Raw genomic sequence first — 288,358 nt, 5'->3', positions numbered from 1 at the left:
CTAACACGAGCGGGGTGCCAACCCGGACAGGATGATCACGTCAGTGACTCAACCCACTCAAGTGACGCACCCCTCCTAGGGACGGCATGGAAGAGCACCAGTAAACCAGTGACTCAGCCCCCGTAATAGGGTTAGAGGCAGAGAATCTCAGTGGAGAGAGGGGAACCGGCCAGGCAGAGACAGTCGCTCCAGTGCCTTTCCATTCACCTTCACACCCCTGGACTAGACGACATTCAATAAAGACTAAAGGTCGAGACAGAGTCTGCGTCTCTCACATGGATAGGCAGACCATTCCATAAAAATGTAACTCTATAGAAGAAAGCCCTGCCTCCAGCTGTTTGCTGAGAAATTCTAGGGACAGTAAGGAGGCCTGCGTCTTGTGACCGTAGCGTATGTGTAGGTATGCACGGCAGGACCAAATCGGAAACATAGATAGGAGCAACTCATGTAATGCTTTGTAGGTTAGCAGTCTATGAGAACTCACCTGTGTTTTGCCAGAAGGTGGGGAAATTGTGGGTGTACTTATGTGGGTGAACTTATTTGAATGACATTATTTCATATGATTTAATATATGTTATTACTGATATTAAGTCTGCTCCATTTGAAGTAGAAATCGAATATAAAGTTTATGACATGACACAAAACATTTAATAATTTTTAGACTACAGGAAATAGGCTGAATTCTGTGTTAAACAACTGCAGTCAGGCTGCTTTGATTGTCAACAGCCTTGTGGCTATTGTAGTTTTTGACTGTAGAAAAACAGGAATCTCTATTGTTGCCCCAGTTGAGGCAGGCATGCGAGAGAGGGGCATCTGTGATGGTGCAATGAACTGTCTGAGCAGGGGAACATTCAGTATAACATTTTCATGATGATGATGAGGATCATCGTTTTGATCATTTTTATTGATAACAAAAAGCTAAATTGTACATAATTGTTTATCATCAGTAATTATTTCACCTGCTATTTAAAATGACAATAATTCAAAGAATGATCACAGGACCACTTGTTTGCTTTTCTTTATCAATCGACCTTTCACTTATCTGAACGATACGATTTGGCTCACAGACAGACGTCAGTCTCATAAAGATAAAAAACGAGATGGAGTTTTCCTTGCTTTATCTCAATGATCAGTCTCACATTTTTTCAGACTCAAAGGTCAGGTGAGGGTCTACGCAACAAACGTCCTGTATCACCACCAGTTTTGAATCTTGTCTGAGACACGTAATAACCAGCCTAAATGCACTTAATCACACTCTCTCTCTCTCTGTATTTGATTGCAGACCAGCACAGACCAGTGATTAGGCCTGCCATGCAATCTCACCGATACTGTAGGGTACAGTAGCCTTACGCATGTCTGGTGGGCAGAGAATGAGGATGAGTTTTTATTTCGTTTTTATCTGATAAAGCCCTCAAACTCAACTCTGGACCTCGAAGCTAGTTCCACTGCATTTTTCTAATCAGGGACCGATTAAGAAGTGGGACACCCGGTGTGTGCAATTAATTATCAGGTAGAAGAGAAAACCAGCAGGCTCCGGACCTCGTAGATTAAGTGTTGAGTACCCCTGTGATAAAGCATGCATATGTTTTGTCAGAAGCAATATTGTTGTTTATTATAATGCCTATGTGTCTTAGAATTTCCAACACTGTATGTCAAAAGACTGTCAAAGACACACACGCATACCCAAACAACAACGTCATTAGGTTCATCTGTCTCTGTACTTTTCCCTGATAAACTTATTCAAAATAATGATAGTATACCAACTCAAATCAGGTTAGTGTTACAGCATTCTAATGGTATATCTTTTACAACAAAACTCTTCATCAGGTTAATCTGTATTTGAACAATTAGTGACATGGGAAGGGCATGTACTGTAAGTCTAACCAGGGCCACCTCTCAAAAGAGACATAGAGCAAAGTGTATATTATAAATGTGATGGCATACGGACAGTGGTGTGTGTGTGTGTGTGTGTGTGTGTGCAGTGTCAAAGCAAAGTGAGAGGGGAGGAAGTGGATAGGGCAGAGAGAAGGCACACTGACCATGAGGAGCAGGGGTGTTTATTTTGACTGGAGTACATCTCGTTCAGCAGCATTGGTTGGAGGAGGATTAGGAAAAGTATCAAGGGTTGGGTGCACTTTGACAGCCGCAACACCACAACTTGACTGGTGGGTCTGGTGACAGGAGTGGGTCGAATGGAAGGACTGTGTTCTTAACTTCACTGTATTAGCCTTTGCAGTCAACATGGCAGAATGGAACTGGTGCCCATTGATTTGTATCTAACAGACCAGGGTTCAAGTACTATTTCAAATATCGCAATTACTTTCACATACATTCAAAGTAAGTACTCAGATCTATTTTTATTTGAATAGACAAGTAGTTGAATGTTTCAATGTATTTGGAAATACACTTGGAGAGTATTTGAAAATAGTCAAATACACTGACTCAAATACACTCCCATGCATGTTACCCAGGTATTTGAAAATAGTATTTGAAATAAGTATTAGAAAATAATCTCAAATACATTTTGGTAGACTATTTGGTTTTTACAAATAACCATTCACTCAAATAAAAGTTATTGTTTTGGGCTGAGTATATCATAATCAAATACACAGAGAAAAGTATTTGACATAACAGATACTCAAATACACATGTATTTGAACCCAGGTCTGGCATCTAATGCTGATCACTATGGATGCTCACCTGCTGTTCCCGTGTCTGATGATGCTACGGGCTATGTGTATGGATTATCACTGTGCAGATGCAAATGAAGACCAGGGCAATCAACTGCGAGTCCTCTGGAGGTTGTCAATGAAAGACCCAAAGCAGAAAGGTGAGAACAACATGAGATGAAATGTTGTGTCTTCTTGCATCATGCTGATATAATATTACTAGGGCCCAGAGGTTTTCCTATAAACTGTTGGCCCTACATACTGTAACATAATGACCTCCCAACCGGCTGCTGGTGTTTGTTGGATGTTTGTTCATTAGGAAGTTAAAGGTAAAAAAAAACACCTGTTGTGAAGTTCCTAAGCCAGACCGCTTTAAACTGTTGTGACTGAGGTTCTGGCAGCTCCTGACAGACGTGCGGCTCTGGCAGCTCCTGACAGACGTGCGGCTCTGGCAGCTCCTGACAGACGGGCAGCTCTGGCAGCTCCGGACAGACGGGTGAACTTGGAGGGAGGAGACGGAAAGACAGCCTGGTGCGTGGGGCTGCCACAGGACCCACCAGGCTGGGGAGACCTACAGGAGGCCTGGTGCATGGGGGAGGCACCGGATGGACCTGGCTGTGGGGGAGCACTGGAGCTCTGGTGCGCAGCCTTGGCACCACTCCTCCAGGCTGGATGCCCACTTTAGCCCGGACCCTCTTGAGTGCAGGCACAGGTTGAACCGGGCTGTGGGTGAGCACTGGAGCTCTGGTGCATACCACTCGCACCTCTCCCTTAGGCTCAATACCCACATTCGCCCGGCACGGGCGGAGCGCAGGCATAGGACGCACTGCACCGTCCCAGCGCCCCGGAGACACAGCACGCAGAGCCGGCGCAGGATACCCTGGGCCAAAACGGCGTACCGGAGACCAAACACGCTGGGCCGGCACAATATGCCCTGGCTGGATGCCCACTCTCGCATGGCACTTGTGGGGGGCTGGCCTATAGCGCACCGGGCTATGAGCGCGTACTGGCGACACCGTGCGCTTGACAGCATAACACGGTGCCTGACCAGTACTGCGCTTCTTCCGGTAAGAACGGGGAGTTGGCTCAGGTCTATCGCCTGACTCCGCCAATCTCCCCGTATGCCTCCCCCAAAAACGTTTTGGGGGATGCCTCTCGTGCCTGTTTTGCTGCCTTGCCTCATATCGCCGCCGCTCAGCTCTCGCTGCCTCCAGATCTTCCTTGGGGTGGCGATATTCCCCAGCCTGTGCCCAGGGTCCCTTGCCTTCCAGTATCTCCTCTCAAGTCCAGGAGTCCAGAACCCTCTGCTCCTGGTTACCACGCTGCTTGGTCCTTTTTTGGTGGGTAGTTCTGTAACGGTTTTCCTCCTCTTCTGAGGAGGAGTAGGAAAGATCAGACCAATGTGCAGCGTGGTAAGTGTCCATATTTTAATTAAATGTAACCGAACACTGAATACAAAAGAACAAGAGAAATGAATGAAAACCGAAACAGTTCTGTATGGTTAAACACAGACACAGAAAACAACTACCCACAAATCATAGTGGGAAAACAGGCTGCCTAAGTATGGTTCTCAATCAGAGACAACGATTGACAGCTGCCTCTGATTGGGAACCATACCAGACCAAAATCAGAAATACAAAACATAGAACAAAAACATAGAATGCCCACCCCAACTCACGCCCTGACCAAACTAAAACAGAGACATAAAAAAGGAACTAAGGTCAGGATGTGACAAGACCTTTAGTTCCACTGATAAGATGCACATGTCCACAGTTTTATTTCTTACACCCACGCTCTTTCTCTCTCTCTCTCTCTCTCTCTCTCTCTCTCTCTCTCTCTCTCTCTCTCTCTCTCTCGCTCCCCCTCTCTCTCTCTCTCTCTCTCTCTCTCTCTCTCTCGCTCTCTCCCTCTCTCTCTCTCTCCCTCTCTCTCTCGCTCACCCTCTATCTATCTCTCTCTCTCGCACCCCCTCTATCTATCTCTCTCTCTTTCTCTTTCTCTCTCTCTCTCTCTCTCTCTCTCTCGCTCTCTCTCTCTCTGCAGGTGTGCCACCTCCTCATCCAATCAGAGGATTGGTCAAACAACAGCTGCTGTACTGCCGTGTTGGGATAGGATACCATCTCCAGGTCCTGTCCAATGGAACTATAGGAGGAGTGCATGAACCAACTGAACATAGTAAGTTATGCTGAACTCCCTTTAATTGATGACAACAATATACAGTATATCAGTTGTTCTGTATATCCGTTGTGTCAAAGGAACTGTCCATTTCAGAGAACAGATTTGAAACAGACCTGGAAGCCCTTGATGTAAGATCATTAACCTGTTGCATGTGTGTGTGTGTGTGTGTGTGTGTGTGTGTGTGTGTGTGTGTGTGTGTCACTCTGCGTTAGACTGTATCTCACCATCCCTTGCATCCTGCAGGCTTGCTGAAGGTGTTTGCCATGAAGCGTGGTGTTGTGGGCATCAGAGGCATCAAGACTGGCTTGTATATCTGTATGAGCCAAGAGGGCATCGCACACGGAGCAGTGAGTACAATTGAGTACATCTAACATGACTCTAACGTGACTGTTACAAATGGGGTATAGTAATGCAATAAAGACATTTGCTTTTCTGATCATATCATCTTGTCCACCCGCAGGTACAGTTCTCATCTGAATGTCTGTTCAAGGAGAGCCTGGAGGAGAACCACTACACCACCTTTTCCTCCCTGTCTCATCCAGGCATCTACTTGGCCCTGTCCCATAAAGGAGAGGCCAAGAGGGGGACCAGCGTTGGGAGACTCCAGCCCTGCACACACTTCCTCCCTCGCAGAGCTCCATAAGTAACCCCTGTGCAACCCTTTTACAACCTTTCTACAACCAATGACCCCAACCCAGGGGTCACAACTGTAACTGTGAGGAGAATCCTGTAAATCCCTACAACGTTGAAATGACCCAAACCGTTGGGCATTTCACCCTTTTACCCAGCGTGACTGATATACCTGAAATGACATTGGAAACAGTGTAGCAACTGAAGAAAAGCAAATTGACATATAATGGTAGACTAACTCTAAGGGTCAACACACACACGGTCCTTGTGATGCTCTGTTAGCATAATTGGATGTAACTGGACTGGACTGGATTTCGAACATCTGTTCGAAATATGAGGATATTTTTGGACAAAAATATTAGTTTTTTAAATCTACAATTTCAGTCAGATTGAGTTGTGGTCATTACACTTGCCTTTTTTTTCAACTTTTCACATTATTCATTATATTTATCAGGGTTGGCCCTAGCCTTTTGGGGGCCCTAAGCGGGATTTGTTTGGGGGGCCCCCCACCTCACGGGCAAAACATTTTAGTGGCCCCCCTCATGATGTTTGAAAGAAAAGTGATGGTGGTTGAAATGTTCATTTCCTGCAATTCTACACATTTTGCCATCAGAAGTAGAGAACATGTTACCAAATGTTGCCATTTTATTTTTTTAAATTATGTAATTCTATACATTTTGAGAGAACAAAATAGCAGTTTTACAGCACATTTCCTGAATATCTACCCATTTTTCCATGACTTATGCCATGTTGATAATATCTGAGTGAGTGTGACTAACAAAATCAATGTGGGCCCCCTGGAGGTCAGGGCCCCTGGACACCTTCACTGCCTGCCTGGTCAGTATTCATCCATGATTACTAAGTTAGATAGCTGGCTAGACAAACTTACCAATCAAAACATTTTTGTGACTGTCATAACAGACATAACAAGAGAAAAACTGCTGATGTACAACCCAATTTTGGGGGTTTTGGGAAAGGCAGCCCTATGCGACCACTTATGTTGCATATGCCTGCAGCCAGCCCTGATATTTATTACAATCTACTACTGTATGAATATACACTTCCCTCTGTATGTATTTGGACAGTGTTGCAAAAATAAATATTTGTTTGGTTCTATACTCCAGCAAAAAATGTCACCCCCCCACACACACACACTTAAAAAGTAGTCAGAAGTTTAGTATTTTGGTCCCATATTCCTAGCACGCAATGACTTCATCAAGCTTGTGACTACAAACTCGTTGAATGCATTTACAGTTGGTTTCAGTTGTGTTTTACTTTATGTTTTTGCCCAATAGGAACTGAATGGTGAATGATGACTGCAGTAATTTAATTCTATGTGAGAAGATACAGTAAGATAATTCTGAACATTTCTACATTTCTAAATCTGAGGTCTTGGCTGATTTCTTTTGATATTACCATGATGTCAAGCAAAGAGGCACTGAATTTGAAGGTAGGCCTTGAAATACATCCACAGGTACACCTCCAATTAACTCAAATGATGTCAATTAGCCTATCAGAAGCTTCTAAAGCCATGACATAATTTTCTGGAATTTTCCAAGCTGTTTAAATGCACAGTCAACTTAGTGTATGTACACTTCTGACCCACTGGAATTGTGATACAGTGAATTATAAGTGAAATAATCTGTATGTAAACCATTTTTGGAAAAATGATTTGTGTCATGCACAAAGTAGATGTCCTAACTGACTTGCCAAAACTATAGTTTGTTAACAAGACATTTGTGGAGTGGTTGAAAAACGAGTTTTAATGACTCCAACCTAAGTGTATGTACATAGGGAAGTGTACATATACATAGGTTATGAGGTCTATTCCTCTACTTATTCTACACACACTCTGACCCCCGCCCTCTACCCCTCTCTCTCAGGGACTGATGCACACCTCACTGAATAAGACATACGTGCTTGCCAGAGAGACGTGGTGAGGAGAGATAGATTCACCACCCAGGATTTCAAGTCACCTCAGACCTCTCACTGGACCTCCAATATGAGAGAAAGATTCCACCACAATACGCAATAAAAATAACAAATTTACTTGGTGTCGGTTTCTGTTCATTTATTGTCATATTCCTTCTTCATTCTCGTTCTTTTTATTTTTTACTACGTCTGACAAATGTATTATTATTTAAAGCCATATTAATACACTGATCATGACTTAATGATAAATTATTAATAAGAGTGACTATATATTTGTTGGAGATTACTTTTCTGTTAACATCTGAGTGATCTACACCCTATAGACTAACAGACTGTCAGCTGGCCGTTATGTTCGGTCTAGATTGTAAGGACAGGTGACCACGTCACCCCCTATTTCCGTGTCCTGTGGTCCGGTACAGGGAGAGACACACACCCCGTGCCACGTGTAACCTTACCCCTGGAGGGGGAGGCTTGGGATCATTTGATCCCCTCGCTGAGTGGCAGGCCTCTTCGATCAGAACTCGCCTGCTCAGGTGTCCCTTTGTGTCTGAGCGGTGAGCGTGGGTTCAGGCAAGGCAGTAGATATAAGACCTCCCATTAAGGGAGAGAGAAAGGGATCGAACTGTGTTTTCATTTGGTATCAGGATTGGAAGAAAAAGACTCGATGGTGGAGAGGATCAAGATAATTACTACCGGCATCTAATGGTCACTAGGTTGGCCAGAAAAGTAGCTGGTCATCTTAGCGGCAATCTACAGATTGGTTTTCTCAAGCCTTTCTTCTCTTATCTATTTGGGTCTTCACCTTTTCACCTCTTTTCTTTTGTCTTTCATCTTGTCTATTCTGTACTTTGCGCTCCCATCCGTCTTTCTTCTCCTCTTTCTCCTCCGCTCTTTCATTCCATGCCGTGTTTCTGTCAACTGCTCTGAGATGGACTGTACAATAGATGACAGGGTGTGAGCGGAGACATGGCAGACCAAGAGAACACTGAGGAGCTAGCAGCTCCTGCTGCTGAGGAGAGCACAGCCACTGTCACGGTAAGAGTCTTACCAGCCTGTGTGTGTCCATGGTTAGTATAGTGAATAGTTACCTACTTCAGTTCAGATAAGTGAATGAGCTTAGTCCTACACTCTTACAAAAAAAGGTTATATCTAGAACCTAAAATGGTTCTTCTACTGTCTCCATAGGAGAACCCTTTGAAGAGCCCTTTTTGGTTCCAGGTAGAACCAATTTGAGTTCCATGTAAAACCCTTTCCATAGAGGGTTCTAGCTGGAACCAAAAAAAGTTATCCTATGGGGACAGCCGAAGAACCCTTTTGGAACCCTTTTTTCTAAGTGTGTATGCATGTTCAGAAATTACTTCCGATTATGTTAAAGTTATATTAGCAAGCCACATGGTCAAGAGCTTTGTCTTACATGTCTATGTTAGCTATTCACGTGGCTCTATACTATTGGTCGATGAGTAGTATAAGCGTTGGGTCAATATCCATATCATCCCATAGGCCACTGAGGCCGAGCAGACAGACACATGGAGGATAGAGGTGGTGTCTGTGACTGATGACGACCTTCCGACGGTCGATACCCCGACCACATTGAATGTCAGTCCCCTCGACAGCCCCAATGACACCCCTCTACCCGACACTGCCAAACCTGAACCCACCACTGAGCCCAAAGCCCCGCCCCCTGCCCCACCAAGTCCAGCCATGCCAGTCACTAAGGTCCAGCCTTTCATGAATGGTAAGAGACTGGGACTCCTTTACCTGTACATTTGCTGAGTGGGAGATGTAATAGGTAAGAGTTCACCATTGTGGGTTATAGGATTCTATGCCGACATTTGAATGAACATGGAAAAAGTGTTCCAAAATTGTTATTTGCGGAGGGTGTTCAACCAAGAACAATTTTGATCAGAAGAACCCATTTTGGAAGACAAGGGTTCTTGTAAGGCAAAGGGTTCTATCTAGAACCTCTAGAAACATAAGAAACGTTTTAGGAAGAAAGGGTTCTTTGATGATTCTTTGGAAAGCAAGAAGGATTATTTGAAAAGCAAGAAGGGTTCTACATAGAACCATATATAACATTTCCCGTTATGATCAATTGCAGGGAGATTTTCATAATTGTTTGTTTTACTGTAATATTTGTGTTATATTTGCATGTACATTGATTGGTTGATACATTTTATGCTATACGAAGACAATTAATATACCGTTTTCTAAACTAATCCAATCTGTCAGTCATTGGATTTATTGCACCTGTTACTGAGTTGGTTGTTCCAGTTTAGATGATTGAGTTGGTCTCAGTATTCAATCTTCGGTACACTGGCAGTCATTCTGAATGCAGGTTGCGGGTGACTAACAATTCCACTTGTTGGATATCCTAACTCTGGCTGGATTCCAATTACACATCACTTTGCAAGCCAGCATAATGTGACTTGCAGGCCTGATTTGGCCTGTAAACCAGGACATTCCTAACACCACTGTGTTATGGTATAACTAGGCCCTCAAAGAAAGGCCTTATGTTAAATGCAATGTATTGTCTTAAATAATTACATTTTAAAGGCTAATAAGTGTGGTAGAACTGTTTATAGAGGGTTCTAGGAAGAACCTTCCAGAGATAAAATGGTTATTGGTAGAACCCTTCATAGAGGTTTAAAAGCAGAACCCTACATAGAGGGATCTAGGTAGAACTATATACAGGGGGTTCTTTGAAGAACCCTACATAGAGGGTTCTAAGACAGAACCCTCTGCAAAGGGTTCTACCCAGCACCAAAAAGAGTTCCCCAATGGGGACAAACCGAAGAACCCTGTATGTTTATACTAAACACATTTTTCTCTAAGAGTGTAGTGGTTGGCCCTGGAAGGCTCTTTAAATTCTAAATTCCTTTGTCATGATCCCTCAGAGGAGAAGACATGGTGTGGCCGGTTGGTGGCTCGCAGGATGGAGCTGCTGATCGGAGCATCGGTCCTCATGGTGGTTATTCTCACGCTGGGCATTGGGTTGGGAGGTGAGCACTAACGAACATAGTCCATTTGTAATTAATTAATTGTACCACTTTCCTCAGCTCTTTAAATAATGAATGCACCCTATCCAGTTATACAATTTGGGTCCCATCCTGCTTTAAAGTCAGTCATTGCCTGGAACCCCGGTTGCACCGTAAAGACAGAAACAAAGTGTTGTTGCCTGGTGTCAGTTTACAACCAACAGCATGTTAAGGGGAGTTTCATGTCTCCACAGTGGGTCTTAGCTGTGTGGGTAAGTTCCGCTGTGGTACGTCTTCTCGCTGCATCAGTGGCTCAGCGCAGTGTGACGGGGTGATGGACTGTGAGAATGGGGAGGACGAGCTTAGCTGTGGTGAGCAGAGCTAATGTTTTATCTCAACATACACAAGGACAAGCACACATTAGACTATTGAGACGCAGCTGGTCAAGGGACTCATTCAGTAAAATCCTATATTCCTCACTCTCTCTACCTATGTCTCTGCTTCTGTCTCCTTCTCGGCCTGACTGTTTGTACAGTGCGTTTGAGTGGAAAGAGTTCAGTGCTCCAGGTGCTGAGTGGAGGTGTGTGGAGGACTGTCTGCTCTGAAGACTGGAACTCTGCTCTGGGCCTTTCTGCCTGCAAGCAGCTGGGCTACTCCAGGTACGACTGGGGTATTTAACATGATATGCGTTACTGGCCTTCTTGAACCCTCTTTTTCATTGCGCTTGTGTGTTCCAGGATAGAGCTTGCCTTGTGATAATAGATTTATTTTCGGAGGGTGTTTCTGATTAATTGCCAATAACTTATTCTATTCACCCCTCAGGTATGTGGAGTCCCGCTCCCTCCCCCTCTCTGCTATAGAGCAGGACTTCCAGCATAACCTGGTGTCAATCAACCTGAGCCAGTCGGGCCAACAGGCCATCAAGATTCACAACGCCACCAGCCTCAGGTAGCCCACTGTCACCACACCAGAACAAGAGAGTTGATAGGGACTGCTGCTGAATTATTTTTCAATCAATATTCTGACCATCTCTGTCTTCTGCTCTCTCTTCGTCTTGCTCACCATTTCCTCTCTTTCTCCAGTAAGACTCAATGCAGCTCAGGGACGGTGACCACAATCAAATGCCTGGGTGAGTGGATATTTAAGGAAGTGGGAAACTATACACAAAGGTAATACTAGTATTGTAAGCGCATACTGTACGTGTGTCTGCAGAGTGCGGCTCCAGACCCCAGTTCAGCAGTCGTATTGTTGGGGGTAACGTATCAGCACTGGGCCAGTTCCCCTGGCAGGTGAGCCTACACTTCCAGAGTGAACACTTGTGTGGAGGCTCTGTCGTAGCAGACAGCTGGATACTGACAGCTGCACACTGCGTGTATGGGTGAGTCGAAAGTGAATAAACACACACACACACAGAATCATATGCAACACACACACACACACACACACACACACACACACACACACACACACACACACTCACACACACACACACACACACACACACACACACACACACAATCCAACACATCTCATACTGTTCCTCCTTTCTCAGGTTTGCGTTCCCCTCACTGTGGGCAGTGCATGTAGGGTTGACAGAGCAGCCGGTGAATGGGGCTCAGGCTCTGGCAGTACAGAAGATTATTTACCATGGCCGCTACCGGCCCAAAGCTCTAGACTATGACATCGCTCTGATGAAGCTGGCTGAGCCACTCACCTTTAACGGTAGGTAGGGACCCCTCTGTCTTTTAACATACTGTACATCTCTGATCTCCCTCTGTTTGTCTTTATGAATGGAGGGAGGGATGGAGGCAGGTGCGAGGCTCATAGTATATCCTATGCTTTGTTTCTATAACTATTGTTTTATCCACCTTAATCATCTCCCTCCATTCCTCATTTTCTCACACTGTCCACTCTTTCTTCTCACCCCGATACACCCCGTCTTCTCTCTGGTCACCTGGCTGTCTCTCTCTCAGGTTTCCCGGGCTCTGACAGCAAAATGTAATTTATGTGTATGGTCTGTCTGTGGGTGAGCCTTGTGGCTCACCCACACCCCTACTACTCTTGTTTTCCTGCAGTCCTGCATCTCTACTCTAGCTCACTTTTAATTATTGAATGTGTTGTTTTCTCGCCATTTGTTATTTGCTCCAGGAATAAGAATCAGGTCAATTGTAGATTGTCTCAGTGAACTCTTACTTTATCACTATTTTTAACCCAGGTGATTCTGGGAAGTGTAGTTTGTTTCTGTGACCTGTCCTCCTTTCCTGCTTCAGGTCTAGTGGAGCCCATCTGCCTACCTAACTTTGGGGAGGACTTTGAGGATGGGACTATGTGTTGGATTTCAGGCTGGGGGGCCACTTCAGATGGGGGTGAGTCTAGGGTGTTAAGCATCTCACATGCTGTTTCTCTATTCACACTAGTAGTCAGTCTAGGAGTCATATAGTTTTAAATGTTCTTCTTTGTAAATGCATACTTTGTCTGAGTGTAGTCTGCTCTTTGCCAGGTGACGCTAGTGATTCGTTGCTCTCTGCCCGGGTCCCGCTCATCTCCTCTAAGGCGTGCAGCACGCCAGGCGTCTACCAGGGCTACATCTCCCCCGGGATGATCTGTGCAGGTTACCTGGAGGGAGGAACAGACTCCTGCCAGGTACTGTAAGCTGATGGTGGTGAGCCTTGGTATAGAGTGATACCTTTTGTGATTGTGTAAGTCTCCATGGGTTAAATATACATGTGCTGATATGTTTTCCCTGCTGTTAAAATATTAGCTGTGTCTAGGGCCTTTCTGTGTGAGCCTGGGGTTTTACTGTTGTGTTTGTGGCCCCCAGGGAGACAGCGGGGGACCTCTGGCATGTGAGGACTCAGTGTGGAAATTGGTGGGGGCCACTAGCTGGGGCCAGGGCTGTGCTGATAGGAACAAGCCTGGGGTCTACACCCGCGTCACCCAATCCCTGAAGTGGATCCACCAACAGATGGAGGTTAGGAAGGGGAGCAGGGGTTGGGGATTGGGGCTGGCAGTGATTGATGAGCAAGTATTTTAGGGTTTATGAGAAGGGCCAAGAGTTTTGTTCTGACCGATAAAACTTCTTATCATGGGGTGCCATTTATCATGGGAGTTAGTGGAGAGAGAGCCAGAGAGTTTGAATGAATGAATGAATGAATGAGTGAATGAATGAATGAGGACGTAATTCCTCAGTGTGTGTCCAACAAAGCAGAGATGATTACAACCGAACAGCAGTACTGTGCCTCCCCTCCCCCAAATCCAGCAGCTGGCTGTACAGTAGAGTACAGGGTTGCGTTCAGATATGAAATATGACATGCCTCTCTGACACAGAGAGGGAGAAATCATTTCAGCTCTATTCATCACAGTTGTGTCTGCAACATTCAGTGTGTTCACTCTTGTGAACGTTACCCAGTGCTTACGCTATGCTTCCTCACGGACACCTAGTGGAGATGAAGTATAACTCAAACCCGTGTCAATGTTTCTCTTCTCCTGTGTCTGTGTTTCTACATCTCTAGAAAGAAGAGGAGCTGAACCCCTCGGAAGTTAGTACGGACAACTGAATTAGTAGAGAAGTCTTTTTATACATGCTACTTCTATCAAAAGTTTATAATATTGTACATTGCCTGGGACTTAAGAGTACTGCCAACGAACCAAATGCTGAATGTGTAGCACAGGCCAGGGTTGGATGGCCTAACAGTGACAGCAGCCCTCACAGGACAGGCAAGGGCAAACCACCCCCCAGAACAAGACACCGTAACCTTATAGACATGTTGGATGCTCAGAAAAGGCTAGAAAAGCACCTGGATCAGAGTACGGTAGAGTATAGTACAATAAACCTTTGTCAGTTTGTATCCTACATGGCTACAACCAAGCACAATGAAGGCAGTGGCACATTCAACAGTAGAGGTAAGGCATTGTTTATTCCAAAATAACAAGCTCTAAGGCAAACAGAGAAAAGTGAACAACAGTAGAAAACAAGCGACAGCGATGGTAGAGATGTGAGAGACAGAGTGTGCAGCTGAGACCCACCTGAACCCGAACCAGAAACACTCAGTGGGGATCTAAGTGCATCTCAGGTTGTCTGAATGACATCACAAGATAAGAGGGAAAATTTGATGGAAACTATACAGTACGTTGGGGCAGCTTTTCCCAACAACAAAGGCCCTGACTTGGGCAATGATATTAGAATAGAAGATGGAGAGTTCAGAAAACATTCTTAAAACTGTCCCTAGATCAGCCAGAGTACAAGTCCTCCAGTCCTTCTCAAACAGAGGACCAGCCTGTGAGGACCAGACCTGTGAGGTCTGAGGATCCCAACTGCTCTCTCCACTTTTAATACAATCATATGTATGTGTACATAAATAAAGATTAACGTGTGTAAAATATAGTTTTTAGACTGTGATCTACTTTGTACTGTTGATCTGACTGCCTAAGTACTATTTCAGTTCCTCGTGATTGTGTTATAATAAACATTGTGCATTTGAAAGAGTGACGTCTGTGCTATTATTATAAAGGATTTACAAAGTGTTACATACTGTGTACACTGTGGCAAAACTGGACATGTTTGTATAATATCAGGGTACTGCAATCAATTAGCTGTACAAGACCAAGTATATCTCAGTATATTTGAATTTAAACCCCAACTGTGATTGATAATGTAACATATTACTATGTCGTAGCTACTGTAAGTCAGTGAACTGCTGTTTAGCGTCCTTTGACTAATTTAACTATGGGTTAGTTAGGCTTTCTGTGCTTCTTGGCTATAGTTAAAGGGATAGTTAACCCAAATGACAAAATTACGTATTGATTTCCTGATCTTGTAAGCAGTCTATGGACAGAAATCCATGTAAGCAGTCTGTAAGCAGTCTAGGTGTGACAGCAATCCATGTAAGCAGTCTGTAAGCAGTCTAGGTGTGACAGCAATCCATGTAAGCAGTCTGTAAGCAGTCTAGGTGTGACAGCAATCCATGCTTTGGTGTTGTTTACCTGGCCAGCATTACAAATGTAGCATTTGTGGCACAAATCAAATGCAAATCAGTGGTACCTATAGCATTTTCGCACCTCATGTCCAAATCATCCTAAAGTATCTAAAAATGTATTGTGTAACTCAATGTTACTTATAGATGATTTTTACATGAAGTGCATCATTGCTGATATACTGTAGGTAACATTGACTTGCATTGGATTTGTGCCACGAATGCTAAAAGTTAGCATTTGAAACAGTGGTCAGATTAACAAAACCAAAGCATGGATTACTCTCATACATTGTCCATCGTTTTTAAAGGGTAAGGAAACCCATAAGTAATTTTGTAGTTTCAAAGTAACATAAATAAATATTTTTCGTATCTTTTGTTAAAACCAATTGACATATCAATTTGTTTCTTATTTGTCGTCTTCAATATTTAGAAAACTTAAATGGACCATGGAAAACAGGGCCGCTAACTTTAATAACAAACCTTTTATACATAAATATGTCATACAAAACAAGAGAACATAAAACAAACAACACATACTTCTCATGTTTGTATATAAAAATCTAGTTTCTTATTTTTTTCTCATGGGGCCCATATGGCCATGTGTAAGCCTTGGAGTCAGTCATAATCAGAGTGGGCACATTGTGTGTGTGTGTGTGTGTGTGTGTGTGTGTGTGTGTGTGTGTGTGTGTGTGTGTGTGTGTGTGTGTGTGTGTGTGTGTGTGTGTGTGTGTGTGTGCGTGTGTGTGTCTGTGTGTGTGTGTGTGTGTGTGTGTGTGTGTGTGTGTGTGTGTGTGCGTGTTAGTGTGCGTGCGTGCGTGTGTGTGCCCACAAGATGCAATTGAGTTAGTCATCATGCCAAGTTGTTGATTGGCTTAAGCTTGAAATAAGTCCTATTAGCTACACGTAGAGTGAGATAATTATCCTGTTTACCAGCAGCATCCTCCTCGCCAGCAAGTTGATCCATCTGACCTAACACATAGATAAAATGTGTCTGTAGACTAGACTATTACCTAACAACAATTATTCTGGTTACTGACTGGGATCTGAATTACCACTTGCGAAGTAGGCCTAACTGTCTTTTAAATACATTTTGATACAGTTAAACGTACTTTTAAATACAACAAGCATCGATTTGTGTCATGTACAATTTACACATGAGCCAGGGATTGTGTGTCTGTGTTATCAGTTGAACTCCTAATATTTACTGAAAAATTCATAACTTGTAGCATTTATCATGTCAAGAGGCACAGTTGCTTATTTAGATGGGATCAGAGAAGGGTAGACTAGTTAGTTTTAAATAGAATTCATACTCAATAGGCAGTTATGGTTGTATCCAGCAGAGGGAAGCACATGCAATGTTAAAATTGTATTTTCGGCTTCAAGAGACGTTTCAAAAGAACCTCAATAACAGCTTCAAGTAATGTGCCTATGCTTCATTCTGATGGTTCAAAACTGATAAGACAAAGATATCATACATTTTCTAATAGGCCTACTTTTCTGGCAGTGTTAGAAAAATTACCCAATTGTCATACTTGAGTAAAAGTAAAGATACCTTAAAAGAAAATGACTCAAGTAAAAGTGAGTCACCCAGTAAAATACTACCTGACTACAAGTCTAAAAGTATTTGGTTATAAATGTACTTAAGTATCAAAAGTAAATGTAATTGCTAAAATATACTTCTGTATCAAAAGTTAAAGTATAAATCATTTAAAAGTCCTTATATACCAGATGGCATGGTTTTCTTGATTTTAAATTTATGGATAGCTAGTGACACTCTTCAACACGAATGCATAATTTACAAACGAAGCATTTGTGTTTAGTGAGTCTGCCAGATCAGTGGCGGTAGGGATGACCGGGGATGTTCTCTTGATAAGTGTGTGTATTAGATCATTTTCCTGTCCTGCTAAGCATTCAAAATTGACTTTTGGGTGTCAGGGAAAATGTATGGAGTAAAAAGTACATTAATTTGTTTAGGAATGTAGTGGAGTAAAAGTAAAGGTTGTCAAAAATATCATTAGTAAAGTAAAGTATAGATACCACAAAAAATGACTTAAGTAGTACTTTAAAGTATTTTTACTTAAGTACCTAACACCACTGATTTCTGGGCACATTGCTTGAATCTGTTTTATAAAAATGGTAAAGATCCTGATGATTCCATGTTTTCCTCAAAATCCAAGGCTACAGTGTGTGTGTGATTGTGTTATTATAATGTGATTTGATACAGATACTGCCCCAGGATAATTGGTGGATGGGGACCCACTCCAACAGGAAGTGACAGTACAGTACTTGTGCCCTTAAGAAATAACTACCCATGTAGACTCATCAAATCAATTTTTGTCACTAAAACTTTCTCATTGGTTTTTCCATTGTGGTTGACTCATAGAGAATAAGGTTTGACAGCACTCATATGGTAATAGGCTACTGTACCAGCACAGCTTGATTGGTATCACAAAGGACCCATATTTCCATTCCACCATTGTGACACAATACCACCCCTAGTTTCCCCAAATCTTTATGACCATCTGAGTTTAGTCATCTTGTTATTTTAATGTTAAAGTTCGCAATTCCTATGGTGACAAAGCTGACCTGTTTACTGACGTTCTCACTTCTCCCCAATTCTGACCTTTACTTGACAGCCAAGATAAGTGAGAAGCATTCAGACACAGGACTTGGACTCAAAAATGAATTTATGTTTGTCAGCCTATGCCGATCGCTCACACATCCTCTATTTACTGTGATGTGATTTTGTCCCCTCTTATACTATTTTTACAAATGAAATTGGTTCAAATCAATTCCCACTGTATTCTTCCATCCTAATAAGGTTGAAAACAGTCTGTTCAGCCTGCTCTCATAGACTAGACGTAACATACTAAACACTCAAATTAGAATGACATGTTATTACATTTGGTATGCTCACATAAGACTGAAGGTACTGTATCTTCCAACAAATAACCCGAACGTCTAGCAACTCAAAGGTTGCTTGCTTGAATCTCATCACAGACAACTTTAGCATTTTCTCTAATTAGTTACTTTGCAACCACTTATTACTTTTTAGATACTTTGCAACTACTTAGCGTGTAGCTAAACCTTTCCCTAACCGTAACATGAACCATTTAACCTAACTCCTAATTCTATGGCTAGGGGCAGTATTGAGTAGCTTGGATGAATAAGGTGCCCAGAGTAAACTGCCTCTTACTCAGTCCCAGTTGCTAATATATACATATTATTAGTATATTTGGATAGAAAACACTCCGAAGTTTCTAAAACTGTTTGAATGATATCTGTGAGTATAACAGAACTCATATGGCAGGCAAAAACATGAGAAAAAAATCCAACCAGGAAGTGGGAAATCTGAGGTTGGTCGTTTTTCAACTCATTCCCTATTGAAGATACAGTGGGATTTTGGTCATGTTGCACTTCCTAAGGCTTCCACGAGATGTCAAAAGTCTTTAGAACGTTGTTTGATGCTTCTACTGTGAAGTGGGGGAGAATGACAGGGGAATGAATCAGAGGTCTGCCAGAATGCCTTGAGCTCGTGACGCTTGTTCACGTTCCATTACATGTCTACAGACAAAGGAATTCTCCGGTTGGAACATTATTGAAGATTTATGTTAAAAACATCCTAAAGATTGATTCTATACTTCGTTTGACATGTTTCTTCAAACTGTAACGGAACTCTTTGGCTTTTCGTCTGCTCCTAGTGAACGCGCTTCGTGACTTTGGATTTGTTTACCAAACGCGCTAACAAAAGGAGCTATTTGGACGTAAATTATGTACATTATCGAACAAAACAAACATTTATTGTGGAACTGGGATTCCTGGGAGTGCATTCATTCATTCTCATCAAAGGTAAGTTAATATTTATAATGTTATATCTGACTTCTGTTGACTGCACAATGTGGCGGATATCTTTTTGGCTTGTTTGAGCGCCAAACTCAGATTATTTCATGGTTTGCTTTTTCCGTAAAGCTTTTTTGAAATCTGACACAGCGGTTGCATTAAGGAGAAGTGTATCTAAAGTTCCATGTTGTAACGGTTCTCCTCATCATCTGAGGAAGAGTAGTCAAGATCGGACCAATGCGCAGTGTGGAATGTGTCCATGTTAATATTTAATAAATCAACTGAACACTGAATAACAAAACAACAAAGAGAGTGAACGAAACAGTCCTGTAAGGTGCAAACACACAAAACAGAAAACAACTACCCACAAATCAAGTGGGAAAAACAGGCTACCTAAATATGGTTCTCAATCAGAGACAACGATTGACAGCTGACACTGATTGAGGACCATACCAGGCCAAACACATAGAAAACCAAAACTAGAACACATAGAATTCCCACCCCAACTCACACCCTGACCAACCTAAACAAGAAATATAACAAAGAAACTAAGGTCAGGACATGACACATGTATAACACTTGTTTTTTCATCAACATTTATGATGAGTATTTCTGTAAATTGATGTGGCTCTCTGCAAAATCACCGGATGTTTTGGAACTAGTGAACATAACACGCCAATGTATACTGAGATTTTTTGATATAAATATGTACTTCATCTAACAAAACATACATGTATTGTGTAGCATGAAGTCCTATGAGTGTCATCTGATGAAGATCATCAAAGGTTAGTGATTAATTCTATCTCTATTTCTGATTTTTGTGACCTCTCTATTTGGCTGGAAAAATGACTGTGTTTTTCTGTGACTTGGCTCTGACCTAACATAACTGTTTGTGGTGCTTGAAATTTGAAATTGGACACTGTGGTGGGATTATCAAGAAGTGTATCTTCAAAATGGTGTGAAATACTTGTATGTTTGAGGAATTTTAATTATGGGATTTCTGTTGTTTTGAATTTGGCGCCCTGCACTTTCACTGGCTGTTGTCATATCGATCCCGTTAGCGGGATCTCAGCCCTAAGAAGTTCCCTAACCCCTAGCCTAGCTAACATTAGCCACCTAGTTAATGTTAGAGTTAGATACCAAGCTAACATTAGCCACAACAAGTTGAAATTTGTAACACATCATACATATTGTACTTTCATAACATATTGTACAAATTGCAATTCTTAACATATCAAACTAATTGTAATTCATAACATATCATACCAAATGGATGATGGACATCCACAACTTAATACATACCCTACGAAATGTAACATACCATACTAAATGGAGGGAGACAGATTTTTAAAAAATGTGCTCCTTACAGATGTCAAGTAATTCAAAGGCACAATTAAGACTTGTCTCTTCCAGTACAATGGAGGCTGGTCTCTGTTGAGGCAATGGTGCTTTCCTCTCTGCAGCTGATTGTGTTCACCAACCAACAGACATCTGTCTTCCCTGGAGCCCCATCTGCACTCTCTCTGTAGCTTCATCACCTTGAAAGGCGATTGTTGTAACACTCACAAATTAGTATTTTTCAATCATTTCTCACCTCCACTCCTCTCTCCTGTTGAGTAATAACACAGCTCTAATATGACAAAGATCCATACAGTGGGGAGAACAAGTATTTGATACACTGCCGATTTTGCAGGTTTTCCTACTTACAAAGCATGTAGAGGTCTGTAATTTTTAACATAGGTACACTTCAACTGTGAGAGACGGAATCTAAAACAAAAATTCAGAAAATCACATTGTATGATTTTTAGTAATTAATTTGCATTTTATTGCATGACATAAGTATTTGATCACCTACCAACCAGTAAGAATTCTGGCTCTCACAGACCTGTTAGTTTTTCTTTAAGAAGCCCTCCTGTTCTCCACTCATTACCTGTATTAACTGCACCTGTTTTAACCTGTTACCTGTATAAAAGACACCTGTCCACACACTCAATCAAACAGACTCCAACCTCTACACAATGGCAAAGACCAGAGAGCTGTGTTAGGAAATCAGGGTAAAATTGTAGACCTGCACAAGGCTGGGATGGGCTAAAGGACAATAGGCAAGCAAATTGGTGAGAAGGCAACAACTGTTGGCGCAATTATTATAAAATGGAAGAAGTTCAAGATGACGGTCAATCACCCTCGGTCTGGGACTCCATGCAAGATCTCACCTAGTGGGGCATCAATGATCATGAGGAAGGTGAGGGATCAGCCCAGAACTACACGGCAGGACCTGGTCAATGATCTGAAGAGAGCTGGGACCACAGTCTCAAAGAAAACCATTAGTAACGAACTATGCCGTCATGGATTAAAATCCTGCAGCGCACACAAGGTCCCCCTGCTCAAGCCAGCGCATGTCCAGGCCCGTCCGAAGTTTGCCAATGACCATCTGGATGATCAAGAGGAGGAATGGGAGAAGGTCATGTGGTCTGATGAGACAAAAATAGAGCCTTTTGGTCTAAACTCCACTCGCCGTGTTTGGAGGAAGGAGAAGGATGAATACAACCCCATGAACACCAACCCTACCGTGAAGCATGGAGGTGGAAACATCATTCTTTGGGGATGCTTTTCTGCAAAGGGGACAGGACGACTGCACTATATTGAGGGGAGGATGGATGGGGCCATGTATCGTGAGATCTTGGCCAACAACCTCCTTCCCTCAGTAAGAGCATTGAACATGGGTCGTGGCTGGGTCTTCCAGGACCCGAAACACACAGCCAGGGCAACTAAGGAGTGGCTCCGTAAGAAGCATCTCAAGGTCCTGGAGTGGCCTAGTCAGTCTCCAGACCTGAACCCAATAGAACATCTTTGGAGGGAGCTGAAACTCCTTATTGCCCAGCGACAGCCCCGAAACCTGAAGGATCTGGAGAAGGTGCCATGCGAGAGTAGGCATTCAGCCAGGGCGTGTTGTGCCAGCCCAGCGGGTTTGGTCTCCGGTACGCCATTTCGGTCCAGGGTATCCTGCACCGGCGCTGCGTGCTGTGTCTCCATGGCGCTGGGAGGGTGCAGTGCGTTCTATGCCTGCGCTCCGCCCGTGCCGGGTATTGAGTATTGAGCCGAAGGGAGAGCCGAAGGGAGAGGTGCGAGTGGTATGCACCAGAGCTCCAGTGCTTACCCACAGCCCGGTTCAACCTGTGCCTGCACTCGAGAAGGTCCGGGCTAAAGTGGGCATCCAGCCTGGAGGAGTGGTGCCAAGGCTGCGCACCAGAGCTCCAGTGCTCCCCCACAGCCAGGTCCATCCGGTGCCTCCTCCATGCACCAGGCCTCCTGTAGGTCTCCCCAGCCTGGTGGGCCCTGTGGCAGCCCCATGCACCAGGCTGTCTCTCTGTCTCCTCCCTACAGGTGCTCCCGCCTGTCCAGCACTGCCAGAGCCTTCCTCCTGCTCAGCGCTGCCAGAGTCTCCCGCCTGTCCGGCGCTGCCGGAGTCGTCCTTCACTCTGGCGCTGCCGGAGTTTCCCGCCTGTCCGGCGCTGCCGGAATCTCCCGTCCATTCGGGACCCGTGGCTTGGGTCCCAAGTCCGAGGTCGGTGGCGAGGGTCGCCGTTTTTAAGAGGCCACGGAGGCTGATAAGGCGGCGGAGAAAATGGGTGAAGTGGGGTCCACGTCCCGCGCCAGAGCCGCCATTGCGGATAGACACCCACCTTGACCCTCCCCTATAGGTTCAGGTTTTGCGGCCGAAGTCCGCACCTTAGGGGGGAGGGGGGGTACTATCACGTTCTGACCTTAGTTCCTTTGTTTTGTCTGTTTTGGTATGGTCAGGGCGTGAGTTGGGGTGGGCAGTCTATGTTTGTTTTTCTATGTTGGTTTCTGTGTTCGGCCTAGTATGGTTCTCAATCAGAGGCAGGTGTCGTTAGTTGTCTCTGATTGAGAATCATACTTAGGTAGCTTTTTTCCACCTGTCTTTCGTGGGTGTTTATTTTCTGTCTTTGTATATGTCGCCAGACAGGACTGTTTTGGTTTTCATTGATTCACGTTTATTGTTTTGTTCCAGTGTTCTGTTCAGTTTGATTCATTAAATATTACATCATGAACACTTACCACACTGCAAATTGGTCCTCCGATCCTTCTCGCTACTCCTCCTCAGAAGAGGAGGACGAGATCTGTTACACACGGTTGCATCTTAATTCGGGGTTAGCCTTGCTACAAAGTCCAACTCCGTTCAATTACAAATAAGATTTGTCAAGCAAGAGGATAGATGCTGTAGTTTAGACGTTCTTGAAATTCTGTAAATATAACAACTAAAACATTATGTATGGAGAACCTCTACCCCCAGTTTTACAGAAGATAAACAGTGATCCGTTGTCTTCCTATCTCTGTAGGCCTAGATTCTTGTTATCTCTTTCCAGGTTAATACTGCAGCCTTTTGAGAGTGCAGGCCACTATGGCAAAGCCACTAGTATAATTGGAAAAAGAGACTGCACGAAACTTCAAACCGAGACAAGACACAAATTCAGTAGTGTAAAGTACTTAAGTAAAAATACTTTAAAGTACTACTTAAGTACATTTTTGGGGTGTCTGTACTTTACTTTACTATTTATATTTTTGACAACTTTAACTTTTACTCCACTACAATCCTAAAGAAAATAATGTACTTTTTACTCCATACATTTTCCCTGACACCCAAAAGTACTCATACATTTTTGAATGCTTAGCAGGACAAGAAAATAGTCCAATTCACGCACTTATCAAGAGAACATCCCTGGTCAACCCTACTACCTCTGCTATGGCAGAGTGCCCCTGAATATCCCCTGAATATCCGTGAATTTAAAAAACAAGATAATCGTCCCATCTGTTTTGCCTAATATAAGCAATTTGAAATGATTTATACTTGTACTTTTGCGTTTGATGCTTAAGTATATTTTTGCAGTTACATTTACTTTTGATTCTTAAGTATATTTAAAACCAAATACTTTTAGACTTTTACTAAAGTCATAATTTACAGGGTGTCTTTCACTTTTACTTGAGTCATTTTCTATTAAGGTATCTTTACTTTTACTTAAGTATGACAATTGGATACTTTTTGCACCACTGCACAAATTCAACAACACTCAACCTTATCTCTACTCAAACAGGCTCATTTACTGACTCAAGCACACATCCTCATACTCACAGAAGTTGTACCAGATGTCTTTGTCCCAGGACTGCACGATAACACATCAGTCATGATAGTCTCACAGTATGACAGGTATGGATTTTGCATCCTGAGGTGACTCGCAACCCGAAGAGCTCTATATCACCAGAGATCATTGTCATGTACTGGGTGTCCATAGTTATCAGAGTGTCATTGATTTTGTGGAGATGTGGTTAACTCCTGTTATTTTTCTCCATGGCCTAATTAAAGATTCAGAAGGGACCTTGTCTCTGTGTTGATGTTGTGTCCCAGTGGGTGGTGTAATTCTGCTAACAGACAGGAAAAGGCCCTGTGTCAACCAGGATGCTGAGGTGGCACTTCAATGCTGGCATCCATACAGACGAGGGTCGCTTCCTTCATCTGACCGCTGTGAGTTAACTGTACCCCCATCTTTAGGACTCCACACGACCTGTAAATGAACCCACCGCTTTACATGCATATGGCACACCCCAGCTGTCAATTTATGCTAATGCCCCTCGAATTAGCCATGGAAAACAATTAATTCTCTCAGAGAGTTGATGGGGAGTTTTCACAAGGAGCCTTACAAGGAGTCTTTTGTGTCAGAACACTTACTGACTTTGTGGGTAGTGAGGCAGAGGCATGGATAGAATTCAAGTGAAAAAGTGCCCAAAATTAAAGCAAGGTCTTGCAAGCTTAGTTAATATTCCAGCAAGTAATCACTGGAGTTGGTTAGTTCATTGATCTGACAGTAGTTTGTATGTCTTTCTTTTGACACCTGTTTGCAGAAATGGTCTGGCCATAGGGCAGTTTGGGAAAATTCCAAGTGGGCCGGTCCATCTCATGGGAGATTTTGTTTTGTTAAAAAATGGTCCTGTTAAGAAATATTATATTTTTTGTGCGGAATTATCATAATTTGGGTAATGGGTTGCCGTTCCATTTCACAGACACCGGCCCAAAGTAGTTTAGTGGGCCGACCCATTTGCCCCTGGTGAGCTGGTGTGTCAAAAATGCCCAGGACGATGTATGATCCCAGTCCGCCCCCTGTTTGTGTATCATTAGCTGGCTGTCAATGTGTTTGTGCTTGGTGGTTACCAGAAAAGTATTTATTACTATTCTATTTGGCTACTACTTGTTTTACTTTATTATAGTTTCTCATAACATAAATCTAACATAATAAGGGATTTTAAAACACATGTGATGTGTCTTATTTGGTATGCCTTGCTGTGCTTTGGATGACATGGCATCTTGTGTGAGATGAACTGTAACAGCCTATTGCTCTGCTATCTTCTGCAGGTAAGTGACTGCTCTGGAATAAGCTTTTGCTGAGTCTTAAAGTCCTACTACAGTCTCCTTTTCAGCTCAATATCACCTGATTTACTTAACAAAAGGCACATCTCAATAGGTGTTCCAGGTATCCTCATGATATGGCACAAGTGGAGGGGTGGGCCTTTCCTCTTGTGTTCTCTATTGCTCCTCCATTATTCGTTGAGCAAGGTGGGAGGCCGATGACCTCACGATTCCCCATCAAACCAAATCAAATCAAGGTTTATTGGTCGTGCACACAGATTTGCAGATGTTATCGCAGGTGCAGTGAAATGCTTGTGTTTCTAGCTCCATCAGTGCAGTGATAATACCAAGCAATACAAAACAATATGCCCATAATCCCAAGTAAAAATAAATAAATTAAGAAATATCAGAGCAGCCTCCCGGGTGGCGCAGTGGTTAAGGGTGCTGTATTGCAGCGCCAGCTGTGCCACCAGAGACTCTCTGTCGTAACTGGCCGCGACCGGGAGGTCCGTGGGGCGACGCACAAATGGCCTAGCGTCGTCTGGGTTAAAGAGGGTTTGGCCGGTAGGCAAATCCTTGTCTCATTGCGCACCAGCGACTCCTGTGGCGGGCCGGGCGCAGTGCACGCTAACCAAGGTTGCCAGGTGCACAGTGTTTCCTCCGACATATTGGTGCGGCTGGCTTCCGTGTTGGATGGCGCTGTGTTAAGAAGCAGTGCGGCTTGGTTGGGTTGTGTATTAGAGGACGCATGACTTTCAACCTTCGTCTCTCCCGAGCCCTTACAGGAGTTGTAGCGATGAGACAAGATAGTAGCTACTAAACAATTGGATACCACGAAATTGGGGAGAAAAAGGGGTAAAATTAAAACAAAATAAACAACAAAAAAAGAAATATCAGAACGAGCAATGTCCGAGTCAGAATATAAATATGTACACTGAGTGTACAAAACACTAGGAACACCTTCCTAATATTGAGTTGCACCTCCTTTTGCCCTCAGAACAGCCTCAATTTGTCGGTGCATGGACTCTTCAAGGTGTCAAAAGCATTCCACAGGGATGTTGGCTCAATGTTTCCCACAGTTGTGTCAATTTGGCTGGATGTCCTTTGGGTGGTCGACCATTCTTGATACACACGGGAAATTGTTGAGAGTGAAAAACCCAGCAGCATTGCATTTCTTAACACACTCAAACCGGTGCGCCTGGCACCTAATACCATACTCTTAAATCACTTCAATATTTAGTCATGCCCCTTCACCCTCTGAATGGCACACATACACAATGTCTCAGTTGTCTCAAGGCTTAAAAATCCTTCTTTAACCTGTTTCCTCCCCTTCATTTACACAGATTGAAATGGATTTAGTAGGTGACATCAATAAGGGATCATAGCTTTCACCTGGATTTACCTGGTCAGTCTATGTCATGGAAAGAGCCGGTGTTCCTAATGTTTTGTACACATATAATGGTGCATGAACAGTATGGATAGTATATGAATAGAAAAGGTGTGTACAGCAGTAGTTATATAGGATGTGTCATGCCTGCTCCCGCTCCCCCTCCCTGGTGACCGAAGGCGCCAGGCTCCCCAGCATTACGCACTCCTGCCACCATCATTACGCACACCTGCCTTCCCCCGTCACACGCATCAGTGAATTATTGAGTCCAGGTGAGTCCAATCAATCATATTACCTCCCCTATATTTGTCAGTTCCCCCGCTCTGTTCCTCGCTGCAGCATTAATTGTCTTATGTCCTTATGTTACTCGGTGCTAACGCTGTTCCTGTCCTGTTCTATGTCGTTTCCAAATGAAATGTTGACTCCCCGTACCTGCTTCTCATCCCCACAATCGGTCCTTACAGAAAGCAGCAGCCATCAAACGAAGCATCGGGAGTGCTGGCATTGTGGTTGGTCGGGTCTGGGGGCCGCCGCCGATGGAACCGGGGGTGCCTAAGTCAGCTCGTCGGGCTTCCACACCGTAGCTGGCTCGAGAGGTTTCCTTGTCCAGGTTGGCTCGGCAGGCGCCCATCTCACGTCAGGCCTCAGCTGGATCGCCTGGGTTGTACTCCAGCTGGCTTGCCAGGCGTCAACGCGTCAGCCGGCTAATCAGGCTCCCATGGTTCAGCGGGATCCTCAGTCTGTCACGTCTCAACTGGGTCGCCTCAGCCTGTTCGCCAGGCTCCCACGCCTCCCACGCCGGTTCATCTGGCTTATACGCCCCCAACTGGCCGATTAGTATTTGAATAGAAAAGGTGTGTACAGCAGTAGTTATATAGGATGTGTCATGCCTGCTCCCACTCCCCCTCCCTGGCGCCCGAAGGCGCCAGGCTCCCCAGCATTACACACTGCTGCCTTCCCCCGTCAAGCGCAACAGCAAATTATTGGACTCACCTGGACTCAATCACCTGTTTCATTACCTCCCCTATACAGTATTTGTCAGTTTCCCAGCTCTGTTCCCCGCTGCTGCATTTATTGTTATATGTCCTTATGTTACCCGGTGCTGACGATTTCAGGTTGTCAGTGATGTGCACACCGAGGAACATGAAGCTTTTGACCCTCTCCACTGCGACCTCGCGGATGTGGATGGCGTGCTCTCTCTGCTGTCTCCTGTAGTCAACGCTCAGCTCCTTTTTTTTGTCGACGTTGAGGAAGAGGTTATTATCCTGGCACCAGTCCTCCAGGTCTCTCAGTTCCTCAGCGTAGGCTGTCTCATCATTGTTGGTAATCAGGCCTAACACGGTTGTGTTTTTAGCAAACTTGATAATACAGTTGGAGATGTGCATGGCCACACAGTCATGGGTCAACAGGGAGTACAGGAGGGGCCTGAGCACACAGCCCTGTGGGGTGTCCGTGTTGAGGTGTTCTTGCCTACCTTCACCACACCGTCAGGAAGTGCAGAACCCAGTTGTACAGGGAGGGGTTCATACCCAGGGCCCTGAGCTTAGTGATGAGCTTGGAGGGCATTATGGCGTTGAAGGCTGAGCTGTAGTCAATGAACAGCATTCTTCCATAAGTATTTATCTTGTCCAGTTGGGATAGGGCAGTGTGCAGTGCAATGGTGATTGTGTCGTCACTGGATCTGTTGGGGCGGTATGCAAATTGTAGTGGGCCTAGGTTGTCAGGTAAGGTGGAGGTAATATGGTCCTTAACTAGCATGTCAATGCACTTCATGATGACAGAAGTAAGTAAGTAAGTTCAGTTACCTTCGCTTTCTTGGGTACAGGAACAATGGTGGACATCTTAAAGCAAATGGGGACACCAGACTGTTTTTGATTGATTTGATTTATTACAATCCCCATTAGCCGATACCAATGGTGACAACTAGTCTTACTGGGGTCCGACATATAACGAAAAAGACATTACAGATAAAATACTTTACAATTTACATACTGTACATAGGGGATATGGAGCGAATGAATATGAGGCTTGGGATGCCTTCTGGGCCGACAGCCTTGTCAGGGTTAACACTCTTAAATGACTTACTCACGTCAGCCACGGAGAACGAGAGCACACAGTCCTCGTGTGCGGAGGGGGGGGGCGGCTCGATGTTGTCTTCCTCGAAGCAGACAAAGGTGTTTAGCTTTCACCTTTGTAATCCGTGATTGACTGGAATACCTACCACATACAGTATGTCTTGTGTCTGAGCCATTGAATTCCTTCTCCACTTTGTCCCTGTACTGTTGTTTGCCTCTTTGATTGCTTTTTTTAGACCGACTCCTTGAATGGCCTACCCTAGTTTGCAGTTATGTCTAAAAACACTAAATAGCTCAAAACATATTTGTTTACCCTTTAGTGTGTGTATGTTAATGTATTTCTACTTGGAATATAGTTTTCCAACAGTCAAAGTAAAACCAATTGCTGGAGGCGGTCTTTAAGTAGAAATCAAGGCACGTTTATAGTACCTTTTGACAGCCTCCTCATACCTGGAGTTGCCTCTTCATCTAAACTACGATTAGAACCTCTCTTAGATCAGCAACAGGCACGTCAGGTTGAAAATATCAAGCTGCTTGACATGCCTATGATTAAGTAAATATGTTGTTATGTTACTTGTGATCTTTTTCCTTTTCTGATTTGTCAAAGATAAGCAACATGGAACTGGGTTTCCATCCAAAGTAAATCTTGACTATTCTTTGTGAAGGGTTCTTTCTGCTCTCAATCTATTTTCTGCGCCATTCTTGTACGTCTTTTGTGTCTCACAAAGCAGTCATACCCACAAAGGAGGTTCAAAACCTGTGATTTTTTTTGTCAGGAGAGAAGTAACTGTCTCTTTTGTATGGTGTGCAGTGTTGCAGAGCAAAAAGCAATTTGGAATTACAGAGGCCCAGGCACTGATTAGCAATGGTCGGTTGGCTAAAAATGACTTTTTAATGACCAAAATATCACATATTTATGATTTTCTGTTTGTAGCATATTTTGTAATTGCAAGTAAATAGTGAGTGTGTTTGTGTGTGAGAGAGAGTGTGTAAGTTAGTAATGATAATATACTGTTGCCACTATATTAAATCAGATGACTGACCAGTCATGTTAAGGCATGTCTACACTGACTGAGGTTCTATTGGTTGTAGCTCCTACTGTCACCTGTCTCTCACACCCAGCTAGGCTCTGTAGGGAGACAATCGCTGTCTATCTCTGGCTCACTAACCTTCCTCATTCTTTTTCATCTGTTCAACTGACTTCCAGTGGGCCTGACAGTATTCCCAGATCGAACTGGCAGGGATTCCAGCTCTGTTGATGTTGATGCACCAACTGCTCTCAATTGCTATCTGGCCTGTGACAGTCAGGAGGGAGACAATTCCAGCAGGAGTATCCTAGAGATGATGGTGGGGTTTAGCCTGTGAAATGACTGTCCCGGTAAGTCCAGAAACCCTATGAGATTTTTACATTCACCATTGGTAATGTAGATCCTAAACAGTGGATTTTCAACCATATCAAATAGCTCTGTACAGGATCTAATACAGCAGCTGTCTCCGTGGAGCTGTGCCTGGCTGATGCACAGTGTTAGGGAACATCAAGTCTTGTCTCCTGAACGATTTCTAAGAGGTTCTCTGGTCGAGATGAAATTGGCTATTCGCTCTGGACTGAATGCTGGAGAGGCCACGTGGGGCAAATGACGGGCAGACATCTGTGTGCATTTTATCTGCATTATACGGGGTAAAGCATTCAAAGTGTACCATCTGGGCTTGTGCTCAGCTTTATAGAAGATAATGACAGGGAGTTGTGCTGCTATTCCAAAACCATGGCTTGGTGGGAATAATATTTTCCTCTGCAGGTAACATGTAGAAATACTGGATAAGAGACATGAAGGTGAGGTTAAATCTCTAAACCATTACAAATATCTCTCAAGTCAACCTGACAAATATAGTTTTACAATGCATTTGAACGGATACACTTCACCATGATACACATTTCCTTTTGCTTAAACTTTATTGTGCATTTCCACACCACTGCCGCTCTCTGTTGTCATCTATCCCACTTTAATTAACTCCACCTACATGTACATACTACCTCAACTAACCGGTGCCCCCGCACATTGACTCTGTACCTGCACCCCCCCTGTATATATTGTTATTTTTTTACTGCTCCTCTTTAATTACTTGTTACTTTTATCTCTTATTCGTATCTGTATTTTTTTAAACTGCACTGTCGGTTAGGTGCTCGTAAGTAAGCATTTCACTGTAAGGTATGTTGCATTCGGCACATGTGACTAATACAATTTGATTTGATTTGAATTAGTTCATATTTTTATACACAATTTAGTGTGTACTAAAACATTTTTGTGCTGGTTGATTAGCTCTACAAAGCCCACAGCACAATCATTTCCAGACTCTCCATGTCTCTCAAAGCAACAACCCAGTGCAGTCAAATTAGTGAGCTTCCCTTTGCCACATTATCATTATTCATTTGAGCTCCCCCAGAGAAACTAACACTGCCAGAGGACAGCGCAGCTGGAGCATCAACAGCCAGAGGGTACAACCATTATCATGAAACCCAACTAACACCTCGAGCAGCACAGTGTGTGTTCCTTGTGAAAATTGCTAAACACGTTCTGTTGGCAGAGTGTGTTATACTATTTGATTATATGGTGAGGCTGATAGAGCAGAGGACAGCTGGCATGAAGAGGATTGAGAAGAATCACTCTTCACAGCTACAAGGACATAGAGTGGTCCTTTCCCTACAGGGTAAAGACGTCAGATAGACATTCAGTTTGGGTTGAGATTGAGTTGTCAACTAATGGTATTTTGTATAATTGTGTTACTTTATCTATCAATGATATGTGATATCTAGGTTATATTTATGTTGATGTTGATGATTAATTAGTCATGTTGATGCAAAGTGATCATATTAAAGTATGTTGGAATTAGATTTATTTTTTTCTCTGGAGGTAATCTCAGAACAAAATCAGGTCGAATTATTAACCAAGTCTATCAATAACAGGTTGAATTAGATTGGATGCTTGTATTTTATGGAAAACACAAGTGTTATGTGCATGTACATTGAGTAGATAACATGAGTAAAAAACACATTTTGTTTGACCAAGCATCATTGTGTTTACCGAAGTGCTACTCACTGTTTTACAGCACAATCAATTATACCTTGGGCAAATGAATGGTGGTAAAAACCACTAGGCTGCTCAGTGTAATCTGTGCCATTAAATAAAACAGATGCTTATTTGTTTTCCCTTGTAGGGAAAAATAGATTAGTACAGGTTTGACATGATAAAGGTTACCTTGAATTACAGAAGCAATTTTCCAGCCTTTTTCCAACTGTTTGAAATCTGTTAGGCCAATCGTCAAACACAAGCAACAAAAATGTTATTGGGCAAACATTAGAACAGGTATCGAAGTGTCAGTAAGTTTTGAGAAGCATTGTCCGGAACAGAATGATCTCACATCAATAAACTTGTTGAAAAGTAAATCCATTATTCTCTATTATTTCTTAATGACATTATATGGGTATGAAAACACAATGGGTTGAAGTGCTCTAGTTTGTGAGTGCTAGGGAACAGATTTATGTCTGTGTGCCCCCGTGCTAGATTGCTTTTTCGAAAGCCATCAAATTAGTCATAATGTTGCGTTTAGAATTTCCATGAACACCTGCCAAACCATCACAGCTTAGCAACTCAGTGGGCTTACCATGTTTATAAGACATTGCCTTTGAGGCATTGCCATCAATCACAGCTGCTGCAATATATTGTCATGTAGCCTACCCAAGCCCCCTTCACCCATTCATGGTCTAGTCTAGAGAAAGACATGAGCCAACAGAGCATTGAAGAGTAACACAAAACGTTCTCCAAGAAAAGGCATGGCAAAACTGAAATGTACAATATACTTTATACCTCTGGTGAGGCATCTCATTTCAGCATAGTGGCTGTTCCATGATTGAAGCCTCAACGATGGGCTTAGCTTTATCTCACTGGAGGCAGATCACAACTCTAGAGCTAACTTGAATCAAAGGACTGAGGAAGTGGAGCTTGCTTTGCTGCTGTACTGAGCTCCAAAAAATGACTTCCCTTCCAGGACGTAAGCCCTCTTGAGACAGGCTCTTTATTTTAATTCAATCCCAAATTTCTCTAACAGCAGAATATCATCTGCCTGCCACATTGTCACAGGGAAGTGACAATGTGAGTAGGTATACAATCCATAGGCCTACTCCCCAACCAGCTCAGAATGTTGCTGGCATCTATGTTCAAAAGCAGGAAGTGAAAAGACAGGAAGTGTTTCATAATCCTCTGACAGTTTCAGCTGTTTTAACTCAGCACTGTTTACTGTAAGCCTCTGACTCACTGAGGGTTGGGATATAATACAAGTGAGATATAGTGTCAGCTAAAATGACATAATATTGATTTCCTGCATGGGAATCCAGGGAGAGGAAGAAGTGTGGGGCCTCTTAGCAGGTTCTTGTTAATTAATAGGTTGTCTCAGGGGGTGAAGAAGTTATGTAACACCATGGTGATTCAGTCCCATGGCAGAGACAGGAAAGCACTATAGGTGTCTCACAGGATGAGCCTAACTAGTGTGTTCTATGATGAAATTCTTCACTCAGATACTGTACGTATAGCAAAGACCATCTGCGCAATAACAGCAATGAATCATGTGGCTTCAATTGAATAACATTGGATCCTGTCACCAGAGCTGCTCAAAGGCCTACAATTGATGTGATTTTTTGATTTTTATAATTTTTATTAGGATCCCCATTAGCCGATAGTTAGTCTTTTTGGGTTCCAACACATAACAACAATACATTACAGACAAAAATACTTGACAATTTACATACATTTAAAACATTAACATAGACATTACAGACTTACATATAACAAATAATAATAATACAACTAAAGACCGCCAACAAATTGAAATAAATTTGAAATAATACAACTGAAGAATAATAATGTGTTTAGTGTGTGTGTGTGTGTGCATCTATCAGTTACACATGTCAGTACATGCAAACAAAACTTTGCTCACATGGGAGAGAGGCGTTGTTCTATGAGGTGTTGCTTTATTTGTTTTTGAAACCAGGATTGTTGTTCATTTGCACTATGTGAGATGGAAGGGAGTTGCATGCAATCATAGCTCTATATAATACCCCTGCATGCATGTCTGGTGGGGTAAGTATATCTGTCAGAGCTTTATGTAAGTAGATTATACATATAAACTTTGAATTTTCAACCCATTACATTTTCTCACAACAACAAAAATAATTAATGCAGTCAATCTCTCCTCTACTTTGAGCCAAGAGAGACTGACATCCATTCTGTTGAAATGAGCTTTCTGTGTACATTGAAGGGCAAGAAGTGTTGCTCTGTTCTGGGCCAGCTGCAGCTTTTCTAGGTCCATCTTTGCAGCACTTGACCATATCACCGGGCAAGAGTCAAGATTACATAAAACTAGAGCCTGCAGGACTTGGTACTGTGATTAGAATGCTGAGCATCTCTTTATCACAGACAGAACTCTCCCCATCTTTACACCAATTGAATTAATATGCCTTGACCATGACAATTGACAGTGTAAGGTGACTTTATTTCAATACACTAAGGAAGATGAACAAGGGATGTACATAGGGGTGAAAAATGGGAAAGGTAGTGGAAAGGTAGCAGTTCTGTAATGGACAGAAACAGAGGTAATAAATACACACATGCCAAATTAATACACCAATGCACAAATGCACAGATACAGAATCTTACACAATATAGCAGTAATAAATGACAAAGGACTGTATAGATTGCATATGCCACCTGCAGAGTATGTTTCCCCTGCAGAGAGGCAACATACAAAACATTTCTCACAACTCACTTTGGGCATGCACACCATTCCACAGGCACAGAGATGAGTGAGTCCAGTTGTTGATGGGCAGCGACAAACATGTTGCTCTCTGTCACTGCTTGATGGAGACTGCAAATATTGTGCAGAGTCAAGAGGATGGGCAGATGTCTGGCTCCCTAGTAACCTCCCTAGCAGCCTATCAGGGCACAGGTCACACAGGTTAGGGAGAGTTTGAGAGGCAAGTTTATGGTACCCTTTAGACTCTCAGGCTCCAGTCGTGGAGGATGGGGAGTGGAGTGTGAAGCTTAGGGTTGTGAGGTGCTGATAACTGTCACCGGCAGATCATTTGTAACAGTTACACCAAGAAGTGCAATTTCCTTAACTTGCTCAACAGCAACATCATTCACTACCAGATTCAGCTGAGATCTAGAACTTAGGGACTGATTTTTACCAAATACAAAGCTTTTAGTTTGAGATACAGTATGTTCAGGACAAGTTTATTAGTAGCTCTTTTTTTATGGTTGCAGTGAGTTCACTAGCTGTGTTTGCTGACGTTTATAATGTTGAATCCTCAGCATACATAGACACACAGGCTTTGCTAAAGGCTAGTGGTAGATCATTAGTAAAAATAGAGAACAGAAAAGGACCAAGACAGCTGCCTTGCGGAATACCACACTTTACATATTTTACATTAGAAAAGTTTCCATTAAATAAGACCCTATGTGTTCTTTTGGATAGATAACTGTCAACCCATGATATAGTAGAGGATGTAAAGCCATAACACATACACTTTTCCAATAACAGATTATGGTCAATAATATAAAAGGCTGAACTAAAGTCTAACAATACAGCTCCCACAAATCTTCTTATTATCAATTTCTTTCAGCCAATCATCAGTAATTTGTCAGTGCAGAACATGCTGAGTGCCCTCTATAAGCATGCTGAAAGTCTGACGTTAACCTTTTACTGCAGTGGGCTAAATCAGGATCACACTAAGTGATTCTCGGTAGTCTTAAGCAAATCTATTTTGAAACAAAAATATACACCTCACACACATAGTTATGGGCAAAACAAAAAGAAGACACCTGTACCATTTCATAAATAATTTATTCAATTTTGAGTTTGCAATCTCAATATTATTACACTTTATATCTATCACAGAAGACTGAAATATAACAAAACTGTTTGACATAAAAGCACCAGATTATTTAAAAAATAATCTTTATTAATTATAAAATTATGAAAAATATTAATAACATTCCACCCATGAGGCCAAAGAGGGAACTTTTGGTCATTGAGTGCAGGAAAGGGCTAAATTGATCACAGAGAAATCGCATTGTAATTGGGCAAACCATTTTTTTCTCTAAAAGGTTCCTAAGAGCTGGCATGCTGGATTTTAGAACCAGTAAAGGGCGCTTTACTATTCTTGGGTAGTGAAATGACTCTAGCTTCCCTCCAGGTTTGAGGACAAATACTCCAGGCTCAGGTTAAAGATATGACAAACAGGAATGGCAATACAGTTCTCTACCAAACCCAATAGCTTTCCATTTAACCCTTGTGTAGTCTTAACATTCTGTATACTCCCCTTGTCCTAAGGGTAAAAAATGGCCCGCCTTCACTAAACCCCAAAAATAAAGCAGCTTAATTGAATTTTAAACACCAAATCCATTTTGCATGAAGAAACAACCTGTCATTCATCACAACTGAACTTGAATATCTGTGTTTTCCCTCTTCACAATGCAGAAAGACTGCATTTAATCAGTGGACACCACTCATTTTATTACAACACACCTGGCATAATTGTTTTCTTTACTGAAGTAGAGGTTTATTATTATTATTATTATTGCTAAAGGTACTGCATAGGTGTAAACATGTTTTTGATGTTGCAAGAGATAGCACTTGTATAGCCTAAAAAAGTAGCAGAAATGTGCAGAAAGTAGTTTTGAATGCATTTTATTGAAGGGAAACAACTTTTTTGGCAACATAGTGATATATTCTTATATATATATATATATATACTGTACAATGAAGAATTCAACTACAAAATACTAGTCTTCTCCCATTGTATGAACTATTGCCCCCACCCACAAGGTAGCACTTGTAAACAACAACAATAAATATAAATGAAATAAGATAGATACGAAACAAAAACGTGAAGAACATAAATCAATGAACTCTAATTAGCAGATGTAGGACAGTATGCAAGTGTGGTTGCATGGACATTGCAGATGTATTTATCACATGTGCAGCACATGGTATTTGTTTTACAGTCCTTCTTTGGTTGGGGCAGAATTGGCATCTCCTCCTCTTGCCTGCCCCAGCTGCAGCCTCAGGTGGATCAGGTCAAGATTCAGCCCCCTGAATAGCTTTCACACGTGCTGCAGTGGCTGCTGTGCGGGGGAGACGCTCCCTTTAAATGTGTGGTGTTACAACTGCCAGCTTCTCCAGGAACACCCTCCTCTTGTTCTCTTGTTCCGCTTATCAGACATCCGGGTAGGGTAGGGTTGATCTTGTTCCATATCACAAAGGCATTGTATGAGGACACCTCAATGATGTTATGGAAGATGACCAGGGGCCAGCGGGCAGCCATCCTCCTGCAACTGTAAGTTCCAATCACCTTTTATTTTACCCCCTTTTCTCCCCAATTTCGTGGTATCCAATTGTTGTAGTAGCTACTATCTTGTCTCATCGCTACAACTCACGTACGGGCTCGGGAGGGATGAAGGTTGAAAGTCATGCGTCCTCCGATACACAACCCAACCAGCCGCACTGCTTCTTAACACAGCACGCATCCAACCCGGAAGCCAGCCGCACCAATGTGTCGGAGGCTACACCGTGCACCTGCCAACATTGGTTAGCGCGCACCGCGCCCGGCCCGCCACAGGAGTCGCTGGTGCGCGATGAAACAAGGACATCCCTACCGACCAAGCCCTCCCTAACCCGGACGACGCTAGGCCAATTGTGCGCCACGGACCTCCCGGTCGCGGCCGGTTACGACAGAGCCTAGGCGCGAACCCAGGGACTCTGATGGCACAGCTGGCGCTGCAGTACAGCGCCCTTAACCACTACGCCACCCGGGAGGCCAAGTTCCAATCACCTTGTCCAGGTTGTCCACACCTCCTTTGCTGTGGTTGTAGTCCAGAATGATGGCTGGCTTCCTGTCCTCACGATCACTGATCTCAGCCATTTTGTGCAGTGTGCTCAGGAGGACCACATTCTTGTTCCTCTTTGGGAGGTAAGAAACTAGAGTGGTGGTGGTGAAGGCAAACTTTGATGAGAAGGCCCCTCTCCCCCTTGTTGCGAGGATTGTGCCAACCATAGCGAACTTCCTCTTCAGGAGCTGCTGGCTGAGTTCATAAGAGGTGAAGAAAATGTCACACGTGACATTGTGTCCCCTCAGTCCATCTGTCACATCAAGCACAACTGGTTCCCCTGGTTCTTCTCCGTGGAGACTGGTCAGCCTTCCTGTGTAGATTTGCATCTTCCAAGCATAGCTGGATTGTGCGTCACAGGCCACCCATATCTTAAAGCCATACTTTGCTGGCTTGCTGGGCATATACTGCCGGAAAGGACAGCGACCTTTTGACAAAAAAGATTACTATCAGTAATTAGTATCAGTGTCACAGAAAACAATCACATAAAACAATGATATTACAGCAATACATAATACAATTAACAGTGAAAATCACTTACATCACAGATTTGAAATTAAAAATACACCTCTGAATGGAACCAGTTGCTCATCCACTGCTACTACAGGCCCAGGGTTCTAAAGGTATGGCAGATGCTGCACCCACTTCTCCCAGACCTCTCTTATGGCCGCCAGTTTGTCTCTCACACATCTCACAATTATCAAATCGTAGCATTCTTGAGAAAGTGTGAAAGACTTTCAGTAGCATCGTGGCATGGAAAATTGCCCTTCCACTCTCTTCATCCCAGAGACTACATGTAGCCTCGCCTCGGGACCCATACAAACCCGCTAAAATTAGCAGCCCTATGTAGACATGCAGGTCAATCTCATCCATCCTTTTCCAGTTGTCTCCATATTTACGGAAACCTTCCAAATGTGTCATCTCCAGGATGAGATGGCTGGTTTGATGAACATGTAGAATGTTGAGGCAATGTCCAGGGCATGTGCAACTGCATGCCTTGTAGGGCCCTGGGGTCATCCTTATGACATGTGCTGCCATCCTGCCCTGGTTGTCATATGGTGACAAGGACCATGTTATCTTGCTGTTCTTTGACAAAAATGTCTCTCTTTCAGCTTGGTAGATTTCTTCTTCATCTGAAGATGATGCATCGTGCTCTGGGTTATATTCTTCCCCATCTTCTTCTTCAGATACCTCCTCCTCTTCTAAGTCATTGTTCTCTTGTTCCTCCTGGACATCTGAAAAAATCTGATCTACAACCTGTTGGGCACTGAAACGTGCACGCATGGCTTCAGCAAAGAGATAACTGGGGAGACTGTTATCTGCAGCACCTTTATAGCCTCTGACTGCAGTCCCCAGTAGTAAACAATGCTTTCAATAATGTTTATTTTGTCTGACATTTTGTTTATTTTGTCTGAAGTTGTTTTATTTTGTCTATGAACTTGAGTCATGTGTGGGGTCGTGGAGGGGAGATACTGCACATGCACAAGAACATTTTAGTTTTGTCTGAGTTCAATCAGTAGCACACATAATCTCAATTTCTCATTGTGTGTGTGTGTGTGTGTGTGTGTCTTTGTGTTTTTTGTGTTTTTTGTGGTGTGTAAATGATTTAATAACTGCCAGGTCAAAAATGACCCTAAGACAACCTTTGTGCCCTGGTGGTGTACAGTTTTCATGGAAATATGAACAAAGGCGATGTTTCACTTTTTCGAAAGTTGCAGTCTCTCTAGGAAAAGTAATCCAATTTCAAGTTGAAAAGTGGATTTTCTCTGCTGTTAAACATGGTGGCGGGTCATTTTTTAGCGTTAAGACAACACAAGGGTTAAGTTGTCAATACCAGGTGGTTTCTCATTAATGAAGGACAACAATAGTTATTCCACCTTTACCACACTAAAACAAATATTTCATTGTTAGATATTTAATGCATGAATATGATGGCTCACATTATGATGGCTCACATTATGATGGCTCACAGTTTTTGTTGGCATTTCATTTCTGAGCTATTCCTTTTCACTTCATTCCTTTTCATGGTGGTGAAACTGTGATTTAATTGAAGTGTCAATGCGATTTTTTCTAGTTCTTGCTCGTTTAAAAAAATTATATTTGAAGCAGCTTGAAGAAAGAGAGCAGCACAGCAAATCAGATCTGAAAACTGCTAAGGCAGAAAGTCAGTCCCATTAGACCACTTTCTTCTCACACTGAAATCAGAGCTAATGACAACTAATGTATGTTATCCAAATTTGTTCATGCATAAACAATCCAGCTAATGGACTATATGAAACCTTTGTGATACTCCTCATTCTATCTGTCTCATCATCAGACCCTAAACTCCACCAAGTTAATCACATAATTCCCACATCAGCGTGTGGTTCCCCTCTGAGCCAGTATTACACGGATTACAATCAGATGCTCTGTCTAATTACTCAGCATTAATTTGAACATCAAACTTCAGTCTTATCCTCTCTGGAAATTTACAAAGTAAAGCTGCAAGCAATAATCAGTCAAACCATCTTTATTGAGGTGGTGAATTGACGGTCTGACCCTGTTTGTCGGAAGATCACATTTCTTGTACTCCTGAAGGCAATGTCGAACATGACAGCAGGGGCAAACCCCATTTAGAGAGCCCTGTGAAGGTGGGAGACGGGGCCTACTGGTCTCAGACAGTTTTGACACTGAACATGGGATGGCTATCAGACTGGATGCTGGAAGGAGTTCAGTCTAGTCCTTGAGTTCAGTCTAGTCCCAATCCATCACTGTGGATTGGGTCAGTTTCTGTGATGGCCGCTCAAAGGGTTACCTGTCTGTGCCTGTTCCAGGTTTGGATCTTTGGCTGTGTCCCAATCGACAAGGACCCTGGCTTTTGAGGCATAATTTGAAATGTTTTAAAATAAATAAATATCTAATTAATATCTAAGATATCTAAGATAAATGTATCTTATACTGTATCTCTCATATCTCTGGTGTAGGATATCCTGTAACTTAACAAAGATATTTTTTAACAATACTGTTAAATTAATTGTCCGCTTCAGAGACTATTTTTCAGAAGAATGAGGAATAACTTTGTGAAATGTGAGTGTTATGTTTATTTATTCACAAATTTTGGACATACAACGCTATGTTTGCTGTTATCAGCTCGTGCGGCCTGCCCAGCGCATTACCGTGGCAAACTTCCCGCCCTCCTGGACACCTACAGCACCTGATGCCATAGGAAGGCCAAAAGCATCAAGGACATCAACCACTGCCTACTCACTCCGCTATCATCCAGAAGACGAGGACAGTACAGGTGCATCAAAGCTGGGACCGAGAGACTGAAACACAGCTTCTATCTCAAGGCCATCAGACTGCTAAACAGCCATCAATAGCACATCAGAGGTGGCTGCCTATAGACATAGATTAGGGATCAGTGACCACTTTTAGAAATGGATCACTAGCCACTTTAACAATGTTCCATATCTAGCATTACTCATATCATATGTATAAACTGCACTCCACAATATTCTACGGTATCTTAGTCACTTTAAAATTGTGTTTAAATATTGCATCACCCATTTCATATGTATGTACTGTATTATATTCTATACTACACCACTGACTGTTCAACAGCCATCACATCAGAGGCTGCTGCCTATAGACATAGATAAGGAATCACTGGCCACTTCAAGGAAATGAAACACTTAGTCACTTTAATTGTGCGCAAATATTGCATCACACATCTCATATGTATGTACTGTACTCTATATTATGCCACCGTATCTTAGTCCAATGCCGCACTGACATATATGTATATATTCTTAGTCCATTCCTTACTTAGATTTACATGTATTTTGGGTATATGTTGTGAAATAGCTAGATATTACTTGTTAGAGATTAATGCACTGTCGGAGCTAGAAGCACAAGCATTTCGCTACGCCCGCATCTACTAAACACGTGTATGTGACCGATACATTGGATTTGATTTGATTTTGATTTCCATACGCACGCACACACATAACACATACACACATATCGACCAAACACACATTCATACACATTACACACACACACACACATACACTCACACACTTTTACGCTCATCATTTGCTGCTGCTACTCTGTTCTTTATTTTACTGTTATTACTATTTACCATGATGCCTAGTCACTTTAACCTGCCTTCATGTACATATCTACGTCAAATACCTTGTACCTCTGCACATTGATCTGTTACTGGTACTCCCTGTATATAGCTCTTGTGTATTTCATTGTATTCTTCTTGTGTTAAAGTTTTAAGCAAGCATTTTGTTGTAAAGTCTACACCAATTGTATTTGGCGCATGTGATTTGATTTGATTTGATTAGCTAGCCAACAATTGACATGATCTGGTTAGCTAGCTAGCGATTTCTTCCAATCAACAATGAAATAAATGAATTGTGAATTCAGCATTGTGTAAATTATAAAGAACCGGACAGTTTTTAAACCCCGAATTGGTGAACTTGCTAGTCAGCTAATGATCAATCTTGCAATGTATGTATGTACTTACTCTGACTGTGATATGCGGTTTTCTTACTCAGCTACAGTATCTTAAAGTAACTGTCCAGTGGAAATCTTTTAAAAGTTCATATTCTGTTAACTCATACCCAAATAATGTTGTTAACTCATCCTATACTTGTATTTGTGACCAAAGCATAAATTGGAGAAAAAGCACACAAAAAAAACCCCACCTCAAACATGTATCTCAAACAGACCGTTTACAAAATGCTTGCTATTTCCTCATTTAGGATAATGTCATCATTCTGAGGAGGATGAGCTGGCCAATTAGCGGTCTACTTGCATTAATGTTTTTTTTACGACCAGTATACAACCACACCACTCTCTTTTTTTGGCTATGCCCACACCATTTAAACAGACTTTTTAACATATTTCATTACCATTTTTTGGAAGGAAAACTATTTCACTCATATTGTAATTAATTACAGGTCATATTTCATAGAAATCTGGAAACACTGGACCGTTACTGGTAACACTATACTTGACACCCAGTCATAACCATGTCATAATATGTAAGAACAGCTGACATAAGTTGTCATAACCTGTTATAATATGGTCATAGCACTATCCTGACACATCTATTTAGACCTGTTGTGACATAAATTGCATTATTTTTGTGGCAGGTTACGATACCGACAAAACCTACAACGGTAGTTATTTTATGGCTGTTTTTTTGACAGCTACATAAAACTGTCAAACCCCACAAAAACTACCACACAGGGAAAAACATTCCATTACACCATAGCCTACCCGTCAACAGTATGTTTGTTATCTAAATTTTTTTTATTGACCATATTAAATTATCATTGTAATTGCGCACACAGTGATGTCAGACATGCACCTACCCAATGCTCTTTTGTTGATGACTGGGATGAATGCAGGAGCAGATTTCAGGAGCAAGACAAGACACCCTTACGTGATAGGCCTAGCTGTCCTATATGATTATGAAGGTCATGATGCTTCTTGACAATGTCATAAAATTTATTTTCTACGAGTTATTTAGAATATGATGGAAAAAAACATGACTGTAAATAATGAATTACAACAACAACAAAGGATTTAAGAAACAAACTTTCAATCGAAAGGAAACTTCTTGGCAGGGAAAAAAAACTAAATTGAATTAAAGCGGGTGTTGACACTCTTATGTAGGTGTCATAACCAGCCATAAAATAACGCAAAATAAGTCACAACAGATGTAAACATATGGGTTATGACAGTGTATGACCATATTATGGTCATATGGGTTATGACAGGTTATGAGAAGTTATGTCAGCTGTTGACATATTATGACATGGTTATGACCATGTCATAACATGTAATGACACTGGGTGTCAAGTGAAGTGTTACCCAGTTATTTAAAGATGAATGCACTTTTTTTCCCCCTAATGTGCTTTCAGGTCTAAAAAGGGCATGTGTTAATTTCACTCTTTTGGCAGGACACTCTTTTCCAACTGGCTTGGAGGTAAGTATTTGTAACATTAGCTATCTGGTTAAAAACAAAATGCAGCTAGCTGCGTTCTGCTCAATCTTGGCTTTCCAGCTATTCAGGTAATTTGTGCATTCTCCTAGAGGGCGTAGTTATTCCTGACGTTATGTATTACCTCTAGGTGTAAACGGAATCATCCCAGCCGCTAATACACTCGTTTCCCCCGGCGACCGGTTTGTATATAAAACATTCTCCTATCGGTTTCCTCCTTAGCTTTACTTAATGGGGGGCAATATGCGTACTGTCTTAATAAAACACAATTTTCACACATGCTAGGGTGACTAGCTACTTCTGGACGTTGTGTACAGTAGCGTTAAACAACAGAGTGGTGCAACCTGATTGGCTGAACGCTGTACACAATGCATTAACCACCCTAGGATGGTGGTGGAAATTGTGTTTTATTAAGACAGTATGCATATTCCTCCCGTTTTTATCCGGAGGTCATTAAAGCTAGTTAAGAAAGTAACCAATGCCTTTGCAGCCTGAATGGAGGATGTTTTATGTACTCGATGGTCACAGTGGTAAGGAATGTATTGTAGACCTCCATGATCATGAGTTTTCCTTAAAGTATTGAACATTTTACACTCTTGGAAAAAAGGGTTCCAAAAGGGCTATTCGGCTGTCCCCATAGGAGAACCCTTTTTGGTTCTAGGTACAAGCCTTTTAGGTTCCATGTAGAGCCCTCTGTGGAAAGGGTTCTACCTGGAACCAAAATGAGTTCTTCAAAGGGTTCTCCTATGAGGACAGGCGAATAACCCTTTTAGGTTCTAGATGTCACTTTTTTTGTGTAGACACTATTCATATCCAAAAAAGGGTTCTCCTGTAGGGACAGCCGAATAACCCTTTTGGAACCCTTTTTTCTAAGAGTGTAAAATGTTACTCAACTGATCAGAGGGAAAAGTACCAACAACAATAGACCAGCCAGTAGACCAACCAGTGATCCGGGTCAACAGCATCAATGTATCAGTATAGACTTTACGTCAGTCATCTCACCCCGACCTGGGCGCGAACCAGGGACGCTCTGCACACGTCAACAGTCACCCTCGAAGCATCGTTACCCATCACTCCACAAAAGCCGCTGCCCTTGTGGAGCAAGGGGAACCACTACTTCAAGGTCTCAGAGCAAGTGACATCACCGATTGAAACGCCACTAGCGCCCACCACCGCTAACTAGCGCGCACCACCGCTAACTAGCTAGCCATTTCACATCGGCTACACTAAGAACACATATAGAGAGATACATCAGACTAGTATTTTCACCATAGTTATTCCTATTTCTCTCTGAGGCTCCAGGGCTAATAATAATAATAATAGCAATTAAATAATAATCATAAAAAAGTACATTGACAGCATAAAAAAAGTTGTTGTACAACTACTAATATGCCTTTAACTGATACAAACTACTGCTACAACTACTAATATGCCTTTAACTGATACAAACTACTGCTACAACTACTAATATGCCTTTAACTGATACAAACTACTGCTACAACTACTAATATGCCTTTAACTGATACAAACTACTGCTACAACTACTAATACAGCAAAAACAAATGACAGCGCCTTCAGAAATATTCACACCTCTTGACTTTTTCCACATGTTGTTGTTCTACAGCCTGAGTTTAAAAAATATTATTATTAAACATCACAGGCAACTTCCTGTGGCGGGTGTCACAGGTCCTTGCTCATCAGCTTATCACAGGCTTCCAGGTCACCTGGGATGAGGTCACAACTGAGAGCTGACAAAGCAGCCAGCCCAACAGTGTAATCTCTTAGTCCTAGATTATGCCTCCATTAAATGTGTTAAATTCTATTTCATTCTATTCTATTCAAATATCAAAATGTTCCTGTGACGGAACATGGAAAGATATGCAGTCACTTTACGTGGCTACTGTAATGTGTTTGCTTTCGGAAAATAACCACAAATGCATTTTCTCAGTACTACTAATATTTTAACAATAATACAATTCAAAGATGGACTAAGTATTATTAGAGAATGGTAGTAAATCACCAGTATTTCCCACTAAACAACTATCATGTGGATATCCCTCCTAACCTCTGTATTTCTCGAAGCACTTTAGTTGCCAACCTATAAAGGGAGCTACTCTGATATAACCTTGGTCCCTGTCAGTGTTCCAGGCATTGACTTAATGAGGCTGGGTGCAACTGGCAGCATCATTTTGGTAATGGACCAAGAATACATCATTCAGCTATCGCTTTTAATAAACCACATAGCCGTCATATTTTAGCCCCACAAACATGGATTTAGATGGATATTAGTGTAAAAAACCCTAATAGAAGATATCCCTTCAAAATCCTCTTGGCCTTTCACTTGTCTTGGGCTATGTGTGTGTGCTCACTTTAATAAATAGTGCTGCTTCAGTCAGTGAAAGTGTGTTGCTGACCACTGGTCAGACTCACACCTGTGTTCTGGTTTCAGCTGTATCTGAACCCTAACCCTGGTCCCAGCCACTTCTCCAATCCATACTGAAACCCATGCCTGGTGCGTTAGCAATTTTGGCAATGGCTAACACAAGTTATGTGTTCATTAAGCATTATCCTTCTAGAACTGCTTTTTAATTGACATAGCCTAGTTAGCGCAAATGCTGAGCTGAAGGTAATGTGACTATTATGCATTCATCCTGTTTCCAGTCAGCAATTCCTTCCAAATTCATTTGGCAAAAATACTGTCTTACATTTTCAAGAGTGGTATGCATTTCAAGTGGGCTATACTTCTGAAGTATAGAGTAGGAAGAAAACTACAGTTTGTGTATTCTATGCTCTGTGTTGTTTATCTGCTACTTATTACAAAAAAACGAATTTGCATCTGAACTCTGTGACGTGACTTTGAATGTTGTTTAAGTTTTTGTCTACCTGGTGAGAGGACAACTGATGACATTATAATAAACCACTATATAAATGTGAGTCAACAAATCATGAGGATAACACACAGTGTAACTTCTGAGCCCCGCACTTAAATGCAGGGTTATGTACTGTAACTAAAGAAAAGCATGAGTTCCAACCATCCTGATACACTTAAGTATACAAAGTCTTTGGCCCTATTTCTCTGCTTGGATAAAGATGTGGAAAGGAAAATCTGATTGTTTATGTATTGCTTTGTTGTTGTCCAAGCCTGGATGAATGTGTGTGACTTCTGAATTAAACATGAGGCTATTTTATTCATTTCCTAAAATGCAACGAATATGCCCCAGAATAGGGCCCTTCGACCAATTAAAATGCCTGACCATACACATAAGCTTAGAACAGTGGAGCTGACAGTGGCTTCAAAACTTGTCAAACAGAATCAAAGATTCCTTGAGTTTTTTCAAATCTTTCTTTTCTTTCATTCTACGTTTTAATTTTTTTTTTATGATGCAAGCAGTCTGAAGTCTGAAATTGGATCTGTTATTGATGAGGGAAACTGGAAATTGTCCAACTGTCAGATCAGCGCTATTATCTGCCTTTAGGTTTGAGGCAAATTAGACTTGGGGTCTCTGAGGTGCTGGGACCCTTACAGACTGGCGGTGCGGCACAGCACTCACAGAGCCTGGCACTTCCTTGATGGAATTCTCTTTAATCGGGAGAAGTTTCAGCGTCCCCTCTTGACTTGTTCACATCAGTTTGATTTGTTTTTCTGGGCAGACAAATGGCTATATTTCACAAGGCACACTGGCAACAGCTCCAGGTTGGTCAACAACAACAAACTGAAAAGTTATGCATATTTACTAAAAATGGTTTGTTTAGGAAGCTTTTGGAGCATGCAAGGATCACTGTTATGAAGAAGGAAACATTTGCAGAAATAACAATCCCACCACGAAAATACATGTCTAACACTAAGAAATATACTATAAATGTGTCATAATGCTTTAGGCATATCTCTTGGTAGATAACTTTGGGTTACAATAGCAGTCCAAACCTTTTCCGTACTGGCTTTCAGGGAGTGGTATTTTTCTGGCCTTTTGTGTATCAAAAAAGGAGAAACATTTTATTGTGCCTCACAGTTGTCTTGTGGGACAGCTCTTTCAATGCTGTATGTCTCTGGTGAAATGGCTCTGAAACTGTAAATATATACTGAAAACCATTCATCTAAATAAAATGAACACTATACTTTTACAATGGGATGGCAGCATATTATCAGTCATGACTGGAGGAGAGTTTTAGTTTTCTTACTAATTTAACACAGGCACAAATCTTTACACCAGTGTCTTTTAAAAAAAATCAGCCGTGAAGTTGTTTTTGGTTCAGCGTAGCTAGCTTCATTGTGTTTCATTTCCCACTAAGGTAAACTATTGTCTCTTATTTTCAGATGATTAGCCCAAGTTTGTAAGTTCACTGAAATCTAGTCATCTCACTCAACTTCTTGAACTTGAACAATCACACTCATGGAGGCATGTGCGTACTCACATACACACACAACCATATGCCTGGGCACCTTTAACAGCACCCATGGATGGGAATTCTCTGCTCCTGTGGGCACTCTCCCCCTGAACCGCTTTGATGATGCCTTGTATAATATATCATCCACATCCGGTCTACAAAGCAGGGGCAATAGGCACATCCTCTCCTGCAGGGTTTGGAGTTAGTTAATGGATCACAGAGTTAATCAACCAAGGAGGGCACCTCTACAAAGTAAATGAGAGGAGAGCTCCATTTGACTGTTATCATTTGAGATTACTGGATCAGACACAGCATTTTAAACAAGCCCCAGTGATTCCTGCTCATTCCCTTCTGTCAGATATACTCAACTGCTATTACAAAATAAAATAAAAGTTGATTGGTCGCGTACACAGTTCAGCAGATGGTATAGTGGGTGCAGCAAAATGATTGTGTTACTTGCTCCTAACTGTGCAGCGAAAAAATCAAACAAGTACACAAATAATAATCAAAAACTAAAAACAAGAAATCACGAATGTCAAAACAAATCCAGTTAACATCCCAAATAACACTGTGCAAGTGGAGGCTGCTGAGGGGAGGACGGCTCATAATAATGTCCGGAACGGTGCAGATGGAATGGCATCAAACATCTGAAAAACATGTGTTTGATACCATTCCGCTGATTCCCCTCCAGTCATTACCACGAGCCCGTTCTTCCCAACTGAGGTGCCACCAACCTCCTGTGGAGTGTACAGTCATGGCCAAAAGTTTTGAGAATGACACAAATATTAATTTCCACAAAGATGAGATGAGATGTTACTATGGGAGATGAGATGTTACTATGGAATACTGAAATATAATTACAAGCATTTCATAAGTGTCAAAGCATTTTATAGACAATTACATGAAGTTGATGCAAAGATTCAATATTTGCAGTGTTGACCCTTCTTTTTCAAGACGTCTGCAATCCGCCCTGGCATGCTGTCAATTAACTTTTGGGCCACATCCTGACTGATGGCAGCCCATTCTTGCATAATCAATGCTTGGAGTTTGTCAGAATTTGTGAGTTTTTGTTTGTCCACCCGCCTCTTGAGGATTGACAACAAGTTCTCAATGGGATTAAGGTCTGGGGAGTTTCCTGGCCATGGACCCAAAATATTGATGTTTTGTTCCCCGAGCCACTTAGTTATCACTTTTGCCTTATGGCAAGGTGCTCCATCAGGCTGGAAAGGCATTGTTCGTCATCAAAATGTTCATGGATGGTAGGGACAAGTTGCTCTCGGAGGAAGTGTTGGTACCATTCTTTATTCATGGCTGTGTTCTTAGGCAAAATTGTGAGTGAGCCCACTCCCTTAGCTGAGAAGCAACCCCACACATGAATGGTCTCAGGATGCTTTACTGTTGGCATGACACAGGACTGATGATAGCGCTCACCTTGTCTTCTCCGGACAAGCTTTTTTCTGGATGCCCCAAACAATCGGAAAGGGGATTCATCAGAGAAAATGACTTTACCCCAGTCCTCAGCAGTCCAATCCCTGTACCTTTTGCAGAATATCAGTCTGTCCCTGATGTTTTTCCTGGAGAGAAGTGGCTTCTTTGCTGCCCTTCTTGACACCAGGCCATCCTAGAAAAGGTTTCGCCTCACTGTGCATGCAGATGCACTCACACCTGCCTGCTGCCATTCCTGAGCAAGCTCAAGCCTTTTTCACAACAATTGAACTGCTCTCCTTGAAGTTCTTGATGATCCGATAAATGGTTGATTTAGGTGCAATCTTACTGGCAGCAATATCCTTGCCCGTGAAGCCCTTTCTGTGCAAAGCAATGATGATGGCATATGTTTCATTGCAGGTAACCATGGTTGACAGAGGAAGAACAATGATTCCAACCACCACCCTCCTTTTGAAGCTTCCAGTCTGTTATTCAAATTCAATCAGCATGACAGAGTGATCTCCAGCCTTGTCCTCGTCAACACTCAAACCTGTGTTAACGAGAGAATCACTAACATGATGTCAGCTCGTTCTTTTGTGGCAGGGCTGAAATGCAGTGGAAATGTTTTTGGGGGATTCAGTTAATTTGCATGGCAAATTAATTAATTGCAATTCATCTGATCACTCTTCATAACATTCTGGAGTATATGCAAATTGCAATCATACAAATTGAGGCAGCAATAGTGAAAATGTATATTTGTGTCATTCTCAAAACTTTTGGCCGCGACTGTACATACCAAATAGCTATACTCAAAATGATATGCACAGCAGTAGCGTAGGAGGCTGGTGGCACCTTCATTGGGGAGGATGGGCTCTTGGTAATGGCTGGAGCGGAATGGGTGGAATGGCATCAAATACGTCAAACACATGGCTTCCCTGTGTTTGATTCCATTCCATGAGCTCCGTTCCAGCCATTATTATGAGCCGTCCTCCCCTCAGCAGCCCCCTGTGAGCAGTAGATATATTACAGTGAGCTAAGTTGAGAATCCAGGGGATACATAAACAGTGTAACAAAATCCAATTTACTGTAGTAGATATATTAGAATAAGCTATGTAAAGAATATAGCTATGTGAAGAACATTTTTAATGTCTCTATATACATGGGACAACAGCATTGACTGTGTGTGTGAGTATAGGCATATGCATGTGTGTGAATGTATATGTGAGTACAGAACTGTGCGCGTGTCTGAGGTGTGTGTGCATCTGAGCTTGTGTGTGTGTTTTGTGTGATTGAGTCTCTTTGTCTCTTACTATAGGAGATTTTGCGGTGCATGTTAAACAGTCTGATGGCCTGGAGATAGAAGCTATTTTTCAGTCTTTCGGGCCCGGCTTTGATGCACCTGTACTGTCTCTGTCTGTTAGATGGTAGCAGAGTGAACAGACCGTGATTCGGGTAGCTAGAGGACCTTGATGATCTCCCTGGCTTTCCTTTGACACCTAGTGCTGTAAATGAATGCTCTCAGTGGTGCATCTGTAGAAGTTTGTCAGGTTCTTAGGAGCCATTCCAAATTTCTTCAGTCATGGTGAGGTGAGGGAGTACAACCACTCACATGACTGATTGATATTGCTGCAGTTAGGTACAATTTTGCTGAAAAATACCAGTGAGTTCTATGGAGAACAATGGGTATTTTCACACTTCCACTGTGCTGTTCACACATGGATTATTATTTAGTGATTGTAGGTCACTTTTGGCTTTTCAACACACAATAAGGTCTCCAGTACAACACAACTGATCATTACAAGTCTGTATGGGTGTATACCTATTCTGACCATGTCGATAGTATTACTCCTTAAATGTCTGCATCATCCATCTTCCCCTATCAGTGTTTATACGCCATCAGGTGTGCAGTGTCCTACACAGTCCCTCTGGTAATTTAACTTGCAATATGTTTTCAGAGTATTTTCTGAAAGCTCCAAGTCATTATTGTCTCTGGCGGGTACCTAGAGGGAGATTAAACTAGAGTGGAGAGCCAGTGAGGATGTCAGGTGAGGGTCTGCTGGTTTATTTACAATCTCCACTGCCTCCAGTAGCAGAACCAGAGCGTTCAGCCCAGCCCCAGCCCCAAGGATAGAAGAAGACTGAGGGATATCAGCAGCAATGCCAACCTGATCCTCTTCCTCCTCCGCCTCCCGTCCTCATCTGCAGGCTCTCTGTGTCCACCATGGCAGAGTGATTGACCACTAGCTCTAGATTAGAATTGATTGCATCGGCAAAATAACAAAAGAAGCCTATTAGTATTCAAGCAGCGGACAGGTAGTGTGTGTCACACTGTGGGATCTCTGCTGACAGCAGACCTGGATCCATTATTAACAACACATTGTCTAGCAAGCTGATGCTAAAGATGAGAGTGGGGCCTTTTGATTTGAGTAATGCAGCGGTTCTAATTGGGTTGTATCGATCCATCCACACGCTCCTGTTCATGACTGAACGAGCAGGATGGATGCCCTGCTGGTCGAAGTGAGTTGAAGGGTAAAATACCGGGGAAACCTGAGGAAAGTTTTTATGTGCTGTTAGCTCATGTAGTGTGTCTGTGGAGGTATTGGAAATGTTTTTGCTTAAGTTGCCATGAGAATGGATTGGAAGCGGTCATGGTCTCCTTTAGAGGACAGTAGAGGAGAGCAGGCTGCTCTTGTATATGTGTCTCCGTGGGGGATTGGGTCTGGCAAAATCATGGCTGGTCCTTAATCCCGTCTCTTTGCCTAAAAAGGGATTGTGAGTGTGTCAAAAAGAGACATACAATAAAGTTATCATTGCTATGTATTGTCATGGTAAAATCTGTTATTGTATTGACACTGCAGAAGTCAACGGTATTTTTTATTCCAAGTCTATACAATGTAATAAAGTGGCTGACATTTTCTCTGGGGTTCTTCCAATGGCTACAACTGTTATTCAGCCATTTTACAGTATATAGGTCTCAGGTGCAGCTTAACCACTTGGCTACACGTCCTTGCTCTTGACTGGGAGACGCCAGAAGCTTTGCCTTTCTTACAACCTGATGTTTTTAACATTTACCTCTACATGCATTGAAGTAAATGGGCTACATTATGAGTCATTTCCTGGACTTCCATTTCCTCACTCTGTATTGAACATGTCTTTAATCACTAGTTGTTACAGCTATAGATGAAATTCCAAATATAGTCTAGTCTCCCTCTTACAGCAAATACCATTTGTAAATGTTCTTTCACCTCATGTGGCTCAGTTGGTAGAACATGGCGCTTGCAACGCCAAGGTTGTGGATTCTATTCCCACGTGGGGACCAGTACGAAAAAGTACAAAAAAGGTATGAAAATGTATCCACTCATTACTGAAAGTCACTCGGGATAAGAGCGTCTGCTAAATGACAAAAATGTCAAATTTCAAATATCGTAGCATACTCCATCATTCCCCTTTTCCTGGTGTCTATTTTAATGTGAATTACTGTAAAACAAAAAATGCTGACCACGCGTGTCAGAGCATGCATAGACAGATATGACAGAAAAGGAAATTGTGTGATGAGGGAAATGGGGGGGGGGGGGGGGGGGGGGGATCAAGCCAATCTTTATCTAAAGCCTATTGATCTTAAACACCAATCCGTTCAGGATTATTACAGTACTGATATTCTTGTTGCTGCTTTAAGCAAATGACGTTAAGCAATCAGTCAGCTGGATAACATGTCGGCGTCAACTCAGAGGACGTTTAAAACAACAGCTTAATTCATTAGTACACAAACCACATACTGTAAACTGTAAATCTAGAAGAAATGTACTAATAAAAGTTTCAAGGTTTCACTGTTTTCTGGTTGATATGGACAACTGTTATGAGCAAATCACCCAATGGCAGTAGAGATTCATTTGACTGTGTTGTTTGATGCCAATGTGATAAGTTAAGCACAGGGGAGACCATGGTATTCACAGCTTAAAGGCTCTGGTCTTGCTGCTTGAACCTTCTACATGTTAAACCTGTCCTGTTAAACATTCATGCAAATCCATTGGCAGAGACAAAGATAATCAAAGAATATGCCACCGTTTGAAAGTTCACTGTCCATTACCTCTATCCATGTCTGGAGAAAGCGAATGATACAGCGGTTCAATGTTATACTGCGGGACAGGTAAAGGAAGAATACAATGTTAATTCCCAGTAACTGAGGATATAACTCCAGGACCATAATCTTTCCTTTGATCATGCATTGAACAGGCAACCTGTTGTCATGCCTACGATGTCAGACACCGTCACCTGTCCATGACCCTCCACTGGTCACCAGATGTATTAACACAGTTGAAGCTCTAGTAGTGTGCAGAGTGCCACTACTTGAACAGGCCACCCCTCAGAGCCTAGATCCTCTCTAGGTTTCTTCCTAGGTTCCTGCCTTTCCAGGGAGTTTTTCCTAGCCACCATGCTTTTACATCTGCATTGCTTGATGTTTGGGGTTTTAAGCTGCGTTTCTCTATAGTACTTGTGACATCTGCTGATGTAAACAGGGCTTTATAAATATATTTAATAGAATGACTGATAATGCCTCTTCTGCAGGTTGTCTATCAACATTGTAATTAAATCTGCTCAATGTGATAACTGCCTGTAACTGCCTTAAGGGCGCTCATCAGGAGATTGATCCCAATTACAGTGTATTCGGAAAGTATTCAGACCCCTTCACTTTTTTTCACATTTTGTTATGTTACAGCCTTATTCTAAAATGGATTAAAGAAAACATTCTCCTCATCAATCAACACATAATAACCCATAATGACAAAGCAAAAATACGTTTTTAGAAATGTAGAAATACCTTCTTTACATAAGCCTTTAGACCTTTTGCTATGAGACTTGAAATTGAGCTCAGGTGCATCCTGTTTGCATTGATTATCCTTGAGATGTTTCTACAACTTGATTGGAGTCCACCTGTGGTAAATATAATTGATTAGACATGATTTGGAAAGGCTGTCTATAGAAGGTCCCACAGTTGACAGTGCATGTCAGAGCAAAAACCAAGTCATGAGGTCGAAGGAATTGTGCGTAGAGCGCCGAGACAGGATTGTGTCGAGGAACAGATCTGGGGAAGGGTACCAAAACATTTCTGCAGCATTAAAGATGCTCTAATCGCTGCCAAAGGTGCTTCAACAAATTACTGAGTAAAGGGTCTGAACACTTATGCAAATGTGATATTTGACAAAAACCTGTTTTTGCATTGTCATTATGGGGTATTGCGTGTAGATTGATGAGGGGGGGAAACAAATGAATCCATTTTAAAATAAGTCTGTAATGTAACAAAAAGTGAAGGGGTCTGAATACTTTACCAAATGCAGTGTCTCACGTCCCACGACTTCCGTGCTTGTAAAAACCAGCAACACTTATCCTGTACAAGCCTTGCAAATGTTCTCAATTCCCTGAAAATAGGGTCCCCGTCTGGATCATTGCTGTTAGACGCGATGTAAAATGGCTATTGTCTTGAATAGATCAGGTGGCTACCTCATTTGAAACCAGAATAAATGCATTTAGGGTCTGAAATGAACAGCGCCACAATGTTTCCTGTATATTAATTCAGCAGATTGCTTACATTGCCGTTTCCCTCGCACTCTGCCCTGTGTCTGATCCACAGGCATCATTCACAAGGCACTCAGAAATCCCCTAATGCCAGAGGATGAAGAGGTCAGTAGTGCATATTGACCTGTTACGTATTAACATTGCAGTAAGAGTTCAATGAACGCTCGGTCCTGGCTTTAATCCTGGAGGACTGAAAGTGAAACATAACAAAATTAAATCTAGCCATTTGCCAGAGTGAGATACGTTTGGTCCCACAGCTTGATTAAACCAACCAGGATGTTATGTTGATGGGCGGATTAAGTCTGTTGAGATCTGGGTATCATCCATCTACTGAAGATCTTAATCAATTATGTATTTAAACCCTGGATTGCTGATATGCATTGACCATTGAGAGGCTTTAAAGCCACCGGTCGGCCATATTTGTAGAATGGTGCCGGAGGGAATGGCTGACTTTTTAAGTGCTCCTAACCAACTGTGCTATTTTGTTCATTTTGTCGCGTTGTTTGTAACTTATTTTTAAACTTATTTTGTACATAATGTTGCTGCTACCATCTCCTATGACCGAAAATAACTTCTGGACATCAGAAAAACGATTACTGACCACGAACTGGAAGAATAATCGGGCTGCCTTCTGAGAATTTGTAGGCGAGTGAGTAAACTCCCACAGCCATCCATTCTATTGGCCAATGTGCAATCATTGGAGACTAAAACGTTTGACCTACGATCAAGAATATACTACCAACAGGACATTAAAAACAGTAATATCTTATGTTTCACAGAGTCATGACTAAACGAAGACACAAATAATATAGAGCTGGCGGGATTTTCCATGCACCGGCAGGACAGAGAAGCTACCTCTGGTAAGAGGAGGCGGGGGTGTGTGTCCATTTCTCAATAACAGCTGGTGCGCAATGTCTAATATTAAATAAGTCTTGAGGTATTGATCGCCTGAGGTAGAGTACCTTATGATAAGCTGTAGACCACGCTAACCACCAGGATAGTTCTCATCTAAACTCAGTCATCGGCTTCATCAATGAGTAAATCGACGACGTTGTCCCCACAGTGACTGTACATACATATCCCAACCATAAGCCACGAATTACAGGCAACATCCACATCGAGCTAAAGGCTAGAGCTGCTGCTTTCAAGGAGTGGGACATTAATCCAGATGCTTATCCCACTATGCCCTCAGACAAACCATCAAACATGCAAAGCGTCAATACAGGATTAAGATTGAATCCTACTACACCGGCTCTGATGCTCGTCGAATGTGGCAGGGCTTGAAAACTAATACGGACTACAAAGGGAAACTCAGCTGCGAGCTTCCCTGTAACGCGAGCCTACCAGACGAGCTAAATGCCTTTTTATGCTCTGCTTTGAGGCAAGCAACACTGAAGCATGCATGAGAGCACCGGCTGTTCTGGACGACTGTTTGATACCGCTCAAGGTAGGCGATGTGAGCAAGATCTTTAAACAGGTCAACATTCACAAAAGCCGCGGGGACAGATGGATTACCAGGACGTGTACTCAAAGCATGCGCGGAACAACTGGCAAGTGTCTTCACTGACATTTTCAACCTCTCCCTGACCGAGTCTGTAATACCTGCATGCTTCAAGCAGACAAACATATTCCCAAGGAAGCGTAAGTAACCTGCCTAAATGATTACCGCCCCGTAGCACTCACGTCGGTAGCCATTAAGTACTTTGAAAGGCTGGTCATGGCTCACATCAACAGCATCCTCCCGGATACCTAAGATCCACTCCAATTCGCATACCACCCCAACAGATCCACAGATAACGCAATCTCAATCACACTCCACACTGCCCTTTACCACTGGGACAAATGAAAAACCTATGTGAGGATGCTGTTCATTGACTACAGCTCAGCGTTCAACACCATAGTGCTCACATAGCTCATCACTAAGCTAAGGACCCTGTGACAAAACACCTCCCTCTGCAACTGGATCCTGGACTTCCTGACGGGCCGACTCAGGTGGTAAGGGTAGGCAACAACACGTCTGTAACGCTGATCCTCAACATTGAGGCCCCTCAGGGGTGTGCTTAGTCCCCTCCTGTACTCTTTGTTCACACACGACCGTATGTCCAAACACGACTCCAACACCAACATTAAGTTTTCTGAAGACACAACAGCCTGTTCACTGACAGCGATGAAACAGCCTATAGGGAGGAGGTCAGAGACCTGGCAGTGTGGTGCCAGGACAACAACATCTCCCTCAATGTGAGCAAGACAAAGGAGCTGATCGTGGACTACAGGAAAAGGTGGGCCTGACAGGCCCCCATTAACATCGATGGGGCTGTAGTGGAGCGGGTTGAGAGTTCCATGTTTCTTGGTGTCCACATCACCAACAAACTATCATGGTCCAAACGCACCAAGACAGTTGTGAAGAGGGCACAACAACACCTTTTTCCCCTTAGGCGACTGAAAATATTTGACATGGTTCCCCAGATTCGACAGCTGCAACATCGAGAGCATCCTGATCGGTTGCATCACCGACTGGTATGGTAACTGCTCGGGCATCTGACTATAAGGCGCTACAGAGGGTAGTGCGTACTCCCCAGTAGATCACTGGGGCCAAGCTTCCTGCCATCCAGGACCTGTATACTAGGCGGTGTCAGAGGAAAGCTCAAAAAATTGTCAAAGACTCCAGTCACCCAAGTCACAGACTGTTCTCTCTGCTACCGCACGGCAAGCAGGTCCGGAGTGCCAAGTCTAGGACCAAAAGGCTCCTTAGCAGCTTCTACCCCCAAGACATAAGACTGCTGAACAATTAATATAAATAAATAAATATTTTCTCTTTCTTGAACTGCACTGTTGGTTAAGGGCTTGTAAGTAAGCATTTTGTATTCGGCGCATGTGACAAAAAAAGTTTGATTTGATATTCCCCTGTTATGAGCATTCCTCCAGAGGAATGAATGGAATTTCAATTAAATGTTTGTATTACATGTATGTTAGTATGTTTTTGTTGTAGTGGAGACAGTAAGATCGGTAATCTAAAAAAAGTATACTTGAAGGAATTTTTTTTCTTAATATTTGTTTAATTTTTTATTTGTGACAATTTGTGAGTTCGAATAACAGACTGGAAGCTTCAAAAGGAGGGTGGTGCTTGGAATCACTGTTCTTCCTCTGTCAAACATGGTTACCTGCAAGGAAACACGTGCCGTCATCATTGCTTTGCACAAAAAGGGCTTCACAGGCAAGGATATTGCTGCCAGTAAGATTGCACCTGAATCAACCATTTATCAGATTATCAAGAACTTCAAGGAGAGTGGTTCAATTGTTGTGAAGAAGGCTTCAGGGTGCCCAAGAAAGTCCAGCAAGCGCCAAGACCGTCTCCTAAAGTTGATTCAGCTGCGGGATCGGGGAACCAACAGTACAGAGCTTGCTCAGAAATGGCAGCAGGCAGGTGTGAGTGCATCTGCACGCACAGTGAGGCGGAGACTTTTGGAGGATGGCCTGGTGTCAAAGAAGGGCAGCAAAGAAGCCACTTCTCTCCAGGAAAAACATCAGGGATAGACTGATATTCTGCAAAAGGTACAGGGATTGGACTGCTGGGGTAAAGTAATTTTATTGATGAATCCCCTTTCCAATTGTTTGGGGCATCCAGAAAAAAGCTTGTCCGGAGAAGACAAGGTCAGCGCTACCATCAGTCCTGTGTCATGCCAACAGTAAAGCATCCTGAGACCATTCATGTGTGGGGTTGCTTCTCAGCCAAGAGAGTGGGATCACTCACAATTTTGCCTAAGAACACAGCCATGAATAGTACCAACACATCTTCCGAGAGCAACTTGTCCCTACCATCCATTAACATTTTGGTGACAAACAATGCCTTTCCAGCCTGATGGAGCACCTTGCCATAAGGAAAAAGTGATAACTAAGTGGCTCGGGGAACAAAACATCGATATTTTGGGTCCATGGCCAGGAAACTCCCCAGACCTTAATCCCATTGAGAACTTGTGGTCAATCCTCAAGAGGCGAGTGGACAAACAAAACCCCACAAATTCTGACAAACTCCAAGCATTGAATATGCAAGAATGGGCTGCCATCAGTCAGGATGTGGCCCAGAAGTTAATTGACAGCATGCCAGGGTGGATTGCAGAGGTCTTGAAAATAACACTGCAAATATTGACTCTTTGCATCAACTTCATGTAATTGTCAATAGAAGCCTTTGACACTTATGAAATGCTTGTAATTATACATAATAACATCTGATAAAAAAATATCTAAAGACACTGAAGCAGCAAACTTTGTGGAAATTAATATTTGTGTCATTCTCAAAACTTTTGGTCATGACTGTACACGTTCATGAAATACAATAGATGACCGTAATCACCCAAAGATACACCTGGTTAATTTGGTGGGTCGTGTAATATTCCGGCTGAAGAGGAGTCTTTTGTTAAGACGTAGCTAGTTAGGTAGCTGTAGTATGAATCTGCAAGTAGCTAAAGCTAACAAACTTGGTTCAATGTTAGCTATCTTACATTAGGCTATAACTAGCAATGCAAATGGAATAGAATAATATTACAACACAGATCATGCACGTAGCGAGTGATCCAACAAGCTAACGTTTGCTTGCTAACTAAACAGTACGCTTTAACTTGCAATAAAAATGACTTTCTGACAAAATTATAAACATCTGAAAATGTAGCTAGACTCTTACCCGTGAACACAGAGGAATGCTTCATGGTAGACTGAAACCATTTACCTCTGTTTGGTTTGTAGCTACATCTTATTTGGCCAGTGTCGTGTCATGTCACTCCAGTTCACACTGACCGTGGCGTGTGCAAAAAAGTAGCCCATCACTTTTTCCAACTGACCTGTCTATAGCACCTGCTAAATTCACGTCATCAATGTTGTTGAGAAAAGTAGCATACTTCTGTAGTTCTCGATGGCTAACGTTATATCAAAAACGGCGACTGTCAACATATGCTGAACATCTCACGTTATAGACAGAAGCACACTGCATGGCAGACCAATCCAAACTCATCTCCCGACATGTCCAGCCCAGCCATTACCCCAGCCAATCATGGCTAGCATGAAGGTTCTTGGCTTTTTCCGTGGCAAAACCAACGATGCTCGTATTTAACCATTTTATACGTATGTATGGATGGAATACAAGTTTGCTATAAAGGCACTTGAAAGTTCACATGTTCCAGAAGGCATTTCTGCCAAAAAATGCATTTTGTTAAAAAAATATGTTTTACATTCAAATGACACTCTTATGAAGAAGTGAAGTGCGACATAAGCCGAGTTTCCTGAAACTAGTCACATTTGTATGTTTAGGTTACCTAAAATAATTTAAAAGTATACAATAAAGTATATGCAATAGAATAAATATGGAAAGAAGAAATGTTTTACAATGGTGGGCTAATGCCAAGATGGAGGCACGATGGTTTCAACACAGCGCATAACAAAAGTTATTTAGTGGAGATCATGAGATAATCAAAAGTACCTTACATCATCAATTCATTTGTTCAGATGCACAATAACCACTTCATCAAATAGCCCTTGACTGCTTTGATCACAATGTGTGGCATTTAAGCCATGAACAATGCCTGGCAGGCAACAATGTCTCCAAGGCTGTTTGCCGCCCCAAGAACACAACCAATCGCATGCAAGGAACAACACAGCTAACCTTACTAATCTTGTTAGCTAGCTAGTTAGCTAGGCGTGTTAGCTAGCTAGCAAGATAGCTTGTTATCTGTGCTGGTTGTTAATTTGTGTAACTAATATACACTGCTCAAAAAAATAAAGGGAACACTTAAACAACACAATGTAACTCCAATCACACTTCGTTGAAATCAAACTGTCCACTTAGGAAGCAACACTGATTGACAATAAATGTCACATGCTGTTGTGCAAATGGAATAGACAACAGCTGGAAATTATAGGCAATTAGCAAGACACCCCCAATAAAGGAGTGGTTCTGCAAGTGGTGACCACAGACCACTTCTCAGTTCCTATGCTTCCTGGCTGATGTTTTGGTCACTTTTGAATGCTGGCGGTGCTTTCACTCTAGTGGTAGCATGAGACTCTACAACCCACACAAGTGGCTCAGGTAGTGCAGCTCATCCAGGATGGCACATCAATGCGAGCTGTGGCAAGAAGGTTTGCTGTGTCTGTCAGCGTAGTGTCCAGAGCATGGAGGCGCTACCAGGAGACAGACCAGTACATCAGGAGACGTGGATGAGGCCGTAGGAGGGCAACAACCTAGCAGCAGGACCCCTACCTCCGCCTTTGTGCAAGGAGGAGCAGGAGGAGCACTGCCAGAGCCCTGCAAAATGACCTCCAGCAGGCCACAAATGTGCATGTGTCTGCTCAAACGGTCAGAAACAGACTCAATGAGTTTGGCATGAGGGCCCGACGTCCACAGGTGGGGGTTGTGCTTACAGCCCAACATCGTGCAGGACGTTTGGCATTTGCCAGAGAACACCAAGATTGGCAAATTCGCCACTGGCGCCCTGTGCTCTTCACAGATGAAAGCAGGTTCAGATTGAGCACATGTGACAGACGTGACAGTCTGGAGACACCGTGGAGAACGTTCTGCTGCCTGCAACATCCTCCAGCATGACCAGTTTGGCGGTGGGTCAGTCATGGTGTGGGGAGGCATTTCTTTGGGCGGCCGCACAGCCCTCCATGTGCTCGCCAGAGGTAGCCTGACTGCCATTAGGTACCGAGATGAGATCCTCAGACCCCTTGTGAGACCATATGCTGGTGCGGTTGGCCCTGGGTTCCTCCTAATGCAAGACAATGCTAGACCTCATGTGGCTGGAGTGTGTCAGCAGTTCCTGCAAGAGGAAGGCATTGATGCTATGGACTGGCCCGCCCGTTCCCCAGACCTGAATCCAATTGAGCACATCTGGGACATCATGTCTCGCTCTATCCACCAACGCCACCTTGCACCACAGACTGTCCAGGAGTTGGCGGATGCTTTAGTCCAGGTCTGGGAGGAGATCCCTCAGGAGACCATCCGCCACCTCATCAGGAGCATGCCCAAGCATTGTAGGGAGGTCATACAGGCACGTGGAGGCCACACACACTACTGAGCCTAATTTTGACTTGTTTTAAGGACATTACATCAAAGTTGGATCAGCCTGTAGTGTGGTTTTACACTTTAATTTTGAGTGTGACTCCAAATCCAGACCTCCATGGGTTGATAAATTTGATTTTCACTGATCATTTTTGTGTGATTTTGTTGTCAGTACATTCAACTATGTAAAGAAAAAATTATTTAATAAGAATATTTCATACATTCAGATCTAGGATGCGTTATTAGTGTTCCCTTTATTTTTTGAGCAGTGTATGTACAGTACCAGTCAAAAGTTTGGACACAGCTACTCATTCAAAGGTTTTTCTGTATTTTGACTATTTTCTACATTGTGAAATAATAGTGAAGACATCTAAACTATGAATTAACATATACGGAATCATGTGGTAACCAAAAATTGTTAAACAAATCTAAATGTATTTTATATTTGTAACGGCTGTCTTCCTCCTCCTCTGACGAAGCGGAGTAGTAAGGATCGGAGGACCAATGCTTAGCGTGGTACGTGTTAATGCTCTTTAATAAAACAAGCGAACACTGAAACAAAACAATAAACGACACGTGAAATAACTAACCGAAACAGTTCCGTGTGGAACACACAGACACAGAAAATAAACACCCACGAAACACAAGTGGGAAAGGCTAACTCATTAGTTGTCTCAATCAGAGACAACCATACCAGGCCAAACACAAAACACAACATAGAAATTGGAACATAGACAACCCACCCAACTCATGCCCTGACCATACTAAAACAAAGACAAATCAAAGGAACTAAGGTCAGAACGTGACAATATTCTTGATTCTTCAAAGTAGCCACCATTTGCCTTGATGACAGCTTTGCAAAGTCTTGGCATTCTCTCAACCAGCTTCACCTGGAATGCTTTTCCAACAGTCTTGAAGGAGTTCCCACACATGCTGAGCACTTGTTGGCTGCTTTTCCTTCAGTCTGCGGTTGAACTCATCCCAAACCATCTCAATTGGGTTGAGGTCAGGTGATTGTGGAGGCCAGGTCATCTGATGCAACCCTCATTCACTTTCCTTCTTGGTCAAATAGCCTGAAGGTGTGTTGGGCCATTGTCTTGTTGAAAAACAAATGAGAGTCCCTCTAAGCGCAAACCAGATAGCATGGCGTATCGCTGTAGAGTGCTGTGGTAGCCATGCTGCTTAAGTGTGCCTTGAAATCTAAAGAAATCACTGACAGTGACAGTGTCACCAGCAAAGCACCCCCACACCATAATACGTCCTCCTCCATGCTTCATGGTGGGAACCACACATGCAGAGATAATCCGTTCACCTACTCTTCGTCTCACAAAGACAAATTTGGACTCATCAGACCAAAGGACAGATTTCCACCGGTCTAAAGTTCATTGCTCGTGTTTCTTGGCCGAAGCAAGTCTCTTCTTATTATTGGTGTCCTTTAGTAATGGTTTCTTTGCAGCAATTCAACCATGATGTCCTGATTCATTCTGATTCCAAGATGGCATAGCAGTTCAGACGTCTTTTGTCCTCGTCTTGTCGTGTCCCGTATATATATATATTTACAACTTTTTTCATATACCTTTTTATATATATATTTTTTTATTTTCCATAAACTCATCTTCAAAACACTCTCCTGCAACCCGCCTCACCAATTTATATTTATAAAAAAAGTATTATTTACCTCAAATCTGTAATCCTCCAAGAAGCTAGCCAGAAACTAGCCAGAAGCTAGTCAGGAGCTAGCCAGCAGCTAGCCAGAAGCTAATCCAGAAGCTAATCAGAAGCTAATCAGAAGCTAGTTAGCTTCTTTACTGGCTAATCGTTAGTATTCAGCTAACCACGGTTTGTGGTCATCAGCTATCCTTTAGCTCGAAAATCTATCGCCAGTTTTGTATGGCGCAGCGCGGCTCGGAACGGAACATACCGGACCAATCTTTCTCTCCATGTCCCTGGATTTCAACCGCTAACTCTGGACATTCATACCTGGATCTCACAGCTAGCTAGCTGCTAGCCGTGTGACCATCGGCTTTCATCGGTTCCGGAGCAAACATCATTTATTCCGGAGCTAGCCAGCTGAAGAGTTCCATCAATCACTCCTGGGCTACAATCACCTATCCGGACCCGTTTTACTGCCTACGCGGAGCCCCACCGGGCCTTCACAACTGGACTGCTGACGTTATCTAACCGAAGGAGTTATCTGGCTGGCTCCTCCGTTGCGACGTTACCTGAACGCCAAATCTGCGGCCCGCTAACCGTTAGCTGTCTTATCGGCTGCTATCTGAATAGACAATCGGACAATTTATTTATTTATTTTTCTTATTATAATTATTATTTTATTTTATTGTATTTTTATAGTTTTTTTTTTTTTTTTTTTTTTTTTCTTGGGCCTCTATAACTATATCTATTGTTTTTTTTGTTGTTGTGTGATTTTGATGAATCCCCTCTACCACACGGAACCCCACTAATCTAATAACAGACCTCCATCCTATGCTAGCTTGCTACCGATGGCCTGGCTAGCTGTCTAAATCGCCGTGACCCCCAACCAACCTCTCTACTCCCTGGACCCTTTTGATCACTCGACTAAGCATGCCTTTCCTTAATGTCAATATGCCTTGTCCATTGCTGTTCTGGTTAGTGTTTATTGGCTTATTTCACTGTAGAGCCTCTAGTCCTGCTCACTACACCTTATCCAACCTATTAGTTCCACCACCCACACATGCAATGACATCTCCTGGTTTCAATGATGTCTCTTCATCACTCAATACCTAGGTTTACCTCGACTGTATTCACATCCTACCATACCTTTGTCTGTACATAATACCTTGATGCTATTTTATCGCCCCCAGAAACCTCCTTTTACTCTCTGTTCCAGACGTTCTAGACGACCAATTCTTATTGCTTTTAGCCATACCCTTATTCTACTCCTCCTCTGTTCCTCTGGCGATGTAGAGGTGAATCCAGGCCCTGCAGTGCCTAGTTCCACTCCTATTCCCCAGGCACTCTCTTTTGACGACTTCTGTAACCGTAATAGCCTTGGTTTCATGCATGTTAACATTAGAAGCCTCCTCCCTAAGTTTGTTCTATTCACTGCTTTAGCACACTCTGCCAACCCGGATGTTCTAGCTGTGTCTGAATCCTGGCTTAGGAAGAACACCAAAAATTCTGAAATTTTAATCCCAAACTACAACCTTTTCAGACAAGATAGAACTGCCAAAGGGGGCGGTGTTGCAATCTACTGCGAATATAGCCTGCAGAGTTCTGTCCTACTATCCAGGTCTGTACCCAAACAATTTGAACTTCTACTTTTAAAAATCCACCTCTCTAAAAACAAGTCTCTCACCGTTGCCGCCTGCTATAGACCACCCTCTGCCCCCAGCTGTGCTCTGGACACCATATGTGAACTGATTGCCCCCTATCTATCTTCAGAGCTCATGCTGCTAGGCGACCTAAACTGGAACATGCTTAACACCCCAGCCATCCTACAATCTAAACTTGATGCCCTCAATCTCACACAAATTATCAATGAACCTACCAGGTACCTCTCCAAAGCCTTAAACACGGGCACCCTCATAGATATCATCCTAACCAACTTGCCCTCTAAATACACCTCTGCTGTCTTCTACCAAGATCTCAGCGATCACTGCCTCATTGCCTGCATCCGTAATGGGTCAACGGTCAAACGACCTCCACTCATCACTGTCAAACGCTCCATGAAACACTTCAGCGAGCAGGCCTTTCTATTCGACCTGGCCGGGGTATCCTGTAAGGATATTGATCTCATCCCGTCAGTAGAGGATGCCTGAATATTTTTTTTAAATGCCTTCCTAACCATCTTAAATAAACATGCCCCATTCAAGAAATGTTGAACCAGGAACAGATATAGCCCTTGGTTCTCCCCAGACTTTACTGCCCTTAACCAACACAAAAAAATCCTATGGCGTTCTGCATTAGCATCGAACAGCCCCCGTGATATGCAGCTGTTTAGGGAAGCTAGAAACCATTATACACAGGCAGTTAGAAAAGTCAAGGCTAGCTTTTTCAAGCAGAAATTTGCTTCCTGCAACACTAACTCAAAAAAGTTCTGGGACACTGTAAAGTCCATGGAGAATAAGAACACCTCCTCCCAGCTGCCCACTGCACTGAAGATAGGAAACACTGTCACCACTGATGAATCCACCATAATTGAGAATTTCAATAAGCATTTTTCTACGGCTGGCCATGCTTTCCACCTGGCTACTCCTACCCCGGTCAACAGCACTTCACCCCCCACAGCAACTCGCCCAAGCCTTCCCCATTTCTCCTTCTCCCAAATCCATTCAGCTGATGTTCTGAAAGAGCTGCAAAATCTGGACCCCTACAAATCAGCTGGGCTAGACAATCTGGACCCTTTCTTTCTAAAATTATCTGCAGAAATTCTTGCCACCCCTATTACTAGCCTGTTCAACCTCTCTTAGGTGTCGTCTGAGATTCCCAAAGATTGGAAAGCAGCTGCGGTCATCCCCCTCTTCAAAGGGGGGGGGACATTTTTGACCCAAACTGCTACAGACCTATATCTATCCTACCATGCCTTTCTAAGGTCTTCGAAAGCCAAGTCAACAAACAGATTACCGACCATTTCGAATCTCACCATACCTTCTCTGCTATGCAATCTGGGTTCAGAGCTGGTCATGGGTGCACCTCAGCCACGCTCAAGGTCCTAAACGATATCTTAACCGCCGTCGATAAGAAACATTACTGTGCAGCCGTATTCATTGATCTGGCCAAGGCTTTCGACTCTGTCAATCACCACATCCTCATCAGCAGACTCGACAGCCTTGGTTTCTCAAATGATTGCCTCGCCTGGTTCACCAACTACTTCTCTGATAGAGTTCAGTGTGTCAAATCGGAGGGTCTGCTGTCCAGACCTCTGCCAGTCTCTATGGGGGTGCCAAAGGGTTCAATTCTTGGACCGACTCTCTTCTTTGTATACATCAATGAGGTCGCTCTTGCTGCTGGTGAGTCTCTGATCCACCTCTACGCAGACGACACCATTCTGTATACTTCCGGCCCTTCTTTGGACACTGTGTTAACAACCCTCCAGGCAAGCTTCAGTGCCATACAACTCTCCTTCCGTGGCCTCCAATTGCTCTTAAATACAAGTAAAACTAAATGCATGCTCTTCAACCGATCGCTACCTGCACCTGCCCGCCTGTCCAACATCACTACTCTGGACGGCTCTGACTTAGAATACGTGGACAACTACAAATACTTAGGTGTCTGGTTAGACTGTAAACTCTCCCATATCAAACATCTCCAATCCAAAGTTAAATCTAGAATTGGCTTCCTATTTCGCAACAAAGCATCCTTCACTCATGCTGCCAAACATACCCTTGTAAAACTGACCATCCTACCAATCCTCGACTTTGGCGATGTAATTTACAAAATAGCCTCCAATACCCTACTCAACAAATTGGATGCAGTCTATCACAGTGCAATCCGTTTTGTCACCAAAGCCCCATATACTACCCACCATTGCGACCTGTACGCTCTCGTTGGCTGGCCCTCGCTTCATACTCGTCGCCAAACCCACTGGCTCCATGTCATCTACAAGACCCTGCTAGGTAAAGTCCCCCCTTATCTCAGCTCGCTGGTCACCATAGCATCTCCCACCTGTAGCACACGCTCCAGCAGGTATATCTCTCTAGTCACCCCCAAAACCAATTCTTTCTTTGGCCGCCTCTCCTTCCAGTTCTCTGCTGCCAATGACTGGAACGAACTACAAAAATCTCTGAAACTAGAAACACTCTCCCTCACTAGCTTTAAGCACCAGCTGTCAGAGCAGCTCACAGATTACTGCACCTGTACATAGCCCATCTATAATTTAGCCCAAACAACTACCTCTTCCCCTACTGTATTTATTTATTTATTTTGCTCCTTTGCACCCCATTATTTTTATTTCTACTTTGCACATTCTTCCATTGCAAATCTACCATTCCAGTGTTTTACTTGCTATATTGTATTTACTTTGCCACCATGGCCTTTTTTGCCTTTACCTCCCTTATCTCACCTCATTTGCTCACATCGTATATAGACTTGTTTATACTGTATTATTGACTGTATGTTTATTTTACTCCATGTGTAACTCTGTGTCGTTGTATGTGTCGAACTGCTTTGCTTTATCTTGGCCAGGTCGCAATTGTAAATGAGAACTTGTTCTCAACTTGCCTACCTGGTTAAATAAAGGTTCAATAAATAAATGTAAAAATTAATGCGGTCTCTTCTGGACAGTTGATGTTGAAATGTGTCTGTTACTTGAACTCTGTGAAGCATTTATTTGGGATGCAATTTGAGGTGCAGTTAACTCTAATGAACTTATCCTCTGCAGCAGAGCTACCTCTGGGTCTTTCTTTCCTCTGGTGGTCCTCATGAGAGCCAGTTTCATCATAGCGCTTGATGGTTTTTGTTACTACACTTGAAGAAATGTTCTGGATTGACTGAGCTTCATGTCTTAAAGTAATGGTGGACTGCCATTTCTCTTTGCTTATTTGAGCTGTTCTTGACATAATATGGACTTGGTATTTTACCATATAGGGCTATCTTCTGTATACCACCCCTACCTTGTCACAGCACAACTGATTGGCTCAAATGCATTTAAGAAGGAAAGAAATTCCACAAATGATCTTTTAACAAGGCACACCTGTCAATTAAAATGCATTCCAGGTGACTACCTCATGAAACTGGTTGAGAGAATGCCAAGAGTGTGCAAAGCTGTCATCAAGGCAAATGGTGGTGACTTTGAAGAATCTCAAATAGAAAATATATTTTGATTTGTTTAAAACTTTTTTGGTTACTACATGATTCCATATGTGTTATTTCATAGTGTTGATGTCTTCAGAATTATTCTACTATGTAAAAAATAGTAAAAAAATACAAAAAACATTGGAATGAGTAGGTGTGTCCAAACTTTTGACTGATCCTGGTGAACTTCATGTTTTGTGGATAATATGTACATATACAGTGGGTGAGCTCCATTCCTGACAGGCTGATTACATTCAATGACAGTCTCAGAAGCTGATGTCAGGATGCTGCTTTGTAGGCACAGCTCCTGACAGGAGGATTAGTTGTCAGCGTGTTATAGGCTGATGCATATCATCCAGAGTGAGTGAGCTCTATTCCTGGCAGGCTGATCAGATTTATTAGAAGCCTCAGAGGCTGATGAATCAAGAATGCTGGCTTGTCCATAAAAATGAATTGTCCCTTACAATTATACACATATCAGCTAACAACCAGCATATATAACAACCTAGTTAGCTAGCTAACAAGACTTGCCAAATTACGGTGCATTCACACCCATTTACATTTTCCACATTTTGTTGTTTTAGAGCCTGCATTTTTGTCGCTGGCGAACACACAACACTCCATAATGTCAAAGTGGAATTATATTTTTTCAATTTTTACAAATTCTTTTTAAAAATCTAACCTGAAATGTCTTGAGTCAGTAGGTGTTCAAACCCTTTGTTATGGCAATCCTAAAAATGTGCTTAACAAGTCACATAACAAGTTGCATGAACTCACTCTGTGTGCAATAACAGTTTTTAACATGATTTTTGCATGACTACCTCATCTCTGTACCACACATACAATTATCAGTCGACAAGTGAATGTCAAAGACAGATTCAACCACAAAGACCAGGGAGGTTTTCCAATGACTCGCAAAGATGGGCACCTATTGGTAGATGAAAAGAAATGCAGACAGAATATCCCTTTATGCATGCTGAAGTTATTAATTACACTTTGTATCAATTAACCCAGTCACTACAAAGATACAGGCGTCCTTCCTAACTCAGTCGCCAGAGAGGAAGGAAACCGCTCAGGGATTTCACCATGAGGCCAATGTGATTTTAAAACAGTTACAAAGTTGAATGGCTGTGATAGAAGAAAACTGAGGATGGATCAACAACATTGTAGTTACCCCACAATACTAACCTAATTCTCAGAGTGAAAAGAAGGAAGCCTGTACAGAATTTTAAAAATCCAAAACAGGCATCCTGTTTGCAACAAGGCACTAAAGTAAAATAAATGTGGCAAAGCAATTCACTTTTCGGCCTGAATACAAAGTGTTAAATTTTGGACAAATACAATACAATGCATTACTGAGTATCACTCTCCATATTTTCAAGCATAGTAGTGACTGCATCATGTTATGGATATGCTTGTAATCGTTAAGTACTGGGGAGTTTTTCAAGATAAAAAAGAAACAGAATGTAGCTAAGCACAGACAAAATCCTAGAGGAAAACCTGGTTCAGCCTACTTACCCTGAAGAAGGCACAGTGATGCCAAAACTTTGGTGATTTACCCAATAAATGACTGGGAGTTTATATATAGAGTGTGTGACTCTCTTTATTTTTTTTTGCTTTTTGTTTATTCGCTGTTAGTCAACATCTACACATAAAATAGTTTTCTCTGGGTGTGTGCCAGCTCATGTTTTTATCAGTCTGCTTTCCACCAGACACTGGGAGATTAATTCCCCTTTCAGCAGGAAAATAAACTAAATAAAAAGGCCAAATCTACACTGGAGTTGCTTACCAAGAAGATAGTGAATGTTCCTGAGTGGCCTAGTTACAGTTCTGACTTAAGTCTACCTGAAAGATCTGAAAATGGTTGTCTAGCAATGATCAACAACCAATTTGACAGAGCTTGAAGAATTTTGAAAAGAATAATGGGCAAATGTTGCACAATCCAGGTGTGGAAAGCTCTTTGAGACTTACACAGAAAGATTCACAGTTGTAAGTGCTGCCAAAGGTGACTCTACAAAGTATGACTCAGGGCTGTGTACTTACATACATGGGATATATCTGTATTTCAGTTTCAAAACATTTCAAAACATTACTAAAAACATGTTTTCACTTTAGCGTTGTGGGGTGTTGTGTGTAGATGGGTGAGATAATTCAGGCTGTAACACAAAATATGGAATAAATCAAAGGGTTAGAATACTTTCTGAAGGCACTGTAGCTGCATTGTTGCTTGCATGCGATTGATTGTGGCCAGCAGCATACCACCCTGAATCCCACTACTGGCTTGCCTCTGAAGCTAAGCAGAGCTGGTCCTGGTTGGTCCCTGGAGACCAGATGCTGCTGGAAGTGGTGTTGGATGGCAAGTAAGAGGCATTCTTTAATTAAAAAAAATATCCCAAGGCAGTGATTGGGTGCCGTCTTTTGGATAGGACATTAAACGGGTGTTCTGACTCTCTGTGGTCACTAAAGACCCTGCTAACCCTGTTGTCCTGGCTAAATTCCTAATCTGGCCCTCATACCATCATGGCTACCTAATCATCCCCAACTTCCAATTGGCTCATTCATCCCCATTCCTCTCCCCTGTAACTAATCCCGAGGCCGTTTCTGTAAATGAGAATGTGTTCTCAGTAAACTTACCTGGTAAAATAGGGGTTAAATAAAATAAAAAGCCATCGTTCAGAGTTTAAATGCCCCACAAGGGCTAGATGCCACAAGAGCTGTTAGCTCAAGGTAAGGGACATTTAGCTTGCTAACATTCTAACCCATAAACTGATAATGAAAGCATGATGTTAGCATGAAATGAACAATCTTAGTGTAGTAATCAATAAAAAGACATTTGCTGATCCACTGTGGGCTCTTCTGGCTCAGCTATACTGTCAATTTATCGTCAATGAGTCAATCCTATTTAGAGTTTATCTTGTGATCTCGACAAAACAACTTTTGTTAGGTTGTGATCATGAGATAAATAACGTGATCTCAACATGACAAGGGAAAATTATATTTATTAATATGTCCCCTCTAGACGTCCATGCATATCAACTTGTCAACCAGTTAAAAAAATGACATGTTGGATTCACATCTCCAACTCAATCACATTTACATATTTCAAAACCTTAACTCAGTACTTTGCTGAAGCACCTTTGGCAGCGATTACAGCCTCAGGTCTTCTTGGGAATGACGCTACAAGCTTGGTGGACCTGTATTTGAGGACAGCTGTAGTTTCTCCCACTATTCTCTGCAGACCCTCTCAAGCTCTGTCAGGTTGGATGGGGAGCGTTGCTACACAGCTATTTTCAGGTCTCTCCAGAGAGGTTCGATCAGGTTCAAGTCCGGGCTCTGGTTGAGCCACTCAAGGACATTCAGAGGCTGCCACTCCTGCTTTGTATTGGCTGTGTGCTGGGCGTTGTGACTGCCACAATGATGCTTCACCGTAGGGATGGTGCTAGGTTTCCTCCAGATGTGACACTTGGCATTCAGGTCAAACAGTTCAATCTTGGTTACATCATCCCATCTTCACAGAGGAACTCTAGAGCTCTGTCAGAGTGACAATCGGGTTCTTGGTCACGTCCCAGACCAAGGCCCTTCTCCGATTGCTCAGTTTGACCGGGTGGCCAGCTCTAGGAAGAGTCTTGGTGGTTCCAAACATTTTCCATTTAAAAATGATGGACGCCACTGTGTTCTTGGGGACCTTCAGTGCTGGAGAAATTATTTCGTACTCTTCCTAAGATCTGTGCCTCGACACAATCCTGTCTCGAAGCTCTACGGACAATTCCTTTGACCTCTTGGCTTGGTTTTTGCTTTGACATGTACTGTCAACTGTGGAACTTATATAGACAGGTGTGTGCCTTTTCAAATCATGTCCAATCAACTTATTGATGTACCACAGGTGGACTCCAATCAAGTTGTAGAAACATCTCAAGGATGATCAATGGAAACAGGATCTACCTGAGCTCAATTTCGAGTTTCATAGCAAAGGGTCTGAATTCTTATGTAAATAAGGTATCTGTTTTTTATTTTTTAAACAATTGCAAACATTTCTAAAAACCTGTTTTCGCTTTGTCATTATGGGTATTGTGTGTAGCTTGATGAGGGAAAAAATATTTTGTCAATTTTACAATAAGGCTATAACGTAACAAAATGTGGAAAAGTGAAGGGATCTGATTACTTGGCGAATGCTCTGTACATATTCTTTAAATGTTTGGTTGCATTGTCAAAACACAATTCAATATTAATTTTGTAATACAGTAAATATCCTAAAGTTAAGTCTATTTTACAAACTGTAATAGTATTTATTCAACCTTAAAATTAGCAACACATCCATGGCCACATGTAATCATGGAAAGTGTGCATTTTCAAGATAACATGCAAAAGTTTGTGGAGATCTTCACAATTGCTAAAATAATTTTTGCAGAATCTTGAATGGCATTACTTTTAATGTAATCTCAACTGCAATCCAGGTAATTTGGTTGTGCTTTTAAATATACAGAAAAAATGTGTATATCTGACGTATTCCCATTTGAACTTTGTTGTGCTTAAAAATGGTTGAAAGCACATTTAGGTGACAACTAAACAAAAATTCTGACATTGTTTTTCCTTTGGAATTTGATTGTGGTTTTACATGGTTGAAAGCACAGTGATAACACATTGAGAATTCAACAAACTTTTGGCTGTCTCTTTGAGTGGGTGAATATAGGCTGTAATCGCATTGATCAACGTCTCAACCAAATATTACTCAACTGTCCACGTTGAAATTAAGTGTTGTGCCCAGTGGGTATTCTGTTGAAGCATCCAAATCATATATTATCACATTTATACCACAATAAAGTACTTCACAGAATCTAATTTCAAGAGATGCTATTGAAAGATTTGGCAAAATGACACAATTGTCTTGCAAATTCACTTAATTCAAGTCGATCTAATCCAACTGATGTCCAACATATTAATGTGTAATACACTGAATTTTTTAACCTTGCATTGCTTGTCATCTTTGTTTCAACCTTGCTCCAGATAAGTCAACAAGAGATGCACAATAGGATACAAATGTGAAAGATGGAAATCTTGCAGAGCAAACCTAAACTAATAAAAAGTTTCATTCCAAAACACGATAAAAAACATTTTGAGAAATGTTGGTAAGTTAGCTTTTATTGTGTGTCTTTTGACCATCTAATAATGGCATGGGGTTGTTAAATGACACACATGTATTTGTTTGAAGTCTATCACCTGATGGTTTCATTTTTGAGAAACAAATAATCATGTCCTTTTTTTTTTTTACAAAATGCTATATATCAATCAATCAATCAAATGTATTTAGAAAGCCCTTTTTACATCATCAGTTGTCACAAAGTACTTATACAGGAACCAAGCCGAAAACCCCCAAAGAGGAAGAAATGCAGAGGATATATCCGGCTCACTCTCAGAGAAATAAGTAGTACTGCTAGGTTTTACACAGTCACACGCAACAAATAACTTCATTTTTAATAAAGAACTGTACAAATGATAGATTTGTGGCATCAATATATATATATATATAAACATATACATATATATGTCCATACAAATCTCATATTAATGTACTACACATGAGTGGAGAACAGGAGGGCTTCTTAAAGAAAAACTAACAGGTCTGTGAGAGACGGAATTCTTAGTGGTTGGTAGGTGATCAAATACTTATGTAATGCAATAAAATACAAATTAATTACTTAAAATTCATACAATGTGATTTTCTGGGTTTTTGTTTTAGATTCCGTCTCTCACAGTACCTATGATAAAAATTACAGAAAAACCTGCAACATCGGCAGTGTATCAAATACTCGTTCTCCCCACTGTATAGCGTTTTGCAATGAAAAACAAAACATAATGTACATCTAAAATCTATTAATTAAAGTACCTTGCAAAAGTATTCATCCCCCTTGGCGTTTTTTCTATTTTGTTGCATTACAACCTGTAATTTAAATGGAGTTTTTGGGGGATTTCATGTAATGGACATACACAAAATAGTCCAAATTGGTGAAGTGAAATGAAAAAAATAACTTGTTTAAAAATTATTATTAAAAAAAAAAAAAAAAAACAGAAAGTGGTGCGTGCATATGTATTCACCCCCTTTGCTATGAAGCCCCTAAATAAGATCTGGTGCAACCAATTACCTTCAGAAATCACATCATTAGTTAAATTAAGTCTACCTGTGTGCAATCTAATTGTCACATGATCTGTCACATGATCTCAGTATATATACACCTGTTGTGAAAAGCCCCAGAGTCTGCAACACCATAAAGCAAGGGGCACCACCAAGCAAGCAGCACCATGAAGACCAAGGAGCTCTCCAAACAGGTCAGAGACAAGGTTGTGGAGAAGTACAGATCAGGGTTGGGTTATAAAAAAATATCTGAAACTTTGAACATCCCACGGAGCACCATTAAATCCATTATTAAAAAAATGGAAAGAATATGGCACCACAACAAATCTGCCAACAGAGGGCCCCCCACCAAAACTCATGGACCAGGCAAGGAGGGCATTGATCAGAGAGGCAACAAAGAGACCAAAGATAACCCTGAAGGAGCTGCAACGCTCACAGCAGAGATTGAAGTATCTGTCCACAGGACCACTTTAAGCCATACACTCCACAGAGATGGGTTTTACGTAAGAGTGGGCAGAAAAAAGCCATTGCTTAAAGAAAAAAGTAAGCAAACATGTTTGGTGTTGGCAAAAAGGCATGTGGGACACTCCCCAAACATATTGAAGAAGGTACTCTGGCCATCAAGACCAACACTATATCTGGCGCAAACCCATCACCCCGAGAATACCATCCGCACAGTGAAGCATGGTGGTGGCAGCATCATGCAGTGGAGATGTTTTTCATCGACAGGGACTGAGAAACTGATCAGAATTGAAGGAAGGTTGGCACTAAATACAGGGACATTTTTGAGGGAAACCTGTTTCAGTCTTCCAGAGATTTGAGACTGGGACGGAGGTTCACCTTCCAGCAGGACAATGACCCTAAGCATACTGCTAAAGCAACACTCAAGTGGTTTAAGGGGAAACATTTAAATGTCTTGGAATGGCCTAGTCAAAGCCCAGACCTCAATCCAATTGAGATCCAATCTGTGGTCCAATCTCAAGCCAATCTGTGGTATGACTTAAAGATTGCTGTACACCAGCGAAACCCATCCAACTTGAAGGAGCTGGAGCAGTTTTGCCTTGAAGAATGGGTAACAATCCAAGTGGCTAGATGTGACAAGCTTATAGAGACATACCCCAAGAGACTTGCAGCTGTAATTTCTGCAAAAGGTGTCTCTAAAAAGTATTGTAGAGGGGAGAGGGGGAGGGTGGAGGTAGTTATGCACGCTCAAGTTTTCAGTTTTTGTTTCATGATAAAAAATATTTTGCATCTTCAAAGTGGTAGGCATGTTGTGTAAATCAAATGGTACAAATCCCCCCCAAAATCAATTTTAATTCCAGGTTCTAATGAAACAAAATAGGAAAAATGCCAAGGGGGGTGAATACTTTCGCAAGCCACCGTACAAATCAGAGAACAGTAATATTTTATACACACATGAAGGTCACATAAGCAATGATTTCTGATTAGAAACAAAACAATGTGAAAATGGGGGGCTATAGCGTTTTGGAAATGATCTGTTCATGTATTCTTTATCCCACTACGTTTTTAGATGCTCAGGCTTATGGTCATTGTCTCCTTATGTAAAGAAAATATCAAATGTGTTGTGTTGTAGGCTTTTTTTCATTGAGACATTTCCATCCTGTCCCCTAACCCTTAGTCTTTGAAATAGTGCTTATCACAGCTTTACAGATGAAATGTTTTTTAGGGTGTGTGTTGCAGTGCATATAAATTCCCAACAACAACAACAACAGTAGCAAACTAGATGACAGACTTGCAACCCAAATAACAGCAATCTTCTGTAGAAACAGTAATGGTGTCTAGACTACCATCCTTGAACGATAGTATAACAATTTCAGCCATGTCTAAATTAGACTATCATATTCCAGACCCATATACTCCAGAGAGATCAATCGAAATGGTCAAGTGCAATGGCAGTGCACTTACTTTTATTTCCTAATCTACCCAGCTTTATTGCTTCACCGGGGTGTTTGCTGATGGTTCATAGGCTGTGTCAGGTGAATTCCCTGCTCAGGGTGAGCTACATTCCGATGATCTTGCTATGCTATCCGGCTAATTGGGGTTTCTAAGCTAAAGTGACAGGCCCTGGGTATGAGTTTAGATTGAGCTTTTAGAAAGGTCAGAAGGGGTAATGATTTTTAGCACTTGTCATAACAGATCTCAATTGCCAATCTGTCCTTTTCTCTTTGACAACTAAACCATGGTTTCCCCCCGGTGTGTGACTATGTTGAAAAGAATTGTTCTGCTATTGAATTAAAATCAAAAGCTAGAGTCTGTCAAGGAGAAAATGAATACAGTTTTTATTGCTCGCTATATTTGCATAATGTAGCTTTTTGTTGTTGCTTTTGCCATTATTCAGTCGATTAATCTCTCAGAGTCAGCATCAAAAATACCCCAAAGACATGTTTGTCTCTGACACAATAAGCCATTGCTGAAAGTGAGGGCAGAGAGAGCAATGTAAATGTATTTTGAGTCTTCTCTTGCCTCAGGCATTTCAGAATGTATGCGGGACCTTTCTGACCATGCCTTTACACTCTTATTCTATGTGGAACTACTCTTCCAGGAAGAGACAGAGCAATTGTCTTTGACATTCGATTAATATACTCAGCAGAACCCCGTATACATTACGGCGTACATTTTTCCATATCCCATATTTTACGATACGATTCCTGTCATTACTGTTTCCAAACAAACCTTGAGACCTCTTTGTTAAGTCTTGTAAATAAGCTGGAGGGGATAGCCTACGTCCCACGTGAATTAAATCAGCTTGGCCTCAGAGCCATAAGAAACATACTTTACATATTTCTGAGCACCTCCAAGGCGTATGATACCTACTACTGGTCTAGTTACTTTATACAAAAATAAAAGTAGGTATGTTGGTCGGGGGAATATGGGTGGGCGTTATCCTCGACTGTCTAGCAATTCAAAAGGTTAAGTGTTCAAGTTATGCCGGAGACCTCTGTGTGTATTTAGCTCTACACTGTCGGAAAAGGACCCGTAAATAAGCATTTCACTGTTGGTTTACACCTGTCGGTTTGAACTAACCTTCTCCCTAACCCTTATTCTAAACTTAACCCAATTCACAGAAATTCACCCTAACCTTTCACCTAAATTATCCTAACCGTTGTCGTTAGTTCACCTTACAACCAACTTATATTCTCCATGTAATTGGTCTTTGTTGTTTTGACACAACAAGCAACCTGGTTTCACAGAAAGACTCATAATACAATACGTCCTCCAAGACAAATGACTTAAATCGACTTAAATCGTCCAATTTGTATTCTATTGTACGACCGCTATTCCATTTATGATTTATCCTAATGTAACGTAACATTTCATACTAAATGGAGTGTCACAGATTTACATACAAAATAATATGAATTACCCTGAGACCACATTGATTAAATAAATCATGTGTCATTTTAGAATACTACTGTACCTACTATCGAATTCTATAGTAAACTGTAGTATATTGTAGTATCCCTCGATCATGTATAGTACTTACTATAGAATGTTGTAGTATACTGTATAATACTATAGTAATTACTACAGTACTTTCCAAAAAAAGCATTGTAGTAAATACCACAGTAATGTCTGCAAAAACACTACAGTCCGCGAAAACACTACACCTTAACTTTAACTATGGTAAATATTACAGTATTTAATTTGCATATACCCTGCCCATTCTCCTCTTCCATATTTCAATTTGTGCCACCCATAAAAGAGAAACCTACATGCCAAGTACAGACCATATATTGTGTTCCCTACAGGTTATAGAAAAGAGCAGGAGCTCTAAACTATTAGTTCAGACCACAGTCCTACAGACAGGTTCTAGAAAAAAATGATATTAGTATTTATCCAGTAGGTTTCCGGAAGGAGAAAGCCGCCACTTCTATGTAAACTCAGCAAAAAAAGAAACGTCCCCTCAATGTCAACTAGGTATATTTTCAGCACACTTAACATATGTAAATATTTGTATGAACATAACACGATTCAACAACTGAGAAATAAACTTAACTAGTTCCACAGACATGTGACAAACAGAAATGGAATAATATGTCCTTGAACAAAGTGGTGGTCAAAAGTAAAGTAACAGTCAGTATCTGGTGTGGCCACCAGCTGCATTAAGTATTGCATTGCATCTCCTCCTCGTGGACTGTACCAGAATTGCCAGTTCTTGATGTGAGATGTTATCCCACTCTTCCACCAAGGCACCTGCAAGTTCCCGGAGATTTCTGGGGGGAATGGCCCCCGCCCTCACACTCTGATCCAACAGGTCCCAGACGTGCTCAATGGGATTGAGATCTGGGCTCTTCGCTGGCCATGACAGAACACTGACATTCCTGTCTTGCAGGAATCACACACAGAATGAGCAGTATGGCTGGTGGAATTGTCATGCTGGAGGGTCATGTCAGGATGAGCCTGCAGGAAGCGTACCACATGAGGGAGGAGGATGTCTTCCCTGTAATGCACAGTGTTGAGATTGTCTGCAATGACAACAAGCTCAGTCCAATGATGCTGTGACACACCGCCCCAGACCATGACGGAACCTCCACCTCCAAATCAATCCCGCTCCAGAGTACAGGCCTCGGTGTAACACTCATTCCTTCCACGATAAACGTGAATCAGATCATCACACCTGGTGAGACAAAACTGCAACTCGTCAGTGAAGAGCATTTTTTGCTAGTCATGTCTCGTCCAGCGATGGTGGGTTTGTGCCTGTAGGCGACGTTATTACCGGTGATGTCTGGTGAGGACCTGCCTTACAACAGGCCTACAAGCCCTCAGTCCAACCTCTCTCAGCCTATTGCGGACAGTCTGAGCACTAATGGAGGAATTGTGCGTTCCTGGTGTAACTCGGGCAGTTGTTGTTGCCATCCTGTACCTGTCCCGCAGGTGTAATGTTCGGATGTATCGATCCTGTGCAGGTGTTGTTACATGTGGTCTGCCAGGGTGAGGACGATCAGCTGTCCGTCCCGTCTCCCTGTAGCACTGGCTTAGGCATCTCACAGTACGGACATTGCAATTTATTGGCCCTGACCACGTCTGCCAGTATGCCGAAGGCACGTTCATGCAGATGAGCATTGACCCTGGGCATCTTTCTTTTGGTGCTTTTCAGATTTAGTAGAAAGGTCTCTTTAGTGTCCTAAGTTTTCATAACTGTGACCTTAATTGCCTACCGTCTGTAAGCTGTTAGTGTCTAAACAACCGTTCCACAGGTGCACGTTCATCAATTGTTTATGGTTAATTGAACAAGCATGGGAAACAATATTTAAAGCCTTTGCAATGAAGATTTGTGAGGTTATTTGGATTTTTACGAATTATCTTTGAAAGACAGTGTCCTGAAAAAGGGCCGTTTCTTTTTATGCTGAGGTTATAAAACAAACACTCTATAGTAAATACTACATTAATATCTGCTAAAACACTACTGTAAATACTACAGTATACTACAGTCCGCAAAAATACTACATTAAATACCAGGGGATGGAACTGGTTCTGGTAACAAAACTGAAAATTGTAGAATAATAAAAAAATGTAAGGAACAGAACCGAAAACAAAACTGATCTATACTGTTGCAGATTAGAACCATTATTTTAAAAGCATGGGAAGCGGGGATTAACGTTATTTTACATTCCGTACATTTTTCTCTCTCCAGTCCCTCAAAAAAAACAACAAAGCGCCTATGCAAAGCACTCACTTTGTCACTCAAAAATAATATTTCTGTTCAGAACGAAAGGATTGGAAAATTATTTTGGTTCCAACCACTAGTAAATAGTACAGTATACATACCATGCATATATGCAAAAACGCTAAATGAATTACTATAGTATATATTACCATTGTTCTGTCCGTCGTCGGAATGAGACCAAAGCGCAGTGTGGAAGGTGTACATCTTGCTTTATTTTAGATGAACACCAAAAAACAACAAAAGATAAACGAACGTAACGTTCTGCAGGCTACACAGTAACTGAACAAAAACAAGATCCCACAAACTCAGGTGGAAAACAGGCTGCCTAAGTATGATTCCCAATCAGAGATAGACAGCTGCCTCTGATTGGGAATCATACCCGGCCAACAAAGAAATAGAAAAAACGAATGCCCACCCACAATCACACCCTGACCTAACCAAATAGAGAAATAAACAGGCTCTCTAAGGTCAGAGAGTGACAGTACCCCCCCACCCCCCCACCCCGATGGCGGCTCCGGTTCGGGGCGTAGACCCCGCTCCGCCTGCTGATCCCTCCGCTTCCGTGGAACCGGACCGTGGCTCGTTGCCGGATGCTCCGGACCGTGGCTCATTTCCGGAGGAACCGGACAGTGGATCGTCGCCGGAGGAACCGGACCGTGGATCATCGCCGAGGACTCCGGACCATAGATCGTCGCCGGAGGAATTAGACCGTGGATTGTCGCCGGAGGAACCGGACCGTGGATCGTCGCCGAGGACTCCGGGCCGTAGATCGTTGCCGGGGACTCCGGACCATAGCTCGTCGCTGGAGGCTCTGGAGTGCCGACCGTCGCTGGAGGCTCTGGACTGCCGACCGTCGCTGGAGGCTCTGGACTGCAGACCGTCGCTGGAGACTCTGGACTGCAGACCGTTGCTGGAAACGCCGGACCTTGGCTCATCACTGGAGGCTTCATGCCATGGTTAATCACTGCAGGCTCCGGGACATGGATCATCACTGCAGGCTTCGTGCCGTGGTCATCACTGGAGGTTCCGGACTGTGGACCGCCTCAGGAGGTTCCGGACTGTGGACCGTCTCAGGAGGTTCCGGACTGTGGACCGTCTCAGGAGGTTCCAGACTTTGGACCGTCTGGAACCTCCAGACGGTCCAAAGGAGGTCTTAATTAAAGTTTTGATGGACAGTTGTTTCTCTTTGCTTACTTGAGCTGTTCTTGACATAATATGTACTTGGTATTTTACCAAATAGGGCTATCTTCTCTTTACCACCCCTACCTTGTCACAACACAACCGCATTAAGAAGGAAAGTAATTAGACAAATTAACTTTTAACATGCCACACCTGTTAATTGTAATGCATTCCAGGTGACTACCTCATGAAGCTGGGTGAGAGAATGCCAAGAGTGTGCAAAGCTGTCATCAGGGCAAAGGGTGGCTACTTTAAAGAATCTCAAATATAAAATATATTTTGATTTGTTCTTCACTTTTTTGGTTACTACATGATTCCATATGTGTTATTTCAAAGTTTTGATGTCTTCACTATTATTCTACAATGACTATCCTACCGATCCTCGACTGCGGCGATGTCACCTACAAAATAACTTTCAATACTCTACTCAGCAAACTGGATGTAGTCTATCACCGTGCCATCCATTTTGTTACCAAAGCGCCTTATACTACCCACCACTGCGACCTGTATGCTGTAGTCGGCTGGCCCTCGCTACATATTCGTCGCCAGACCCACTGGCTCCAGGTAATCTATAAGTCTATGCTAGGTAAAGCGCCGCCATATCTCAGCTCAATGGTCACGATAACAACACCCACCCGTAGCACGCGCTCCAGCGGGTATATCTCACTGGTCATCCCCAAAGCCAACACCTCCTTTGGCCGACTTTCCTTCCAGTTCTCTGCTGCCAGTGACTGGAACGAATTGCAAAAATCGCTGAAGCTGGAGACTTACATTTTCCTCACTAACTAAAAAACATCAGCTATCTGAGCAGCTAACCGATCGCTGCACCTGTACACAGCCCATCTGTAAATAGCCCACCCAATCTACCTACCTCATCCCCATATTGTTTTTATTTACTTTGCTGCTCTTTTGCACACCAGTATCACTACTTAAACACCATCATCTGATCATCATCATCTGCTCATCTATCACTCCAGTGTTAATCTCCTAAATTGAAGTTACTTTGCTGATTTGGCCTATTTATTGCCTTACCTCCTCATGCCATATGCACACACTGTACATAGACTTTCTTTTTTTTCTATTGTGTTATTGACTGTACGCTTGTTTATTCCATGTGTAACTCTGTGTTGTTGTTTCTGTCTCACTGCTTTGCTTTATCTTGGCCAGGTTGCAGTTGTAAATGAGAACTTGTTCTCAACTAGTTTACCTGGTTAAACAAAGGTAAAATATATATATATAAATATATAATACTTTTTTTATGTAGAAAATAATAAAAAATAAAGAAAAACCTTCGAATATATAGGTGCCCAAACTTTTGACTGGGACCATATGTAAAGAAGGTATTTCTGTTTTCAATTTTGAATAAATGTACAAAAAATTCTAAAAACCTTTTTTCACTTTGTCATTATGGGGTATTGTGTGTAGATTGATGAGGATTTTTATAATTTAATCAATTTTAGAATAATACTGTAAAGTAACAAAATTTGGAAAAAGTGAACGTCTCTGAATACTTTCCTAATGCACTGTTCATTTCTTAGTCAGAAAGCTGAATAGCTACTGTCCCTTCATTCCCTCCTCCATCCTTCTGTCCAAGTTAGAAGATTCCATGCTAAAAAAGAGAATTAATAATTGAAAAGAGCAGTTGAGAGGTGTAACTTTAGATTGGGTATTGATGGGGGACAGGCAAAATGTATTGTGTTGTCAAATACAAAATACCCAAAAATATAAGGATCCCTAATGAATCAATAAAAACTTGACATCCATATTAGGGGGGAACACGTTTCAAGAATTAGACTAGCTTACCATGTCTCACACACCCAATCAATGTTTCCTATATTTGTATTCATCAACCATCTCACACACTCTCTCCCTCTTTCTCTCTCTCTCTCTCTCTATATATATATATATATATATATATATACAGTGGGGAGAACAAGTATTTGATACACTGACGATTTTGCAGGTTTTCCTACTTACAAAGCATGTAGAGGTCTGTAATTTTTTTATCATAGGTACACTTCAACTGTGAGAGACAGAATCTAAAACAAAAATCCAGAAAAATCACATTGTATGATTTTTAAGTAATTAATTTGCATTTTATTGCATGACATAAGTATTTGATACATCAGAAAAGCAGAACTTAATATTTGGTACAGAAACCTTTGTTTGCAATTACAGAGATCATATACGTTTCCTGTAGTTCTTGACCAGGTTTGCACACACTGCAGCAGGGATTTTGCCCCACTCCTCCATACAGACCTTCTCCAGATCCTTCAGGTTTCGGGGCTGTCGCTGGGCAATACGGACTTTCAGCTCCCTCCAAAGATTTTCTATTGGGTTCAGGTCTGGAGACTGGCTAGGCCACTCCAGGACCTTGAGATTTTTCTTACGGAGCCACTCCTTAGTGTATCAAATACTTGTTCTCCACACTGAATATTTATATACAGTATATATATATATATATATATATACTGTATCTTTCTCTCTCTCTCGCTCACACACACACACACACACACACACACACAGAACATACAGGTGTTGACATGACAATGTTTTCTAAAGTTTTTGTGATCATCATCTATCTCTGTTTCTTTCTCTTTCTCCCATTCACATACACACACACACACACATATTTGTTTTACTATTCTTGTGGGGACCAAACAATTGATTCCCATTCAAAATCCTATTTTCCCTTAACCCTAACCCTAAACCTAACCCTAAACCTTAACTTCGCCCTTAACTCTTATTTCTGCCCCTGAGCAAGGCAGTTAACCCACTGTTCCCTGGGCGCCTTAGACGTGGATGTCAATTATTAAGGCAGCCCCCAGCGCCTACCTGATTCAGAGGGGTTGGGTTAAATGCGGAAGACACATTTCAGTTGAATACATTCGGTTGGACAACTGACTAGGTATCCCCCTTTCCCTTCCCCACACTCCTAACTCTTAACTGCTAACTCTTAACCCTAATCCCTAAAGCTAACACTAAACCTAATTCTAACCTTAAATCTGCCTCCACTATTCCAGCACCATTTCAACTTCAGCATTTCAACAGCATCAAATCACGTATGCTTAAGTCTAATACAGTGACAACTAAAAGATTCCAATAACAATTTAGTTCAATCAACGTAAACAAAATATCAATTGGCTGTCCATGGTACTGATTTCTCCCTAAGTGCGAGTGTGTGTGTGTGTGTGTGTGTGTGTGTGCGGAAGTGTTTGTGTGTGTGTGTGTGTGTGTGCAGAAGTCCCCACGAGAATAGTAAACAAGAAAAATTGGAACAACTGACAACGATTAGCCAACTAGTTAACATTAGCCTACTACATCTAGCTACATATTGGAACGTCCATCCTCTCAGGCCAGAGGCACAATGTATGAATTTATGATTGGAACAGAATCACTGTTATAATCATTGGCCAGTACAGATAATTAAATAAAAGTCCAAATCTCCATCCATGGCTAATTTAGGAAAGGGACAATTTTGCTAGCCACTGTAACTAGCCATTGGAGTACAATAAAACACGTTTTTTTTCTGTCAATGACGTTTGGCTTCTGATGTGATATGATTGGTGTTACTAGCTTCCCTTGACAATTTTATTTGGTGTGCTAGGACAATTCACAGTTGAGCTCACTCTGTTATGCTCAACGTGGATTGGCTCTTATTGTAAAATGTTTTTTATTAAGGGAGGCTAAAGGTGAGGTACAATCAGCCTCTTGCAAATTGAAGGAAAATTATGAAACATAGAGAGACAAAAAATAAATTATTTCATGTTTTTTATTTTTTCCTTGTAAATGTTTTGGGGAAGCCTGGCTTCCCTTGGCATCCATGAATACACACCACTGACACACACACACACGTATTGTTTTTAACTAAGCATATATGGCTAAGCAACATGTCAAAAACTTAGTAAAGAAAAGTCCAAATTAAAACTTACCATGTCTTACCAGAATTATCTAGAGAGCTAACGTTAGCTAGCAAAACTTTCTTTGCTGTTCTTCTCCCCAACAAACCGCCGCTTTACTTACAAAAGGAAAACAAGAATGCAGGAGAACAAGGACTACCACTTAGCAATCAAATCTTTTCCATTTTTTTTGTACATTTCGAGAAACTGCCCTTGTATTCCAGCTGTGTTGTTGTGTAGCCTACTGGGCACTCTGTCCCAATGGATGGCCGTATGGAATGTTGTTGCTTGACATGATTTCATAATTTCATTGTACTGCAGTTTTACTGCATTTTAACGCCAGTGCATATAAGGAAAAGGTATCCTGTGTTATTGTACATGTTTATCTTACATGCTGGTAGCCTGGAACAAATGTTATGGAAGTGAATGGGCACTTTTCAACTGCAGTAAAATCAAAAGCATTTATGACATCAGAGATTCTCTAAATTAGGGACCATCTCTGATAGGTCGACAGACAGTCACACATTTTTGCTTGCTAACGACCTAGCAAATTTGATGACTTTAAGTATATCACATTTCTTAATTTGAAAAAAAATGGTTTTGATCCCCTGCCAGATAAAATCCTCAAATGGCCCTACTCCTAAAAAAGTAATCGGCCGGATAAGCTGAAATGGACTTAGCCCGAGTACCATTGGCCGGAGCCCAGAGTAATATGATTTTGCTGGAGTTGGGAAGTGCTCGGCCCGCATGAAGCCCCCCAAGTCTGAGTCCATGGCGTGTCCTCCCTGAGTATCATACGGAATAGGCCCGAGCCCAGAGCGTTCATTGGGTATGCCATGAGACCCTAACCCACTTTGGTGCACTCTGCCATCTGCTGTTTGCCAATAGTGGCGTGTATTCATGGAGGCCAACGGAAGCCAGGCTTTCCCCAAAAACTATACAGAAAAGAAAATGAAAAAATCGAACATAATTTATCTTTCGTCAAGAGGCTGAATGTATCACACTGGAGAAAGCATCCGAGCGAGCGAAACAGTGCCCCTCTGTCTCTCTACGTGTAGGTCATCTATCTGATGTTGTCTGGTCCAAACAAATATGACATTTTTGCCGCCCATAGCATTGAATGCAAGGGAAGTAAAAAAGCATTTGGCCTCCGTTGATAAAAAAAGTATAACAAATTTGCCAATCAGCGTTGAGCTAAACTGAAAGCTGCGGGACAGGTACAGGATGGCAACAACAACTGCCCGAGTTACACCAGGAATGCACAATCCCTCCATCAGTGCTCAGACTGTCCGCAATAGGCGGAGAGAGCCTGGACTGAAGGCTTGTAGGCCTGTTGTAAGGGCCCTGTGTTCAGGGACACATTATTCAATTTCTGTTAGTCATATGTCTGTGGAACTTGTTCAGTTTATGTCTGTTGTTGAATCTTAAAAAAAAAAATGTTTACCCTCTTTTCTCCCCAATTTCGTTGTATCCAATTGTTAGTAGTACTATCTTGTCTCATCGCTACAACTCCCGTACGGGCTCGGGAAAGACGAAGGTCGAAAGCCATGTGCCCCCTGAAACACAACCCAACCAAGCCGCACCTCTTCTTAACACAGCGCGCATCTAACCCCGAAGCCAGCCGCACCAATGTGTCGGAGGAAACACTGTGCACCTGGCGACCTGGGTAGCGTGCACTGCGCCCGGCCCGCCACACGAGTCGCTAGTGTGCGATGAGACAAGGATATCCCTACCAGTCAAACCCTCCCTAACCCGGACGACGCTAGGCCAATTGTGCGTCGCCCCATGGACCTCCCGGTTGCAGCCGGCTGCGACAGAGCCTGGGCGCGAACCCAGAGTCTCTGGTGGCACAGCTAGCTTCTTTCTCTTCTTTCACTTCTTTCTCAATCAACGTCTGTTTATTTTGCTGGTATATTGGCCTGTGTTGTGTGGAGACCATTATTGAACCTTTCAGTGCTTTATTGGTTTTGGAGCAGTTTAGTCCAGGGTAGATCAACAGTGGATTATCATCATGGCTGCAATAACACAGTTATACAAGGCGAGGGTTGGTGGTGAATCACTTCCACCTCTGTTAAGCTTTGTTTGCCCTAGACCACTGCGCCACCCGGAATCATGCAAATCCTTCTGAAAATAAAATAACTCAAATTGTAATAATTGTAATGGTCTTATACCCAATGGGTGTAATGGCCCACAAACACTATGCACATGTTTATGTACATAGATTGGGGTCTATTAATTGAGTAGCATTTAGATAACTGGTCAGTAGTTTAATCAGATTTCAACCAAAAACCAGATCAGCAAAAATAAGAGATCTTTGAAAAAGACAACTTAATCTGGTTGTGATTTAGTTATGTGACGTCCCGACCAGATTTCAACCAGAAAAATATGTCTTTATTACTTCATATGCCCACTGAGTATTTTCCAGTTTTCGGTTATGTTCCCTGAACCCGTTCCAACACCTGCATGTGACCAAATCGGGTTTGTGTGTGTTCATACAGCAGTCATTTGCGGACATGGCTACGCTAGTTGTCATAGTAATGGCGGGTGTGTGAGCAATGGTGTAGGCTGACTGCATTGTTGGTTAAAGACTTGTAAGTAAGCATTTCACGGTAAGGTTGTATTCGGCGCATGTGACAATAACGTTTGATTTGATTTGATTTGATTGGTGGTGGTGCTCATGCTTCCTATCACTCAAGAGGTTATGTAGCAAGGTAAGGGGACAACAATGCCTGCTATGGACTTTTCCCAGTTTCTTTGAATGTTCAACATTATAGTGTAAGAATACTCTTAAAGCCTCAAAAGACAAGGTGATCCAACTTTCAAAACGAGTACTTTTTGTCTAGCCACAGCAGTCAACTAGCTAGCCAGGTAGCTGTTAAACTCTCTAGCACATTCACTAATTTGTTTGTAAACCATTAACAAGCAAATTAGCTACCACATGTTCTTGTCAAAACTGTCAACTGAGGAGCTAGCAAGCAACACAATACGCCAAATGATAGTCTAAAAAGGTGGTTTGAAATGTTGCTTGAAATATCTGATTCCATGTGCTTTTCGGCTGTTCAGACTGCAGGAAAAATAACAGATTCAAATCAGATATGCAAATAAATGTGAGTCACTTCAAACTGCTGATGTAAACAAAGCTTAACAGAGGTGGAAGTGATTCACCACCAACCCTCGCCTTGTATAACTGTGTTATTGCAGCCATGATGATAATCCACTGTTGATCTACCCTGGACTAAACTGCTCCAAAACCAATAAAGCACTGAAAGGGTCAATAATGGTCTCCACACAACACAGACCAATATACCAGTACCACATAGGGACACTTAATCTCATTGGACTCTCAGTCACACCACAGCTGTAAAGAGGTTAGTTATTTCAGAGATTTTCTTTCTGATAATAAATGTCAGGTTTGACTAAAAACCGTCTCTGACAATACACTCCACTTCGTGTTTTCGCACCCGCTCTGTGCATCTGAGCACATAGCGGTCTCCTCTCCAGTCCTCAGCTTTTCGACTTTCTACGGTAATGTATCCTCCCCGACGTCGCTTTCTTAGTGAAGTTGAGTGAACACGTTGAGGAGCCCGCTCTCTGTTGGATCCATGTGGCTTTGTGGCTTTACCTGGACTCACTACACACATTCTCTTTTCTGCCGCAACGCGGGACTCTCAACCACCGTTGGTGGCAAAATAAACAGACGTTGATTGAGAAGGAAGTGTTGATGCACAGTTGTAGAAAAGTGTCAACCACCAAACGTTGAGTTGTTAGAGGCTACCTGCGTATGCACTGCAGTGGAGTTCCTCTCTAAACTGGAATCAGCAGAGGATAAAAGAAGGATTAATCACAGAAGTGCACGATGCTGAGATACCAGACGGTCCTTTGGACTTTCTCATTGCTGTCTGTTGCAGCTGGATCCGATTTTAAAGCACGTAACTGCAGTGGGGTTAAAGAAGCTTCAATTGCAAAAGGCTTCAGCTTTGAAAATGTTCCTCTCCAACAAATGTCAGGTAAGAACAGAATGATTTGAGTGCTGCCTATCAATACTTGGGCTAGGCTCTGTAAACTATTCAACACAGTCCATAGTTGCAAAGTGAGTAATATTATTGCATAATTAACCATATCATCTGGATAAGAATTTGCTTTATGAGCGAAACTCATATACTGTATTATTAAAATTGTAAAGTTTAACTACCGACACTGACTGCTATAGGAGTAATTTACACTGAGCAAGTAAAGGTGAAATAACATTTTGAAAACAGGTGCCTTTACACTACGAAGCACAATGATTTTATTGAGCGATTTAACTGTTCATTATGATAATGCACAGATATATATGTGAAAGTAGCCTTTATGTCGTTGTTCTGCGTGGAAGGCAGATTCAGATGAAGGCTATACTCACCTGTCATCCATAAAGTTGGGGTTGATTTTTATGTATGAAGGACATGTATTATGATATAAATGTAGCCTAATAATAATAAAAAAGTTATTCTATGTTCTAAATAATAATAATTAACCTAGTAAAACTTAACACACACTGTTTTAACACTGTCCTTATCTAGGTTACTTCAACAGGATGGCAGTAAATATTTTTTAATATCCAACAATACGATCCCTCATAAATCAAACTCTTTAGCTATTTAAACTCAAAGTCGTCTAATTATGCAGATATATCACAATAGCCAAGTGTATAACATTCCCATTCTCTATGCTTTCGTTCATTGGTTAAAAGTTCATCCTAAATATATCCACTACACTAAAATAGAATATAAGTAGTCCTTGACATATTGCTATTTTAATATTTGACTTAATAAAGTGATTTCTTTATTTCTCTAACATGCTGTATAATATGTAAATGACAGCAGCAGAATAATCCTGGTGGTGTTAGATTTTCTGTTGTGTCCAGTAGAGGTCTCTGTGTCTGCTATGCGCCTCTGTGTCGAAATAATGCATCATCAGGCATGCACTGGACTGATTTCTGTCCTGTTGATAACATGACAATGACACTGCCATGTAACGATCCCGCAAGTCGGTGCAATTCAATTTCCATCCAATATCCATTCCACTTCACATACGTGTCAACCATAGGTTAATGCTGGCATGATGCTATTATTATAGTTTTCGTAAGATGCATGTAAATATTATGATAACCAGCTGGTCTTCAGAAATATTTATATGGACTTTCCCTACTTCAGGCCATGGAGGCTTGGATTTCTCTGACCCACCCAAGTCAAGCTGTGGCTGGCTGGCTCAGTCAGAAACAACATTATTGCTTCACTGTTCTGATCAAGCATTCACAAGGGTGCATTTGCGCAAGAGAGTTGTCAAGAGGAATGTTTCAATGATTTTGTGCAGGTATTGTTAGGTTGATGCATGAAGTGGATCAACATGTTATTTTCATGATGTTAGTTGTTTCCTCGTTCCCTCCCCTTGTGAATATGCACTTGGTCTGCCCAGACCATTAATGTCATAATGGCTTAGATCCTATAATTCTGTAGTTACAGACAGAAATCTGGCACAGGTAAAAAAAAAAAAGGCTGCATATTTGATAACAAGCACACCTGTTCATAGACAGGCTTGAATAACTAACTGATTAAATCCCTCAGATGTAGGCACGCTCCTGTCGTTGACATCTAATCTCCAATGGATGAAAACCTCAGTGTCTCTCATCTCGGAGTGATGCAGCTGTATGGCACTGCTTTGATCACATCCCACATGGGCGTTGACCCCATTTGTCTTCAGGAATGGCAATGACTGCCTATGTGATTTATGCAATGTCAACACCTCAGCAGCGGATGGCTGAAGCAATTCGTGTGTGTTTAGCTGACACAATTGTGTGCATATCCGTTGTTTATTCCTACTAGCGATGTTAACATTCCTGTGTCACGACCACCGTGTGTGCAATAAACTCAGAAATGGTGCCTCATCTAAGATTCTTGTCAAGTTTCAATAGTATACAACCAGCATGCCAGTCGATGGAAAATGCTGATCTGAGTAATGCATGTTAAAATATTGAGGTGGGGAAAAAACAAGTCTATCTGCTACATAATCTGTCGAGGTTGACATTTTCATTGGTGCGAAGCCAATCCTTAAAATATTTAACATGAATTCTAACCGTGATATAGGGCAGGTAACTCTATGCATTGCTTGCTTTTTGTTTGCCTTGAATCACAATGTGTTATGATTAAATCCTAGTCAAGGATTGTCACTGAATAATCGGTTGAGTTGAGGTCTGTTGCTTTTGGCCATTTCCCCAAGAGGAGGGCCATCAACCTCTAATTGTGGTCAAAAAGAGATGGGTGTGCCAGCATGACTTTGATGTCTGATGCCTTAGAGACTGAAGATGTTGGACATCATCAAATTAGATGTAAGGCACTGGAATTCCTCTCATATCCTTATGAAATCCCTTTGGCTTCATATTGTCCATGGTTCTACTCTTTTTCAGTGGTCTCTGATATACAAATGTGTGATTTTTTTATTTTATTTTACTCGGTAGGCACCATCTCAAACTTTTTCTATGTATCGCACACTTAGTTAGAATTCATTAGGGGTTTAAATATAACTTCATTGGAATGGAATGCCTTCATATAATGCTGCATTAAAACAGTATCAGAGGAACCAACTGCTGTCGCATATGCCAACATAAGAAAGTTGTCAATCATAATTTAGGCTTATTGAAGCTTTCTCAAATCTACTTTCAAGAGAGTCCATCCTACAGTTATGTGCATGCTACACCCACTCCTATCGTTTCAGACCAGTAGTTTATATTGAATGGCTGAGCTGGAGCAGCGTGTGTGGTCAGCATCAGCCAGGTCAGGTGGAATGTCAGCAGTGGTGTCAGCGTTATTGATAGAAGTGCTGCTATGAGTCAGTGCCTGCAGGCCCAGTTGGTACAGTAATACTCCGGGACCTGGCCTGTACATTCTGAAGAGTCCCTGGTCCAAGTTGTCAGCAAGTACAAGAGTGACTGAAAAAGTGTACTGGCTGCGTAGTGCATTGCTTTACAACAGGGGTGACAAACATACAGCCCACGGGCCAGACAAACTCAATATACGAACCTTGGTAGAAATTATAATGGAACGACATGAATACAGTTTCTTGACTGTGTCCAGCTCGCTAATAATCACCGAAATGAAAGCTAGACAGTCAAGAAGCATAGAACATTTTTAAAATAATAGATAGAGGACTATTTGTTGCAAAATTTGACACAGAGGAAATATAACCAAATGCGGCCCCGGGGCAAAATGAGTTTGACACCGCTGCCTTACGCCCTAAATCAGTGGACTGTCAGCGCAGCAAAAATTGTCCGGTGCTCCTCCATCTCCTCTACAAGTTCTTGCCCCTGTATTTAAATAAACTGTCAGTGAGTTCCTTACATACCGGCCTCCCTCATCCAATCCCACCAATGCCCTGGTGAAAGACTAGCCCTGCATGCAAGCTTGTGAAAGATCTATCTCAGGTTCTATTTACTGACCCAATTAATTAACCAATACGCAAGACGAGACGCGACGACGGGGTGACTTGGAAGATGAGTCAAACAGACTGCTGGACCCTTCCTGGTAGATGTGTGTTATTAGGAACGCAGACACACACACACCCCCGAGCTGTGTCTGTGGAGCTTCTCAAGCTGTCCCAGCTCGACCCTATCATTTCATGTCCAGCTCAGCCTCCCTGTTCCCAGCAGTGGAATGAGACCGAAATAACGGTGCTGATATTTGATGTGGTCCATGGCTGCGTACACAAGCAGTCAAATTATCTCTGCTGAGCCGTGTAATGTACACAGGTCCTCATCCTGACTTAAGTTGTGGAATAGATTGAAAAGGGCAAAATGGGAGCAGAGAGAATGGCCAAGTGAATCTGTTGGCCTCTGTGGCATACGTCCGTATTACTATGATGCATTGTCAGATTATGATGACCTCCCCACTGACACACACAGATGAGGAGAGGGATCTGTGAGGGGAATTCTGGCAAGGATCACATGTGGTGGTGGTATGCCTCTGTATTTCAATGTCCAGCTGATGAAAAGGATGGTGATGGAATTGCACCTAATTGAACTGTTGGGATTGGCAGTGATTGAAATTGATGTAAATAATAGCAGTGGTGGCGGTTGTGGGGGTGGGGGCTATAGTCTGTTGATTTAATCGGAATGTTTCCTACCGTGACACACACAGGAGGTATCATCAGGAATGCCAGGGACCCAAACACTCATCTATTTTTTTCCATGCCAAAGTGGATTTCTCAAATGCCTCTTCCAGCTCCATGCGATTAATCATGCTCATGAATACTAAAATGGGCTGCATGATGGGGTTTCTCAACAGGAGCTCCCTCTCGGAGCAGGAGGAATGACTCTGGTTTGCCTGCTACTATTTCAGCCTCTCAGGGAGAACAACAGAATAACAGTGCAGTCGCTCAAAGCATATCAACAAGCTCCTGCAGAGTATAGACGCTGGTGCTGCCAATATCTTTTGTCAAGAAATTAAGTTGACAAGAGGATAGACTTTTTTTTGTCCCCTTTTGTGTTTAGTTATTTTATATTGGATATAAATGTGCAATTGAGCATTTATCTTGCTGTGGATAATTCATCTAGGCTATTCCAATGTTCCTAGTTCATTCTTTGTTCCTTGTTGATATAACTCCCTGTGCGTTCACACTTGGTCCACTGTTTTGATTATCGTCCCACCAATACAATTTGCACATTTCATTACACGTGCCGTCAAACTAATTGCTGGAAACATGTAATGCATAGTTTCCATGTAAGCAGAATTATATTTGACTTGACAAGTGCTTTTTATCACAATGTGTTCAGTTCTACAATCTCTCTAGATACAGTATAGTGTCATTATAATTCAAGCCATAGAAGGGAGATGGATTTCGAGGCGAGAGCTTGGAAGATTAAATGCTAATTCCTATACCATTACACCCTTGTGATTGATTTTAGCACTAAGTGGGCTCTAGTTTTGAGTGTTGCCATTTTTCATATGCACGCACATCTTTTTTTCTTTATGTTTAAGCCTCTCTGTACACTTCTTGATTTTAAATGAGTCTCTTAAAGCAATAAAGACTATAATTGCCTTGATTTTCATTGGCGATGGATAATAGTTAAAAACTTGTCAAGGTAAAAGTCTCTCCATGACTTTATTTTATTTTTTATTTTTTTATTGTCCCTTGTCCCTGTTTGAACTTGAATGTCTTGACAGATAGTGTAGAATTGTGTGACGGTTTATTTAATTATTTTCATTATTATTTAAATGAGGCTTGTCAGCTCTCTCGTGTAATCTCAGAGAAGATGGCACACATTGTCACATAGGCAGGGCATCCTCCTTGGCACTAATAATGATAAATTATTAATAAATAATACATGTCTGACAATCTCATCACTGTTGAATTAAGTATATGGAGCATTCATATTTACAAGAAATACCAATATTTCTCATGAGACTGTAAACAATAAATGTTTTAAAACGCAAGTCATCATTACTCTGTGTTGTGTGAAAGAATATACTTTCACTGTCAGAATGGATTCTAGGTCTTTAATCTGTCAGAGATATCCAATTAAAATCTCACTGGATATGTTATTTCATTGATTGGTGATGTTAATATAACCTGGCATTAATATCTTGTTTGAGTTAGGGATGTTTTGTAGAAGATGATTTGATTGTAGTGATATGAAGCCTATGTGAAAGACCAATATTTTAGGAAATTGAAAGTCATGAATTTGCCCACACCAAATAAAATAAAGTAAAAATGTCATTTATCACATGCGCCAAATACAACAGTGAAATGCTTACTAACAAGCCCTTAACCAACAATGCAGTTTTAAGAAAAAGAAGTGTTAAGTAAAAAGTACATAAATAGAATATTTAAGTAACAAATAATTAAACAGCAGCAGTAAAATAACAATAGCGAGGTTATATACAGGGGGTACCGGTACAGAGTCAATGTGCGGGGGCACCGGTTAATCGAAGTAATTAATATGTACATGTAGGTAGAGTGACTATGCATAGATAATAAACAGAGAGTAGCAGAGTAGAAGAGGGGTCTGGGTAGCCCTTTGATTAGCTGTTCAGGAGTCGTATGGCTTGGGGGTAGAAGCTGTTAAGAAACCTTTTGGACCTAGACTTGGCACTCCGAGTCTAGGTCCATTGTCTTTGACAATTTATATGGCCTTCCTCTGACACCTTCTGGTATAGAGGTTATGGATGGCAGGAACCTCGGTCCCAGTGATGTACTGGGATGTACACACTACCCTCTGTAGTGCCTTGCGGTCGGAGGCAGAGAAGTTGCCATACCAGGCAGTGATGCAACCAGCTCTAGATGGTGCAGCTATAAAACCTTTTGAGAATCTGAGGACTCATGCCAAATCTTTTCAGTCTCCTGAGGGGGAATGGGTTTTGTTGTGCTCTCTTCACTACTGTCTTAGGGTGTTAGGACCATGATAATTTGTTGGTGATGTGAACACCAAGGAACTTGAAGCTCTCAACCTGCTCCACTACAGCCCCGTCGATGAGAATGGGGGCGTGCTCGATCCTCCTTTTCCTGTAGTCCACAATCACCTCCTTTGTCTTGATCATGATGAGGGAGAGGTTGTTGTCCTGGCACCACACGGCCAGATCTCTGACCTCCTCCCTGTAGGCTGTCTCATCATTGTCGGTGATCAGGCCTTTCACTGTTGCGTCATCGGCAAACTTGATGATGATGTCTTGAGTGAACAGGGAGTACAGGAGGGGATTGAGCACGCACCCTTGAGGATCATCATGGCAGATGTGTTGATACCTACCCTTACCACCTTGGGGAGGCCCATCAGGAAGTCCAGGATCCAGTTGCAGAGGGAGGTGTTTAGTCCCAAGGTCCTTAGCTTAGGGATGAGCTTTGAGGGCACTATGGTGTTGAATGCTGGGCTGTAGTCAATGAATAGCATTCTCACATAGGTGTTCCTTATTTCCAGGTGGGAAAGGGCAGTGTTGAGTGCAATAGAGATTGCATCATCTGTGGATCTGTTGGGGCGGTATGCAAATTGGAGTTGGTCTAGGGCTTCTGGGATAATGGTGTTGATGTGAGCCATGACCAGCCTTTCAAAGCACTTCATGGCTACAGATGTGAGTGCTACAGGTCAGTAGTCATGTAGGCGGATTACCTTAGTGTTCTTGGGCACAGGGCTATGGTGGTCTGCTTGAAACATGTTGGTATTACAGACTCAGTCTGTAATAGGTTGACAGGTTGAAAATGTCAGTGAAGACACTTGCCAGTTGGTCAGCACATGCTCAGAGTACCACGTCCCGGTAATCCGTCTGGCCCTGCGGCCTTGTGAATGGTGACCTGTTTAAAGGTCTTACTCACATCGGCTACAGAGAGCGTGATCACACAGTCGTCTGGAACAGCTGATGCTTTCATGCATGTTTCAGTGTTACTTGCCTCGAATCGAGCATAGAAGTAATTTAGCTCATCTGGTAGGCTTGTGTCACTGGGCAGCTCGTGGCTGTGCTTCCCTTTGTAGTCTGTAATAGTTTTCAAGCCCTGCCACATCCGACGAGTGTCGGAGCCGGTGTAATATGATTCAATCTTAGTCCTGTATTGATGCTTTGCCTGTTTGATTGTTCGTCGGAGGGCATAACGGGATTTCTTATAAGCTTCCGGGTTAGAGTCCCGCTCCTTGAAAGCGGCAACTCTACCATTTAGCTCAGTGCAGATGTTGCCTGTAATTTATGGTTTTGGGTCTGGGTATGTATGTACGGTCACTGTGGGGACGACGTCATTGATGCAAATATTGATGAAGCCAGTGACTGATGTGGTGTTCTCCTCAATGCCATCAGAAGAATCCTGGAACATATTCCAGGCTGTGCTAGCAAAACAGTCCTGTTTTTTATTTTTATTTATCTGTTATTTTACCAGGTAAATTGACTGAGAACACGTTCTCATTTACAGCAACGACCTGGGGAATAGTTACAGGGGAAAGGAGGGGGATGAATACGTCAATTGTAAACTAGGGCTTATTAGGTAACCGTGAATGGTTTGAGGGCCAGATTGGGAATTTTAGCCAGGACCCTGGGGTTAACACCCCTACTTTTAAGTAGTGCCACGGGATAAGTGCCACGGGATCTTTAATGACCTCAGAGAGTCAGAACACCCGTTTAACATCCCATCCGAAAGACTGCACCCTACACAGGGCAGTGTCCCCAATCCCTGCCCTGGGGCATTGGGATATTTTTTAGACCAGAGGAAAGAGTGTCTCCTACTGGCCCTCCAACACCACTTCCAGCAGCATCTGGTCTCCCATCCTGGGACTGACCAGGACCAACCCTGCTTAGCTTCAGAAGCAAGCCAGTGGTATGCAGGGTGGTATGCTGCTGGCTGTTCAGCATGTGCTTCATCTGATCACTTTTTTATTGACCGAGTCAATGGTGCTTCCTGCTTAGTTATTGCTTGTAAGCAGGAATAAGGAGGATAGAATTATGGTCAGATTTGCCAAATGGGGGGCAAGGGAGAGCTTTGTACACATCTCTGTGTGTGGAATAAAGGAAGGTGGTCTTGAGTTTGTTTCCCCTTTGTTTGTACATTTAACATGCTGGTAGAAATGAGGTAAAACTGATTTAAGTTTCCCTGCATTAATGTCCCCAGCCACTAGGAGTGCCACCTCTGCTCATTGAGTGTGGTCTTAGAGCCAGCATCGATTTGTGGTGGTAAATAGACAGATACAAAGAATTTAAATGATGAAATTAAATATAAATGAGATACTCTCACTCAGGCGAGCAAAACCTTGAGACTTCCTTGGATTTCGTGCACCAGCTGTTCTATCCTGCCAAAAAAAAGCGTAAAACCCACCAGCTGTATGTTATTCATGTCGTCGTTCAGCCACGACTCGGTGAAACATAAGATATTACAGTTTTTAATCTGCCGCTGGTAAGATACATGTTGATTGTACATTGGCTAATAGGACAGATGGTAAAGGGAGATTACCCACTCGCTGTCGGATCCTTGCAAGGCACCCAGACCTTCGTCCTTGATATCTGCGTCTCTTTCTCCTGAGAATGACGGGGATGAGGGCCTTGTCAGGCGTTTGAAGTAAATCCTTCCCGTCCAACTCGTTAAAGAAAAATTATTCCTCCAGTACTGGGTGAGTAATCGCTGTCCTGATATCTAGAAGCTTTTTTCGGTCATAAGACACGGCGGCAGAAACATTATGTACAAAATAAGTTACAACATAACACTGAAAAACACAAAATAGCACAATTGATTAGGGGATCGTAAAACGGCAGTCATCTCCTCCGGCGCCATTATTCACTGTTACACACATTGAATGTGTGTAACTTTTAGTCAACTCCTAACTTTTCAAGCAACTCTGGAAGCACTGATCATTTACATACCCTCCTTGGAGATCAGTGGATCTTCTTGTATTGATAAAAAAGACCTGGCCCGTGTCTGTTGCAACAAGGTTCAGTCATACTTTATAGCTCCCTATTTCCCCTCAGCCTGTCACAACAGTGAGCCATCAGAAAACAAAGCTCCCTTGAATACCTCGTCGCTGTCGTTGGATCTATCTTTAGCCCCATGTCTGCCACGTCAGTCCTGTTGACAACATCAGACTAGACATGTGCACCTGTAGGAGTGCTTTGTCTTTTCACTGCTCTTGGGAAGGGGCCAACGAGTTTGCATGTTGCGTAAGGGGCCATGGGGGAGGTATTGAGCGCTAGAAGTGTGTCCTCTCCCCTCTCAGGCCACTTGGCCACTGAGTGGAGGGTGGAGGTATACCAGAAGTGTAACAAGCCACCAGGCACTAATGAAGCCCAGTGCCTTGGTAGTAAGTTGTAAATGAGGAGTGAAAGGTAATGATCAGTACAGGCCTTAGGGCCTTCCTAGTATCTACTCTCAGCCACCAGCTGCTACCTGTAAGTCCTTTGCCATGCTCCAGTTAGCAGGTTGACGAAGAAGAGAGTCACTCGCTAGCAGCTCGTCGTTCTCTGGGGCTTCTAGGCCCACTGCCCATGTATATCAAATGTCCTCAGCAATTTTCCCATTCCTCCTCCACTCATTTTATTACATAGTCCCCAATAAATATCAAAGCCAGACATGGTCGTATGTATGCTGATTAAGCGTTGCTTTTCATTCCACACTGTACATGGTCTTTGGGTTTTCTTTACAGGATTGTCTATAGGTTTAGCATTTCCAATATATGCCCTCTTGTCTTGTGCATCATCATTGTTGAAGGTACCTATTCTGGTACAGTTCCAAAGGTATCATCGTAGACATTTTCATCCAATGAGGTGCTATCCCAGTCACATTGCCGGTATTGGCTCTGAATCCAACTGCTGTGACATTTAATTGCTTTGAAGTGACTTCCACAATACTTTTGGAAAGCAATTTTTAGACTTTGAACCTTTAGCCTTGAATTTTAAGGGAGTGCACAGTAGAGTGATCTGATATGATGTACAACTCACCTCAGCTGCAGCATGAAGGCCTTCGAAAATGGAATGTTCCAGATTTCAAATGTCATTGAATGGCTATTTTCTGTGTATGGCAGGATCAACAGATCCTGAAAATGCATTATATTGGCTAGAGAGCCCGTTTACCCACAAGGCTTTTTCAACTTCTCTCCTGAGAATATGGCAGTTTTTGAAACAGCATTTCCTTTCAGTAGCAGAGGGAGTAGCCTAATACTATTTCTTTCTTATTTTTTTCTTGTTTGTGTAAATTCCCTTAGAATATTATTTTTTTCTTGCAATGAAACATCTTATTGTAATAAGAATGAATTTGCTCACAAATCAATTATTCTTGCCACAACCCTACGAGTTGCGAGTTTTTGGCCCAATTTGAAATGCAATGACAATGACATTTAGATATTAACATTTGACAGTCCAACATCTCCTTTACATTTGACTCTCCTGAGGACGCAGACCAGACCACCATGTCATTATGTTGAAGGTAAAATGTGACACAATCATCTGTAGGCCTACTGTGCTGCTTATTTGAACATTTGCAAATTCATTCAAGGACATTTATCAGCATATAACATTATTTAAAAACATGGGGCATCCCTCTAATTTGGAGTCCTGGCATGGTGTAGTATGCTAGGGGAATACAGTGTCATTCCATATTGATTGATGTAAGTCCTAGCTAGAATCTGCTATTCCAAATAACACATGTTGGGATATTTTTAAAAGGATGATACCTCCGGTAGTGAGGAAAACACAGATGGCAATTTTCAGATCAATGTTGATATTTTTAACTCTCCTTGCCTATCGAATTGAGCTACCACTTAAAAAGGCACGATCAAGTTCCTTCGTAACCTCAATCACTTTATTTAAAATAGTGTGATCTCTCAATAGTATTCGTGTGGACACATTTTAAGTTGTAAAGTGTGAATATTAAAATAAGGAGGAAAAGGTACACTGACATTGACGGGAGGGATGGGTAAAACTCCTCTCTCCTTCGTTCTGTTTTTACCATAATAACACCTTTACTGTCTCTGTGACTCATAAATATAGTGCCACAGTAACTATGTTTGTTCTGACTTGGCATTTGCACAAACATTTACAGTATAATCTTCTCAGGCCCCCCTTAACCTCTTAAATGTAACCAAATGTAATCGAACATGTAATCTACCCTTAAAGCACAGTAGATAACTACCTTGGGTGTGTCCCAAAGACAGAGCAGAGCTTTCCTCTGACCTGGATCAATGCTGGCTATAACTCAGTCATAACTCTTTAGCCATGATATGAATCTTAATCAGGGGGTGGAATGAGTGGGCAGATTAAATCAATGTCCAGGGCCAAAGCGCTTTAGGAATTTGTTGAATGTTCCTGTTGCCTAACCTTATGCAGTAGTCCTGTGAAATTGATTCATTTATAAAGCAGCTGGACATTCTGACATCATGAGTACCTCTTGACCCTTCCCGAAATGACTAATATGTCACTGATGGCTATGTTGTTTTAGTTCTATAAGATGTAGCGTTTGCTCTAAGCATCAGGCCTGTAAACGTATGGCAGCAGGAGCCATGGGAGGCATACCAGATGGCAGTGCACATATGCTTTGGGTCTGTTTGGCCAGGTACACTGATGAATGCTTCTGAGAGTTGGCCTACCTTTTCTGGCATGGAAATGTAACTTGAACACCTTTAATTCCCAAAACTGGCTAATCCCAGTTCCGGTGAATAGGTAGAGTAACTTTTTCTACAGTGGTGGTGGTCCTAGTGTTTTATAAGTCAATTGAAATAGGTCGCTGTCAGTGTAGGTTGTGAATGTGAAATATGGTGATGACACTTTTGATATTACACAGTGGCTTGCAATGACTTGATTTACTGATTGTTTTAAAACATTTTCACAAGGGTGTTCCTGTAGATTACAGGATGATTAGCAAGCCTAATAGCTATCGAGTGTCAGGTGCTTCGAACATGACAGACTTGCCCTGTGCTACTCTGAACGCTAAAATCATAGCACAATTAGAATCAGTCCATGAGTAAATTCACATCTAAGTGGCAGTAAGAAGCTTCCTTTCTACATGGCATTGAGTATGCAAAGTAAAGACAAGCACACCTTAGTGGGGTAGGGTGTGGAATATGAATGTCTTCCTGTATTAGGCCCAGGGAAAGGCTTCATCAGCACAGATAATGGGAGAGGTGATCTGACTGACACTCTGCTTGATTACAGACACTGGAGTGACAGGAAGTAATTGCGACTCACGAAGGCAGCTCATATAGCTGTTGATAAAACACTCAATGCATGCATAAGCCTCATTACCTCGCAACCGCATTTGCACATTTTCAGTATTACAATGAGATATCTGTATGCCCCCACACATCTTTAGTTTGTGCCTTTGAAGAAACAGAGCAAGTATAGGCTATTGCCCACACACACACACACACACATATCTCCAGTCTGTGAACACAATTGTTCATACTCTGTCTCACTCTCACCAGTATACTAATCACTGCAACATTCAATATTTTTTTCCCCGATTTAATTCGCTTACAATTCGCTTACATGACAATGGGAGGACAAGCTTGCATGCATGTGTAAATGTGCTGTGTCTGGGGAGGCAAGAAGGAGTAGAGACCTAGTTCTGCATCCTGACAACTCTGATAGCCGAGAGGACAAGGATGAGGCTGGGGATGGGCTGGTGCTGCCGCAAGGTTGCGTTGGGACACTTCTCTTTATTTCACCCTCGCAGCCTTCTTAATACTAGATGACTCGCCAGAGGCCCACTTTGATACTAGGATATTAGCAGGAAATAATGTCCCCCTCAGCCATTACAGCCCAGGTCCAGGTCCAGCTGACAATACACTGAGCACTACGTTAGGCAAAAGTATTGCATGACTGTTTAGGGCCAGAGCTAAGGAATGGGGAGCAGTAGTGCACTGGTTTGCACCCTACTATGAGAGACCAGGTACCCTGATATACAGTATTCTGCATTATATCACCAGAATGGAAATCGTATAAACAGTGCAATATATGTTTATCTTGTTGCAGGCATAAGCTGTCGTTCTCTAAAGATAGGCCTTTTCAAAGCTATTTAGCGATTAAATGACATTACGGTTATTTTTTGTTTTTTGAACAACTAGCTGATCGACGTCAATTCAATTATTTGAATTCCATTTAGTTTGAGTATTTCTGTGAGCTCAATGCTCCGTTTCTGTAGAAAAATCATATCAAGCCTGAACTGTGTGATGTAGTAGTGAGTGGTAGATTCCAACAGGCCAATATTCTACATCAGAGATGGGAAACTTTTATGGGGGTGGGGGCCACAAAAAATCTGAACTTGTCATGATGGGCAGCAGTTGCTTGCAGGGAACAAAAATCAATGGGGGCACCCCATCAGGTAATTTGGCCAAGTTTAGATAGCTATCCACAAAACTAACTTAGCTTTCTAAATATTTTGCTGACATGGACTAATTGACTGACTCTCAGTGACTAACATAACAAGAGAAAAACTGATGATGCACAACCACATTTCGAAATTGCACCTTGTGTATTCTACTATTCTACTATTCTATCTCGCAATAGTAAGTTGAGACCCCGACTGAGTTCCTAAAAAATTAAAATGTAATAAATAAAAACAATTTGGGGGGCCAGTTGCCCATCCTGGTTCTACATAGTTTAGTGCAGAAAACGTGGTAATTAACTACAAGGTCCATAATCCATTGCTCACCAGCTTGTCCGGTCTGTGTGGAGCACACACTGAGACCTCGTTGACAGCAGTCATAAAAGTATGCCTTATTTATTTTGAAGAACTACTAAAATAGTGATTTTGTCAGACAGTATAGAGATGAAATGTAAAAGTCAGCATATAAAACAAATATTTTATTAAAGTAATGTGAATAAATGATGGTTAATAAGTGATAAGCAGTAATGGGCAGTCACTACCAGCATAGGACTTGTATTAATTGTTTTATTATGTGTTGTTAGATCATTCAACCCACGTAATGCATAGTGCATTTAATGTCTAAAAAAAATATCGAAACTGAAATTGAAAACCGTGATACATTTTTTTATATAATCGAACCGAAACCTAACCAACCTCAAAAAGCACTAATCGCTCAGCACTAAAGCTATTCAAAGAGTATGCTGTGTGAACCACTCTCTTTCTTCCTTTCTGCCTAATGGGGAATTGTATTCCATTGTGTACCAACAAAAATATATCTGTGTGTCCACTGTGCTGTTTTAACCTTGGACATAAAGGATATACAGGCTACCTTGGTTGAGTGGAGAAGTTCCTTGAAAGCCCCTTATGGGATGTTGATGTACGAGAGACTCATTTTAAGTGATGTTTTGCTCTGTTGAGACTGCGGGAACACTCTGCACGGTCTAAGTGTCAGTGTGGAGGAGCTCTTTGTGGGTGACACGTCTGATGGAGAGCTGCACTCAGACCTGTGGCCAGTGGGACCTCCCTGACTCCTTCCAACCTTTGGCCCATTAAAGTGTCCACTAAACAACTGTCTCTCAAACTTTTCCTTTATACACAAGCAGTGACCTACCTAAAGCTTTTGAGTTTTCTTTTGACCTGCAAACTAAACAAACCTGTGTTTAAGGTGCAGGCAAAAGTCATAAGCTGTGATAAAAAAAAGAGAGTTAGCTGTGAACACACTGTGTGTGGGTTTCAACCTCCTGCCCTCACATCACCTCCTGCCGTCACATCACCTCCTGCCCTCACTGGTGGGTTGTTAATTCTCTACTTAATGGCTGAGGTCAGCTCAGCTTCTGCCAGATGAAGCTGAACTGATTCTCAAAGTTTGGTTAGCCTGCAGGTGTCTGAGTAAATTACATCTCAATTCTATTTGGGTAGTGAGCGAGAGAGAGGAGACTTCGGAAATGAGGTCATTTTTAGAGGGCTGTTTGGGTGACATGGTTGGTTGCTTTTAGGTTTTAACAAAACATGAAGCCTGCATCATCAACACACTTAACATAGCAATTTTTTAAAGTCAAGAATCATTGGTTAGTCATAACGTGATCAGATTATTTAGCCACATCATTGGTCTTCATAGTGATATTGCATAGTGTGTGGAGACTACTAAATGGATAGAGCGCTGAATCAGCATCCATGGCCCTACAAATGGCTGTTTGGGAAAATGGAATGATGATGTCGATCATTAACTTTTAATTCAGTTCAGTGTTTCATGGATGTCATCAATTGCAATGTGATTTCCTTCTGAATGGTAGGCTATATCATAAATCGTGTTTCACGCTGTTCTCCCTACTGGCTACGCTGACGACCCTTTGGAAATGTTACACTTTCCATTATAACAATGGTAGGACACAGAAGCTAGAAAGACATGGAAGGTGTTTGAGAATACATTATGATCCACGGACTTCCAAATTAATTGATCACTCATTGTTCCAAACAAATGTTAATCCTACAGCCATTGTCAAATCAACATTTCCTCATGTTGTGTCTCATGATTCCTTCATTTACTGTAAAAACCACCATGAATGTTTTTGAATGCTCAGTAGGAGAGAGGGATCATAAACAGCAGAGAAACACATGTCTTTGTCCTTAAGTGGTAAGTGGAGCTGGGCATGAATTTCATCTGTGGGCTGCTGGCAATTTTAATTTCATTTTGTTCGTAGGGAGCTGGCTGAATGTTGGGAGAATGGAATGATTGCATGGGGAGAGGTAACAACTCTGACACACATTTCTACATCTGTGTGTCTGTGTGTGTATGCTTGTGTGTATGCGTGTGTGTGTTTGAGGAAATGCTGTCTGCCACTGTCTCATCCAACCAGATTTAGGATTACTGTTATAGGCTATTTCTGGCATATTGCTATGATGTTTTCAATGCCTTTACTTTGTGACACTAGCTAGCGCTGATATCTGATCCAAATACTGGATGTATTAATGCTTTGGATTGATGGATGCTGCAACATGTTTTCATGCCTGACTTCACAGTCACACACCATGGGTAATTCATATGTGGGGATTCCTCCCATCGGGCACAAGTGACTTTGTTATGTAGCAGAATGTCATACAGTACATTGCACAGGCACACCCTCATACAACCCCCCTTTTAATGGTCGATATTGAAAATACAGTAACATGTAGAGTCAACAAAAGCACACACTAGAGTAATCAACACCTCTAGATATCTGATGGTTGTATTCTTATTCACTGTCATAGCTACCTGTTAGAGCCAAAAAAACAACAGCAGCCAATGGCATTCTCTCACCGGTAGACCTGAAAATATCTGTCAGTTTTACAACAATGGGCTCTTTAATTAAATTCAGTAGTGGTTGCATGCAGAGACTGGTTCAAAGTGAGACAACAGTGTATTAAAAAGATGTTACTAGAATTGATCCAATCAGTTTCAGCAGCTAACCCCTATCTTATGTGAGAGATTTTGATTTTGGCCCCCATTTGTGTTAAAGTCATAAACAGCACTGTGTTATCATGTTGTGAGCAGCACAGCTTGACAAATATGACTTTAATAATTAAATAGGGAAAGGCGACTGCATATTGACAGTGAGCGAGAAGTGCAAGGCATTGTTAGACCAGCATCAATACTGTAAATGTCCTGAAGTTAATGATTTGGGTTTTTATTTTTAGTCTGACGTTACTAATATTACTCTAAAAATATTCACATCAGCAACCCTTCTGTCACAGCAAAACCGTAGGTTTATCAACCATCCTTGTGTGAGTTGGATCAGAATATGAATAGAAATGTGTTCTAGTTTTGGGTCTGCTGTTTATTACATGGGGGCAATGTTCCCTCTAAGCTGCACACATGCAGGGCATGCAGCTCCCCTCTGACTGCCGCAGAAGAAGCAGAGGAGCACAAGATTGGACTTCACTCAACTTTCTACAGGTTTCCCCTTTAGTTATCACTATCGACGTTTCACTCTACTGAAGGAATTGTGATCGAATCAAAGCAATATTAGCCACTTTCAATGTAATATACCCAAACAAAACGTAACTATTTAAGATTTAGTATGCAAATCTAGCTGCGCTAGAGATTTTTTTGTAGGATGAGCGCATTGGATTAGGATTCTATTGCATTGACATGCATAACTCAGGCCTATATGCAAATAGCCATTGCCATATATGGATCTGTGCCATTCACTTTGAACTGGACTGTGTTTAGGCTACAGCAGTCATGAGTAGATGCGCTTGTTTTGAGATCAAAGTGAGAGCTGCATTTAGCCACGTGCATATGTTCATATTCGTTCCTAGTTACTGAGTTATAATCCCAGTTATAGCTCATTTCTAGTCAACAATGGTTGAGTGGTTGCTTCCAACCAGAGCACAATAAGCGGGCATTTCTAGCCATCTTTGGAAAGTAAGTCAGGTAAAGAGCTATTTTATGAAAAAATAAAGGAGAGCCGCACACTAGGGGCTCAGATGCAAAAATATTTATGTCCAACGTTTTGACAGACAAGCTGTCTTCATCAGGGTATAATAAAGAGCTATTTTATGTCTTAAAGGGAAAGTGTTGTACTTTAAGACGGTTTTGAATAAGCTAAGTTGCCAATAGGCAGAGTGGAACTCTGAGACTATCACAGTGCAGGTGCATTTATACGGAGACTTGATTACACACAGGTGGATTGTATTTATCATCATTAGTCATTTAGGTCAACATTGGATCATTCAGAGACCCTCATTGAACGTCTGGAGAGAGTTTGCTGCACTGAAAGTAAAGGGGCTGAATAATTTTGCACGCCCAATTTTTCAGTTTTTGATTTGTTAAAAAAGTTTGAAATATCCAATAAATGTCGTTCCACTTCATGATTGTGTCCCACTTGTTGTTGATTCTTCACAAAAAAAATACAGTTTTATATCTTTATGTTTGAAGCCTGAAATGTGGCAAAAGGTCGCAAAGTTCAAGGGGGCCGAATACTTTCGCAAGGCACTGTAATTAGTCTGATTCTCTGTAATAATGGTATGGGATTAATAAAGCATTTTATTTTGCATCAAACACAACATTTTCAGTCACCTCCTTATCTGAAGATGGATAAACAGGTTAATGTCAAGCCCTGCATGTTTGTCTCATGGAATGTAGGCATTGAACACCACACATTGGCTGCTACTGTAGGCTGAATGACAAAACAGCAATTTCCATGTTAAAATGTTATGATAAGTTTTTCTCCATTGTTTTTGATGATAGGCCACTCTGGTAGGCCTACATTATGATGAAATAGTCACAGTAGCCCACTTCACCACTGTTAAAACTCTAACCTAAAAGTGGATACAGCCTCAGTGTTCACAGTAAATGCACGCCAGAAGCTGCACAGAATTTTCACAACGTTCGAGTTTGCACACAGCAGACCTTAAATTTGCTCAGTGCCCAAAGAAATTAGAGGGAACATTGCATGGGGGTCATGAGGAATCTGTGTGACTGAATACCATCTCTGTTGTTTGCAGGTGACCATCTCCGGGTATGTCCCCAGGGCAATACCTGTTGCAGTTCAGAAATGGAGGACAAGTTTGGTCAACAAAGCAAGCTGGAGTTAGAGAACCTGGTTGATGAAACTAGTAAAGAATTGCGAAGCACCTTCGTCTCCAGACATAAAAAGTTTGATGGTAAGAGACGCTCTCTTTCAATTATTTGTTTTGATATGTCACAAGTGGGATTCAACAGAATCTCTACGTAGCTTGAAGAACCAATCATAGACGACGTTTGTCGGAGACAGACAGGTTGAGTGGCGAATGAGGGAGTCCCTCCCCTCATACTAAAGAGCCATTCGCCGACCCTCTGATCATTCTCACCTCTCTTTGTCACAGAAGAGTTTTGCCTAGCTTTCCTTGGCATGACTTGATCTGTTTTCCTATTTAATTGTTCACAGGTGTGCCGTTAAGGTTATGCCGCTACACTCTGCCTATTGTGGCCAACAATGTGTGTCGTTCCTGCTTGTGTGCATTCCTCTTTTTACTTCTATTGGTACATTTTTAAGCTAGGACTCCAGTACACAGGTGCGAGGCGGGTGTGCTCCATAACGTTGGATGCCGACTGCTGATAAACTCACAGAAGAAGAAGAACAGGCGGGGCAACAATGGTAGCCATTTAGCTAGGACACCGTTAGACAGTGTCCTTCGCCCCTGTCTGTCAGGCACTGCTTTCCCGCAGTTCTGTTAACAACGGTGAGGGCAGGTGTTCAGCAGGCGGGAATGAAGGACACTGTGTTATAGCTAGCTAGCAGAACGCCGGTAAACAGCAGGTGGGAGGCAGGTGGGAGGTGGGAGTCATGGGCGCCACCAGCAGCTAGCCATCTAGGACACCGTTAGACAGTGTCCTCGGCCCTGAAAATCTCTGATAATACTTTTACTTTTGACCCACTGAATCGTATAGACAATCAGAATCAGAAGAAATTCAGAATATCAAAAGTGTCACACAAGTATGAAGATGGTGTGCTTGGAGTGGGGTGTACATGCAGGAACCAATGGGATGCTCAAGGGAGGGCGTTCATGTATTTGCAGGAATACCCACATGCAGGAACAATCACACATTATTGGGTTTTTCAGCTTTCGTTTTTTGTGTTGGGTGACTTTACCGAAAGGAATGTTTTTGTTTCAGGTAAGAATTATCTTCACTGCTTTTCTTCCCTCGTCTCCATTCGTAGCTAGCATCACACAGCTAGCTACTGAGACGTGGCTAGTTCGCCACAATGCTAGCTATCCTACCGGCTAACTTTTCTACTTGAAAGGGTAGAATTTCTACCTCGCTCTCTTGTTTAGCTCAACCCACTACCGACCGTCCTAGAGTCACTGCTTATCGATCGAGAGCCACGCTTTTGTTTGTCGCAAGAATAACAAAGAGCTATCTTCCTTTCGCTAACATTGTGCTAACTAACTAGGCTGCTAGCCCACTAGGTAAGCCCAGAGACTTGGTAAGCCCACGCTGCAAGGCACAAGCTAACTTGGCTAGCTCGTTGGAAAGCAAGCTATCCATGTAAGCATTGCTTTCTAGCTCAGACCGACTTCCCTACCAGCACATACGGTAGCACAAGCACTGCTTGCTATAAGAACCTAGCTAACGCCTACACAAGCCACCACGGCTATAGCTTTTATACACAGTTCCCGCCCCAGCTAGCCATTAGGCACCTAATAAGCTAGCTCACGCCTGTCAAGGCTAATTTGCAGCAGGTGCTATCAGGCTAGCAGGCCTTTTTCCACAAATTTGGAACAAAGGAAGGGTAATAGTGGATTAACAACGGCCTAACCTGAAACCCCTGGATCAATAAATATTGTCCACTGCTACCCCGTCTGAGACAGGCACACAAACCACCTTGCTCTTGCGCTGGCAGCTCGATGATGCTGGGATGCTGGCTGCTACTGGCTCTCCCACCTATTGTGGTATTGCCAGCTTGCTCTCTCATTTAGTACGTTTAACTTTCAATCGTTTCATTGGCTGATTGGATACACCACACCATGCTACGGTCAAAAGACATTCTCTAGACCGAAGAAGCAATGCTACTGGTGCGGATCTCTTTGGCTAATGAGGTGCTAGCTATAGCTAGGTTATTACCCCACTGAGTGAACACTGGATGACCAAGTACCGGCCCATGCTAACTTAAGCTATGCCACTAGCCATCACGGTTAATGCTAACTACCACCACCTAGCTGTTGCTAGCTTAGTTCCCGTTTTCTAGTTCGCCTAGCATTAACTTGCTTAGTGCTTACTAACTGAACCGGTCCTTCTATTCTGTGATCCGGTCTACGAGACGGCCTCTAATTGGCTAGCTAACGCGGCAAGGCTGGTTGTACCACTGCTAACCTATGCTGGGCAAAACGTTCAGCAGCCTACCTCAGCTAGCTCACCACTATCTTAGCTTGCCTTGCAGACCCAGATATCGTGGCAACCAGGTCTCCACTCTCCCTCTCTACGAGCTAAGTGCTACTGAGCGACCAAATACAGAGCATGCAGCAAACCTACTGTCCAAGTTTTAGTACAGAGTCAGACAGTGGAGAAGCGGCCCTTCGCTTCAGCCGCATCGATGTCCCGTCCAGTTGATTTTCCTGTAGAAAAGAAAGGGCGCCCGCCCCAGCGGTAGAGAAGGACAGCCAACAGATCACTCTGTGTTCTAGTTTTCCACCTTTCGGGTGGAGCACACACCACAATGGGGGAGAGGCACATCTGTGCTCCTATTCCCCTTTCCTTTGTGCAGCGACCCATTCTCATGCGTTCGCTCTCAAGGAAGACAGAGGAAGCCCACTCTAACCCTGAATGCCCTCCGTGCCACAGCTCTCCCCTCAGCTCTTTCTCAAGCAGCTGAAGCAGGAAGACAAACTGTCACTAGCCACCTATCACTGTCCCCATATCTCAGTGTTTTTAACACTGCCCTTTTCAATTAATACAAAGAAGGGGTGACTCGCTCTAATGCCACCAGAGTGCGCTCCGGCACCACTGGTGAGCATGAGTCAACCAACCTGTGGGCTACTCACCGCAAGAGCAGGGAACTGGCGCACAAGCACAGTCCAGCCCTGGTTCTTGTCCACAGTTCCAAAGGAGTACAGACTGCAGTTTTCTCTGAGACAACCCTTGCAATCAATAACAACTGGCAACTCGACACAGATACTAAAGCAGGAAATCGCCTCTCTATTAAGCGAAGTGGACGGCCAGTGTAATACCATCGGCAGAGAGCCATCTAGGCTTCTACTCCCGGTACTTCCTGGTTCTCAAACGAAAGTTGCTGGTTCATATCAGTCGACCTGCAGGAAACGTTTTTCAAATAAACTGCCAGCACACAGGAGTTTTCTAAGTCTTGCTTGTCAAGGCACAGCCTACGAATACCTCACTGTCCTATTTGGGCTAGTGCTAGCTCCCTGAACATTCAGAAAATGTGTAGAAGCAGCTTTCACACTCCCGGGAAACACACCTACATAGATGATTACCTGCTTTGCTCCCCATCCCTGGAGCAAGCGGTATGTTAGTACTTGATGTTATTCTTTAATAACACAGACCCCAAAGCAAATCAGGGGGAGGAAAATAAGGTTATTCACAGCGGACAAATCATGCTTGGAAGTACATGGTAGATGTTTATGCTCCCCTGTCCTCAGTGATTCTCCTCAGTGATTCGCCTCAGTGATTCTCCTCAGTGATTCTCTCCACAGAACAATGGGATAGGATGTAGTTTTATAACCCAGACCTAGCCTGTGGTTGACCAATTACAATTCCTTGCAATAAAATTGGGCCAATGGCCAAGTAACAAGTATCCTATTTCAGGTTGGACCAACGAGAACATGCCACATATAGCTATGAGTTCAGGACTGACATTCCTAACAGATGTTGAACTGAAAACCAACTATTTCCATTGATAATTCCCTATTGACCGTTAGTACTCTGTTGACTTTTAGTAGTCTTGACCTCTCATCTGCGTTGTGTATTTATCTTCAAAATATTCTTACAGGTACGAGACACAGCTTAATTTGGATACTACATCTCAATCTCAACCAGATAAAAAGCTGTTGTGTGCCAACACAGAGAATAGAATACCTACAGTTGAAGTCGGAAGTTTACATACACCTTAGCCAAATACATTTAAACTCAGTTTTTCACAATTCCTGACCTTTAATCCTAAAAATTCTCTGTCTTGGGTCAGTTAGCTTCACCACTTCATTTTAAGAATGTGAAATGTCAAAATAATAGTGAGAGAAAGATTTCTTTCAGCTTTTATTTCTTTCATCACATTCCCAGTGGGTCAGAAGTTCACGTACACTAAATTAGTATTTGGTAGCATTGCCTTTAAATTGTTTAACTTGGGTCAAACGTTTTGGGTAGCCTTCCACAAGCTTCCCACAATAAGTTGGGTGAATCTTGGCACATTCCTCCTGACAGAGCTGGTGTAACTGAGTCAGGTTTGTAGGCCTCCTTGCTCGCACACACCTTTTCAGTTCTGCCCATACATTTTATATGGGATTGAAATCAGAGCTTTGTGATGGCCACTCCAATACCTAGACTTTGTTGTCCATTTGGAAGATTCATTTGCGACCAAGCTTTAACTTCCTGACTGATGTCTTGAGATGTTTCTTCAATATATCCACATAACTTTCCTACCTCATGATGACATCTATTTTGTGAAGTGCGATCTTTGTCCCCAGGTGCAGTCGTGAACGGTAGTTTGGCTTTTTTATGGCGGTTTTGGAGCAGTGTCTTCTTGCTGAGCGGCCTTAAAGGATATGTTGATATAAGACTCGTTTTACTGTGAATATAGATACTTTTGTACCTGTTTCCTCCAGCATCTTCACAAGGTCCTTTGCTGTTGTTCTGGGATTGATTTGCACTTTTCACACCAAAGTACGTTCATCTCTAGGAGGCAGAACGCGTCTTCTCCTGAGCGGTATGACGGCTGCGTGGTCCCATGGTGTTTATACTTGCATACGATTGTTTGTACAGATGAACATGGTACCTTCAGGCATTTGGAAATTGCTCCCAAGGATGAACCAGACTTGTGGAGGTCTACCATTGTTTTTCTGAGGTATTGGCTGATTTCTTTTGATTTTCCCATTATGTCAAGCAAAGAGGCACTGAGTTTGAAGGTAGGCCTTGAAATACATCCACAGGTACACCTCCAATTAACTCAAATGATGTCAATTAGCCTATCAGAAGCTTCTAAAGCCATGACGTCATTTTCTGGAGTTTTCCAAACTGTTTAAAGGCACAGTCAACTTAGTGTATGTAAACTTCTTACCCACTGGAATTGTGATACAGTTAATTATACGTGAAATAATCTCTCTGTGAACAATTGTTGGAAAAATGACTCACAAAGTAGATGTCCTAACCGACTTGCCCAAACTATAGTTTGTTAACAGGAAATGTGTGGAGTGGTTGAAAAATGAGTTTTAATGACTCCAACTTAAGTGTATGTAAACTTCCGACTTCAACTGTAGGTGTAATGCTGGATTCTCTCTCTTATCAGGCAACACTCTCGGACGACTGCACCACGTCACTCCGAGAGTGCCTCTTCCTGTTACACAGGGGGTGCTCGGTCACGCTCAGAATATGTCTCTGAGTGCTGGAATTGATTGCGTCCACCATCTCAGTAGTATCACTTGGCCTGCTGAGGATGAGAGACTTCCAACGTTGGGGATCTGCCCAACGTCTTTGTGCACGTGTCACATCAATCGTCAGATAAGGTGACCTTCGCATGTATCTCAGCTCTCCGTCACTGGAAGAGGCCCTCGATCTTAGTTTCTGTCACTTCCTTAGGGGTAGTGGCAACGAGGAAGGTGGGGGCGACAGACGAGCTGGGGCGCAGTTCACGAGGGGAATGCAATAAATTAAGTTACCTTGAATTTAAATGACCTCGAATTGCTGACAGCATTTATTTTACTGAAACACTTTCTACCCTCCCTGTCACATTTTGATCAGAACGGACAATACGGCTGTGAGGGCATACATCAACCACCAGGGCGGCACTCGCTCACTGCGCTTTTTAAGGGAAAGGGTAGGGAAAGGGGGATACCTAGTCAGTTGTACAACTGAATGCTTTAAACTGAAATGTGTCTTCCGCATTTAACCCAAACCCCTCTGAATCAAAGAGGTGGGGGGGGGGGGGGGGGGGGCTGCCTTAATCGACAACCACGTCTTCGGCACCCGAATGTCAATTATACAGACTATACGTCAGGATTATTCTGGGGAGCAAAGGTCACCTTCTTTCACTACCCGTGACTTATGTACGAAGCGTACTAAAAGAAGGAGCTGAGTTATTGTCCACAGGGAATCCCCATCACGGGGAATGGAAACTCCATCCCCAAATGGTGAAACAGTTCTCCTCTGAGCCTCATTCTCCCCACTAGTCCGAGTGCGGGAAGTCCCTCAATGGCCAGGCAGGCTCTGGTTAGCGTATATCATTCTTCTGCGGTACGATGAGCATTGGCAACTCCCGTTATGCAGGGATCTGCTGACCCGAGCGAACGGAGAGATTTTCCACACTCTCCTGAACGCCATTCTGGCCCGTGAGAGCCTCTCTGAGTCATTGAGACTATCCAGAGTGCTAGGGCCTCTTCTACATGCTGTATGGAAATAAGTGGTGCATATTTGAGAAGTGGTGTGACCGAAAACTGAACATTTCTTCTGCCCGAACCTTTTGGACAGAGGGAAGGCTTTCTCCACGGTCCTATCTAGCCTCTATCTCGGGCCTGTCATATAGGCTTTGACAAGAACACGGTGGGAAAACACCCCTGATAAACATCCCGTGTTATGTTGTTTCATGAAGGGGACGCGTCACTTACGACCAGTTCACAACCCTTTAGTCCCACCATGGGATTGGTCTATTGTGCTTGAGGCTACTTCACAGCAGCCTATTGAGCTGCTGGAAAGCGTGGAGATGAAACCTTTAACACTCGAACCTCTGGGCCTTTCAGCATATGCATTTCTGCTAGAGAACGTTGTCAGCCGTCCCCGTAAGCATACGCATCAGATTCCTACACTGTGTTATCAACCTAAATAAATACAATTTCAAAAAAATATTGATTGATTGAATGTCTTAAAAATATTTGGTTATTTTGAATAATTGTATATTTTGAAGTAAATAAAATGAATGTAAGGATATGTTTTATACTACAAAGGAAACTGCAACACAGTTAGATATTACAGTGAAATACATTTTCTAAATTGTATTGGTAGATTTGATCTGTACAAGAGTTATAGTAAGCAATAGAGTCCACTTAGAGTCCACCCAGTTACAGCTTATTTTGACAAAGTAGAAAGGAAATAGAGATTATCAACCAGCAAGACGCGCAGGTCAAATTGTTTGCCATAAAGCTAGGCCTAAGCAACAACATTTGATAAATAGCCTAATACATAAATAATTGTATGCACAAACAACAAATAGACTAGAGTTATAGTAAGTAATACAGTACAGTGACAGCTTCTTTTGTCAAAGTAGAATGAAAATAGGCGCAGGTCAAATGCGCTTTTGTCGCTATTTTCTACCCAAACCGCGCCATCCCTCCCAGACTCCTGTCTCACTGCCCAGTTGGGATCATCTTCTCAGTTGGCCCTGTTCTGTTTTTTTTTCTGCGGCGAGACTCAGGCATCGGAGGAGGGGGCTCGAAGTCAACATCTAAATCGGGTGAAGACCCATTGTCATCAGCAAAGTCGATTTCGGGCTCAATATCCGATCCTCCATCCAACTCCAGCTCATCTAAATTCTGCAGCATCTGCAATGCTTTCAGTGCGTCCATTGTGAACTACACACATTGTACTCTGAACTCAGTGTCTGATTTGACTCTCAGCGAGGGGAGATTTATATAGCATTTCCAGCCTTACAATAAAAACATTACAGTGTAATACATTTGATCAATTTTATTTTTTAGATTTGTTTAGTAATAGCAGTCAAATTATTTGCATTGAAGGTAAGTACCAACATTTGATAAATATGTTTTATAAACAGTGCATAAACAATTGTAAAGGATACATTGCATAAATAAATATTTGTGAAAATATTGCATGAAGAAAGATACGTATTTGTGAAAATATATTCTTTAAAGTAAAAGTAAAAAAATGGAGTCAAGGCAAAATGTTGCATTATTTTACAAAGGCATACTGCAACATGTAGGCCTCGACTCTTTTCGTTTTCCTTACAAGAAAAACATTACAGTGTAATACATTAGATACATTTGATTTGTAGATTCCATTAGAACTAGAGTTAAAGTAGTTAACAGTGGTGTCAAGTTCTTAAGTAAAAATATTTTAAAGTACTACTTTAGTCGTTTTTTTGACGTATCTGTACTTTACTATTTCTATTTTTGACTACTTTTACTTCACTCTATTCCTAAAGAAAGAAGATAAGGCCCAAATGAGGCCCAAAAGTACTCGTTACATTTTGAATGCTTAACAGGACAGGAAAATTGTCCAATTCACACACTTATCAAGAGAACATCCCTGCTCATCCCTACTACCTCTGATTTGGACTCACTAAACACAAATGCTTCATTTTTAAAGGATGTCTGAGTGTTGGAATGTGCCTCTGGCTATCCGTAAATTTAAAAAACAAGAAAATGGTGCTGGTTTGCTTAGTCCAGTTTTTCCCAATTGTTTACTCACTAAAACTAGCCCATGATGTACAATTACCCAAACCCGTAATTTATTTAGCAGAACCATACACCAAAGCTGCAATACTTCTGTCACATATTTGACTTTACACTCCGATTGCAATTCTATAACAAACATTTTCCAAAACACAACACACAATTCTCTACCTTTGGCACCACCATCACAACTAAAATCTATTTTATTCAAGAGCTAAGCTCAATTACCAATTAATCACTTTCACTCTTGACATGTGCAAACACTAATTGTGTGAATGTTCACTTTGCAATCAGACCGTGTTGAAATATAAAACTAAATGTTTTCCATTTGTGTTCCTCTCTTGTTTGAGGACACACAAACAGTAAACAGTATAACAACATCTTAGTCTTTACACGGAAATAGGTTCTGATAGTAGTGTTTTGAATGTCACATTAGTGTGATCTCGGTTGTCAGTAAGTTAGATTCATTTGATTTTTGTGTGTCTCATTTGTATGCAGAGTTTACCGTTTTCCCCAATTGTTGACACACTAAAATTGGAACTTGAAACGCAATCACCGAAACCTGAAACTCATGCACCAAATCCCTAAACCAATTCTGCAAAATTGCAAGAACAATTCCTGCTTTACACTCAGTTTTCAATTCTATATCACACTTTTTGCAAAACACTACATACAGTTCTCCACATTAGGCATTATATTCAAAATTAAAATCTCTTTAGTCGCTTTGGAAAGCGACGCCAATCACGATGCCAAGCTCTATACATCAATTGGCAACACCCACTCCTGACAGGTGTAAACACTAGTTGCTGATTTGTTCACTTAGAAATCAGCGCTTTAGCAATATAAAAGGCCACAGATGAGCTCTCCTGTTTTGGAGGAAAATGGAAGTCAATGGTGAAGCACGATCTAAAGATGAATGAGTGAGAGGAAGACGAGTACGAGGAAGGAGAGTTGTCTCAGATGAGATCAGGGCCACATTGGTTGACAACAATGGATTGAGTATGAGGGAGGCGAGAGTTCAGCCCAACCTGAGCCACTACACGGTTGCATCTACATTCAGAAATGAGAACCGGTAGGTTACCTACCATCTACACTATGCTCTTTATGTATGTACACTAGTCCGACATATCAGCAGGCCTATGTTACTCAGTGATTGTTGGCCAATGTTACAGTAATGTCATTTCATACTGAAAGAAAATAAATTATTTTAGCCTACTGTAACCAATCATATCATATTGGTGGATCTTCTGCAGAACAGAGATGGCCAGGTGGAAGACACCGGCTGTTCACACCAGAACAGGAGACTGCTATTGTGATCATGGTGGTGGCAAACCATACCATTAGACAATGAGAAATCCAGAACCACATAATTGCAAAGAACACAATATTCAATAACATTTACCAGGTGGGCTTGTCTATATTGGACCGTGTATTACAGCGCAACCGAATCCGGATGAAACATGGTGCCATTTGAGCGCAACTCAGAGAGGGTTAAAGAACAGCGCTATGAATATGTGTAAGTAAGTACTATACTGTGAATTTACTATCATATCAGCACTTTATAGACACATTATAGTACTATAATCCAGTGTATTGTGTCTCACCATATTGACTTCTCTAGGTCTATGTGACATACTGTCCTGTCTGTTTCATAGAGTCTCGGATCTGGATGCTGCTGCAATTCAGCACGTTTATATTTACATTGATGAGGCTGGCTTCAGCCTAGCCAAAAGAAGGGGACAAGGACGGAACATTTTTGGCCACCGTGCCATTGTGAATGTCCCTGGACAGCGTTGAGGGAATATCACCATGTGCGCAGCCGTTAGCCAGCAAGGTGTCCTCCATCACCATGCCAACCTTGGTCCCTTCTACACCGCCCTTCCCATCGCATTCCTGGACACACTACATGGCATCCTCCTTCCAGCCGAGCAGAGGGGTGGACCAGAGCAGCCCAGGTATGTTGTCAACGTGAGTTTCACGGGCTGCTCTGGTCCGCAACTGGTTCATCGACCACCCACAATTTATTGTTCTATACCTCCCACCATATTCCCCATTCCTAAACCCAATTGAAGATTTTTTTTTTTCGTTATGGTGATGGAAGGTCTAGGACCGCCATCCCCTCGCACACATGCCCCTTTGCATGTGGTGAAATTGATGTGGGGGCTTTCTTCGGCTGGATCCGTCACGACCAGAAGATTCTTTCCCTGCTGTTTAGCCAGGCAGAACATCGCCTGTCATGTAGATGAGGTGCTGTGGCCAGACCAAAATAGGAGGCAGGATGCAGCCTAATGTTTTTTTTCTTACATTTTGTGTATTTTGTCTCTTTGTGTTTAGAGTTTTGAAAGAATGAGCCACTTTCATTTTTTATTTTTGTACAGAAAACACTTTATCTTACTGAATGTTTTTCCTTGTTTTCTCCTGTTGGGTTTGGAAAGTGTTACATACAGAACACGTGTTCAAAAATACTGCATTTTGGAAATAAATGACAATGTTTTTGTTACTGTATTGCATTCGTGTTTATTTATGTATACATTACTGTAACAATCTTTTACAACCGGCTTCAGTGTAACACTGAAAAGGCATAAACCTACTGATGAGATATTCATACTGTAGTACGTTGTGTTGCGCACATCAGTGTGCTGGTTGGTAGACAGAGCTATTCATTTTGATGCAAAAAAAAACAGTTTTGAATGTGGTGTTTGCATTTGCTAGAGATTTGTAGAGTTTTGCGTTTTGTGTTTGGTGTTTAGAGTTTTGGGAATATGGCCCATAGGTTCAGCAACCATGTGGAAAACTGTCATTTTGAGCAGGGAGTATATGATTTTGATTGTGTTTCATTTTACAAGATGTCTGTGGGGTTTGGGTAAATTAGCTAACTGTTTTGTGTTTAGAGTTTTGAGTACCTGAGATGTCATTTCAGCAAACGTGTTAACATTTGGCATTTGAAATTACATTTACTTTTGATACTTAAGTATATTTAAAACCAAATACTTTTACTCAAATAGTATTTTACTGGGTGACTTTCACTTTTACTTGAGTCATTTTCTGTTAAAGGGATCTTTACTTTTACTCAAGTATGACAATTGGGTACTTTTTCCACCATTGGTAAGTAATACAGTCCAGTTACAGCTTCTTCTGACAAAGTAGAAACGAAAGAGGTGTCTTTTACCTGGGTGTGAGTTGTGCGCTTGGGGAAGAGTTCTATTGTTCTAAATTCAATCACCCATCTTCACCCCCCTCCATCCTCATCATTCAGTTCATTCAAATTCAATCATAAAGTTACAACCATCAGTTTCTAGTGGTTTCGATCACCATTCAATGAGGAGAGAGACATACTGTATTAGAGCCTGGGTACCAATGCCTTACACTTCATTGTCTTTGTCCCGTAACGGTGCACAATGCAGAAATTGCTTTTTATTTCCTGCTTCCTAAAATTCTAATAGTTTGCCTAATTTCACTTTATGTGACAAAACAAGCAAGTATGATGTAGATAATCATTGCACCATCTAAGCCGCTGTGAAATACACTATATATACAAAAATATCTGGACACGCCTTCAAATTAGTGGATTCGGCGACTTCTGCCACAGCCGTTACTGACAGGTGTATAAAATGGAGCACACAGCCATGCAGTCTCCATAGACAAACATTGGCAGTAGTTGGCCGATGTTCAGATAGGAACGTATTATGTAGAACAGGGGTCTTCAACATTTTCTTACCCAGGGACCCCCGCCCAAGCTAACCAGCGGCCCATGTTTTTTTCCCACGTATTTGGATCTCAAATTCTTTAGTGATTTGGACACCAATGAATTTTAAGCTCTCAACCTGCTCTGCTGCAGCCTAGTCGATGTGGATGGAGGCGTGCTTTCATTTGATCTACTTATAGCCTATGCACTCCTTGAGTGTACTTGAGTTTTTGAGGATCCTTGATTAACAAAGTTTCTATCAGTTCTGTCGCAGTTTAGCTGACTGTTGTGTTTGCAATTTGGTCAACTCGCTCAGGAGGGCTTTTTGAATTCTAAATCCTCATGAAGAGTCTGAGTACCTCCTTGGATTAGACAAGCATGGCCCCTTTGCACAGTAGATTGACAGCTGGAACCAGGAGCAGAGTGCCTCGTCCTCCTCTATAGCAGGTCTGTTGCTGCGGTATGTGTGATCCTGACTTAACCCCACACCGACTACTGGCCACCTCTCCTGGCCCCCTCGGCTCAGAGAATGGATCTTCTATTTGCAGGGATATATTCTTTTTTTACACCTCGGCCTCGACTTTCACACTTTCTCCTGATCCTCCTCTTCCCAGTGAGCCCAAGCTAGTTATGGTTTAATGAGCAATAACACTTTCCAATGGCAGCAGCTGCTCATCAGGACTCTTTGAAGGAGACGGAGAAGAAAATCATGTCAATTATCGGATCCATTTCCACAGCCATCCACCTCATTTCACTCAGCTGCTTTTTATGAAGTTTTTTTTTAAATATATGATTTATGTTAGAGAAGCTCTGTAAAGAAAGTGCCTGTGTGGTGGCTCTCCCTGTCCCAGATGGGTGCTCTTTGGCATAACTTTTGTTGAACCAAAACCATATTGTGCTTCTGTTTGTGTTGGTTTTGCTTCAGTTGGTTCGCTGTTAACACAGGGAATTCAGGGAGTTTGTCAATGTTAAACCAAGCAGTGGCCTTGATTTATCAATGCTCTCTCCAGTGTGTGGAGCTATGGGCTTTCACAGATTAGTCAGGGGCCTTCAACCCCTTCCCCCCCTGCACATTTACCCTGCCACCACCCCCCAATGGACGTTTATCATTGTTACAGTTATAAATATGTAGATATTATTATTATTGTTGTTGTTTCATTCCCTTCTCTTTTTGACCTTGACTGTTGGAGCTTGGAGTTTAAGATTTTCACTGTACCTTGCAATTATATCTGTGACCCTGGTCATGTGACTAATAAACTCATCGAACCATCTAATCCAATCTCTCTCTCTCTCTCTCGCTCTCTCTCTCTCTCTCTTTCTGAAGTGGAACGTAACTGGAAAGCACAAACACCCCACCTTGTAGTTTCTCAAAAAACTAAGCCAAATGCTTGAATTCAAGATTGAATAGTATTCAAGTTTCGACTGTTAACACTTGTTTAAAAAAACATATACAATTCAGCTAATGTCAAGGGCAAACATGCGAACACCGCGTTGATGTTTAACGTGTGAGGATGTGAAAAATTAGGAGAGCTGATGAAGCATATTTTCAATTCATTTTGTATGCCCCACAATTATTCAATGGAGAGCAGTGCATATGTTAAATCCTGCAGTCACCCGCAGCTGAGATTTAAAGCAGAGTCGTTTTTCATGCAGTATGATGCACTTGGCAGACATGCCTAGGAGTATTACTACAAATCTTCAGTAACAACATTAGGGCAATTACAGAATGATCATGAATACGCTAGTAAAACACTGGGCGAATCTTGTTAATCGACCATTGACAAATGAAGACGAACGTGTTTTATGGCCAAGTCATTACAAGTTTACTGTAGCTACTCTGTCAAATGACTTTTATTTGGCAAGGGGACACAAAAAGGTTTATTAGTAAGCAAACATTTAAATTTATGGTCATGGTAATTATTTGGCTGAATATTTTAGTCCAAATGATGTATTTCCTTCTGCTTCTGTTTTCCTAAAATTATTGTGATACGCTTATGCTGTTGATATTGTTCTGGCACTGTCATCACATGCTTTTAATTATAATACACAAAGTTGAATGCCTCAGTACCTCTTCACAAACCAGTAACAGGCCAATCCTATTTACCTAAATCCAAAAGAACTGCAATATTTCTAAGAGCTCAGAGGTTACATTCTTGACCCACCAGGCTGAGCTTACTTAAGATGATATGAATAATTCATCTGAGATATCCTCATTAAACCTGCCTCTTCACTGCTCGCACTGTCCGTAGTAAACTGCAACCCAGGTAAAACACATCTGCATTAAACTCAGCATTTTGAGCCTCTAGCTCCTCATTATGAAGATCAGAATATACTTTCATGTCAGACAAACGTCACACTTTTTTACACATTTTACAATACAAACATAAATGCAACATCGCACAACTCTTGAGTGTTTTGAACTTCAACCTAATTCCCAGCAGCAAGTGGCATGATTCACCATGCCCACTCCTTCTAAACGTTTCAATGTACCTGATCTGAAAACTGTGGGCTATTGAATTACAGCCTATCAAATGATCGCATAGTTGCTCAGAAACTCAATGTCAGAACGTCGGTGTGTTCTTTTTTCCAGGAAAACAAAATCTTTAGCACACATGCCGTTCCTGGAAGCAATCATGCATAAATAAATAAGTTATATTTTGATCGGTCTCTGTCAGGGAGAGTGAATGTCATGAGAGGAGAGTAAGTCTCCACGGATGGAGATGGGGGAAGTAAATGGAGTTTGTCCAGCAGCACTTACATCCATGGCACCAGGCACCCCTGTTCCTCTAGGGGCCCTGTGCCACTCTCCATAATTTCATCAGTGTCAGGATGGATGCTGTGTGTAGGTTTCCATGCTGCAGCTTTCTGCTGGCTGCAAGCTTTATAGGAGACACAGAGTCTGGAGAGGGTCTCTGCTGACTAGCAACACAGGAAACATGAGACATTCCTATTTGGACTCTGATTTCATTCATGTGTCGGTTATCTATAATTTCAATCACTTTGGAGAAATGTAAAAGCCTGAAGAATTCTAGAGTTGTTTTAGCAAGGTCAGCCTTCACCTTCCTGGCCAAGGAATATTAAGAATATTTTCAACATCTATATTGGATTTGGCTTTCATCAGTTAGTATTAGAAGGATGGAATCAGAGGCCAACTATATCATACAGTATTTTACGCTGATATATTTGATAAAAAAAATCAACTTCAGGACAATTACTGTAGCCGAGTTAAACCAGACTGCCAACCATTGTTTGAAAGGAAATAATGGTGAACCTAGTGTTTAACCAGGCTACAATTATTGTGCCCATAACATTGAGTAGGACACCACTGAGGTATAATAAGAACTGGAGAATGCGTTCAAGATGTATTATTTTCAAGGTAAACTCACGTTTGCATACACTGATTCATGGACCGTCTATATCCTGGATGCGTTCGGTTTATATGGACAAACATTACATGCGCACTAGCACTCGGTGTACACAGGGAGCTGCGCGAGCAGTGACATCATCACCTCATCCAAAAACATGGCAGACATTGGATGAATATACAAATTTTAATATGTTCGGCTGTCAGTGATGAAGAAAAAAAATTGGCCTCCGACAGTTATTTCAATAGTTCAATGTATGTTTTGTGCACAAAGGTGGTGACTAAAATGTCTTATTAGGAACTTTGAAATCGGACTTCTCTATGTGGCCTTGTATGGAAATTTGCTTTCTGGGTCGTGCGTCAATTAAACTGCAGTATCGAAGCAAAACTGTAGGAGCAGTCGAAACCATGCTTCTAGACTGAAACCCTGGCCCTTTGGAGGACACTGGACAACTAAGCATTGTTACCTCATGTTCAGTGCTAGCTGTCTCATTTAAATGTTATTTACCATGTATTTAGCACCTGTTTGTAGAGTCCTACCCACACAGGGCGTTCAGGTATTTCCTACACTCCGTGTGGAGTGGGCCATGAACTTTCTGTAGCTGACAGAGCAGCCCACACATACCTGACACCACTGCCTACGTGTCACTACCACAACAGTGAGAGAGTGCACCGTCGACCATCCTCTGCCAAGACGTTCCTGGCAGAAATATCCCACATCGCCCCCAAAGATCTACTCCATCAGCTAGGCAGCTGTAACATAGACCTACAAGAGAAAATAGAGGCCATCATCTCATCTACCAATGTCAATAACACGGCTTCTATTAGTGTGATTTATTATGATTTTCCTATGTTCTGGTGGATAATTTATGCATAGCATATTTTTCAGTGGCTTGGCGCTAATCCATATCCCAGGACTCTGGGAAACAGTACTGTTGTGCTCTGAGAAATTTGAAAAATAACCGGCCCTCAGATTTCTCTCTCGTTTAGCTCATTAAATACTGAGGTGGGGGTCTTAATTACTAATCAATGTCCTAGCCCTCCACTGACCACTAACACCATGGTGCTGCCGACCTACACAGAATGTTAATGTAGTGAGAACGGCATAATCGATTCTATCTAGAGCCACAGACTCTTAAACAGCCCCATGCATGTGGTGCAGTGCTTTTAGATTAATATTTGAATTGTTTTGTTTTTCACACACAGAAATAGCATCCTCCCAAACTGCCTTTTCATGCCACTGACAGAGGTCTGTCTGATCTGTGGTAATTGTCTTTGCTCTGATTGTTTTTTCTCCCCTGCTTTAATTCCCATTTAGACATAATGATGTGTTGTCTTGATCGTGGTGTTAAGAGTTCATGACTATCCCAATTCTATTTCCCTTCCACACTAATAGGCCAATGTGACTTGCATTGAGCTTCCTAAAGATTAAGAGGCATTTGTCGATATCATATTACTTGCCCGAGATCATATTGATTTCCGTTGCCCCTCATACGGATGAACACTATGCCATAACAATTACACCCGTTCAAGGAGAAGAGGGAAACGGAATTCAGTTCCTTTTTCTTCTCCTTTTTTTAGCCGGTTGTCGATTGACAGGGCCCACGCCAACAGCCCTCTCACCCCAGCCAGTAGAATATGACTCACAACAGCAGCCCCAGAGGAATAATCCCCAGGCATGCATGGTATAAAAGGTCAGGCTGTCATGTTCTCCACAGTAACGGAGGCCTTCCTCTCAGACTCATTCCCGTCCCTCAGACAGTGTCCTCCCCATCTGGCCGATGGCAGGCTCCTCTCCTCTCGGTAATGCAAGCCTCTGATTGACAGGTGGATTTGGGATTATTTTCCCCGGGGCAGGAAAAGTGCAGGTTTCAAGCAGAGGCATTAAAGATAGAGGAGATGCTTATATATGCCGAGGCGAGCATCCTAAATCCATGCAGCCCTGATAAACACACGAGAGAGGGAGAGATGGAGAGAGAGAGGGAGACAGGAGAGGAGAAACAGAGAGAGAGAGATGGAGAAAGAGTAGGGAGAGAAAGGGAGTGTGTTCTTCTGTGGGCTGGCTTTATCCCTGCAGGATTGCACCCAGAGTAGCTTGGATGGAGATAAGATGGTGTGTGTGCTCTGCCCTAGGAGAAATCACAGGCAATGTCATTTTTATGATGTGAAGCACAATGGGGAGCTTCGCTGATACAGTACTCTTGAATTGCTTACTTGTATGAACGAGTGTAGCTTTTAATCTATGGATGGGGTATGGATTTAGTGATCTCTCACTTGATATTGAGTTTTTCCTAGCCACTGTGCTTCTACTGTACATCTGCATTGCTTGCTCTTTCGGTTTTTAGGCTGGGTGTCTGTATATGCATTGGGCTTCAGAGTGGCGCAAAGGGCTAAGGCACTGCATCTCAGTGCAACAGGCGTCACTACAGTCCCTGGTTTGAATCCAGGCTGTATCACATCCGGTCGTGATTGGGAGTCCCATAGGGCCCAGCGTCGACTTGGCCCCATTGGCCCAGCGTCGACCGGGATTGGTTGGGGTAGGCCGTCATTGTAAATAAGAATTTGTTCTTAACTGACTTGCCTAGTTAAATGAATAAAATAAATTGTGCTTTGTGACAACTGCAGACAAAAAAAGGGTGTTTAAAATACATTTGATTTGATTGATAGAAAAACCAACCCAAAACTTAATTCAATCCCCAGCTGTTTACTCCGTCGATAATTTCCAGATCTATCAAAATCAACATTTATTTGAATAATTTGAAGTCTATATTTTAAATCAGGTCTTGGAAACTAAATGATTTTCCAATCGTTCTGTTCCAAGCAAAACCCCTACTTCTTTCATTCGATTCCAGTGTTCCGACCAGCATAATAAAGCTCTGAACCAGTTAGAACTCCCTATCTCATCCCCATATTGTTATTTATCTTCTTGCTCTTTTGCGCCCCAGTATCTCTACTTGCACATCATCATCTGCACATCACTCCAGTGTTAATGCTAAATTGTAATTATTTTGCCTCTATGTCCTATTTATTGCCTTACCTCCCTACTCTTCTACATTTGCACACACTGTACATAGATTTTTCTATTGTGTTAGTGACTGTATGTTTGTTTATGTGTAACTCTCTGTTGTTGTTTTTGTCGCACTGCTTTGCTTTATCTTGGGCCAGGTCGCAGTTGTAAATGAGAACTTGTTCTCAACTGGCCTACCTGGTTAAATAAAGGTGAAATAAAATTAAAATATATTTTAAAAAGTAACAGTTTATATAGTCCCTTTTTGTCAAATAAAATCCCAGTGAAATCAACATAGTTTTCACATTTAGCTCATTAATTTACTCCACCAATTAGCGTGGATAGAGCAGCTTGCTATGGAACGGGTACGCTAGTTGTTTACATGGTTGATGCACAGATACCGTAAGTGCAGGTGTGAGATGTGACTTAAATTTCACGGGTAGGGTAAGAGCGAGAGAGAGGGTGGACATGAGTTTGGTTGGCTTGAAGTGCTGAGCATCATGATGTGACTTGAATTGGAATGTGTTTAGGATATTACTAGCGTTATAACTTCACTGAATTACAGAATTATATACTTGACATTAGGAATATTTTTGGAACAAAAATAACATTATGAACCGGTTCTCAAGATTTTAACATGACGGTTCTGTTCCGGAACCGTCTGTTCCGTTCCTTAAATAATTACGTTTTTTTTTGGTTTTCGATCCTGAACTGGTTCCAACCCCTGATTTAAAGGATGGATTTATACTGTACAACTATTTTACTCCCCTGCTGTGAGTGGATTTCATGAGGTTCAATCAAATTGTTCTGCTTTGTAAATTCTTGAATGCTCAAACCCTGATGATCAGGGCTGCAAAAGGATGATCACGTAAAGTCAATGTTGAGGTGGCTGCATCTTTAATATTGACGCTGTTATAAATGACCTACCATATGGTGATTGATGGCAGCGTTGAAATAGTCTCGGGTTACCACAGGATGTTTCCTTAATTATGTGACCTCCACGTTTTTACTGTCGGCTTGAACGTTCCTGGCCTTGCGGCTTTGCTTGAAGTCTTCTCTCACGCCAGCAGCATCAGAACATCCTTGGTTGCCTTCAGAATCCACAATGTCACTGGGTGAATGCTTCAACTGTCAAGTGTTGCCTTGAAGACTGGGGGCATTTTTTGTTGTTGCTTTTGTGGAAAAGCTTTGGATCACTGTGAATCTCTGTCATTTTGATTTGTCCCATAGCTTTCAAGAATCACAATTATTTTGGCTTCTGTGTTGTTTTAGAAAGCCCTGTAGTGTGTTACTGCTGGTCATGTCTCTGGGGACATTGCTGTAATTAACTATAGCCCGCTAGGCCCCACTCTACACTGTGGCCCCTGAACATGCCCCAAATGACCCAAATCAATTATCTTTAAAAAAAATAATGATCAAGACACTGGAGTGCCCCACAAAAGAAATCGTAGTTCTCAAAGTGTTGTCAAGAACTTGTTTTGCCTTTTCTCTTTGTGTACGTTCTCATACACAGATACTTACATTTTGTTAGAACAGATCGACTTCTGACCGCTCTGGTCAACCTCAGTGAGAGAGTGACTAGAGAAGCAGGGACGTAGCTACACTTTGTCAACGTGAGAATGGCTCCATTTAGCCTCCTCTCCTGTGCTCACTGTGAGGAATGGCGGACATATTGAGCGTTATCTGCTGAAAGTAATGAACTCTTTGCCAGTTAGGGGTATTAACATCGCTCTTGTCCAACATTTCTGCCTCATTGTCCTCTCGGCTCACAGCTTTCGCAGCCAGTCATTTTGGGCAGACCTCTTAATTACGGCGATGTATTGAGGCCTTAAGTGAGCTCTACTTGTAATTTGCAGTTTCTGACATAATTCCTTAATACCTGATTGTAAAATATGATCCTATTCATGGATTTGCTGTAATTATATTAAGTCGTCTTTTTTACTACATGTATTATTCACTGAACTGTATTGAGGTCACCCATAATGTGAGTGATAATTATTCATCCTAATTGTACTGGAATAAAGCTTGGAATGGTATCAAATATTCTGACTATATAAAAAAAATATTCCGCCTTAATGATGTTGATTATATTCGATTAATAGCCGTGCTGATCCGAAAGGGAGAAGAATTGACTGCACACAGATACTTTCTTATCCTCAGCTGCACATTCTTAATCAAATTAGTTTCAAAGCTGTCATTAATCAGAAGAGATATCACTGGGTGCCATATTTATTTTTAATTAATGAAGCGAAGTTGATTAAGCACAAGACAAGCTTGAAACACACTGCAGTAAGTACAAATCTTTGCTTAAATAATTCAATATATAGTCTTCCATTGTGTCTCAATTCTCTCAAGGGTGCTAAGAAATGACCTTATTTAAACAAACTTCACTGAAGACAAAACTTTACTGTCTAGAAGTTGTTTGGAAGTGCTAAACACGTGCTAACTTCTTTCTGGAATTGATAAGTATGTTTACTAAATTAAAGGATGACAAATGATTTGCCATTGGTAATTCTTCTGAACGCATCACACTGGTAAAAGACACAGGTGTGGAAATCGAATTTGATGCTATTATGTCTCACTGGACACAAACATGTCACTGGAGTCCAACAACAGCAACATTAAAGAACAGGTGAAAACAGAAATACTAAAGGATTGGCTATAAAGTGAAAATATCATCCGGAAATGGCATGCCAATTACACCCCATAATGCAAACACCCAAATGTTGAGACATTTCAATCTGTCACGCTTCAGAGAAGTGTAAACAGTGAACCACCACACTCTTCCAGCATAATGTATTTCTAAGCACAACAAAAGCTCTTTTAATACACTTTTGGATGAAAATAACAACTGTTTGCCTCGTTAATACAGATGAGTGAACGCACTGTCCTGTGTTCTCTATGAAATAATAAAGTACTGTACCTGGAGATCTGTGTTTAACGCTTATCCTCTCGTCTCAGTGGGCTTTAGATGTCATAAATACTGAGCCATGTTGAGTAGAAAACCAACTGCTGGTAAATCTGAAGCAATCTATCTTCAACACTGTCTCTAAGGGATAAGGATGTAAATAATCAAGGTCACCTTCCCAGTCACATGTAGGCAGGTGTGAGAGATTGTAATGAAAGAACAACCAAGGTGTCTGGTGGTGGTGCTACTGCACCAAGGAGTTTGATAAAGCTAGAATATGCTAGATTGCAGATCAAGTTACAGTATGATGTCTTCAGGTAGGATAATTAATGGAGGGAGAAAAACATACTGAGCAAGACCAGAAAACTTGAGCATTTCTTAAATGCAGCCGCCTTGCATGCAGATAGCACGTATTCTAGCAAAAGACGGATTCAGTATTAAAGCATTTCAGATCATATTTCCCAGGGATCGTTTCTCTCTGGTGTTTGGATTCTCGCTAATGTGTTGCTCCTAATGTAATTTAATTTCACTAGCATTGCAGAGCGCTAATGAACACTTAGAGCCATTGCAATTTTAACAAGGCCCCTCTGATTCTGGCCTGATAAGTGATTGAAATGCACAGCTCCATATTGAGAGCAGTACGGCTCTGGGCTCTTGGCTAAACAGCATGTGACCCAACATGAACTGCACAGAGACCGCCCAGGGTCTTACTTTCTATATCATGCCCTGTTATATTTATGAAGATAGGAGTGTCTTGATCTCTTGGCTTTTAAAGTACGAGTATCTGAGACAGGAGTAATAGATTTAATCCAAGCTCTGATACCTTTCTTGGTTTAGTATGGAAGTCATGGAGGTGTCTGCTATGATTAGTCCTGAATTGTTGCACCCTGTGCTCCTAATTTGGAGGAAGTGGCATGAACCCTATTCAAATTTAATCTGGTTCCTTGAGCGGCAAGGCTATCATCATTGATAGCAGATGGTGGGAGACATTATCACCTCGTTCCCGTTACTGACGACCCATATAGGTCATTTGGTAAACAATAAGCTGTGCGTAGGAAGTGAATAACGCAGGAAAGGAAGACGTTGAGAAAGGCAAGAGTACTTATTCTCCTCTATGGTAGTATCACTTCAAAAGTGTTTTCGTAATATGTGGAGGGGAAAATGGAATGTGTCGGTGCTGTTTGTACTTGATGCGTTGTCATTCCCATTAATGTCCAACGGAGTGTTTTTGAGGATGGCAGGTGTCATCTAGAGAAATAAAGATCTACCTTCACCACAAATACAGGCCTTATTGCTTTCCAGAATCACACCAGGAGAGCGTCCTTTGTCATTTCAAAAGGTAGTTTATATTGGAGTTGAAAAAAATCCCCAAAATGTGTGGATTCATATCAGAATGTAATCAGAGCAACAAACAATGGGCCTTTTGACAGGTAGTCTTTGTTTGGCAAGGATTTTAGTGAATTAACTTCTGAAATTACAATGGAGGATATCCTGCTGTCTGTTACTTTGATATGCACATTGCCTTTCTCTGCACCATATGTATTCCACTTTCTTTGCTAATTGCTTCTCAGTCACAAGCTTGATATCGCAGCATGGTCACAATTCTAGTTATGCTGGTGTGTTATCCACAGCAGATGCTATTTATTCCCTAAACCATGCTATTGGAGAAAATCCATTGTGCCTTTTGACAACTTAAGAAATAGAGATACCATTAAATATAGGGATTTGCATGCAATAACCTTTAGATGTATCACATACAGTGCCTTCGGAAAGTATTGCAGAAGTTGCTGGTCTTGCCACCTGGGAGAGAAATAAAACAAACCACATTTTATTTTCTGAAATAAATTACAACTTGTGGAGTCCATGCCCCAATAAATTGAGGCTGTTAGGAGGGCAAAAATGAGGAGATGCAACTCAACATTAGGAAGGTGTTCCTAATGTTTGATACACTCAGTGTTCTGTACAGGGAATTCGGAAAGTATTCAGACCCCTTGACTTTTTCCACATTTTGTGATGTTACAGCCTTATTCTAAAAAGTATTAAATTGTTTTTTTTCATCATCAATCTACACACAATACCCTATAATGACAAAGCAAAAACAGGTTTGCATACATTACGCTACAAGCTTGACACATCTGTATTTGGGGAGTTTCTCTCATTCTTTGCAGATCCTCTCAAGCTCTGTCAGGTTGGATGGGGAGCATTGCTACACAGCTATTTTCAGGTCTCTCCAGAGATGTTTGATCAGGTCCAAGTCTGGGCTCTGGCTGGGCCACTCAAGGACATTCAGAGACTTGTCCTGAAGTCGTTGTCCTGTTGGGAGGTGAAACTTTGCCCCAGTCTGAGGTCCTGAGCATTCTGGAGCTGGTTTTCATTAAGGATCTCTCTGTACTTAGCCCCATTCATCTTGGCCTCGATCCTGACTAGTCTCCCAGTCCTTGCTGCTGAAAAACATCCCCACAGCATGATACTGCCACCATCATGCTCCACCGTAGGGATGGTGCCAGGTTTCCTCCAGATGTGAAGCTTGGCATTCAGGCCAAAGAGTTCAATCGTGGTTTCATCAGACCAGAGAATCTTGTTTCTCATGGTCTGAGAGTCTTTAGGTGCCTTTTGGCAAACTGCAAGTGGGTTGTCATGTGTCTTTTACTGAGGAGTGTCTTCCATCTGGCCTCTACCATAAAGCCTGATTGGTGGAGTGCTGCAGAGATGGTTGTCCTTCTGGAAAGTTCTATCATCTCCACAGAGGAACTCTAGAGCTCTGTCAGAGTGACCATCGGGTTCTTGGTCACCTCCCTGACCAATACCCATCTCCCCCGATTGGTACCCTTCCCCAGATCTGTACTTCAACACAATCCTGTCTTGGAGCTCTATGGACAATTTATTTGTCCTCATGGCTTTGTTTTTGCTCTGACATGCACTGTCAACTGTGGGACCTTATATAGACAGGTGTGTGCCTTTCCAAATCATGTCTATTCAATTTAATTTACCACTGCTGGACTCCGATCAAGTTGTAGAAACAAGGAGGATCAATGGAAACAGGATGCACCTGAGCTCAATTTCGAAGTCTCATAGCAAAGGGTCTGAATACTTATGTAATTAAAGTATTACTGTTTTCTCTTTGTCATTATGGGGTATTGTGTGTAGATTGCTGAGGATTTTAGAATATGTCTGTAACAACAACATGTGGAAAAAGTCAAGGGGTCTGAATACTTTCCAAAGGCACTGTATAATAGCACTATTGAATGGTATGAATATACAAACCTCCACTGCCAAGTCACATGTATTTCCACAAATCAAACGTAAGCAAAACAGATTGTCATAGCTAAAGAAAAATGGACTCTAGGAAGTCCAAGTGTGCTTGAATAGGGCCAGCCTATTGAGAGTGACCGGCAGTATAGAATTACTAAATCATAAACACTTCTGAAGTTTATAGGAGAATGTGAAGATAGATATAGTATCAGAGTGACTAGACACTCAGTGGTAACCTGAAAAAAGTCCATCTCTTCACTGTTTAATTTTAGCAACAGGGTGTCATGTGAAAATTACATGGAAGTGTGCCAGTCTTACACTCAGACACCCTTCATCATCAAAAGACAAACTGGTGTACAGTGCCTTTACTTTTATAGGATGAAAATAGTAAAATGTTAACTAATGTTAAAAAGTCAATAGATATACCATACTACACACAGCATGAGAGCACATACAGTATTTGTACAGTGCCTTGCGAAAGTATTCGGCCCCCTTGAACTTTGCGACCTTTTGCCACATTTCAGGCTTCAAACATATAAATATATAAAACTGTATTTTTTTGTGAAGAATCAACAACAAGTGGGACACAATCATGAAGTGGAACGACATTTATTGGATATTTCAAACTTTTTTAACAAATCAAAAACTGAAAAATTGGGCGTGCAAAATTATTCAGCCCCCTTAAGTTAATACTTTGTAGCGCCACCTTTTGCTGCGATTACAGCTGTAAGTCGCATGGGGTATGTCTCTATCAGTTTTGCACATCGAGAGACTGAATTTTTTTCCCATTCCTCCTTGCAAAACAGCTCGAGCTCAGTGAGGTTGGATGGAGAGCATTTGTGAACAGCAGTTTTCAGTTCTTTCCACAGATTCTCGATTGGATTCAGGTCTGGACTTTGACTTGGCCATTCTAACACCTGGATATGTTTATTTTTGAACCATTCCATTGTAGATTTTGCTTTATGTTTTGGATCATTGTCTTGTTGGAAGACAAATCTCCGTCCCAGTCTCAGGTCTTTTGCAGACTCCATCAGGTTTTCTTCCAGAATGGTCCTGTATTTGGCTCCATCCATCTTCCCATCAATTTGAACCATCTTCCCTGTCCCTGCTGAAGAAAAGCAGGCCCAAACCATGATGCTGCCACCACCATGTTTGACAGTGGGGATGGTGTGTTCAGCTGTGTTGCTTTTACGCCAAACATCACGTTTTGCATTGTTGCCAAAAAGTTCAATTTTGGTTTCATCTGACCAGAGCACCTTCTTCCACATGTTTGGTGTGTCTCCCAGGTGGCTTGTGGCAAACTTTAAACAACACTTTTTATGGATATCTTTAAGAAATGGCTTTCTTCTTGCCACTCTTCCATAAAGGCCAGATTTGTGCAATATATGACTGATTGTTGTCCTATGGACAGAGTCTCCCACCTCAGCTGTAGATCTCTGCAGTTCATCCAGAGTGATCATGGGCCTCTTGGCTGCATCTCTGATCAGTCTTCTCCTTGTATGAGCTGAAAGTTTAGAGGGACGGCCAGGTCTTGGTAGATTTGCAGTGGTCTGATACTCCTTCCATTTCAATATTATCGCTTGCACAGTGCTCCTTGGGATGTTTAAAGCTTGGGAAATCTTTTTTGGATCCAAATCCGGCTTTAAACTTCTTCACAACAGTATCTCGGACCTGCCTGGTGTGTTCCTTGTTCTTCATGATGCTCTCTGCGCTTTTAACGGACCTCTGAGACTATCACAGTGCAGGTGCATTTATACGGAGACTTGATTACACACAGGTGGATTGTATTTATCATCATTAGTCATTTAGGTCAACATTGGATCATTCAGAGATTCTCACTGAACTTCTGGAGAGAGTTTGCTGCACTGAAAGTAAAGGGGCTGAATAATTCTGCACGCCCAATTTTTCAGTTTTTGATTTGTTAAAAAAGTTTGAAATATCCAATAAATGTCGTTCCACTTCATGATTGTGTCCCACTTGTTGTTGATTCTTCAAAAAAAAATACAGTTTTATATCTTTATGTTTGAAGCCTGAAATGTGGCAAAAGGACGCAAACTCAGCCAAATACATTTAAACTCAGTTTTTCACAATTCTAGTATTTTATAGTAAACTATATATTGTAGAATACAGTCACACCCTGATATGTTTCACCTGTCCTTGTGATTGTCTCCACCCCCCTCCAGGTGTCACCCATCTTCCCTTTTAACCTCAGTGTATGTACAGTTGAAGTCAGAAGTTTACATACACCTTAGCCAAATACATTTAAACTAAGTTTTTCACAATTCCTGACATTTAATCCTAGTAAAAATTCCATGTCTTAGGTCAGTTAGGATCACCACTTTATTTTAAGAATGTTAAATGTCAGAATAATAGTTTTATTTATAGAATTTTATTTTATTGATTTATTTCACCTTTATTTAACCAGGTAGGCAAGTTGAGAACAAGTTCTCATTTACAATTGCGACCTGGCCAAGATAAAGCAAAGCAGTTCGACACATACAACAACACAGAGTTACACATGGAGTAAAACAAACATACAGTCAATAATACAATAGAAAAATAAGTCTATATACAATGTGAGCAAATGAGGTGAGATAAAGGAGGTAAAGGCAAAAAAAGGCCATGGTGGCGAAGTAAATACAATATAGCAAGTAAAACACTGGAATGGTAGATTTGCAGTGGAAGAATGTGCAAAGTAGAAATAGAAATAATGGGGTGCAAAGGAGCAAAATAAATAAATAAATACAGTAGGGGAAGAGGTAGTTGTTTGGGCTAAATTATAGATGGGCTATGTACAGGTGCAGTAATCTGTGAGCTGCTCTGACAGCTGGTGCTTAAAGCTAGTGCGGGAGATGTGTTTCCAGTTTCAGAGATTTTTGTAGTTCGTTCCAGTCATTGGCAGCAGAGAACTGGAAGGAGAGGCGGCCAAAGAAATAATTGGTTTTGGGGGTGACCAGAGAGATATACCTGCTGGAGCGCGTGCAACAGGTGGGTGCTGCTATGGTGACCAGCGAGCTGAGTAAAGGGGGGACTTTACCTAGCAAGGTCTTGTCGATGACCTGGAGCCAGTGTGTTTGGCGACGAGTATGAAGCGAGGGCCAGCCAACGAGAGCGTACAGGTCACAGTGGTGGGTAGTATATGGGGCTTTGGTGACAAAACGGATGGCACTGTGATAGACTAAATCCAATTTATTGAGTAGGGTATTGGAGGCTATTTTGTAAAAGAAATCGCCGAAGTCGAGGATCAGTAGGATGGTCAATTTTACAAGGGTATGTTTGGCAGCATGAGTGAAAGATGCTTTGTTGCGAAATAAGAAGCCAATTCTAGATTTAACTTTGAATGGGAGATGTTTGATGTGAGTCTGGAAGGAGAGTTTACAGTCTAACCAGACACCTAGGTATTCGTAGTTGTCCACATATTCTAAGTCAGAACCGTCCAGAGTAGTGATGCTGGACAGGCGGGCAGGTGCAGGCAGCGATCGGTTGAAAAGCATGCATTTAGTTTTACTTGTATCTAAGAGCAGTTGGAGGCCACGGAAGGAGAGTTGTATGGCATTGAAGCTCGTCTGGAGGGTTGTTAACACAGTGTCCAAAGAAGGGCCAGAAGCATACAGCATGGTGTCGTCTGCGTAGAGGTGGATCAGAGACTCACCAGCACCAAGAGCGACATCATTGATGTATACAGAGAAGAGAGTCAGCCCAAAAATTGAACCCTGTGGTACCCCAATAGAGACTGCCAGAGGCCCGGACAACAGGCCCTCCGATTTGACACAGCATGGCCAGCCGTAGAAAAATGCTTTTTGAAATTCTCAATTATAGTGGATTTATCGGTGGTGACAGAGTTTCCTATCCTCAGTGCAGTGGGCAGCTGGGAGGAGGTGTTCTTATTCTCCATGGACCTTACAGTGTCCCAGAACTTTTTTGAGTTTGTGTTGCAGGAAGCAAATTTCTGCTTGAAAAAGCTAGCTTTGGCTTTTCTAACTGCCTGTGTATATTGTTTTCTAACTTCCCTGAAAAGCTGCATATCACGGGGGCTAATGCTAATGCAGAACGCCATAGGATGTTTTTGTGTTGGTTAAGGGCAGTCAGGTCTGGAGAGAACCAAGGGCTATATATGTTCCTGGTTCTACATTTCTTGAATGGGGCATGCTAATTTAAGATGGTGAGGAAGGCGTTTAAAAAAAATAACCAGGCATCCTCTAGAATTATTTATTTAAGCTTTTAGTTATTTCATCACATTCCCTGTGGGTTAGAAGTTTACATACACTCAATTAGTATTTGGTAGCATTTCGTTTTAAATTGTTTACCTTGGGTCAAACGTTTCGGGTAGCCTTCCACAAGCTTCCAACAATAAGTTGGGTGATTTTTGGCCCATTCCTCCTGACAGAGCTGATGTAACTGAGTCAGGTTTGTAGGCCTCCTTGCTCACACACGCTTTTTCATTTCTGCCCCCCAAAAATTCTATAGGGTTGAGAACAGGGCTTTGTGATGGCCACTCCAATACCTTGACTTTGTTGTCCTTAAGCCATTTTGCCACAAATTGGAAGTATGCTTGGGGTCATTGTCCACTTGGAGGACCCATTTGAAACCAAGCTTTAACTTCCTGACTGATGTCTTGAGATGTTGCTTCAATATATTCACAATTGTCCTACCTCATGATGCCATCTATTTTGTGAAGTGCACCATTCCCTCCTGCAGCAAAGCACCCCCACAACACGATGCTGCCACCCCTGTGCTTCACGGTTGGGATGGTGTTCTTCGGCTTGCAAGCCTCCCCCTTTTTCCTCCAAACATAACAAAGGTCATTATGGCCAAACAGTTCTATTTTTGTTTCATCAGACTAGAGGACATTTCTCCAAAAAGTATGATCTTTGTCCCCATGTGCAGTTGCAAACCGTAGTCTGTCTTTTTTATGGCGGTTTTGGAGCAGTGGCTTCTTCCTTGCTGAGCGGCCTTTCAAGTTATGTCGATATAGGACTCGCTTTACTGTGGATATAGATACTTTTCTACCTGTTTCTTCCAGCATCTTCACAAGGTCCTTTGCTGTTGTTCTGGGATTGATTTGCACTTTTCACACCAAAGTACGTTAATCTCTAGGAGACAGAACGCGTCTCCTTCCTGAGCGGTATGACGGCTGCATGGTCCCATGGTGTTTATACTTGCGTACTATTGTTTGTACAGATGAACGTGGTACCTTCAGGGGTTTGGAAATTGATCCCAAGAATGAACCAGACTCGTGGAGGTCTACAATTTTCTTTCTGATGTCTGATTTCTTTTGATTTTCCCATTATGTCAAGCAAAGAGGCACTGAGTTTGAAGGTAGGCCTTGAATCACATCCACAGGTACAACTCCAATTGACTCAAATTATGTCAATTAGCCTATCAGAAGCTTCTAAAGCTATGACATAATTTTCTGGAATTTTCCAAGCTGTTAAAGGCACAGTCAAATTAGTGTATGTAAACTTCTGACCCCCTGGAATTGTGATACAGTGAATTATAATTGAAATAATCTGTCTGTAAACAAATTTTGGAAAAATGTCTTTTGTCATGCACAAAGTAGATGTCCTAACTGACTTGCCAAAACTATAATTTGTTAACAAGAAATTTGTGGAGTGGTTGAAAAATGTGTTTTAATGACTTCCACCTAAGTGTATCTAACCTTCCGACTTCAACTATATATATATATATATATATATATATATATATATATATATATATATATATATATATATATATAAAGTATATGCTGTACATCAGAGATGTGCAACTTTGAATGGGTTGGGATTCACAAAAAATCTGAACTTGTCATGAGGGGCCGCATCCCCACATCCATACCCACACATGCAGTCAGAGCCGGCCCAAGCCTTTTGGTCCCCCCCACCCTGCGAGCAAAACATTTTATCGGCCCCTCCTCTTGACAGCAGAGAGAACAAAATTCACTTCCTGCAATTCTACATATTTTGCTATGGGCCGTACAGTTTTTTGTGCAGTTTTAAAGCAAGTTTTCTGCAATTCTCCACATTTTGTCATGGGGCGGAGAGAATTGTTTCAAATTCTATAGCTAATTTCATGCAATGTGCAGTTTTACAGCTAATTACTTGCAATTCTACTTATTTTGCCATAGGGTGAGAGAAATGTTTGCCGTTTTAATATGATATCTGACTGAGAGTGACTAATAAAACAAATGGGGGTCCCCCGGTCGGTAATTTGACCATGATCACTAGAAGTTTAGATAGCTGGCTAGACTAACTTACCAATCTAAAATGTTTTTGCTGACACGGGCTGTCAGTGAAAAGCAGAAGAGAAAGACGGCTGATGCACAAGCAAATTTTGAAAATTCTATCTTGTCTCTTCTACTATTCTAACTGTTAAGTTAACATTAAGTTGAGACTCCAACTGAGTTCTCAACAAAAAAGTATTATTATTATTTTTATTATTGTACATTATTTGAATTGTCTCTCTCTTTCTTCTCTTGACCAAGAGTTCTTCCTGGAGCTGCTGGAGAACACGGAGAAGTCCCTGAACGAGATGTTCGTGCGGACCTATGGCAAGCCTTACATGCAGAACTCAGAAGTCTTCCAGAACCTGTTTGCCGAGCTGAAGCGCTACTACACTGGGGGCAACGTGAACCTGGAGGAGATGCTCAACGACTTCTGGTCGCGGCTGCTGGAGCGCATGTTCACGCTGCTCAACTCCCAATACGTCATCACAGATGACTATCTGGAGTGCATCAGCAAGTACACAGACCAGCTCAAACCCTTTGGAGACGTGCCCAGGAAGCTCAAGGCTCAGGTTACAAGGGCCTTCATTGCAGCCCGCACATTCGTCCAGGGGCTCTCGGTTGGTCGAGAGGTGGCCAACAGGGTGTCCAAGGTAAGCCCAAGTCTCTGCCATTCATAAAAACTGCCCTCATAAAAAAAATATTTAGCAGATATTACTAGGGTATATTGTAGTATTTACTATAATAATAAATAGGACTTATATAGCGCTTTTCAAGGATCCAAAGTGGGTGATTTCTCTTTGCAGAAACCTACTGGACAAATAATAGAAGAACTAATTTGACATAACCTGTAAGTAGGTAGGACAGGAGTCTTAATGGCAAGGTTCAACATTTCTGCTATTTTCTATAACCTATAACCTACTACAGTTTACTACAATGTACTACATAATTATATAGTAGTGTTATAGTATTATATAGTCAATTATAGTATTTTTTCCATTTGGGTAAGAGGGTGTTAACCATGACTTATTTCCGTAATAATGTACTTCATGCCGTGATTACCAGGTAAAAATTATTATGGGACAGTCTATTGCCATGAAGTACAACATTCTATAGAAAGTGCTATTAATGAATGAAAGATCCTACAGTGTGTTGTGTATTCTACAGTATACTACAAAATTCTACAGTAAGTGCTACATGATCAAAGGATACTACAGTGTGTAGCATACAGTGCATTGGGAAAGTATTCAGACCCCTTGACTTTTCCCCCACAAATGGACAGTACTGTTCAAAAGTTTGAGGTCACCATTACCAGCAACCATCACTCCTGTGTTCCAATGACACGTTGTGTTAGCTAATCCAAGTTTATCATTTTAAAAGGCTAATTGATCACTGGAAAACCCTTTTGCAATTATGTTAGCACAGCTGAAAACTGTTGCCCTGATAAAAGAAGCAATAAAACTGGCCTTCTATAGACTAGTTGAGTATCTGGAGCATCAGCATTTGTGGGTTCTATTACAGACTCAAACTGGCCAGGAACAAATAACTTTCTTCTGAAACTCGTCAGTCTATTCATGTTTTGAGAAATTAATGTGAGAAATTGCCAAGAAACAGACAATCTGGTGCAACGCTGTGTACTACTCCCTTCACAGAACAGTGCAAACTGGCTCTAACCAGAATAGAAAGAGGCCCCGGTTGCACAACTGAGCAGGAGGACATGTACATTAGAATGTCTAGACGCCTCACAAGTCCTAAACTGGCAGCTTCAATAAATAGTACCCGCAAAACACCAGTCTCAATGTCAACAGTGAAGAGGTGACTCCGGGATGGTGGCCTTCTAGGCAGAGTTGCAAAGAAAAAGCCATATCTCAGACTGGCCAATAAAAATAAAAGATTAAGATGGGCAAAAGAACACAGACACTGGACAGAGGAGTGGCCAGCACAGTCACCGGATCTGAACCCTATTGAGCTGTTGTGGGAGCAGCTTGACCGTATGTAAGTACGTAAGTACGTAAGAAGTGCCCATCAAGCCAGTCCAACCTGTGGGAGGTGCTTCAGGAAGCATGTGGGGAAATCTCTTCAGATTACCTCAACAAATTGGCAACTAGAATGTCAAAGGTCTGCAAGGCTGTAATTTCTGCAAATGGAGGATTCTTTGACGAAAGCAAAGTTTAAAGGACATAATTATTATTTCAATTAAAAATCATTATTTTTAACCTTGTCAATGTCTTCACTATATTTACTATTCATTTTGCAACATTTCTAAGTGACCCCGAACTTTTGAACGGTAGTGTACTTTACAGCCTTATTCTGAAATGGATTTTAAAAAGAATAATTCTCATCAATTTACACACAATACCCCATAATGACAAAGCGAAAATAGGTATTTAGAAATGTTTGCAAAAGTATTATAAATAGAAAACAGAAAAACCTTATTTACATAAGTATTCAGACCCTTTGCTATGAGACTCAAAATTGAGCTCAGGTACATCCGGTTTCCACTGATCATCCTTGAGATGTTTTTACAATATGATCGGAGTCCACCTGTGGTAAATTTAAATTGATTGGAAATTATTTGGAAAAGCACACACCTGTCTATATAAGGTCCCACAGTTGACAGTGCATGTCAGAGCAAAAACCAAGCCATGAGGTTGAAGGAATTGTCTGTAGAGCTCCGAGATAGGATTGTGTTGAGGCACAGATCTGGGGAAGGGTAACATAATTTTTTCTGCAGCATTGAAGGTCCCCAAGAACACAGTGGCCTCCATCATTCTTAAGTGGATGAAGTTTGGAACCACCAAGACTCTTCCTAGAGCTCGCCGCCTGGCCAAACTGAGCAATTGAGGGAGAAGGGCCTTGGTCAGGGAGGTTACCAAGAATCCAATGGTCACTCTGACAGAGCTCCAGAGTTTCTCTGTGGAGATGGGAGAACCTTCCAGAAGGCCAACCACCCCTGCAGCACTCCACTAATCAGGACTTTATGGTACTGGACAGACGGAAGCCACTCCTTAGTAAAATCCACATGACAACCCGCTTGCAGTTTGCCAAAAGTAACCTAAAGACTCTCAGACCATGAGAAACAAGATTCTCTGGTCTGATGAAACATGGATTGAACTCTATGACCTGAATGCAGGAGCATGCTGTGGGGATGTTTTTTTCTGCGTCATAGACTGGGAGACTAGTCAGGATTGGTGGAAAGATGAACGGAGCAAAGTACAGAGAGACCCTTGATGAAAACCTTCTCCATAGCACTCAATACCTCAGACTGGGGCGATGGTTCACCTTCCAACAGGACAGAAACTCTAAGCACACAGCCAAGACAATGCAGTAGTGGCTTCAGGACAAGTCTCTGAATGTCCTTGAGGGGCCCAGCCAGAGCCCGGACTTGAACCCGATTGAATATCTCTGGAGAGACCTGTAAATGGCTGGGCAGTGTCGCTCCCCGTCCAACCTGACAGATCTTGACAGGATCTGCAGAGAAGAGTGGGAGAAACTCCCCAAATACAGGTGTGCCAAGCTTGTAGCGTCATTCCCAAGAAGACTCGTGGCTATAATCACTGCCAAAGGTGCTTCAACAAAGTTCTGAGTAAAGGGCCTGAATTCTTATGTAAATGTAATATTTCAGTTTTTGTTAATGCATTTGCAAAAATGTCTGAAAACCTGTTTTTGCTTTGTCATTATGGGGCATTGTGTGTAGATTGATGAGGGGGAAAAACGATTTAATACATTTTAGAATAAGGCTGTAACATAACAAAATGTGGAAAAAGTCAAGGGGTCTGAATACTTTCCGAATGCGCTGTACACTGAGTGTATCAAACATTAGGAACACCTTCCTAATTTTGAGTTGAATCTCCTCATTTTTGCCCTCATAACAGCTTCAGTTTGTTGGGGCATGGATTTCTGAAAATAATATTTGTTTTATTTTATTTCTCTCTCAGGTGGCAAGACCAGCAACTTTATTTATTTCTCTTTTCTCGCCTTAGGCGGAAAGCAAATGGGCCAAGCAAATGAAATATGACTGAGGTATTTCACGTAGAACAAAATGTGAAATGTTCAGTGAGTCTAGTAGAATTCATGATTAAAATAAGCAGAACTTCATTTGATTATTTCAGGCTAAAGGAAAAGGGCTGAATTACAGGAGTGGAAAGGTGCTGTACCTATAGAGATTGATTGATCGTAGAAGGTCATGGCACTGTTGTCATACAGATAAAATATCATGATATCAAAATATATAATATTACAAAATCTAAATCTGTAATACATTTAAATATGTATATATATACACTACCGCACATTTTTTGTCCATTAAAATATCATCAAAATGATCAGAAGTCCAGTATAGACATTGTTAATGTTGTAAATGACTATTGTAGCTGGAAACGGCAGATTTTTTTTATGGAATATCTACATAGGCGTTCAGATGCCCATTATCAGCAACCATCACTCCTGTGTTCCATTGGCACGTTGTGTTAGCTAATCCAAGTTGATCATTTTACAAGGCTAATTGATCATTAGAAAACCCTTTTGCAATTATGTAAGCACAGCTGAAAACTGTTCTGCTGATTTAAAGAAGCAATAAAATTGGCCTTCTCTAGACTAGTTGAGTATTTGGAGCATCAGCATTTGTGGGTTCGAGTACAGGCTCAAAATGGCCAGGAACAAATAACTTTCTTCTGAAACTCGTCAGTCTATTCTTGTTCTGAGAAATGAAGGCTATTCCATGCGATACATTTTCATGAAACTGAAGATCTCGTACAACGCTGTGTACTACTCCCAAAAGTTTTAGAACACCTACTCATTCAAGGGTTTTTGTTTATTTTTACTATCTTCTACTTTGTAGAATAATTGTGAAGACATCAAAACTATGAAATAACACATATGAAATCATGTAGTAACCATTTTTTTTAAACAAATTCTAAAAAAAATGTTTTATTTGAGATTCTTCAAATTGCCATCCTTTGCCTTGATGACAGCTTTGCACACTCTTGGCGTTCTCTCAACCAGCTTCATGAAGTAGTAAAACATTTGACCAGTTGTGTGTGGGTGTGTGTGTGTGTGTGTGTGTGCGTGTGTGTGTGTGTGTGTGTGTGTGTGTGTGTGTGTGTGTGTGTGTGTGTGTGTGTGTGTGTGTGTGTGTGTGTGTGTGTTAATATATATCAAAATATCAGTACAGTAGCCAAGAAAATGTTACCACGGGTTGGGAGCATTGAATATCATTTTCAGAGGCTTTTGTCTATGCGTACCTGCCTGCAAATCAAACATACACTTGGTGTACAAAACATATACAAATGTCAGTACAGTAGCCAAGAAAATGTTACCAATATATTTCCAGACTAAACCAGGTGTTAAATGGTATCAGATTAAACATTACAGCATTGAATATCATTTTGTAGTATTCTACAGTATACTACAAGATTCTATAGTAAGCACTAAACGTTTGAGGGATACTACAGAGTGGAGTATATTATTCTACAGTATACTACACAATTATATAGTAAGTACTACAAAGGATTGAGGGAAAATACAGTGTGGATAACAGTATTCTATAATAATACAGGGCGAGACGCAGATGCAGACAAGGGAGGCAGATGGTTTGAGTCTCTGATATTTATTATAAAACAAGGGGCAGGCAAGAGACAGGTCGTGGACAGGCAAAAGATCATAAACCAGGTCAGAGTCCAGGAGGTACAAAGTGGCAGGCAGGCTCAGTGTCAGGGCAGGCTGAATGGTCAGGCAGGTGGGCTCAGTGTCAGGGCAGGCAAAGGTCAGAACCGGGAGGACTAGAAAAACAGAGACTTGGAAAAAGTAGGAGCATGGAAAAACACGCCGGTTGACTTGACGAGACAAGGTGAATGGACAACAGACAAACAGAGAACACAGGTATACAGTTGAAGTCGGAAGTTAACACACACTTAGGTTGGAGTCATTAAAACTCATTTTTAGGACATCTACTTTGTGCATGACACAAGTAATTTTTCCAACAATTGTTTACAGACAGATTATTTCACTTATAATGAATTTATAATTAATTAATTAAGTCTAGTTCATCCTTGGGAGCAAAATGCCTGAAGGTACCACGTTCATCTGTTGAAACAATAGTACCCAAGTATAAACACCATGGGACCACGCAGCCGTCATGCCGCTCAGGAAGGAGACACGTTCTGTCTTCTCGAGATGAACGTACTTTGGTGTGAAAAGTGCAAATCAATCCCAGAACAACAGCAAAGGACCTTGTGAAGATGCTGGAGGAAACAGGTACAAAAGTATCAATATCCATAGTAAAACGAGTCCTATATCGACATAACCTGAAAGGCCGGTCAGCAAGGAAGAAGCCACTGCTCCAAAACCGCCATTAAAAAGCCAGACTACGGTTTGCAACTGCACATGGGGACAAAGATCGTACTTTTTGGAGAAATGTCCTCTGGTTTGATGAAACAAAAATAGAACTGTTTGGTCAAAATGACCATCGTTATGTTTGGAGGAAAAAGGGGGAGGCTTGCAAGCCGAAGAACACCATCCCAATTGTGAAGCACGGGGGTGGCAGCATCATGTTGTGGGGGTGCTTTGCTGCAGGAGGGACGGGTGCACTTCACAAAAGATGGCTTCATGAGGTAGGAAAATTATCTGGATATATTGAAGCAACATCTCAAGACATCAGTCAAGAATTTAAAGCTTGGTCGCAAATGGGTCTTCCAAATGGACAATGACCCCAAGCATTCTTCCAAAGTTGTGGACAACAAAGTCAAGGTATTGGAGTGGCCATCACAAAGCCCTGACGTCAATCCTATAGAAAATTTGTGGGCAGAACTGAAAAAGCATGTGCGAGCAAGGAGGCCTACAAACCTGACTCAATTACACCAGCTCTGTCAGGAGGAATGGGCCAGAATTCACCCAACTTATTGTGGGAAGCTTGTGGAAGGCTACCCAAAACGTTTGACCCAAGTTAAAAAATTTAAAGGCAATGCTACCAAATACAAATTGACTTATGTAAACTTCTGACCCACTGGGAATGTGATGAAAGAAATAAAAGCTGGAAGAACTAATTTTCTCTATTATTATTTTGACATTTCATATTCTTAAAAAAAAGTGGTCATCCTAACTGACCAAAGACATGGACTTTTTACTAGGATTAAATGTCAGGAATTGTGAAAAACGTAGTTTAAATGTATTTGGCTAAGGTGTATGTAAACTTCCGACTTCAATTGTATATACACTGAGGGTAAAAGGGAAGATGGGTGACACCTGGAGGGGGGTGGAGACAATCACAAGGACAGGTTAAACATATCAGGGTGTGACAGTATTCTACAATATACAGTTTACTATAAAATACTAGAATTCTATAGTAAATACTGTAGTATTCTTTAGTAATTTGTAGTATTTTTTCATGAGTTGAGTTTTTTTTTTTTAGCTTTTGCCTAATTTGCTGCTTATGTGCAGCGGTGAGAATGCTAATTCTGATAAGGAATACACCACTTCCCATTGAAAAAGGGAATTTTCTCCTGAATCCTTTGACCCAATTGTATAATGTACAATTATTGTCATAGATTTATATCAAAACTTTTCCCAGAATTGAACAATGGACTGATTGTGTTGAATCCATCATTTTCACATATAAATATTTAATTCCAAAACCTGAGATCATAAAACGGAGCAATTTGTTGGTGTTGGAGTTGGTGTTGGAATGAATTTTACTGGTGCGGACAGAAGTAGGCTTTTAACAGAATCCAACACATTCTTGAACAAGCTGAAGGTGTTCTAATTTACTTTCTGGGTGAGGTTTTGTTCTCTCCCAGAAGATCCCCTACAGTATAATATTACTGACTTACCACTGACTTACCACCAGCACCACCTCTTTGTATGGGCCTATGGGCTTTTGGGTTGAGGCTCAGGGCTGCCCTCTCGAGTGCTCTATAATGACTACTGATGGGGCCTCCCGTTATTCACAAGGAATTCTTAAGCATGGGAAGAGTATCTGTCTCCAAGCTACGAGGAAATATTATTTGCTATGGATGTTTGTATCTCTATCGTCCAATATTTGTTAAGTCTGTATACCGTCCCCATTAATCTTGCTGTAAGTATTCTGTTTGATGTGATATAATCTTAATGCAGCTAGCTGTTGCTGCAGTATATCACTGCCTTAGGAGTGTGTGTAGTTTCGATCCAGTGCAAAGGAAGATTAAAGGCATAGCAAGAGATGTATGCTTGGTATTTGCTCCACTCAACAACAAAAACAACTGTTTTCTAGATCGTGTTCACAGTTAATATCAACATTAGAACACTGGCCTTATAGATACAATTTGCTTCCCCTGCTTTGGTGGTCACAAGCAATTTATCGGAATTGCATGCGTTTGTTACCATTATCGGTGTTGATAATACTGTGTAAACTGTTCTGCGTAGTCCGAGGAGAAGCCTGGACATCAAGGCTAGAAAACAGTTAATATCCTGTTTGGAAATTGAGTCCTTATGCAACTGTTGCTGGTCAATGGGTTTATGTTCATCATAATTCATGATAAATAGGGTATGCGTCATGGGGATTTTAGCGCAGCTACAGTATTATACGGTCAAAGGCACGAGGAAACCCAAGGTGATTTGGCTGCCTGCGGAGAATCAGATGTATAACCCATGAACATCCAACAAACTCAACCTTTCCACTGTGGGCCATTCATTACCAGCAAGCATGATGAACTCCGTGAACCACAATCATGTGTGATCACGTCATGCACCTCCAGGCCATATCAGTTCCCCATTTCCAGCCAGGGCAGCCTGATGAAACCCTCTCTATGAGCAAACCCTGGGGATGAGTTGTTAGCATCTGTGGTATTGACACACATCCTGGGTTCCCTGGCAGCCGCCATGTCCCCACCTCACCTCTGACATTACCCAGGGACCTGAGACACAGGTCATGTGGCGGGGGCAAAGGCGCTTTGATCCACGGGGCCTCAACTCATCAGAAGAGATTGGGTGTAAGCATAATGGAATAAGACACCCCAGAGGAGGTGTCCTGGCACCCGGCTACAGTGAGATGTGACATCTATGCCGAGTGCTGCTGGGGGACTTTATTGAGTTAAAGGAGCTGGTGTAGTACATCACATCCCAGCAGTTCACAGTTTTTGACTAAGACACTCAGCTTTTGACTGGAGGCACTACCTGAGTAACTAGAGACACGTTTATATATCGCCTGGCAGTTTAGTTTACCCATGATCAATCAGAGTTTGGCATTCAATTACACTTATTACAGCATAAATACCAGCGTAGGCTTGGTGTTTACCCATTTTTCTAAACCTCTGATATGAAAAGATATACCCAAGGATATATCAAGGCTTCAAAATGTTCTCAAAGTATCAAAGACTGCATTCTCATTATGGGTACACTGTGTATTTCTGTTATTCAGTATTGCAAAACAGTGATGTGGCTATTGATTGATTCTAATAATAGGACGCGCTTTGATGAGCCTGTATCATTAGAACAATACCTGCTCTGCAAATGGTGTAATGCGCTCAAAGGAGCAAGCAGTCCAGGGAGAGATAGGGGAGAGTCGAGCAGACATTATGGCAACATACTAAGTGCTGGTCTTGCACCAAAGCCATTTGTGGGGAAGGGTAGCATTTGTCAGGTGTCAGTTCTGCAAATTGAAAAAGGGGGGAAGCAACCCTATACCATGTCTTACTGTACGGACATGCACATGAAGGATTCTTCCAGTGGAGTATTTTAAAATGAAGTGGATTTCAGGTTCAAATTACCCTTTTAAGATCTTAGAATCTGAAAAATACTTATTTTTATCGCATCCATATGAAATGAATGAATTGTATTCACCAACAGTTGCTATGCAACTGCAGAACAAAGCAATCTGAAATGTCACAAATATTGAAGGCCCATACTGTATAGCCACCACAGGTAGCAGAGAATCTAAATAAACGATTACCCCCTTGATATCTTCAACTCGCAGCCCCCACACCTGTGAGTTCCTTTGGATGTCAGTGGGTACATGACATTGTTTGAGTGATCAGCATCAGACTGTTGTGATAAGTCAAGCCAATGATGGAGGAAGCTAGCAGTAGATGTTTGAGGCATATCAGTCAGTCAGCGTGTGTGTGTGTGTGTTTGTTTGATCCTTGTCTTCAAGCCTGACTCTGTGGAGGCTGTTGATGCCTCCGCCTTGCCTTCCCCTCAGCAGATCCTCACTGTTGGGTTGAGAGAGACAGGGGTCCAATCACATCAAACATGAAGACAGCTCAGAAACCACTCAAAACACAGACTTCCAGCTGAGCTGTGCCTCTTCTCTCACCTCATTCATGCAGTGTCTGGGTACTTTGGGAAGTTTAGACTAGTACATCTGCTCACACTGGAAATACACAAGATATTTTGGGCGTTGTGTAAAATTATACTTCGTTCAGAACAGAGACTGGGTGTTTACTTTATTATTTTAAAGATGTTGAGATTAACCTGACGAAATAGGAATGTGTTATTGTATCTACAGCATACAGTATATACAAAGGTATGTGGACACCTCTTCAAATGAGTGAATTCGGCTATATCATACTCTATTTTATGTATAAAATAGAGTACACCGCCATGCAATCTCCAGAGACAAACATTGGCAGTAGAATGGGCTTACTGAAGAGCTCAGTGACTTTCAATGTGGCACCGTCATAGGATGCCACCTTTCCAACAAGTCAGTTCGTCAAATATCTGCCCTGCTAGAGCTGCCCCGGTCAACTGTAAGTGCTGTTATTGTGGAGCAACAACGCCTCAGCCGCGAAGTGGTAGGCCACACAAGCCCAAAGAACGGAATTGCTGAGTGCTGAAGCACGTAGCGCGTAAAAATGATCTGTCCTTGTTTGCAACACTTACTACCGAGTTCCAAACTGCCTCTGGAAGCAACGTCAGCACAAGAACTGTTCGTCGGGAGCTTCATGAAATGGGTTTCCATGGCCGAGCAGCCGCACACAAGCCTAAGATCACCAGGTTCAAAGCCAAGCGTCGGCTGGAGTGGTGTAAAGCTCACCGCCATTGTACTTTGGAGCAGTGGAAATGCGTTCTCTGGAGTGATGAATCACGCTCTACCATCTGGCAGTCTGATGGACAAATCTTGGTTTAGTGGACACCAGGAGAACACTACCTGCCCGAATGAGTAGTGCTAACTCTAAAGTTTGGTGGAGGTGGAATAATGGTCTGGGGCTGTTTTTAATGGTTTGGCCTAGGCTCCTTAGATCCAGTGAAGGGAAATCTTAACACTACAGCATACAATGACATTCTAGACGATTCTGTGCTTCCAACTTTGTGGCAACAGTATGGGGAATGCCCTGTCCTGTTTCAGCACGATAATGCCCCTTTGCACAAAGCAAGGTCCATACAGAAATGGTTTGTCGAGATCAGTGTGGAAGAACTTGACTGGCCTGCACAGAGCCCTGACCTCAATCCCATCAAACACATTTGGGATGAATTGGAACGTCGACTGCGAGCCAGGCCTAATCACCCAACATCAGTGCCCGACCCCGCTAATGCTCTTGTGGCTGAATGGAAGCAAGTCCCCCACAGCTATGTTCTAACATCAAGCAGAAAGCCTTCCCAGAAGAATGGAGGCTGTTATAGCAGCAAAGGGGGGACCAACTCCATAATAATGCCCATGATTTTGGAATGAGATGCTCAATGAGCACATGTCCACATACTTTTGTTCATGTAGTGTATTTTGGCCAGAGTAACAAGAAGCTCAGACACTACTGCAATAAAATGCATAAAACATGTAGGCATCCACTTACACACACACACACACACACACACACACACACACATACACACACACACACACACACACACACACACACACACACACACACACACACACACACACACACACACACACACACACACACACACACACACACACACACAAGCAAACTGATGCACTGACAGAAATGGTGGTTAGGGAATTGCTTTTTCACATAGGCCTGAGATGCAGTAACAAGGTTAAGAAATTATTATTAAGGGCCTGTCTGTGTTGGTGTTTGTTAAATAGATAAAGCCATTAGCCATTACCCTGGAGCCTTGACTTCAAAGAAAAAATATGTTGATATTTGCATTATTGACCAAACAAATCTGGTGCTGTATTTTTCACATATTTTCAATTTCACCAGATACAACTGTTGTTCATGTCGTTCCTGTTTATGTATGCTGAGCTTCTGTTGAGCGCCATAGATGTAAGGACAGTGGAGCAGCCGGCGTGTCTTTTTGCATTTTAAACAGTGTCTTAAGCCTGACATTCTCGGACTTCATTTGACCTCATGAGAATTGTGTTGTAGTGCTCTATTGAAAACAGAAAGCACAGTAGAATGCTCCTACTGTTCTCCCAGTCACTCACTGTGCTGTGATCCTGGTAAAGGGCCCTCAATCTGAACAGAAATGTTGCCTGGGAGTAATCATACTGGTTTATGTAGAACATAGTTTTACTTCCTGTTAGCTTTCTTAGCCAGCTAGTATCTTATTATTCATCCAAGACAGGAAATTACAGTTTGCTGTATCCTATGTGTAAAACAGTATATTGTATCTGTGTAAAACAGTATATCGTATCTGTTATGTAGCTGATCTTTATTCTGACACTATATCCACCCACTAGGTGAGCAGCACCCCAGCGTGTATCCGAGCACTGACCAAGATGATGTACTGCCCATACTGCCAAGCCATGCCCTCCGTGAAGCCCTGTAACAACTATTGTCTGAACGTCATGAAGGGCTGTCTCGCCAACCAGGCCGATCTGGACCCAGAGTGGAACCAGTACATCGGTAAGACCCCTCCCTTTGCCTTTGTATAAAAAAATGTGTGCTGTGTTGAATTGTTTGTCTGTGTTTTTCATTTTATGGTAAGATGTCATTCATGTTTTATTTGTCTGTGTTTAGTCCCGTGGACACAACTTGGGCACTATAATAAGAAGGTACATTTTCGTTTTACTGTTTGAATCTTCATTTTTTCTTTGACAATTTCTACTGGATGAAAACGCCATAACTCATTGGCTGGTGGGCTCATGCTGTGTTAAATGGGGACTTGCAGTGGGATAGTAGCACACTGTGGTAAACGCTGAGCTTTGTGGAAAGCAGTTCAACAGGAGCTCGTTTAACTCGGGAAGATTACAAACTTGAATACAACATGGCAGTTATTTTTTTTTAATAGACTACCTAATTCAGTTTGGAGCTTTCATTTAGATATGTCAAGACTGCTGAAGTGAACTAAAGCCGAGCAGGCTAGCTGCGATCTGCTCTTTAGAGACACATGACAAGCATGCTGCTGTCAGAAACAAGCAGCTGAAATGGGGCCACAGCTCTCTCGATAGTTGTTCCATGTCAGAACATCGGAGGCCCAATGTAGAGTACAGCGCATTGAGGTGTTGGTGGAGCAGTGTGACATCCGTCAGATTAATATTCAATGGTAGCATCAGGTTGACTATTAGAGTCTTGTTACCCAGGACTAAATGTAGAGCTGATGGTGTGGGTTTACTGTATATGCACTGTACGATTCACTGTTACAGAGCTTGGCCACTTCAATAGCTCTCTACTGTAGGTTACATCAGTCACTATACAGTAAAGGTCCAGTAGTGCAAGATTTCTACGATTTATCTAACAGTTTTACGTTTTATGTCCTTCTATTTGATAATTGGGCGGTCTAACTGAAATACTGTGTTTTTTCTAGATGTCAACATTTCCATACTTTCAATTGGAGAATTGTTCCAGGGGTGGAGATTAAATGTCAGTTCATATATTTTGGCTCTCTGACATTTCATATTCATTATAGGCTGAAAGATTTTCAATTAGCTCAAGGTCCAACCGCACAGAGGATATCGATTGGGCTTTCACAGCCTACAATAGTGATTGCGTGTCTGCCAAATGTCCCCTGTGCTTCTCACTGTTCCTTAAGTAGTTGAGAGGAGGATAGACCCCGTGAAAATGAACTCCAAACTCTAATAACACGGGTTTCTTCTTTCACATGTGCCGGATGATCGTACACAGGCTTTGCTTTGCAGCGTAGGGCATTGGCGGTTTTTGCCGCGATGGTGAAATCCATCGAGTTTGCATACCAATATAGGATTATCATACTCTTGAACATGTCTTTTCATCCACGTATAGGGCTACATTGTAGTAATATACTTTAACTCACATGAAAACCTTTAGCTATTCCAGTTCATGTGAATAGAAAGGGAGAAGCTGGCGTCTACAGGGCTTTAGAGTGAAATAAAACACAAAAGCCTGGGAGACTGACATGGAACTGGCAACAGAGCTTAAGTAAAGATATTCATCTTGATTCCAGTGGCATCTATCTCGCCCAACAGCGTATGTCTGCTCCGCTGACCAGAGAAGACGAGATACCGGAAAGGTGAAAAGCTAATTCAACCAAGGAGTGAGAAATCCTTTACAGCTGGAAGCTGAGCTCCCGATAGCAATGATTTTTCCCTCAGCACCTCCTCACTGCTAGAGCTCCACCAGCAGAAAATAACACTCTCTGACACAGTGCATTGGAACTTCTGACAAAAGTTGGACAAAAAAGGCAGCCATTCACATTACCCTCAGCCTAACCTTCATTTATCCTCCGTGTGAATGTGTGTGGGGGGGGGGGGGGGGGGGGGGGGCAGAGGAGGGACTTTGGTGCCACTGCCAAAAGCAGGCCAAAACAGATGTTCATTCAGTGCAGCTGTGCTTCTGCTTCCATTCATTCAGTCTAGCTAGCGTAATATGGAATGCTCCAAAACATCCATCTCTTCTTATAATAGCTGTGTGCCAATGCGCGGCTTCCGTTTATGCATAGTCGAAGACAGGGGGGGAAATACGAGAGGCTGTATAAAGCTCCCATTATATTGGTGTGTCTGAATGTTCTTGTTCCTCTCTGAAAGGGTTTCAATATGTTATTTATGAAAATAGAGTTGAAGCTTGGCACTGTGTACTACGAGCGATGGGACTATTAGTATGTGCCACTACAAATCAGTTGAGTTCTGTGTGTTTTTGTATATTTTATTGTACATAGCCAGACCTCACTGCCAATCCAACCCAAAGTATATACCCTTGCAGGAACTTGCTTTCAGTCATTTATTTCAGAAAATAAAATGTGGTTGTTTTATTTTATTTCTCTCTCAGGTGGCAAGGCCAGCAGGTTTGTACTTTTCTTTCTTTCCCTTTTCTCGCCTTAGGCGGGAAGCAAATGGGCCAAGCAAATGAAATATGACTGAGGTATTTCACGTAGAACAACATGTGAAATGTTCAGTGAATCTAGTAGAATTCATGGCTAAAATAAGCGGAACTTCATTTGATTATTTCAGGCTAAAGGAAAAGGGCTGAATTACAGGAGTGGAAAGGTGCTGTACCTATAGAGATTGATTGATCGTAGAAGGTCATGGCACTGTTGTCATACACATTAAATATCATAATACCAACAATATATGGCATAATATCAAAATCTGTAATATCAAAATATCAGTAGAGTAGCCAAGTCAATTTTAATAACACATTTCCAGACTAAACCAAGTGTTAAATGGTATCAGATTAAACATTACAGCCTTGAAGATCATTTTCAGAGGTTTTATCTATGCATACCTGCCTGCACATCAAACATGAATCAGACAGTATAAAGGACCCATGTTTAAATATGCAAATCTGTCAGCTGAATTCAAGCAAAATGGCTTTTGTTTTCCCTCCTCAAGTATTCATGTAATTAAAATAGAAGGAATAAATCATGGATTATATTGGTTCCACTGACTAGCCAGTCTCTAATCCATTTGTTCCCATTGGAACCATTTGTTCTGACCTCTTGCTATTTTGCATGAAAAAAAAACAACACAAGTGGCTCAGTCTATGAATTATGGAAACAGGTGGCAGACATCATCCTTTATTCAACCTGCGTTCTGCATTCATCCCTGCAACAGAATTATGGCATGCATGGGAATCAGATCACTCCCGGGTTTGTTTTATTTTACAAAATGTATGTTCATATTATCTACAAGTAATAGAATAGCAGTAGATGAATGTCATGTGAAGTAAGATTAGATGAGAAGTCAGATGTTTTTTTGATGGGATGAATCATCTGAAGCGTTGGGGAAGCTAACTGAACATCTGTCAGTTCACACCTGAACACTCATCACTGAACATACAGTATGCTGGATTCACCAACTCCTCCAGGGTTTTGGTTTACATGATACATTAGGCTTGAAATATGCATCGAATCTCAGTTTGTGGGATGGCTGTTTATATTTGCATGTCTTTGAGGTGCCTTTGAAGTGTTTTCATATAAGGGAATCGTCCTTTTTTTTTTTATTGAATAATGTTTTAAAATGTCATATATCTGAAACACTTTTTAAGAGGTTATGTATTTGGCTGTCCTAGAGAATTGATGTCTCGATCAGCCTATGGCGTTTGAACATCCGTCACATGCTGTGGTGATATATGTGGCCCTCTCTAGTTTACACCCCACGTGTCATTATCATTTTTTTTTTGTGTGTGTTGACAGGTGATAGAAAGCGATTTTCCTTCCTGCTTGACTACCGCAATGCACACAAGACTAGGCCCTACCCATGTGCTAATACTCTGGGACCGTCCAAAGGTGTTCTTACACAGCGGTGCCACAGCTTTTTCTTCTATTATTTGTGCTTCATTGCAATACTGACTAGGATCGTTCTCTCTAGAGGCCGTAGGTCACCACAGTGTAAGTGATCTGCATTGATTTTATTTGCTCATTTCTTTTTAATTGCGTGATTTGTTTCACCGGGGTAACTGGAGACAGTCACAACCTCACAATTCATGAAAAACATTTCCTGTCCTTTGTGAAGATTTCCTCATTAATAAAATATAGAAGAGGAAGGGAAAATAAATAATCTCAGCAACACACCACTAGAGGACTACCCGTGGCTGAGAATGAGACAACTGGGCCAAAAGATTTCCTCTTCTGCCAGGGCACCGCACTAAAGGAAATGGAAATAGTGATCATATTGTTCATTAATTGTGTGTCCTTACATAGGTTTTAAACATGGATATAATGACTTGCCACTTATGCCTCAACACCACAGCAGCTAATGAAGTAGGGACCTAAACGCAACAGTGTTTTCTTATGTCTGCTATGTTTGCTATGTCCGTCTCTCTCTCTCATAGGACATAGGACTCTAGGTGTGCACCAGTCACTTGCATGGTGTGCTGCTTATTATTTGTGATGATCATGCTTTTCCGTCTCCTAAAAATAGGATAGAATCACTTATACTTTGAGACAGAACTCTCTGACTGAAATACAAAAGCGGCAGATACATCATTCGAAGCGACATCTCATACTCTGTCTTGGATCTGCAGTCCTAATGGATCATTATGATGGATGTAATTGGCTTTGTATCAGGCAGACAACTGGCATTTCACGACAAAAGAAGTGAGTTGGAAAAGACTAATAAAACTTGTAGCATCCCTGTCTGGATTCTCTTTAGTGATAGTCTGCGCAGCTTACCTCTCTTCGTTGCTCACTCTTTAGCTTGTGTAAGTCCTGGCTTTATGCATAGAAGAAATGCCGGAGTTGACCTGAAATGTGATACTGTATCTAATAATAAAACTGAAGGTGCAATCAGGGGTAGTGTGGGTGTCAAAGAGAGAGAGAGAGAGAGAGAGAGAGAGAGAGAGAGAGAGAGAGAGAACCACGTATCTTCAGCAGTAGACCCAGGCCAGGTGCCATGAGGTCTCATTCGAGAGCTGTGATTTAGACAGCATCATGTAGGTGTAGAGACTCTTACCACCCACTGCTGAGGAAACCGAAGAATTCATTGAATATGAAGATTCATTTTGATAGCTCATCTGACTGTCAACATCAGTTTCCTTGCCCTGAAATTGTATTTTATCCCTTTGTGATGCGATGTAGCAACGGAACCAACCTTAAGTATAAAACCATCTATTCCATTCCATTAGATTGTTTTAGTTTTCTTCTCTGCCTATAGCTAAATCAGTGAGGTCTGAACTTTCCCCTCCTGGTGATGCATGCAGACCTCTGAGCAGGGGGCGATTTAGCATGGTCTCCCAGTGCTATTTCACCCCACCACTGGAATGGATAAATGGGTTTATAATGGTTGTTTGCTCTCGGACTAATCTTTGTGGCCACTTCCACCACACAGGGACACGGGGTTAAGCAAATACAAATAAGTAATCTTATACCCTTTGTGATATGTGACCACAGTTGATAGAATCCTGGAATCCATTAATGTCCCTAGCTGTGGGGAAAGGTGAGGGTTGGATAGTCAAAGCTGTTAGAAGAAATTGCTTCTTTAATGAGCCCTGCCTTGCTAGAACACAAACCCAAACACATTAAGAATACATTCCTGATGTACTGTAGGTAGAGCCTGTGAAATAATGTCTTTACCTAATCTGTCGCCAGATTGAAGTCAGACATCGCAGCAAGAAAGCATTTGTTTTGTGTGTTTTCCCGATGAAGTAAGGCAGCAGTGTGTGAAAACAGTGGTTGTGAACCTGTTGCTCAGACATAATCATAAGTCACCTGAATGGAATTACTTTTTCACCATAATTTTGAACAATATTTGTAAAAGAGTTGCCGAATATAGAGAGAAATGGGTGTCGTAATGACTGCTGGAATCCTTGCGGGGAAAATAAATAATTTTCATTGCGTCGTCACATCCATTCCTTTTCTGATTTCAGAGCGGTTCAGCAGGTGATACTTTGTCCAGATCATGTTTGGGTTTTGTGGTAATCATGTGTTACCAACTTCTCAAATATGTGGTTTTACGAGGAGAAAATTGATGTCGACTGGAAGCAAGGATTTCCTCTACATATTTGTGGACAAAATCGTTGAAACACCCCTGTCAGCCTGCATTAGAGATCATTGGACAGATGCTCGGTTCAAAGACAATCCCCATGACATCCCTCACCCCATTAGTAACGGGATCCGTTGGAGAATGGCTTGCTATTGGGTTCTGCTGCAGAATTTCATTAGGACTAGCAAATCACTGGTGCTCCTGAGAACGTAGGTTTTCTATAGCTAAAAAAACATGCTTATTATGAGCTATTATACAGTTACAACTGATAATTGCATGTAGGATATGAAGACAAATCTGATTAACACTTGCATTTATTTTCCTGTTTAGTACGTAAATTCAGTATAGGTTGCTATTCTGTGTTGCTGAAGGCAATGAACACTCATGTAGGTTTAATAAGCAAGTGGAAATGCTAGATAATCGGCTTTAATTCCAATAGTTTCTGTCCAAACAGGATGCATGACAGGACTCAAGTTTTTTTTTGCTTTGAAGAACTACATCAGAACAGCAGTGCAGCTCAAAAGGATATAATCAGTTTCTACCTATGTCATCGTTTCCTTCTATTTGTCTATTATCAGATAAAACACAATTGTCATAAATTATGCCTAATTGCTCGATACATTTATGCTCAAACCCCAGGGAATTTGATCCTACTTTACAAGTGGCGCTATTTCAAAAGTTCCAATGGTATACTTTCAATGCACTTCAACAGTCTTTGAATAGTGTGCAAGGGTTGTCTCTCCGATCCATATCCTCATGAGACTCATAGGAGGGGCCTTATTTTCGTCGTTCGACTGATCGTTTTGTCTGTCAATTAAATATCCATGGGTGGGTTTTAAAACGAGTCTATTTCCCCAGTGTTATCCCGAGATTAAAGGCAACCTGTGTCAGACCTCCAGTTGTAGACCTGAACATGATAGAAGTGCCGGTGGCGTCAGCGTTTGGGTTCACGCGATCAGATGTGCGCATTTAAATCTCCTCCAGACATACATTCAAACCAGCAACAACTACCTTCTTGCATGTTACATTTGATTTAACTCTATGTGTATGCATTTCAAGTCAAATAGCCTGTCTGATCTATGAATCAGACAGAAAATCAAGTGTCTGTTGTTTTGTGTTTCTGCACAGCTAGAAAGAACAAAAGAACAAGTCTCCACAGAACATTGGTATCAGGAATGTGCTACTATCTGGTGTGGTGTGGCCATTTGAAAACTCTGTGAATGAATAGAGAGCTTTTAGGAAATAAATGGGTGTTTGGAAAGGCAATTACCATGTGCGCAAAGCTTTTATGGCTTGATAGAAAAAGATTTAACTCAGCCAATCTTGGAAGGTCTTTTTTTATGTGTATCATTGCTATGAATATTTCAAAAGAGCTGTGGATAGTCTCATCTGTTTCTCTCTGGTGTCTGTGTGTGTGTGTGCGTGTGTGCGTACAGGCACACCATGTGCACGCGCTCGTATGTGTGCTCAAGGACTTTTTTATCAGGACAAATTGTGACCAAGGAACAATATGCTTTCCCCTGCCCATTTTTTTCTACGGTGTCATATAACACCATTAGTTGGCTGAGTGAACCACAGATGAGCTATGCTTTACAGAATCCAAATTACATGAGAGCCATTTTTCATCTCAGGGATCTCTTCAGAGGTAAAGAGCCATACATGGGCCTTTTCACTTTCCTTATTTGTCCTTGTCTGCTGGAGCTTTTCTAGCAGATAGCCTCTATTTTAGGGGCAACAATTTCGATAGCTGAAAATAGGAGATTGTCTGTAGGACAGGGTTTTCCTTTTTGTGTGGTTGTATTACAATTTACTGTAATAGAGTGTTCAATTCAAATAAATGAACATGCCTCTAAAAAATTCTATGTTTATATAATTCAATTTCAGGAAAATACTGTCTTTCCTTTAGTGTGTTCATGTTGGAAGAAACTACTGTCGCTAACAGCTCCCTCATCATCATTTTTGGCCTCCTGTCTCAAAATAGGACAAGATGGGCGCTATTTTCATGGCTGTGTGGTGATGATAACCAGATTTCATCCTGTTGGCCGGTGGCCTATCTCCACACTACAAAAGTGAAGCAGGGAGAGCTGAGCTTGGCACGCAGGAGTAGCAGCCCAGTCACAGTGGACCAGACTCTGTGCTCTCCTCATAAATGAGACTCATTAATTCTCCATGTAGGTAGAGAGCCCTACCGCGTGCCTCCTTCTCCTCAGAGACGCAGCACTGTGGCTAACTGCAATTTGACTGGCCTGTCCTGCCCTGCCCTGACTTGACCCAATCAGCCATCACTGTCTTGGCTCCTTGCTAGCAGTATACACGACACCAGTCTCTCTCTCTCTCATTCTCTCTCTCTCTCTCTCTCTCTCTCTCTCTCTCTCTCTCTCTCTCTCTCTCTCTCTCTCTTTGCGTGCTCTCTCTCTCTCTTCACTCCTCTCTCTCTTCACTCCTCTCTCTTTCTCTCTCTCTTTGGGGATTGTGTGGGATGAGGCGTTGCATCCTGGTCTCCCTGTGTTTGTAGTGCCCATCTGATAAACATATCTTAACTCCACATGGCTGGGAAAGATTGCCATCTTCCTTGTGCTGCTGAAGGCAACTCCATTCACTCTCTGCATGGGAGATCTGTGGAGGAGCTCGCCACTGGCTGCTCTGACCTGGATTGTCACTTTTTGAACATTTGAATTAGAGTGTGTGACCTTTATTTTTCTCTGCATCATAACTGAGGCCTGCTGCATGCATTCAGATTACATTTACATTATTAGCTTGGATACTGACATTGTTAGATTTAGCAATGTGTGTACGTAAAGCTTTGTTGACATGCGTTCTTTGAATGTAACGTGTCATTGCCTTACGACATCCAGATCCACATCCTATGAAAATATACAGTGAACTTCATTTTACTTGTGGATACTTCACAGACTGCAGCTAGGAAACCAAAAGGAACCTAGTTAGTCCCTGACCCCTGACCTTAGCCAGTGTGCTGATGGATTTCTAACCAAGCATCACAGGCTATCTGCCGCCCCAGTGTAAACAAACACAAGTGCTCTTCAAAGGGCCGACTTCAGACATAATTGGAAAGGAAATGGCACCAGAGATGACTGAGGTAACGTTGTCCAGCCAGCTCTTTTCCTTACCATTAGTGATAGCAGGTCCCCAAAGACCACTGTGGCCTCATTCTGCAAACATCTAAAGTAGTTATGGGAGACTGGGAGTTTCACGATTATAACTTATTTGAAATCCAAAGAAATCATCAAAGCTTCCCTTTTTACATAATTTTATACAAGTAAGCAATGATTTCCAAACCAGTCATTTCAATGTTTATGGAAAATAATGCGTCAACAAATTGTTAATCTTGTTATGATTACAGTCTATTGTAGTTCTGCCATTTGAGCATGGTAATCAACAAATGTTCTCAAAAACAGCTTATTGAATGATGAAGAGGAGACTGTGGCAGCAAGCCAAAGGATTTGTATTACAACACAAAGCATCATAGAACCAATTTTTTATGTATTTTAACAACAAATGACCTGTGATGTTGGGAAGGTTACACGCCTGGGAAAAACATCATGGTAATGCATATCAATTTATGACTTGTGGTCAATGGTTTTCCATTCCCTAAATTAAATTATTACTTAATTCAGTAGATAGGTAATGACAGAGTAATTATGACAGTGTGTGGGTGGTGAGGTCCTGTCCTGGGAGGTCTACTGGCTGAGACTGCCTGGGCATGACTGAGAAGTTCTACAAGAGCCCTAGAGCAGTGTTCCCCTTTGGGGCTGCTAGCTGGCCAGGTCCCCATATGCCTGTGGATCTCCACTCCCACTCCAAACTGTCATTACACAGAGAGACAGACAGTCCCAGTCCCACAGTAACATGGATATCCCCCCAAGATAGAGCACAGCAGCTCTGTTCCATGACAATAACAATTAGCTCATGGTTTTGTAAAGGGCAACTCCGGAGGGCTAAGACCGCAATGAGAATCAGGAAATGTTCTTATACAGTATAATTACTAAGAAAGACAGTGTGATACTGTATGTGTGACAATACTTCTTCTGAATTGGACATCATTGATCTCTTTGGTTCAAGGATCATTTGATATTATTATAATTCCAGACCAGTGTGGGGTGATTAAAATGCTGTAAGTAAATGTGGTGTTGTGATAATCATATACGGTTCAGACATTGCCGTATGGTTTTAGTCTACACAGTGATATTAATGAGGTGGTGACCTTATAGAATCCGTGCCCGGAGCGAAAGTAAATAAGACCTCAATGTGCTTCGCTTTGAGAAATTCTATTAAATCAACGACTCATCATCACTTTTCTTTTTATTTCCTATAACTCCATTTATATTGAATCTGTTGAGTTGATCTACATAGAAATTGAATATACCCCCAGAAGCATTCATGATATATAATTATGTATTGCTGTGATTGGATGCGGTAATTTATTTCAAGTGCCAAACACATACAGTATAACAATTTGTTATGATGAGACGCTGTGATGAGATGCTGCTTCTTTCTTAGACAAGTGTGACAGTTAATGATGAATATTGACAAATAGCAAATTATAAAGGTGTTTTGTATGTTGCATAAATATACAAATACATTTTGCTGAAGTGACACATTAATTGTCTTAGTGATAACCAAGGCAAAGCATTGAATGCAAATGGAAGATAATCTGCTTTCTCTGGACACATAAGTCTTCCAACTCAAGCCTTTGGCAGTCATTGTGGCTAAATTCCTCTCTCGCTCTCTCTCTCTCTCGCACGCGCGTGTTCAATCTCTCGCACGCTCTCGCTCTCACTCTGTCTCTCACTCTGTCTCTCTCTCTCGACAGATGCCATGTTACTGGTGGCACAGAGGCTGGAGGGACCCTTCAACATCGAGTCTGTCATGGAACCCATTGATGTCAAAATTTCGGAGGCCATCATGAATATGCAAGATAACAGTGTCCAAGTCTCCTACAGGGTATGTCAACCAAATTAGTCAAACTGATTCCCAGAACCCAACAAGGTGTCTTCCCAGAAAATCAAAATTGTTTCTGTGAAAGCCCTGAGAGCATTTGTTAGGAAAAAGTTCTCACAACAAAAAAACTGTCCGGTCGTGCTGATGACTGTGTAAAACATTTGTCTGATGTTGCAAGAATGTTTCAAGAACACATTTAATCTGTTCTTCAAAGAATTCCCAGAATGAGATACACTACCGTTCAAAAGTTTGGGGTCACTTAGAAATGTCCTTGTTTTTGAAAGAAAAGCACATTTTCTGTCCATTAAAATAACATCAAATTGATCAGAAATACAGTGTAGACATTGTTAATGTTGTAAATTACTATTGTAGCTGGAAACGACTGATTTTTTAATGGAATATCTACATAGGTGTACAGATGCCCATTATCAGCAACTATCACTCCTGTGTTCCAATGGCATGTTGTGTTAGCTAAGTTTCAAGTTTATAATTTTAAAAGGCTAATTGATCATTAGAAAACCCTTTTGCAATTATGTTAGCACAGCTGACAACTGTTGTGCTGATTAAAGAAGCAATAAAACTGGCCTTCTTTAGACTAGTTGAGTATCTGAAGCATTAGCATTTGTGGGTTTGATTACAGGCTCAAAATGGCCAGGAACAAAGAACTTTCTCCTGAAACAAGTCAGTCTATTCTTGTTCTGAGAAATGAAGGCTATTCCATGCGAGAAATTGCCAAGACACTGAAGATCTCGTACAACGCTGTGTACTACTTAAAGGTTACCAGAACATTTACATAATTAGATTGTGGGAACAGTGCGGGAACATTACAAGAGACACGTACGTTACCAAAACACAAAATATGCTCAGTTGTGATGACATTTATACAATGTTCTAAGTTAGGTTGCACAGGACATTCCTATAATGTTGTAAGAAGAACACCTGGTCCAAGTTATTTAAATGTCCCACACCATTTAAAGAATGGGAGTTGTCTAGGTATTTTGCAATAATATTATTGTGATATTTGCATAGGTTGCACAGAACATTCCCACAATGTTGCACAATGTTCCACAATTTCCAAATAAGTAATTTTGTATGACTTTCATAGCATATTTGTTTTAGGTTTGACATAATATTCCATTTCAACAACATTTAGAAAATGCAATATTTAAGTTTGACCTAATATTACCAAAACATTCTCAGCATGCAAATCTGTAGCTCCTTATAGCAGATTGGAATACATCCCCATTAGGTTTCTCTGCAGATTTAATGCCAATTCTCATTTGAGGACTGTATTGTAGGTGACATATGGCATTTTCATTTCATTCATAGGACATTTGAAGAGCATTTAATCATACAAACACCTACCATATTTCTTACACTTCATATGTTTTCAATCTGCACATGTGGAGTACTTGGAAACTGCAATACTTGGATCCCAAGCCAGGTCTTTTATTCTCTACGCCACCAGGGAAGCTCTCTTACATATTTATTTCAGTATTTAACCTTGGCAGTATGGTCAATAATGAATTCCATGCTTCCTGTTTAGCCTTCTTAGACATAAGTAACCCAGAGAAATACTGGTAACTGGGTTATTCACCATCACTTCACCCATCCTCTGGGCCACTATTTACAAGACTATGAGTAATGATCTAGGATCAGTTTTGCTTTTCAGATCATGAAAAATAAGACAGGGGTGGGGGGGGGGGGGGGGCATATCAGGCGTCTCAAAGTAGGAATTATATCGGGTGCGTTTTTTAAAGTTTAACAATACATTTTTAGACAATGTTTGATTCATTACAGTTAGTCTAAATTCTGCATTTCTGACTGGATTGCCCAATCATTAGGTTTCCAGGTAATGTAATAACACAATGTACCAGTTATTCAAACATCAGGTGAATGTTTTATACAAACATTGTATAATCATCAGCACGACTGGACAGTTTTTATGTTATTAGAACATTTGCCACAACTTAACAAATGTTCTGGGCACTTTCATAGAACCAATTTTGGTCTGCATTACTGGTACATTGTCTTATTACTGCTCCCAAGTGGCACAGCAGTCTAAGGCACTGCATTTCAGAGCAAAAGGTGTCACCTGGTTCGAATCCAGGCTGTATCACATCTAGCCGTGATTGGGAGTCCCATAGGGTGGCACACAATTGGCCGACACTGGGTTTGGCCGGTGTAGGCCGTCATTGTAAATAAGAATTTGTTCTTAACAGACTTGCCTAGTTAAATGAAGGTTAAATACATGTTTTTGACATTTTTTATTACATTACCGGGAAACTTAATGAGAACTTCAAATCATCAAATCAAATTTTATTGGTCATGTACACTTGTTTAGCAGATGTTATTGTGGGTGAAGCGAAATGCTTGTGTTCCTAACTCCAACAGTGCAGTAGTATCTAAAAGTTAAATATTGGAATTAAGCAATGTTTTGAGCAATGTTGGAGTGGCATTAACTACAATACAGTAGAATAGAATACAGTATATACATACGAGATGAGTAAAGCAGTATGTAAACATTATTTAAACATTATTAAAGTGACTAGTTTTCCATTATTAAAGTGGCCAATGATTCCAAATCTATGTATATAGGGCAGTAGCCTCTAAGATGCATGGTTGCGTAACTGGGTGGAAGCAGGCTAGTGATGGCTATTTAACAGTATGATGGCCTTAGGATAACTTGATTTTAGTTTAGTTTAGTTTATTAATTCGACCATCGAGGATCATCGAGGATAACACACAATAAAGTCTGGGACTTATTTCCATTGTGGTCCTCTTGACCCAAGATGGCTAGACAAGATTGAACACAGTATGGCAGTGATATAATAAAACAAAAACATAGAAGAAGAACATCTATCTCGTCATTCCAGTTACATCATAGGGGTTATTCATATGGGCACAGAAGATGATTGAGTTGGAGGCGTGCATGGCCACGCAGTCATGGGTGAACAGGGAGTACAGGAGGGGGCTGAGCACGCACCCTTGTGGGGCCCCTGTGTTGAGGTTCAGCAAAGTGGAGGTGTTGTTTCCTACCTTCACCACCTTGGGGCGGAGACCCAGGGCCCCTAGCTTAATGATGAGCTTGGTGGGTACTATGGTGCTGAATGCTGAGCTATAGTCAATGAACAGCATTCTTACATAGGTATTCCTCTTGTCTAGATGGGATAGGGCAGTGTACAGTGTGATGGCGATTGCATCGTCTGTGGTTTTATTGGGGTGGTAAGCAAATTGAAGTGGATTTAGGGTGTCAGGTAAGGTAAGGTAGAGGTGATATGATCCTTTACTAGGCTCTCAAAGCACTGATACAAGGCGATAATAATTTAGTTCAGTTACCTTTGCTTTCTTGAGTACAGGAACAATGGTGGACATCTTGAAGTAAGTGGGGATTGGGATAGGGATAGGGAGAGATTGAATATGTCCGTAAAGACTCCAGCCAGCTGGTCTGCGCATGCTCTGAGGACGCGTCTAGGGATGCCGTCTGGGCCGGAAGCCTTGCGAGGGTTAACACGTTTAAATGTCTTACTCACGTTGGCCATGGAGAACGAGAACCCACAGTCCTAGGTAGCGGGCCGAAGAAGGTGTTTAGTTTGTCCGGAAGCAAGACGCCGGTGTCCGGGACGTGGCTGGTTTTTCCTTTGTAGTCCGTGATTGTCTGTAGATCCTGCCACATACGTCTCGTGTCTGAGCCATTGAATTGCGACTCCACTTTGTCTCTATACTGACATTTTGCCTGTTTGATTGTCTTACGGAGGGAATAACTACACTGTTTGCATTTGACCATATTCCCAGTCACCTTGCCATGGTTGCGGTGGTTTGCGCTTTCAGTTTTGCGTGAATGCTGCCATCTATCCACAGTTTCTGGTTTGGGTAGGTTTTATTAGCCACAGTGGGTAGAACATCTCCTATACACTTCCCGATGAACTAGGTCACCGTATCCCTGTATTCGTCAATTTTATTCTCAGAAGCTACTCGGAACCTATCCCAGTCTGCGTAATCAAAACGATCTTGGAACATGGATTGCGATTGGTCAGTCCAGCGTTGAATAGACCTTAGCACTGGTACTTCCTGTTTGAGTTTCTGCCTATAAAAAGGGAGGAGCAAAATGGAATCATGATCAGATTTGTCAAATGGAGGGCAGGGGAAGGGCCTTAGACTTTTAGAAAAGTTGAGTAGCAGTGGTCCAATGTTTTACCAGCGCAAGTATTACAGTCAATGTGTTGGTAGAACTTCGGTAGTGTTTTCTTCATATTTGCTTTGTTAAAACCCCAAACTACAATAAATGCGGCCTCAGGATATGTGGTTTCCAGTTTGCATAAAGTCCAGTGTAGTTATTTGAGGTCCTTCGTCGTATCAGCTTGAGGGGGAACATACACGGCTGTGACTATAATACCGTTGGCATTTGATGGTGAGGTATTCTAGGTTGGGTGAACAAAAGGACTTGAGTTTCTGTCACTCCATGAGTGTTTAATCATGAAACATACACCCCTGCCTTTCTTCTTCCTGGAGAGTTCTCTATTCCTGTCTGCGCTATGTACTGAGAACCCAGATGGCTGTATGGATGGCGACAGTATATCCCTAGAGAGCCATGTTTCCGTGAAACAGAGTATGTTACAATCCCTGATATCTTTCTGGAAGGAGATCCTCGCCCTGAGCTCGTCTACATTATTATTCAGAGATTAAACATTAGCGAGTGATATACTTGGAAGCGGTGGATGGTCTGCACGCCTCCTCAGTTGGAATTTTTGAGGAATGTTCTGTGGTGGTTGTTACAGATATTGTGCACAACCTTTTAGTGAACGCTAGAACATTCAAAGGATATTTCGTTTTAAAAAAATGTATACATTTAAGAAAATTATTTCGTTATCAAAAACAGTTTTTGGAACTTAATGGGAATCTTAGCTAATGTTCTGGAAATGTTCCCGGTTTGCTGGGTAGAGTCCATTAACACACTAATTAAACGTTTATGGCATTACAGACTTAATGTGGGAGTAGAGAACAAGGGCAGGATTGTACATCTGTATTCTGTCACGTACAGTTTATATTTGAAAACCAACTGGATCATGTTTTAGGTGTGTATTGCTACCCATTCTAATTATATCAAATTTTAGGTCTTTGTATTTGAATTACATGTTTCCCTATGGTCAGATAATCTTAGTTCAACTAACAGTAGTTAATGTGTTTCCAGTGTTTTACTGCATTTTACTTGCCCACAAAATTGTAGTCATTGCAAAAAAAACTGAAGTGGTTGTGAAGAGATTCTTCAGCCTACGCATGTTGGGTGCTTGCTCTCGTTCAAGGCTAAATGCTCTGTTGGCTTTCTCACGATGCAGATGCAGCTTTGTTTATCTTTAAAGTATATGTGGTGAATTGCCCATAATCCATTAAAAAGTTAACTCCATGATATTATATATGGCTGGTCTTGCACCAGTTGAAAAACCTGTCGGCTCTGGTTAGATCAATGTGACTTTGAGCACTGTCATGTTGGCAATATGGGGGCTGTAGGATCCACAAGGCCTTAACAAAACATTGTGTTTTCCCTCTTTTCCACATCCCAAGTAATTCTAGCTCCTCTTGCAATCCAACAGTTGGATGTCCTTCTCTGTGTAATTGCAGATTTTTCAAGGCTGCGGCCAACCAAAGCCCTCAGGAATGGGCGGCAGGTCTACCCGGGGCGTCTCGGATGTGTTCAACGCCCGCTTCAGGCCCTACAGCCCAGAGGAGCGGCCCACCACTGCAGCTGGCACCAGCCTGGACAGACTGGTAAGGAAAAGCAGAGACACACACAGCCCACTCACAGCCCACAGGACCACTGCTTCAGAGTAAACATCATTTGTCTTTCTGCCTTGACACTGTTTATTAAAGCTGGTGATTTGCCATGGTAGGGCCCCCGGAGCCGGAAATTAATTATTTGTGCTCGTCTTCCGTTCAGGCCTCACTCACTCTCTCTTTATCGATCCGTGTTTGTTAACAAATCATCAGCTTTACCCTGGAGGGCAAAGAGAAGTGTGCAGCATCCTGTGCCCTTCCTGTCTATGTGTACCTCACAAATAAGACAGAAAAGATTAATGGAATTTGTGAGATTGACAAAGTCAGGTGTTTGCTGTATAAAGTAAACCTTTGCTTTCGATCAGATTAGCTTTGTTTTGTTTCATTAGATCTTGTTTTTCCGATTTTCATCTCATACAACCTTGACAGTGACACCTAACTTGATGTTTTGCTAAGGGTAGAGGTCAACATATAGCTGACAGTCCAATTCAGGTGAGGGACATTTCTCATCATGGATTATCCTTACCACAGTTCTCTCTCTCTCTCTCTCTCTCTCTCTCTCACTCTCTCTCTCTCTCTCTCTCTCTCTCTCTCTCTCTCTCTCTCTCTCTCTCTCTCTCTCTCTCATATATATATATATATATATATGCAGATGGTAATGTGAGAGCCAGGATTTAAGGCTTGTCAAAGTGACCAATTTGAAAAGTATGTCACTATCATGCAAGGTTATATTTTGTATGAGACCAAAATCCAAGGTTAAATATGTTTCTCTCAATAATCCTCAAACGCTTAATTTTGAATGTATTCAATATTTGTTTGTTTGATGTACAGATGTAGGATCTTATTTGACCAGTTTCTCACAGCAGAAAAATAATCCTGCAGCAACAGGAAATGTGAATTATTAGGTGGATTATAATTCATGGAAATTTTTGTAGGGGTTGACACATTTTTTGTTAGGGCAAATCAACTCTGACATGTTTTAAAGGAAATTACAAACTTTAGAATCCTTTTTAAACTTTGAATACACTATGCGTTTGCATTTCCTGCTTATCATGTTAAATTCCTACACCTTTATAATATTCAACCACATACAGTACCTTCTTTTCATTGGGACTGCACTATTTTAATTATGGACTCCATTGAAAGTCAACACATTGTTTTGTAACTCAGGAAAATAATATCCTTAAATGGATTGAGAAAATAATGTTCTGCATGGCTTCGGGCTAAAGCCAGAATCCCATTATAAGAAAATATACATTTTCTTCCATCAATTTCATTAATGAATAGTAATTATGATTTCCCTTAACTTTGTTCCTCCTCTTAGCTCTTTTTGAAGGACTCTGATGTCTTTGGATGTATGCATTTGGATGTAATGTCTTTGTGTACCTCCCTCTCCTCCTCCACTGTCTCACTTTATTTAATTAAAATGCTTCTCTTTCCCATTGCTATGCTGCTTTACCAGAGGACTGTCTGGAGTGCAATGCAACACAGTGTAAGCTTTATGAATTCTACTCTTAACCTAAATCATTTTGTGTTGGGCCCTTTTGTCACATCTTGTCTCCTATGCCATGCTCCCTAATGTTTTGTCACTAAATAAAAAGAATTACAGACTCATAGTTTCCATAGACGAGGTATGGTTGTATATTACCTGGCAACTACTGTTGTAAACAAGTACAGTGACATCCAAAGCCCAACGGTAAACCTGATATATATTCCATCTCAGCCACTGTCTCAGATACTACTCCCAAAAGAGTCAACTTTCAAATAACCTTTTTATGTTATTACAGTGTAGTCTGTGTTTGATTTACAAAGCAATGTATTTGTGGAGCTGTTGAGACCTTGATCATGGCCTCAGTGTTTTATGGTCTTCTGTAACAATATTGGCTGTTAAACATTGTATTAGTAGTCAGGTGTACCACCAAGATCGGTGCTGTAGACGAGGGAGTTGAAGGAGCTGCGGTTCCTTCAGGTAGTGAGGACTCTTCCCTAGAGGCCGGTCCATGTTTTTCCTCCCTTACCCACTATATCTATACAGACACATCAGAGACCTCACATTGCCTTAGCTAATGGAGTCAACTCCTGGAGGAGCACAGGCAATAACCAGGTGACCTACTCCATCAGAGCTTGGCAGAGGAGAACTCTGAGAGGGGTGGTGGTTGGTGGTGGTGGTGGTGTCTGGGCGGTTGCTCAAATGGCAGACAGAGTGAAATGAGGCCTCCAGACTGCCTCATGAATAACTGGGCAATTAGCCCGCTTGGAGATTCCCTCTAGATGTTGAGTTGAGTGACAGAGGTTGATTATGGACATCTGACGGCTAGACAAGGACACCTGATGAGGGTCTCCATTATGAGGATCCATGTGCACTGTAGTCAGGGGGTGTCTAGTTCTCTGCTGTGCTGGCTGGTTCACAGTCGGTTTCTACTGGCTCCATAAAAAGTTGCTAGAGTACAGTAGCTTTCTAGAGACAGCCGTCCTCTCTCAGTTTCATGATAGCATAGAGTTCTTTCAATAATAAAGCTGTGAGCTGTAGTGGTGGTGGCGAGAGGCAGGATGTTAAAGTAACTGCCCAATGAAAGTCTCACTTTAAAAAGTTAACTCATATCCAAGAAATGTTGTTGACTCATCCCATAATCGTATTTGTGGCGAAAGCATAAATTGGAGAAAATATTGTTCCAAAACCCCACCTTAAACTTGTATCTCAAACAGACAGTTTAAGAATTGCTTGGCTATTTCCTCTTAGAACATGATGTCATCTCCCTGAGAAGGATGAGCTGGCCAATCAGCGGTCTAAAGTAGGATGAGCTTGCCAATCAGCGGTTTATTTGCATTCATATTTTTAATAACCGGTATACGCCCAAATCATTCTATTGTTGGGGTACACCTACAGCATTTCAACAGAGAAAATATGCTTTTTAACATACAGTTGAAGTCAGAAGTTTACATACACTTAGGTTGGAGTCCCACACTTAGGTTGGAGTCATTAAAACTCGTTTTTCAACCCCTCCACAAATATCTTGTTAACAAACTATAGTTTCGGCAAGTCGGTTAGGACATCTACTTTGTGCATGACACAAGTCATTTTTCCAACAATTGTTTGCAGAGTGATAAAATCACAATTCCAGTGGATCAGAAGTTTACATACACTAAGTCGACTGTGCCTTTAAACAGCTTGGAGAATTCCAGAAAATGATGTCATGGCTTTAGAAGCTTCTGATAAGCTAATTGACATCATTTGAGTCAATTGGAAGTGTACCTGTGGATGTATTTCAAGGCCTACCTTCAAAATCAGTGCCTCTTTGCTTGACATCATGGGACAATAAAAAGAAATCAGCCAAGACCTCAGAAAACAATTGTAGACCTCCACACGTCTGGTTCATCCTTGGGAGCAATTTCCAAATGCCTGAAGGTACCACGTTCATCTGTACAAACAATAGCACGCAAGTATAAGTATAAACACCATGGGACTACGCAGCCATCATGCCGCTCAGGAAGGAGACGCATTCTGTCTCCTAGAGATGAATGTACTTTGGTGCGAAAAGTGCAAATCAATCCCAGAACAACAGCAAAGGACCTTGTGAAGATGCTGGAAGAAACAGGTACAAAAGTACCTATATCCACAGTAAAATGAGTCCTATATCGACATAACCTGAAAGGCCGCTCAGCAAGGAAGAAGCCACTGCTCCAAAACCGTCATAAAAAAGCCAGACTACGGTTTGCAACTGCACATGGGGACAAAGATTGTACTTTTGGAGAAATATCCTATGGTCTGATGAAACAAAAATGGAACTGTTTGTCCATAATGACCATCGTTATGTTTGGAGGAAAAAGGGGGATGCTTGCAAGTCGAAGAACACCATGCCAACCGTGAAGCAAGGGGGTGGCAGCATCATGTTGTGGGGGTGCTTTGCTGCAGGACTGACTAGTGTACTTCACAAAATAGATGGCATCATCAGGGAAATTATCTGGATATATTGAAGCAACATCTCAAGACATCAGTCAGGAAGTTAAAGCTTGGTTGCAAATGGGTCTTCTAAATGGACAATGACCCCTAGCATACTTCCAAAGTTGTGGCAAAATGGCTTAAGGACAACAATGTGGAGTGACCATCACGAAGCCCTGACCTCAATCCTATAGAAAATTTGTGGGCAGAACTGAAAAAGTGCGTGTGAGCAAGGAGGCCTACAAACCTGACTCAGTTACAGCAGCTCTGTCAGGAGGAATGTGCCAAAATTCACCCAACTTATTGAGGGACGCTTGTGGAAGGCTCTCCGAAACATTAGACCCACGTTATACAATTTAAAGGCAATGCTACCAAATGCTAATTGAGTGTATGTAAACTGTGATGTGATGAAAAAAATAAAAGCTGAAATAAATCATTCTCTCTACTATTATTCTGACATTTCACATTCTTAAACTAGTGGTTATCGTAACTGACCTAAAACATTGAATTTTTACTAGGATTAATTGTCAGGAATTGTGAAAAACTGAGTTTAAATGTATTTGGCTAAGGTGTACGTAAACTTCCAACGTCAACTGTAATTAATTATCATTTTTTGGAAGGAAAACTATTCCAGTTATATTGTAAATAATTACACGTCATATTTAATAGAAATCTGGAAACACTGGGCAGTTACTTTAAACAGACACACTGGTGTGCATTTATTTGTGCAAAGCCCATCATTAGGATGTAATGGGAAGCTGGACTGTCTTAATCACACTGGCCACAGAGAATGGATTATAATTTTGTCTGTCAGAATGTTTTCAATGATCTGTGAGTTATAGGTTATATAGTTTCGAGTTACAGTGCAAGTATTCAGACCCTTTGACTTTTTCCACATTTAGTTACGTTACAGCCTTATTCTATATTTATTAAATATGTTTTCCCCCTCATCACTCTACACACAATACCCAAATGATGACATAGCAAAAACAGGTTTTTAGAAATGTTTGCAAATGTATTAAAAAAAATAAAAAAAACAGAAATACCTTATTTTCATTTTTTTTTATGTATACATTAGTCAAAGAATAAGGCTGTAACGTAACAAAATTAGGAAAACGTCAATGGGTCTGAATGCTTTCCGAATGCACTGTATATGCTTTAATAAGCAACGTAAAAACGGTAAAGATATAATGTCTTGTAAGTTAAAGGCTTTGGGGAAACAGAGAGTGCAGACATATTGGCCCAGTGTAACCTTATCATTCTTTAACTTTAACCATCAATAGTCAGACAAGTGAAATATCCTTCCAGAAGCGGCCATGATAAATGTGATAGCCCTAAATTAATTTATGAACCGCTATCTCTAAGGCAGTAGGTTGCTGCAGTTTGCATTAGGCTTGGGATTGTGGGGGTGTCTGCTCATCCAGATACCTTAAACATGTATTTCCCTCATTGAAGCAGCCTTCTGCCAGGTAACTGACAGTTATTAACCCGGATCCTGTGGTCTCTCATACAGTACCTGCAGTCCCCACAGCTGCAGCAGTTATCAATGTCACTGTTCCCATCTGTTTATTCACCGTCAGAGGTGTCTGATACCCAGTGGGAGGCCTCCTCTTTCACTTCCGCTGTTTTGTCGTCCCACTCACTGTCTTCCTTTAACTTCCATAACATCATAATTATCAGTGACACTCCCAGTGATGTTGCATGTTTCCAAAGCTAAGGAGTCCTTTGATTTGGAGTTAGTGTCTGACTTCAGCGGTGAATTAGCTAGTCAAAGGATGCAAGCTGAGCCAGGGATGGCAGGAACTCAGGAAGTGTCTGTTGTTGTCTGGCTGTGTTGCAGTGCTTATGGGGAAGCCCTGAAGAGCCGGTCCACCTCCAGGCTCCATGAGCCATGACTGCTTAATTTCCTGACATCCTGTCACCATCCGCCATCACAGTCCTGTGAGAGGAATGGATCTTTGAACGTCCTAAGGGAGACGAAGGCACCACAGAGTGTCAGGCAGAGAGGGCCTTTAACGGCTGGTGTTTGATGATAGGGCAGGCCTTTAATGTGCCATTTAGTATAAGTTGTTTTATTCATTGTCTTCTCCTGGGGCGTCCTTGTCATGAAATGTATTCCAAGGTCATTTTTCAATCACAGGAAAAAACAGGAAGCAAAAAAAGTTATTTTATTGAATTTTAAAATAATGTTTAGTTGCCATTTACAACCTTTCAGTTGGAAATGTATACTGTACGTGATACAACATGGATTTAGCAAACTATTGCTTCGGCGTCAGCATAAATCGTTGCACAACTGAACGTGGATGTTGCAAGAGGTTGGTTAACTCCATTTGGTGGATTATTTCTGTGTAATTATACTCTTTGCTTTGTATTTTGGTAACTCGATAGGCTGATGTCCATTTCCATGTACTTGCAAATCCATGCGCTCGCCAGCCCTAATTCAGTTGTGTGGCTGTAAATGAATTGTGCTGGCCTCATTGATTGCTTTTGGGAGACTGAAGTCCTCTAGCTGTGCATGGATGTGGCGCCTAATGTGCAGTAAAGGAAATTGGATAACTCCAGAGCAGTGCCATAGAAACCAAGCTACAGTCTATCTTCATTAGCTAGATGAGCATCATCTTGGAACACAACAACAGTCTGTTGCAGCTTCTCTTGCATGCTGCCCTTTGAATTTGGTCTCATGCTCCATCTCAGTGGTTTCTACGCTGCCTGTTATATTTGTAATTACTGTTATTCATAGTCTATCTTATATGTATAATATGTTTCATAATATATATAACATTTACCTATTTCTCTCTGGAGCATCATAGATTTAGGTCTCGTAGAATCGGGTCTTATAGAAAGAAGTCTCTCATGCAAGCGAAACAATATTGCACAGATCCCTTGTGACTTGCAGCCATGCGCATGGGAACAAATGTGAAATGCCGGTGTGGTGGACTGGGTCATACTGCGGCCTGGAACCCTTCATTCTATCCTTTTTCAAAGTATTGACCCATACATAAACCAGCTGCAATGCAGAGTCACTTTCTCGTTTTAGATACGGCTTAATGAAAGTAAGTAGGTCTATCCACATATCCATTCTCATAGTGGTTGCATTTATCCATTCCAGCCATGCTATTATGTAGATTCCACAGATTCTAACATAATTGTTAGTTTCCCCCAAAACCACATAAAAATAAACAGTGTAAAGATGGATAGTCCTATGATTTGACAATGTATTTAGGAATCTCTGAACAAAGGGTGGTACTCAAGCATACAAATGTGATGGTTGAAAATGGTAGCCTGACAAATTCAGCAAATGCCAGCAATCTTGGATAACCACCCGAGACTACATTCAGAATGTTCCGAATCACAATGGGTTTGATACAAGCGGTTTAGTGTTTTCTTCTACTCCACGGTCTCCAGAGCTACTTGTATGCTAAATCATTTGCCAGGCGGTTTCAAGGGAAATGAGGATGAACAAACGGATGACAAGTTAGCAAATGCCTCTATTATCATGCCTCCATCACAGGATATCTCACTGAGGAGATACTAGGCTCTACTCTCTCTCGTCGTAGAATTAGTCCAGAAATAGACGTCACACATTCTATAATACTGCCAGATATTTGATGAAGGTAGGTATGGGAAGGTATGCAGACATCTTGACTTTTTCCACATTTTGTTACGTTACAGCCTTGTTTTAAAATTGATTAAATGTATTTTTTTCTCCTCATTAAATCTACACACAATACCCCAGAATGACGAAGCAAAAATTGGTTTTGACAGTTTTGCAAATTTATTACAAATAAAAAACTGAAATATAACATTTACATAAGTATTCAGACCCTTTACTCATTACTTTGTTGAAGCATCTTTGGAAGCGATTACAGCCTCGATTCGTCTTGGGAATGACGCTACAAGCTTGACACACCTGTATATGGGGAGTTCCTCCCATTCTTCTCTGCAGATCCTGTCAAGCTTTGTCAGGTTGGATGAGAAGCGTTGCTGCACAGCTATTTTCAGGTCTCTCCAGTGATGTTTGATCGGGTTCAAGTCTGGCTGGGCCACTGAAGGACATTCAGAGACTTGTCCCGAAGCCATTCCTGCGTTGTCTTTGCTGTGTGCTTAGGGTCGTTGTCCTGTTGGAAGGTGAACCTTCACCCCAGTCTGAGGTCCTGAGAGCTCTGGAACAGGTTATCATCAAGGATCTCTCTGTACTTTGCTCCGTTCATCTTTGTCTCCCAGTCCCTGCAGCTGAAAAACATCCCCACAGCATGATGCTACCACCATGCTTCACCGTAAGGGATGGTGTCAGGTTCCTCCAGAGGTGACACTTAGCATTCAGGCCAGTTCGATCTTGGTTTCATCAGACCAGAGAATCTTGTTCCTCATGGTCTGAGAGTCTTTAGGTGCCTTTTTGCAAACTCCAAGCGGGCTGTCATGTGCCTTTTACTGAGGAGTGGCTTCCGTCTTGCTACTTTACCATGAAGGCCTGTTTGGTGGAGTGCTGCAGTGATAGTTGTCCTTCTGGAAGTTTTTCCCATCTCCACAGAGGAACTCTAGAGCTCTGGCAGAGTGACCATCGGGTTCTTGGTCACCTCCCTGACCAAAGCCCTTCTTCCCCGATTGCTCAGTTTGGCCAGGCAACCAGCTCTAGGAAGAGTCTTGGTGGTTCCAAACTTCTTTCATTTAAGAATGATAGAGGTCACTGTGTTCTTGGGGACCTCCAATGCTGCAGACATGTTTTGGTACCCTACCCCAGATCTGTGCCTCGTCACAATCCTGTCTCGGAGCTCTACGGACAATTCCTTTGACTTCACGGCTTGATTTTTCCTTTGATATGCACTGTCAACTGTGGGACCTTATATAGACAGGTGTGTGGCTTTCCAAATCATGTCCAATCAATGGAATTTACCACAGGTGGACTCCAGTCAAGTTGTAGAAACATCTCAAGGATGATCAATGGAAACAGGATGCACCTGAGTTAAATTTCTGGTCTCGTAGCAAAGGGTCTGAATAATTTTGTAAATAAGGTATTTCTGTTTATTATTTTTAATGCATTTGCAAAAATAAAATAAACTGTTTTTGCTTTGTCATAATGGGGTGTGTGTTGTTTTATTTAATCCATTTTAGAATAAGGCTAAAATGTAACAAAATGTGGAAAAAGTCAAGGGGTCTGAATACTTTCCAAAGGAACTGCATCTCACCTTGTAATCCAAGGATCAGTCATGTGGTGTTTTATTCTATTTCAGTTCTTGAATTAGCACTTTCTATCCACAAATAGTTGATATTGTGAAACAATGAGCTGTGTGTCAGACAGCAGAAGGATGGTAAAGATGGCATGGCACCAGGCTCTTTCACAGCTGTGCTTAGTACTAAACGGAAGGAAGCCATTTCTATTCCTGAAGATGTCACGATATCACTCTGCTCTGCTTGCAGATGTGTACAGCGGTACAACCATGGCACAAATAGACAGTTTGGCTCTCACATGAGAGTCACCAAATAACACATTCCCTTCCATCACCAGACACACATGCACACACACCACAACCACAAGCATCACCACCGCAAGTTGTTATCTCATAATGAGTCCCTGGCACTCTGTACCACTCACCTCTATGTATAACTTGAAACTAACTGCATGTCATTTGAAAAACAAATATGGCTATTAATATGGCTATTAATATGGCTATTAATATGGCTATTATATGGCTATTATATGGCTATTAATGTGGCTATTATATGGCTATTATATGGCTATTATATGGCTATTATATGGCTATTATATGGCTATTAATGTGGCTATTATACGCCGATATTTGATGTTTTACTTGGAGGAACATTGCTGTAATCATCAAGGGATTTGATATTAATCATTTCAGGCAGCTTCACACCAGGTTCCTCTTCGTCTCTTGTTAGCAGGGTCTCCTTCCATGGATCATTCCTTCATTCTAACTAATGGTGTTGCCATTAAGGCCCTGCTCCTCTTCATATCTGTCAATACATTAATGAGATACATTGGCCCCATCACACCCGGGCCTTTGCAGGCTTCCCCGGAGAGCCGGGCCAGCCGGGGAAGAGCAGGCCCCCCGATTGCTCTGTTCTTCTGAACAGCATGGAGCTTCCCTTTAATCACCTCCTCTCGCTCAACCACTTCTCCAGTCCTAGCCTAGGGCAAATCACCAGCACAAACTTAGAACCATTTCATCAATATTCTGCCATTTTGCCACACCAAGGCATCCCTGTTTGATGAATTGAGCGCACCATGATCAAGTGTATCGCTTAACTGCTTGTCGTTGAGGGACTGATTCCAGGGTATGTAAAGAGGGGTTACTCTGATTACGGCACGGTGGGACAATTTGACTGCGTGTAAAAGGCTGTTATAACAACAACTAATTGAAAGAAGCCACTTATTGTTGGACCTTCTTCAACCCCTTCGTTAGTATACTGTACTCCCACTGGAATCTGCATGCAGTAGTTAGTAAAAGGTTAAAGATCTCACAACTACTGCACAATGACATACTGTATGCTAATGCAGTATGTTTGGTGCTATATTTCAGAGCACTAGAATACTGCATTTCTTTAATTAGTTGAACATGGTACGCTATAACACACTTACTCCTCCTTGTAAAGCATTGGTTGCTTCAGGTATTTGGTCTTGTCCTGTCCTCTCAATGTGTCCATGGGGGTTTAAATTAGAAAACAACACTATTATACTATTTAAGGATGTAGAGGGTAGGTACAGAACTAAGATACAATCTCAGACACGTAACATATAGTACATGAAATGATCTGTATGTTGAAGGATTTCTCTCATGCGATAATGCTGTTCGGTTGAATTGTGTAAAACAAAACTACATATCCTCAAGGGATTCAAAAAATATATAGGCTACAATTCAACATATATTTGGGAAATAGCCAAAACAGCGGTTTATTGTCCACGTAAACAACATATGACACCGACCGTAACTGTTTGTTTGTTCTACTGTACGTGAAGCTGCCCTGGATCAAGATTAAAGTCGCTCATCATTATGCACTAGCGTTACAAGCAGAATTTCCAAGTAAAAGTACTGTAGATATGAATATTGTTTCATCATTGCTCTATGTGCGTGTTATTCCCTTGTCTAATATGAGGCTTGAACATTTCAAACACTTGATATATGGGGAGCCTTCTGAATGGTGATAAATATTCATTGCCATTGTTCCCGTAGCCTTGCTTGCATCTGTCATCCCTTCAATCTCTGCCAACCATAACACTGGGGAAGATGCTGCTACATTTCTCTCCCTGTTCCAAAGTTAAATCAAAGCAACCTGAAAATAATAGTCACATTTGAATGACAATAAGACTCTCACCTCGCGTCAATTATGTGCTGTGCCAGGAAACATTGTAATAACAGTCACAAAGACAGGGCTTCACAGACATATGGTGCCATCACTCTTGGGTATTGGAATGATATACAGGCAGGACACACCACCCCTATGCTGAGATCTCTGTGTTAAATCATAGCCATCCGCTCCGGCAGATTTAATGCAGAGACATAATCAGGACTCCAGGGAACCAAGCCAGGGCTGCATGGGTCTGGGGCTGCGTGGGGCTGGGGCTGCATGGGTCTGGGGCTGCATGGGTCTGGGGCTGGGGCTGCATGGGGCTGGGGCTGCATGGGGCTGGGGCTGCATGGGGCTGGGGGTAGGGCTGGTGCTACTCGGGCTTAGGGCTGCTGGGGTTAAGGGCTTGGGTGAAAGCTGCGGCTGAGGCTGATGTTAAGGTTGGAGCTGAGGGTTAGGACTATGGCTGCTGATACTGAAGCGTGAGGCTGTGGCTGGGGCTGCAGGATGATTGGCCTCCACCTGTTGTGGCATGGATAAATAGTCATTGGCTTCCAAACGTTTATCTTGTGGCCATTGAAATATACCACAGTAGCGCAGATATTTCACAGTTCGGCACTGATTGAACCCCTTTATTCAAATGCAATATCCGAGTGCTGCTGATACATGTGACAAGTTCAGAATGCAGCTGACAACTTCAGAGGGGCTGCTGAAGACAGTGTGACAGCGTACTTTCTGCCAGTTGTTCACTGAAACACAGTTGTTTTGTTGCTCATGGAGAGATATTCACTTAGAGTCTGTACAATCATGTGTGGCCGTTTGCCAATGCCATCGGGGTATGTGTGTTTTGGAAGTTGCACTGCAGTAAGCTAGTTTCATAATACAAACAACACATTGAAGTTACTGTAAAGACCGACTGTGTCATTGGCCTGAGTTTGAAGGAGGAACTGCTCAGGTATATCCGTCCCGTCTGTGCTTAAACTGACAGGATGAACAGTTGTTTGATCTCTTTTAGGGGTCGCCCAATACGGCATCACAAAGGGGAAACATGTTTGTACCTACCCTCTGTTGATTGTTATTGATTAGGGTGAAATGAGACAACACATCCATGTGCACTACACTAGTTGCTTTATGCAGTAACCCCTGTCCCCTCTCAGAGTTTAGCTTCTTCCAAGGACACAAACACAATCCAACGGTCATGCCATTGTGGAAAGTCTTATTCAAAACACAATCTGAGTTAATTTACTTAGTATGTGTTTTTTGGAGGGGGCGGGGGGGGGGGGCAATATTCTTTTTGGGAGATTTTTAATATGCAGAGTGGGTTTTGGGACAGATGGTGTGTCGTGGTTGAGAGGCTGTGCTGTTTATGAGGAGACCCAGGCCCAGGAGGAAGGGTTTATGAGGTGTTAGACACCATTGATTAAATAGCCGTGTCGAGGGACAAACACCCACAGGGGCTCACTCCACCGCCACCATTCTCCACACTGGAGCTGGGGAACAGGGACATCTGCAGTCTTTAAAAACATAAGGGATAGGTAAATAGTGTTATTTAAGATCAAAATCAAATCCAATTGTATTTGTCACATGCGCCGAATACAACCGTGAAATGCTTATTTTACGAGCCCTTTTCCAACAATGCAGAGTTAAAACGTGAGACAAAATAGCAACAAAAAAAAAGGAAATAGTAACACAATAAAATAACAATAGCGAGGCTACATACAAGGAGTACCGGTACCGAGTCAATGTGCAGGGGTATGAGGTAATTGAGGTAATATACATGTAGGTAGGGGAAAAGTGACTGGGCAATCAGGACAGACAAGCAGCAGCATTTGTGAAGAATGTGAAGGACTGTGAAAAGATGTGTGTGGAATTCTACGTCTGTTGAATACATTACAACAGTAACAGATACTGTAATAGATGTTTTACCAACCTTGACAATGGGTGGGAATGTCTAATTCACCGACTGTCCCAGGTGTGAATCAGTCTCTACTCAGAGGGTTAGAATGACAACCGGCAGTGTTGCCCAATGGAGTAGCCTAGGGTCTGGATCTACTGTAGCAGACTGAAATATCCCTGTTGCTGTGGACTCCAATGAGAGAAGAGTGTCTGGTGTCAGGGTCATCCATTCCACCTCACTGTTGGTCAGAGTCAGACATATGGAGTATGGCAGGAGTTTGCTGCAGGGAGCAGACTCCTTGAGCTCTGTACTGTAATTGAGATGCAGCTAGAATACAGCATTCATATCAAATGAAAAACCTATTTTAAAGCAGGCAGTAGTGACTGTTGCCAGGGAAAATAGGTTGATCATGGAGTTCTCTGCCCCTTGTGGTTTGTGTGGCCAGACCTTCTGTACAGGCTATGATTAGACTGAGCTCAGCCTGCACTCATTTAGTAGAGACTTGTGACTGAAGGATACTTTTTGTATGCGGCAGCGATGACATGCTTTGTTATTCATTTTAGAAACCCACAATTAACAGTTGATTAATCATCATAGTGTCCTTTGTAAGTGACATAGAACATGTGTACCTTTTTAAAAAACGATATTTTCCAAATCCGCATTAACGACTCTCTGAGGAAGTGACACCTTGCCTTAATTAAAAAAAACGGAAAGAAAAGATGTTTAATGAAAGCAGTGCTGAATCAAGTTAGGGCATGCTCCCTTTGTATATACAGTGGCTCACCTCTGCAGTCTGACAGCCAACGGAGGTTGGTATTAGTCACCTTGGTGCTCATCCCGTAGTAAGTTGATAGAGTTTGGTCTCCGGCCCCTGGCAGCATGGTAGAACAGCCAGGAGGATGACTTTGGCTTGAAAGCCGGTAACACGGCAGCTTTTGATCTGGACATTGGCAAGGGCAACACAGATACAAGGACAGAGGGACGAGCAAAACAAAAAGTGATATGGCAAGGGTCATTTTATCAGCGCACACAGATATACTAGGTTGTAGCCTAGGTAGATGACAATCATCTGTAAATACTCTGCCCATGTGTTTGTCTATTCCGAACTACCCAATTATTTCCCACAATGAGCAAATATAGTGTGCATGGTAAGTTTGCTTTGGAACGAACTGCTTTGAATTTGAAGGCACTTTAGTTGATCTGAGTTTAAAGTAAAGTCGTGCTGTCCGCTGTATGACAGGTAGTGTGTGTGTGTAATTTACGGTGGCATTAGCACATAACTAATGATGTTTACAGCTGGATTAATCCCCAGTACTGCCTTTTACATCCATTAGTTAGACCCGCTGGTTTCCCATTGGTAATCCCCTTGCAGACAGCTGCAGACAGAGGGGGGGAGAGAAAGTGAGAAAGAGAGGTGGAAAGGGATAAATCGAAAGAGAGAGACAGGGAGAGAGAGAGCGAGAGATGTACTGTATGGCTCAGGACAGAGAGAGAGAAACGGAGAGAGAGAGAGAGAGAGAGAGAGATGTACTGTATGGCTCAGGACGAGAGAGAGAGAGAGAGCGAGAGAGAGAGAGATGTACTGTATGGCTCAGGACAGAGAGAGAGAGAGAGAGAGATATGTACTGTATGGCTCAGGACAGAGAGAGAGAGAGAAACAGAGAGAGAGAGAGAGATGTATTGTATGGCTCAGTAGACAGAGAGAGAGAAACAGGGAGAGAGAGATGGCTCAGGACAGAGAGAGAGAGAGAAACAGAGAGAGAAAAATGGACTCTGCTGCAGAATTTGATCCTCTCTGTTTAATTTCATGTTAAGTCTTCAGTGTTTTCACACATTATTCCATCCAAAACATAGCACTTTTTTCCCCCATAACCTTTATGTGAAAAGCTTTGTCACAACAATATGTATTTCATTATGAATACAAACAAGCATTGAGACTGGAAATGTCATTGGAAGCTCAGAAAGCCTCAACCCCCAGCAATCCTGAAACAATTTCACATTTCCTAATGACTTTTTGCCCTGTTTGTCAGGTTCTGTGGCCGTCCCTGCATATCCGTATCGCTGCCTCGTGGCAGTCATTCTAAAGCAATCAGCAGGCACGCGTCCTCTGGAGGTATTCTAAATATTCTGTCATTAGCCTAAAGGACCGCTCCGTGCTTTGAAGAGAGATGGATTATAGATGGCATGACGCATTAAACAGAATGTAGATATGAGTTCAGAAGCAGAAACACAAGCCCATGCTCTTTGATTGGGTAGTCCTGGGTTGTTTAAACTGGAAAGACTCCACTATGAGATTAGCTAGTCAAATACAGAAACTCTCTCGATAGCTATTATGATATTCTCTATCGAATATCCTTGATATTAGTACTAACATTATTTCTACAGTGATTTGTACTGTATGTATTTCCTCCACAGTGAATGCTAGTGAATAGGGTTGAACGCTACCCATTTAACACACAGCTCATATACTGGCACATTTTCTTGTTCCGGTGGTGCAACATGTAATTTGTCCAAATGTGCATCAAAGTGGCACATAAAAGGAAATGGCTTCACTCTGTCTTCACGGTGAAGACTTCTCATGTCAGCATTACATTTCAATCGTTATGCATTTTAGTCATTTAGCAGACGCTCTTATCCAAAGTGACTTACATTAGAGCCCTGTGTTCTCTGTCTTGATATATATATATATATATATATATATATATATATATATATATATATATATATATATATATATATATATATATATATGTAAATATATATGGATATTAACCATGGTTAATAACCATACCTTTAATGTCCTGTGGCTTCACATTTGTCATTATCACCCAATCAGTGTGGATGTTAGAGTAAACAGGAAGTGGGGTTCATTTCTTTGGAGTATTTGAAGGATGTTTGGGATTTTAATGGAAATACCTCCTATTGTCTGACAGCCGTTTAGAGAGATGATCAAGGTCATGAACATAATCTCAGTTTCCTCTCTCTTCTCTCTCTGTCTCTATCTCTCTCTTTCTCTCTCTCTCTATCTCTCCTCTCCATATTCCCTTCATTTACACCCTGCACATACTGTACCTGTCTGTCAGTGCTGCTCAGCCTATGTACCCTCCACTTCTTATGCATACATGCATGCACTAGAGAATTCAAATAAACTTCCTCTCAGTAAAAGTGGCTCTATCGAGAGCTGAGATTATAAGGTTTTTTACATTTTGAGAATCTCTATGTATCTTTGCATGTTTTTTTACCTTGAAGATTTTTTTAAATGATTTAAAAAAAATCTAAACTTGATTTAACTAGGCAAGTCAGTTAAGAACAAATTCTTACCTACAATAACAGCCTACCCCAGACAACACTTTGGGACTCCCAATTACGGCCGGATGTGATACAGCCTGGAATCGAACCAGGGACTGTAGTGACACCTCCTGCACAGAGATGCAGTGCATTAGACAGCTGCGCCACTCGGGAGCCTTGCAATATCTTGTAAATGTGTAAAGCATTTGCTTGTATATATAGACTTATATAACTCAGTTGTATTATCACTTGCTGGTGCAGATACTTCAAATCCCATGGCATATTAGCACAGCAAGAGGCAGCATAGTTTAAAGTATGACCTTGCTACTTTAATGTCAAGTATTAATTATGGATACCATTTGCATGATCCATACTTACATTTTTTATAGAATGTGTGTGTGTGTGTGTGTGTGTGTGTGTGTGTGTGTGTGTGTGTGTGTGTGTGTGTGTGTGTATGTGTATGTGTGTGTGTGTGTGTGTGTGTGTGTGTGTGTGTGTGTGTGTGTGTGTGTGTGTGTGTGTGTGGATGTCGGTACACAAAATACATTAATGTATCTATTATACACTGAGTGTACAAAACTCTTTCCATAACATAGAGTGCCTTCAGAAAGTATTCACACCCCTGGACTTTTTCCACATTTTGTTGTGTTACAGCCTGATTTTTTTATTCACTGTCCTACACACTATACCCCATAATGTCTAAGTGGAATTATGTTTTTAGACTTTTTTACCAATTAATAAAAAATGAAAAGCTGAAGTGTATTCAACCCCTTTTTTATGACTAGCCTAAATAAGTTCAGGAGTAAAAATGTACAAGTCACATAATAAGTTGCATGGACTCACTCTGTGTGCAATAGTGTTTACCATGATTTATGAATGACTACCTAATTTCTGTACCCCACACATAAAAGTATACGTAAGGTTCCTCAGTCGAACAGTGAATTTCAAAAACAGATTCAACCACAAAAGAGCACTGTTTTTATTCCAATGCCTTTCGAAGAAGGGCATCTATTGGTAGATGGGTAAAAAATGTAATAAAAATACATTGAATATCCCTTTGAGCATGGTGAAGTTAATAATTACACTTTGGATCAATATCAATACACCCAGTCACTACAATGATGCAGGCGTCCTTCCTAACTCAGTTGCCGGAAAGGAAGGAAACCGCTCAGGGATTTACCATGAGGGCAATGGTGACTTTAAAACAGTTACATAGTTTAATGGCTGTGATATGAGAAAACTGAAGATGGATCAATAACATTGTAGTTACTCCACAATACTAACCTCAATGACAGAGTGAAAAGAAGGAAGCCTGTACACAGTAAAAATATTCCAAAACATGCATCCTGTTTGCAATGAGGCATTGAAGTGAAACTGCAAAATATTTGGCAAAGAAATTCACTTTATGTCCTGAAAACAAAGTTTTATGTTTGAGACAAATCCAACACATCACTGAGTACCACTCCTCATATTTTCAAACATGGTGGTGGCTGCATCATGTTATTGGTATGCTTGTCATCTGCAAGGACTAGGGAGATTTTTAGGATAAAAAGACACAGAATAGAGCTAAGCACAGGCAAAATCCTAGAGGAAAACCGGGTTCAGTCTGCTTTCCAATAGACACTGGGAGATTAATTCACCTTTCAGCAGGACAATAACCCAAAACACAAGGCCAAATATACACTGGAGTTCTTTACCAAGACAATATTCAGTGTTTCTGAGTGGTCTAGTTACAGTTTTGACTTAAATCGACAAAAAAAGCTATGTGTCATGATCGTTATAATGAGTGGACCAAGATGCAGCGTGGTATGGTTCCATCCTCTTTATTTTGAAGTGAAACTCAAAGAAAACAATAAATGCAAAAACGAAACGTGAAGCTGCTATAGTACTCACAGGCAACTATACATAGTCAAGATCCCACAAAGCACAAAGGGGAAATGGCTGCCTAAATATGATCCCCCAATCAGAGACAACGATAAACAGCTGCCTCTGATTGGGAACCATACCAAACCAACATAGAAAAATAATTACCTAGATGACCCACCCTAGTCACACCCCGACCAAACCAACATAGAGAATAAAAAGCTCTCTATGGTCAGGGCGTGACACTATGGCAACACTTGAAAATGGCTGTCTAGCAATGATCAACAACCAGCTTGACAGAGCTTGAAGAATAAAAAAGGGCAAACATTATAAAAGAAAGCTCTTAGAGACTTACCCGGAAAGACAACAAAACAAAGGAGATGATCGTGGACTTCAGGAAACAGCAGAGGGAGCACCCCCCTATTCACATCGAAGGGACAGCAGTGGAGAAGGTGGAAAGTTTTAAGTTCCTCGGCGTACACATCACAGACAAACGGAAATGGTCCACCCACACAGACAGTGTGGTGAAGAAGGCGCAACAGCGCCTCTTCAACCTCAGGAGGCTGAAGAAATGTGTCTTGTCAACCAAAAGCAACAAACTTTTACAGATGCAAAATTGAGAGCATCCTGTCGGGCTGTATCAAAGCCTGGTACGGCAACTGCACCGCCCTTAACCGCAAGGCTCTCCAGAGGGTGGTACCTGCTGCACAACGCATCACCAGGGGCAAACTACCTGCCCTCCATGACACCTACAGCACCCGATGTCACAGGAAGGCCAAAAAGATCATCAAGGACAACAACCACCCGAGTCACTGCCTGTTCACACCGCTACCATCCAGAAGGCAAGGTCAGTACAGGTGCATCAAAGCTGGGACCGAGAGACTGAAAAACAGCTTCTATCTCAAGGCTATCTGACTGCTAAACAGCAATCACTAACTCAGAGGCTGCTGCCTACATTGAGACCCAATCACTGGACACTTTGATAAATGGATCACTAGTCACTTTAAACAATGCCACTTTAAATAATGCCACATTAATAATGTTTACACATCTTACAATACTCATATCATATGTATATACTGTATTTTATACCATCTATTGAACCTTGCCTATGCCGCTCGGCCATCGCTCATCCATATATTAATATGTACATATTCTCATTCACCCCTTTAGATTTGTGTGTATTAGGTAGTTGTTGGGAAATTGTTAGATTACATGTTAGATATTGCTGCACTGTCGGAACTAGAAGCACAAGCATTTTTCTACACTCGCATTAACATCTGCTAACCATGTGTAAGTGGCCAATAAGATTTGATTTGAGCTGTAATCGCTGCCAAAGGTGATTCAAACATTTATTGACTTTAACATTTCTAAAAACATGTCTTCACTTTGTCATTATCTGACCCTCAAACCATCACGGTCACCTAATAATCCCCAGTTTACAATTGGCTCATTCATCCCCCTCCTCTCCCCTGTAACTATTCCCCAGGTCGTTGCTGCAAATGAGAACGTGTTCTCAGTCAACTTACCTGGTAAAATAACGGATAAATAAATAAAAATAAATAAAAAATAAAATGATGGAGTATTGTGTGTGGTTGAGTGAGCAATTCAGGCTGTAACACAACAGAATATGGAATAAGTCAAGGGGTGTGAATACTTTCTGAAGGCTCTGACCAGGTGAATCCAGGTGAAAGATGTGATCCCTTATTGATGACACATGTTAAATCCACTTCAAGCAGTGTAGCTGAAGGGGAGGAGACAGGTTAATTTCTCTAGGGCAGGGGGCAGCATTTGGAATTTTGGATGAAAAGCATGCCCAAATTAAACAGCTTTCTACTCAGTCCCAGAATATAGGATATGCATATAAGTAGTAGATTTGGATAGAAAAAATAATAAAGTTTCCAAAACTGTTAAAATAATGTCTGTGAGTATAACAGAACTGATTTGGCAGGCGAAAACCCAAGACAAATCCATTCCGGAAGTAGGATTTTTTGTTGTTGTTGTAGTTTTCTATTCAATGCCATTACAGTATCCATTGACTTAGGACTCAAATTGCAGTTCCTATGCTTTCCACTAGATGTCAACAGTCTTTAGAAATTGTTTCAGGCTTGTATTCTGAAAAATGAGGGAGTAAGAGCAGTCTGAATGAGTGGACCCTGCCGTGTCACAGAGCTTTTTCATGCGCACGACCAGAGAGAGTGCCTTTATTGTTTACCTTTTATATTGACAACGTTATTGTCCAGTTGAAATATTATAGATTATTTAGGCTAAAAACAACCTGAGGATTTAATATAAACATTGTATTACTGAAGAAAACGCGCGAACAAAATGGAGGTTTTCGGATATAAAGAGAGACTTTATCAAACAAAAGGAACATTTATTGAATAAATGAATGTCTTCTGAGTGCAACCATATGAAGATCATCAAAGGTAAGGGATTAATTTTATCTCTATTTCTGACTTGTGTAACTCTTCTCCTTGGCTGGTTACTGTTTGTAATAATTTGTCTGCTGGGCTATGTTCTCAAATAATCGTAAGGTATGCTTTCGCCGTAAAGCATTTTTGAAATCTGACACCGTGGTTGGATTCACAAGACGTTAATCTTTAAACCAATGTAAAATAGTTGTATCTTTTCTGAATTTTTATAATGAGTATTTCTGTATTTGAATTTGGCGCTCTACAATCTCACTGGATGTTGGCCAGGTGGGACACTAGCGTCCCACATACCCTAGAGAGGTTAAAGAAGGTTTTTTAATTAATGAGACAATGATTGTGTATGTGTGCCATTCAGAGGGTGAGTGGGCCAGAGAAAATATTGAAGTGCCTTTGAACAGGGTATGGTAGTAGGTGCCGGCACCGGTTTGAGTGTGTCAAGAACTGTTTTGGGTGTTCCATTACCCAAAGGACAGCCTGTCAACTTGACACAACTGTGGAAAGCATTGGAGACAATATGGGCCAGCATCCCTGTGGAACATTTTTGACACCTTGTAGAGTCCATGTCCTGACGAATTGAGGCTGTTTTGAGGACAAAATGGGGTGCAATGCAATATTAGGAAGGTGTTCCTATTGTTTTGTGCTCTCAGTGTACATTAATATACATTCATGTATAATGTAATACATTCATGTATAAAAAGGCTGGTACACAGTGTTGCATTTGCAGTTGAATTTGCGGTCTCTCTCTTTCTCACTTACTCACACCATACACACGCACTCCTTCAATTTCTAAGAGGTGTAGTGCCATCTAGTGGTCATAGTATGCTATACTGCCATCCTGCCTATATCAGCTTGTTGATGCAGTCATCATACCATTTGATTTATTCATAGGGAATGCACAATGAAGAGGGGGACTGAGATTCAAAAACAGCTTATAAAGAAGTAAATTGCATTTGGTCTACTTATTTTTTTATTTTTTTAAAGCACATTCTCCCTTCTCCTCTTTCTTTATTCTCACTCCTTTGGTGTGCTGAAAGTATTTGAGATTGAGGTAGAAAGTCAAATTCCATTTGGATTCCATTCAAAGTATATTTTCTCACTCTGGAGATGGTCTTTGTTCACTCTGTAGGAATATAAGTTATATATTTAAATGTTAAGAATATGGGATATAAAGAAATATATATTTAATATGTATTCACTTATTTTGTAATGAAAGTGAATTCTGAGAATGGATCCCCCTGAATATGATCAATGAGAATATGGAGTGACGTAAGATAACACAACCTGTTGAGTCTCGAGCCCCATCATAGTTTCATGATAACATCAATTAAAGTCACATTAAACACAACTACCATTACGGTGCATTCGGAAAGTATTCAGACCCCTTCCCTTTTTCCACATTTTTGTTACGTTACAGCCTTATTCTAAAATGGATTAGGTATATGTTTTCTCATCAATCTACACACAATACCCCATAATGACAAAGCTGAAACTGTTTTTAAGAAAATGTTAGCAAATCTAAATTTAAAAAATACCTTATTTACATAAATATTCAGACCCTTTGCTATGAGACTCGAAATTGAGCTCAGGTGCATCCTGTTTCCATTAATTATCCTTGAGATGTTTCTACAACTTGATTGGAGTCCACCTGTGGCAAATTCAATTGATTGGACATGATTTGGAAAGGTACACACTTGTCTATATAAGATTGACAGTTGTCAGTGCATATCAGAGCATAAACCAAGCCATGAGGCCGAAGTAATTGTCCGTAGAGCTCTGAGACAAGGTTGTGTTGAGGCACAGATCTGGGGAAGGGTACCAAAACATTTCTGCAGCATTGAAGGTCACCAAGAACACATCATTCTTAAAGGGAAGAAGTTTAGAACCACCAAGACTCTTACTAGAGCTGGCCGCCTGGCCAAACTGAGCAATCGGGGAAGAAGGGCCTTCGTCAGGGAGGTGACCAAGTACCCTTCTAGAAGGACAACCATCTCTGCAGCACTCCACCAATCAGACCTTTATGGTAGAGTGGCCAGACGGAAGCCACTCCTCAGTAAAAGACACATGACAGCCCACTTGGTGTTTGCCAAAAGGCACCTAAAGGACTCTCTGACCATGAGAAATAAGATTATCTGGTCTGATGAAACCAAGATTAAACTCTTTGGCCTGAATGCCAAGCTTCACATCTGGAGGAAACCTGACACCATCCCTACGGTGAAGCACGTGGTGGCAGCATCATGCTGTGGGGATGTTTTTCAGCGGCAGGTACTGTGAGACTAGTCAGGATCAAGGGAAAGATGAACAGAGCAAAGGACAGAGATATCCTTGATGAAAACCTGCTCCAGAGCGCTCAGGACTTCAGACTGTGGCGAAGGTTCACCTTCAAACAGGACAACAACCATAAGCACACAGTCAAGAAAATGCAGGAGTGACAAATCTCTGAATATCCTTGAGCTGCCCAGCCAGAGCCTGGACTTGAACCCGATCTAACATCTCTGGAGAGACCTGAAAATAGCTGTGCAGCGACGGTCCCCATTCAACCTGACTAAGCTTAAGAGGATCTGCAGAGAAGAATGGAAGAAACTCCCCAAATAAAGGGGGAGCTTGTAGCGTCATACCCAAGAAAACTTGAGGCTGTAATCGCTGCCAAAGGTGCTTCAACAAAATACTGGATAAAAGGTCTGAATACTTATGTGAATGTGATATTTCAGTGTTGTTTTTCTTTTAGCAAATATGTCTATAATCCTGTTTTTGCTTTGTCGTTATTGTGTATTGTGTGTAGATTGATGAAGGAAAAAAACAATTGAATCCATTTTAGAAAAAGGATGTAACATAACAAAATGTGGATAACGGGAAGGGGTCTGAATACTTTCCGAATGCACTGTGCAAAAGCTCAAGCCCACATTTATTTCTCAAAGCTCTGTAAAGCAGACTGGCCAAAATGAATCTCTTGAATGTTCTTTTAAAACCATCCACCAACTAACAAAGCCACCCCTGCCTTCTCTAGCTGCACAGTACAATATGTTTTATTCCTCAGATCACAGGGTAATCAGGTGCCGCTATAAAGGAACGTATCGGAGTTGTGTCAGTCTAATTTCTGTATTTGTTGATGGTGAGATCACATGGATCCGTATTTCCCGGTCCACCTTAGCTCATATGATGGTAGGTATATTATACATCCTATGGGTCCTAAGGGCCTGGTCGAAAGTAGTGCACTACATAGGGAATAGGATGACATTTGCACCCAGTGTATCCCCAAAGAATTGAATCTTAGTGGAGTCAGTTGTGGGGTTTAGTGAAACACGGCCGGTGATGTTAGTGCACTGAGTGGTATCCTGGCCCCTCTGGGCAGAAGCATCAGAGCTGCTAACATGCTTTGGCATTCGTGTGACAGGATTAACACATCAAAAGCAGTGGCAGTGGCCTACAGCAGCGACCCCACTGTCAGTACTGCACCTTTCATGTTCAACTACAGGTTCACTACAATTTACCCTGCTGCTCATAGCATGACAAGGGGAGAGAGATAAGGGGGACACTCTGACGTTATCAGGTTTCCCTTCAACTTCTGTGAACGACGTAAATCCAAACTTTTTAATACAGCATCCAGGTTTAGGGTGCAAGTTGCCAGGCATGTTGTGGTTGTGATGCATGGTTGCTAGGCAAATGTGTCTTTGGAGGGCTCTGATGGTCTGGACTTTTCTCTACATCAGCCTTCATCCCATACGTCCTCTATAGGGGACAGCTTCATTGTCTCCTTGAGCCACGAGTGAGATTTTTAAACGTGTATACTCTCAGAATGTACATTCACAATTTGACCATTCTTTTAGCTGCAATGTCTGTGTTCAATGTCTTGATAAAGTGTCAAGTGTACACTACAGTCTTTCTAGCTAAATGAAGTATCACCCGATGACGAGGTTATGGACCATTGAGTCTCATACCCAAGTCAATGCTGTCAATTGGTCTCCTTTTACTTCACATGCTCAGGTGATTGACATCAAGGAGAAACTGAAGCTGTTCAAGAAGTTGTGGTCCAACCTGCCTGAGGACATCTGCCAGCCACACAGGGTGACAGCAGGGAATGCCACCGATGACGACCAGTGTTGGAATGGGCACACCAAGGGCAGGTAAAACTGGACCACAGACATCTGTAGTTGCACCCAAACACAAGCTGCTTACCCTGAACACTTAGGTAAACTAGCACTAAATGACTTTCATTATATGTCTGATCCCTGAATTAAGTACCTCTTTTATTATGTATTTTGCACTGACCCAAATACGACAACTAACTATTGGAGAGCCTTGACATTTCTGGCAGAGGCATGGCAAAACAAGTGGAAGACAAATTGCTGTGCACTCCAAAGTCCTCCGAGGAGTTGGGAAACATTAAAGCGTCTGAACCAAACTGAGCCTTCCCTGGAGAGGGCCTTTAATGTTTGTTTTCATTTGCTTTGATGTCTTTTTATAACCCGCAATGATGCCCCGTTGCTGGAACTAATTGCATTAGCAACCAAAATGTTTGACAATTGAAGTTAAATGCTGCTTTGTCCCAAAAGGGGAGACTAATAAACTACTGTTATTACAAAATCATAATCCAACTTCCACATGTGCATATTGACTACTTGCTGGGTGACTTCACTTGAATAATAATAGCATAGCTCATTTATGGTTCTCATTCAGTCATTCTGAATGTCATATTTTGTTGTTTCATAAGTATATGCTAATTACATAGAGGTTGCATTTATTCAACCATTGTGATTGTGTTTGTTTCACAGGAGGTTGGTGGCACCTTAATTGGGGAGAACGGGCTCGTGGTAATGACTGGAGCAGTTTCCATGTGTTTGATGCCATTCCATTTTCTCTGTTCCAGCCATTATTGTGATCCGTCCTCCCCTCAGCAGCCTCCTGTTGTGTGTTTCCTACTGAACATATGTTTCCTGTCTTTCTTGATATGCCAGGTTGTCTGGTAGAAACATACTGCCTCTACTGGTTAGCCCTCGTTTAACACCCAAAGGTTGAGATAGAAACTTAACTAAAGATTCCGAGGCAGGTGAGGCTGGTGGGAGGAGCTATAGGAGGACGGGCTCATTGTAATAGCTGGTATGGCATTTATGGAACGGTATTAAACACATCAAACATATGGAAACCACATGTTTGACTCCATTCCAAGTTTGGTTCCACTTACTGAGCAATATAACCGGTGATAGGTATGCTGGGTATTCCAAGGATAATAGATTGGCAGATAGATTTTTACGCTGGTAAAAAGTATTTTTGTAACAGCTCAATGTCTATTATTTGTGCGTTTAGCATTTCTTGTTTTGATGACCAAGAGGTCCTGATTTCAACTATGACTCGTACAAAAATTGTACTTCTTGGTGTGTTGGTGTACTGCCAGACTGTTTCACACTAGCACGGATAGGTGGATGTACTAAAAACAAAGTTAGTATTGGAGATTAAATATAACATAGCACAGCCCTTTGTGGGTGGCAGTGGCGACTGAGTTGTGAAAAAAAACAGAAAGTGACCTCTGTAACATTTTCCCGGGTGAAATATATTGTGGTGTGTAAACACATTCCGAGACATGTGCAGTTCAAGAGTTCCCTCTACTCACCCTGGTGACCCCTAACAGACCTGTGATATTCATGCATGTCACAAGGAAAACAGGACAGAAATAACATGGTAGAGATCTACATGGAGGGTCCAGCCTTTGTCTCTGTCCTTTCTTATTCAACTGGCGGGTGCAGAGCCCACGGCCTGTTCTGGAGAATTCTGTGTAACAGACACAGCATGCAGGGAGGCCAGAACAGACTTTAAACCCTCTAGAGGCTAAGCCCTGTCTAATCTGGGGGAGGGGTTTTAAGCGAACATATGGAATTGTTTTAAGATGGTTATACCAAGGACCATTTAGCTCTTTGATTCAGCATTTTAAGATCCCTTAAGGTATTAAAATATATATAAAACAATTATTTGATGAAACATTGAATTTGGCATTACTACTATTCGCCAATAGAAACACATTGAATAACAGTTTCACTACATCGAACAACAGACAGTCCGCAAATTCATTAAAAATCCTACAATGTCTCATTTTGTCTGTCATAGTTGAAGTGTACCTATGATGAAAATTACAGGCCTCTCTCATCTTTTTAAGTGGGAGAACTTGCACAATTGGTGGCTGACTAAATACTTTTTTGCCTCACTGTATCTGAGAGATATAAGAAAGATCAGGAACCTATTTGTATGTATTTTACATGTATTTAACCCCTTATTTTAGGCACTAAACTATCTCCATATATACTGTACTTCCATGTAATTTTTTTAACGGGTACTGGGAAGCTTCAGAGGACATATTAGTGTGTAGCCCAAACCGTTCAGACGTTATAGACAGAAGTTAGCAGAAGAGGCTGTACCGACTTTCAGACGAGTCTTGTGAAGCCGATTGCCAAACCGTTCGGACACTATAGACTTTTTTGTGAGACGATGCCTTTTTCTGGATGTCTCATGGCCTGACTGTCAAGTGTGCTCTCTCTCTGTCCTTTAGGTCACCAGGCTGCTCGTTATGGCGCACACCTGTCATCATCGTTACGCGCACCTGCGCATCATCAATCAAATGTATTTATAATAATCAGGCCAGGTAGTCCTGAGGCATGGTCCTAGTGCTCAGGTCCTCTGAGAGAAAGAAAGAAAGAAAGAAAGAAAGAAAGAAAGAAAGAAAGAAAGAAAGAAAGAAAGAAAGAAAGAAAGAAAGAAAGAAAGAAAGAAAGAAAGAAAGAAAAAGAGAGAATTAGATAGAGCATACTTAAATCCACACAGGATACCGGATAAGACAGGAGAAATACTCCAGATATAACAAACTGACCCTAGCCCCCGACACAAACTATTGCTGCATAAATACTGGAGGCTGAGACAGGAGGGGTCGGGAGACACTGTGGCCCCATCCGATGATACCCCCAGACAGGGCCAAACAGGCAGGATATAACCCCACCCACTTTGCCAAGCACAGCCCCCACACCACTAGAGGGATATCTTCAACCACCAACTTACCATCCTGAGACAAGGCCGAGTATACCCCACAAAGATCTCCGCCACGGCACAACCCAAGGGGGGGCGCCAACCCGGACAGGAAGATCACGTCAGTAACTCAACCCACTCAAGTGACGCAACCCTCCTAGGGACGGCATGGAAGAGCACCAGTAAGCCAGTGACTCAGCCCCTGTAATAGGGTTAGAGGCAGAGAATCCCAGTGGAAAGAGGGGAACCGGCCAGGCAGAGACAGCAAGGGTGGTTCGTTGCTCCAGAGCCTTTCCGTTCACCTTCACACTCCTGGGCCAGACTACACTCAATCATAGGACCTACTGAAGAGATGAGTCTTCAATAAAGACTTAAAGGTTGAGACCGAGTCAGCGTCTCTCACATGGGAAGGCAGACCATTGGAGCTCTATAGGAGAAAGCCCTGCCTCCAGCTGTTTGCTTAGAAATTCTAGGGACAGTAAGGAGGCCTGTGTCTTGTGACCTTAGCGTACGTGTAGGTATGTACGGCAGGACCAAATCACTAAGATAGGTATTGAGCAAGCCCATGTAATGCTTTGTAGGCTAGCAGTAAAACCTTAATCAGCCCTTGCCTTAACAGGAAGCCAGTGTAGAGAGGCTAGCACTGGAATAATATCATCAAATTGGTTGGTTCTAGATTCTAGCAGCCGTGTTTAGCACTAACTGAAGTTTATTTGGTGCTTTATCCGGGTGGCCGGAAAGTAGAGCATTGCAGTAATCTAACCTAGAAGTGGCAAAAGCGTGGATACATTTTTCTGCATCATCAGACTCACCTGGACTCCATCACTTCCTTGATTACTTTCCCTATATGTCCCTCCCTTTCGTTCCTTCCCCAGGCGTTATTGTTTCTGTTCCTGTGTCATGTCTGTGCGTTGTTCGTGTTTCTTATTTTGTATTATGTTGTGTTTATTTAAACACTCACTCCCTGAACCCAACTCTCAGTTCACATGGTTACACTGACAAACACAGCTCTAGCTTTGCCACCTTTCCCCACAGATGCAGAAGGCTGATTTCGGTGGATTGAGACGCAGCCCATGCTAAAAAATATCTCTAGCTTAAACAGATGGATTTTGATGGGGATTTTTGTGTTATGTAAATTTGACTTCCGCGGGGCTGCGGAAATTGTAGGCTAAGGGTTAATGAGGCTGTCGAGTGTCATTAACCGCTCTGGCATTACTCTCATTCACCCCAGTGAGTTGCTCCAATGTTACACATGAAATGTTCTGCTAATTGCCTAATGAATTGGTTTCTCTCAGTGTGCTTAAGACATGACTTCTATAAAAAAAAAAAAACAGTTCCAGGGGATTTCAGTGGTAACTATGGTAACTCTCTTTTTAGTACATATGAAATGAAGTCATCTTCTTTTTGTCCTGCCTGGCAGGTATTTCCCAGAGGTTATGAAAGACGGATTGACCAATCAGGTGAATAACCCGGAGGTGGGCGTGGACATCACCAGGCCTGACACGTTCATTCGCCAGCAGATCATGGCTCTGAGAGTGATGACAAACAAGTTAAAAAATGCCTACAATGGCAATGATATCTACTTTCAAGACTCAAGTAAGTAACTCCACACATTTTTTAAAATAAATATTACATTGTTAAGAAATACTGTAGCTATACAGTTTTTCCCAGTATACCTACCGCACAAGTATTGGATTTTTTGTTTTTTGTTTTTATACTTCACCTTTTCATGTTCAAAAAATGCAGCAATTATTTCTAGATTCATGTGATCACTTCAACGTTGAAAGTGTATTTTATACCAATAGTCCTCTCTCTGTCAGTTACTTCCTCTGTATATTTATTGACTGCTTACGGTGTTCATGTGCTGTTGTCCAGGTGATGAGGGCAGTGGCTCAGGCAGTGGCAGCGGCTGCACGGAGGCCTGCGTCACTGAGTTTGACTTTGCCAGCACCGAGGCACCGGTGGTGGGAGCGGACCGGAGCGGGAGCGGCCCGGTGGAGGATTCAGCAGCAGCCACACACCCTGCCCCCTCAGCAGCCCTGCTGGCCAGCCTGGCCCTCTCAGTCCTGGCACTGCACAGGCTATGGAGATAATGCTGGGGGAACTCACCCAACGTGGACAGAAGGATCTCTCTCTACGGTGTGTTTTTCTACTCAAGCAGACTGGAGCTACAGTCAAGCAGACAGTATTCAGGCAGCCTTGGCCTCTCGGATAGGTAGAGGGGTCTTCTCTGCTCTGGAGACAGCAGTCATGCATCCTGGATCCCCCTTCCTCCTCCTAAAGTGTCTGGTCATTGGTGCCATCCTTAGGCAGGACACATGACTCCCGTCACTCCAAAATAGAAACAGATGATCCACCATCAAACATTGTTCAAGAAGCCCAAAGGAATTACTTTTTTCTGGCATAAGGCAGATGTTATTAGGTCTCCATGAGAAAAAGTAATTGCACTTTTGGTCTATTTTTTTTATGCTATAGAAGATGATTATGTTGTACCACTGTGAGATTGTGGAGAGGGTGCACCAAGAGGTGATCAGAAGATAGAACTAGAACATGTCTACTATGGTGTAAGGTGATCTCAGCTGGCAGGTATTTTACTTGTTGACAGGTCAGCAGTGCATTTCTTCATTCATAAAACAAACCCGAATTCCCCAAAATCCCAGAAAAATATCATAGATACAGTATGGCTTTCACATTAATTGTTGATTTCGTCCTTGGTTCTTCTGCTTTAAATATTATTGAATATTTTTCTACATTGACAGAAATACATACATATGATACATATGAAACATGTTTAATGTTAATCAGGTAAAGTAAAATATTGTACAACTCAAACACTATATATACAAAAGTATGTGGACATCCCTTCAAATTAGTGGATTTGGCTGTTTCAGCCACATCCGTCGCTGACAGGTGTATAAAATCGAGCACACCGCCATGCAATCTCAATAGACAAACATTGGCAGTAGAATGGCCTTACTGAAGAGCTCAGTTTGTCAAATTTCTGCCCTGCTAGAGCTGCCTCGGTCAACTGTAAGTTCTGTGATTGTGAAGTGGAAACGTCTACAAGCAACAACCGCTCAGCCGTGAAGTGGTAGGCCACACAAGTACAGAGAACGGGACAGCTGACTGCTGAAGCGCATAGTGCGTAAAAATCATCTGTCCACAGTTGCAGCACTCACTACCGAGTTCCAAACTGCCTCTGGAAGCAATATTAGCTCAAGAACTGTTAGTCGGGAGCTTCATGAAGTGGGTTTCCATGGCCGAGCAGCCACACACAAGACTAAGATCACCATGCTCAATACTAAGCGTTGGCTGGAGCAGTGTAAAGCCCGCCCCTCATTGGACTCTGGAGCAGTGTAAAGCCCGCCCCTCATTGGACTCTGGAGCAGTGTAAAGCTCGCCCCTCATTGGACTCTGGAGCAGTGGAAACGCGTTCTCTGGAGTGATGAATCACGCTTCACAATCTGGCAGTTCGACAGACGAATCTGGGTTTGGCAGATGCCAGTAGAACGCTACCTGCCCAAATGCATAGTGCCAACTGTAAATTTGGCGGAGGATAAATATTGGTCTGGGGCAGTTTTTCATGGTTCCGGCTAGGCCCCTTAGTTCCAGTGAAGAGAAATCTTAAACCTACAGCATACAATGACATTCTAGGCGATTCTGTGCTTCCGTCTTTATGGCAACAGTTTGGGGAAGGCCCTTTCCTGTTCAGCATGTCAATGCCCCCGTGCACAAAGCAAAGTTCATACAGAAATGGTTTGTCGAGATCGGTGTGGAAGAACTTGACTGTCCTGCACAGGGTCCGGGCCTCAACCCTATCGAACTCCTTTGGGATGAATTGGTGAAATAAATCAAATGTACATTGGAACGCCGACTGCGAGCCAGGCCTAATCGCCCACCATCAGTGCCCAACCTCACTAATGCTCTTGTGACTGAATGGAAGCAAAGGGGGGACCAACTCCATATTAAAGCCCGGAGATGTTGAGATGTTTGACGAGCAGATGTCCACATACTTTTGTAGTGTGTCTAATATAAGTTTTTACCATTTACTGCATTCTGTTGTTTTGAGTGCAGATGTTATCATACCACAAAGAACCTCATCAGAATGATTGCTTTAAGTTATGTTATATGGTGTTATCCACTATGTCAGATTTTCCCATAATTGGAGAGAATAAGAGAATGTCCAACCATTTAGAAACGATCGGTCTGCATTTATTGGTATGAGGTTATTGAAAGTTTACATCATTTTTTCCCCTTATATTTCTTATATCCTCAGATATGAACCTTTACCTGATAACTCAGGATTGAGATGTTTTTCATGTTAATTCAACTGGTTTTGAACTGCACATGCTTAACTTCATGAGCATGTGTTCATCTCATGTTTTAACTACCTGCAATGTGATGTCTAACCTCCCATCTGTCATTATGAAGGCAAATTTAGATACAGTAAGACACCGTGTTCTAACAGTCCTAGCAAGCACTTCTTATGAACTCAACTGAGGCCCTCAGATTTCAACATTTCCAACATTTATTGACAAGATCCTTCATTCATCCGTTTTATGGAAGATACATGTGCAGTTAAAGTTAATGCACTTAAATATGTCTAATGTCAAGTGAGCTAATGTCGACATCTGTATTTAACTGTAACCACTAATGTCTTTATAATTCACAAGTAGATCTGTCGAAATTACCGTTCACATAACATTGATTCAAACATTGATTCAAACCAGTTATTCATTCATTATTAAAAACAAGAGAGAACGAATGAGGATCAAGATGAGGTGCCAAATTGTAGTAGGTAAAAACATAGCACATTGAAGACAAAAAAATGCCAAAGGCAAAAAAAAGCCCCCTTCATTTATCTCTGGCGCCTGAGTGGTTCTGTGTGCAGAGACAGGCTCAAAGCCGACCACAGCCACCTGTGAAATGAGAATCTTAGAAGGTAGAGAGTGTCTGGACAGGGTTGAATGCTCCAGTGAGGATAGGCAGTAGAGCGTACCTACAGAGACTGGGAAAGGATTGGCATTACTGAAGGGGGCGTACTGTATTTCCCCCCTCAAATGCTAGCCAACAAAACCAGCCTCAAGTAGTATGGTGTTCTCAGAGGGCCGGCCGGTGAACTCAGTAAACCATGAAGGCCAGCTAAGCTAAGCATACATATCAAGGGAGTTAGCCAGTATTAAATTAATATTCTTCAGCTCTTATTATCATCTCTTATTGGCCTTGTTGCAGCATATCAATTGTGAGCTTGCTTCGTTGCCTCTTGATAAACCAGTATTAGTGTTCACCTTGGCAAATGATGATGATGATGTGCAAAATAATGGAGAACAAACATTTTTGTCTCTTTGTCAGTGTGTCCTTAAAATAAGATTCTTTATTATGAATAATGATCTCGCAGGATGCAGAGTTATTTTTTGGGGTATTATTGCACTTTTAATGGTCATATTTTTCTTATATTTTGTCTTGTACACTATGTTCATGGATCAGCAAAAGTAATGTAAAAAACTAATGTTTCAGAAACCTTATTCGTCAACATTTCATACAATCAAATGCATTCTATTGTAACAAAAAAAAATATGATCATGATAATATCTTGCTTGGAGTTGGAAAACAGTTTCAAGCCAATAAGGTTGATGATCTAGTTATAACATAAAGACCGTACAAACAAATATGCCTTACAGTTTTTTAATGCAATTAAAATGGTTGCATCTGTGTTTTGTTACTCTTTCATGCAAATAAATATTTGTTAAAAAGATAATAATAAGCTTTGCCATTTTTGAAAATGTTATTTAAATGCATAATATATATTTTTATATATATATTATAATGGATTCTTCAGTTAGGGACAAAAACTGGATAATGTCAATCTTAGGTAATAATGGATACTTCATCATATTATTAAATCATTTCACATAAACAAAATGTCCTACTGTATGCTCTGTTATTTTTTAAACAGAACAAGAACAGGGTAGTGTAGGTAAAAGAAGAAGCAAAGCACTAATACATTGTACTGTAAATTCCCATCAACAATGTCTGGTTTGACAGAGCGCGAGTAATTTAGTACTGAGATACATTTCAACATGAGAAGCAACAAGGATATTAACCCAACGTGTACAGTACATACTGTTTAGGCTTCCTCTGTGTACTTTTTGTTGGTGAACTGTGCATTGATAAGGGGTTCAAAGCCACGCTTCCTGCGCTGCTGCAAGTAGAGGACCAAGACAAGTAGAAGAACCAGGAGACCCAGGAAAACACCGCCCAGAGTGGACCCCAGCACAAACACAAATCCACTGTCCATAGCTGAGGAAGGGATGTAAGAAGAGAGATTTAATGCAAACAAGACCTTAATGAGAGCTTTCTTATTTCATTTTGACCTGATAATAAAATAAGAAAAAGTTGATGACGATTCGTTTTATTGCAAAGACGACTGTGAAATCACTAACCATCCAGTTCAATGGCATAAGAATATCCCAGCTGGTCAGACGCAACGTAAATCTCTTCATTGGTCACAGGAGGGAAGAATGGCACCATGTTGTAATCTCTGTTGTGACCAATGGGGGCCATCTCATCGGGGAAACTGGAGTTTGGGGGAACAGACTTCCTCATCCACTCATCAAAAATGGCATCAGTGAAAGCATGGAGCACCTTTAAAGAGATAGAGAGTTATGTAACTTTAAAACATTTGGTAACACTTTAAATTAAGTTGCCGACACTACATCAAATTGTCCTTTATTACAATGTAACTGCACAGTAATAACTGTAGTAACAGTAAAGTAACCACATAGTTATTGCTATGCATTTACATTGTAATAGGGTTTAGCGGTATCAGGTATTACACAATTGGAACAAGGACGGTGTAATTCCACATCCACTTGCTGAAGGTTATCCCACATGCATAATTATTCCACATGTTATTGTTCCACGATGTAACTACTGTTTTGCAATGACACATTTGAAAGTCCCCAGTGAATTACAATGTTAATAATTAGTCAAACCAAAACATGACCTTGTCAGATGTAACTACACTGCCATCAAATTCAAGTGTAATTTCAGGGGTTGATGCCATCTTGATCTAATGATGTAAATAGACTAGGACATGAGAGGCTGTTACATGCTAACCACAGAGTAATGAAAGGCATTATTAACCAATGGGTTTCCCTTCACATTAATTAGCTTGGTCCTGGCTGGTTACATGATAATTACAAGTGTATCCCATTCAACTACGTCCTTCTTACATGACTTTTTATTCGGTATAACCTTAGAAGCAGGTAATAAAACAGACATTTTTTTTTATTTAAAATAACCAGCAGTTAATGAGAGGGTGTGCCTTGTTACAATTGTTGTTACTAGTTCCTAGCCGATTTCCATAATTACATCAAGACGGTATCAACGCTGGTATTACCTGTGGATTTGATGGTAGTTGCACTGTATAGTGTAGTAACGAGGTCATATCTTGGTTCAAGTTATTAAAATGATCATTCACAGGTGACTTTCAGACGTGTAAGGGCAAAACGAGTTACATAGTGGAACAAGAAAATATTTAATAACATCAGGGGGATATCCTTCAGCAAGTGGATGTGCAATTACAAAGTCTGTGTTCTAATTGTGTAATAACTTAAACCGCTATAACTCTAGAATCATGTAATTACACAGTAACTACTATGTTGTTACTACAGTTATTACTGTGTAGTTACATAGTAATAGGGACAACTTAATATAAGGCGATATCAAACGTTTAAGCATCTTCTGCACAGAAAACGGCTAACTACAAAATAGTTTACTTTATCCCACATGACAGTCAAATACAATGCTGCAATAAATCGACTCCTAAGCAATTGTTCAAACTAGATCATTACTAGAAAGATGGGGTCATTGGCTGCAGAGTGAGACAGAGCACTGGTTCCATTGAGGAAGGAGTGGACCAGGTTGTGCAGGTTGTTCACTGACAAGTCAAGCTCTGCCTCGCCATCTGGCTTGTCATAGCCTTCAAGAGAATTCCTGTGTAGAAAACAAATTACAGTTGGAAGTCAGAAACAATGCAATCGAGACAGATTACTCAACGTTACTTTATTGGATAATACCTTATGCGTAATGTCCCAGGTCAGTGTCAATAGATTAGGTCACCTGAAGCTGAAGGTAGAGTTAGTGTAGAACGGAGCGTTGTCAAAGTCTCTGATGTTTAAACAGCTCCTGACATCATTCATGGTGGGCAGACTCGTGTCGGTCCTCGCGCCACCCAGCTGACCTCTCCTAATGCTCCCCTCACTGGTCCCATTACAGAGAGTGACCAGGCGGTTATATTCATCCAGGCTGGGGGGGAGGGGGAATTGAAGCAACATGTACCCAGTAGTGTCAAAACCAGCATAGGCCCAGAAAGCATAAACAGCACAGGTATAGTACAGACAGGGCATGGTTTCCCAGACATGGATGAAGCCTAGTCCTTTACTTTCAATGAAATGTCTTAATTGGTTTTGGGCTAGATTCAATCCGATTGACATGGCGTTGTTTTGGCGGTGTCGAAGGTGGAACTGCTTTTCTGTCAAATCTACAAGTGTCTCGTTGCGTTATCGCAGAGACTGCCATTGGATGCAACAAAGCCACACTCGACTATAATCTGACAAATCCCATGCAGTCCGCAGTTTCAAGTTAGACTCATAGACATAAATCCCCCCAGCAAAATGAACATATAAACATGCGTTAGCCTAACCAGTGGTGACTCAACATGTTCAGCTAAAAAATATATAATATATGTATACATTACCGTTCAAAAGTTTGGGGTCACTTAGAAATGTCCTTGTTTTTGAAAGAAAAGCTCATTTTTTGTCCATTAAAATAACTTCAAATTGATCAGAAATACAGTGTAGACATTGTTAATGTTGTAAATTACTATTGTAGCTGGAAACGGCTGATTTCGAATGGAATATCTACATAGGCGTACAGAGGCCCATTCTTAGCAACCATCACTCCTGTGTTTCAACGGCATGTTGTGTTAGCTAATCCAAGTTTATCATTTTAAAAGGCTATTTGATCATCAGAAAATCTTTTTGCAATTGTGTTAGCACAGCTGAAAACTGTTGTTCTGATTAAAGAAGAAATAAAACTGGCCTCCTTTAGACTCATTGAGTATCTGGAGCATCAGCATTTGTGGATTCGATTACAGGCTCAAAATGGCCAGAAACAAAGAACTTTCTTCTGAAACTTGTCAGTGTATTCTTGTTCTGAGAAATTAAGGCTATTCCATGCGAGAAATTGCCAAGAAACTGAAGATCTCGTACAACGCTGTGCACTACTCCCTTCACAGAACAGCACAAACTGGCTCTAACCAGAATAGAACAATTCAATTGGACCACATAGCTTCCGATAGATAGCCTATACGTAGAGAAACAAAGGGGCGCTGTTTCGCTCGCTCGGATGCTTTCTCTTGTGAGATTACATTCAGCCTTGTGTGATTTGAAAGAAAATGATGAAACACAGAGAGACAAAAGACATTTTTACTTTTGGTAGATTATTTGGGGGGAAGCCTGGCTTCCCTTGGCATCCATGAATACACACTACTGCTTCTTATCTGCACATCGTTCCCTTATGCCATACTTGTTACATCTCAATTGCTATATTGCTTACAGTGCATTCAGAAAGTATTCTGACCCTTTCCTTTTTTCCACATTTTGTTACATTACTGACTTATTCTAAAATGGATTCAATAAAACCCTTTCCTCGTCAATCTACACACAATACTCCATAATTACAAAGTGAAAACAGGTTTAGAAATTGTATCAAATTAAATAAAAAATAAAAACAAAAAGACTTCATTTACATAAGTATTCAGTATTCAATTGATTGGACATGATTTGGAAAGACACATCTGTCTATGTAAGGTCTCGCAGTTGAAAGTGCATGTCAGAGTAAAAACCAAGCCATGAAATCGAAGGAATTGTCCGTAGAGCTCAGAGACAGGATTGTGTACCAAAAAAAACTTCCACCATCCCTACGGTGAAGCATGGTGGTGGCAGCATCATGCTGTGGGGATGTTTTTTAGTGGCAGGGACTGGGAGACTAGTCAGGATTGAGGGAAAGATGAACGGAGCAAAGGACAGAGAGATCCCTGATAAAAACCTGCTCCAGAGCGTTCAGGACTTCAGAATGCTGTGAAGGTTCACCTTCCAACAGGACAACGACCCTAAGCATACAGCCACGACAACGCAGGAGTGGCTTCGGGACAAGTGTCTGAATGTCCTTGAGAGGCCCAGTCAGAGCCCGGACTAGAACCCAATCGAACAACTCCAGAGAGACCTGAAAATTGTTGTGCAGCCACGCTCCCACCTGACAGAACTTGAGAGGATCTGCAGAGAAGAATGGGAGAAACTCCCCAAATACAGGTGTGCCAAACTTGTAGCGTCATACCCAAGAAAACTCAAGGCTGTAATTGCTGCCAAAGGTGCTTCAACAAAGTACTGAATAAAGGGTCTGAATACTTATGTGAATGTTATATTGAAGTTTTTTATTTGAATACATTTGCAAAAATAAAAATGTTGCTTTGTCACGATGGGGTATTGTGTGTAAATTGAAAAACAATTTCATCCATTTTGGAATAAGTCTGTAATGTAACAAAATGTGGAATAAGTCAAGGGGTCCGAATACTTTTCGAATGCACTGTAGGTCTATCTCATTAGTTTGTTATTCATTATTTTAGGCAATTTTGGAATGATGCATTTCTTTGTTCTGTTTACTTTGTGAATTATAATTAGTTCATGTGCTTTTCTCACTGAGGAGGGGATACTATAATGTTGTTGGGTCTGTAACCATGTTTGCCAGGAAGTAATAGACCCATGTAATTCCAGTTGATATTGCAAGGGTTGTTTTGTTTGGTATAGGCCTAATAAAATACTTCAAATGGCTAACCGTGTATCTCTCGCGCTCTCTCTCTCTGTGGCGACTTAAAGAAGAGTAACACCTCAACATCTTGCTGAATTTATCTGAACTAACTCCTATCTGAATTTCTAACCATTTTGAAAGTGCTGAACGAAGGCTTAGTTTTAGTGACATAAGAACATAAATGTAATAGTTTTAGTGACATAAGAACAGACATTATGAATCTACTGAACATAAATGTAATAATGTTTGTGCATGGTTTAAAAGTCAAAACCGACGTCGGCAATTAGTTAATTGTTGAAGGAGAATGCAGTTTTTATCGAGTTACACAAATCCACAAGGAGTCACTAGAAACCATATTTATCTAAGCAAGTCAGCCATATCAGCCATTGTTTTTTTTAAATCCAGTAAATGAGGCTGAATGAACTTTTCGCTGCCAGATGAGGCTACGCTGATAGCCAGATGAGGCTACGCTGAAAGCCAGATGTAGCGGTAATAAAGATTCATTCCATGATGCTGAAAAGAAAGCTCCTCTGTCGGGACAGATTTATGTAGGCTCCAACAGTTTGTGGGCACCGTTTGTCACCGTTATAGTTTAATTCCCCCCTCCCCACCACCACCAAGATTTACATGCTAATATTGACACTGAGCGTAACACATCTACAGTTTGATATTTGAGAGTCATTATTTCTAATATCGATAATGGCTGCACTTTCTAGCCCTGGATTGAACCTCCAACACAGTAGGGATAATAATGAAGTGGTTTGTGACACACAAGAGCAGCCGCTCACCGATATGTCAGCTCATTCCACAGTTACACCTCCAACCCCTCCAAAACAATGGTGGTTAACACGGGTAAATGCACGATCTGATTGAATCCAGGCCTTAATCTGTTTCCGGGTAACCTGCCCACAATGTTTTTAACTGGTTTCTGTCCAAAAACGCACCTGTCGCACACCACTCCCCAATTGGAGAACCTGGACTGGTTACTGATGAGGGAGGGGTTGTCTGGGTTGCGCCCCCCCAGGAGAGAGTCTGTACAGACGTCACACTCAGTCTGCCCTGTGGCAAAGTTCCAGTATGGAACAGCAAAGTTCTCATTGCCAGTCAGTCTCTGCAGAATTGAGGAAAGGTTAACGTTCATTCTCATCCATATTTGAAGCAGTTTTTCACGTCTTTCTCGTCATCATTCAAACCCACTCTTACCTGCAGGTCTCTCTCCAGACTGAGAAGGTGGTATCTGTGCCAGGTGACGAAGGCTGGTCCTTTGTGGGAGAAGTCAATGGCCTTGAAAGGACGACCTGGACCTACAGAGAAACACAAGGTTTTTCATGAGCAACTTCTGAATGTTCTCTTCTGTTATCTATACAATACCTGGAGATTGGAGAGTATTATATAAACATATAACTAGTAAATAAGTAACACAGCAAGTCATTTATAACATTTGTCTTTCATTTATGTTCCAACCAAGAAGGGATTAGCTTGAAGGTTGAATGTCATTAAATGTACACTGAGGGTGCAAAACATTAAGAACACCTGCTGTTTCCATGACGTAGACAAGCTATGATCCCTTATTGATGTTGCTTGTTAAATAAACTTCAATCAACGTAGATGAAGGGGAGGAGACAGGTACAAAAAATGTTTTTTATGACTTGAGACAATTGAGACATGGATTGTGTGAGTGTGTGTGTGTGCCATTCAGAGTGAACGGGCAAGACAAAATATTTAAATGCCTTTGAACAGGGTATGGTAGTAGGCACAGTTTTATGTCAAGAACTGCAACGCTGCTGTATAATTCAATTATACAGCAGCGTTGAAATGATTATTTAATCTATAAATGTATGAAATTATAAAATAATCAATGGGTGTTTTACCTAGAAGTGTGTCTCTGACAGAATAGTAATGCTGCCACACAAAGAAGTCGTAGATGGAGATGTTGGCAAACTGGGGCTGGGTTCCATTGGGCCCCAGCAGGCCCAGCCAGTGCTGTGTGGCAATGACATAGTCTGGGTGGGTGGTGCTCTTGGCTCGGTCCAACACATCCAGAAACTCCTGAAGCTCAGCTGGAGTCAGAGCGTGGATGTTCTTCCTCACCACCGGGGCTTTACGTACGTCACAGTTTGGTCCTGTCCAGCCAAACTTACACTGGCCACAGTCGAAGCCACCAAAGTTACCTAGACACAGGAAGGGAAAATAGATAAGGTAAATCAAGTATACGGAACAGTCAAAAATGTGGACCGTTCCATATACTTATGGGGACAGTTCAATTATCCCAATTTCTAATTATCCCAATTCCCACCTAAAGGGCAACTCCGCAACTTTTCAACCTCATATTCATTATCTCTAGCATCAAACGAATGACTACATATGTAAAAATGGTGCATTTCAATGTTTTGCACATAAAATACAATGTTAAAGGTTCTACCTAATGACTTCATCAACATTTTAAAAATAGTGACATGGGGAGCAAGAAAATGTATTATTGAACCTTTCTTTAAATAGGCATGTCAGTTAATTACTAATTCTTATTGACTACCCCGGCCAAACCTTAACCCGGACGACACTGGGCCAATTGTGCACAACCCTATGGGACTCCCAATCACAGCCGGTTGTAAAGCAGCCTAGATTCGAACCAGGGTCTGTAGTGACACCTCTAACACTGAGATGCAGTGCCTTAGACCGTTGTGCCACTCGGGAGCCCTCCCTCTGGCTAGAAAATGCCCTCCCTCTGGCTAGAAACTCATTGCATGTTTTGAAAATGCCCGTTTTTCGTACTTTTAATCGTACTATGTCACAGAGAAGCATTTTTTAGGACCTTCTCATCTTATCTCTTCAACCACAGATCATATAAACATTCAGTTTTTATTTGTAGACACTGGTTTGGTGCTAAAGATAATTCATATGTGGATGAAAAGTGGTGAAGTTGCCCTTTAGCAATTTTCAATTGTTGTTTTAGGTTCTAATGTGATCCAAACAAAAACCTATATTATTCAATAGTGAACACTGATTTGCTGAAAACATTTATTTAAGACCCACACCCAGCCCCTGATTCGATAAAAAGCTGAGGGATGGGGCTGGAGAAATGTAACCACTCTCAAATTCATAGACAGAGTTTAACCATGTTTTTAAGCTTTGTAGTGTTTGTTTATATTGACTTTCTTTACAAATATTGGAGTAAAACAAGCTTATATGTTGGTGTCTGATGGGATACAACAGTTGAACTAAGCTTATGAGGCATTAATAAGTCATTTTCTTCAATAATCAATGGGTACATATCATTAATTTACAATTCCAAAAATGGATGTAGCAACTGCACATTGCCCCTTTAAATGTAACACTTCATTTTAATTTGACTTACCAAAGCACCTGCATGTCCGATTGAAGAATTTGATAGGCCACCTTTCTCGATCATCAACATTTCTCAACCTATATGGTCCGCCCCAGGGTTTGGTACTGACTCTGATGTCGGAGCAGTTTCCTCGTCCAGATAAAGTTCCACACACATTAGCAGGATCAGAGCCGAGAGCAGGGCAGCACTGCTTTGAGACGATCCCCTCCACCGTGCTGCAGACTCGAGGAAACTGAGCCTCCGTAGAATCGGGCCTTGTCACAAGACAAACCAGACCTAGCAACAGCGCCTTGATCATCTTCAACACCTCTTGTCCTCTTCTGGCCACTCACAAACCAGTTTGTACACTAGCACACAGCAATTACGTGCTCAATTATTTTCCCCTAAGGGTATGGAATCACATTTGTAACGCTCCTCAGTTGTGTATTCAACATTTGGCTACAGTCATAAATGTAATTTCACGAGGGACAGCCTGAGAGAAAGTACACTGTGATCCAGTCAGTCTCAGGAACATTAGAAAAGCCTCAAATGTATGTGCCCTCTATTAGTATGGTCAGAAAGGATTAAGATCATGGTCTCGTGGTAATCACCTGACACACGAGGACTATGAGCTGGACATACCAGTGAACCAGTGAAATGCCTCGGGCCAAAATACATGGGGTGTTGGGTAGTCAATAGAATATCTACAGGTCCAAATACTGTGAAACACACAATATTAGTCCCATGAATATTTTTTTTAAAAGTTCACACAATTTAACAACAGATATTGAAATCCGATCACTTTTGCAAGTCTGATAACCTACTAACTATAATCCAGTCAGGCCTCCCGAGTGGCGCAGTGGTCTGTGAAGTGCAGTGCAGTGCTAGCTGTGCCACCAGAGATTCTGGGTTTGAGTCCAGGCTCTGTCGCAGCCGGCCGCAACCGGGAGACCCATGGGGCTGCGTACAGTTGTCCGGGTTAGGGGAGGGTTTGGCTGGCAGGGATATGCTTGTCCCATCGTGCACTAGTGACTCCTGTGGTGGGCTGGGCGCAGTGCACGCTGACACAGTTGCCAGGTGTACAGTGTTTCCTCCGACATATTGGTGCGGCAAGCTTCCGGGTTAAGTAGGCATTGTGTCAAGAAGCAGTGCGGCTTGGTTGGGTTGTGTCGGAGGATGCACGGCTCTCGTCGGAGGATGCACGGCTCTCGTCGCAGGACGCACGGCTCTCGACCTTCGCCTCTCCCGAGTCTGTATGGGAGTTTCAGCGACAAGACTGTAACTACCAATTGTGGAGAAAAAAGGTCACAAAGAATTATAAAACAAACTATAATCCAGTCATCAGTTCTGTTTAGTGTAATTTATAAGGTTGTTTCTGCCATTTTATCGCATGACATATCATTCATATAACCTTAAATCGTTTAAATCATGATAAAACATGGCTCACATAGTTCATGCAAGAAATCTTCATCTGAACACAAAAACTAAAGAGACTTCCCGAATCACACAAGTTATGTTTACTACAACTCTGCATCGGGAAAAACAGATTAAAATACCTTGATCAGATTGTGCTAATTTTGGCGTATGGAGGCCATGCGGATTAGGAACATGCAGGCTGAAATGTTATACTTTGACCAATCATTTCCCTTTTCTCTGGTATAATCTAAACTATGTTCAGACGTTTCAGTCTAATGCTGTACTTCTGGTGTATTACTGTACCAAATCTCCTTTCCTTTTACGTATTTCAACACGTCCTCAGGTCATGAGATATTTGTCCTCTGAGATTTCAGTGCAGAGCTTGCTGAAAGGGTCACCCTTGTGACAAGAAAGTCCCCCAACCACAACCAAACTCTTACATTTAGACTGTTAATGTAGGCTACTTGTGTAGGGTAGTTTCTATCGACTGGGAGAGTTAAATTACATGTTTGCCTTAAGCAACATCATGAACAAGTAGGCTATATTGTATACTGGAGTACTAAGAATTTGTTTTTTTATACTGCGCTGGGAAAAAGTCATCAAATGATTGTGGAATCTTTCTGAGAGCTCCAAAAACATCAATGAAGGTAAATGATGCTTGGTACACCAGTGCAGAAATGTCTGATGTCATATGCTTTGTGCTCGTGTGATTAGCTAGATTTTCACTTCCACCTCTTACCTATGGCCTGGCATGTGACTGTTGAGTGAAAAGTCACATGAATACCTAAACTCAGCAACAACAAAAAGAAACGTCCTCTCACTGTCAAGTGCGTTTATTTTCAGCAAATTTAACATGTGTAAATATTTGTATGAATATAACAAGATTCAGCAACTGAGACATAAACTGAACAAGTTTTACATAAATGGAATAATGTGTCCCTGAACAAAGGCGGAGTCAAAATCAAAAGTAACCATCAGTATCTGGTGTGGCCACCAGCTGCATTAAGTACTGCAGTGCATCTCCTCCTCATGGACTGCATCAGATTTGCCAGCTCTTGCTGGGAGATGTTACCGCACTCTTCCACCAAGGCACCTAAAAGTTCCAGGACATTTCTGGGGGGAATGGCCCTTGCCCTCACCCTCCGATCCAACAGGTCCCAGACGTGCTCAATGGCTTCGCTGGCCATGGCAGAACACTGACATTCCTGTCTTGCAGGAAGTCACGCACAGAACGAGCAGTATGGCTGGTGGCATTGTCATGCTGAAGGGTCATGTCAGGATGAGCCTGCAGGAAGGGTACCACATGAAGGAGGACAATGTCTTCCATGTAACGCACAGTGTTGAGATTGCCTGCAATGAAAACAAGCTCAGTCTGATAGTGCTGTGACACACCGCCCCAGACCATGATGAACCCTCCACCTCCAAATCGATCCTGATCCAGAGTACAGGCCTCGGTGTAACACTCATTCCTTCGACAATAAACGCAAATCTGACCATCACCCCTGGTGAGACAAAACCGTGACTCGTCTGTGAAGAGCACTTTTTGCCAGTCCTGTCTGGTCAGCGACGGTGAGTTTGTGCCCATAGGCGATGTTGTTGCCGGTGATGTCTGGTGAGGACCTGACCTACAACAGGTCTACAATCCCTCAGTCCAATCTCTTTCAGCCTATTGAGGACAGTCTGAGCACTGATAGAGGGATTGTGCGTTCCTGGTGTAACTCGGGCAGTTGTTGTTGCCATCCTGTACCTGTCCCGCAGGTGTGATGTTTGGATGTTTGGATCCTGTGTAGGTGTTACACGTGGTCTGCCTCTGCGAGGACGATCAGCTGTCCGTCCTGTCTCCCTGTAGTGCTGTATTAGGCGTATCACAGTACGGACATTGCAATTTATTGCACTGGCCACATCTGCAGTCCTCATGCCTCCTCGCAGCATGCCTATGGCACGTTCACACAGATGAGCAGGGACCCTGGGCATATTTCTTTTGGTGTTTTTCAGAGTCAGTAGAAAGGCCTCTTTAGTGTCCTAAGATGTCATAACTGTGACCTTAATTGCCTACCATCTGTAAGCTGTTAGTGTCTTAACGACCGTTCCACAAGTGCATGTTCATTAATTGTTTATGGGTCATTGAACAAGCATGGGAAACAGTGTTTAAATCCTTTACAATGAAGATATGTGAAGTTATTTGGATTTTTACAAATTATCTTTGAACGACAGGGTCCTGAAAAAGGGAAATTTATTTTTTTGCTGAGTTTACATATACTGCTAGTGAGGGCATGAAATCATTTTTTACAAATAAATTCTAATCCCCTAATACAAATTTTAAAACTGAATCCAAAAGAAAAATCCTGAATCCCAAAATACATTTTTAAATTAAACAAATACTATTCTGTGAAGGTTTGTAGAAACAACGTGCTGGTATTTTAACACTGTCCATTATTGTCATAAAGAAAGATACACTAATATGTTGTTCATTTAATGGACACAATCATATTTTCTCTCTGCAAGTCTACGCAGTTGTTGAATTACTCAAAAGCCAACATTTTATGGACCTAATCTAAGAAATCAACAGAAAGAGTCAGAATGTAGTGTGGTTATCAAGAGAGAAAATAGCCCTGAGAAAATTCCCTTTGTGTGACCATACCTCTTAGATAGGGTTAGATGTTAAGTCCCCTATTTAGGGGACTGTGAGCTGTTCTGGACCGGTTCTGACTGACGAGTGAACGAGGCAGGGTCCAGTGCCTTATTGTGCCAGAAAGCTCCATCTATCTGCTTTCCACTATGACTCTGTCAGTGGGGCTGACTTGAAGTCTCAGGTTTCAGACCTACATTTGCATAGGGAGTAAGTGTCACATTTTCTGACCTATCCAGACAAAGAATCGCTTTTATTTCTAGATTTTTGTAAACTATGTACTTGAGCTTGTGTACTCAAAAGTAACTACACCACAGTAATTTATAACTATTTTACCCGAAAGGTGAGATCTAGACCTTTCTAGAAGGATGTATCATTAGTAGTTATTGTTTATGGCAATCTCATGAAGAAAATATTGCTTTTGTGTATTCTGTTTGCAGGTTGGCATTTATTGTTATGAATCTTGACCTGGAGGCAGCTCTACAGAATGGTCACTAAGTTATAAAAGTTATAAAATCAGATTTTAAACCTGACCCTAACCTTAACCACACTGCTAACCCTAATCTTAAATGAAGACCAAAAAGTAGATGTTTGTTTTCATGAATTTTTACGATATAGCCCATTTTCACTTTGCAGTTGGCCCATCACGCGGAAATAGCTCAGTTCTGCCTCCATGGCAAGATTCATGACAACCATAAACTTACTGTCTATTTAGGCGGTAATATACATTTTGACATAACATTCAAGAGGTATGTAAATTCTACGCGTTCCTAGGGGTAACCAAACATTTTGCTTCATGCCCTACCAGGGTTAAGCAGTGACAAAAACATACCCAGACCAAAATAATAAGTTAATAATTGATTAATAAAACCCTCTTCTTCAAAACATTTAACTGGATGTGGATTTGAGTATGGGCTCTTGTGACCCACTTGTGACCCACACACAGTATGGGAGCCATTGCTTTATACAACGGGTACTATAAGGTTCACTGCACTTAACAGGATTAGTCAGTAGGATTAATGGAAAAGGCCCAATGGAATGTGTTATAGAAATTATAAAGAAGAAGTGAATTGAGTAAACCATGGAGTTATAATATATTTCAAGTAAAACTTAATGCACACAATTGAATTTCTATTTGTATTTATTACAGATCTCTTCCTTGGGTCCAGCAAAATTAAGGCAGTTTTTACAATTTTAAACACAATACATTCACAGATTTCACAACACACTGTGTGCCTTCAGGCCCCTACTCCACCACTACCACATGTCTGCAACACTAAATCCATGTGTATGTGTGTGTACAGTGCATATGTTATCGTGTGTGTGTGTGTGTGTATGCATGTGTCTGTGCCACATTATCAAAGATTTAGTTGAGGTTTACAGTTTACTGAATGTTTTGTCCCAAATACAATGCTTTTAGTTTTAGAAATATTTAGGGCTAACTTATTCCTTGCCACCCACTCTTCGTCAAGTGTTGCAGCCATTTCAGTCGCTGGAGTAGCTGACGTGTATAGTGTTGAGTCATCCGCGTACATAGACACTCTGGCTTTACTCAAAGTCAGTGGCATGTTAGTAAAAATGTAAAAAAGCAAGGGGCCTAATTGACAACAAAGGATAGGATACATAACTGGAATCAGAATCAAAGGGTGTACAAATATTTATTCTCGTAAACTACATTTTTGTCCAAGACATAGAATCAAACATTACAGAACAGGAACTGAAAATGGGCTCTCAATAAATGAATAAATATTCAGTAAGTGTTCATTATTCTGTATGGGTTCATTCCTTGTGTTGTTCTGATTGGCTGAATATAAATATTACAGGTCTCAAACATTCTACCCTCAGGATTTTACGTTGATGAAATAAGTACTTATCTTGAGTTACAGTATGTTTCAATTGATCCCATGACTGTGTATTACGTTAATATGAACATTGCATACAAGCTTAACCAGATAAACCGTAGGCTTTCGTTCAGTTACTGTTAGACTTTAGCTCAAGAAAAGTTCAAGAGTTGTCTATGTACTTCCTATTGTATTGTATTAAGGGTTCAAAGCCATGCTTTCTTCGCCTGTGCAGCATATAAACCACGACTACCATGAACACAGCCAGTAGGCCCACGAAAACGCCTGTCAAAGTAGCTCTCACGACAATTACAGGATTACCGTCATTCTCTGAAAGACAAACGGAAAGAAAGCAAACTCTGAAATGAATTGGTGCTTACTTCATTCTCTTGCCATTAGCGTTGAATGCATAGTGCAAACGCCTGTTGAAATGTTGAATCACTAACCATCCAGTGCGATGGCATAAGAATATCCCAGCTGGTCAGACGCAACGTAAATCTCTTCATTGGTCACAGGAGGGAAGAATGGCACCATGTTGTAATCTCTGTTGTGACCAATGGGGGCCATCTCATCGGGGAAACTGGAGTTTGGGGGAACAGACTTCCTCATCCACTCATCAAAAATGGCATCAGTGAAAGCGTGGAGAACCTATACAAATACATTTCTTAGTTACACAAACTAAGTAAAAACACATTTATATTATTATAACATGTACTTGTTTTGTTTTATTTAATTAAATTCTATCTTATTTATTTTATTTTTCAATACTAGAAAGATGGGGTCATTGGCTGCAGAGTGAGACAGAGCACTGGTTCCATTGAGGAAGGAGTGGACCAGGTTGTGCAGGTTGTTCACTGAGGAGTCAAGCTCTGCCTCGCCATCTGGCTTGTCATAGCCTTCAAGAGAATTCCTGTTAATAACAGATCATATTTTATCGTTAGCGTACACACATAACACTTTTGCCTAGAGAAAAAGTGAATTATCGAAGGAAAATGACCTGAAGCTGAAGGTAGAGTTAGTGTAGTAGGGAGAACTGTCAAAGTCTCTGAGTCTGAGACAGCTCCTGACGTCATTCATTGTGGGAAGACTCATGTTGCTCCTCCCTACCTGTCCTCTCCTTATATGTCCCTCACTGGTCCCATTACACAAAGTGACCAGGCGGTTATATTCATCCATGCTGGGAGAGAAGACAGATGTTATTTAATTATGAATAGAGATGCTATCCCCTGTACACATAAGTGAAGGTACGCACTTGTGTGTATGCGTGCACACACACACAAACACACACGCGCTCCTGTGCATGCTTGCACACACGCACAAAGGCATGCAAGCACAGACACAAATACTCATTCACCTATGTTTGGCCACATACACTCAGCGTTTTGACATAAATTGCTCCAGACCTGTTACACACCACTCCCCAATTGGAGAACCTGGACTGGTTACTGATGAGGGAGGGGTTGTCTGGGTTGCGCCCCCCCAGGAGAGAGTCTGTACAGACGTCACACTCAGTCTGCCCTGTGGCAAAGTTCCAGTATGGAACAGCAAAGTTCTCACTGCCAGTCAGTCTCTGCAGAAGAGAGGTCATTCTGCTATACACATTCTGTAGACATTTCTTATTAACGTACATACTCGTGAGAAAAATAAGGCCACACAGAAATGACCTCCTCACTCTTACCTGCAGGTCTCTCTCCAGACTGAGTAGGTGGTACCTGTGCCAGGTTATAAAGGCAGGTCCTTTGTGGGAGAAATCAATCTGTTTGAAAAGACGTCCAGGTCCTAGAAAATATTAAACGTACTGGTCACAGATATGTAATAGATATTCAATTGTTTAACATTGTGCACTTGTAAATGGTCCTCATTATACTTTCTTGTTTGGTTGTTTGTGTGGTACATCACATTTACCAAGCAGCGTTTCTCTGACAGAGTAGTAATGCTGCCATGTAAAGAAGTCGTAGATGGAAATATTGGAGAACTGGGGCTGGGTTCCATTGGGCCCCAGCAGGCCCAGCCAGTGCTGTGTGGCGATCACATAGTCTGGGTGGGTGGTGTTCTTGGCCCGGTCCAACACATCCAGAAACTCCTGAAGCTCAGCTGGAGTCAGAGAGTGGATGTTCTTCCTCACCACCGGGACTTTACGTACGTCACAGTTTGGTCCTGTCCAGCCAAACTTACACTGGCCACAGTCGAAGCCACCAAAGTTACCTGGACACACGAAGGGAATATAGATCATGATGTAGCTATGCTGTACAACATACTAATACACTTTTCACATGTAATTTTAACCTAAAGTTAGATACTTATATAGATAACAGAGATCCCTTAGAGGAAGTCTGCAGTTGAACATTTTCAATATTATAACTTCAATACTTACCGAAGCACCTGCAAGTTTGATTAAAAAATTTTGTTGGCCACCTTTCACGGTCATCTCGGTTTCTCATTCGATATGGTCCGCCCCAGGGTTTGGTACTGACTCTGATGTCGGAGCAGTTTCCTCGTCCAGATAAAGTTCCACACACATTAGCAGGATCAGAGCCGAGAGCAGGGCAGCACTGCTTTGAGACAATCCCCTCCACCGTGCTGCAGACTCGAGGAAACTGAGCCTCCATAGAATCGGGCCTTGTCACAAAACAAACCAGACCCAGAACCAGCACCAGAGCCCTCATCTTTCACTTCAATCTAATCTTCTGCCTTCTCCCTAAAAAATGGATTTGTACACCTGTTCACAGCAATGATGTGGTCAATAAGTTCCAATAAGACGCAGAGATGTAACTAATTCAATGTCATGGTCTTTGTCTTTCCCATTTAAAAATTAAAATAAAAATTCAAGGCCCACTTCGTAATTTCCAACCCATTCAGCACAATTACAGATAGCATTGACAGTGGGCTGCAGGCCTCCAGTAAATTCAACCGTTCTTCCCAGAAATGATAAACTAACATTTCTGGGGACAAGTGATAAAAATACCCGCCCTGTGTCTTTTAAGAACCCAGAGAACAATGATGTCCATATGTTTGCACAATGCTTGCCCTCAGTTAAAGATCCCGTGGTAGCGGATGAGAAAAATAAAAAGCATTGGGCCTCCAGGCAATTGATCATGTGACAAGATAAACCTTCGTTTTTTTTCTCCTACCGTTCATCTGATGCCCATTCCCAACCACAGAAGTACCACAGTAACTGTAACTATTTGACATTATTCACACCACTTTCAACTCTACCTTTGCTTTCTAAAACTGCCCTCTGGCCGAAGGCATGAATTTCAACTTTGGTGCTTTTAATGCAAAAAGGCATAGTTCATGAACAATTTGAACATTTGAAATCATTTTTATCATCATGCGTCTACCTTTCTCTGTTTACTGTTAAGTAACCTTTCATGTACTCTACAACATTATGTGACTATAGTCATACGGGTATCATCTGATAGAACCCTAAGGACCTCTCTCATGTGTTCAACTGAATGCTGCCCATCCCTCGAGGAGAATGCACTTTTCAACAAAACAACTTTAGAATGTGTGCATATGCTTCTCATCATGTATCACAAACAATCCTATTTTCTAAGACTCAAAAATCCTTATGGTTAACCATTCATTTCAATAGATCTTTAGAACACTTTGAATGAATTACATTATATCCTAAATCAAGCTTTTGCATTTCATGGAGTGTGAAATCTGTCATGTAGAACCCCAAAGCCTCCATTGAAACACATGGTGGTGCTAGAGAGCCATCTTTGAAATACAATGACAGCAAGTGTGCTGGAAAATAAGTATTTGAGGGTATGTACACAGTTAAGTTACTTCTTATGTGCAGCTTGTCACTGTAGTCCAGCACGCCAATGTTACATGGTACAATTTCTTCCTGCTATAGATTTAGAAAGTACAAGCATTACCAGGTAAATGGGTTGTAGCTGGGTCGTTCCACGAAATGAGTGCCTTTTGGGTCCCTTTGATATTTTAAATAGAAATTGTGCACAAATATATAATTGTTTAAGCCTATTATATTAAATGAAGTTCCCTTTAATATAGAACACATGGAAAATGCAATAAATCAACATGTTGATCTTTCCCTCTGTGCATCCTCTGTGACTTCTATTGAGATTTGAACCCATTTAAGTGTTCACCATCATTGTAAAGCCCTAGTTAATTTGTTGCTTTGACAAAGTCCTTTCTAAAGATTATTATTGATTTCATGTGATTAGGGATTCATTTTAAGATTTTTTTTAAAAAAGCAAAAAAAGCCTGTCCCTCATTTTAAGGTCAACCCTGTTACGTGAACTGAAGTGAACTCTAGTGTCAATATGGTGAAACTATTCCTTTTTACATTTTTTTTTATTTTCAAAAGAATTTAAAGAAACATTGAACATCTAATAGTCAAATCATAGTGTAAAAGCAGGTGAGCTGGTTCCACTCTTTTTTTACAGACACTGGTTTTGTGTTGGAAAACTGAGTGGGTTGAACGTAACACGTCAACCCTGTTACCCATAAATAGACAGGCTAGACATTTTTTCACAATTACAATTTCTTGTGACGCTTGCATTCAATTGCCCCTCACTGTTGCAGACAACAATCTTTCATTCCCCCTGTCACAAGGGGATTTATGGCTGATTTAAGATGAAATAGTCAACACTGTTACTTTCTTTGGCACTTAATAGGCACTTACTATAGTCCCTTTTTAAATTTAACCTCTTGAGATGGGAAAATGTTTTTCATAAATTGAACATGTGCTCTTAATGACAGAATGCTAAAATGAGTTGAAATCAACAACAACAACAAAAATCGTCAAGTTACACTACTCAAAAGGCACCTAATTGGTGGAATGACCCAGTTATTCAGATATAACATATTTGTTTTTTTCCTGAGATTTGGCACCTACTGATACCTTATCTGGCCCTGGTGTCCTGAAGTTATACTAAATTCTAAGAAAACACAGGAAATACTCAGAAATAGGCATAAGCCTTTCGGGGCCCTAAGCGAGATTTGGTTGGCCCCCTGGAGCCGGCCCTGCATATTAGCATAAACGTGACATCAGTCAAAACACCTCAATACAAAATATGGTATCAAGAACAAGATAAAACTAGCTGAAATGAGGCACCAATGATTCCCCGTACGGCAGCTTCTTGTCATTGTTTCTAGCTATCTGGCCATCCAGAATCTCAACAACACACGGCCTTCTGACCCATTAAGCGATGCGCATCGTTTTTGTGATGTTGTCAGCCAACCCGTCTATTGTGCCTGGTAATGCTTTTATCCACTCCGTTTTTGTTTCACCTCCTCCCCATTATCATTTCAATTCATGTGTTATTACCCTTTGATTTTGCACTGAGTGGTTGACCACCGTATGAGAACAATTTGAGTGCTGTTGATTTTTGAGCTGCTAATTACACCAGTGTGGAATATGCAGGCAGTGTTGTCCTCTTTTGTTTTTGTTTGAGAGACAATATTGCCCGGTTGTGTTGAGAGTCCTACCCGTATCAGCCCCAATGGAAGTGGCATTGTTCTAAAATGGAAAGTTCCAAATGAAAGGCCAGCATTACATAAAGGGAAAGTGCTGCTCAGCCTTTGAAGTGCTGCAAATGAAAATTCTCCTTTAATAGCATTTCAAAGAGATATCACAGAAGGAGGTGATGCTTAATTTGTGAAATGATCTACTTATTACCATGCTGATGGCAAAATGCATCCATTTCCTTAATGGCTAGGTGAATATTCTGTTCAGCGCGTTGTGCTCTGTACACATTTGGAGGAATATAATGTGTTGGTTGGAAGAAAGAGGGCCTTTTCAAATTGTAATCGAGAGTACTTCAGTTTCATTCACTGAGAACCGAGCTCAGTGGTCTGAAAACGGGAAGAACTGATTGGAGGAGCAGCTGAATCACCTGATTTTAAACCAGCACTCTAAGCCACACTCACAGCACCTCAGTCTAATTGATAGAAAGGCATCTTTTGTCCTCTCAGATCACGATTGATAGCCTGCTGAGGCAATCACACACTGTTAAAAGTGAACGGGACTGGAGTATGGTGGATGCTTCCACTCTTATTCATTGTTGCCCAAGAAAGACCTTGCCTTGTTTATTTTGTGGTCTTGGGTATGAAAGCCATTCAGATTCAATACGTTCTGCTGAAAGGATGCTTTGAGCTCATAGCAGAGGTACAGTGTAAACCCGATTACCCATGCTAGTGTTAGAAGCCTTGATTTAGAATGATAGAAGGTACAGTTCAAATGAAAATATGAGGTTACAGGTGTGGTCCCATTTCTACTTTTGAGTTATATTTCATGATAGTTCATGCCTACTTCACCAGCTCAGTGTATAGTCACCTTTCTTGAAAGGTCATCACCTGTTGAATTGCTTTACATTTACACTGTATTATAGGAACTTTCGGAGACAGAGAGAGAGTGAGAAAGAGAGAGATGCAGTATGTTTAAATGACATCAGGGGGGCAGTATTGTTTTGTTTGTGGTCTTTGTTCAGGGGCATGACTGACCAAGCCACCTACGTTGCCTTCATGATGCTTTCCCAAAAACTCCATAAAATAGTCCAGGTATGGAAATGAACTGCCACCATTTAAAATTCCAACCATTCTAGGCAATAACTTCCTGTTTATTGCCTTTACGTTGGTCTGGGTGGTGTAGCCTATAGAGGTAAGCCTATTGACTGTCCCAGTATACCGTCTTAATCCTCTATAAGACTTCTATATCCACCTTCAAACTAATAACGAGAGGCAACATGTCCTCAACAAACTAGTTTACCAACTTCTGTCACAAACTGGCCTAATTAGCCACTGGAAAATAAGATTAATAGTTGCCGTGAAATAATGCTTCGGGTCAATTATTTAGAAGATTCCCATGATGTTATCTTCAAATTGTAAAGCCAATTCAAGGACAAGCAGCATGAAAAACAATGTTCTTAGATAAATTGCCATCCAAAGTCAACATGCGTTGAAATTAATCGAGATGCTATCCGTGATCATCAACATAAGGTTTATATGGGCAACCTACAGTACAGTACAACCAACACTTATTACATGCATTTAAAGGGCCCTGGCCTAATTACTAATCTCTCCCCTTGTACCATTAGAAATGGAAATTAGAAGTACAAAAAAGACCTTGGGCACTTTTCAATCAGAATACATTAAAGTTGCATTATAGAGGGATAAAAAGAGCGTTGAGTGTTTAAAGTGCTCGGCTGTTCCATGCTCTTCTCACAAATCCTGTCAAGAGCTATAATGCAGGATCCTCTTTAAGTGGGTATTTCCAGTGAGTACCGTCCGACACCGACGTCCCTGGACGTTGACAAGACATTGAAATTTGATTTGGCCCAAACATAGACGTCTATGATTGGTTTAGATTTAGTCCGGTCTGGACCAAATCTGAACCAAGCACAGATGTCCAAGTTTCATAGGTTTGGACAGCACAGTACATCACAGTAGATCACAGCAGAGTACAGTATATTAAAGTAGAGTATAGTATATTTCCGTACAGTACAATAGAGTAGAGTACAGCATAGTAGAGCACAGTAAAGTATAGTTTAATGTACTATATTGTACTGCACCCTACTGTACTGTACTCTACTGAACTAAACTCTACTGTACTGTACTGAACGTAACACTACTGTGCTCTACTGTACTGTACTGTGCTGTCCCAACTTGTGAGACATAGATATCCAGTCAGCTTAGATATCTGGCCCAACCAAATTTGGTCTTGTTTGGGCGCCAAAGCTCACTTGAATAATACCCAGCATGCTTTGATAGTGTTCCTTTTCACATTTACAATTTGTCCTTTTAGCACACGCTCTTCTCCAGAGCGACTTACAGTGCCTTCAACTAAGGTAGAGAAACAACCACATATCACTGTCAGAGCAAGAAAAACCTTTCTGCAACCGTTACTGAGAATGTTGTTGTAGTTTAAGTGTTCTGTTGTTTTTTTTCTATTGGTCTAAAAACTTTTAACATGATCACTACAAGTTTGAACGTCTTTGAAAAAGCTAACCTAAGTCCATGTGACAGATGGGAGGAATAATGCATATTCCATACTGCAATCTTTCGTTTACTCCATTTTCCTATTTTAATTGTAATAAAGCATTTCAATGTGACATAGTGCTTTCTTCATTGACCTGTAGACATAAGTGAATGTACGTATGGTTGAAATTTGGCCATAGAAACAATGACCAAAATAATGTATTTTCAACATCCGGAAAATATTATTTTCAACATTCATTAAGAACCGAAAATGTACCTAATTTCAACACAATTTTGCTCACTGGGTTTACCCTTTGTTCCTCTATCCCTGATCTCAGAATCTCCAAATCACAGACAGAATTGTTCTACAATTACAGTATAACAAGGGAATAAAATATAGTATATTGTTGTGGAACTGGCTGCTGAAAACAAAACTGCTATTTATTTTTTGCTATGCCAAAATCAGAATATTGGCTAGACCATTCAGTGATTCTTTCTCCAGTGCTTCCCGCCCACCTCTCTGGCAGCTTACCGATTTACATTTGAGCATAATGCAGGCATTAGAGGAGGCACAAGGCAGCCCTGATAAGTTACAAAGTGCTCCAGGGGTAAACCTCGTAAGAAGAGGTTTTGGAGTTATTTACAGCGTTCAAATCCTTCAAAATGCATGGCTGGAGGAAGAGATTTGTTTTGCAGTTGATGCTTTGCACACAAAGCAAACACAATGCATATGGAGGGTGTTAAGCTGTAAATGACCAGATGACAGTCTATGCTAATAAACTGATCCCATCACATGACCTGGGTGGAGACTATGATACCACACAGGACAACAAGGCTGCTGTCGGATGTTGCATACAAGCACCTCATTGAAACACAGGCTCTGGATTCAAAATAGAGGGAAAATGTGGGACGCAAATTATTTTTCCAAACACAATTTAATTTTCAATGAAGAACTATTTAAGTTGTATGGTGTTTTCTCCACAAAGATGTGTTTTTGATTGTGCAATTCACATAATAAAAAACGCACTCCAAAATGCAAAACCCCAACAAAGGAGGTTAAAAAGCAATGGATTTCTCTGTTATCAGAATTGCTTTCTGTACAGTTGTTCCATTTGAAATGCATTTAATTGCAAATAGAAAAGAAGAGAGAGAAAGCCAACAATGCGAAGGCTGAAGCATTTTCTCATCTGCAGCGAGTGAGAGTATTCAAATGTAAGGGGGCAGACAATGAATGAGAGGAATCGTGCTCTGAATAGCCCTCTCTTTCTCTCCCTTTCAGTCCCAGGCCAATCCAAGGCCTTTTCCTTCCCTACTCTGAGGGGCGGGCTTTTCTCTCTCAGCTCAAACTTCCACACCACAACACTGTAGAACAAACACAGCCACCTGAAAGCCTGGCTATATTTGACATGTAGCTGGGTACTTATTGAATGTGTCAATTTTCTAACAAGTGTTATAGAGCATATCTGTTATTTTGACAGTATATGTTGTGACACTATGCCAACGCTGAGAACCATGTTGTTGAAGTGTGCTCTGTTCAGTGGATACCTTGAGTTGGATACTTCATCATGCTGCTGAGTCTTTACCAATCTGACTCAGACCCAGAGCATCTCTACTCCGTCACAACACTGAGGGGGGGGGGGTACTGTGGGGCTCACAGGACACAAAGCGGTCCATGCCTGTGTCTTTGTGGGGCCAGCCCAGGGAGCACCCCCCAGTGTGTCTATCGTAAGTTTACTGGGGGAGCAGGGGAACAAGTTGAGGGAAGAAAGTGCACCCTTCAAACTTTCAACAACAGCTGGGAATTCTATTTTTTCTCAACAAAGATTTATACATATTTATACAAGCCCAAATGCTGATAGGAAGGTGGTAAAAAAAAATCTTAGAATTGCAGAGGTAAACTATATGTAAATGCCATAAAGTAATAGACTTGTAGTGCAAATCACACCATTTTATCTTTAATTTTGCTTTCGTACCCCCCTCCCTTCCCCCCATCCTCTTTCCTCTGGCTTAAAGGTGCATCAGAGATATGCATTTAAGCATATTCAGAACACGGGGCGTGAAATTAAATGTGTGGCAGAGTGAGAAAAATATACAGACGCTGGAGATGCCTTAAAAATAGTCATTTATGCAGATGGAGAGGAGTGAAATCATTTGCAATGGGATGACCCTCTCTCCAAGCATTTCTCCCCTCACTGTTCTTCCCTAATCTTGCACTGTATCTTCATTTTTCATTGAACTCGCCAGTTTGCTGCTAAGCAGCCTTGTAGATAAGGCAAAGTGCTAAAAGGAGACGACAGAAGGAGCTCAGTGGGCCCGTTTCTATTGCACTTTCACCCAAGGCAATGGGCAGAATTTAACGGATTCCTTCCAACATATGTTTTTGCCAGATAAGTAAACAGTGTGTGTCGGAAATGAAAAAAAAGCATTTGCAATTTAATGACATTACAGCTCCCAGCTTAGCCCGCCGTGCTGCGAGGCGAAGAGCAGAGAAAGGGGAGAGCGGAAGAATGGAACCGGGTGTCATCAATGTTTTTTTTTTCTCTTTTCCCTTGCAAGAAGCAGCACTGAATTCTCCTTATTCTTTTCATATCCCTTCACTTCTCCATACCTTCCTGCTATTTTCTCCTCTTGTCCATAGTTTCCACTCCTTTGTCGGGATGAAATTATCTATTATTTTATTCAGATAACTTGTCATTTTTCCTGCCAACCAGACCCTCTCTAACATCAGATTTCTGGAGCCAGGAAAGATCCACCCTGGCTTGGAGTCCTCCTCTCTGTCTCTCTCTTTCTCTCTTCTTATTCGTCTCTGTCTGGCTTCATCAAAGCACAATGGCCTGTCTGCACAATAAAGCAGCAATGTCTCTGTGTTGTCACAACATTCAGACTTAATACCAGCACAGCAAGTGGCAAAGTAAGAGCGGGAAAATAACCTTAGCTTCTCATTTCAGAAGAAGTAAAAGATCCTTGCCTGTAAAGACTCAGTGATTTCCCTTTTTTCTCTTTTCATCCTGTGGGCTGTCTGACAGCTGCCTTATTATAGAAGGCTAATTGTGCAGGAAAGCAGATTATGAGAGTGGTAGGATGTACTCCTTGACCATGTGCTAATGTGATGACAAGTTTGGGGACCCTCTAAGCGAAAGGCATTGCATGCCAGGGCACTTTTTGGCACTGGCTTTAATCTGCCTTTGGTATTAACTCAGCAAACCGGTTTGTTTGAGTACGGATCAATCGCTCGCTCATTATTTTTACAAGAAAGCTTTATATTCGAGACGCTTTCCTGGTGTTGATCTCTCATTAACCATGCTATGTAAATGCACTGGCAATCCCTGTGTAAGGGATACGATGTCACCCCCGGGCCCAAGCTTGCAGAAGCACGTTACCGAAAAGAAGGGGCAGGAAATTTGGGTCAGCTTCCTTCGCCAAAACTTGAATTTCAGGTTTCTGCTTAAACCCCCTGCTCTGCCATTCTCCTTTAATGTGTTTTTTTGTTTGGTGATGTTATGTTTTAAATGTCAGCCCTGGAGCTGTCCAGTAATTCAGGAGAGACAAAAAGAGCCCTGTGTCTCAGAATCTGATCCAAGTGTTCATGTTACCTCTGTAATCGCTGCTGGCTGCAATGTATACACCCTCCATTCACTCCTTGTCTCTTCTACCGCCTTCACTATATTGACTGTATAGGCGCTGGGTGAGGAATAGGTTTGATAGGGATAGAACTGGGTGGTACAGATATGGGACTAAATCAAAATGAGTCAATGGATCACTATGTCAAAAGGGTCATCTTGATAGCCTAACGGGGTGTCTACTGCCCGTTGTGTAGGCTACGTGGTTCATGTAGAGGGAAATGAAACTGCATGAATAACTGACTGTTAATAACTGAAGGATCCAGCTACCTGAAATACCCAACCAGTCAAGATGCATTGTACATCAAATTAGGGATACATATTCCAGCATGTCTACTTGCTGTTCACCAAAAAACAAAAAAAATATATATGAGAGACATCCAACAATGTGAGATATTCAAATATCTGTTTGCATGTTTGCGAGAACAAGATGTCTGTGGTATGAGACATAGGTGAGAAATGTATTTGGCAAAAATAAACTCTGGCATGGTGAATGACGCAACAGTAAAATTAAGGTGACAGCCCCAGTCATTGACTTTGCATTTCTAAAGCGCCCTACATCCATAAATCTATGTCTCATTAGTGCTCTATGTCAACTATATGTATTTTTACACCTGCCTTCCTTAATCTCTTCAGTAAAGTCTGGAGCTGGTTTGAACTCATTCAAGTTCCTAGTGTGTCACCTATGACAATTTCTATGGTTACCAGTCATAAGGGAAAGTTAGGGCGCTGGTGAAAGCTCTAGCCTTCAACCCGTTTTGAAATAGCAATTCAAGAAACACTTTTCCACATGACCCATTTCAGATTATAACAAACAACTAGATTTCCTATTTGCTTGAGCAACTTTCTGTGCAGGCAGTTTCAGACCTTTTCCACCTAGGAAAGTTTAATCTGTGGCCTCATTGACTGCAGAAGCAGTGCTGCCACTCTATACCATTGGCCCAAATAACCAGCCTTTCCATTCATGTTACTTTTGGCAGCTTTATATGGGAGCTATTTTATATGCACTTTAAGGCAGCACTTGGGCAAAATGAGACCATGTCAATTAAGTCATATAAAAAAGCATGAACATTATTCAACACACTCTTCCAAATGAAGGGCCTCTGACTGAGGAGAGAGATCTCAGAATAAGGAATGTCCACATGTCATGCATGACCTTGTGATGCTGTTGTTAGTCTATAGTCATCACAATGAGAAAAGGAAGTACGGACGGACCTCTGATTACGGCCCTGCTCTCTCTCTCTCTCTCTCTCTCTCTCTCTCTCTCCCTCCCTCCCTCCCTCCCCCCTCCCTTTTTCCATCCCTCTCTCCAGTCCTCATCCTGACTTGTGCTGAATCAATGAAGATGTGAACACGTTACCTCAAAACAAAGCCGATACACATACTTTGTTCAACGAGTCACTACTACCGCCCTATACACCTCTTTTATTCAACCTTCATTTAATGACAAGGAATAGACAACGTTGAGAACAGAGCAACTGTTGTAATGTGTTCACACAGCAAAATGTGAAGTCGGACTGGACCATTCATAATAGATTTGTTCTGAAGATCTTCACATTATTTCACAATTAAAGTATGAAGTCACGCTCTTAACGAGTACAACGAATGGCACGTTTCATATGCTGACCAAGTATAAAGATTGAACATGTGCATTTGCTGCTGAATATGTCATGGGTCCCGTAACAATTATGCCTTTGTGACCATCAGTACACCATAACAGCACAGGCAGGGTATACAGAGGTAGCTACATACAATTTTAAGTATTGTAACATATAAATTATGATTCACACTGTTTCCATATACACTACATGAACAAAAGTATGTGGACACCGGCTCGTCAAACATCTCATTCCAAAATCAGGGGCATTAATATGGAGTTGGTCCCCCCTTTGCTGCTATAACAGCCTCCACTCTTCTGGGTTAGAGAACATTGCTGCGGGGACTTTCTTCCATTCAGCCACAAGAGCATTAGTGAGGTTGGGCACTGATGTTGGGTGATTAGGCCAACTCATCAGGTGTTCAATGGGGTTGAGGTCAGGGCTCTGTGCAGGCCAGTCAAGTTCTTCCACACCGATCTCGACCAACCATTTCTGTATGGATCTCGGTCTGTGCACGGGGGCATTGTCATGCTGAAACAGGGAAGAGCCTTCCCCAAAACTGTTATCACAAAGTTGGAAGCACAGAATCGTCCAGAATGTCATCATATGCTATAGTGTTAAGATTTCCCTTTACTGGAACTAAGGGGCCTAGCCCAAACCATGAAAAACAGTCCAAGACCATTATTCCTCCCCCACCAAACTTTACAGTTTGGTGGGGGAGGTTGCTCGGCCATGGAAACCCATTTTATGAAGCTCCCGACAAACAGTTATTGTGCTGATGTTGCTTCCAGAGGCAGTTTGGAACTCTGTAGTGAGTGTTGCAACCGAGGACAGACAGACTTGGTGGTCCCGTTCTGTGAGCTTGTGTGGCCTACCACTTCGCGACTGAGCCGTTGTTGCTCCTAGACGTTTCCACTTCACAATAACAGCACGTACTGTTGACCGGGGCAGCTCTAGCAGGGCAGAAATTTGACAAACTGACATGTTGGAAAGGTGGCATCCTATGCCGATGCCACACCACGTCAGTAATGCCGATGCCACGTCAGTAAGGCCATTCTACTGTCAATGTTTACCTATGGAGATTGCATGGCTGTGTGCTCAATTTTATACACCTGTCAGCAACGGGTGTGGCTGAAATAGCCGAGTCCACTAATTTGAAGGGGTGTTCACATGCTTCTGCATATATACAGTACGCAAATATTTTTGTACGATGTAAAGAGACAGCGTAAAGGCAGAAGATAGTTTGAAAGTGTTTCTGACACAGTAAACATAGGGTTGTTTTTGATGACGCCATGAGCAATTCAAGATTTAAAAAAATAAAAAAAATAAAAAATAAACAGACATCAGGAAACTGGGATTAAATTCACCTTTTGCTTTTTAGAATCCAATGTTGACTGCAGCTCTCCTGCAGAGGAACTATGTTAACCAGGTGGTGCACCTCCTTCCACTGATAAAGCCAAAGTTATCATCCACTAAAGTGGGGGCTGAGGATTCAAAAATTTCAGTACATGGAGATTAGTAATGGAACAACATATCATTTGGCAATGATCTATTTTGCTGTTGTTGTTAATTAAAGCAAGTATGCAGAATTTGTGTGCAAAACCATGATATCACAATGCACAGAGTGAATCCCAAATCAAGCTTTGCATATTATAATCCTGTTGAAATGTGAATAAATAAAGCCTATGAATTAATGTGGGCAAGATTTCATTTTAATGTGCTGGGAGAAATTGAGAAAAAATGAGCATTACATCTCACTTACTTCAAGTAGTTGTGAAGAGTGTGGGAAGGAATCATTCCTTCTCATTAAAGGTGCAATCTAGAGCCCCCCAGATCTCCAATGTAATAACCAGTGAAAATAATCTGTTTTATTGATAGGCACATGTAGCAGTGTGTGCCAACTGCCAGGTACTTATCTTTTGCCTGTGTCCTGTCTTATAGAAGGATATAATTCTTTGTGACTGCTCCTCGGGGCATCAGCTCTTCAAGTTCATTATTTCTCTTTCCGATAGATATATTTTGCCCTAAAAACCTGAGAATTTAATATGAGAGCTGACAATCTCTGCCAGCGGTCATTTGGAAATGGAACAAAAAAATGTCATGTCAGTTGACAGAATATTTTTTAAAGCTGTACACCTTCCATCGTATTTTAATTTATTGATGGATTCACAAAGTAATCCTACACATGCCACACACTTTGGGTTTTTTGAAGGGGAGAGTGGATGCTCTTACTTCACACTGAGCAGTACTAGAATGGAATATTTCAACAAAGTCTAATTTTGTCAATGTATATATTGTTTGACTGTGCTGCACAATAGGTTAGTGTCTACATAATTACACGTTTGGCTTATGAGAGTAATCGTATTTCTTTCCTTCAACACAGTAGGGGAGATCGGGTTTGGTTGTCACACTTTTTACTCGTCTGTATTTCTCAGCTCTGTTATATATTTTCAACATGAATAGAAAACCAAGGTCTTGGGTTGAAATAGGGACCCGTTTTATCCTCATATCTTATTCCAACATGAAGTTTTAACCCCTCAACGCAATCTGTACACCCCCATCGCGGGTTGGTTGTCACACAGCATGGGGTTGGTTGTCACAATGTTTGCTAGTTACTTTTTCCTTATGCAACAGGAAATTAAGCAACATACCATACAGTCGTAGAAATAGCCGAGCCTTTCTTTGATCAAATGATATTCCTAACAAAATTCTGCATTTTATGCCTTGAGAACAACATATTTGTGTGAGTATGCGTGACAGAAAGCAATGTGTGTGTGAGAGAGAGGCAACAAAGCCAGATAACACAGATACCTCTTCCCAACCAATGGAAACATGATGCATCGGGAAAATGCAGTTTTGGCATTGTTTGCTAATTGGCAAGACATATACAGCTGAAGTCGGAAGTTTACATACATTTAGGTTGGAGTCATTAAAACTCGTTGGAGTCATTTCAACCACTCCACAAATTTCTTGTTAACAAACTATAGTTTGGGCAAGTGGGTTAGGAAATCTACTTTGTGCATGACAATTACTTCTTCCAACAATTGTTTACAGACAGATTATTTCACTTAGAATTCACTGTATCACAATTCCAGTGGGTCAAAAGTTTACATACACTAAGTTGACTGTGCCTTTAAACAGCTTGGAAAATTCCAGAAAATTATGTCATGGCTTTAGAAGCTTCTGACAGGCTAATTGACGCGTTCTGTCTCCTAGAGATGAACGTACTTTGGTGCAAAAAGTGCAAATCAATCCCAGAACAACAGCAAAGGACCTTGTGAAGATTCTGGAGGAAACAGGTACAAAAGTATCTATATCCACACTAAAAGGAGTCATATCGACTTAACCTGAAAGGCCACTCAGCAAGGAAGAAGCCACTGCTCCAAAACTGCCATAAGAAAGCCAGACTACAGTTTGCAATGACACATGGGGACAAAGATCATACTTTTTGGAGAAATGTCCTCTGGTCTGATGAAGCAAAAATAGAACTGTTTGGCCATAATGACCATCGTTATGTTTGGAGGAAAAAGGGGGAGGCTTGCAAGCCGAAGAACACCATCCCAAACGTGAAGCACGGGGGTGGCAGCATCATGTTGTGGGGGTGCTTTGCTGCAGGAGAGACTGGTGCACTTCACAAAATAGATGGCATCATGAGGATGGAAAATTATGGATATATTGAAGCAACATCTCAAGACATCAGTCAGGAAGTTAAAGCTTGGTCGCAGATGGGTCTTCCAAATGGACAATAACCACAAGCATACTTCCGAAGTTGTGGCAAAATGACTTAAGGACAACAAAGTCAAGGTATTGGATTGGCCATCACCAAGCCCTGACCTCAATCCCATAGAAAATTTGTGGGCAGAACTGAAAAAGTGTGTGTGAGCAAGGAGGCCTACAAACCTGACTCAGTTATACCAGCTCTGTCAGTAGGAATGGGCCAAAATTCACCCAACTTATTGTGGGAAGCAGGTGGAAGGCTAGGATAGAAGAAAACCGTAACACTTCTGACCAACTGGGAATGTGATGAAAGAAATTAAAGCTGATATAAATCATTTTCTCTACTATTATTTTGATATTTCACATTCTTAAAATAAAGTGGTAATCCTAACTGACCTAATACAGGGAATTTTTACTAGGATTAAATGTCAGGAATTGTGAAAAACTGAGTTTAAATGTATTTGACTAAGGTGTATGTAAACTTCTGACTGACTTCAACTGTATATACTTTGAATACCTACATTTTAAATTCTTACAGCTCTACATCATTTATATGTCTGCCAGGCATCAACATTATATTCTGATGTCTCGGCAACGACTTCCCAATGTGTAAATGCTCGCCCCACCAAATATTCCCAACACATTTTGACTTGTTGCCCAAAGGTGTTTGTGTTTACTGGGAAGGGAGGTATTTATAGCAACAGCACAAATGAGCTTGGGATTTATTGTATACTAGTGGCAATGTGACAACCAACCCCCACATTGATAGTGACAACCGACCCCACTTTCCATGTGACAACAATCCCCCACATGGCTTTGACCTAGAAACTCAGAAATAGGATGGGAATGTATCACTCTTTCCTCTTTTCAACAAACGTCGTTTTTCATGTATACTTTCCTAATTCAAACATTTAAAATGAAAATACCAATCCCTTTTAGAAAAACACATACATTCCCCTCACCTCAATGTTTTGTCATGCTGAAATGAATTGCCCAGGTGGATGAGTTCTTTCAAAGAATTCGTACATTTTAATCTGACATTTCTCACGTAATAATAAGCACTGTGACAACTAACCTGTGAGACAACCAACCCCAGTCCCCCCTACTTACCTGTTATGTCTACACCATGTTTCCATGTTAAATGATTCAGATCCGAGTCATATCTAATCTCGTCACATAAAAGACTTAATCCAAATCACACCTTCGATTTGACGTTAAATGTCTTAAAATAAAATACAGTAAGAAAAATAAACAATAAATACCTCTCCTTAGATGTTCCACATTTATTTATGTTAACACATTCTACTGAACCAGGGATCAATCTTGAACATATTAGAGTTATTCTATAGTTGAATTGACAATTCCCAGTAATCCTAGACATTGACTAATCGATCAGTAATCCCTACAATGAAGCAGTACAGTGAGTACTCACTGAGTAGAAGGACTCACATTGTGTCAGTGGGAAGCTTTCATACTGCCCCCTGGACCAAACCACTAGGATTCATGAACTGAAATGACACAATCTAGAACCATCAAGCAGCTCCACTGTTTATCGTAGAATGTTAGTGTAGTAATGTCTTTCAAACAGTAGTGGGAGCCTTAGTGTTAGACAGCCTATTACAGTAAGGACAGAGGAGAGTCTGTGCCTCACGAAGTGTTGTTTACCAAGTCCTAAATGTGTGTTTAAGAAGGGATACAAGTGTACAGTCATGGCATGAAGACAGTGGAGTAGCCCTGGTCCTAGCTAGCTCTTACACCTATGGCAATTAGATTCATGTTTGCATCCTCTTACACCTAAGAGTAATTTGCAATTGATGTTGACAGTATACATGACACTGATAGAGGTAATAAAGACACCATTTTGAACTATACTCTCTGTGATATACCACAACTATTTACGAAAGGCACTGAACACTTTCTACAGGAAGTCTAATCTTGACACTGTCAATAAAGACAAGGAATTCCCTAGAAATGGCTCCTAGATGACCTAGCTAGCGTTGTCTGGCAGGCTACAGAACACAAGAGCTGACCACTGAGTCAACTGCTGCTGCTTTATCTACTGCAGATCATCATTTTAGTTATTTCGTGCGAAGATCATAGGGAAATCCCAGTCCTCTCCCTCATAATATCTTGTGTAACTGCTTGACTTCTTTGGATGAATTCTTGGCCTGGGGGGAAACGGTGAGTAATTTCATGATCACACAAAGGCTGAACAAACCTTCCCTGAATAATTGTGTACGGTTGTGCCAACAATACTTACAGATGATCACAGATATCCTTCCTCAGTGACTCCAAAGCATGATGTTCCACAAACACAAGAACGAGGAAATAGTTTGACAAATTCCTCCTGGAACAACAACAAAAAATGTACCACAGTGACAGTACAGGCATACACATGTCAAGTTGTTGGAGTTTCACCCAGTTATTATAGTTAAAAATGTATCATCTTGTAGTGGCTTTTAATAATATGGATTCCTAAAAGTACTATTTGGTAAAAGACAAAATCACCACTTCAAATATTTGCGAGATATCCAGGGATAATATTTGTGAACATGTGAAAAATACATATGTCTCAACCATGCTCTCACCTGGTTATGAAGAGGCACCTTCAACTCACCCAACAGTTCCTAATTGCAGCATGCCTTCCTGAGCCCCAGCAGAGTCCATACACCCATTGCATTATGTACTTTTAAACAAACTTGGACCTCCTAAAAGTGGAGCCAGACTTCAGAGGATGTGGCATGTTTATGGGAATGTACTGCATATAGAAATTTTCTCATTTCTTCTGGTCACCTTGGGCATAGTGACATGTATGGTTTGGAGCCTTTGATTTGAGACATGGAGGTGTGGTGGAAAAGGTGCAAAGCAAGATAATTTTTGGGGCATTTTCACCTCCTGGGAGCATAGAGAAGCAAGAAATGTAGCCGGTCCTTCCCTGGAGATTACAGGTAATACGGCACATAGCCTTCATAAACATTCTTGATACAACCTGGTGATGGAGAGATTGCTTCAGGAGAGAACTTTTCACATTTTGATTTGCCTAAAATGAGCTGGAGAAGTCAGCGATCTCTTTGAGGTTCTTAAGAGAGAAACGTGCCCTATAGCAGTAGCTCTCTGACTCCACACATACTAAATTAGAATATACAGGTGATTCCCAAAAAACATGCCCCAAGTAAATGCATAATATGTATATAATGTATGTACTGTATATAAATACAAAAAAAAACAACAAAGACCTGATGATGGTTTATTATTATTCACCTCAGAAAAAAAATGCTAAATGTGATCCATCTAAGCCATTGAAGCCAGGTTTTAATCCAAGCCCTTTTGGGGTAGCCTCGAGCGATTTAGGAATGTAGAAACGTCTGTATATCCCTCTGAGGTCAACATAGAGTTGAACCAGCGCTACATATGTATGATAATTTGCCTAATCTCCCCTCTACAAATGTCTTACAGGCACATAAAGGCTTTAACACTCAGACACTAATGATATCAGTGCATCAGAAGGGGTTTATGAAAATCTGAGACAGCCAAAGCTTGAAATCCTATGAGAGAACCCTTTACATTGCCTCTCAATATGTAATTAATGTAGTGGAGTGCAGATGGATTTTTTTTGTCATTTTTTTGTTGTTGAAATAATGTGAAACTAGAAAAAAAACATTTGCATATGTTGACAATGATGAGACTTATTTCGCTAATACACTACATTGTCTTTTACAGTACACTACATATTTGTTTTAGGACTTATTTTGATCATTTATTCTGTAACTGGAAATAAAACAACTATAAACATCAATTTCCAAGATTATTCAATGAATTCAGAGATTACTAACTATTGAATGACATATTGCCTTATGTAATCTATGGGAAATTACAGTGCTTTACTGCATTGATATTGCGTGGCCCACCTCATCTGAAGAGGGATTGTCATTTCAAATACACTGAGAAAACTACGTAAATACAACTCCTCTAACCAATGGTGATTGTGTAATTTTGAGTAACAGGGGAATTGTTTTACCCCATAGGTTTACCATCCAAGATAATGACAAAAATGTTGTTCCCTGCAAAGATTGCCACAGCCATTACTTAACCACAAGGTCCAAGACATAATGGCATAGACAGCATGAATCGCCAACACATGATATCTTTGTAGACCTCTACTCCTCAGTTCAATGACTGAGAAATTGTTGTCCTATAGTCAGTAAAAAATAAAGCTGACTTTATAGCTTACTTGACCTGTTATGGCTCCATTAGCAGTAACCCACACTAAACAATGGGCTGAATAACACACATGTAGTGTTCATTGAGTAAGTATGTAATAACCAATTCAAATAAACATGGGAAATATGTTTTTTCTCTTACAGCAGGTGAAAACAACACAGAGTTAGCAGACGTGAGCCCCCGCCGCTCACAAGGACTGTGTGCTTCCGATCTCCGTGGCCTACGTGAGTAAGACATTCAAGCGTGTTAACCATCGCAAGGCTGCCAACCCAGACGGCATCCCAAGCCGCATCCTCAAAGCATGTGAAGACCAGTTGACTGCAGTATTTACGGACATATTCAATCTCTCCCTATCCCAGTCTGTTGTCCCCACTTGATGTTCACCATTGTTCCTGTGTCCAGGTAAATGAACTAAATGACTATGACCGCCCCGTAGCACTCACTTTTGTCATGAAGTGTTTTGAGAGGCTAGTTAAGTATCATCTCCACCTTACCCAACACCCTAGACTCCACTACAATTTGCATACCGCCCCAACAGATCCACAGACTATGCAATTGCCATTGCACTGTACACTGCTCTATCCCACCTGGACAAATGGAATACCTACAGTGTGTAAGAATGCTGTTCATCGAATACAGCTCAGCCTTCAACACCATAGTGCCCTCCAAGCTCATCACTAAGCTCAGGACCCTGGGTCTGAAACCCACCCTGTGCAACTGGATCCTAGACTTCCTGACGGGCAGACCCCAGGTGGTGAGGGTACAGTACCCCCGCCACGCTGATCCTCAAAACAGGGGCGTAGTCAGCCCCCATCTGTACTTCCTGGTCATGCACGTCTCCAACTCAATCATCAAGTTTGCTGACAACACAACAGTGGTAGTAGGCCTGATTACCAACAACAATGACAGCCAACAGGGAGGTGGTGAGATCCCTGCCAGGAAAATAACCTCTCCTCCAACTTTTTTTTTTTAACCTTTATTTAACTAGGCAAGTCAGTTAAGAACAAATTCTTATTTTCAATGACGACCTATTATACAGTGAACTGCCTGTTCAAGGGCAGTACCTTGTCAGCTCGGGGATTTGAACTTGCAACCTTTCGGTTACTAGTACACCGCTCTAACCACTAGGCTACCCTGCCGCCACAACTTTAACAAATCAAAGGAGCTGATCGTTGACTACAAGAGAAAGCAGACAGAGCACGCCGCCATCCACATGGACGGGCTCAGAGGAGTGTCAAAAGCTTCAAGTTCCTCAGCATGCACATCACCGAGGGCTTGAAATGGTTCCTTCACACTGACAGCATGGTAAAGAAGGTGCATCAGTGCCACTTCAACCTCAGGAGGCTGAAGAAATCCGTCTTGATCCTTAAGATCTCCAGAACTTCTACAGATGCACCGCCGAGAGCATTCTGGCTGTATCACAGTCTGGTACGGCAACCTCACCGCCTACACCACATGAACAAAAGTATGTGGACATGTGCTAGTCGAACATCTCATTCCAAAATCATGGGCATTAATATGGAGTTGAACCCCCCTTTGCTGCTAAAAACAGCCTCTACTATTCTGGGAAGGCAACCACTAGATGCTAGAGCATTGCTACTGGAACTTGGTAGTCTTCTCCTGGCATCCGCCAAACCAAGATTAGTCCGTCGGACTGCCAGATGGTGAAGCGTGATTCATCACTCCAGAGAACGGGTTTCTACTACTCCCTAGTCCAATGGTGGTAAGCTTTACACCACTCCAGCCGATGCTTGGAATTGCACATGGGGATCTTAGGCTTGTGTTTGGCTGCTCAGCCATGGGAACCCATTTCATGAAGGTCCCGATATATGTGTATATATATATATATATATATGTGTATATATATATATATATATATATATATATATATATATACTGTACCAGTCAAAAGTTTGGACACACCTACTCATTGAAGGGTTTTTCTTTATTTTTATAATTTTCCACACTGTAGAATAATAGTGAAGACATGAAAATTATTAAATAACACATATGGAATAATTTAGTAACCAAAAATGTTTTAAACAAATCTAAATATATTTTTGATACTTCAAAGTAGCCACCCTTTGCTTTGATGAGAGCTTTGCATACTCTTGGCATTCTCTCAACCAGCTTCACCTGGAATACTTTTCCAACAGTCTTGAAGGAGTTCCCACATATGCGGAGCACTTGTTGGCTGCTTTTCCTTCACTCTGCAGTCCAACTCATCCCAACCATCTCAATTGGGTTGAGGTCGGGTTATTGTGGAGGCCAGGTCATCTGATGCAGCATTCCATCACTCTCCTTGGTCAAATAGCCCTTACACAGCCTGGAGGTGTGTTGGGTCATTGTCCTGTTGAAAAAACAAATGATAGTCCCACTAAGTGCAAAACAGATGGGATGGCGTATCGCTGCAGAATGCTGTGGTAGCCATGCTGGTTAAGTGTGCCTAAATAAATCACTGACAGTGTCACCAGCAAAGCAACCCCACACCTCCTCCTCCATACTTCACTGTGGGAACCACACATGCGGAGATCATTCGTTCACCTACTCTTCGTCTCACAAAGACACGGCGGTTGGAATTAAAATCTCCAATTTGGACTCATCAGACCAAAGGACAGATTTCCACTGGTCTAATGTCCATTGCTCATGTTTCTTGGCCAAAGCAAGTATCTTCTTCTTATTGGTGTCCTTTAGTAGTGGTTTCTTTGCAGCAATTTGGCCCATGAAGGCCTGATTCACGCAGTCTCCTCTGAACAGTTGATGCTGAGATGTGTCTGTTACTTGAACTCTGTGAAGCATTTATTTGGGCTGCAATTTCAGAGGCTGGTAAGTGTAATGAACTTATCCTCTGCAGCAGAGGTAACTAACTCTGGGTCTTCCTTTCCTGTGGCGGTCCTCATGAGAGACAGTTTCATCATAGCGCTTGATGGCTTTTGGAACTGCACTGCACTTTCAAAGTTCTTGAAATGTTCTAGATTGACTGACCTTCATGTTTTATACGTAATGATGGACTGTAATTTCTCTTTGCTTATTAGAGCTGTTCTTGCCCTAATAAGGACTTAGTCTTTTACCAAATAGGTATATCTTCAGTATACCACCCTACCATGTCACAACACAACTGACAGGCTCAAATGCATTAAGGAAAGAAATTCCACAAATGAACTTTTAACACCTGTTAATTGAAATGCATTCCATGAAGCTGGTTGAGAGAATGCCAAGGCAAAGAATCTAAAATATGACATATCTTTGTTTAACATTTTTTTTGGTTACTAAATGATTCCATGTGTGTTTTTTCATAGTTTGGATGTCCACACTATTATTCTACAATGTAGAAAATATTAAAAATAAACACCCTGGAATGAGTAGGTGTGTCTAAACTTTTGACTGGTAGTGTAGAGTTTGGACACACCTACTCATTCCATGTTTTTTCTTTATTATTAATATTTTCTACATTGTAGAATAATAGTGAAGACATCAACACTATGAAATAACACATATGGAATCATGTAGCAACCAAAAAAGTGTTAAGCAAATCGAAATGTATTTTATATTTGTAATTCTTCAAAGTAGTCACCCTTTGCCGTGATGACAGCTTTGCACACTCTTGGCATTCTCTCAATCAGCCTCATGGGTAGTCACCTGTAATGCATTTCAATTAACAGGTGTGCCTTGTTGAAAGTACATTTGTGGAATGTTTGAGTTTATTTTATTTTTACAGGGACAGTGCACATTAATCAAAGTTTCAGTAAAAGTGTTGGTTTTAGCCAGCCGGCTCATTTTCAACCACAGTCCCTGGGCAGGTTATTAAAAACAATTACAATATAGATAATAGCAACATACGACAAGCAAGACATAGCATACAGACAGAGTAACATAGGACAAGCAAGACGTAGCATACAGACATAGCAACATAGGACAAAAAGCAGCAAGACAAAATTCATAAAAGCAACAAAGTGTTTCCACACCTCACAAGCTACAGACAACAGACAACATGGAAAGCGGCAACACACAGTCTTTCCTTAATGCATTTGGGCCAATCAGTTGTGTTGTGACAAGGTAGGGGTGGTATACAGAAGATAGCCCTGTTTGGTAAAAGACCAAGTCCATATTATGGCAAAAACAGCTCAAATAAGCAAAGAGAAATGACAGTCCATCATTACTTTAAGACATGAAGGTCAGTCAATACGGAAAATGTCTAGATTGTTGAAAGTTTCTTCAAGTGCAGTCGCAAAAACCATCAAGTGCTATGATGAAACTGGCTCTCATGAGGACCGCCACAGGAAAGGAATACCCAGAGTTAGTTACCTCTGCTGCAGAGGATAAGTTCATTAGAGTTAACTGCTCCTCAGATTGCAGCCCAAATAAATGCTTCACAGAGTTCAAGTAACAGACACATCTCAACATCAACTGTTCAGAGGAGACTGCATGAATCAGGCCTTCATAGTCGAATTGCTGCTAAGAAACCACTACTAAAGAACACCAATAAGAAGAGACTTGCTTTGGCCAAGAAACACGAGCAATGGACATTAGACCAGTGGAAATCTGTCCTTTGGTCTAATGAATCCAAATTTAGAATTCAAGACACACTAAAGCAGCATGGCTGTCACAGCATTCTGCAGCGATATGCCATCCCATCTGTTTTGCGCTTAGTGGGACTATCATTTGTTGTTCAACAGGTCAATGACCCAAAACACACCTCCAGGCTGTATAAGGGCTGTTTGACCAAGAAGGAGAGTGAAGGAGTGCTGCATCAGATGACCTGGCCTCCACAGTCACCCGACCTCAATCCAATTGAAATAGTTGGTATGAGTTGGACCGCAGAGTGAAGGAAAAGCAGCCAACAAGTGCTCTGTATATGTGGGAACTCCTTCAAGACTGTTGGAAAAGCATACCTCATGAAGCTGGTTGAGAGAATGCCAAGAGTGTGCAAAGCTGTCATCAAGACAAGACAGCTTTGCTTTGATTTTTTAAACACTTGTTGGTTGCTACATGATTCCATATGTGTTATTTCATATTTTTTATGTCATCAATATTATTCTACAATGTAGAAAATAGTAAAAAATAAAGAAAACCCTTGAATGAGTAGGTGTGTCCAAACTTTTGACTGGTACTGTATATACTGTATTCTAGTCATGGCTCATCATATATAATAGTAGTTTAATAAAAATTGTGTTTAACATGATTTTTGAATTACTACCTCAAGCAGACATTGAATATCCCTTTGAGCATTAATTATACTTTGGATGGTGTATCAATACGCCCAGTCACAATAAAAAGATACAGGCGTCCTTCCTAACTCAGTTGCCAGAGAAGAAGGAAACCGCTCAGGGATTTCACAATAAGACCAATGGTGACTTTAAAACAGTTACAGAGATGAATGGCTGTGATAGGAGAAAACTGAGGCTGGATCAACAAGATTCTAGTTAGTCCACAATACTAACCTAAATGACAAAGTCAAAAGAAGGAAGCCTGTACAGAAGAAAAATATTCCAAAACATGCACCATGTTTGCAATAAGACACTAAAGTAAAACTGCAAAGAAATGTGGTGTAGAAATGAACTGTATGTCCTGAATACAAAGTGCTATGTTTGGGGCAAATCCAACACAACACATCACTGAGTACCACTCTTCATATTTTCAACCATGGTGGTGGCTGCATCATGTTAAATAATTGTTTGTCATCGGCAAGGACTAGGTGGTTTTTTTAGGATCAAAAGAAATGGAATAGCACAGGCAAAATCCAAGAGGAAAACCTGGTTCAGTCTGCTTTCCAACAGACACTGGGAGGCAAATTCACCGTTCAGCAGGACAACAACCTAAAACACAAGGCCAAAAATACATGAGTTGCTTAGCAAGATGACATTGAATTTTCCCGATGGGCCTAGTTACTGTTTTGACTGAAATCGGCTTGAAAATCTATGGCAAGACTTGAAAATGGCTGTTTAGCAATGATTAACAACCAACTTGACAGAGCCTGAAGAATTTAAAAAATAATAATGTGCAAATATTGTACAATCCAATTGTGCAAAGCTCTTAGAGACTTAAGCAGAAAAACTCACAGCTGTAAGCGCTGCCAAAGGTGATTCTAACATGTATTGACTCAGGGGTGTGAATACTTATGCAAATGATATATTTCTGCATTTCATTCTCATTAAATTTGCTCAAATTTGGGGTATTTTGTATATATGTGTGATAGAATAAAAAAACATTTAATCCATTTTGAATTCAGGCTGTAACACAACAAAATGTGGAATAAGTCAAGGGGTATGAATACTTCCTGAAGGCACTGTTGCTCCATACCGTCTATACACACCATTCACATATTTATTTATTTATGTTTCGGAAACCGATATTGCTAGTTCCAATATGTCTTCATTTCTTGTTCTTTCTTTTTGCGTGGGGAGGGGTGGGTGGGAATTGTGTGTGTATTGTTATTGTATTGCCAGATTTTGCTGCACTATTGGAGCTAGAAACATACACATTTCACTATATCTGCAATAACATATGCAAAACTGTGTACATGACCAATACACTTCTATTTTATTTGAGCAGGGGTTGCAAAGTTCAGGGAACTTTCAATGCATTCCCTAGTTTTCCAGAAATCCTGGTTGAGGGATTTCGGATGTCCTGCTTCCCGGAATCCTACAGCTGGGATTTCGGGAATTCAGGAAAACCAGGGAAATTTATTGAAAGTTTCCAGAATTTTGTAACCCTATGCCTGAGCAAGGGCAAATAGAAATCCTCATTATTTTGTTTAATGATTTTAAATTTGAGAGTCATTATATATATATATATATATTATATATATAACCTACACTTTCTCGTTCTGAACTTCTAACGCTAGTGGGATGGGTGTGGCTTCGATACAATGGTCACAAGAGCAGCTGCACAACGATATGACAGCCCCGACGCAGTTCCACTTCTGGTTAATGCTTGATCTGATTGAAGGCCCTAGTTCCATTTTAATTTCCCTTATCTACACGCAAGTGACCATCTGCCAATTACATCGAGACAGAAAGCTTGTATTGCCACGAGGCTGCTTGACCACTGTTCACTTAGAGCACGGGTGTCAAACTCATTCCATGGAGGGCCGAGTTTTTATTATTTCCTTTTAATGTTGTGTCCAATTAAGACCTAGACACCCAGGTGAGGGGAGTTCCTAACTAATCAGTGACCTTATTGATCAGTCAAGTACAAGGAAGGAGTGAAAACCCCTAGACTCTCGGGCCTCCATGGAATGAGTTTGACGCTTGTCTTAGTTAGAGCCCAATATTCTGTATTTCTAATTTATATCAGAATCATACAGTTTATTTACAGAGGGGGATTAAAATATTTAGTTTCAGACCTGAATAGAATTATACTGGTATATGTAAGTCTGGACGAAAAGTGTAACAGCATAATCAACTGCAGACAAGCCGTTTCCTTCCATGCTGATCTGTTGGCTATATTCACCTCAGCAGGGTCAAAGTAAAACCCTTCATTCCCCATGGGATGAATTTGACAGACATGGATGACCAACTCAAACACTGCCCTCATTACACTTCCTACATTATACCATTTAAAAAATATATGGTCAAAGCTTGATTTATGCTCTACACCCTTCAATATGTTTTTGGACTGTCACATAACAGACATACCACCGCAGCCATTCTGGATTCTACAAGTGTGAGCCTGCATGACAGATGGTGTTTTTGCGGCCATGGTTTTGGATATGAGACTGAGTTTGGTTATGCTGAAGTAATCAGAGACATGAAATACAATTTTGAGCTGTGATTGAGGGATTTGATGAAGATCCTCAGTCAGTCTCGTGCATTTAGTTTTAAGAATTTTTTTTCTAAATTAAATTATATTGAAATCCAATCTTGTTTATGAGCATGATTGTTTAAAGGATGTTAGGCCTTTTCAACACTGGCACTCACATTCAGGGAGTTCAGTCCTGAAAATCTGTAATTCTATGACTTGCCTATCTTGGAATCAACTCTGGAAAAACATTTTCTGGGGGAAAAAAGTTTCCCCCTAGTTATTTGCATAGTTGCATCTCCACCTTTCCCATTGAGTCCACTTTTCTTCCATGGAGAAAAAGCATATCTATTCAAAAGGCATTTAGTCCATTTCTTTCTTGGCCGGGTAACCTATTCATCAATTGTTCTGCCTTGTAGATTGCATTCTAATGCTAATCTGGCGTGTTAAATATATATTTTGCTCCCCTTTCACCGTTTTGTCATTCAGTTTATCCAGTTTTGGCCACCCATTTTATTTATTTATGCTCCTGCTTCTATTCATGTGCTCATGTATTTTTTATTGTGTTGTTTCACTGTCATGCAGTGTCAACTCACTCCATTCAAAGTGGGCTACTTGAAGGGCTTGGAGGGACAAAGCGTGTACACATTGCAGTGCTATTCACTCCGGCCAGCTGGATCGGTTGAAAAAAACCTTGTGAAAAGAAATCCTCCACAATGGACACAGAGAAGTGCACAATGCTAACAGTTTTCCAAATACCACTGATTGCTTTCATCACAATGAGGGAAAGCAGCCGCTTTTTGCTGAGCTCCACTTCAACAAACAACACTCTCACAAAAACCTCCCAACCCACGTTTTGTTCCCAGACAAAACCTCCTCGACCGTCTAAACGCTCCCAGTGAAGAAAAAGTTCTTTCAGGGTTTCTTCCCCCTTTCCTTAAGTAAAATATAATAAAAGGGCAAAGAAAGAGAGGGAAATGGTCACTGAGCTGGTAATGCGCGCTCTTTTATCAACCTGGCGACCTTCTCAGGCGTTTTGGTCAGCAAACTGTTGGCTGCCCTTTCAAAATATCTTCTTTCAAACCAAAAACGATAAAGTGCTAGCCTACCTTTCAAGAAAACAATCAAAAGACATATCCTTTCTGTTTTTGAAATAAAATCACACAATAGCCCATACTCTCGTCTATTAATGTTCCGGCCTATTATCTAACAAGGCCAAACAGCAAGTTATAAAATATTGGTGTCAGTATGGGGACCAAAGATACAAATAAAAGTCCCCCGTGAAGAATTAAAATGTGCAGAAATAATTCTGAGAGGATAAATGTTTGTTATTTTTCTATTTTATACTGCATGAAACAAGCTCAATTGCGCGTTATTTCCAGGGCAAAGTAGGAAGTTCCGTGGAGAGAAGTGATCGGAGTATTACAATAGAGAATCCAGAGTGGTGAAAGGGTTTAATTAACCGTGTCGGAGATAATTATCCCTGGACAGTCTAAATTAGTTTTGCATAATCGCTCTGATCCATATGAATTAACTTCTTAATGTTATCTATGAGGGGTAGTTTGCTTGAATAACATGCCCAATGTATTACATGTCATAATGAGCATAAATTCAAATATTCCCGACACACGCACACACACAGCAGATGTGATAAACTGTGCCATAGCTAAGCATATTGAAGTATTTTCATTGAATAAGAAAAATACAATGCTATTAGTTGTGTTTTGTAATTGGACGCTGGCACTTAGATCTAATTCAGGCCCTGTTTTATACCTCAAAGAGATGCCTGTTCTACAGGCCCGAAGAGCTCACTTTTTTTACTGGGAATAGAGGGCTTAAAAGAAACCCACTCAGTTGTATCTTCCTTCCTATTCACGATTAAAATTGTGATAAATCAGGTTTTGGCTCTTGATTACAATGGGTTGATTTAGATTTCCGAGTAATGCTATTCAAAACACGAACAAAAGCGGCCTTTGGAGGATACCTTACACTTCACCTGGACTGACCACATCAGGGCAATTCAGATAAAAATCTTGTTAGCAATTCAACAAGAACTACAGCGATTCTTTCTGTTTGTCCGCATACGCTTTATTATAATCCTTTGTTCAACAAATGAAAAGAATAGCATTTAAGAGTTTAAAGTACATGTAAGTGGTGTTAAATAAAACACAAAACAGACAACTTCATTAAGAGTTAGTAAAAACGAATGATGCTCCTTATGCACGTAAATGCACAAGTCTCAAGAATCAAAAATGATCAGTGATAATTTTGTGTCTTGCCAATGTTGACAGAAAGGCGAACGATTGTAGTCGAATTAAAAAACTTTTGGGCTCGTCATTCTTTAAAATAAATTACATTATATAAGCACTTCCTATTTACTGTGCAAATGTTACAGGACAGGGTATGTCCTCTGTTCAATCGACAGGGTCACCATAATCATTCCACTAAACAATAAATAGTACAGACATCTATAAAACAGTGTTTAAAAACTCAAAATATACACTGGATTTCTAATCAAACAACCCAGTCAGTTCCAGGCCCTATCTCAAGCACTAGCCTAATGGCAAATTAACTATTAGCATCATTTATCTGTACACATTTACAGGCTTATGTCATTCTGATTGAAACAAGAAAGCCAGACGGACAAACAATTATCATTCCTTCTTGACCAACAATATAAATCATAATAGCCAGTGATTAGACTCTTTAAACAATATTGAATTATCAGGTACAATATATGAAGAAAGTTATGGCCAGTTCATGTTTACCTATATCTGATTTGTTGTGGGATGCAGTAAACTAGGCCTACTTGATAACAACAAGTCAAGCAGGTGCATTTGCAACAGATATAAATCAAATATGGTACCTTTCAAATGAGTATTCACATTGACACGGGCAAATAGATCTCCTACCCTTTCCTCCCCAGTTCAGTATTTCTGCCATCCTTTTGTTCTGTCCCTCTGGGATTTGCCCGGAGATGTATGAATATTAGTTTAGAGAGTTCGCTATATAAGAATTACCTTCGATAAAGGCATTAATCAATATACATACACATGTGATATCTGAGACAACGAGCACTTCATCACATGTACAAGTTTGTGCATGCATAATAAACTCTTGCATGAATATTTTTTTCTTCACATTTAAACGTCTCCTAAATCCAATATAGGCTATCATAATGCCGCTGCATATGCAGGGTAGTCAAGTTGAGGTTTGCCCATGCCAGGCAGCAGGATGTAGGCTAGCGGTGGCTGAAGACCCGCAGAGGGCCAGCCCGTACAGTTACAGGGGATCATGTAGCCTGGGTTGCCCGGGGCTGGATGAGAGTGAGTGTGAGTGTGTGTTCCACCAACACTACCAGTTCCAGAGAAAGCCGTGCCACCAGGGTACCCCAGAGATGGGTAAGGAAACGATGGAGAGGAAAGCTCTGACATCTTCGACCCGAGGTCAAAAAATGAATAGGGGTTCGTGGTCATGGACGGGTTGAAGAAGACTCTCGCTGCTGCGGCCGCCGCTGCCGCTGCTGCCTTGTCTGGGTTCCCTAATAGGGACTCGTGAAGTGCTCCATGAGATAGACCGCTAACTTTAAGCGCGTCGTGCTCTCCAAGATTGTAGGGCACTGGGAAGGCAAACTTGTCTTTTTTCATCAGAGTCTTTGGCTTCCGCCTAGGTCTGTATTTATAGTCAGGGTGTTCCTTCATGTGCATGGCTCTCAGTCGTTTAGCTTCGTCAATGAATGGCCTTTTCTCTGACTCGGTGAGAAGTTTCCACTCCGCTCCCAATCTTTTGCTGATCTCGGAGTTGTGCATTTTTGGGTTCTCCTGAGCCATTTTTCTTCTCTGCGCTCTGGACCAAACCATGAAGGCATTCATCGGGCGTTTTACGTGATCCATTGGTTTAGACATGTTGGTACAAAATACTTTTGGTCTGAAAAGGTAAATATCACAGACAATATGTCAAGCCTCTTTCTAATATTTAGTGACAGTATAGTCTCAGTTTGCCTAACTAACACACTGTAAAAAGTTACATAGACCTACATATATAATAAAACTAAGAAATCCAATTAAATATATTTCGCAGAAATACATTAGAGTGAGATAAAATGTTTCAAAAAGTATATTTCCATTACTTACGTAAAATATCAGTGCTTCATCACACCGTAGTAAGATATCCGTTTTGAAAAGAGCAATGCGCAGCGTTCTGATGAGAAACTCTATAAAAGTTAGGTTTTCTGATGCATGTTGATATCCGACGAGGACAAAATAGCATCGAAGACAGAAGGCAATATATCTAGAGCTGCAGTTCTTATCTTGTTTTGCTGCTATCGCCAGAGACTGTTAACCGCCACTCAGCACTTGAATCCAGCGTTTACGCAAATGGTTGATAACTCCGGGCTGCTCCATGTGAAATAAGGTTTTCAGAGGCAGGTAGTGAAAGTGCCACAGGAGCATGCGCAGTACGTGTAAACACACACAGCGCTCTTTTAATCCCACCCTGAGCGCGAGGAGGACCAGGGACTCGGAGGAAAATGCATCACCATATATTTGGCTGTAGGATATCCTATATGCCCTTTATAGTTAAGTTAATCGTACAGGTCTTTAAAGCATATTATCATAAGGATAATTTATCACGATATATTATTACATTATAATAAATGTGTAATTATTATTACTAATGCAAACTTTTTTGTTATTGTAAGTATTCATTTTAGTATAGTTAGACATATTCAGGTACATATACATGACTTGCAACCAAAAGTGAACGGTTCCTGAGAAGTGTTGTCTTGGCCTATCTTTAGTAATTCACCAAGCACGTTGAAAACTTATTCCAAGATATACAGTACATTTCAGTTGACTAGGAGCATGAGGTTTCCATAAATTAAATAAAAGGTTTGTTTTAAAACAATTGATTGAATAAGACGCTCATTGACAGGGGAAAGAGCGGTGGTGAAGGAAACGTGAATAGGCTCTACTCTCTTAATTCTCTCACTCTCCCTCTTCCCCGACTGCACACTATTTTATTTCTAAATAACTTGTGTCTTTACTTGTTATTTGATCTAAATATGCCTACTGTTACAGTCTACGATGCAATGGCTCTTACAACTACAGTAGCCTATATTGTCATTTAATCTCTTCCTGAATGGTGGGCTACTGCCTGTCCCATGCTCCAGGAGTGGCACAAACATTACAGAAATGTTTATACGTCTAGACGCAAGATAACGTGGTAAAGAATGTCTTCTTTAATTTTCTGATATTGTGCAAAATCATTTTGTCATTAAATGCCTAAATACAGAGGAGGGTAGAGTGTCTCTAAACGTGCTTGGTGAAATTAATTATTTTTCCTGAATTCTCCCTTTCACTTTCACTTCAAAAGACTTTCCCAAGGGCGGCGAATCGACAACCGAAATTAGGTTGTCGAATATTCAACTAAGCAATTACAGTTATCTGAAAGACTCGTTGAGTAAATTGTATGTTTAAGTGGTTTGTTCCCGTACCTTCTCTGTTGTGCATAATTATTAAAATGAAAGTGAAAATAAGGCTGCATCAAACAATTTACAATGCCGATTTATAGTCAGTGCGTTTTATTTGATATAGTGTATGAATTAATGCCAAATTGAATTAAATATAAAGTCGTCTTTCAAGAATGATTTGCACTTGTAGGCTGAGTCGAAATTTGACACCTCAGCTGGTAAGATACTGAACAGTGGCAATATTACATCTTATTCGTCCTGTAATTTATTTATTATTATTTGTATTATTATTATTATTAGTAGTAGTAGTATCATTATCATTATTATTATTGTTGCATATAAATTGTGTCCTACATAAAGTCTTATCATCAATTTCAATTAATTCTCATGAAAACTCTCATGTCCAGCACATCCCATGAGCCATTACAGTGTTCAAATCAACAGTAATACAAGGAGAGGGGTTGATGCGATACGTTGAGATAATGTGCTATAAATCATGCATGATAACAATTAAGGAAGAAAAAAAGTTGTGATTGAATGACATTGGATGAACTCAATAGGATGCGCTATTTAGAAGGGAAATACAGCTCCATTGACTGCTGTCGTTTTCTCTCAGTTGGTGTGATATACGTTTTCAAATTTAATAAGCCTAAACGAGCGAGAATAATGTTGTATCATTGTGTCCGGGAAATAGTGCCCTCGGCACTGAAAGACCGCCCATTGTCTCAACCTGGAGGAAACCTGATAATCAGGTGGAGATGATGCGCGTCAAAAGGACCGTCCGCTGATTGACAAGTGCGCGATGACGCTTCTGAGAGAGACAAGCTGCTGCCTTGACTGAAAGTTTGCGCGTCTCTCAACACTGTGGTGTGCTCCTATTGTGGTGCTGTCATTGCTTTAGATAACATTCTAGCAGTGAACCGCGCGAATCATTCTGAAGAGCATCTCATTTTATGACACAAACACGCAAATAGCTATGAATTATATGAATAAGTTAAGGGAAAAGTTATCATCTGTAGATAGTAAGTGTGTAAGCGTACAGTCCATTGAGCACACAAAGTTATGTTTTTCATCCTCTCATAATCATGAACCTTATAAACGTTACTCCCCCACTATTGCAATTTGTTGGGGGGGAAATAAAACACACATTTAATTCTGAACTCATCAGTATTTAATACTGTGTATAATTACTGAATCATAATAGCCTGTTGCTGAAGCATGACCAGGAGATTATAGTGTGCACCCAGAGATTGACTTAACTGAAAATGCCCATAGTTATTAGAAATGATAAGGGCTTGCTGAATAAACCTTCAATTCAATTAGTATTTCCACACCTGAACCTCACCCCTATTTGATTTAGCAGATTGTCAATGATTCATTTATTTCCTTTTCTATTTAATGACACAGTAACACTATTTCCCAGCTTGGCAAACATGTGTAATTAAGATCTAATAAATTGATGTAAATGAGTGTTTTTTAAAGCTTTTTTCTGTTGTCTTTCCCTCTCCCGGGGCCTGGGTTAGAATGGGAATAACAGTTAAATCATTCAAGATGGGCTAGTGAGAGTGGGAGAATTACCTTGTGATAAAGCCTGGGTCCATCCTCTGAAACGAAGGGAGCAGAGCACTCCCACCTCACAGCATACTGTCTGGTGATAAGGCTGAAAAGAAAAATTGCATGCAAATGGAAGGCAGACAGCACAACAAGCACATGGGGACATTTTTATGGAGAGATCGCGCACAGTTCACTCCAAAGCTCTAGCCATCATACAGTCTGAAATGGGTGAGAGGTGAGAGAATTTGCAGATAGGAGCACAAGTTGGTTGTTTTATTTGCAGCAACATCTCTATAGCTTTGCATGTAATATGCAGCGTGCTATATTACATAGTTGACAAGGACATTACCCTATGATCTTGCGGTTGACATATAGAACCCCATCTACAAAGACACTTAGATGATGTGGAGTTTATCTCTTCATTTTCCTTTCACTGATAATTACACTACCAGGGCATAGCTGCACCCTGTTGTTTACTGTCATTCTCCAAAGCAGAGAGGGAAGAGATCCAAATCATTTCCACAGAGGAAATTGTTAGAGAGCAGATGACTTGTCCTCCTGGTATCAGACATCGTTTCTTTTACACAGTAAACTGATCTGGGGTAAACAACAGCCAGCTACTGTCAACCCCTTCAAACCACAGGACTCGACCATATTTACTCCAACATGAAAGTGCGGTCATTATCATGGTTAGGGTTGGAGATGTGGAGAGGGAGGGGTCCAGATCATGTAGCTGATGTGGTGGTCCTTTTCTTTCAGCTTGGATGATCACAGCACTGCCTTCTTCCTTTTACCCTACTGTATCATCTCCTTCCTGACAGCAAGGAAGAGAGTAAGGCCATCTCTATGTAGATCTATACCAATTAGATCAATAGGGAGGTAGTCAGGTGGTCATGTTCTGGTATTCATGTTGTTTTATGTGTTTTTCTTTAAAAAAATTCAAACCATCCTTATTTTTTCCCGTTTTTAAAGCTGCTTGTCAATGTACAGTAAAGCATGAGCACATCATTTTTTATTTATTTTAATTAAACCGTTTTGTTTGCATCGTTGAGATGGCATTGAGATATATTGTGGATAAGGTTGAAATGAAACAGGCTCAATATTCTCTTGTCTATAATTGTACGAGAGATCAGCCAGCTTACCTCACATAGCCCATTTTGTGTATCTGCATTGAGCAATACTGTGTTTTGAGAATTAGGGTACAATGACAAAAAGCTATTAGAAATTAGGACAGAATTCTTTACATTTCAAAAGAAAAAACGCCAGAGCAGTGAAAGCTGTTTAGTTTCAATGTAATCTAATTAAACATAGAGGATAAAATGTTCTCTGCATGATCTCCTGAGCCAGACGCTATTGAAACTCAATTTGTCATCCATTAAATACTGTTTGCTGCAGAATCTTATCTTAATACCTAGTCAGCTTTTGAGATAGAGATAATGGCTTAAACAGTTCAGTCATGTGTAAAATCCAATTGATTACTATTTAAAGATGTATGCATTTAGATTAGAAGTAATTTTGTCTCGTGTGTTCTGTGTTTATACAATGCCTAGTAAATGTTCTCAAGTGTCAGGGTACGTAATGTCAGGTTTGGCAAATCAACAATAAGGTCTCCTGCATTACTTGTAATGAGCCATATTGAGCTTGGAATAAATACATAATTAATGTGAGCAAAGTTAATATTTTGTTGTTGTTTTTAATGTGACCTATTTTGCATGATGTGTTCTTAAAACATTCACTACGTGCCAAATGACTTCTCCAGTTCTGTAATTATTCTAATCATACAGTCTTTATTGCTCCTCAGGGCAGACTTTAGTGTCTTTGTTCTACTGTGAATTACTGTGGTAAAGAACCAACACATTTACCCCACCAAAACCTAAATATTATGCATATCAAGACGATTTAATGAATAAAAATGATCTTCTCATAAAGCGGAGCATTAACCAAAGAAACAGTAAAGAAAGTAAACCAAGTAAAGGGGCCTCTACCTTGAAGAATGCTGCATTCTACCGTATTGTAGAAGCCGTTTGTCTAGCAGTGATACAGCAGTGGTACTGGATGTAATAGCAACTCACCTGCTTCACTCAGCAAGAAGCTGAATTGATGTGGGGTTGTTGGGGGCTGGGGGGGGGGGGGGGGGGGTGCTTGTCAATTCAATCTTTTTGGACCTGAGAATTGGCAGATACAACAAATAATGCCAAAAGTTTGAAAGCACATTATGGAACAAGAAGAGCTGTAGAGGAGGGAGGACAAGGAAATCACAAGGTTGATAAGAACACCAAGTCGTGCCAGTGCATTACATATAATCTTCCATTGAGGGATATCGCCACACCTCGAGGCAAAACTAAATAACAGCGGCGGCTAAACAGACCTCCTGAATCATTATAGAGCGACCTTCAGAGCCTTTTGTCAAAAAGTCAGATTTCCTCAACGCAGATATCCCGGCAACCTCCCACGGGGCACACGTTTAGCTTAAAAAAAACAACATTTTCTCTCTTGCTGAGTCCTATGGTTTAAATCCCAAAGAAGACACTTGTATCCCTGCAGGCATCAAGATGACTTTTGCCATCATACACTATTTCCCACCATTTAGCGGGTGCATTATCGCTGCCCCCTTTTCCTCATTATTCCCTCCTTATCGAGCCCGGCATCGCTACACAGCCCAAATAGAGAGTTGTAATTACCCACCCTGCCACCTGATAGCACCCCCTCCATCAGCTTTATCACCAGGTCCTGCTAACTCATCACAGGCACACAGGGAAGAAAGCAGCTGCGCCATAGATAGATAGCTCATCTCTCAGATACATTTATAGTTCCAGTTGGGATCAGAGGGAAACTGATTCACCCAGGCAATTTTTCATCCACCCTCTCCCTTAGCCCCCACAAAGGCTCTTCTTTCTCAGTCCTCTTTTAGTCTCTCTCCCCTTTTCTGTGGAGGCAGAATTGAGGCCGTTTGGCACACAAAAAGTGATCCTATCTCCTTGAACCTGTAGCAGCGCACTGACATGCTATTTGGTCCTTCATATTGTGCCATCGTCCTTCTGCGAAAGAGAGTGAATGCCTTGTTCATCTGTGACATTGTACACAAGCTCAAAGGCAAGCAGAGACAACGTTGGCACTTCTATGTAAAGGTTGAAAGTACATCTATCTTGTTCAACCTTTGACTTTTATTAATACTTTTGCTGATGTTACTGTGGGCCTGAAAATAGAGCCTTGAGGGGATGTGAATTCCCGTGTCACAGTAGCGCCACAGTTAAAGCCATACTATTCTGACTTTAGATGTGTGGATGTGACTCAGGGTATTGGAAGCAATGAGGACCGATACATACATGTTATACAACTGTACATGCATAGATCACGAGTTAAGGCCTATAAATTCATGATTAATGATTACTCAAAATACCCAGCGCACATTTCAAGGGCTATTTTACAACATGTATTATGATACATGTAATGGATTTGCAAATGGATTTTGTCCTGCCAGTGTCACTTGGCAAACGCTGAATGAAATGTGAATGAAAGGAAGAACAAAAACAGCTCCTACGTAATGGTCACCTCCACTGTGTGTAAAACAATAACATCACAGAACTAGAGCAAGGTCATCTCTTTACTGTCATCCACATGTCTATCAAGATGCACCAGATTGTCCTACATAAAGAAAAGTTGTATTTATATGACACACACAAAACCATATATTTTCCGGGCATGAATTGTGGAGGTACTTCTGCTCTTCTCAACCAGTTCTAACAATGAAGGAGCCTTTGTATGTTCGGCCAACAGTATGTCAAGGGAGCACCCATAGTAGCTGTGACCTCTAGCAAATGAAGAAATTGTGAGGATGCATTGGAACCTTGACTATGGTTCCCAGGGCCTGGATCTTTCCAACAGAGCCACTCTAACACTGCTTGAAAAGGGAAATCAATCTTATTTGAGGAGATTAAGTGACCAGGATAATAACCATGTCATTGAAAGAAAGAAAAAAAAAACTCTCGCTTTTCAATAGACTAAAATAACAGTGTTCCTGCAGATGGCTCATTGTTGCCGCTGAATGTCACATCTCTCAAGGTAAACCTATTATAGCCATGGTGTCTGACATGCCAAAGTGACAAAACAAGTGGCCATTCCTGAGACTGGGATATGTTTTCAAAAGGTTTTGGGTTCTAACATGGAGGTCAACCGGTTTAAAAAAAAAATTGACCGCACAGCATCTAGTTGCTGCGTTATGAATATATTTCTGATGCATATGGACTGTAGGTATTTGTTTGTGATCACACTGTCATTCAAGCTGCCATGCTCTGCTTAAATACACACACAAGCTCACACACACACACACACACACACACACACACACACACACACACACACACACACACACACACACACACACACACACACACACACACACACACACACACACACACACACACACACAGTGAGCATATGTGTGTGTTTAAGCAGAGCATGGCAGCTTGAATGACAGTGTGATCAATTGGAGGGCATGTGTCCTGTCAGCGCATCCTGTGTGAGGGGGCTGTGACAGGGGCTGTCTCAGGTGATCTCATGATTTGATGGCCACAGCAAGTGGAGAGGCTACATTCACACAGGGCCCTCACATGTTGCTTATTCAGCCTGTTCTTAATGCAGAGCACATGAGACATTTATGGGGATTATTGATCACATTTTGACAAAGTAGACTCTCCTCTCCATAATCAGCAATACATTACTGCCATGCAGCTGGAGCTGTTACTGTGCAGACAGCAGCACATGCTGTTGCAGTGTTATTCGATGCTACTGCAAAAGGGGATATACTTATCAGTTTTCTACGGCAAGCAGTCTGTATTTGGGCGTTGAGATAATGTTTGCCTAATGAGTTAAATAATCTGTTAATCTATGGAGCATGAGAGGGAGGGGTAGTGATACGGTGGAACAGGGGCCTTCTTCACAAATCAAAGACTTCAACGCTCTAAACGGTTGCGTCAGGATTAATGCTGGGTCATTATGAACGCTCCTTTTGGTTTCCACCGCCGTTGCTTTTTATGGGAGGCAAAAGTCGATACCCGTGCAGAGCACCACCCCAAACGACTGGCCACACCAAAGGGTTAGGGTTAGCTGCACCCTCGCACAGCACATTGAATGATCCGGTGGGACGTCCCTGGCTAAAGACGCCAGTGACAGCCACGTCCATAGAGCTCAGCTTCCCTACAGTCCCACAGAGCTGTTATAAGGCATCAGACAGCCCAGAGTGTCTCCAAATTAAGCGCTCTCTGCCGAGGGTCAAGTCAAATCAATAATGAAATCCATAAATTGTGCCCGGTGATAATTACTACGAGGAACAGTAATTACAAGACCATTCATTTACTGCCTAGATTTTGTGCCAGTGGTTGGTTTCACATGCTCCCGATTCATCTGCAGGCAGACAATGTGAAGAGGAAGCTTCTCTTTTTAAGCAGCCAGGTTGATTCTTTGAAGGAACAGTAGGCACACACAGGCTCAGGGTCAAAGCAGATTTGGGTTCGCCCCGGGATCGTAAGCAGGTTTGTGAACCCCTGTGTAGTCCACTCCAGGGTTCTTACATTGATCAGTCACTGGCAATGTAGTGATGACAAAGGTTCCCCATAATATACACTTTTGTTTTGCTTCCGACATTGTGCCCTGGGCATTTGCATCATAAAACCAAAAAGTCCACAGGGACTATTTGGGGCTAAAACCTTGATGTCCTTAGCTCCACTAAAGGCACAAAGGGCTCCCATCCAAATGCCATATTGCTTTAGACGAGAGACAACCTGTATACATCTTGGTCTTTTTCTTCCCAGCCACTTTGAGGCATGGCACAAACGTTGTACAGGCATTCTATTCTAAGCCGCAGGTTGCAGCTGGTCTGCCACTTGCTGTGCACTGCCAAGTGCAAGGAATGGTCTCTTTTATCAGAATGGAGCAAATCTGGGCTAATGTGTCTGCTAGAAAGAGTCCCAGGGAGCCTCAGTCCTCCATTCTTCTGCCATTCTTTCCACTTTTCTCCTCTCTTCCACTTGGGATAATTGCAGTTTAATTGGGTGACAAGAAATAAAAACTGTATCCACATTATCTAGGATTATCTCTTTTTCCTCCAGCCTGCCATCAATTCAAAGAAGCCCATTTATCAGTGCAGGGAGGCTGATGCTTGGTCAGCGACGGGGAAGCTTTGAGCACCAGTTAGCAGAATGAAGTGAGAAGGGGGCCGTGAGCTATGGGAGAGGGGCTGACAGCTAAGAAAAATGCTCTTTGTATCTTATCGTAAATGTACATTCATCTTCAAGATTCATATCTTTTCAAAGCTTCCAAATCAATAAAAATACTGCAATAATATGCTGGAGAAATATCTCCCTCCAAAAAATTGTTATGGAAAAATAGTCTTTCATTGTCGGCACACAGACAGAATTCAACAGCAATAATGTCTGTGTCTTTCTCAAGTGACAGCAAAGCTTGAACTCTACTCTTGTAATCTTAAAATATTTCACCATTTCTACAACACTGGTGATACATCACTTCCCTTTTGTTCTTCTTCCATCCAAATCTGTCTTTGAATACAGAGTGAGCTACAGGTATTGTGGTTTGGTTACTATATGTGCTGGACCCAGTTTCATTCATTGGTGGAGAGTATTCATCCATTTCTTTGGGGTCTTGAATCTTACATGGTGAGGTTATGCACATTGAGTCATTCTCAGGCCAGCGCAAGCCTACCTTCCCCTTTGTCAGAGCTGTACTCAACTTTAAAAGCCCCTTTCAGGCAGCCTGAATGCACTTCATTTTCTCTCAAAGAACTTCGCATTGATAGCTGGAAAAGGGAAGGTTGTTTAGAAAAGGACGGAGAGACAATGAGAACAAAAATGAAAGCTTTCAGATTCCATTATGAACATTACCATCCATTCTTCTCAGCTGTTATACATCTCCCGTAATGTTTTCCCATCTTTCAGAGGCTTTTCTAAATGGACCTTGCATCAGGGCCAGGGTAATAAATACTTGAGAAATGATGGAGAAATGCTGTTGCTTGGCATTATGGGGGAAGATCAAGGACCATATGTAGAATCTTCATTTGAGCCAGTATCCTACAGGAGGAAAATAATGCTGCAGCAACAGGACATGTGAATTATTGTGTGGATTATAATTAATGGACATTTTTGAAGGTGATGTAAAAAAAAATTGTAAGGGAAAATCAAGTCTGAAATTTCAAAGTGGAAATGACAAACTTCAGAAGCCTTTTTGAACACCACAACAGGGTGATCAAATGAAGGTCCTACATCTGTAAAGCTAGCAGATCAGAAAACTGCTTCATTAATACTTCTCTAGGCAGGTGAAAGAAAGAAGACCTTGCCAGGGCACTATATACAGTACCTATTCAGACTCGGGGGCATTGTGTAAATATTTAAGACGGCCTGATCGTTGGGTAGAAAGAGGCAGGCTTTGTGTGCCTTTGAAGCACTGAAATCTGCTGTACAATGTCTTTGCAGGAGTGCTTTCTGTTCAGAATGCAGTGAGTGACCTTAGTCCTTTAAGCACAATGCACATGAAGGTTACATGAGATATTGTTTGCCTTGAGATGATGTGTGTGTTTTTGTGTGTATGTGTGTGTGCGTGAAAGTGTGCAAGTGTATGAAGAGGGCCATCGAGCCTCGGTTGTACGCAATGCAACATCCTATGTGAAATCAGTTGCTAAAATCATAACCGAATTTATTTGATCATTAATAAGGTCGACCCTTCGTGTGATGGCAGACATACAGTGCATTCGGAAAGTATTCAGGCCCCTTCCCCTTTTCCCTATTTTGTTATGTTACCGCCTTATTCTAAAATGGATTAAATAAAATGTTTTCCTCATCAATCTACACACAATATCCCATAATGACAAAGTGAAAACAGGTTGTTAGAAATGTTTGCACATTTATTAAAATTAAAAAAGAGAAATACCTTATTTATATAACTAATCAGACCCTTTGCTATGAGACTCGAAATTGAGCTCAGGTAGATCCTGTTTCCATTGATCATTCTTGAGATGTTTCTACAACTTAATTGGAGTTCACCTGTGGTAAATTAAATTAATTGGACATGATTTGGAAAGGCACACACCTGTCTATATCAGCTGACAGTGCATGTCAGAGGTCGAAGGAATTGTGCGTAGAGTTCCGAAACAGGATTGTGTTGAGGCACAGATCTGGGGAAGGGTACCAAACCATTTCTGCAGCATTGAAGATCCCCAAGAACACAGTGGCCTCCATCATTCTTAAAATGGAAGAAGTTTGGAAACACAAAGACTCTTCCTAGAGTTGGCCACCCGGCCAAACCGAGCAATCAGGGGGGGAAAGGCCTTGTCCAGGGAGGTGACCAAGAACCCGAGCTCCAGAGTTCCTCTGTGGAGGACAACCATCTCTGCAGCACTCCACCTACCAGGCCTTTATGGTAGAGTGGCCAGACGGAAGCCACTCCTCAGTTAAAGGGACATGACAGCCCACTTGGAGTTTGCCAAAAGGCACCTAAAGAACTCTCAGACCATGAGAAACAAGATTCTCATGAAACCAAGATTGAACTCTTTGGCCTGAATGTAAAGCATCACATCTGGAGGAAACCTGGCACCATCCCTACGGTGAAGCATAGGTGGTGGCAGCATGGGGATGTTTTTCAACGGCAGGGACAAGGAGACTAGCGAGGATCGAGGGAAAGATGAACGTAGCAAAGTACAGAGAGATATTTGATGAAAACCTGCTCCAGAGTGCTCAGGACCTCAGACTGGGGCGAAGGTTGATCTTCCAACAGGACAACCACCCTAAGCACACAGCCAAGACAAAACAGGAGCGGCTTCGAGATAAGTCTCTGAGCTTGAGAGGATCTGCAGAAAAGAATAGGAGAAACTCCCCAAATACAGGTGTGCCAAGCTTGTAGAGTCATACCCAAGAAGACTCAAGGCTGTAATCGCTGCCAAATGTGAAATCATTTTTTTTATTTCATACATTTGCCAACATTTCTAAAAACCTGTTTTTGCTTTGTCATTATGGGGTATTGTGTCTAGATTGATGAGGGGAAAAAAAACTATTTCATACATTTTAAACAAGGCTGTAACTTAACAATATAAGTTAAGGGGTATGAATACTTTCCGAATGCACTGTATGAACACAGCTACCAACATAAAGGGTAGTTTTCAGTATACTCACTATGGACCAGTTATTATAACATGTACTAAATGGAATTCTTTCATTTAGGACCCAGATTTGTTCCTTGTCAGGCCACGTCGTCCGGAAGAACTCCTGCAAAGCAGGTTTGAGTGTTTTTAACTGGAAAGGCCCACTAAGTTTGCCTTTGTTGGGCCTAGGGAGTGTGATAAGATCAGTGAAAGGGACCAGTGTCCTGCTGACTCAGCCAGTCCCTGTGTGTCATTGTCTCTCTCACACATACAGACTGGGTGGCCCACCCAACACCTACCATACAGGCCAAACTGTGCCTGCTCAACACTGTAGCTTACTACATCCACAGACTATCACATGAAGACAGTGTTCTGATGAAGGATTAGTTTGTCTCCAAACCACCAATATGCAACAACAACAAAAAAAGAAATAGGCCTATAGGTCTAGAAATGTATAATAATACATAGTTATTGCATCAGACGTCTGAATGATGATAAATATTATCCATGCACTGAAGATGAATTGAGTTATGTTTATCTATACACAGTGTGTCCATAAAAAGTGAATAAATGGTGTGATCAGAGAGAGTGAGGCTGCTCCCAGGACCCGGGCAGTGCTGCTGGGATATTGCTACGGAGAGGTGAACGACCGGCTGCCACGTTTCAGTCAGTCACTGTTAATCATTTTTACCACGGCCAGCCGTATAACATTACTAAAGGGGAATTGCTTCAGTCTGGTCAGTGCAGGGAGCAGTTTGTCTAATCACAGTGCAAATAAGGTTTGATCACTGTCCAGCGTAATCTAGTCCACACGCTGCGTTCACAGCCCTAAATCTCTGAGCAGGGAGGCTGCAGGTGCTGCCTCACAGACAGTCCTCCCCCTGGGGGCTGTAGACTGGGGAATAAACAGCAAATAAATGGGAGTGCTAGGGAGAGGGATGAGCTGATTAACTCGCTGCAGGGCAGTTTCTCATTATCCCTGTACCTGCCTCAGACCCACCCAGGCCCTGAGTCTTTAGCCCCGTCTGTCCTTCACTCTCACTGGGTGCTGCTGGCTCACTCCAGGCATACCAGTGATACCTGGGCTGAAGCCACCGGTCTAATAGTATTTGTACACTGGGTATGGAGGGGGTAGCTTTGTGTGTGTGTGTGTGTGTGTGTGTGTGTGCTTGTGTACGTATTTGTGCTGTAGCCGAGGCCCGTGCCATCCAGTCTTCCCATGCGGTCTCTTGGGAAAGTGCTAATGTGTCAGTTCCATGGCTCATTTCTTTCAATTACACTGGCTGGTCCAGGAGAGCCTAACAGAGGGCCACAGACAGCTCCATATGCACACAGCCATCACTGCTTATCATGGGCCACTCAGGGGCTATTCATATAGCCTTCCTTGGAGATGACAAATGGGTGCACATCCTGTCTGTAAACAAGAGTTGTTAGTTATATTTATCTCAGGATTAACTTTCTATTAATTCAGGTCATGTTTTCTCCGAGGCATTGTAGATAGCAGTCACATGTGATCATGTGATAACAGTCAAATCTGTAAGATATTCTGATAAAAGTCCTCTCCTTCTCACATGTTATCACCCAACAATATGTATTTGCAAATAGAATATCCAGTCAAGTTAGACATTGGATTGAATAAATAATACCCATTATAAAACATACACAAAACAAACAAAAGAGTAAGCTGTAAATGTGGGCATATTTCGTAAATGTGATAATTATTGGCCTCCAAGTCCAAAGCTCACATTACCAACATAGCAATTATAGACTGAAAAATAGCAACAGCATTTAAATGCTACCTTATTCTGCCACTGGTAGAGTGTTATCTGCGCTCCAGAGAAATAGAGAGAATATTCTATTGTACATTGTTGATTTAGCACATCATCTGAATATAAAGCATTATCCAACATACTTTCAATGAGCTACTCTGTTTTTCATTGTGCTTTCCCCTATGGTTTCTAAGCAAATTAATTAACATGATACAAAAAAAAAGGTAGAATGCAAATGTTGGAGGCCTCACTTTAGGCCTGCGTGTCCTTTTGTTCCACTTTATTGGACCAAATTATTTAATTGGGTCTCTCTGATTGTGTGCAGACACAGGAAGGAACACAGGCCATTGTGAGCATCCATACAAGCCACAATGCAGAATCAAATTCAATTCCCATCAAAACTGCTGGTTGCCACAGAGGCCACAGCGGCCCAGGAGATTAATGAAGATCTGCATTAAGGCAAAGCGCGGGTCTGAGATGGGAGATTTCTCCCAAATAAAAAGGGCCCTTCACCAAGAACAAAGGGGGACCTGAAAAGCAATGGGACGTTCGGAGAGGATGAAATAAATCAAGATGAAAAGAAAGGAGTTGGGGAGCGAAGGGAAATGGTCTGAAACAAACCAATTTCTTTCCCTGTGGTTCGATGTATTTTTCTAAATCTACAAGTTGAAACGTATAATTTGGATGCCTGATGCTTTTGTTATATGGCACATACTTGTTTTTGGTCAAGAGCTGGGTAGCAGTCCAGAAGCAAGAAAAGTATGATTTTTGGGGGGATATAAACCTTATACAAGATAACAGATTATTTAAAATGTTTAAATACGAGATAAATATGTTAACGATAGCATTATGAACTACAGTATAGATCCACAAAAACCTGTTCTCACATGAAGACAAACAAAGAGTTATTAATCTGTTTATAATAGTTGTATTACATGTATCAATGCATTATGAGGATCCAGTATGAAATGTGACATGCTGTACAGGAGGGCACACAATGACTGACAGTGCCTGAATTAAAAGTCTTTGTCTGCTTTGTTCCTTATTATAACAATTATCTGCAGGGCGACGTACAAATGTAAGATCTTAATTTGATCATTCTGTTGCTGAGCTTTCTCCTACACGGCAGGAAATACAAACTTGCAGTGTATTTGAGTTTTCAAAAGGCTTCTAAAGTTTGGAAATTCCACGTTGACATTTCATACTTGATTTGCCCTATTGATAAACGTATCAACCTCTACAAATAATGTCCATTAATTATAATCCACATAAGTCACATTTCCTGTTGCTGAAGGATTATTTTCCTGCTGTAGCTCAAATTAAGATCCTACATCTGTACTTCAACTGGATTCAAAAGGTGTGTGAAGTGATTTTGATTCTTCATTTGTTGTGATGTGTTTGGTATAACTTCAGTGATTTGTTCTCTGAATACAGCTTGTGTTGAAAGGTGGCCTGTCAACTTAAGAGTTAGAGCAACACCATCTGTTTGGTCTGATACCTTTGAATCTCTGTGTCCCTTTGATCATGTTGTGAGCGATTAACACTTTCTGACAGAAGCTTCAACATTTCTAAATTTTCTAATTTTAACACTAAGATTGAGGCATTTCATGTCAAAAGTATTGTATGATATTTAAAATTTTAAAAAATTAATCATTCTCAATCCTAAATATCCATACGAAAGTAGTATTTGCACAACAATGTCGTTTTTTCCCCAGGTTTTGACCTTGATTTCAGGTGAATTATGATAATGGTTCATTGTTAATGCATGGTCTGAATGTCGCTAGTTTCTTCCATTCTGAAAAAAGAGATTAAACCGAGATCACAAAGCAATATTCCATTCCAAACTTTTTGGGCGGATGCCACCCAAAACAGTGCACTCCACTCCTTCACATTCTCCGCATGGTGTGTCCCGGCCCGCCATATGTACTTCATTTCCCCGGATTCATAGATGCTGCTCGCCGAAGCAGAACATTCCAGCTGCCACCTGAACATCTCATTATTTTTTGAAATATCAAGCTTGTATCTTCTTGATAAATAATTCGCAATAGTATAATGTATCAGACTAAAACATATTTGCAGGGGGCCATGGAGGTTAAAGTGCCAATCTCACCTTTTTAATTTTTTTTCGCCCTGAAGACAGTGATTTCCATATATAGAGTGACCAGGGTTTGTGTTGAACATGAGCAATCGGGATGAAGCGTGCGGCGACACATATTGCTGTCAGAGATTGGAAATGAGGCCTGCTAACCTGTAGGCAGCCTCGCCGGACCAATCAGCTTTGCGCATTGCCAATGCGTTAGCCGCAACTAAAAAGAATTGTGACTGTGAAGTTTTTATCGGAGTCGTTGACAAACATTACTCTTTAATGCAGTTTTGTAGAAATGCATTCTTATCCCTCTTGGAAGGCATTTATCTACTTGAAACCTGCAAAATGGTTGCCACAGGGAAGGATTTCTTTTAATAGACCACAATAAGCTCAGTATAGGACACATTCTGATTTGGGTGAGAGATAGGGCCTCTGCCTTATATTCATGGAAAATTGTTTATCTTCAAGCAGGAGGAGAGAAAAGGCAATTTTACAATAGCATTTTAACTTTCATCTGAAATGATTCTTTTCACTCATAAATTGTTCTTTAGAATTTTGAGGCAGGTGCTTTTCAAAGTGAATATTAATCTGCAAGAGGAGACATCATCGAATATGAATAGCAACCACCCAGGACAAATACAAATAATATATTGCTGCATGAAGGGTAAATATAAACAACATTGTTGCTGCATTTATCAATTCAAGAAATATATGTTTGTATTTTTACTAGAACTCAGCAACATTTTATACAAATAGCTGATGATAGATATCTTTATAGTATCTAGACACATTTTCTTTAAGAAATTCCAAAATGATTACATCCACATTTTGGAGGGAGCAATTAAGTGAATCCCATCCCCCAAAAAGAAAGTGTTCTGTGGGAAGCAAATGACCCATGAACACTATTCAGATTTGGCTACTTTATGCACAAGCACTTTCTCTTAGGCCTATAGCTTGGGGTCCTTTTCTTGTGGGGTCCCTGTGATATTTGGGCAGGGCCTATCTCTGAGACAGAGCCCAGTGAGCAGGGGACACAATGCAGGAGTGATGCAGAGCAGGGCCGGGAGACGGATGGCCTTGTGCACTCTTAACGCCACTCTCAGGAAGCAGGAAACAATAAATCAATAGACTGTCCCTCTCCGGCAGGGGCCAAATGTAAATACATCGAAAAGAATCCAGAATAAAACAGACTGGTAACTGAAACACGCAGACTCAATAGGGGGACTCCTACAATTGAAATGCCTTTGTGGCGCTTCCCTTACAGCTTGCACCCTGAATCGCTCCACTCACACCAGCATGGCAGGTCATTGCTAGTCTTTTTTTTGTTTTGTCTGCGCTTCAAACCTGAAACTTTAGACTACAAACCAAAAGGTACGATGCCACACGCTCAGTATCTAATGTAGTTAGATTGTGCAACAAATTTCAGACCTGCTATATGATAAACAGACGTGCCACAATAAAATAGGATCCAACGCATCACCAGCAGTGTAGAGGCTGTAGATTCTGAGTCCACTGCTGCTTCCCCGATCCTCTTCCGATGAACCACAGCATCCTCCTAACAGCATCAACCTACACTGTACAGAGCCCAAAGGCACAGGCGGAGAGCTCTCAGCGTGTCGGTGCTGCACGCCACAAGTTCAATTAATGAATGCATAAAAGGTTTAGGTTTTTTTAATGAGAGAATCTGTTGTAGCTCTTTATCGAAGCACTTCATATTTCAGTGAGGTGAAATGTAGCACATTTGCGAGGCAGAACTAATGCTATATAAATCTCAAGTAATAAGCAGGCCCCGGGGGACATCATCTAAACGAAGATTTTGTAGCAATTTGAACCTGCCTGCAATTTGATTCCAGCCTTAAGTGCATTTGTTTAACAGGTGCTTGAGATGCAAGCGTTTCCCCTCCAAAGTGTTGCTATGTCTCCTTTATTAATTTCTGGAATGGTTGTGGGCGGGAGAGTGTGAAGAAAAAGGGGCGTTTACAAACACTAATCAAAGGTTCAGAGGGGGCTGACTCTTACATTCACCTCATCTACTTTTTGCTTCATTTGCAAACTAATGATTTAAACCCCCACAATCTGTTTGGGGTCAGCTCTTGTGTATTTTGGATACGCTTGGCTATTAGCATCACTGAAAGCTTCAGATGTGTCAAGGCTGCTCCCCCTCCAGTGGTAGTCACCTACTTTAATTTCCCTGCAGGCCTCAGAGGGGGATGGATTCAACTAAAATCACAAGCTGTTTTGTTGGCAATCCTTTGTGGCCTATAATGAATCTAATGAATATAAAGAGAGAGAGGGAGAGAGGAGGGAGGGAGAGAGGGATGGAGGCGAATACATTTTGACCACGCTGTGTGGCTTTTACTCGACGATTTGTGACCCACAACAATGGGACAATGGCGAGTGTTTTTGTACCCTTAATTTGCCTTTGTGTTTCAGCTTCATCACTTTCACAGCACCGCATTCAAAGTCGTCAGTTAGAGAATAACTGCTGACTCCACCGTCCCCCGGACAAAAGGAGGCTTTAAGATGAATCCCTATCATGGGATCCGGTAGAGCAGAAATTGGGAAAAGAAAACAGACAAAAATCTAAATGGGTATTTACCAGGGGTTCCTTAATAGAGCCCTGAGGCACTCCGCTTCTTGTCTAACCCCACCAAACCGTGTTAGCAGCTCCTCCAGTCACCTTTTAAACTTGCACTACACTTACTCAGCCACCTCGGAGAGGACTTGTAAGCAGGAGTTTGGCACGTTAATTAAAGTGGTACATCTGATAGGAGTGTGACTGTGTGCAGGTGGAGCCCCAGTGGAGTAGTGGTGTAGCTGTCAGAGAAGAGCACTGATTTCACAGGCCCCTCAGGTGGCAGGATCGAATTAACAGCTCTATTGTTCACCTCTCAAACCCAAATTCAGGTCAGGTCTTAAACTCCAAAGAAAATAGAAACTTTTAAGAAACTCTCCTAAACAAGTGTCTAGTCTACAAAAAAAAAGAAAAAAAAAAGAACGCACCAAAGTGAGACACGCAAATATCATACCCCCAAGGGTCTGTGACTTTCTCACTCATCATTCTTCACTCATCATTCAGGACTATGCGTAATCATGGTAGCATCCACATGAATGTAGAAGTGTTTCGAAACACTCTATTCTCCACGGAAAGAAGGACTTTCGGTCCCCTATAATGGGGGGACTATGTACAAAAAAAGTGCTAAACGATTCACCCGATATGAATACAAATACCCCCAAATTAAAGCTGACAGTCATTGTATCATTTCAAATCCAAAGTGCTGGAGTACAGAGCCGCCCCCCCCCCCCAACAAAAATGTAATTGTCCCAATAATTTTGGAGCTCATAATGGTACCCTGCAAATCAAAACGTGTGTGCATTGTAACCATAAATATAGCTTTTTGGATACTTTGAGGGTTCTCTTGGGAACACATATGCACATTTGCAGGGTTGTTGATAAAAAAAAAGGTGGTGTGTCACTGCTTTGTGTGAGTATGTTTCCCGGTCCCTATAATCATTTGTATTCATAAGCTACCCTCCACTTAGCAGCTGCCTCTGTGCATTGGAGATTACCATTATGCATCTACAGTGCCAGGGATAAACATCTTTCCCCACTTTTAAAGTTTGCAAGCATGAGGCATATTTAATACCATATGACTTAAGCATCCCTTCAGGTATCACTTGCAATCTTTTTTTAATTCTATATACATTGTTCAACTTTAATGGGTATCTAATTTGTGTTATCAGCTTACAGGGCAGTAAGTAATAATTTGCATGACTGCCCTAAGTAAATATGCTTCCATAAGAAACCCATAGAATAGACTCTGGAATGGATTATACTCCATATTGGCTATGCCCCGATGATCAATGCTTTTAGAAATAGAGAGAACAGATAGTTTGGTCTGCTGGCAAAATCTTTAAATCGAAATTGCAGCATTTCCCAGGAAACCTCTCTACTTTTAGAGGTACGTGATAAGACCCTTCAGCCCCATGCTAGTTTTGCCTCCTACCGGAGATCCGATAGGCCTGATTCCTCCATAAGGTCAATACCAGGTAAAGTACACCAAGCTGAACAAACACATCATATGGATTTGTACTTGAATTATTCCATCCTCTCTGTGGTAATACAACAACAGCGTTAAAATGCAGGAAGGGCTGTCACTATTAGCTTCTCGCGCTCTAAATTGTCCTGCCCTGTTCTGTGGCCCTGTTATGTACACAACTGTGTGTATTCCTATGTGAGTGTGCAGACAGACTACTGTACAAACTGTATCTCTGAGTGTATAAGTATTCAGGCAGCAGTCATCTTTTTCATTTTCCCCCATAGAAACCATTCCGGTCTGACCAATGATAACAAGACTGAGCAGACTGAAGGTCAGTGTGATTACTTGAACCGGTTGGCTTTACACAGAAGGGGCTAACGCTACTGATAACCTTCTGCCACTCGCAACACTACTAATACTCCTTAAGACACTGAGAAAGCCTCTGGCACCGTTTGATTATCTGAAACCACTTTGCCTCTGACAGCTCTGATAGTCTACCCAGTACACTCTACCATATGGAGGAACGCTTTTCCTTTCGATTACTGTAAAGGATTACTGTAAAGGATCAAATCAGGTGTAGTCACTGGCATACTGCACACCCCCGCAAGGCAGGGGGGGGGGGGGGGGGGTCCTCTCTCTGCCCAAAGGCAATATGTGTAGAATTGCAGGAAATGAGCTTTAAAACAGCACATTTTCGCTTTGCCCCATGGCAAAATGTGTAGAACTGTAGGAAATTAGCCCCCCCCCCCCCAAAAAAAATAGCTACAAGACTAAATAAATAAACAGAACTATGCCTTGCTGTTAAAAGAGTCTGACGTTGGGTGGAAACTGAATATACACTGAAGTTAAAGCCATTACTTAAGGAGTAAGAACATATCCAGTGTAACTAACAATACAAGTCTTGACATATAGGCCTTGATAGAACATAGCAGGATGTTCCATTGTGTGGGGTACATCTCAGAAGAAAACAGGTTGGCATTGTACTGGGTTGCATCAGGCTTGTGGTGTGTTCATGTGTTCTGGTTGTTAGCTTACCAGACAGCTAATCACCATGGTGGTTGGTGGGAGTGCCGCTGTAGGAGGCTGATTTTAGGAACATGTCAGAATTATCAATCAGACACGCAAATGCAAACAGCAACAGACAGGCTGTGACGAACATTAGAACACCATCTAAAGACTACCATCGGTTTTTGTTAGCTATTTCCCTCACAGCCCACAGATAGTATTATGGTGCATGTACGTGGTATACCGGTTTGTGCATTATTACTGCCAAGTTGTTTTCAGTATACTATATCCCATTATACCTGCATCAATCAAACCTTCAACCAACTGACTACAGTTGTTAGGCAACCTAAGCTGTCGGTAGTACAGCCTGCAAAGCAAAGTGATCACTTGGCCATGCGACCTCATTGCCATGCCTACAATGATTTGCGATTTGCTAAACTATTAGCAAAACCCTGACAGTGTGGTACTGCCTCTTTAAAACCACGCTGGTCAAATATGCATACGGCTAAAAGGTCTGCCCACAAAGATTGATTCAAATGCTAAAGATTTTGGATCAAAAGTGACTCTGATTAAAGCTATCGGTTTCAGCGCCATAGAGGTGACGCTATTTTGCATGTGTCTAGTAATTTCTCCCACTTGGTGGAATTGTTGTTAACGTGGATATAATATCAATGCAAACAATATTAATAACCATGACGTGAGGAGCTGGGGAAATGACACTTAATCAATGAAAACAAATCATGTAGACAGTCCTATGATTATCTGGAGGTGTGTGAATATTAATGCTACTGTCCAAATCAATGGAGGGGTTGCATACATTGTCTCCTCAGTGTAGCCACGGTAAAGAGATTTCTTCCTATTATATCCCTGTTGCATCGCTAAGAACGATCCGTTTGGGAGATGCTAAATGGCCATGAGCTAACAGATCATAGTTGAACAACAAAACATTAGTGATTTTGCACTTTTCCGCAATCAAATTGGGATGCTCACATTTCAATTAGCGTTGGTTTATTTCGGTTGAGTGTAATTAAGAGGGTTTTGAGGGGTACATAAGAGAGACAGGTTCATTGTCTCGGATTATTCCGATGTACGTAGCATTAGTATGTAGCGCAGCGCTCTTCAATTAACTGGTATGAGAAACAAGACATTACTGTGGAAACTGGGCAGGTGACAGATTATTTCATTAATTGATAAGATGGCTGTTAATGAAAATATCAGCCAGGAGCGATACAAGTCAACACTCCTACTTCAGTCCACGGAACACACTTCCAGGGCTCTAGCAGGAGACAGGGAATCACCACAACACACGAGTTCATTATATCAAAGTGGAAGACACCCGACTTGATAATGGATGTTGCACGACTTAGCGACACCACACGCAATGGCTTGAAAAACAAAATTCAAAACAATCCACAGGAATACCACACTTTGTCACAGCACATTCATACTGTAAATACGTCCAACTTCACTCTCCTGCACTGTCCTACAATATCTATCAGCACACCTTCTCATTCCTACCTAGTGAGTAACCTAACTAGGTATATAGCGTGACATTATTGTATCAGTGTCCATTAAGTCACTGAGAGCAATCATAACATTCCGTTCCTTAGGGGGTCTGGCTGGGCCAGATTAGGTTGTAAAGGATGCTGCAGGGGGTCAAACATACCACATCTCCCGACAATAATGGCCCTGAATATCAGTTCCATCTCTCACCTGTAATCATTGGCTGCCATTAAAAGCATTTTTTCAATGGAGGGGACTTCTGCATACTTTTCCAGCGAATGCTTTTGAACTGGGTATAATGTCATCCGTGCTGCAGATATTTTCTGCTTTTGTGCATCTATCCACGGAGAGAATGGATAGGCCTATCGGTTACACACTGGGGGTGATGCATATGCTCTCTAGAACAATGTAACCAACAGATTAAGACCATGATACGCTGTCCGCTCTTGTTCCGTGTCATTTTTCAAAAGTTTTTTTTTGTCTTCAAAAGAATTGTTCTCCTTACAGATAACAACTGGATCTAACTTTCTCCGCAGGAGCACAAAAAAACACAAGCTTATCTTTCCACCCAAATTGACTCAACTTTAAAAAATCAGGTCTCCCAAGTGTCGCGCACAAACCTCCACATAACAGGCCACTTTAGACGTCGTGAGCTCACCAAACAAAGTTAGCCGAGGACAGGGCTAGTTCAGTTTACTGTGTCAAATTCAGGGGACTGGGGAGAAGGGGGTCGTTCAACTGGCAACAATAGCACACATTGACATCAACACAAGACCGGGGCTCGGAGAAGTTGTTTCTTTTACTTGGTTTTCTCCGTTTCAAACTTTCAGTTTCTATCTTTCACTTGCAAACAGATGTAGCATCGATTTAGTAAGAAAGTTGTGTACATGCAACAGATACCCTTTCTTGGCATTAAAGACTAATATTTTGACATTATCAGGCAATAAACTCATTGGGGGGGGGGTCTAAGGTTTTTGACTGTTTCTTTTCATTCTGTGACTGTAATACGTGTCAGATTATCTAGCTTGCAGTCCATCTGTATTACTGTTTCAGATTCACTCAGACGCATTATAAAGACATAAGGCTGATATCACACCTTCCTGTGTGTGAGCATTCTGTGACAGCTGTTTCAGCAGATAGCGTCACGATAATCTAACAATGTCACGGTATTAAATACATATCACATTTCCAGTGACAAGACTGCCAGATCAAAGCAAGTGACTAAATACCTTATGCAAAATAAACTTTTGTGAAAAGCACAACTGTTCATTTGCATGAACAATGTGCGATTTCCTTTTTGGAATAACATAACTTGAAAATAAGAATATGAGAAATCCTATGAGAAGAGATACAAAACAACAGTTGAAAACAGCAACGAATGGACAAACGGAAGTTGTTTGAGCAATTGCAGAGCAACACGAAACAGCCCAGTTAGTATACTCTGTCCCACTTTATCAGGCATCTAGACCATTGTCCATGGGGAGTTAACTTTAGACTGACTGTTTACTGGCTGAAAGACTAGGCATGCATCTGAAGCCACACAGGCAAGATAATGTATCCCAGGCCACAAAAGCAGACGAATCACTGTGCATTAAGACTGACTATACAAAAGGTTAACAATGGCTTGCATAAACACCATTTAGAACTGTTCACATGGCATTGAAGAGATGGGCGTCGACTCAGTATTGCAGCAAAGCCGGCGCATTGTGCTGAGGTGAAAAGAAGTCTAATGAACAGGAAGCCTTATTTGAGAGAGCTGACAGTGACCATACAACGGCGCCATTGTGGGCCTGCCACCAACCCTGTGGGTCTCTACATTAGGAAAAATGATGAGAAAGTAAGCCCAAAAGACACACTGGGCCCTTGGACTGACGTAAACGGAGGCCAACAATAACAGGGAACACAAGCTGTCTGCACCTTTACCCAATGCTGCACGTTTACATGCACAGAATATCACCACTCATGGTCCTGATTAAAAGGCCCTGGACAGATGGAACTTTGTAGTAAATTTTGAAAGATTTACCAGCAAAACCTTTCATTTTAAAAGCAAGTTAAAATACATTTCACACTTTTAAAGTAATATATATTTTAACAGGGAACACTTGTAGACTGTCACACATATACACACACATGTGCCCATGTGTATGCGTGCACACACACACACACACACACACACACACACACACACACACACACACACACACACACACACACACACACAAACACACACACACACGCACATGCACACACACCCTGCCTCAAGCTCCATCAATCTTCTACAAAAGGATGACATCACCAATAAGCATTCCCTCAAGCTTTAAGCAATAAGTAACGTTATTTACTGATGAGATAAGCCCTCCCTATTGTCTAGCCCTCCACTTTGCTCTCCTCTCTCGCAGCGGACAAATCAGACAGCATTTTGCTAAGGTGACGGAGCATGCACAGGATTCAGAGCTAAAGCACACAAAGGGTTTCCTATTTGGTGGCCTTTCACATGGCCACAGGCTTAGCCAGTTCAAAGCAACAGGACCAGGTAGAGATCATTGCCACTCTAAAACCGTTTGTTTTTCCAAAGTATCTTCCTCTTTTTTTACACCGTATAATAAGGCTCACTTTGTATGTGATGTTTTAAATTCATAGTTGCTACTTCATGAAGCTAGTTTGGGGAAAAGTATGAAACTCACAATTGAGTGAGTATTTTGACCTCTCAAATTTTGTACAGATCACATATTTTTTTTAAATAAATGATGCATTCCTGGAATTTCTTAACTATGCATTACAAAGTGGTATTGATTACAAAATGTGGTGGCTGCATCTGATTAATTTCCATGAAATTGCGATGAAAAATGACTCATCTTGATTTGACAGATAGGCTCTCTCCAAAGACAGTTTAGGGTAATAGAGCATACAGCAGCCAAGAGAGCCTACCTTTGCACTTCAGACAAGTACACATGTCACCTAGCTATATAATTGGAGGTGTAACTAGTGTCCCGGTCTTAGTAAGGTCAGGTAGGGGTGAGGAGGAAACTGCTGAGACAGCATGGTATGCCTAATAGAAAGGGAAGTGATGACAAACTGGCATAAACAATAAATAGTCAGCGTTTGTGTTAATGGAAGCGTTTGTGTTCATGTCAAACCTTTCAAGTTTTCAACCTTTTGGATTCTATTCCCTTATATACAAGACGAATACAAAACATGCTGATTAAAAGTGTTGGGGTGAAGACTAACCATTTTAGTTACAAAGAATTGAGAGGAAATTGAGAAAGTTAAGTCACACAGTTCTCCCAGTTTTTCAGTGCCACTTGAGTTTAACTTTTACAGGGAAAATAAAACAAGAATGTGTGGTAATAACTCTAGTCTAACAGACAGGAATCGACACGGGGAAAAACCAAACATTTTTAACAAGATATAATGCCACCTCGTATCATATTTCATCCAGTGTCAGAGCAAGTCTCTTAAAAGGTGCCATTTGTTGTTTGTTTTTCGGAGCAGTACATAGACAGTCATGAAAGGCCTTGGGAACTTATCAGATATTCAGTTTGCTGGCGCTTTAGAAAAGCTAAACACACAGTCTCAGGGGAATCCCTCAAGACTCCCAATCTCTCCCCCATGTCACCAGGGAAGAACAAAGCCCCCATAGTCATTTCTCCTAATTTCACTACAGCCTGTCAAAATCCTGTTTTCCTTTTCTCCGTCTCTTCAACAAGTACTTTATGCTGGGATCAGTCAAGTCTGAGCCGCCCACAAAAACCAGCGGCTCTCGCTACGTCGTCTTTCAGCACAAAGTTTGACACAACAACTCCCTGCCATTCACTTCCCTACACCATGCAATTTGCTTCCATTTGTCAAACAGCAGTATCCCTCACAAAAGAAAATGCTGGCACAATAAAAAGTTACAAATACATTGTCCCATCAATCCAAAATGGCCACGTGACTAGCTCTTTATTAGCCCTAACAAAACAACTTCCCACAATTTGCAGTACTTTCTCTTGTTATCGATACTTCTTGTTACATTATGTTTTCACTCAATTGATAATGAAACACCTTTTCACAGAATAGAATGTCTTACACCTCTTTAAAATCAGGAACCACCATATCATGTCTCTTAAAATGCAGACGGGCTGACTGACACAGTCTGAATTCATCCATCATGTCATTCATTGCCTCCTCATTGTGCTGACTCTGATTTTGTATTTGATTTCTTTTGGATTAACTTCATTGTGTGGCCGGATAGGTTTCTCTTCCTGTTGCTCAGAAGGCTATTATTTATTAGAGCTACATCAGCACTACGTTGACAGCATTGCTATTTCCCACCTATTCAGATATGTCTTAAAAAATTCCCCTATTATGTGAAACGTGGAAGGTATCAGGTTAATAATACTTATTGTGCCAACTTTGTTGTTGCCATTCTCGCGGCGGACGTTATCGAGGGGCGAGCATAGGGATATACGCTGACTGTAATTGTAGATTGTGCCCCGAGTATTCCTATTGTGGCGGGTGGTGTGCGCTGCAGTCCCAGAAAGGTTGTGAATGCTGTCAACGCTGTGTCAGGTGTATTAGCACCTCGGAGAGCCAGGCTGCTCCAGCTGCTGTGCGCCGAAGCCCTCCCAGGGCCCTGGCCACCAGCCTGACACCAGACACAAAGTAATCACAGATCACAGCGTTTAATCACTGAAACAAGCACTCCAGAGGATCGCAGTGTCAATATCCCACTCTCTCATTATCTGTTTGGATTGCACATCCACACTGTCAGATAAACAGAGTGGAAAATTAAGATTAAAAATATGGAAATTTCATTTCAGGCAGCCGGCTCCTCTCACTGGCCCATTATGCTATTGATTACCTCGGAATTCAATTTCTGTTTCAATGTAAACTTTAATCTATTCGCAACCCAACAATTCAACTCCCCTGGGTCTATTTGAGAGTAAGTAACCATTTAATATGACGGAGGCTGAAAATTCACTGCCGTTAATGAATTGTGTAAATCAGTCAGCTTTAAAAGCACCTAATGGCCTGCAGTTCACGAACCCACCATCTCGGCTCCTTTCTAGAGCCTACTTAAACAAGGCTAAATACTGCCATTTAGACATAACTATTTACTGACACCCCTCTCCAAATCTGGGATGATTACGGCTCTCAGTTTGAGGAGAGTCAAGTACCTCTCCTAATTTGAAGAGATAATAGTATATTTAAATTATAACATATTTGGTTACGTTTCTTGATGATTAAAATAAAAGGTAAAAACTAAGAATGTTTAATTGTGAAAATGTTGTTCAACTATGTGTATGGTTTGACCTTGTACCACTTACAGCCTGTTGTGTTGGGGGTGTCAGGGCTAAGACCGCTCGACACAGCTGCTAACTACGGGTAAGATACCTGAGGTGAAACGACATTCACACAACTTAAGATTTGGATTTATCTAAAGAAAAGTACAAGGTTATGTACGACAGGTTGTACACTGAACAAAAATAAACACAACATGCAACAATTTCACTGAGTTACAGTTCATATATGGAAATCAGTCAGTTGAAGTTAATTCATTAGGCCCTAATCTATGGATTTCACAACTGGGAATACAGATATGCATCTGTATGTGGGGGCGTGGATCAGAAAACCAGGCAATATCTGGTGACCACCATTTACCTCATGAAGCGCGACACATCTCCTTCGCATAGAGTTGATCAGGCTGTTGATTGTGGCCTGTGGAATGTTGTCCCACTGCTCTTAAAATGGCTGTGCCAAGTTGCTGGAACTGGGACACGCTTTCGTACACATCGATCCAGAGCATCCCAAACATGCAAATAGGTGGTGACGTGTCTGGTGAGTATGCAGGCCATGGGAAGAACTGGGACATTTTCAGCTTCCAGGAATGGTGTACAGATCCTTGAGACATTGGACCGTGCATTACCATGCAGAAACATGAGATGACATGACAATGGGCCTCAGGATCTCGTCACGGTATCTCTGTGCATTCAAATTGCCATTGATGAAATATAATTGTAACGCCAACGCTACCATGGGACATTCTGTTTACAACGTTGACATCAGCAAACTGCTCGCCCACACAATGCCATACACGTGGTCTGCGGTTGTGAGGCCGGTTGAACGTACTGCCAAATTCTCTAAAACATTGGAGGCGGCTTATGGTAGAGAAAAATTACGTTCACTTGCAACAGCTCTGGTGGACATTCTTGCAGTCAGCTTGCCAATTGCACACTCCCTCAAAACATGCACATTTTAGATTGGCTGTGTATTGCCCCCAGCACAAGGTGCACCTGTGTAATGATCATGCTGTTTAATCAGCTTGTTGATATGCCACAACTGTCAGGTGGATTGATTATCTTGTAAAAGGTGAAATGCTCACTAACAGGAATGTAAACAAATGTGTGCACCAAAATTGGGAGAAATAAGCTTTTTGTGCGTATGGGAAATTTCTGGGATCTTTTATTTCAGCTCATTAAAACATGGGACCAAGACTGTACATGTTGCGTTCATATTTTTGTTCAGTATATTGACTCACGGCAAGATCATAAAAAAAGCTAAGGCAATACTCATTGTCTAAGTATTCAACTAATACAGTTTTTATTCGTTGGATTACATTCATATTGCATCTTTAACGGTCATATGATGTCTTGATTTTTTGCACGGCTTTATTGATCAAGTTTAAGAGTCAATCATCTGATTGGTTGTAGTCCCACAAACTGAAAAAGTGGATCAATGGTTATAGTTCCAGAACCGCATACATACAACATAAGCAGCGTACGTAGCTCAGATGATCAGAGCAGGGAAAAACATGTCGACAGTACACACAATGATTCTCTTCAAAAGCATTCATGCCTTTCGCATCATTTCATAAGCTCTTTGAGCGGTCATCTAGTATACATGCTAACACACAATCCAACTACTTCTGACCTGCTTTTCATCCACAGCTTTATTCCAAAAACAGAGGTAGCAATAGTCATTCTACTCAGAGTGCAAGAAGACCAAATCTGGTCTTAAAAAGACAAATCAATGAAAACAGTGCAATTACAAAGGATCGATATTCTGATCAAGGCACAATGATTATTGAAAACAATAAGACGTGGATCCTATTTTTTTTTGAAAGTACAAAATCAAATTTGACTTAAAACTATTAACTTACTGGTCAAACCCACTGTCAGCTAGGTAGGTTTTACTCTGAATAACCTAAAATGTGTATCCAACCAGTATAAACTACTGTTTTTTTTTTACACCAGTAAACACTCCACACCCCTAAATCTTTACATGCAACCAAATGCAGGATTGTGAATAATCCTACCCCAGGGGCCATGCAACATACATACAAAAACAAATATTGCAAAACAATCAATACAATCAATCAATCAATACAAATACCAGTCATTTGTTTTTAATAAAGGCACAAATTGCTTCAAACAATTGCTCCTGGGCAGTTATGGATCCATAGCCTATGTATGCTAATCACGTGACACCACAGCTCCCAGAGTGCTGGGGAATTTCTTCTTCTTCTCCTGATTGTAACCAGGTAAAACTCCAGAACCTAGTTATAGCAGGGACCTTAAGGGTTGCCCTATTGCCTGGTGATTCACCTGCCCCAGGTGATTTTTTAAAACTGAAAACAACAAGAATGTAAGGGATTCCAGTAGGCTAAGCCTAAAACTAATATTTCGTGTTTATCCCTATTGTTTAAGTGAAAGGCAGACGATATGGAATTTATGGCAGTTAGGAAAGTTGAGCCTTCTCTTTGGCTGTTCCATTAGGCAGGGGATTTTGATTTGAAAACAACCAAACTTATCTCGCGTCGTGATACGATTTGCCCAACTTTAGTCCTCCCCTATTCAGCTCCCGTCACCCCCAAACGTTCCCCTGCCCACTGCTTCTCACCGCTTTCCTTCCATTGGAAACGCTGTAGGGTAGGCCCAGGGATTGAAATGGCAACTGCCCCCCCCCCCCCCCCCATAAAAAGTTCCATTCCAAATATGATCATATTCACAATTTCTCTTAACACAAATAAATTGGCTTAGGCTGTGAACGTTACCACTTAATTTCCCCAAGCCAGATGGGACAGGTCGCATAGAGGCTGGGCCTACAGTTGCTCAGACTGATACAGCATGTCAGATCACTAATGTTTAGGTGTAGGCTGCTACAATGTTTCTGTAAAGAGGTTTTGCTTGGGTCTGTCAGGAGCGAGTTCTTACCCTGTTTGCTAAAATAATATCCGAGTCTATAGACGTGCGTCATGCCCAATTCGTGTGCCCTGTGATTTTCATGAATCTGACAGGTCAACACCCACACAGCACTCTGATGAGAAGGACATAGTGTGCGAATTGACAGATTAGGAGGCAAGGCTGGTGAGTCTAACAAAAACACACCAAAAAAACTGTAGGCCTACTTTGTCCCCGTTTCAACACTTTTGCTTATTTAAAAAAAAAATATTAACCCAAACCATAACTGGTGGGGCGCTGCCCCATTTAATTGAAAAGTGCTAAAGGAAAACGCCTGATCGCCACACCTTTGCCAGCGGTGTTAAAGAAGGCATTGTGAAATCAAGAGCTGGATAATATTTGGTACAGTGTGTGAGGCATCCTCATGGTGTGGCCAGCACAGAGGGCCACATTACAGGGGTGAAAAGGTCAGACAACGGTGTCACAGGGCCGTCTCAAAGATGACACAGCTCCCCTCGGACGGGCTCAGGTCCGTCAGTCCGTTGATCACATTGGGATGGCTTTTGTTCATGTGAACCTGAAAGGGTATAAGGAGAGCAGAGTCACACAGATTCTACTGTAGCTTGTCGTTTGAGGTAGAATCTGTGAACGGCTGATTTAGGATGGATCTCAGACTGGATTGAGGAATTTGCCTCCCACAGGAGCACGCAAAGTGGTAATTTTGGTCTCGTAAGAACTTTGAAATTCTTTGGCGATAATCACAGCAATAACGTAGACTTCAAACACACTGGTTTCTTACGGACTATGCTGTTTAACATGACACTTTATCACAGATACAAGATCTAAAGCAACATGATCTCGATACATACAAAACACTCATTCAAAATGGCTATTGAAATAGTGTTGTTTTCCACAGAGAGCCAAAAGGTGTCCTTTTATCTAGTTCCAGCCGGGCACAAAGAGGCTATGACAAACCAAGTATTTTGGCAACACGAATGCACACGCAGAGGGGAAAACAGGTGAAAACGGTTAGCCACAATATCAGATACACTCCCAACTCAGGGATTGTCATTCTGCTCAGACAAAAGGAACGAGAGGTTGGTATCAGATGATTTAATGTATTTAAACCTTGACTGACAACTATAGAAAGTTCACACTCGGTTTGTGAGACGTCTCAGTATTTAATAAGTGGTGCTAGAGAGCGGTTCTGGGAGTTGGAGTAATCTGATCTGGAGAGAGCAGCCCACAATAAAGAAAGGAGACGTAAGGGTCTGAACAATGTCTCTACCAATCCGCCACTGTGCAGGAGAAGACGATACCAAATAATACGACAGTGTGCTGAGTCTTTGAAATCAGTATTTTACCCATTTCAGTCTGTGGCTGGGGAGATACAGTTCTCCTGATAAATTTGTACCAGGGACAGAGAGAAAATGAAATGATGCCTACTTTTTCTTATTTCACAAAGACCTGTTTGAAGTTGCAATATCGTATCTGTAGTCCCTGACAGATGCACATAAAAATGGAATTGAACGATGAATAGCTACCCAGCCCTTATCTGGAGAGTGGCTGAAGGGGAAATACATCACAAATGAATTTCAAAGCAAAAAATATATATAAGGATGTGCTCTATTACAGTAATCCCCATAGGAAGTTTATCCCAAATCGAGACAAAGTTAAAACCCAATATTTCAAAATAGATAAAGAGCAAAGAAAGCTGCTTTTCTAGAATGATCTCTGAAATGATTTCAAAATTACATTTTTGGAAATAGATTACACGGACGATTCATTAGATAATATCAGTGTCATGTAAAATGACAAAAGGGACATTTTTCGCATGAAATTAAAACTTATGGTATAGAATATAGAAATGCAGCTACATAAATAGCATTACACACATTCAGTACAAATATTCACAGAACTCCCTTGTGTGTACGACTGACTGTTGTTTTGGGCAAAGGGACGCCAGTTGTTATAAGACGTGTGTTATAAGGATTAGGGTGACTGTAGCTGTGTGCACTCAGAGTGCTGACTGAGTTAGAGGACAAAAGAGGAGGGCGGGGTTGGTTGGGTCGGTTACCTGTTTGGCTGCATGGAGCAGGGAGGCTGCCTCTGCCTTGCCTGTCTGCTGGACCATCTGGTAGAACACTCCTTCCTGGTTCTGAAGCAGAACGTAGGGCTCATTGTATTCCTGGATCCTCCCAGCATCTAGAACCTGCAATCAGACACAGGAGAGAGTAGTAGGGCGTGAGCCACATAGCCTATATACTTTAATACTTAAAAACTAGCCTTTCAGCTGTTTCACTGGTGAGTGATCCGCACAAGACAATAGAGGTCGAGTGAGAAACAGTAGTTCTCTGCTGTCTCGGGAACCATCCATTTCATGTGACTCACGCCAACAACAAACACCAGGGCTTGTTATTGCCTGACGGGGCTGTAGCTGCTGTGAACGTGTGCGCTGACAGTGTCAGACAGAAGATCAGGCCTAAGCAAGGTTATCCATGCATTTATCCATGCATGCATTTCAGCACCGCAAGGGTGGTCCTCAACTGTGTCAAAGGCAACAATCACACCTTCAGCACGCTTCAGAAAATTACCATTGTGTCTCTGTCATCACATGCAATGTAAAACAGGCAAAGAATAGCTCTCATTCAAGGAGCTCCATAAAGGCCTAGCATTACATTCGGTCTCCCTTTCAAAGGAGTGAGATCTTCTGAAAATAGGCAAAGCCCACTCTGTTACATCTTAAGCCACATTTTGGAACAGTAACACATAGCATTGTGTGAACAACAGAACACTGTATTTCTCTACCTTAGCTAGCTCCGTAGAACATATCCAGGCCAAAGAGTTTCCTACTCAAGAAAACTCTCTCATTCATCAGGGGTGTCGCTTAATCATTTGGACGAGGCAATTCAGGTGGGTCCCAAGTCTGTTCTATCAAACAGCGTGACAATCTGGGGGCGTTTGACACGGGGACAGGTGTGGAAACGTTCCCGCTGTGTGACATTTGGCTTTTCCTCTTGCCCATCTCAACAGCCATTTACCAGGTCAGCCAGTGTCCTGGAGGACAGGAAACAAATGCTGCCACAAATGGCACTAATTGGCACCTCTGCAGGCAGTGGGCTGGAAGAGGCCAAAGATCAACTGGCACGAGGGCATGGGGGGCACGGGCTGGCCTGGTCACCTCTCAGTCTCTGCCCACCTGGCCCCACTAAGAGGGGGTGAGATTAGGGAGTAATGGGGCCGGCTGTTACTTAGAGCTAAACTCTTAGTACTTCACTGACTGGGCTGGTTGTAAAGTCTGACCCTGATCTGTTCTTAGATACTGTACTGTAGAAGCCTTGACAGGTCTAAAAAAGTTGGACCCGTTCCAAAATGGACCTGGGGCTTCCCCATCCGGACCCGGTATGCATAAATGAATTCAGTAAATATAGAGACCCGTTCCCGAACGGACCCGAGGACAACTAGACCCGTTCCGTAAAGATCTGGTCCGATCCAGACCCGTTCCGATCCGAGTGAGGGAGCGACAGAAAAGTCCAATTGTAAGCTACCTTATTAACCAGAGCTGAGAAAGTGCGAGGGAGATGAGGTACAGAGAGGTGATGCTCCACCAGGGGCTGTGCTGTGTGTGTAGGCTACTGTAAGTGACATAGGGAGGAGGGAGAGTGACGGCAACCAACAAAGCTGACTTGCGCTATAGTAGACTAATAGACTATTTATCATCCAATATGATTACGTAGCACCCGTCTTGACTGCATAAAATTGCGAGAAGTTAAGCTAATTGAGGCTGCATACACGCTCTCGTCCTACACAGTTACAAACAACTCCATTCAGAATATAAAGTAGCAGCCTACTTTTTGGCTCTAGGTCTTTGTAGCCTATCCTTCTCCTTTAACTTTTAATTCCATCACTTTAAATCCATCTTCCATTGATTATATATATATATATCTCAAACCTTTTTCCCCACACGGAGGTTCTATGACTGTAGCCTATTGTCGCTTTGATGACTTGTGATTGGCCAACAACAACAAGTTACATGTAAAAAGAGTCTCTCCCTCTCCCCGTCGCGGTCGGATCTGCATGGGTCTCTCCGGACAAGTCAGTTAAAATTACACATACCCGAGACCCGTAACAATCATATCAGATCTGACCTAGTACAGTGAAATAATTTAGAATTCTGGATCCGGACCTGCTCGGTTTCCTGATCGGGTCTCGGGTACAGGTGGATCCGTGAAGACCTCTACTGTATAGTAGGAGGCAGAAATATGTGCAAGCTTTTTCATATTGAGTGTACTGTGAATGGCTCAGTGAAGAAAATGTGCACACACAGTGCTAGCCACATGGTCACTTAACACTGGAGGGAGGCCTCACCAGGATCCGGTCACAGTCGATGATAGTGTTGAGTCGGTGGGCGATGGTGAGCACAGTACACTCCCTGAACTTCTCCCGGATGGTCTGCTGGATAAGGCCATCGGTTCTAAAGGAGCAGGGGAAGAGAATACCTCAGCATCCATGCAGAAACAATACATTCTTCCTACACACCCCTGGGCAGGGATTTTACTTTACACATCAAAACAATGGCTAATCCTTAGCCAGGTATGTGCAGCTGTACTAAAGTAAAATGGGATAGAGTTACATTGTCAGAGAACCAGGGGCCATACCTTTATTCATCAAGGTGTTAAACCTTGATATTTGTACCTCTATATTATGTGTTTGTCCTAAAATTGGAATATACTGATGTATGGGACTGAGTTACAACACTACAATGACAACTAGCACAAACATGTGGGTCAAAGTGTTCTCACCTGGGGTCCACGTTAGCGGTGGCCTCGTCAATGATGAGGATTTTGTTCCGTCTGAGGATGGCCCTGGCCAGACAGACTAGCTGCCTCTGACCCACGCTGAAGTTGGAGCCCGACTCAGCCAGCATGGTCTCCAGCCTCCCAGGCAGCTCCTCCACCACGGTCCTCAGCTGCACCTGAAGGGAGAGGAGAGGAAGCAGGGACCCTCCATTACCCCTGTAGAAAGGCCTCCCGGGGGGGTATCTTAAAAAAAACATCCAACACACACCCATTAACCGGCTGGCACAATGCAGGGCCAGGTCCACTGATGACCTTGGCCACCGCTCCCTTGTGACCAGCCTCTTGCTTTAATCCAGGCCAGCAAACCCATTGAGGAGCGGGGAGACTGGGGAGCAGGAGCTGGAGCCCTTCACTGTGGGGGAACCCTGCCTTCATCCTCTAGTGCCTAACTGGCAAACGCAGCACAACACATCTCCCCAGCACTTTGAATGGCTCCCAGTTACAAGCCGCACATTGAGCTGGGCCCCACGGCCCTAATGGGATTTCCCCTCCATGACTTGTGGCGAGCAGGGAGCCTGAATGGCAGCATTGTGGAGGGGGACAGAGGGATCCCCCCATGGGCCTCTGAGGGGGAAGCATTCAGAGCCCAAGCTGGAGTACCTCTCCCAGTGCATTCCACAGGTCCTCGTCTGTGTGCTGGCTGAAAGGGTCCAGATTCTTCCTCATGGTGCCCGTGAAGAGAACCGGGTCCTGCATGGGGACGGATGGATATAGAAAGAGAAGGCCATGGCCAGTTAGGATAATGACGAGGGGGAGACTTTTGAAGAGGGTTAAGACAGGCTGTATAGAGTGGCGCTATGTGTGAGGGAGAGGTGTTCACAATGGGGCCTGCAATGCCACACTCAGGAGCCCGATTCAACACTCGGCTCCGGCCCACTAGCCAACGCTAAGTTGATCTTTTTACTTTGGAAAACCGTAGCTTGTGCTGTGGTCTTGTTTGAGAGCAGAGGATCTGTATAGAGGTTGTCTGGACATAGAAAATGTGCCTGTAAATCACCAAACATTTCTCAAATTACCTAAAAAGGTCAACTATAGTCATGAACGTTTAAATCTCTCAAATATATATATATATATATAAATAATAAATACAAATTCACAATGTTCATTCAAATTCATGAAGATAGATGTGCCCTCTCTAAATTATAGTTGAAAAAGTTTATATCAACATCCCTAGTTTTTAGTTGACAAATGTGTGCATGAGTAAAAAGGAGTTGTCCTTCAGTAGGCTGACTTTTCTCCAAGCTATAATTTTATTTTTATTTTTTTTAATAGCTTGGAGCAGTTCTGTGGGAGCTCTGTGTATTTACAGTGAGCTACACACCTGTATCAAGGTTCAGGCATACAACCACCCTTAAGAGAGCAAATACAGCTCTTTATTATAGTGCAGTCAAAATAGCTCGCCACTCCGAAGGCACTGTTCCAGCATGCCCTTGTGTTTGCTGTAAACCTGGCAAACAGGAGCACAGTTACATGTCCTCATGCCAAGTCTCTTTAGAAGATATTTATTCAGAAATCCTAGCCCAACGTAAAAGCGATTAAAATAATAATAATAATAACTTACAGGGGACTCTCCTTTCGAGCCATAAACAAAACGTCACAGCATTCACAGAACAATATAAAGCTATATTACATTTCCACAGGATCATTTCCTCATTGTTTTATCACTAAGTAAATACTTGAGGGATTTTCTTCTGCGACACACAACAGAGTTTATGAGGCTTTAAAAGGACATAATGACCATTTAAAAAAACATTAACGAGTCTGTATAGGCCTGTGTCGTAGCAATAGAGATAAAGGAGGATATGGAGAAACGGTCAGTCCACAATGCAGTGGAGGGAAGGCTATAATAAATCAAGTTTACTCAAGACGCTAATCTGACCTATCAAGAGAAGAACGTTCACCTGGCAACTGCGAGATACGGCCCGGAACAGGAGTAGAGCACACAGTGACTGGAAAGACTCACTAGGTGTTTACTGCTGTTGTGATCCTCATAATCATGTCTCGTGGTTAGAAGAATACTGTTGTGAGGGAGTGACTCATATCACCCATGCCCCGTTGGCTGCTTTGATGCAGGTCATAGGCTCTGAGCCAACACTGTGACAGCACCACTAACATGAGGTTGAGAAGGCAACGCACACGCGCACACACAGACTTTTGTGTCAGTCTCGAAACCCATGGCAAGTGTTTAACTTTGAGCAGATTCCTTGAAAACATAGCTGTGAATTTTAAGCATTCAGGAGTTCATCCCTTTCTCTCTACAGCCTAAAAACTGTTCCACCTCTCTACTCCCAATGAGCTTTACCCCTGCCACCAGCAGACTGCCTTGTCATTAAGCCAGCTCAAGTCCCAATTCAAACTAGTTTTGTGACTCACTTTAATTGAGGATTCAATGTTAAGTTGGAAAAACTGCTTTCAAGCACAGCTTTCCAAAGACCGATTATGTGCTCCAACAATTCTAAGCCCTCTGTTTGCCGCCGAATTCATTTTGAACTGTGAAGTCATTCCTGAGATTTCAATAGAACCTGAAATGGATTCTTTTTTAATGCCATATACTAATAAAAGTTTATCATAATCAAATCTGGGGGAAGCTGTAGAATAAAAGTTCA

At 41.6% G+C, this 288,358-nt stretch overlaps 7 protein-coding genes across 9 annotated transcripts in view; 3 read left to right on the top strand and 4 right to left on the bottom strand.

The window, feature by feature from the left end:
• The first annotated feature begins 541 nt into the window (after window positions 1-541).
• fgf9 (fibroblast growth factor 9) lies at window positions 542-6,904 on the top strand. Its single transcript, XM_036974557.1, has 4 exons — window positions 542-2,830; window positions 4,713-4,844; window positions 5,091-5,194; window positions 5,308-6,904. The coding sequence occupies exons 1-4, from the start codon at window positions 2,677-2,679 to the stop codon at window positions 5,488-5,490; spliced, it is 573 nt and encodes a 190-aa protein (XP_036830452.1). The 5' UTR covers window positions 542-2,676; the 3' UTR covers window positions 5,491-6,904.
• A 1,471-nt stretch (window positions 6,905-8,375) lies between these two features.
• Window positions 8,376-14,841, top strand: LOC110504232 (transmembrane protease serine 3-like). Its single transcript, XM_021583046.2, has 13 exons — window positions 8,376-8,444; window positions 8,910-9,144; window positions 10,304-10,408; window positions 10,639-10,755; window positions 10,920-11,043; window positions 11,207-11,332; window positions 11,467-11,513; window positions 11,597-11,762; window positions 11,937-12,106; window positions 12,655-12,750; window positions 12,885-13,027; window positions 13,206-13,355; window positions 13,897-14,841. Exons 1-13 carry the CDS (start codon window positions 8,376-8,378, stop codon window positions 13,939-13,941), a joined length of 1,593 nt encoding a protein of 530 aa, XP_021438721.1. The 3' UTR covers window positions 13,942-14,841.
• Window positions 14,842-89,469: 74,628 nt separating this feature from the next.
• LOC110520166 (glypican-6) lies at window positions 89,470-202,131 on the top strand. Of its 2 annotated transcripts, XM_021597292.2 has the most exons (10): window positions 89,470-90,128; window positions 108,958-109,116; window positions 140,262-140,653; window positions 152,614-152,779; window positions 163,601-163,731; window positions 169,348-169,494; window positions 170,963-170,992; window positions 194,210-194,349; window positions 198,654-198,829; window positions 199,109-202,131. In XM_021597292.2, the coding sequence occupies exons 1-10, from the start codon at window positions 89,978-89,980 to the stop codon at window positions 199,324-199,326; spliced, it is 1,710 nt and encodes a 569-aa protein (XP_021452967.2). In that variant the 5' UTR covers window positions 89,470-89,977; the 3' UTR covers window positions 199,327-202,131. The 2 variants fall into 2 exon arrangements, with proteins under 2 accessions (XP_021452967.2, XP_021452968.2); XM_021597293.2 differs by lacking the exon at window positions 170,963-170,992 and having other exon boundaries at window positions 89,471-90,128.
• Window positions 202,132-202,640: 509 nt separating this feature from the next.
• LOC110520165 (L-dopachrome tautomerase-like) lies at window positions 202,641-211,979 on the bottom strand. Its single transcript, XM_021597291.2, has 8 exons — window positions 211,461-211,979; window positions 209,977-210,276; window positions 209,309-209,409; window positions 209,050-209,216; window positions 205,358-205,543; window positions 205,090-205,231; window positions 203,677-203,878; window positions 202,641-203,533 (listed from the first exon to the last, which is right to left on the bottom strand). The coding sequence occupies exons 1-8, from the start codon at window positions 211,747-211,749 to the stop codon at window positions 203,361-203,363; spliced, it is 1,560 nt and encodes a 519-aa protein (XP_021452966.2). The 5' UTR covers window positions 211,750-211,979; the 3' UTR covers window positions 202,641-203,360.
• A 4,856-nt stretch (window positions 211,980-216,835) lies between these two features.
• Window positions 216,836-220,260, bottom strand: LOC110520164 (L-dopachrome tautomerase). The gene is made up of 8 exons (XM_021597290.2): window positions 219,691-220,260; window positions 219,222-219,521; window positions 218,995-219,095; window positions 218,720-218,886; window positions 218,314-218,493; window positions 218,085-218,226; window positions 217,763-217,964; window positions 216,836-217,646 (listed from the first exon to the last, which is right to left on the bottom strand). Exons 1-8 carry the CDS (start codon window positions 219,980-219,982, stop codon window positions 217,480-217,482), a joined length of 1,551 nt encoding a protein of 516 aa, XP_021452965.2. The 5' UTR covers window positions 219,983-220,260; the 3' UTR covers window positions 216,836-217,479.
• Window positions 220,261-248,220: 27,960 nt separating this feature from the next.
• LOC110520163 (transcription factor Sox-21-B) lies at window positions 248,221-250,567 on the bottom strand. The gene is made up of 2 exons (XM_021597289.2): window positions 250,293-250,567; window positions 248,221-250,086 (listed from the first exon to the last, which is right to left on the bottom strand). Exon 2 carries the CDS (start codon window positions 250,062-250,064, stop codon window positions 249,333-249,335), a length of 732 nt encoding a protein of 243 aa, XP_021452964.1. The 5' UTR covers window positions 250,065-250,086; window positions 250,293-250,567; the 3' UTR covers window positions 248,221-249,332.
• A 28,723-nt stretch (window positions 250,568-279,290) lies between these two features.
• Window positions 279,291-288,358, bottom strand: part of LOC110520162 (multidrug resistance-associated protein 4) — a 51,218-nt gene continuing 42,150 nt past the window's right edge. The window contains exons 27-31 of one of the 2 annotated variants that reach the window (XM_021597287.2): window positions 286,353-286,442; window positions 285,696-285,868; window positions 285,262-285,367; window positions 282,971-283,105; window positions 279,291-281,470 (exon numbers count right to left, since the gene is read on the bottom strand). In XM_021597287.2, the coding sequence (XP_021452962.2) occupies window positions 281,375-281,470; window positions 282,971-283,105; window positions 285,262-285,367; window positions 285,696-285,868; window positions 286,353-286,442 (600 nt within the window). In that variant the 3' untranslated portion in view covers window positions 279,291-281,374. Of the gene's footprint in view, window positions 281,471-282,970; window positions 283,106-285,261; window positions 285,368-285,695; window positions 285,869-285,960; window positions 286,443-288,358 lie in introns of those variants that run through there. The other variant, XR_002472950.2, reaches the window with a different exon arrangement.

The sequence above is a fragment of the Oncorhynchus mykiss genome, chromosome 3 (genome assembly GCF_013265735.2).
Source record: "Oncorhynchus mykiss isolate Arlee chromosome 3, USDA_OmykA_1.1, whole genome shotgun sequence".
In the NCBI taxonomy this organism is placed as follows: Eukaryota; Metazoa; Chordata; class Actinopteri; order Salmoniformes; family Salmonidae; genus Oncorhynchus; species Oncorhynchus mykiss.
The sequence above is the reverse complement of the archived record's forward strand: the minus strand, read 5'-3'. Positions and strand labels throughout refer to the sequence as shown.

Bases quoted from the DNA above. Each gene is read 5' to 3' on its own strand.
- fgf9 (XM_036974557.1), top strand. From the start codon at position 2,677: ATGCTGATCACTATGGATGCTCACCTGCTGTTCCCGTGTCTGATGATG. The intron at 4,845-5,090 runs GTAAGTTATGCT...TGCATCCTGCAG, and splicing joins GCATGAACCAACTGAACATA to GCTTGCTGAAGGTGTTTGCC. The intron at 5,195-5,307 runs GTGAGTACAATT...GTCCACCCGCAG, and splicing joins AGGGCATCGCACACGGAGCA to GTACAGTTCTCATCTGAATG.
- LOC110504232 (XM_021583046.2), top strand. From the start codon at position 8,376: ATGGCAGACCAAGAGAACACTGAGGAGCTAGCAGCTCCTGCTGCTGAG. The intron at 10,409-10,638 runs GTGAGCACTAAC...ATGTCTCCACAG, and splicing joins GCTGGGCATTGGGTTGGGAG to TGGGTCTTAGCTGTGTGGGT. The intron at 11,763-11,936 runs GTGAGTCGAAAG...CTCCTTTCTCAG, and splicing joins GCTGCACACTGCGTGTATGG to GTTTGCGTTCCCCTCACTGT.
- LOC110520163 (XM_021597289.2), bottom strand. From the start codon at position 250,064: ATGTCTAAACCAATGGATCACGTAAAACGCCCGATGAATGCCTTCATG.
- LOC110520165 (XM_021597291.2), bottom strand. From the start codon at position 211,749: ATGATCAAGGCGCTGTTGCTAGGTCTGGTTTGTCTTGTGACAAGGCCC. The intron at 209,217-209,308 runs GTAAGAGTGGGT...TCAATTCTGCAG, and splicing joins GTCTGGAGAGAGACCTGCAG to AGACTGACTGGCAATGAGAA. The intron at 205,544-209,049 runs GTGCGTTTTTGG...CCTCCCCCCCAG, and splicing joins TGGGGAGTGGTGTGCGACAG to CCTGGATGAATATAACCGCC.
- LOC110520166 (XM_021597292.2), top strand. From the start codon at position 89,978: ATGCTGAGATACCAGACGGTCCTTTGGACTTTCTCATTGCTGTCTGTT. The intron at 194,350-198,653 runs GTAAAACTGGAC...CCTGCCTGGCAG, and splicing joins AATGGGCACACCAAGGGCAG to GTATTTCCCAGAGGTTATGA. The intron at 198,830-199,108 runs GTAAGTAACTCC...GCTGTTGTCCAG, and splicing joins TATCTACTTTCAAGACTCAA to GTGATGAGGGCAGTGGCTCA.
- LOC110520164 (XM_021597290.2), bottom strand. From the start codon at position 219,982: ATGAGGGCTCTGGTGCTGGTTCTGGGTCTGGTTTGTTTTGTGACAAGG. The intron at 218,227-218,313 runs GTCATTTTCCTT...TGTTATTAACAG, and splicing joins AACTCTACCTTCAGCTTCAG to GAATTCTCTTGAAGGCTATG. The intron at 217,647-217,762 runs GTTAGTGATTCA...TTTGTCTTTCAG, and splicing joins TTATGCCATCGCACTGGATG to AGAATGACGGTAATCCTGTA.